General features: G+C 35.4%; 4 protein-coding genes, 2 long non-coding RNA genes, 1 other non-coding gene and 2 pseudogenes across 11 annotated transcripts; 2 read left to right on the forward strand and 7 right to left on the reverse strand.

Annotated features, from left to right (window-relative positions):
• Window positions 1-7208: 7208 nt before the first annotated feature.
• Window positions 7209-11147, reverse strand: LOC105749512. Its single transcript, XR_004230448.1, has 3 exons — window positions 10856-11147; window positions 10101-10229; window positions 7209-8155 (listed from the first exon to the last, which is right to left on the reverse strand). It is a non-coding gene; the product is annotated as an uncharacterized LOC105749512 (transcript).
• Window positions 11148-18475: 7328 nt separating this feature from the next.
• TMEM238 (transmembrane protein 238) lies at window positions 18476-20034 on the reverse strand. Its single transcript, XM_031944287.1, has one exon. It carries the CDS (start codon window positions 19968-19970, stop codon window positions 18966-18968), a length of 1005 nt encoding a protein of 334 aa, XP_031800147.1. The 5' UTR covers window positions 19971-20034; the 3' UTR covers window positions 18476-18965.
• Window positions 20035-28047: 8013 nt separating this feature from the next.
• On the reverse strand, window positions 28048-33926 carry LOC116421116. Its single transcript, XR_004231432.1, has 2 exons — window positions 33799-33926; window positions 28048-29360 (listed from the first exon to the last, which is right to left on the reverse strand). It is a non-coding gene; the product is annotated as an uncharacterized LOC116421116 (long non-coding RNA).
• Window positions 33927-48862: 14936 nt separating this feature from the next.
• LOC116420455 lies at window positions 48863-50557 on the forward strand (annotated as a pseudogene).
• LOC100933713 lies at window positions 49916-51821 on the forward strand (annotated as a pseudogene).
• Window positions 51822-78755: 26934 nt separating this feature from the next.
• Window positions 78756-86785, reverse strand: LOC116420175. Its single transcript, XR_004230451.1, has 3 exons — window positions 86658-86785; window positions 80717-81595; window positions 78756-80246 (listed from the first exon to the last, which is right to left on the reverse strand). It is a non-coding gene; the product is annotated as an uncharacterized LOC116420175 (long non-coding RNA).
• Window positions 86786-93809: 7024 nt separating this feature from the next.
• LOC100934242 (ribosomal L1 domain-containing protein 1) lies at window positions 93810-110809 on the reverse strand. 2 transcript variants are annotated; one of them, XM_031944299.1, is made up of 9 exons: window positions 110653-110809; window positions 109598-109737; window positions 105490-105628; window positions 101914-102062; window positions 101724-101825; window positions 97313-97406; window positions 97123-97224; window positions 96049-96225; window positions 93810-94905 (listed from the first exon to the last, which is right to left on the reverse strand). In XM_031944299.1, exons 1-9 carry the CDS (start codon window positions 110704-110706, stop codon window positions 94687-94689), a joined length of 1176 nt encoding a protein of 391 aa, XP_031800159.1. In that variant the 5' UTR covers window positions 110707-110809; the 3' UTR covers window positions 93810-94686. The 2 variants fall into 2 exon arrangements, with proteins under 2 accessions (XP_031800159.1, XP_031800166.1); XM_031944306.1 differs by lacking the exon at window positions 110653-110809 and adding an exon at window positions 110195-110213.
• A 4148-nt stretch (window positions 110810-114957) lies between these two features.
• On the reverse strand, window positions 114958-133847 carry LOC100916787 (ribosomal L1 domain-containing protein 1). 2 transcript variants are annotated; one of them, XM_031944320.1, is made up of 10 exons: window positions 133552-133847; window positions 133049-133357; window positions 130484-130623; window positions 125830-125968; window positions 123763-123911; window positions 123573-123674; window positions 119237-119330; window positions 119045-119149; window positions 118098-118283; window positions 114958-116163 (listed from the first exon to the last, which is right to left on the reverse strand). In XM_031944320.1, exons 3-10 carry the CDS (start codon window positions 130537-130539, stop codon window positions 115969-115971), a joined length of 1026 nt encoding a protein of 341 aa, XP_031800180.1. In that variant the 5' UTR covers window positions 130540-130623; window positions 133049-133357; window positions 133552-133847; the 3' UTR covers window positions 114958-115968. The 2 variants fall into 2 exon arrangements, with proteins under 2 accessions (XP_031800180.1, XP_031800175.1); XM_031944315.1 differs by lacking the exon at window positions 133049-133357.
• A 16646-nt stretch (window positions 133848-150493) lies between these two features.
• GSPT1 (G1 to S phase transition 1) lies at window positions 150494-200315 on the reverse strand. Of its 3 annotated transcripts, none has more exons than XM_012542948.2 (15): window positions 199713-200315; window positions 171965-172009; window positions 171818-171859; window positions 170822-171052; window positions 169680-169713; window positions 169104-169181; window positions 167334-167514; window positions 165374-165528; window positions 164027-164167; window positions 163192-163285; window positions 162726-162806; window positions 159861-160034; window positions 159071-159160; window positions 158617-158785; window positions 150494-156693 (listed from the first exon to the last, which is right to left on the reverse strand). In XM_012542948.2, exons 1-15 carry the CDS (start codon window positions 200053-200055, stop codon window positions 156641-156643), a joined length of 1911 nt encoding a protein of 636 aa, XP_012398402.2. In that variant the 5' UTR covers window positions 200056-200315; the 3' UTR covers window positions 150494-156640. The 3 variants fall into 3 exon arrangements, with proteins under 3 accessions (XP_012398402.2, XP_012398403.2, XP_031800203.1); XM_012542949.2 differs by having other exon boundaries at window positions 156245-156693; window positions 170822-171049; XM_031944343.1 differs by lacking the exon at window positions 199713-200315 and adding an exon at window positions 174007-174028 and having other exon boundaries at window positions 156245-156693.
• Window positions 200316-288358: the final 88043 nt, after the last annotated feature.

Genomic DNA, 288358 nt, shown 5'->3' on the forward strand with positions numbered 1-288358 from the left:
CAAATCAAGTATTTATTGATAATAAATCATAAATTCACAACCTCGAAATTTAATTGTGAGATCCCATATGAGGTTGAGACCCAAAAGTTTAAGAAGCTGGGTTTTACACTGGCTGTCCCTATTCTTAAAACATATTCCTCCTTTCATTTGCCTCAGCAGGATTCCTTCAAGATTCAGCTCACATACTACAATTAATATGAAGCCACATCTGATCCACTTAATTACTAATAAATTTTCTCCCTGAATTATCTTGCATTTATTCTACATATTGTATATTATATCTCTCTTGAGTAGCTGGAACATTTATACTAAGTCCTTAATAAACTCTATCTATATGTTTTTATACATAAATGTTTCTTCAAAAGCAGGTATGCTCCTAAAATGCAGAGGTTTTTTCATTTTGGAGTCTTTAGATTTCTGGTATTTAATATTACAATTATCCCATAGAAGTTAATAAGTTCTTGTTAATGGATTGATTGATTTTCCCTCTAAAACTTCCCCTTCCCTAATTTTGTTAACAGTACAACCATTTTCTCAGCTGCCCGGTCTCAAACATGAGTCATCCTTGACTTTTCCATTTCTTTCATCCCCAGGTCCTCCACATATTTTATATCCAAAGTACCAATAACTTTCCAGACTCACTTCTTGTCACTACTTTCTATCTGATCTCATCCTTCCCTCATCTGAAGTATGGCTTTGTATTTGCCATCCAGCATTTCTAGAATGGATTTTACCTCCTTTCTCTACTAGTGACTCTCTTCCTACAAAGCTCAAATTAGTCACTACTTTCTCCATAGAGCATGGGTCCTTTGATTTCCCCAAAACCAGAATCCATCCTCCCTAATTACTATTAGAAGCTGCCCTGACTTCTCTTTTTCTTCTAGTCATTTTCTTTTGCATTCTAATTATCCATGACTGTGCTTTACTTCCCTCTACCAGATAGACTCTAAGCTGTTTGAGGGCAAAACACTGTTGTTTTGCCACTTTCTATCCCCATGACCTAGCACAGTACTTGCACGTAGTAGGTAGCTATGTGATACAAATTTGCTTTTAAAAAACAATTCAAATAACATTTTATAGGTATTAGAAAAGGGCTTGCTTTGTTCTTACTTGGAAAACTATCAATTAGTATCTGTAATTATTAAAATATAATTTGTATAGTATTTCTAATTTTAAAGCAATATACAATGTCATACTTTGCAGTGCTACATGTGTGTGATGGCTAAAATCTACCTCTTTCAATTTTTAATTATATAGGCAAATATATATATATATATAAAATATAATATAATATTAAACTATAATATTAAAATGTAATAATTAAATATATATAACATAACATGTAAATTGAATATATGCAAATATATATATAAATTAAAGAAATAAACTATCTTTAGTTGGGAGCTATGACTCTCACTTTGTAAGACCTATTTTGGTTGGATTAAATCATTTGGCAAATTATGCTTCATAGAATCAAAGAATTTAAAACTGGAAGTAACCTTAGAGCTTCATCTCTAATGATTGTTCTACTACCATTATTTCCTATGCAGATTGACTATACTAGCTGAATAGGAAGCCACTTACATAGTCGCTTGGTAAGGACCTAAATATCTTGATCTGTCCAAAAATATTCCTTCCATTGACCTGCCATGGCAGCACCTGTGAGTAGAGTTCCTTCTTTAAAAAAAAACCCTCTCTTATTCTATTTCCCTTTCCTGTCCTTTTACCCTTTTATTTTTTCTGAATTTAGAATTTTTATACCCTTAAGTATTCCTTAAGTAGGGTTCCAAAACTCCTAACCCTCCTACCCCACTTAACCCCTCTGTGTTACTTTTCTCAGACCTCATTTGTATAGCATAATTACTCTCTTTACCTTTTTCTACATGATTTTGCTTTTAGAACTATATCATACTCAGCTCTATCCCAATCTTTCTTTTGAAATGCACAATTACTGACAGTCTTAGAAAAATACTGTCTTACTTTGCATATATAAAACATAAACAATTTGTCCTTATTGAGTCCCTTATAAATAGTCTTTTATGTTTACTATATAATTCTCTTGGATCTTGTATGTCAGATTTCCTATCAAGGTCAGGTCTTTTTGCAACAAAATCCTGAAAATCTGGCAATTCATTGAGCATCTATTTTGTTATTATTTTTCAGGACTATGCTTAACTTTTCTATGTATATTTTTATTACTATTTCTTGGTCTTTTATAACTTTACTGGCTTCTCCTTGCCCAATTTTAGTTTTCAAGGAGTCATTTTTTTCTTTAAGATTCTGGATCTCCTTTTCTGATTGGTTGACTTTCTTTTCATTATCTAGTTTTTCTTGAGTTGCTTTAAATTTTTTTTTTCTCAATCTTTCATTTGATTTTTAAAGCTTTTTTTGAGTTCTATGAATTTTGGGGGGAAAGTAACCATTTGATGTTACTCGGGTTAAGAGAGGGTTTTTTTTTTTTTTTTTTGCTTCTGTATCTTTAACCAAAGAAAAATCCCAATTTTCTTATTCCCATAGTTTATGCAGTAAAGTTCTTTCTCTTTTGCTTGCTCTTTTATTTTTTTTTTTAAGCAGTTTGTTGGTATAATTGCCTCTAGTCCTGGTGACAAGCGGAGTCCTGAAACTCTTTCTCTTTCCCTCTCTCTGACTTTGGGGGGAATGCTAAGCTCTCCCCTGAGAAACTCATGCCAGGGAATCAAGCATTCTGTTATCTGGGTGGTTCTAGTTGAGTCCAGGACCACTCCTCACCCTATTGAGTTGGAAATTAGCCCAGAGACACTCATTCAGTTCCAGATTTTCTATTCTGATTCCAGCTCAAATATGCTCCCAGCCCCCATCAAGAGCTGCCCCAACTTCTAGCCAAGGTTTTAATTATAAAAAGAGGCAATTTGGGGCTCACTCCTTGCAGAGGACCTAACATGCCATGCCAAAGAACCTCTCTTTCCCCTTGGCATAAGCTGCAACTCTCTGCCGGCTGAAATGATATTCTCTTTCAGTGTTACTCCTTCTTTATCCCTTTCTCTCCTATTTCCCTAACAGGACTATGCCCTCTTTACTTTCCTGCTAGGATTTCTCTGCTAGAAACTTTATATCCTTCTGTCAGGACTTTGCCACCAAGGAATTCAGTCTTTTTATTCATGCATAGCAAAGGCTGACTTCCCAATGCCAATAACAAACTTTTTTTTTTTTTTTTGCCAGTCTAGCCTTTTGGGTTCATAAACTCCTTTATGAAAGACCTCTGTGCTGATCTAAGGGGTTCCCACAATTCCCTGCCCTGGGCCAAACCTCATCATTTGGGGACACAACCCTGAACCTCTTCACTGGGGTATGAGGGATAGTACCTCTGGCTTCAGGTCCTCTTTCAGTTCTTTCCTCTAGCATGTAACCAAAACCAAGGACTCTGTCCTACTGTAAGTAGGCTTCCTGACTACTGACCCACTGCTTCTGCACTTAGCAGGATGTGCTAACTCCTTGCCCAGGATACAATTCAACAGCACTACTGCAGCCTGTCATCCCTTATTAACAGAGGTTCCCTCAATCTTCTCAGACACCTAACTCCCCACAAGGTAAGGGAGATAAAAAATTCTGGTGGCTAAGACTGAGGTTACCTCCCAGTTAGCCCCAAGGTTCATCTTTTAAAGTTTCATTGGTACTGTCTGGAGGTATTTACACTTCAAAGGGGTTTGCCTCTCTCCTGGAATTTTGTACTTCCTTTCTTCAGATCTTCTCTGGTTACACTAAGAGGCCACTGTTCTGCTCCAAATTTCATTGCTTTTTTTTTTTTTTTTTTTTTTACCGTTTTTTGCTCATCTTGAGATACTAATTTGTGTTTGTGGAAACGATCTGGAGAACTTGGAATTTTTTTTACCTACTCTGCCATCTGCCTAGTATGCTTTCCAATTTTTTAATCGCTAGTCTTAAATTTTTAAATTTTCAATAAGATCAAAATCAGCTAAAACAAATTATCAGCTGAATCTATGAGTTTTATGCCAGATATTACTTAACTCAATAGCAAGCTGTTTATTGTAACTGATGGGAGCATCCCCTGATCTCACACAGTACTAAAAGTCTATCCAAGGGAAAATCCCAGGTATCTTACTATTGCTGGAACTTATCCTCATTTTAACTTCTGGAAGAAAATAGACTAAAAGCCAAAATTTAATCCTAAAGCTCCCCACTCATTGGCACAAACGTAATTTGAACCTAAATCTTCTCAATCCCTGGGGTAAATTAAATCCAATTTGAACTACTCAAATTATTTGGACAAATTTAATTTAAATCTAAACCAACCTACTCCCTGGAAAACTTAATCTAAACCTTATCCTCCCCAATCTTTGTGGCAAACTCGATCTGAAACTCAACTTCCACAATCCCTGAGGTGGACCAAAATCTAAAACTCTCCCAGTCTTGGAGGCAAAGTTAAATTTAACCCTAATCTTATACCATCTCACTCCCTGGGGCAAAATTTAATCTAAACCTATGCTCCCTTAATCCCTGGGACAAACTGAAAGCAAACCTAAACTTCCCCAATCTTTAGGGTGGGCCCAAACCTACACTGCCTAGGTCTCTGGGGTAAACTGAACCTAAAACTAAATCACCCTAGGCTGTGAGGCAAGCTTTTTTTTTTTTTTTTTTTTTTTTTTTTTTAAGTTTCGATGCTATTTTATTTTTCTGATCTAATCATTCTGGAATGCAATTTGGAACTATGCTCAAAGGGCTATAAAACTCCATACTCTCTGATCCAGCAAGGTCTCTACTGGGTCTATATCCCAAAGAGATCATAAAAGAGGGGAAAGAATCTATGTGTGCAAAGATGTTTGTAGCAACCCTTTTTGTAGTGGCAAAGAACTGGAAATTAGGTGGATGCTCCTCAGTTGGGGAATGGCTGAATAAATTATGGTACATGAAGGTAATGGAATATAATTGTTCAATAAGAAATGATGAGCAGGCTGATTTCAGAAAAGCCTGGAAAGACTTACATGAACTGATGCTGAGTGAAGTGAGATTTACCAAGGAAACACTGTACACAGTAACAAGATTATGTGATGACTGAATGTGATAGAAATGGCTCTTTTCAACAATGAGGTAATTCAAGGCAATTCCAATAGATTAGTGATGGAAAGTACCATCTGCATCCAGAGAACAAGATTGAATATGGATCAAAGCATAGTATTTTTTACCTTGATGTCGTTTACTTATTTGCTTATTGTTTTTTCCTTTTCCTGTTTTTTTCCCTTTTGTTCAGATTTTTCTTGTGCAGCATGACAAATATGGAAATATGTTTAAAAGAATTGCATATATTTAACCTATATCAGATTACTTGCTATCTAGGGGGTGGTAGAGGAAGAAAAATTTGGAACACAGAGTATTACAAAAATGAATATTGAAAACTTTTTATGTATATTTTGAAAAATAAACTACTATTGTATGGGACACAAAGACTTATCAATAATTCTAGAGTCTCAGAATAAGTGTGATAAAAAGGAAAGTTTATTAGTTTTCTCAAGAAAGGACACTCTAGGAACAGCAAAGGAAGTGTCAACAAAGAAATGTACATGTGTGTTCATCAAAGCAGATTATGTATAGAACCTAAACACAAATTCCCACCTCCCTTCTTCCCCTTCAACTCATCTGTTGGGTTTTAGGAGGTACAATCTATTTGCAGAAATCTTACTGAGCACAACAGCAAAGAAAACAATGTTTTTCATAACATGTCTCACCAGATGGTGAGGTGATACCCCCCCTTTTTTCTAGTTTTGGCTAGAGGATATATGGTTTTTGGGTCCTTCGGAATGAGAGATACTTTCCTAGAATAAACGTCTCTTTAACCTTGAGAGTACTTCATTAATATCACTCAAATCCCCCCCTCTTATTTCTTACTACTTGAAGTCCTCTCACACCAGTGCTGTCATCCTCATCTCCTTCAGGATCTCTTCTTTCTTCTTGCCCAACTGGGACCCATCCATTTCCCTTTAAAACCCTAAGTTGAACAGAATCTTCTGCCTTTTCTTCTATTTTAATCATTTTAGATACAGTGATTTGGACAATTCAAGTTATTAATTGTATTATGCAAGGTAAACAAATAGGGAGCAAAATTACTCCATTAACGGCAATCAGAAGGAATCATAAGACTTGTTTTCACCAACTTCCCTTATACCAAAACCACTGAAATGGTTTTTTACTAAGACATGAGCTATTTTCCTGATATTATCTGTAATTTCTTTTGACCAATTTATCATTATCATTTTTCATGCAACAATTTCATAAGTTTAGCTTTTCATAGACACCTTTTTCTTTGGCCAATAGGTAATCTAATACTAGTCTGTACTGAATGATTACTTCCCAGGTCTGGGTAGCCTGATCAGCTAATAAAGCCAATGCCTTCAAGGTATGGTTAATAATTATTTCCAATAATGCTTGAAGCCTAATTAGTCTATTTAGAATGTAAATTGGAGTTCTATAATCCCAGCTCCCATTTTGGGCTCAGGTAGCAGGGCCACCTAACATCCCAACCATTTTCCTCCCTAGTAATTGAAGTAGGTAATCCTTCACAAATAAAGATGCCTATCACAAAAGTCAACAACAACAGAAATGCTAAAAGAAACCGACATGTATCTAGCAACAGATAGATAACTGGGTTAAATTACTCACTTAACCTATTTGTTTAGGATATAATGACCATATATTTTCAGATAGGAAACTGGCAAGATCTTACATACTTAAATTGTGCTCATGTCTTCTACTGACCATTTGCTCTGATTATAGAAATTTGCTATAGGAGGAAAAAGCAGGGACATGATTATACTACTATTAAAACTGGTCCTTCAGGCCTCAGCCTAAGAGATGACAGAAGATGACATAGATGACAGAATAAAGCATCCTTATAGCTCAGGTTGCCTTCAGGTCATTGTTAATTTTCAACCAATTGTGTAGTAACAATTCTGCTTTATCGCTAGACTCAGGAATAATCAGGTGGGTTCTTATACCACTGGGAAATTGAGTCAGAAGGATCCCACCTTAAGTAGAGGCCAACGGCCAAAGTTGTCTTCCCAACTCTTGCCCAAATAATAACCTCCATCTGTAACAATTCAGGATCACATTCTTCTGAATAACTTGTGGCATATTCCTTTTAGATGGTGGGTTACTGGCTTGATGATCCATCATGCATGCATCCCTGAATTCAAAACTCCAAATAATATCAGCTACAGTCCCAAGAGATTTTATCTGAAATAGCAAATCTCATTAATCAAAGCTTCAGGTAAATTTAGCTCTCAAGGATGACATATCCTTAATAAGTATTGACTATAATCTTACAATGATAACGGTAAGAGATTCATCCTAGAAAATTCACAGTTTATCTTTTATATCTAAGTAGATGGTTTTAAGGTCAACACAACACAAATCATTTTGCTTTAAGATGTTCAATAACCAATAATCAAAGGTTCAAGTTTTAGAAATATAAAAAAATCTTCAGTTATTAACCATGTTCAAAGGGACAAAGGCATAGACAACTATTCTCAGAATCGCTTTAAATAATAAGTACAGCTTTAAGATGACTCTATACAAGCAATTAAACAAAGCTTACTAAACCTCACATACATAAGAGATTTCACTTAACATGTTTGCCCTCCTTTTTTTTTCTTTTTTTGTAGTAAAAAGTCATTCTGGTGTAATAGATAAACATTAGAAATCATTTCAATATAACAAACTTGTAAACTATCAATAAACCCATTCCTTGTTTGGAGACTATAAAACCCAAACAAACTCTTTTCCCCCAGGGCTGACAAGATGGTTTCAAGAAATGTAGTAATTTTTCAAATTAGAGAATCAGGGGCTAAGCCTGATGTTCCCACCTGTTCACCCAACTATTCTCCAAGCACAATTATTAATCTCCTCCTACCAAAACATTCTTAATTACTCCCAATTTTAGAGGATATAAATTGACCATAACAGTTCATTCTTGAGGTTCCAGGTTCTTTAACCCTAGTGTAATGAATTCAACCTTCCTCAGCTTCTGGACTGAAGTCTTGGTCATCAGTAACATCTGATAAGATCCTTCCCAATCTGCTCCTTCCAAGATTTAAAAGACACCCAGTCTCCTGGAATTACAACTCCAAAAGGTATTTCTGGGCCAGCAGTTCTTGTTTCCCAAAGGCTGAAAAGGATGAGGACACTAGCAGTATATAATTTCTTAAAAACTTAGTTTTTGTTTCAAAAGAAAGTATTTCCCTTTCTTATATGGGAAAACTCCCAAATCTCTTCTGGGGAGTAGTTCTAATTCTTTAAAAAGCAATGGGAAAATATTTGGTACAAAGCAATTTAGTATTTAACATCAATTTAGTAATCTGGGTTTTATTAATTTATTTTTAAAGTTTTTTATTTTCAAAACATATGCATGGATAATTTTTCAACACTGACTCTTGCATAGCCTAGTAATCTGTTTTTAAAGAACCTGATTAGTTTTTTCCACTTTCTCTAATGAGGGCAATTGTACTCAATTTGCAACCCCCCCCACCCCGAAGTAAAGTATGTTTCATCGTCAGAATTCAATAGTCCTTAGCAATCTATACCTAGTTATAATTTGTTCCAGTGTTATTCTACTAAACCCTTTTGAAGTAGAGTTCAGGGAAAAGTGTTCACCTATCCCATTAAATGATCCACTCTAATCAATAAAAATCCCAGTTTTCCCATTAGTGTCATTTCAGCAAAATCTAACTTGAATATTCTGAAGTCATGTTTTCTCACCCCTAGAGGGATGCCTTCTCAATACATTCTTATTTGTCTTTAGATATATTACATACCCTCCACATATTTGTTTTGCAATTGTACATAATATATGCCTAATATATATATATATATATATATATATATATATATAGCCAAATTTTCTTAAAAGACATACATTGCTTGAGTGCCACAATGGCTTCCTTAATACAATACAGTTAAAGTTTCCCTAGTCATGGCTTTATTCAACATTCTCCTCCCATTAGCTAATTGCCAATATCCTTCAAGGAGGTGTCTATTGCTCCAGTTTCTTCCAACCTTTTCTCCTCTTCTCTAGAACATACTGGAGCTAGCTCTATTTTAGACAGAGTAGGGAGAAGAACAAACACAAAAATCCTTTCTTCAACCCTCGCTCTACAAAGTCATTTTCTTTAAATATTTTCCTCATCAGTTAAACAGTTCCCCACTATCTCAGGGGTTTTCTTTTCTGATGCTTTCTAACATGACATTAAATTGTTTACTGCCCCAAGGTCTTGCATTCATCCATAAGTCTTATCTGATTTCTTAAGGGGCTTTTGCCCCTCAAGGTATTGAAGGGGGACATACAAAGTTCTAATAATCCATCCTTCCCAAGTCCCTTTATTATTGATTGCAATCTTATTTTTCCCTCCAATGATATAGGATATTGTTAAACATATACACACTACATCCTCTGGATTTTTCAGATTGGTTTTAAGTGGGGAATTTTTAAGCCTCCCTTATTTTTGCCATTCATATGCTACCAGATGAGGATGCATTTTAAATAGTACCTGATGGTTCAATATCTTTAATTCCAATACCAATTGAATAATCCAATTTAGGAAAAAATCCTAAAAATTTATTCACAACTTCTGGGATTTATGTCTATCTTTTAATTTTTCCCACATACAAGAAGTGACTTCTATAATAGATATACAGAAATCTTTTCCTTTACTCCCATTCATTAATAATTCCTGAAATTCCTTATTAACTTATAGATCAAGGATCTCTCCACTCCAGTAACTATTAAATCTTTCCTTTTACCCTTGTTGTATGTACGTGTAGTAATTACCAATTATATGTTTTAACACAATGAATAATCTTAGAATTTTCAAAAGTAACAGCCAAATAAATGGTTGGTATTAGTTGTAATTTCCTCTTAACTCACAAGCAAAGGTGGAAGTACTCAATCTTCTGAATTATATTTACTGAGTTAGCAAGGCTGATAAGAACAAAAGATTCTTAAACACATTTTTCACCTCCTATTAATTTTTCAGTTTATATTTTTATAACATTCAGGATACTGGATAACAAATCAAATCTGGGCTCTACAATCTCAGAAAGAACCCATTACTTACCAGTTAGTATTCACTGAGTCATTCAGTAATGGACTCAAATGGTAGGATTTTCTTGCCCAAGCTATCACAGCTCTGGAGTTTTCAGGAGGCTTTCCCACCTGTTACCTTAGACAAGTTTCCCTTTTAGTTCTGGGAGAAAACAAGACAATTCTTAAAATTCAGGTAGAACAGAATCTATCAAAACCAAGTAAATTTCCAATTTTAACACACATACCAATTTAAAGTTCTTTAAAAATTAATCAGTACTTTAGTTTGTGAGACTCCCTAAAATCTACCCTACAGTTGTTTTCCCTTTCAGTTGTTTTCCCCAATTCACACAAATCTTTCATATAGGTTTTTACCTTGAGATTCTTCCTGACCTGGTTCCATAAGCCTGAGGTCTGATAACAAATTTTACAGGCTCCTTGCCTGCAGGAGTGTTTTAAATTGATAGTATCCTGCTTTTTCCATTATTCCAAAAGTTCCCAAACTTTCTAATCCTTTTCAGTCTATGCTCTTCTAATTCCTACATGCTTAAACTTTCTCACTTTTCTATATGTCTCATTTCTTTCTCACTCTGCCTACCCTCTTCCATTTACTTTTACCATCTTCATTGTATTAAAAACATTTTCCCCTCCTCTGCAAAGCTACTATAGTTAGCCAGAGACAGAGGAAGAGAAAGGAAAAAGATTCTTTTCTTGCACTATCCTAATCCCTAAGGAGCTCAGAATTAGCTCCCAACTTGCCTTACCATGATCAAAGACCAATACACTCACCCAATCCAAAGTGACTTCAGTTTCAAATGAATCACAACCTCAAAGTTGTTTCCATAGGATAGATCCCTTCTCCTTCCATGAAAGAGAAGAGATAGGAACCTGTTAGTTCTTATTTCTAAAAATACAGGCTCCCATTCCCAAAGTTATCTGACATTCCAATCTTTTCTCCTATGTTCCCTTGCTCTCTGACATGTCCCAAACCTAGGGCAGTCTCCTATCTAAAGGGAATTAAGAAAACCACTTCCTTCAGCACACACAAAGTCTGAAACGGAGGAATTTAGGTCCTTGAGTCCAGGATTTAGAGCTCTGTCCCTAGAGCAACAGGATGGTTTGAAACTTCTAAATTTCTTACCTTGAGCCACTCTGAAAAAATTACTACTCTGAACAAATTCCAGGAATCCTGATATTTTTCCAAGTCAGCAACATAGAGGATGAATTCATTCTCATGCTCTCTCTCTCTCTCTCTCTCTCTCTCTCTCTCTCTCTCTCTCACACACACACACACACACACACACACACACACACACCCCTTTCCAGCTTTTACATAGCCAATGAGTTCTAGGAGCAACCTCCCAATTTTCTTCCTTTCTTCCCTTTAGAGTTTGGGAGTTCATCCCAATCACTAAGTTTGGATTTCAAGGGGCTATCAGCCAGCACTTCTGGTAATGATTTGTTTCTGCCAGATTTTGAATTTATTTTTCCCATCCTTATGGAATCTAACTGCTTAGGAGAGTTGTCTTACAGACTCTTAACTGCTTAGCCTGGCTCTCCAGATACCTTATATATTCCAACCACTTAGGCTCAGAGACTTCTGGTCACCTAGATCTCACTTACTTGGGTTTGTGTGCACAAACTTACATGCCACTGTTAACTGCTTTGTGTCAAGCAGTTTACAATGGTTTTCTCATTATCAATTTCAGAAATGGTGGGGGTTATGGAGGGGAAGAGATGGGAAGGAGAGACATCTTCCATTTTATGAATCTGAGGTCTCTCCTTTTCAGGTTCTTCTCTCTTTCAATAGAGGGTCCAAATCCAGAGCCAAACATGAAAGCTACCAGAAGTTCTGGCATGGCACTTGCTTTTGAGTTCTGGTTGGGAGACTCCCAAGAAAGGAGTTGAAAATCTCAGATGAGCCTCTAGTTGTGTGGGACAAAAATCTTTACCAATAATTCCAGTGCCTCAGGATCAGTATAGTAAAAAAGGAAAGTTTATTAGCTTTCTCAAGAAAGGACACTCTCTGAACACCAAAGGTGGTGTCAATAGAGAAGTGTACATGTGTGTTCAGCTGTATTGGGCCAGAACTCTGGAGAAATATTCTTGAGGCAAGGATTTTTACAAGGTGTTAACTCAGTGGAATTGATAAGATAATGGTTATCTAGTTTAGCATGGTGATTAATAGTTCTCTAGTTCAGTATGATTGATTTAATTTTACAACAAATAATGGTTTCCTAGTGATATAATGATTGGTTTATACTCAGTATGATAAATTGATTTAATTGTAATAGAGTATATAAATTGGGGACAAACAGCCACAGAGAAAGAAGACTTGACCAGCCTCATGATGGCTCTCCTCCCTTCATCACTTCTCTACTAAAAGACCAAGGACTCAGGCTGGTCCCAAGATCCTAAGATCCTCCAAAGAGCTAGTCTGGACACTATATTTTAATCCACCCCAGTGTGGGGCCTCTAAAAAGCAGGACATTACATTTGGATGTGCAGACTGCTGACTGGCTGATTAGCTGAGACTGCTGCCACAGACTGGGAGACTGAAGGAGACAATAAAAACTTTGGACTTTATCCCTGCCTATTTTTGTAGTGATTAAACTGCTGAAAACAAGGTCCATTCGGAGGACCTTCAGTAAGCTAGCCAGGACATTACATTCAGCAAAGCAGATTATATACATCTTAACCACAAACTCCCCCCTCCCTTCTTCCTCTTTAGCCCATTTGCTGGGAGGTACAGATGTACATGAATAGATATTCATGGAAATCTACCCAAACACAAAAGCAAAAAAAATTTTTTTTTTCATAACATGTCTCGTCAGATGGTGAAGCGACAATCCTCTTTCCTTCTAGTTTGGATGTTTAGATAACTTTTTAGTTTTGACTAGAGGATGTATGGTTTTCTGGACCCTTTAAAATGAGAGATACTTTCCTAGCATAAATATCTTTTTAACCCTGAGAGTACTTCATCTCACTCACTATTAATAAAAAAGTAATAAACTCTAAAAAAAAAAATTCATTTTTCAAAATACATGAAGATTTTTTCAACATTCATTCCTGTAAGATTTTGAATTCCAAATTTTTCTCCCTCTCTCCTTACTTCCCCCCTCCTCCAAATAAAATTTTCCAGGAAAAACTCACTAAAAATCCATTGAAAAACTAGATCCAAACATGTTAAAAGCAAATCTTCTGGGAACACTTAATCCAAACCTACATTTCCACAATCCTTGGAATGGACCCAAACTAATTCTCAAAATAAAACAAAACTAAAAAATACAAATCCCAAAACTAAATTTTAAATTTTACCTGAGCTTCAAAGGAGAAAGGGATTAATAATGGGAATCCTACTCCAGAGGCAGTCTTCCTCAAAAAAGTGCCTCAGTGAAAGATTAATCAGACATTTCTAGGGAATTTTCCTGGAAGGCTGTTGGTGAAGGTTTGGGTCCTGATGACGTAGCATAACTCAACAAAAATTATGGCTGGAGAAAGAGGAAATGGCTGAGGAAATAAAGATTTGATCTTCTAAGTATATTGATTTATTAGGCCAATTACTCAACAAACCAGAAGCAGACCTTCTCAGTTTAGGCCTGGACCCCAAATATCAAGGGAGACAGACTTTTATACATTAAAAAGAATTAATGAAACAAGGCTAATTAAATGGAAAAATACATTTTAGGTAATCTTTTTTCTAATTGGATTGAAAGATTAGGGACTTTCCAAATTGAGAGGGGGAGAGTAAACAGTAGTAAATTTCTGAATTAGGAAATGGAGGTTTTTTTACTTCCCAAAGTTTGTATAAACAATCAAAGAAACATGGAAATAATAACTGATTGATTAGTATGGGGGTAGTTTTAAGATAAGACATATGTGGGGCAGTTAGGAGGCCCAGTAGATAGTTATGGACCCTAGAATCAGGAAGATTTGAATTCAAATCTAGCCTCAGACACTAGCTTGGTGTCCTTGGGCAAATCACTCAATCCAGATTTCCTCCAAAAACAAATCAAACAAACATGTAGGTTGTCTAAGATACACAATTGTGAGAAAACTCCTCCTATCAATCTTTGGATCAAAACCTAGTGCTTGATTAAGGGTCTCTAGGCAGTAGGGAAAAGTGGTCAGTTTCCTAACTATGAAAGACTAAATTCAAACAATCCAATAATTCCCACAATTACTAGACATATACTTGAACATAAACTAAGCTAGCTCTAGAATTGAGTCACAAGATTTGGAGTCAGTGTGGTTTATTCAGTTCCTACAATAAATCAATTTTTGTTCAAATCCCCTCAATTCCCTCAATATAAAAGATAGATAAGTTTTTAAAGTGATAGGGAAATTGTAGAATATGGAGACAGAAGAGAGAGCACTTCAGAGAACACTAAACATGAAAATAATGCATAAAAATCCCTAGAAGTATTCAAAGACAAGCTGTTTCAAAGCTGTGTAGGATTGGTGGGGTGACATTAGTGAATGATCTATAGTTAAGTCCTATGATCTAGTGAAGTGACCTCATTATCTAAATTCATACTACATATTTCTATTGGGTTGGAGTGAACAACTTGGTTTTACACAATTTCTGATATATTCTGCAAAAAAAACAAACAAAAAAAAAACCAACACACACACACACAAAACACCTCACAACTTTTTAATTCAAAACCAATTTACTGATGTCAACAAATCTATTGCCATTTAAAATTACATGTAATCTTGGTGGTTCTTAAAATTTTAACTGTGATTCAGGCTTTTCTTTTTCTTTCTTAAAAGCTCAATAGAGATAGTTAATGACATTTCTTTACACACTAAATATTACACAATTTCAAACTTTAACTACAAGTTTCTTTCTGATTAACTTAATCTTTTATCTGTTTCACAAACTGTATAAAGATTGTTAGGTTAGTATAAATATCTCCTTAAACCCAGATTTGATCTGTTGCAGTAAAATATTCCTGAGATTTTTGTTTGGTTTTTAACAAAAGTGGATCTTTCTTCCTTCTACCTTTTGTTTTCAAATCACTCTATCCATACTGCAACAAAATAAAATGACTTTCTTGCTTTATCATCTATAGAATATGTAAATAGAGGGAAGGGATGCAATATTTCCTTAGAGTAGATTATGGTAAAAACAAGAAATGCTGTGAGAGAAATCAAGTTTTTAGATTTTGTTCAATATTTAACTGCATCTCTTGCTTTAAATACAAATGATTTGGAATCAAGGTGCAGAATGGTATGGAATCAGAATGTAGAGATTTGTTTTATGGGATTTTAGTAATCACCTCCTTCCCTTAGTGGACAAAATACAGGAGGGAGGGGGAAAGAGAAGAGAGGGAGAAAGGAAAGAAGGGAGGGAGAGAAAGAAAGAGAGAAAAGCAGAGAGAGAGAGAGAGAGAGAGAGAGAGAGAGAGAGAGATTTTTAAAAAGAGGGTAATTTAAAATCTTTTTAATGTACAGAATTTAACAGAAAACAGACCGGAAGAAAACAAAGACAAAGAGGACAGCTTTGAAAAGTTACAAGTGAATTATTTACTTAAAAGGAAAAGCAAGCTGTACATAATAGAAATTTACAGTTTCATGTGAAATCCTCTTTTCCTGTTCTACTATACATATGTCAGTGACTATTTATATTGATGTTGATTACATTCAGAATTTTTTTTAACCCCCAGCTTTAAATCACCATATGAGAAATTAATCAGAACTTCTTGGGCTATAGATTGAATTCAAAACAAGTATAACTTCACAAAAGCTCAATTCACATATCACTTTTGTTCCCAAAGTAACCAGGTCTGGGTCAAATGAGGAGAGAAAGGGCTGGGAAACAGAAATTTAAATGACATGAAAGAAAGTTCCACAAGCATGAACAAGTACTGGTTCCAATCTCTTTGTATTTCCTTTCATCTTTTCATGCCAAATAGTAGGATTAAATGGGATGCTAAATCCTTGCTACATGTTTTTCTCATAATACTTCAAAGGCCTATTATTCCATTGGTGTGCTTATTACCTTCTCTGATGCAGACTGAAAACTTCAGTGATGGGGCAGCTAGGTGCAGTGAATAGAGCACCAGCCCTGAAGTCAGGAGAACCTGAGTTCAAATTTGGTCTCAGGCACTTAACACTTCCTAGTTGTGTGATCCTGGGCAAGTTACTTAACCCCAACTGCCTCAGCAAAAAACAAAACATAAAAATTAAAAAATGAAAACTTAAGTGATTTAGTGTTATGTAGTTGCCATGGCCAAAAAATTCATTACTCAAAATTAACAGGCCTTTCCAAACTTTGTTCAGTAATATAACTTACTATGCACCAGGCATCATGTTAAGCACTTTATATTATCTCACCTCACCACAGAAGAGGAATCTGAGATTAAGTGACTTTTCCAATGGCACACACCTGGTGTCTGATGGGAATTTGAACTCAGGTTTGACTCTAGACCTGTGCCAGATAGCTGCCTGACAAAAGATAAATATCACCACTGGGCTCATACTTAAAGCTTGTGAAACCTTACACAGGGGTCCTCAAACTTTTTAAATAGGGGGCCAGTTCACTGTCCCTCAGACTGTTGGAGGGCCAGACTATAGTAAAAACAAAAACTTTGTTTTGTGAGCCTTTAAATAAAGAAACTTCATAGCCCTGGGTGAGAGGGATAAATGTCCTCAGCTGCCACATCTGGCCCCACAGACCGTAGTTTGAGGACCCCTATCTAGAGTTTCTATTTGATGGCAGGGATTTTGAGAATTCAGGATGACCTCCACACCCAAATGAAATAATCAAGTAGGACTTTGGAAAAGGTCTGACTCATTATAAATCCATTTAATAGATTCTAAACAGGGAAGAGAATTATTAATGGATCATCTAATGTTATTATTCAGTCATGTCAAACTCTCCATGGCCCCATTTGGATTTTCTTGTTAAAGATAATAGAATGATTTGTCATTTCCTTCTCCAGTTCATTTCATAGATGAGGAAAATGAGACAAAAAAGGGTAAGTGGTTGCCCAGCATCATACAGCTACTAAGTATCTGAGGCCAGATTTGAACTCAGGAAAACTGACTGTAGGCCCAGTACTTTATCCACTTGCCATCTAACTGCTTTAATGTAGCACAACATATTCTAATCACCTTAGAAGGTCAGCCAGAATCGGGAAGACTGACAAATAACTAGCTGGGTGATGCTGGGTAAGTCACTTGACCAACCAACTCTTTAAGACTAAAAATTTCAGGAGCTACCAATCTCTTTTGATAGGAAGGGGCTTCCTCCCCGAGAGTTCCCTATACAGTAAAACCACAGGTTTGGACCTCCTTCTCCCTAATCAAAGTATTAATAATTGGCTTCAAGTCTTTCCCCTCTTTAATCAATGTTCTATCCAGCTGACAAAACAGCACAGATGTATCCACTCCTCAGCATGAAAAGTTCCAGGGACATTCCTATTGCCACTAGGATGAAATACAGTCGCTGCTTGGCATTTTAAATTCCTATCAGCGTTATGGTATTATTATTGTTTATTATATCCATAATACATTAGATATTTTTGTATATGAGCTTATAATAGATTATTATTTATTATATTATTCATTTTCATTTATTCCAAAGTTACCTACTTGCTGTTCCCCTTTCAGGACATCAAATCTTCGATCTACAGATGCTGTTGAGGAATGAATTCTTTTATGGACTCCCTAATTTCATTTAAAACTTAGCTCCAGGGGCAACTAGCTGGTGCAGTGGATAGAGCACCAGCTCTAAAGTCAGGAGGACCTGAGTTCAAATGTGACCTCAAACACTTACCACTTAACACGTCCTAACTGTGTGACCCTGGGCTAGTCATTTAACCCCAATTGCCTCAACAACAAAAAATCTCATCTCTAAAACTAATTTTCTCTTAGGGAAAAAAAAAAAAACCTTCATTGCCCTCCTGATTTGGTAGTACTTCCATCCTTCAAATTAGTTTGAATTTATTCATATGTGAATGTTATTTTCCTCAAAGAAAGTAAATTGGTGGAGGTCAAGAACTTTTCTTTTTGTCATTTTTGCCTAGAAAGTCTACCATAAGATAGTTTCTTAACAGATACTTGTTGATTAATTAACATCTTGCTTTCTTAAGGCTATGGGTTCAAACCCAAACTTGTGCAACCTAGAGCAATATAATTAAACATTTTCTTTCAACAAAAAGCTTAGGTATCACTTTCATGATTTAGTGAACTGGACAAAAATTTCAATAAATCTATCCACAGGATTAACTAAAAAGTCACTATCTGTCATTATGGGCAATATGCCTGTTGAATAAATTCAGTCAGTATTATCTAGATCCCTCCGCCAAAAAAAAAAAAATAGTGTTTTTTTTTCCCCTTAACAAAAGAATTGGCTTCACTTACAAAGCCTAACATTTCCAAAATCTCAAAGGACCACAAATTTTGAAACAATTAAGGAATAATGTACTTTAATATTCTTCTAAAAGTACTCACTTGGAGAAGATGGAGAAAAAGTTCAAATGGAAGCAGCAGGACGAGCTACTCGAAGGTGATTTTGTTTGTTTTTCCTAATTGAGGTTATCTCTTGCTGCTAGTTGGTAGTATGATGGTGTGGATAGTAGAAGGGACAATTCCGTAGCTTGGAAGAGGAAGTTAAATATTAGAAGGCTCAAACTGATTATGGTTTAATTTAGACATATGGCTGGTATTGGATTTCCTGCTAAAGGATAATGAAAAAGTAGCAAGAGATTGAAGCTCAGAATTTGGGCTAGAGTTGGAAAGTTTCAGAATCTTGCAGCTTTTCCATGGGGAGTTCCTCCAAGTCTGGGAAAGAAGATTTCTTGGTAATGAGCACTGGCTTCTGTTTTATGCATAGAGAATTTTCTGACTGGGAGCTTTCCAGAAGGGAGCTTTCTGGCTGGAGGACTTTCTACTTGAGGGCTTTCTGTTTGGGAGTAAGGTCTTTTAGTTGAGGGTTTTCTGGTTGACGACTTTTTGACTGAGCGCTCTCTGATTGGAGGGTTTCTGGGGGGGAATTTTTTGGATGGAAGCTTTCTAACAGGGAGTGTTTTAGTCGGGGCCTCTCTGACTGGAGGTCTTCTGGGTTTCCTCTTGGCGGGGTTCCTGCCTGAGAAGTATTGATCGTCTTCAGGGTTAACTGCATGGGGAATTTGTTTCTAATGCTCCGGGTTCTCCCCTGCCTAGAGAACGTTAAGCGTTGGCTAATGCTGTTTCGAAGGGTTTGGAGGTAGCTGGAAGACCTCAGTTGGAGCCGTTTGCCGGGCAAGAGGGAGTGGTCCGGTGGCGCCTCAACATTGCCAGTATACCAGAAGACCCACCAAATGAGACTGAGGAAAATGATGATGGAACCCGCATACAGCAGCAAGTCGTAAAAAAAGACCTCGGAGAAGACTCCCGTTATCAGTACCACCAGCCCCACTAAGTCAAAACTCACAGCCAGCCAGAAGGCGAAAGTGCAGCGGCCCAGTCCCAGGTGCCACGCGGTACCGTGCTTGGATACGATGTTGTGTCTGGGGGAGGTATTGTCCCGGACCTCGTAATCCCGGCCGGGCATGGGGCCAGGGGTCTGCAAGAATATAACTTCCGAGGTTTTTGCAGTCTCAGAGGCCTTTGCAGCCTTCGCGGCAGCTGCAGTGGGGGCAGCTTCTGCAGTGGGGGCAGCTTCTGCAGTGGCCACAGACTCGGTGCTAGAATTCGCAGCAGAGACTCGGGGGCTCCGGGGCTGGAGGCGCCGCCTACCTGGACTCAGGTAAGGCCTCCCCATCCCCATGGCAACGCCCTGAAGGTGTGCTTCAGATAAGGGGGCGGGGACAGCGAGCTGGAGAGGTTGGGCGTGTGTCCAGTTTCCAGGGTTTAAACCAGCCCGGAGGGAAAGAGTCTTGAGGCCGGGTCTTAGGGGCGCGTCCCCCTGCATCTCGCTCCAGAGAGCTTTCAGAGCACATCAGGACCGCAGAGTTCGGTTCTGCACGCCACGCAGTGACAAAGGGCTTTGGCAAGTGGATCAGCGTCTTGAGCGAGGGGAGTGGGGTACAGAACGGGTGACTGTCGTGCGAAGATCGAAAATCGGTAAAAAGAACTGAAAAGAGACTGGGAAGAGGAAGAAGGAAGAGGAGGAAGAAGGAAGAGGAGGAAGAAGGAAGAAGAATTAACTCCTGTCTTCAAGTATTTTGAAAGGCCGTCCTGTGGAAAAGGAATTAGAGCTATTCGGCTGTTTTCCTCAGAGGACCGAACTAGAGGAGAATGGGTGGGAGTCTGGTTTTAGAGAGGCAAATTTTGTCTTGGGAAAATTTTGATAATTTAAAAGGCAACTGCCTGTAAAAAGAAAAGAATTCCTGCTGTGGTACATAGAACTGTTTTTGTTTGTTTGTTTGTTTTTTCAAGCGTCGCACGGACAACTTTCCTCATAAATTTGAAAAAAGGTCCGAAGTTTGGAGGTGGGGAAAAGAGGAGGAATGGGATAATTTTGGGGGGTTATAAACACTATTAGCTCAGGAGAGTGATTAGAGCCAGGGCTTCTTGTAAAAGGAAATTGACTTTTGGTTTGAGTTTTGAAGGGAATTAGGAAGTCTGGCAAAATTGGTTAAAGTGATAGAAGGGGAAAATGACACATGTTGAAGGAGAGGTGGGAAAAAAAAAATTGGACCACTAATACATTGTTGGTGGAATTGTGAACTGAGCTAACCATTTTGGAAAGCAATTTTGAATTAAGACCAAAGAGTTATAAAATTGTGTATGTTTTATGACCCAGCAATATCACTATTAAGTCTCCTTCTCAAGATGAGGGGGGAGAGGACGGGAAGAAAAGAACCTATATGTTCCAAAATATTTATAAGTAGTTCTCTTTAGGAGGAGGAGGAGGAGACTAGCAAGTGAGGGGGGGGATGCCCATTAATTAAGGAATGGTTAAATAAGTTGTGATGGAATTTTATTGTACTGTAAGAGATAACTGAGCAGATTGGTTTTTAGGAAAAAATGCATGAAATAACGCAAAGTGAATTTTAAAAACCTAGAGAAGGTGGTATTTAGTTGTTCATAGTGTAATTGGGAATGACTAAACTATTCTGAGTTAGTGATATTGATCTCCCTGTCCTGAGGCAATCAGATTTTTCCCTCTCTCTCCCCTCCCCAGATTCCCTTACTTTCTTTGTGGATTTTACTTTGTGAAACCTTGGATTGTCCCAATTCTCTGCACCTGAAGCCTCTTACCTTCTACCCTGATACTTTTTAAGAACCCAGCATCTGCACTTGTTACTGAATGGAACCCCAATTGCAATTTCCTTGTTCCTGCTAAAGATCCTAAGTTTTGCTCCATTTGCTCTTTAATTCAGGTTGATACAAACAAGGATTTAGGAAGGAAAATGGCTATCCACCTCCAGAGAAAGAGCTGATATATGGAAATATATGTCTGTATAAAATGTTGGCCTTCTTTAGGGGCTGGGAGGAAGGAAGACAACTTGAAGCTCAAAATATAACAACAATTTTAATAAAAATATATATGCATATATAATATATATGCACATATATAAAAATATATACACATATATATATAAATATATGCACACATATATAAAGGATACTTCCTTTCAACATTGTGACTTTCCCATCTAGAATTTAGATATAGTGCTGGTGTAAGAAATTAAATGGGAATATTTAGAGAGTTTTGCTACAGACTCAAAAGACCAAAACAGAAACAGAAAAAGTTTAGAAATTCAGAAATGCATAAAATGTATGTATAGTGTTCTATAGTGATAACATTTTATTTTTTTAATACCATAATAATTCAGATTTCTCAAGTACAAAGAAAGGGACAAAGTTTTTTTACTCAGATTTCCCAGATTGGGGACAGAGTGGCTTCCTCAGTCCTGTCTTGATGCACAAGGGAAAATGATTAAAAGAAGTACAGCTGATAAAAGAATACTTTTTTCCACACCTATAGCTGGAAGATATGATGTCATGTAAAGGGTATTCCCTTTTTGGAATTGGGTGAGTTTGCAATTGGGTGAGTTTGACTACAATCTTGAAGTGAAAGTTAATGTACAACAAAGCTGATAGGAGCCAGATTCTAAAGGATTTTAAATGCCAAGTAGAGAAGTTTGTATTTAATCCTAAACAAGAGGATTTAATCCAGTGGCAATAGGGAAATAAACAGTTGAAATAAATCACTGTTCCTCCAGCCAAGCTTCTCTACAATTCTGCTAAATTTGCAGTGACTGTGTTTAGGAGATCCTTCGTATTTTGGGAGGTAGGAAGAGAATATTGAAATATCTTGTTAATTCACCAAACCTCAAAAGGAAGTAGAAGACCTATGTAGTTGTTTGAGTTGAGAATAGGCTTCCTCTTTAATGTCAGCAATTCAAACCTGCCTTACTACTCCCTCCCTCTCATCTTCTCAACTTTGCCTCATTTTTTTTCACACACAAAAAATTGAGGCTATTTGCCTTGAACTCCCTTTTTGTCTTTCTTCCTCATTTCCTATTATTCATATTCCTTCTGCCACTATCTCCTCCTTCACCCCTGTCTCATGAGATGAGCTGGCCTTATTCCTTACCAAGCTAACTCTTCTACTTATTCAAGCAAATACATTTCACCCCATTTCATCCTGTTTCCTCTAACAGATTGTTCACTCTCTATCACTTATTTTTCTCTTTTCCATCTTGAGAGAACCTTTACTCAAACTTCTCATTCCTGCTATTGTACTATATCTCTTTGGCCTTCTCTGACTAAACTCTTTGGAAATGCTATGTAAGATGGATGCCACCATTTGCTCTTAACTTTCATTGTTTTTAACTTTTTGGGTTTTGGCTAAAGGGATAAATTTTATTTTGTTCATTTCTTTTTTAAGAGATTATTTTTGACATAATATTTTATTTTCTCCAGTGATACATGTTAAAAACAATTTTTAAACATTAAAAAAAAGTTTTGATTTTAAAATTCTATCCTTCTTTCCTCCCTTCTTAACTTCCTAAACAATCCAGTTTCCAATCTTATCATTCCAAGGAAACTACTCTCTCCAAAATATCCAGGGGTCTCTTAGTTGCCAAATCCAGAGATCTTTTTTCAGTCCTCAATACTCCTTGACCTCAGCACCTTTTGACACTGTTAGTCATCCTCTCCTTAATATTCTCTCCTCTTTGGTTTTTAGGACACCACTCTCCCCAGTTCTCTTCTTATCTATCTGACTGTTCTTTCTCAGTCTCTTGCTGGATCCTCATCCAGATCATACCCTTTAACTATAGATGTCTGACAAATTTCTCCTGGATTTTTTTCTCCTTTTCATCTCTCCCCCAGCAGCTCCCAGGGACTTAGCATTTCTTTGATGACAATTTTCATATGTACCAATCCTGCCTCAACTTCTGTTAACTTCTAAACTCATATTTCCTGCTTCCTTTCAGATGACTTAAACTCAACACGGCCAAAAGGATACTTTCCTTACTTATTTCTGTAAAGGGTAATGACATTTTCCTGGTACCTCAGGCATAACATTTGGAGTCATCTTTAACTCACTATCTCTTCTCTCAGCCTCTCCTCACTGCCACACCCCCACACACCATATATAATCTGTTCCCAAGGACTGTTGATTTTGCCTTTGCAATATCTTTTCAATATACCCCCTTTTCTCCTCATATTTTCACGACTCTAGTGCAGGAACTGTCCTTTGCCTATTTTTTTTTTTTTAATTCCCTAGTACTTAGCACAGTGTCTGGCATGTAGTAGGCTCTTAATAAATATTTATTACATTGAAGATGAACAAGAGTATTAGTACTATTAACTGGAGAATTAATTCTTCTCTCCATTAAAACTTCTCCAATAAATAATTTAGAGCATTTTTATGTGACTAAACTGTTGATTTCTTCATCAGAGAACTGCCTGCCCATTTGAACATTTGTCAATTGAAAAATGACTTCTGATAGATTTGTCAAAGTCAAAGTACTATCTATTTTGAGATATTTAGACCTTTATCTGAGAGAATATAAACATTTTTCTTCTGCTCTTGGCAACATTGGTTTTATTGTACAAAAGCATTTTAATTTAATGTAATAATAATTATCCATTTTATACTTCACAGTGCTCTCTATCTTTTGTTTATTCATAAATTGTTTACCTATTCATAAGTCTAATAGCTAATATGTTCCATATTCTTCAAATTTTCTTGTAACATTTCTCAAACTTATTTTTTAAAATCTCATTGTAGTATAAGACATTGGTCTATGCCCAATTTCTGCCAGGCTGCTCTCCAGCTTTCCCACCAATTTTTACAAAATAATGAAATCCTATCCCCAAAACTTAAGTCTTTATATTTGTTAACCATAAGGTTACCATAGTCATTTGTGGCTATAAATTGTATAATCTGTTTCACTGGTCTATTTTCTATTTCTTAGTAATAGATAGTTTAGATAATTACTGCTTTATAGTATAGCTTAAGATCTGATACTGATAAACCTTCTTCCTTTATTTTTTTTTCATTAGTTTCTTTGACATTCTTGAACTTTTGTTCTTCTTAATGAATTTTTTCTATTTTTTCTAACTCAATAAGATACATTTTTTGTAATTTAATTGAGATGATACTAAATATATAGATTAGTTTAGGTAAAAATTTATATTATATTGTCCCTGGCTTCCCAATTAAGATTTTACTAATTATTTATATGTAAGGTTTTTTTAAAAAAAAATTTGTTCATATAATTCTGGGGTTTGTTTTGGGAGGCATCCACTCAGGTAATTTTTACTGTCTAAAAGTTATTTTAAATGGGGCATTTCTTATTATTTCTTCTTTAAGGTTTTATTTGTGGTGGATATAGGAATGCTGATGATTTAGATGGGCAATCTTTATATGCTGCCACTTAGCTAAAATTATTGTTTCAACTAACTTTTTAAATTGAATCTTTGAAATTTTCTAAGTATAACATCATATTATCTGCAAGAAGAGACAGTTTTATGACTTTATTTCCTATTCTGATTCATTCTATTTCTTAGTGCTATTGCTAGGATTTCAAATATAATATTAAATAATATAGATGACAGTGGGCATCCTTACTTCACACTGATCTTAAGGTTCTAGCTTATTCTCATTTCAAATAAGTCTTGCTGGTGTTTTAGGGAAATTCTTTTTATCAATTTAAGAAAAAATACATTTATAGTTATATTTTCAAATGTTTTGAATAGAAATGAGTGTTGTACTTTATCAAAAGCTTTTTATGCATCCACTGATATAATCTTATGACTTTTGTTATTTTTATTATTGCTATAATCAATTATGTTGACAGTTTTCCCTACAATAAATCATTCCTGTGTTGAAAGTTATGTTGATTCAGTTATACATTGTTCTCAGCCCTGCTTATGAAATAGTGTTGGAGGAGGCTCTGGTGGAGAAGGAGACACCAAATTTCCAGCTTTTTGTATTACCTGCTTTTTGTCATGTACTTCTCTCTTCGAATTGTCACATATTTGCTGTCTTGGAGAAGGACTGAGTTATAATGGCCCAACCTCTTTTGCTGAGATGGACCTATGTGGATTACCTAAAAGTTAACTATAAAAGCTTGTCTCTGTCTTGAAGCTATTGCTAATTGCCAGTGATCAGCTCATCAATGTGTTGCTTCCTTTATAATGTGATTAAAGCGTTCAAGAGACATAGTTTCTGGGTAATTAATTGTTTTATTAATAATGCTTGCATTATATTAATAAAAACAATGGTCTTTTAGCCATCTCTTTTGGAGCAAAGCTGAATCATGGTGGTGGGCTCACAGTTTACATGCCTGTGAAAGAATTGGTATTTCTGACGGGTGATTATCAATTCTGACTTGTTAACAATGAGAAAAGTGAATATTACAACAATAGGTGAACCTATTCTAATGAAGATATGGATATGTGATTTTGTTATTTAATATTTTTATTCTCCCCAGTTACATGTAAAACAATTTTTTACATTTGTTTTTAAAACTTTCAGTTCCACATTCTCTCCTTTCCTCTTCCCCCTCAATTCCCTTTAAAAAGGTATATGTGAAGTTATGCAAAACATTTCCATAAAACACATTGTGAAAGAACACACAGATTTCTAACTGCCCACTCCCCCCCCCAAAAAAAAAACTCTCAAGAAAAATAAAGTTTAAAAAAATATATATTTCAATCTGTATTTAGAATTTCTCTGGGTATAGATAGCATTTTTCATCATAAGTCCTTCAGAGTAGTCATGTGTTGTGGCCAGCACAACACAAATGGGCTAGAGATGGGGTTGCTGATAATTTCTCTCAGTAAAAGGCTTTGTTGAATTATGTTGCTTCCATATCTTAACACCATACATTATGAAAAGCTTTGTTCTGTGACCAACCCTGTTTTGTGTTTTCTGTGATCTAATTCTGAAGCATGTTGTTAGTTTCTATAGATTCAATCTTATGTAAAGTTAACAATGCCACAATAATTGTGCCAGAATCTTATGTTTTCCCATGATTTCAAGCTTAAATATAATCTTGATTAATCTTTGGAGGAGGGCACTATCCCTTAGCTTCCTGGAAGTTCTCTACAGTCATGGATCATTATATTGCTAAAAATAGCAGTTATTTACAGCTGATCATTCCACAATATTGCTATTATTTTGTACACTTTACATTTCACTTTGCTTGAGTTCATGGAAGATTTTCCAGGTTTTTCCAAGAGCATCCTGCTCATCATTTCCCAGAGAACAATAATATTCCATCATAATTGTATACCACAATTTATTCAGCCATTCCCCAGTTGATGGGCATTGGGAATGTGACTTTGTTATATCTGCTTCTAAATTGCAGTGTTTTGGGCAATCTAATCAAAGAATTTATTCTAACCCAAACCAGTGAAGACCATAAGAGCTTTGCCACTTTTTTCTTTTTGGAGTGGGGAGAAGAGTTCCAAACAAGATTGAAAAAAGTTGATTCAATCTCATTATCAGCAATGTTCTTAAAAGACTGAACAACCTACAAATTTCTGAAGAAACCTGATGCTAATTCAATCAGCATTATTAATACAAAGAAGAAATATTCTCTCATCATACCTATAATAAAACCCTTTTAATTATTTGTCCTGAGTTTTGTCTCAGTTATGTCCCAAATAATTTTACCTTTCAACACCGCTATTCCTGGCATAAATTCTGCTTGGTCAAACATGTATAATCTTTGTAATTCTTTCGTTTTTGAGGTAGGATTTTTCCATGCAGATTCATTAATGAAATTTGTCTATAATTTCTCTTTTGACTCTTTCTGGTCTAGGTATCAGTAACTTATTAAAAAAAAAAAGTTTGGCACAACCTCTTTGCCTATTATTCAAAATAATTTATTTAATATTCAAATTAATTGATCTTCAAATGTTTGATATAATTCCTTTGTAAATCTGTCGGGTTCTGGTGCTTTTTTCGTAGGAAGCTCATTTATGACCTGTTCAATTTCCTTTTTCAAAACAGGTCTATTTAGATATTCTAGCTCCTCTTCTACTTATCTATCTAGGCAATTTATGTTTTTGTAAATATTCTTCCATTTAACTTAAATTGTTGTTTTTATTGACATAAGGTTAGGCAAGATAACTCTTTATAATTGCTTTTCTATTATCTTAGTGTTATATTCATCCTTGACATTTTAAATAATTGTGATTTGATCTTGTCTTTGTTTAATCACATTAATCAATGATTTCTCGATTTTATTACTTTGTTATATGAACTAAGCTTCTTGAAAGGAAAGACGGAAAGACTTGATAATTTAAAATTGTTCCTTTTGGAAACTGAATAACTACCTGACTTTTGAAGTTCTCCCCAGTCCTGGACACTAACTCCAATCACAACCTGACTTCATCTCTATTCTGCCTATTGTATAACAATTGTAGAAATGACTTGAAGCCCCACTACAAGAAAAGACAAACAAATCTTAGAGTTTAGAGAGATAGTCAAGCCCTAAAAATTCTCCCCCATTCCAAAAATGGGGAATTTAGGGAAATTATATTTAGATAGAAGGAAAACACTACAGATGCAGAAATATTTATTAAAAAGAGAATTTTAATGTTTAAAACTTCTTGCAAGAGAGTTTTTCCAAAACTTCAACAAAAACCTTTCATTTGATGTCACAGGTCCTGCCAAACTGGAAATTACACTTCTGCATTCAATGCAGTCTCCAGGTAGGCAGCAGATGTAGTCCTTGTGGTGGCAGGTACAGTGTGTCTTAACTGAGAGAGAAGATAAAAAGGATTCATGGAAAGTGAAAACTTTAGATAAAATGCTTCCAGGAAAGAATGGAAGAAACAAGAGAAGGCACAGGTAAAACACATTAAATTCTAATGATGGGGAAATCTAAATGGGAACATTTGGTTAGTCTTCTGGGGGAAGATGATCTCAAAGATGCCTGAGCTTCCATCTCCTCACCTATCTGAGCGTCTAGCTGTGGCCCAGGGTTTAGCCTCAAGTTTTAAAGTCCATATCAAAGCACAGAGCAAAGCAAACTTCTATGAGCTGCAGCCCAACCATGGCTGGAAACACATGTGGAGGAGCTGGAGAATATAAAAATGTACATAATACTTATTGGGGAAACATAGTTGAAAGGATGGGAGCCCCATCTCTCTTCCCCAAGGCAGCACCATGTGTAGGATCTGTTTCTCTACCTTAGGAATCTGCAGGAATCTTCGTGTTGTATGTTCTTTCAACCTTCTCTTGATTTTCTAAATGAATAACTAGACCCACTTCCTAGAAGTAGGGCAAATATCTTTCGTTTGATTCCATTTCTATACAAAGTTGGACATTCCTGCAAACTTAGCCACAGTGAAGTTTCTGCATATTTAGATTGTCATAAACTTAAAATGTACAAATGATTAAAGCTCAGTAGTAGCTTCAGTTACATCCTGAATTGTGGTAGAGGTTGGGGCTAAACTCTGCATCATGATAGGGGGTTGGGTTGGGTCCCGCCTTCTGACAGAGGTACATGCTCTATTCTGTCTTCTTTGAATTCTATTCCATATCATGACTGGGTCTTCCGGTATATTTAGTGCCACAGATCTCATCTTTATTTGCTGTATGAAGATAATTAGTGTAAATCCAACACCTATAAGACAGAAGCTATTGCTTAAAAAAGTTGTTCCCAAAAATGGGTATTGAGGGATATAGCCCGCGATAGTAAATCCTAAAATAAAGAATCCAATTAAACTTAATATTCCTCCCACTGATATCATGATGATTGGTTTTTTGAACATGGTCAAGATTGTTTCTTGTGGTTGCTGTTGAAAAGTGGGAAATGGAGAACCAGAGAAGTCCATGTCTTCTTTGGATCTTGTCTTCCTAAGAACAGGATGAATTTTATACCTGGGAAAAGAAAGTTCAATAAGTTGTGAGAAGTAAAATTGTAAGGCTTTGTTTTCATAATTGAAAAGTTTCAGAGTCTCACAGCCTCCCTTCTCCATTGCCATAGTAGAAAAGACTGTGATATAAGTGATAGGAGCAGTACATCCTGGCTGAAGAGAATTAAAGAACATCCTAGGTCAACAGAAGTAACCTCAGGTGCTTGGATGAGTACAAATGACCTGGATTTATGCCCGTCAAGCAAAATTTAATTGAGCATGCTTAATAAGTCTCCTATATATATTGCCTTATCCTTCCTTAAGGAGGAGACATGCACTTTTTTCCCCCCACATATGATGATGTGGCAAGGGGAGGAGGAAACGTGGAAACATATCAAGGAATACATGTAATGGGAATTCATGAAATATTAGATTTTGGAAGGGTCTCCTCCAATGGAAATTCTGGGGAGGGGATGAGGAGGTAGGGAAATGGTTTTGGCTGTAGAGGACCGAAATTCCAAAAAGGTATGCTTGAATCAGACAACTGAGCACTAAAGGCCAATTATCTATTTGATGTGAGACAATGACTATTAGCATATCTTTGGATAAATGGCTCTTCTTATGGTTGGTATTTGCTGAATGTTTGGTGTTAAAATAATCATAGGCAAGAATTGGAGGGGGGAAAGAGGGAGGGAAGACCAGAGGCACTTGGAGGTAGGAGAGGAGAAGAGAGGCTGGTGACTCTGGACTCCAGAATCCAGGATTTTGCTTGCCTGCCTTTTTCACTTCTCCCCCTAAAGACCAAGGACTTTAATTTATCCTGACTCTGGCTGACCCCGAGGCCCTCCAGGGAGCTAACCCATACTTTACATTTAGCCCCTGCAAATTTCATATGGCCGGATTCTTGCAAGAAATGTAATGAAGCCTTCATCAGTTGGGAAATAGCTGAATAAGTAACGGTATACGGATGTTATGGAATATTATTGTTCTATAAGAAATGATCAGCAGGATGATTTCAGAAAGATCTGGTGAGGTGGGAGGAAGGAAGGGAGAAAAAATTTGGAGCTCAGAGTTTTGTGGGGGTGAATGCTGAAAACTGTCTTTGGATGTGTTTTGAAAATTAAAAAAATTATTAAAAAAAAAAGAGAGAGGATTTGATCCCTCTATCTTAATGTAATTAAGAAATATAATCACAGATTAGGCATTAAGTATATTTTAAGATCTACTCATCCTCATCCTTTAAAATATGACCTTCTCTGGCTGAGAAAGAAAGAAAGCAATATCTTTGGACAGAAAAGTGATTGACCACAAATGACCCTTAAAGTCATAATCCAGTCAGTCTGATGTGACTGATATAGAAAATAATGTGGTACCAAGTGATGCGATTTAGAAGAAGCATCAAATGTTGGGGTCCCATTGTGTGAAGAATTCACAATGGCTATTCTCTTTAGCAAAAGGAAAATTTATTTAGGGAAAGAAGTTACAGATAAAATAAAAGATACAATAGACACTAGGAATAGTAACTTTGAAATAGGGTTGGGAAAAGCATAAAAAGGGATTTTATGGAAAGTTCCATTAGGGAACTTGCCATTTACCAGGAGAAAGGAAACATCCCATGACATTGGGGCATGCCTTTAGTTGGCAGGTCATATGAATGTTATGAACATACCTTATGAATAGTCATAATGAATATAACATGAATATGAATAGTCATATGACTTCTAGAATATTATTATTCTATAAGAAATAATCAGGGCATGCCCCAATATAAATCCTGAAAGGGACTTAGTAACCTAAAAGAAGTGGGGTCTGAGAGGAAAGACACCAAGTGGCAGGGGACAAGAGTAAGGGGAAAGACCCATGAGGGATTAAACTTTCCTTTCTAATTCTCTCAAGCACTTAGTAAGATGGTACAGCCCTTAGGAATGGTATATTATAACCCCAAGGCTACCTGGTCTGGGGAATGGTCCCACCCTTTGGAGGTAATCCAGGCAAAAATCCAAATTAGGTAAAGTCCCTGAGGGTAATTTTCCTTATGAAATAGCTTATAGGACATGGCTTCCCTGCAGCCTTCCTTTGGGTCAGTCCCCCACAGCACTCTGCTTGCTAGTGTCTCTCCTTACCATACCTCAGGCTACATAGTATCTTCTCTATCCCCACTATGATTCTCAACCCATTTTTTCTCCTTATGGCTATCTCTTTTAGGGTGCTAAATTCCTTTCAGGATTTAGCCTGCCAGCTAAGGGCATGCTCCAACTTCATGAAATTCTGAGTTCCACTGAGGAACTTGTCTTTATGTGCTCTCACTTTATTTCATATTACCATTCCTAGTGTCTATTGTATCCCTTCATTTTGTCCATAACCTCCTTCTCCTAAGGAAATCTACTTTTTGCCAAAGAGAATGGCCATTGTGAATTCTTCACATGCCCAAAACCCAGCTTTTGGGGCCTGCCATCATCCAGTGTCTATATCAGCCATATCAGAGGCAGGTGAGGCAGGAGAGAAACCCAAATACTCCAACTGTTCGAGCTTTCCTGCCCGGAAAGATCACTTTTAATATCCTGAAATTTGCTTTCTATTCGTCTGTGACTGAGCTGGCCTCAGCATATCATAGAAGTACAAAAATTAACATACAAAAACATTCTTGGGATACTAAGAAGAAAGGGAGCCAATAATTGAGGATTATAATCTGTATTATAAGTGGCCTCTAACATTATATGTAGGTATCATCACAAGAAATTCCTGCATTAGACAAGGAGAATTATGTTGGCTCCTACTCCATCTCTGTCAGCCTACACTATAAATCTTCAAGCAGAACCTTGATGACTACTTGCAGGAGGGAAAGATAGTTCAGATTCTTTTTGTGCCTTGGGTAGACTAGATGGCCATCAGGATTCTATCCATCTCTGAAGTTCTGGTGTCCCTTCAGCCTCTTCCTAAAATCAGTCCTAGTCCCAAGTCTCCACCTTGGCTCCACCAAGTATCCCACACAGGACAGGACAAAAATGGTCCTCAAATTCACACCTACTCCTAATTTGTTTCTTTTAGTGGCCCTACTCCTACCAATCAACCAGGTTCATAATCTCCAAATTATCTTCTCTCAGGAACTTATTGAACCACCTTTACAGAATCTCTTAATCAGAATCTGTTCTGTACTTTAACAGCTCACCCCATTTCTCTTTTATTCTAGACCAGTAGTTTTCAACCTAATCAAAAATAGGGCTTTAAATCGCATATAAAGATTTCTGGGATGGAGGACACATATTGAAGTCATTATATTTCAGTCTTATTCAGACCACATTGGAGACCTCTGTCCTAAAGACAATTGTAATGTTGCTCATCTGTTAACCCCTCTGCCTGTCCCATCCTTTCTTCAAACCATTGCCCAAGTTAATATACCCATTGCCCACTAGAATCATGCTAATTCCTTCACTCAAGAGGTTCCCTCTTATTTTCTTTGCTGGTTCATTTGTGATTCTGGTACTCAAGGCCAATATACCTCCTCATATTCCTCTACAATCTACTTTTCTCATCCCTTTAAAAATATTTTACACTTTAGCTAATATATCTTACCTTGCTCCATTCTGATGTGTTAGCTTATTGTCCCCCAAACCTGGAATGGATGGATTCTCCTTTCTCTTTCCCTCTCTTTCCCCATTTTCCCCTTTCTTCCCCCCCACCCCATGAAATTTCTTCCCTTCTTCAAAGAAGATTTTAGTTATTATATCTTTGAAGAAGCTTTCCTAGAGTCAAAGTATTTATACCTCAAGTTTGTCACAGTATTTTCCCTGACCCTCTTTCTTTTTCTTCTCTATCCTTCTGCCTAGAGAAGATCAATCTATGTCTTTCCTCCTTAACTACGCAGACTAACAAAGACCAGAGTTTTTATTTATCACACAGGGACTTACAAAACAGTATGTGGAATTCATGGAATTGATTTAGCACTGCTTAGAGAAGTCAAACTGAAGTCTAAGTTATCTACAATCAGAAAATTTATTTTGTGTTTCAGTACTATTTGCTTGTAGATAACTTAAACTTCAGTTTGACTTCTCTGAGCAGTGCTGAATGAATTCCAGCTCATTTAAAATCAGTCTGGGAACACTTCATTTTCGTCTGAATCATTTACAAAAAATAGAGACATCCTCATTCAGGTAGAAAACAGGACATTGGTACCATAATTCATTTTGTGCTAAATAGGTCTTGGGGAAGTAAGTGGGTGTCTAGTAGGAGAAGAAAATAAAACAGGTAGGAACTTGTTTTCTTTTTAAATATCAGCAGGAAACTGCTGGCCAGTAGAAGTGTAGTTTCTGAGGAAAAAACAAATATCATCATTGAGGATATGTAAGTCAGATCAACCTAAAAGCAGAAACATTTTAAGATTGCTTCTGAGGTGGAGCAGAGAGAGCAGAAAAACAGAAGAAACAAGATGTTCATTTATGGAACAATTTCCAAATTTTTCTTACCTGACTTGTTTTTGGAGGTGACTGGGTGACAAAAAGTCAGAGATCTGAGAGAGCAACGAGTTGTCTTGTGAAACATCCAGCCCAAGGAAAGATACTCTCTTTAGTGGATCCTGCATTTTCCTACTCCTTTTATAGGAAACAAAATCCTGATTAGATAATTAGAATATCATGGATCCTCAGGTGAATCTCTGGAAAGAACAAATGGATTTTTTAAAAAAGTTAAGCCAATGATTTCATTCTTCATCTGGCAACTGATGAAAGAACTCTTCTCAAGAGCAAACTCATTTTAACTTTCTAGCTGGCAACTGATTATGAAACAACTTACTCATAAACTGGCAAACTGAGAAATCCCTTCAATAGTTGCATTAGCTTTCAGTTAAGAACTAAAGATATTCTTCTATTAAATGTTAGGGCTGAAAGAAAGAAGCTCCTAAACAAAACTACTCTCATGGTCTTTCCTAACTCCCTAGATTAGTACCTGTATGGTACCTATTTGAATTCTCTCTGATATCCATTGAGAAAAAGAGCTGGAAGAGGTGGGGACATGGAAACCTAAACCTGTTGCATATTTATACAAAAACAAATTCCTGAATTACTTATGTCAAGAAAGAAAGAAGAAAACAGTAAAGAACAAAGGAAGGGAGGAAAAAAGGAAGTGAGGGAGGGAGGAAGGAAGGAAAAAATAAAAGGAAGAAAGGACGAATGGATGAGGAGGAGGAAGAAGGAAAGGAAAGAAGAAAAGAAGGAACACACAAGAATGGATGGGAGAGTAAAAGGGAGGAAGACAAGGAAGGATGTTAGAAAGGAAGAGAACAAAGAAAGTTTTGGGGCAGGTAGGTGGTGCAGTGGATAGAGCACCAGCCCTGAAGTCAGGAGGACCTGAGTTCAAATCTGACCTTTAGACACTTGATACTTCCTAGCTGTGGACCTGAGTTCAAATGTCACTTTAGACAATTAACACTGCCTAGCTATGTGACCCTGAGCAAGTCACTTAATCCCAATTACTGGAAAAAAAAAAAGTTTCAGTGTCAACTTTAAATTCATCACTTTTCTCTATGCAAGTGGATAGCATATTTCATCATTAGCCTTTTGAAATTATGGTTGGTCATTGTGTTGGTTAGAGTTCTTAAGTCTTCCAAAATTCATCTTCTTGACAATATTGTGCTTATTATATAAATTGTTCTCCTGGTTCTGCTCACGTAACTTTGGACAAATTCATTGGATTCTTCCTAGATTTTTCTAAAACCATTCTCTTCATTATTTCTTAAATAAAAATGCTGTTGTATCATATTTACATACTTAACTCATTCAGCCATTTCCCCAGTTGATAGGCCCAAAAGTTTCCAATTCTTTGCCACCACAAAAAGAGTGGCTATATTTTTTTGTATATTTGGATCTTTTCCTCTTTTTTTGATCTCTTTGGGATATACATTTTGTACTAGTAGCACTGGATCAAGGGATATCCACAGTTTAAATGCTTTGGGGGGATATTTCCAAATTGCTCTTCAGAATAGTTAAATCAATTCACAACTCCACCAACAATGCATTAATGTACTTAGTTGTTGTTACTGTTTTTACAATCCTCTTCAACATTTCTCATTTTCTTTTTTTCCATCTACTTAATCTAAAAGGCTTGAGGTTATACCTCAAAATTTTTTTTTCAATTTTAGTTTATGTAACTACTAGATTTGAGTATTTTGTTTTTGATAGCTTGTATTTCTTCCTCTGAACACTGCATATTTGTATCTTTTGATCCCTTATCATTTGGCTGTATATCTTAGAAATGAGATTTATCAAAAAAAAAAAAACAAACCCTCTTGCAAATATTTCCCTAAATTTTCTCCTTTTTATAATGTTAGCTGCATTGGGTTTTTTGGTGCAAAAATCTTAACATTCTATCATGAAAATTATTTTATTTCCTCTGAACCTCTCTATCTCTTATTTATTCATGATCTTTTCCACTATACATATTATGGTTATTTATGTCAGTATCCTATTCTTAATAACATCAAGACTTTCTTAGCTCTTTTAGGGAAAGGACATCTTATTTCTATTTTGTATTTTTTCCAGTGAGTAGTACCAAGCTTTGCAGCTGGAAGGTGCTTATAAATTTGGTGGAAGAAGAAACTACATAGAGTTGTTTATTTTAGAAACTTAACTATATAACAACATTTGGTTTCTGTACATCTTCAACCTTAGTTCATGGCATTTTAAACTATCTGTTAAAATTTTTTTTTTACATTTCAGACATTGAGAATCTAATTCACAACCTTTTATGATAAATTTGCAAAATGATAAGTTTTAAGGGAAAACTGAGAATTAATTTAAGTTTTTAACATGTACACTTTGATTTAGTGAAACTGGGTTCCTTGACATTCTGCCAACAGAACACTCCATTTCCTAATTTTTTCTCTATCTTTGCCTGGAATGCCCTTCCTCCTCACCTGCACCTCTTGGCACTGTAAAAGGACAGAAAGGAGCAACATATGGAATTTGGGAGCTAGATCAAGAGGCAAGGTGGATCTGGATATTGATATTAGGCAGAAACTAGAAAATGTATCCCTTAAGTGGACAGTGGTGGTATCATTATAGTCCCTATCAGGTACTTTAATCACTTGGGGTACTACCAGGAAAAGTCTTTAAGATGGTAGCGTCCTTACTTCCTATTGGAATCGCCACAAACTTGAGTTCTTTGTCCAGAAAACAGTGGCCTAACTGTTGGAGCCAAACCTGAAATTGATTCCAATCTTTTGGGGTTTTTTCCCCCATTTTTCTAGACTATGGACTTCTTGCTGTAAGACTTCAAAATTAAGCTCCTGTTCAAGTGGCATTTTCTCCTAAAGTTCCCTTTCACACTTTTTAACCCCAATATGTGTTGTCTTTCCCCAAGAGAAAATAATTTTCTTGAGGTTAGGGAATGCTTTCTTTAATGCTTGTATTTTTAGCCCCAGTACTTAGTTCAGTGTTTGACATATTAGGCATTTAAGAAATGTTTACTAAATTCAAATTGAAGCAGTGTATCAGGTAGCAATTACACAACTACTTTACATTCTCATTTCATCTTCATCATATTGCTGAAAAGTACATTTGATATTTTCAGTGAATTCCATGGAAATGGATACAGGTTATATAGCCAGGAATCTGGGCCATTTGAACTCAGGTCTTCCTGACTCTAGAGCTAGCATTATCCTTTGGACCAACTAATTGTCTCTCGTTTTACTGGGACCTCTTTTTGCCTCCAAGTTGGACCTTTCCCTTAAGTTTGCTATACTAAAGGATCAGATTTGGGCAGCTCAAACTTAGAAAGTCCAAGACATAGATCTCAACTTCTTATAAGAAAAGATTATATAACAATTTGAAACTGTTCCTTTGGGAGGTTGAACAACTACCTGACTTGTGAAGTTCTGAGCCCTAGGTACAAAAAACCCCCACCCATATAATCTGACCACTTCTATTCTGCCTGTTGTCACAGTTGCACAAATGACTTGGAGTCTGTCTACAAGGGAAGACAAGTAGACATCTTAGAACTTAGACACTTAAGTCCTAAAAGTTGTCCTCCTCAAAATGTAGAATTTAGGGAAATCTTGTTTAGGAAGAAGAAAAATACTGCAAGTGGTAGAGTCTGAAATATTTATTAAAAATAGGCAATTTTAATGTTCAAAACTTCATGTGAGAAATGTTTTAAAAAATTAAATTAAAAGCTTAATAGGATATCATCAGGTCTTGTCAAAGTGGAAGTGTTATACTTCTGCACTCAATGATGCTTCTCAGACTCTAGGTAGGTAGCAGTTGTGTTATTGGTGGTAGGTACAGTGTGTGTCTTAATACAGGAGAGATGAAAAGCTTTCATGGAAAATGAAAACAACTGAAATCCTTCAGGAAAAGAGGATAAGGAAGAAGTCAGAAAATTCTGATAAAGGGGAATCTAGATGGGATTTCTTTTAGAGAGGAAGTTTAGAGATCATCACAAAGAGACAGGAATTCACTTTATAGAAAGGTAGATTCGATGGAAAATAGAGGTGAAGGTGACTCTTTGGCCATCAAATAACCCCAGCAAATACCACAAGGAAAAAAAAAAAAAAACTCATCACAGGAAAGATGAGGAAAGAAAAGAGAAAAATGCAGCACACAGTCAATTAGCAGAATGAGGATTTGGCTCTGAGGTCTAAGAATCAGAAGAAAAAGGAGATAGGAAGTAATTCTAAGGAAATATCCGAGTAGTCTGCTGAAGAAGAAATGAGTAAAGACTGAAAACAAGAGAAAGGAAACCATGGGAGAGGGGGATAGGGAGGAGATTATATCCCAACTCTCCAGCCTTATCTCCCATTGAGCTGAAGAAGGAGCTCACCCAAAACCTGTGTCTTCCTCCAGAATTGTCAGAGTATATATAGAACATCCTAGAATCTCAACAAGAATGAAGAAGGCACATGTGCCCTGGTAAAACAAACCAAAGGATAGTTTAAAAAAAAAAAAAAAACTGATGAAATTGTGTTTCTGAAATGGTTGGAAATGGAAAAGGAGATAGAGGGCTTTCCTGACTATCTCTCCTCAGGAAAATCGGTACCATCTTGAAAGCTCAGCACTCAAACATTGTCACTGCCCAGGAAATCGTGATAAGATCTATATCTTAATAGGGTGGAGATGATCTTGGAAGCTTCCTGGAGACAATGAAGCAGCCCTTCCACAGGAAGTGAAGGCCCTGATGGTCCAGCTTCTGTGAGAGTGAAGCATCTTCATGATAGATCTATCACCAGGAGCTGAAGACTTTCAGCCTGCTCCTCAGTGGGCAATTTAAAAGTTGGTGATTTGGGGTTGGCCAGAGAATATAGTTCTCTGGTTCTCTGCGTTAAGAATTTACAAGCTGGTGCTAGTAAACCTGAAGTACCATACCCTAGAGCTGTTATTCAGAGCTAAGAAACATTCTTTTTCAGTAGATGTGGCTGGTGACCTATATATTTGCAGAGTTCTTAACTTACAAGCTGCTGCTTCCAAGAAAAATCAGAGAATGACTAGATCAACAAAATTTTAAGGACCTGGAAACTCCAAGTGAGAAGATTTGGCCTGGTCACAATGTTGAGAATGAGTTCTACAGTCAATCTCCATGATAACTCGCAGAAAAGATTAGGGGCTCTCCTTTTTGAACAGGGCTTCAACCTGGTGAACCAGGTTTGCTCCCGATTAGAGGAGCAATGAAGAAGGTGGTCTGAAGCATGAGTATTTTTGAGAACCCCTTCTTTCCTCTGTCCCTTCCACATTTTCCACATGGCTAACCAAGAGTGAGAAGCAGAGGGTTAAGAGTAGCATCAACTCCCCTTCCATACTCCCAGCCCACTCTCCAGAAGGAAGACTATTACAGCCAGCTAGGGGAAGATGATCTTAATGAAGCCCTCTTCCATCTAAACAACACTAATGAAGGAGATCTGGGGCCAGCCGAAACATTAGCCTCAAGTTTTAAACTCCACAGGAAGTCACAGAGCAGATTAAACCCAGACTGAGCTGCAGCCTACCTATGGCTGTCAACATGTAGATGCTTCGAGTGGGGAGGACATAAAAGCATAAATCGTATTTAATGGGAGTCTCATTTCTTCTCAAACTCTTTATTTTCCCACCTCTCCTTCCTCAGGGCAGTACTTTCTGTAGTGTGGTCCCCATCTGTTGCCCCAACTTAGGTATAAGTCAGACTCTTCATGTTTTATGTTCTTCTCAAACCTTGGCTTTCAAAGGGAACAAATAGACTTGCTTCCTATGAGCAAGTCAGAGAGCTTTAGTTTGATTCAGATTCTATACAAATTTGGATTTTCACGTAAACTTAGTCTCAACATATAAAACCTACACTGTGGCTATCATGAATTCAAATACAAAAAAAGTTTAAACCTAGCTAGAGACTGTGGTTGTACTCTGTGGTCTGGTAGAAATTTGCTCTCTATCCTGCAATATGCCTTGGGTTATATTTTGACGGACTCTTGAAGGTCTCAATCGCTCCATTTCTTCTACAAGAATCATTAGTACAACTCCAAGAGTTATGGCAGAGAGACCAACACAAAGCAAAGTCAATCCCAATAAGAAGAATCCACTAATGTGGCCAGTAGAAGCAAATATTGAAATAAAGAATCCAGTTGAAAACATCAGGCCTCCAAGTGCGAGCATGATTAATGATTTTCGGTATTTGTTCCAGTAAGTTTCTTCTTGTGGTCTCTGAGAAGTGAGAAGTGGAAAACTGCTGAAGTCCATGTCTTCTTTGAATCTTGTTTTCCTAAGAACAGTATGAACTTTATGCCTGGGGAAAGAAAGTTAAAGTCATGACTTATTTGTCCAGGAATAGAGATTTTTTTCCCCCTAAATAAATTCTTCTTATGCTTCTTGCTAGAACACATTTGATTTGTCAAGCATCAAATTTGAGTGTTATTAGGTAGGTTGTAATATTCTATCTGGGATTTTTTTCTGATCCGTAGCACTTAGAGATTGTTTTCAGAATTTATAGAAGGATATTGGCAATAATAGGAAGTTGAACACCAATGAATATCTAACTCATTAATTTTGCTTTTCACTTTAACTTTTTTAAAACTTTTTTTTTTCCTGGAACTACTCTCAATAAAATAATTCTCAGAAAGTTAGAGGTTTTTATAAACATGGTGACCATTTAATTATTGTATAATACTACAATTGGAAGAAAGGGGAAGATTTGATCTATCTTAACTAATGTAACATAAAATAATCATAGATAGCTGTTAAGTATATTTTAAAACCTACTTATTCTTTTAAATATGACCCTCTCCAGCTAACAAAGGAAAGCAACAGCTTTGGAAAGAAAAATGATCTATTATGCTCTCCCCAAAATGTCTAAAAGATACAATCCAGCCAATCTGAGGAAGGAGCTAGGTTCTACTTCAAATGAGGGTCCCTTCTTGATTGATTAAACATCTTTCTTATTCTCAAGGGCCTGTGTCTCACCTTCTAAAATGATCCCTTAGAATGGCTGCATCTTTTTTTTTTTAATTTACATTTTGACATCTCCTTATCAATCCTATCTAGGTTTTAAGTCTAGGGTTTTCAATCCCTTTAGGATCAAAAAATGTCTCTTGACTTTTGTGACAAATTGGTGCATATGGTATGTAGGTGAACAGTGTATAACTTAGTGAATAGTTTCTTTTATTACAGCTCATTTCTGAAATTTGTCAGAAGTCAGCTTCATTATGACACCCTGGGAATTAGGCAGTTCACCATAAAGAAAAAATGTAGGGAAGGGCCCCGAAAACTTATACTTTCTTCCCAGTTGATAGTGTCCATAGGGTCAGGTTCTATTAAAACCACTGGTGATACAATTCCAGGACCATAGGCAAGGCTCTCCGCATCCAAAGAATTCTCAAATTCATAAATCTCCATTCATAATAGAAAGGTATTTAAAGAACATGTAGCAAATTCCTTTAGTTGTAAAGAATGAAAATTAATATCAAAATAAAGGCAGAACAACTGGTGAGAAAGGGGAAAAACTATTTTCATATTCACACCTACCCTTTAATTTGGCTATTGTTAGTAGCCCTATTCCCCACCAGTCAATCAGGTTCTGAATGCCAGAATTTCATGAGACCTGGCTATACCCACCACTCAGTGTAGTCAGGCAGCACTGACCCACTGTAGCCACTGTCGCCTTTAGAGGAAGCTTGAACAATCTCCCCCTTGCCCTAAAAGCAGACCTTAATTTTTTAAAAAAATGAGCAAAAAAAAAATCAAAAAGAATCCCAACTATAGATAGTTCTTAAGGTAAGAGAGAAGAACAGATTTCAAATCCTGAGGTCACTAAAAGTAGAGTGTCTCCAGATGAAGCCCCAAAGGCTGATATAAATTGGTTCCCATCTTACAAGGCTCTCTTGGAAGAAATTTAAAAGAATCTTAAAAGAGGGCTAGACGAAAAATGGGGAAAGGAAATGAGATCTTTGCAAGAAGATTTGGAAAAGGAAACCAAAATTATCTGAAGAAAACTCCTTACAAAATAGATTTGACAAAATGGAAAAAGAAAACAACACTCTGAAAAAAAAAAAAAAACCCAAAAAAAAACAAACCAAAATTTGTGAAATGGAAAAAAAATCCATAGAACAAAACAATTCATTTAAAAATTCAATTGGTCAAATAAAAAAAGAACCAAAAAAGGTAACTGATGAAAATAATTCACTAAAAATCCTAGACCAGTGGTTTTGAACTCAATCAGAAATAAAGCCTTAAGGTATATATAAAGATCCCTGGGATGAAGGGCACATGTTGATTCCATTACATTTCAGTCTGACAGACTACACTGGAGACCTGTCCTAAAGAGAATTGCAATGCTGCCTAACTGGACATCCCTTGTTACTATCTCTGAATTGCCAACCTTTCTTCAAGCTATTGCCCAAGTTATATGCCCATTGCACTGCTGGAATCATACCATTCTTCCACTCAAAAGCCTCAAGAGGCTCCCTCTTCTACTTTCTTCTGCTGGTTAGTTTGTGTTCTTGCTATTCAAGGTCTTCTATAATATATGTCCTCACATTCCTCTACAATCTGCTTTTCTCATCTTTTTGAGATATTCTGCATTCTAGCCAATATATCTAACCTTGATATGTCTCTTTATTTTGGCTCATTATCACCAAGTTTGCAATGGATTCTTCCCTCTCCCCTATTCTAGTAAAAGTTCTTCTCTTCTTCAAAAGGGAACTTAGTAGTTACTTTCTTGAAGCAACTTTCCCCGAGTCATAGAACTTTAACCTCAAGTATGTCATAGTATTTTCCCCAACCTTCTTTGCATTTTCTTCTCTACTCTTCTGCCTGAGGAATGTTAGTCTATGTCTTTCCTCCTTTACTGTGCAAGCTACCAAAGACAAGAGTTGTTTTATTTATCACTCCCTTCCTAGGAACTCCCATGAGTATAGTAGGTGCTCAATGGTTGTGGAATTGATTCAGTGCTAAACTGAAGCCCAAGTCAACTGCAAGAAGAAAATTCATTTTACCTTTGTGTCACTTGTAACTTGTGATGATTAAAATAAGATCATCATCCGAGTCTTAAATGTCAAATGAATACATTATCATAGGGAAGTAAAAAGACTATGGCTCCTCATCTGACACTATCTTAGAGAAAGAAATAGAATGCTCCCTTCAGACATATTCATAGATCTCAGTTTTATTAGATGCTACAATATATTTTTGGCATCATAATATCTTGATAATAACTAAAGCAGCTTTTCCCAATTCATTTAAAATTCCCAGTTCATTTTTGTTTGAATCATCTACAAGAATATTGACACCCTCATTCAGGTAGAAAACCCATTTTGGGACAAATAGACCTTAAGGAAGATGGGGGGGGGGGGAAAGTGATGGCTAGTAGAAAGAAAAAAAAAATTAAACAGGTGGGAATTTGTTTTCTTTTTAAAAATCAGCCGGAAACTGCTGGTCAGTAGAAGTGTAGTTTCTGAGGAACAACAAGCATCATCATTCAGGATATACAAAAAAAGTTGCAAGTCAGTTCAATCTAAAAGCATTAACATTTTAACAGTGCTTTTGAGGGTCACTGCCCTTCAGAAAGGGCAGAAAAACATAGAGAAATAACGTATTCATTTACGAAAGAATCTCAAGTTTCACTTACCTGCCTTATTTTCTGGAGGTGACTGGGTGACAAAAAGTCAAGGATCTGAGAGAGCAATCAGTTATCTTGTGAAACAATCAGCCACTCCAACCTACAGAAAGCTACTCTTTCTAGGAGAACTTGCTTTTTCCTGTTTCTTTAATAGGAGACAGAATCCTGATTAGATAATTGGAATATCATGGATCCTCAGGTGAATCTCTGAAAAGAACAAGTGAATATTTTCTTGAATTAAGTCAATGATTTAATTCTTCAAGCGGGAACTGAAGAAGGAACTTTTTAAAAGAGTACTTCTAAGCAAACGTGTCAACTTTCTAAATGGCAACTGATTATGAAAGAACTTAAACATAAAATGAAAAATTGAAAAAACCCCTTCTGTGGTTGCATTGGTTCTCAGTAAGAAATAAGGATATTCTTCTGTTAAATCTTGGGGACAGGGCTCAAAAAAAGACGCTAAACAAAATGACTACCAGTTTTTCTTAACTTTCTAGATTAGCAGGTACTTATCCTGCATCACTTTCTATTTTTCAAATTCAATTTCATTTTTTTTCCAATTCTGAATTCTCTACCCTTTGTGGGGAATATATGTTACAAATATGGATATTTATGCAAAACAAAAAGAAAGTTAGGAAGGAAAGAAGAAGGGGAGGGAGGAAAGAAGGAAGGATTGCAGGATGCAAGGAAGGAAGGGGGAAAGAAAAAAAAGAAATTAAGCTTCAAGGATGGCATTTCTTTATCTGCAAGTGGATAGCATGTTTTATTATGAGTCTTGGAATTGGGCTTGGTCATTGTGTTGGTCATAATTATTAAGTCTTCTTCATTATCTTTATAATATTGTGGTTACTATTTAAATCATTCTCCTGATTCTGCTTATTTCACTTTGCATCAATTCATAGAAGTCTTTCAGAAGTTTTTTCATCAATTTCTTCATCTTTTCTTAAAGCACAGGGTTATTCTATTACATTTACAGGCTTAACTTGTTCAGCCACTCCCCCATTTAATAGGTAGCCCATCAGTATCCAATTCTTTATCACCTCAAAAAAGAGCTATATTTTTGTATATTTTTGTCCTTTTCCTTTTTCTCTGATATCTTTGAAATATAGAACAAGTAGCAATATCACTGGGTTCAAAACTATTCACAATTTCAATGTTTTTTGACATAGTTCCAAATTGCTTTTCAAAATGATTAAATCAATTCACAATTCTGCCAACAGTATATTAATGTATCAGTTTTCTCACAGCATTTCCAGTATTTGTCCTTTTTTGTCAGCTTAGCCAGTTTGAAAGGTTTGTGGTGATATCTCTAAATTGTTTTAATTTAAATTTCTGTAATTATCAGATTTTTTTCATGTAGCTAAAGGCTGTTTGGATTTTTGCCTCTGAAAACTGCCTATTTATATCATCTGACCACTTAATTAGAAAATAGATCTTATAAATTTGAGTCAATTATCTATTTACTGTGGAATGAACTCGTTTTTATTATTATAGTTTTTTATTTACAAATATATGCATAGGTAATTTTTCAGCATTGACAGTTGCAAATCCTTTTGTTCCAACTTTTTCCCTCCTTCCCCTCACCCTTCCCCCAGATGACAGGTTGACCAATACATGTTAAATATGTTAAAGTATAAGTTAAATACAATATATGTATACATGTCAATACAGTTATTTTGCTGTATAAAAAGTTGGACTTTGAAGTAGTGTACAATTAGCCTGTGAAGGAAATAAAAAATGCAGGCAGACAAAAATAGAGGGATTGGGAATTCTCTGTAGTGGTTCATACTCATCTCCCAGAGTTCTTTCGCTGGGTGTAGCTGGTTCAATTTATTACTGCTCTATCAGAACTGATTTGGTTCATCTCATTGTTGAAGAGGGCCACGTCCATCAGAATTGATCATCATATAGTATTGTTGTTGAAGTATATAAGGATCTCCTGGCCCTGCTCATTTCACTCAGCATCAGTTCATGTAAGTCTCTCCAGGCCTTTCTGAAATTATCCTGCTGGTCATTTCTTATAGAACAATAATATTCCATAACATTCATATACCACATTTTAATCAGCCATTCTCCAATTGATGGGCATCCATTCATTTTCCAGTTTCCGGCCACTACAAAGAGGGCTGCCACAAACATTCTTGCACATACAGGTCCCTTTCCCTTCTTTAAAATCTCTTTAGTATATAAGCCCAGTAATAGCACTGCTGGGTCAAAGGGTATGCACAGTTTGATAACTTTTTGAGCATAGTTCCAAATTCCTCTCCAGAATGGCTGGATGTGTTCACAATTCCACCAACAATGTATCATTGTCCCAGTTTTCCCATATCCCCTCCAACATTCCGCATTATCTTTTCCCTGTCATTCTAGCCAATCTGACAGGTATGTAGTGGTATCTCAGAATTGTCTTAATTTGCATTTCTCTGATGAATAATGACTTGGAGCATCTTTTCATATGGCTAGAAATGGTTTCAATTTCTTCGTCTGAGAATTGTCTGTTCATATCCTTTGACCATTTATCAATTGGAGAATGGCTTGATTGAAATGAGCTCTCTATCACAATTTTTTAACAAAGATTTCCATGCAGTTTCCTGCTTCCCTTCTAATTTTTGCTACATTGCTTTTTCACAAAAACTTTAAAATTTTATATCATTAAGATTGTCTGGTTTATTTTCTGTGAACTTCTCTACCTCTTGTTTAGTCGTGATCTTTTTTACCCTCTATATTATGCATATTATACGTGTGTTCTATTCCATCAATACACTCAATGTTATGAGGTCAAGAACTTTGTCTAATTTCCATTTTCTATCTTTTCTAGTGCCTAGTAGTAAAAATGCTTTATTCCTAGAAGGTGCTTGTAAATTTTTTGGAAAACAAAAAACATTAATCCTTCTTCACAGAGCAGTTTGCTTGAGAAATTTAAATATTTTTGTTTAGAAACTCAAGTGTAATAAAAGATATGGCTTTTGTAAATCTTTAATTTCAGTTCACAACATTTTAAGCTACATGTTGAATAGTTTTTGTTTTTCCACTTCAAACTTTAGGGAATTAATTCACAAATTTTTCTGATGGACATGTAAAACGGTAAATTTTAAGGTAGAGCTGGGAGAACAGTTATATAATTATAGTTGTTACCATGCACTGTTTGATCTACTGACTCTGGGCTCCCTATAAGACACTGTTTCTCAGCTCTGATAGTTTTTTGGCCGTCTCCAATGTTCTCCCATCCAATCTACAAATCCTGGCTTCCCTGGCTTTCTCTGAGGAACTAAACTAAAATCCTATCTTCTACAGGAAGACTCTTCCAAACCTTTCTTAATTTTAATACTCTACTTCTTAATAATTTTTCTACTTATACTTTTTATACTTTATTTGAATATATTTATTTATTGATTGTTTCCACCAATATATTGTGAATTCCTTGAGGGCAGATATTGTATTTTGCCTCTTTTGGAGTCTCCGAGACTTAGAACATAATAGGCATTTAATGTTTATTAATTGATGAGATTTAATAAATTTCAGAATTTATGAATATCAAAGTGGAATATTTGTGACTGCTAGCAAGATTAAGAGTAGATTCATATTCATGTGTAGATAAAAAGGAGTGGAAGAACTAATTTTGGAAATTAAATAGTCTGAAGAATTAGAAAATTAGAACATGGATTCCTATGTTGAACTCCACTAGCATAAAGGAATAAACCAGACATTGAACTCTTAAAGGAGGGGAAAAGGTCCCCTGGAAAGGACCAGGAGATAATGACCATTAGGAATTGACTTGGTGATAAATTTGGATATATAATCCTAAAGGATAAGTAATGCAGAGTTTGGCTTTGATAATGTGAAACAAAGAATATTCTGAGTTCCCACTTCCACCACTGATTAGGTAATAGGAAGTAGAGAGAAAATGTGTCTAGCAACGTAAAGGAAACCCAGGAGGGAAAGCCTTCAGGAGGAATCCTTGCTTCACTTACATTGTCAAGTGTGGTAGAACTGAAATAAATTGGAGTGTAAGGCTTGTTCATTCATAACCAGGGATTCATTATTAGTGGAATGAGGAGAGTACAAAGGGATAGCAATATAACTCATTGAGAAATGAGTGTAGGAGACACAGCAATAGATGGGGAGAAGTCTGCTAAGAGAAATTATTACACTATTCAAATCCCTCTCTGAAATATCAACCATGTGGCAGGAGGCAGTGTTATATCCTCTGAGGTCAAAGAAACCAGACTCAGAAGAGACAGTGGCAGGAAGGAACATGACAGGGAATTTGGCAGCCAGATCAAGAAGCAGGAGGATCTGGCACTAATGTTGGGGTTAGTCAGAATACAGGACACCTAGCAAGTATATTCTCTATGTGGACTAGGTGTGTGAATCACCTGGGTTACTGCCAGAAGAGGGTTCTTTGGGGGGGGAAAAACAGGAGATGTGTCTACTTCCTTTTGGAATCGCCACAAATACAGAGTTCTTTATCCAGAAAAGAGTGGCCTGGATATTGGAGCCAAACCTGATGTTTTGACTCCAATCTTTTTTTCCTTCATGTGGATATAAGATTTCAAAATTATGCCCCTGTACAAGTTGAACATTTTTTCCTCAAGCTCCCTTTCACTCTTTTTAGCTCCACTTTGTGTTGTCTTTCCCCAATAGAATGTAAATTCTTGTGCTTAGGGAATGGCCTTGCTTATTGCCCACATTTTTATCTCAGTACTTAACTCATAGCTTGGCACATAGGTACTTAAATGTTTACTAAATTTAAAAGGAACCAGAATATCAGGTAGCAATTATAAGATTACTTTACACTCTCATTGCATCCTCCCCATATTGCTGGGAAGCACTATTGATATTTTCAGTGAATTACAAGGATACTGATACAGGCTGTGGCCAGGAATCTGGGTTCCATTTGAACTCAGGTCTTCCCAACTCTAGAGCCAGCATTATCCTCTGGACCAACCAATTGCCTCTATTGTTTTATGGGATCCTCTTTTTTGTCTCCGTTGGTTGGGCCTTTCCCTTAAGTTTGCTATACTAAAGGATCAGATTTGGGCAGCTCAGACCTAGAAAGCACAAAGAGGAGCAATGAAAGTTTCAAAGAGATAAATCTCAACTTCTTATAAGGAAAGATTAGATAATTTGAAACTGTTCCTTTGGGAGGCTGAATAACTACTTGACTTGTGAATTTCTTCTAAGCCCTGGCTACAAAATACTCCCCACCCATACCATCTAACTTCACCTCTATTCTGCCTGTTGTCACAATTGATTTGGGGCAAAAGAAGTCAAGTAGAAATCTTAGCGTTTAGAGAGGCATTCAAGCCCTAAAAGTCCCCCTCCCCAAAATGGTATATTTAAAGAAATCTTGTTCAGGTAGAAGGAAAATACTGCAAGTAATAGAAATGGAAACATTTATTTAAAATACCCAATTTTAATGTTTAAAACTTCACATTAGAAAAAGTTTTAAAAACTTAGATGAAGTTTAAATCTAACATTACAGGATATACCAAACTGAAGGTGATATTTCTTCACTCTATACTGCTTCTCTGGTGAGCAGCAGATGTGGTATTGATGGTGGCAGGTTCAGTATGTCTTAATTTAGCTAAGCTCAATTTAGCTTTCATCACTTAACTTAGTAATGAAAAGGATCCGTGGAAAGTGAAAACTAGGTGAAATGCTTCAGGAAAACCGACAAAAGTAACGAGAAGGCAGAGATAAAACATGAATTCTTACGATGATAAATCTAAATGGGATTTCCTTTTAAGGGAGGAAGCTGAGAGATCACATGGAGGAAAACAATTAGGAATTCACCTTGTAGGAAAGCAGATTCTATGGAAAATAGAGATGAAGGTGACTCCTTGGCCATTAAATCACCCCAGAAAATGACACACACACAAAAAGTTCATCACAGGAAAGATGATAAAAGAGAAAGCTGGGTCTCCCAGTCAATTAGCAAGATGAAGCCTGCCAGGGTGAAAAAAGAATGAGTACATGAGCTGGGACAAAGACATTGGGAGGCGCAGGATAAAGCTTGATAGGAATGGGAAAGGCAGAAAAGGAGGGAGATGGCTTGAGAACATTTCAGGAGGAAGAGGGATCATCATGAGCAGCAGCTCCAGAAAGAAGGTGAGGGAGCAGAAGGAAAGAGGAAGGTAATAGAAGGAATGGGAGAGACCTTTGAAAAGAGGCACTAGAAGAGGTTTCTGCTCATCACAGATCAGTGCAAGAGGACTAAAGGTCATGGCAGAAAGCCACTTGAAAGAGAGAAACTCAGAAAGAATACCCTTTTCAGATTGATGAGCTGTCTGCAGTATTAAGAAGACCTTTTAGGTGAGCCCTCATCAGCAGAATGAATATCTGGCTCTGAAGAGGAAAAAGCAGCAGTGAGGAATCAGGAGACAGGAAGTAATTCTGAGGTGTCTGAGTAGTCTGCTGAAGAAGAAATAAGAAGAGCAGGAGAATGGAAACTCTTTATATTGTCAAGCTTTGACTGAAATTTGAGAGACAGAGGGAGATACTTCCATCTAATACCATGGGAGAAGGAGATTACATCTCAACTCTCTAGCCTTGTCTCTCACTGAGCTGAGACAGGGGCTTCCCAAATACTTGCCTGCCCTCCAGGATTATCAGAGTATAGAGGAATCCTAGAGTCTGAACAGGAATGAAGAAGGCACATATACTGTGGAATACAAAGCAAAGGATTACAAAGACTGATAAAAATAACATCTCTGAAATGATTATCTCTCCTTAGGGAAAATCAACAGCATCCTGAAAGTTCAGCACCCAAACACTGTCACTGTCCAGGAGATTGTGATAAAATCTGCATCATGAATTATGTGGAGAATGATCTTAGGAGCTTCCTGTAGACAATGAAGCAGCCCTTCCTTCCACAGGAAGTGAAGGTACTGATGGTCCAGCTTCTGTGAGGATGAAGCATCTTCATGACAACTGGATCCTTCACCAGGAGCTGAAGACTTCCAACCTGCTCTTCAATAGGCAATTTAAAAGTTGGTGATTTGGTGTTAGCCAGAGAATATAGTTCTTCATCAAAAACTTACATGGTAGTGCTGGTGACCCCGAGGTACCACACCCCAGAGATATTATTCAGAGCCAATATCTCACTGCAGCAAATGTGGTTGGTGAGCTGGTTGTATTTGCAGAGTTAAGTGCCTCCGTTTCCAAGAAAATTAAAGATTGACTAGATACACTTAAGTTTTTAAGGACCTGGGAACTCCAAGTGAGAATTGGCCTGGGCACAATGACATTCCAGCAATGATGAAAGTAAGTTTTATAGCCCATCTCCATGATAACTTGCAGAAAAGATTTGGGGTCCTTCACTCTGAAGATGGATTTAAACTGAAAAACAAGTTATTGACCTACTTTTTGGCTGGGGGAACAATGCAGAAGAAGGCCTGATGCAAGAGTATTTCTGAGAAACCCTTCTTTCCTTTGTTCCTTCCCTATTTCCCATGGAACCAGCCAAGAGTGAGCAGCAGAGAAGACTGGCAACAGTACCAGTCTCCCCTCCAACCTCCCACCCTGTTCTGCAGAAGAAAGACTTGGTTATAGTCATGTAGGTGACAGTGATCTCAAAGACATCTGCTTCCATCTTACCGTCACCACTAATCAGGGAGCATCTGGCTCTGGCCCAAGGTTTAGCCTCATGTTTCATACTTTATACCAGGGCACAGAGCACAGCAAACCCTGCCCGAGCTGAACCATAGCTAGGAAAATGTGTGGAAGGACTGGAGAACATGAAAATGAATATAATACTTATTGGGACTCCCATCCTCTCAACAACTCTATTTCCCTACCTTTCCCCTCCTCAAAGCAGCACCTTCTCTATTGTATTTTTTATCTGTTTCTTCATTCTAGGAATCAGTGGAATCTTTATGTTTTATGTTTTCAAGCCTTAGTTTAAGTGAATAACTAGATCCACTTCCTGAAAGCAGGCCAAGTAGCTCTGGTTTGATTCTAGTTCTATACAAAGTTCTATACGTTCATTCCAGTTCTATACAGTTCTATACATTCCTGCAAACTTAACCACAGTGAAGATTTTTGTATATTTATATTGTCATTAGATTTTAAAATGTACAAATTGCTAAACCTCAGTAGTAGACCTTTCAGGAACAGAGGTTGGGGCTAAATTCTCTAGCGCGATAGAGGGTTGGTTTCGATTCTGCCTTTGGGCTGCATGTTGGGCTCTATTCCTTCTGGAAGACACGCGAGCTCTATTTTGCCTTCTGGTAGAGGTATGATCTCTATTCCATCGGTCTTCCCTTGTATTGAGCTCCACTAGTCTCAAAGGTCTCAACAGTACCACATGGTCAATGACAATCACTAGCATTATTCCAACACTCACAAGTGAGAAGCCAATGCTATAAAAAGTTAGTCCCACTGTGGAGTATTGAGGAAAGTAGCCAGAAGCAGCAAATGCTGAAATAAAAATTCCAATTATAAAGACTATTGTTCCCACTACTATAAAGACAATTGGTTTTTTGAATTTGGTCACCCAAGATTCTTCCGATTGCTCTTGAGAAGCAAGAGGTGGAGAACCAGCGACATCCATGTCTTCTAAGGACTTTATTTTCCTAATAACAGGGTGAACTTTACACCTGGGGAGAAAAAAATTCAAGAAGTCATGATTTTTTTTTTTTGTCTAGAAGATTTTTCCTCTAATTGGTAATTATTATACTTCTTGCTGGAAGACATTTGACTTCTCTACCACCAACTTGAATGGAATTAATCACATTTATACATTCCATCTGGGATTTTTCTTTTCTGGACTGCAGCACTGAGAAATTTGTAATTACTCTTATTTTCAGAGTTTATATGAGGATGCTGACAATAAGAAGAAACACACTAATGAATACCTAATTCACCAATTCTTTTTCACTGTATCTTTAAAAAAAAAAAACTAATTATTTTGAGGGGAAACTACTCCCAACTAAGTCATTCTCAAAAAATTAGGGCCTTTTTTGGGGAAGGGAAAAGGTAACCATTTAATTATCAATATACTAATAAAGCTGTAGGAAGGATGGATTTTATACCTCTATTGTAATTAATGTAGTTGTTAAATATGATCACAGATTAGGTGCTAAGTATATTTTAACACCTAGTCACTCTTAAATATGACCTTCTCTGGCTGAGAGAAAAGGAAGTCAATATTATTGGACAGAAAAATGATAGACTTTTAAACATCTTTCTGAGAGTATAGTCAATCTCCTCAGGTTCTACTTTAAGTGAGGGTCCTTTCTTGACTGATTAAACTTCTCTTTCTAACTTCCTCAAGATATTCTGTCTCACATCCTAAAAATGATTCTTTGGGCATGGCTGTATTTTTCCCCCATATATTCAATCAACCCTATCTATGATTTAAGGTCAGGGTTTTTCAGCCTTTATAGAATCAAAATATGTCACTTCTTGGCTTTTGGGACAATAAGATATATAGTATATAAGTAAACTTTTTGACAGTGTATAACTTAGTTAACAGTTTCTTCTATTATAACTCATTTGTGAAACTTGTCAGTCATTATGTAACATCTTGAATTAGGTAGCTCATCATAACGGAAAGGGATTGCAGAAAGAGAACCAGAAATCTAGTGTTTTATTCTCAGCTGATAGTCTCCATAGGGTTAGCTTCTGCCTACACCAGTGGTGTAATGCTAGAAGTTTAGCTAAGGCTCTCTCTGTCCAAAGTATTTCTAAGTTCATAAATCTCCAATCATGATGGAAATCCATTTTTTAAATGTTTGGAAAATTAGTTCAGTTGCATAAAATAAAGATTAGCAGCAAAATAAAGACAGAATAATTGGTGAGAAAGTTGAAAAAAAATCTAGGAAGTTAATTAGGAAGTGGAGGCAGACTAAAAAGAAAAGAAACCCAAACACTCCTCCCTCAGTTTGAGTTTTCCTGGGAGAAAAAATTCCTTTCTTGAGGGTAAAGCAATATGACCTCCATACTAAAGCAGTTCAGGAGCTAATCTGTCTTAAAGGCCCATTATAAATGGATCCCTAGAGTCCCCAGCATAGGATACTTGGAACCCCACAATTCTAGCAGACAATAAGATCAATGTAAATAATCTTGGAGCTTGGTTTTCTGCCTTGTAGATTTGAGAAGAAAAGTGGTATGGGTAGGAGTGAAAGAAAGATCATAGGAAAAAAGTGAGTCATTCAAAAGCAACTGTATTTTCTGTAATCAACAATTTAAGGAATAGAACAACCTTACTTCCTTCTAACCTCTAGCATCTTCTATGAGCCAGAATAAAGAAGTAGCAAAGCCACTGTGTTATTGGGCTGTTGAAGGTTTTAAGCTGAGAATTCATTTGGATCTAGTTTGACAGATTCACTTTTTCTACTATTTGAAAGTAAAGTACCTTCCAATCAAAAGTAGTTCTGTGACAGGGATCCTAAAGTCCCTAGGTGGCTTAGGACAGAGTTGTGATCTTGGAATCATAATGCTCAAGTTTAAATACAGCCTTAGGCCTGTCATCTCTGTCTGCCTCTCAGCTGCTTCATCTATAAAATGGGGATTATAATAAAAATCTACCTGCTATGACTGTTATAAACATATATATGGTCGAGTTATTTTTCACTCATATCTGACTCTTTGAGCTAATATGGAGGTTTCTTGGCAAAGTTACTAAAGTATTTTACTATTTCCTCCCTTCCTCAATTTGCAGATGAAGAAACTGAGGAAAATAGAGTTGAGTGACCTGGCCTATGTCAAATAGAAAAATGTTTAAAAGCAGATTTGAACTCAAGAAGGTGATTCTTCCCAATTTAAGTCTGGGTACTCCATCCATTATATCAGCTAGTTCCCTGAATATATATATATATATATATATATATATATATATATATATATGTATCAAGACAAATAAAAACTGACTGCATTAGACAAGGAATATGATGTTTCCATGATGCTTTTATCCATTCCCATGATATCACTCTTTCCTTTGATGCAGGACACTTTTTAGAACTGTCCAGAAGACTGGGCTGCTTTGGGAGGCAATTGATTCTCTGCCAGCCTATACTGTAGATCTTTAAGCACAGACTTGATGGCTGCTTGTAGAAAGGAAAAAGAACAAATTCCCTTTGTGCCTGGGAATAGACTAGATGGCCATCAGGATACTTTCCATCTCTGAAGTTCTGGTGTTCCTTCAGCCTCTTCCTAGAATCAGTCCTAGTCCAAAGTCTCCACTTGGGGGTCTTACCTCACATAGCACAGGACAAAAAGATGCTCATTCACACCCCCTCCTCACCCACCCTTTCACTTGACTATTATTGTTAGTAGCCCTATTCTGACACCAGTCAGCCATATTCATGATCTCCTAATAATCTTCTATTCTCTTCTGTCTCAGGAACTGATTGAGCTACCTCTATAGAATCTCTTAACCAGCACTTGTTCTCTGCTTCTACAATAGCCCACCCTATTTCTCTTCTATCCTAGATCAGTGGGGGGTTTCAACTCAACCATATAGAAAGATCCCTGGGATGAGGGACATATGTTGACTTCATTACATTTCAGTCTGACTCAAGTACACTGGAGACCTCTGTCCTAAAGACAATCGTCAAGCTGCCTAACTGGACATCCTCCTGTCATCAACTCTGTATTGCCATCCTTTCTTCAAACTATTGCCCAAGTTATATGCCCATTGCACTGCTGCAATCATGCCATTCCTTCACACAAAAGCCTCAAAAGCCTCATATTCCTCTACAATCTACTTTTCCTTTTTGAAATATTTTACATATTAGCTAAGATATCTAACAAGGATCTGTCTCTATGCTTGGGGTCATTGTTTCCAAATCTGGAATGGATTTTGCTTTCTCCCACATTCTAGTGAAATCCCTTTCCCTTCTTCAAAGGGGAACTTTGCTATCACTACTTCCTTGAAGGAGATTTTCCCGACTTAAGGACTTATACCTCAAGTTTGTCACAGTGTTTTCCCTGACACTCTTTGCTTTTTCTTCTCTATTCTTCTGCCTGAGAAGGGTTAGTCTAGTCTATGTCTTTCTTCCTTTACTGTTCAGGCTATCAAAGACCAGGGTTGTTTTATTTATCACTCCCTTCCCAGGGACTTGAAAACAGAAGGTGCTTAGTATTTATGGAATTGATTCAGCACTGTAAAAGAAGCCAAACTGAAGCCTAAGTCAGCTACAAGCAGAAAATTTATTTTCCCTTTAAGTGTCATTTATAACTGGTGGTTACAATGATTAAATAAGTTCGGCATCTGAGTCTTAAACTTTAAATGAAAACACTGTCATATAGTAGGGAAAAGACTCTGGTCCCTCATCTGATATCCAAATCATGGAAGGAAAAAATGAATATTCCCTTTGGAAAGCACGCATGTTAAAGGGATCTCAATTTTACTAGTTACTACAACAGTATTTTTTTCACTTTTAGTATTTAGTATTAGTATTAATAGTATTTTAACTAGTTAGTACAGTAGTTAGTATTATTTTATCAAAGTTAGTATGATAGATTTATCCATCCTAGGATCCTGAAAATAACCAAGGCACCCATTCCCAGTTCATTTAAAGTCAGTCTGGAAACTCTTTTTGTCTGAATCATTTACAGAAAGAGACATCCTCATTCAGGCAGAAAATAGGACATCAATATCATAATCCAGGTAGACTTTGGAAGGAGGGGGGGGAAAAAGTTATACCTCTTGGAAGAAGAAGAATGCAAAACAGGTGGGAACTTGTCTTCTTTTTATTGTCAGTAGGAAACTGTTGGCAAGGAGAAGGGCAATTTTTGAGGAATAGCAAGCATCATTCAGGATATGCAAAAAAAAAAAAAAAAAAAAAGAAAAAAGAAAAAAGAAAAAAAGAAAGAAAGAAAGAAAAGAAAAGAAAAAGTTGCAAGTCAGCTCAATCTAAAAGCCACAACATTCTAACTGTTGCTGGGATGGAACAGCAAGAGAAAGCAGAAAAACATAGTAGAAACAATGTGTTCATTTATGAAAGAATCTCAAGTTGCACTTACCTGGCTTATTTTCTGGAGGTGACTGGGTGATAAAAAGTCTAGGATCCAAGAGAGCAATCAGATATCTTATGAAACAACCAACCAGCCCAAAGAAAGCTACCCTCTTTAGTAGGTCTTGCATTTTCCTGTTTCTTTTATAAGAGACAATCCTGATTAGATAATTGGAATATCATGGATCCTTGGGTGAAATCTCTTGAAAGAACAAGCAGATATTTTCTTGAATTAAGCCAATGATTTAAGTCTTCAACTGGCAACTGATGAAGGAACTCTTCTCAAGTACATGACTAAGAAAACAGGTGTCAACTTTCTACCTAGCAACTAATTATGAAAGACTTTATACATAAATTGACAAATTGAAAAACCCTTTCTGTGTATGGATTGACTTTCAGTAAGAACTAAAGATGTTCTTCCAATAAATCTTGGGGACAAGGTTCAGAGAAAGAAGCTGCTGAAAACACTGTCATGGTCTTTCCTAACTCCCTAAATTAGAAGCTCTATGATACCTCTCTAATTGTGGTTATTTTTCAAATTCCATTTCATTTTTTTCAATTCTCAATTCTCTTCTCCATCCATTGTAGGGCAGGTAGGACTCTAAATCTGTTGCAAACATTGATATTTATCCAAAACAAAAACAAATTCTTGCAGTGCCCTGTTAAGAAGAAAAGGAAGAAATAAAAGAAGGAAGGAAGGAAGGAAAGAAGGAAGGGAGGGAGGGAAGGAAGGAGGGAGGGAAGGAAAGAAGGAAAGGAGGGAGGGAAGGAAGGAAGGGAGGGAAGGAAGGGAAGGAGGGAAGGAGAGAAAGAAATTAAGCTTCAAGGTAATTTTGAGTCCATCATTTCTCTATCTGTGGTAGATAGATACTTCATTGTGAGTCTTGGAGCTAGGCTTAGTCATTGAATTGTTCACAATTCTTATGTCTTCCAAAGTTCATTATCTTTACAATATGGTGATTACTGTACAAATTATTCTCCTGGTTCTGTTAACTTACCTGCATCAATTCATAGAAGTCTTTCCAGGTTTTTCTGAAACTATTCTCTTCATCTTAAAGCACTATGCTATTCCATCACATTTACATGCCTTCCTTGTTCAGCTATTCCCCCATTTGATATTCCCCATTAGTATTTCATTCTTTGCCCCCTCAAAAAAAAGGCTACATTTTTCTATATTTTGGTTTCTTTCCTCTTTCTTTGATCAATTTGAGGTACAGATTTAGCAATGGTATCACTAGATCAAAGGATATCCACTGTTTAAATGCTTATTGGGCATACTTCGAAATTGCTTTTCAGAATAACTAAATCATTTCAAAACTCTGCAATATACTTCTTTTCTTACAGTCTTTCCAGTATTTGTCATTTTCCTTTTCTTTTTTTTTTTGTCATCTTATCCAATCTGAATACTTTGAGGTACTACTTTAAAGTTGCTTTAATTTAAATTTCTATAATTATTAGATTTGAGCATTATTTCATATGTCTAATGAAAGCATGGATTTCTGCCTCTGAAAACTGCCTCTTGATATCCTTTCACAACTTGTGGTCTATTGAAAATGGGTCTTATTTTTTATCACTTTGACTCAGTTCTCTATTTATTGTAGAAATGATATTTTTATCACAGAAATTTTTTGCAAAGATTTTCCCACAGTTTCTTCCCTTCTAATTTTTGCTACATTGCTTTTGTGCAAAAACTTTTAAATTTTATATCCTTAAAATTGTCCATTTCATTTCCCGTGAACCTCTCTACCTCTTGTTTAGTCATGATCATTTTCACTCTCCATTTTATGCATATTGTGTAGAGGTCCTTTAATGTATCCTTAACTCTCTGAAGTAAAGGACTTTGTCTTATTTCCATTTTCTATCTTTTTCCACATCTACTAGTTCATGTGCCCCTGGAAGGTGCTTGTAACTTTTGATGGAAGATAAAACTGTATACATTAAGCATTCTTCACAGAGATGTTTGCTTGAGAAACTTGAGAAACAAGTATGAATGTATGTTTTTAAACTCATATGTAATAAGAGCATATGGTTTCTGTAAATGTTTTTTTAGTCACAGCATTTTGAATTATCCATGGAATTTTTTTCTATTTCCAACATGAGGAGTTGATGATTCACAAATTTTTCTTATTAATTTGTAAAATGGTAAAAAAAGAATTTAGAAATTCCATTATTTACTATTTTATTTTCCCCAGTCACATGTAAAACAATTTTTAACATTCCTATTTAAAACTTCTTGATTCTTACTTTTCCTCCTCTACCACCCTCCCCTCACTGAAAAGATACATGTGACCTCATGCAAAAACATTCCTTAAAAATCACTTTGTGAAAAAAAAAAATAGACCTCCCCCAATCCTGTGCAAAAATAAATAAATAAATAAAAATTTAAAAAACCCTGACAAGGAAAATAACATTTAAAAAGTATGGTTCAGCCTGTTCAGACACAATTAGTTCTTTTTCTGGGTATAGATAACATTTTTTGATGATAAGTCCTTCTGAGTTTTCTTGGATCATTGCATTGCTGAGAATAGTCAAGTTATTCATAATTGATAATCTTACAATATTGCTTTTACTTTTTACTTAGTAATGCCACTTTGCATGAGCTCACAGAAATCTTTCCAGGTTTTTCTGAGAATATCCTGCTTATTATTTCTCACACCACAATAGTATTCCATCACAATCACATCCCAGTTTGTTCAGTCATTCCCAACTGATAGACATCTCCTCAATTTCTAATTTCTAATGCCCTCAATTGTTCTCAGAAAAGAGCTGCTATAAATATCTTTTGTACATATACCTCCTTTTCCTTTTTTTTTTTAAATGTCTTTTGAGATATGTACTGGATAGTATTATTGCTAAGTCAAAGTTTTGGTTTGATACTCTTCACCTGGGTTCCAAATTGTGCTACAGAATGGTTGGATCAGTTCACAATTCCATCAAAAATGCATTATTCTCAGGCAGCTAGGTGGCACAGCGAATAGAGCCTGATTTCAAATCTGGCCTCAGACACTTAACACTCCCTAACTGTGTGACTCTGGGCAAGTCACTTAACCCCAATTGACTCAGTAAAAAAAAAAAAAAAAAAAAGCATTACTCTCCCATTTCCCCCACATTCCCACCAACATTTGACATTTCCCTTTTCTGGTCTATTAGCCAATCTAATAGGTATGAATTAGTACCTTAGAATTGCTTTAATTTGCATTTCTCCAATCAAATGTGAAAGTATTTTTTCATATGGCAAAATGGTAAATTTTAAGGCAGAACTGCAAAAACAGTTTACATAGTGGTAGTGATGAGGTTTAGATTTAGGGAACCAAAATGAGATTAGGGTTTCTGGTGGTCAGGGAGTTAAATGATAAGGTTTAGTAGCAGATTCGGGGTTCAGGGAACTAAATGGAGAGGTTTGGCTCCCCTGCAACCCCTTGGCTTTCAGTGCAAGGATAGGGAGTTTTGGGGACCCCCTTCTGGTAGTGCAGAAATTCTCTGTAAAAGAATTTACAGATCCAAAAACCTAGATTGTTACAAGGGTTTATTATTGGCTTGGAAGTAAGGTTAGAAATACTTTTTAAAAAAAAAATTATTTTTAATAGCTTTTTATTTACAGGTTATATGTATGGGTAACTTTACAGCATTGACAATTGCCAAACCTCTTGTTCCAGTTTTTCCCCTCTTTCCCCCCACTCCCTCCCCCAGATGGCAGGATGACCAGTAGATGTTAAATACATTAAAGTATAAATTAGATACACAGTAAGTATACATGATCAAACCGTTATTTTGCTGTACAAAAAGAATCAGACTCTGAAATATTGTACAATTAGCCTGTGAAGGAAATCAAAAATGCAGGTGGGCAAAAATATAGGGCTTGGGAATTCAATGTAATGGTTTTTAGTCATCTCCCAGAGTTCTTTCACTGAGTGTAGCTGGTTCAATTCATTACTGCTCCATTGGAACTGATTTGGTTCATCTCATTGTTGAAGAGGGCCAAGTCCATCAGAATTGGTCATCATATAGTATTGTTGAAGTATATAATGATCTCTTGGCCCTGCTCGTTTCACTCAGCATCAGTTCATGTAAGTCTCTCCAGGCCTTTCTGAAATCATCCTGTTGGTCATTTCTTACAGAACAATAATATTCCATAATATTCATATACCACAGTTTACCCAACCATTCTCCAATTGATGGGCATCCATTCATTTTCCAGTTTCTAGCCACTACAAACAGGGCTGCCATTTTGGCACATACAGGTCCCTTTCCCTTCTTTATGATCTCTTTGGGATATAAGCCCAGTAGTAGCACTCCTGGATCAAAGGGTATGCATAGTTTGATAACTTTTTGAGGAAATTACTCTCCAGAATGTCTGGATGTTTCACAATTCCACCAACAGTGTATTAGTGCCCCTGTTCTCCCACATCCCCTCCAACATTCCGCATTATCTTTTCCTGTCATTCTAGCCAATCTGACAGGTGTGTAGTGGTATCTCAGAGTTGTCTTAATTTGCATTTCTCTGGCCAATAATGACTTGGAGTATCTTTTCATATGACTAGAAATAGTTTCAATAAGATTAGAAATCCTGACAGAGAAGCATAAAGTCTGACTAGAGAAATAGATAAGGATAAAGAGAGGATGGCACTGGAAAGAGTATTCCAGTGGACAGAGGCCCCTTGGGATGCCAAGCCTAGGGCTAGCATGTTTGGAACCTCTGCAAAGAGAAGGTTTTAGTTTGGCTCTTTTTATAATAGGAGCTTTGGCTACAAGCTGAAGGGGGCCCATGGGTGGAGTCCCAAGTTGGCTCCATGCTGGGTTTCAGCTTGAGCTGGAATTTGAATTGAATTCAGTGAGTTTCAGGATTGAGCCAACCCCACCCAGACAACAAGGGTGAAATTGTTTGTTCCCTAGGGCAGGTCCCTCACGGAGGCAGAATTAAAGGAGATTTGCTCCTTCAAGTTTCAGCGTTTCAGAGTTTCAGGATCCCCTCTTCAGTAGTCTTTACCATGGACTATTTGATTTAATGAGTATGCTCCTTAACAATGCACTAACAAGAGACTCCATTTCTCAGGACTGGGTACTTTTTTGACTGTCTCCAATGCTTTTCCATCTCATCTGCAAACCCTGGCTTCTCTGGCTTTCTCTAAGGAGGAACTAAACTAAACTCCCCATCTTCTACAGGAAGCCTTTCCCAATCCTTCTTAATTTTAGTACCTTACTTCTCAATTATTTCCTATTTATCCTGTTTCTATCTTATTTGGATATATTTATTTGCTGTTTGTTCCCCCACAATATATGTTGAATTCCTTGAGAGCAAGACCTGTCTTTTGCCTTTTTTGGAGTCTCTAAAACTTAGTGTCTGGAATATAATAGGCACTTAATAAATGTATATTGATTGGTAAGGGAGAAATAAATTTCATAATTTATGAACATCAAAATGGAATATTTGTGACTGCTGTTGAGATTAGAGTGGGTTCATCTCCCTGTATAGATAAAAAGAAATGAAAGAGCTAGTTTTGGGAATTGAATAGTCTGAGTGATGTAATATAGCTTCTAGGGGAGACAGCAATAATTTTAAGGTCCCCTGATCTTAGAGGGTTTCTGTTCTAACAATCTACCAGTGATTCTGAATCTTCTGGCTTTGGAATCTGTGATCCCAAGGTCCTCTGATCTTAGAAAGCTATTGTTCTACCAATGATTGCAAGAGTCTTCTGGCCTAGGAATATAACAATATTCCCTTAAACTTTAGGGAAGATATATTAGTGATCATGAGACTCTCAAGCTATTGTTCTGACAATCTTGTGTGTCAATGATTCTTAAGTCTTCTGGCTTTATGAGAGTCCTAGATCTGCTGGTTGGTGATAACCAAATTCCTGAGACCACTCTTCAGTTCTACCTCTATGAAGAACTAGATAAATATGTCTCCTAACTTCCTGTTCCTTACTTGGACTTTTGCCCACTTCAATTGCTACTTCAATTGGCATTACATTCACCATAAACTTTGCCCCTTGACTTGGATATAGGTTAGAGCCTGAAAATTCTTTTGAGAAACCTTATGACACCAGTCTGTGACCCCAATCTTTTGGGGTCCCTAACCTCAACATGAGGAATTAGGAAGTTGAGGTACTCAAGGAACATGTGTATCTATGCTGAAGTCCCTTAGCATAAAGGATTTAGAGTGGAAAGACCAACTCTTAAAGAGTGAGGGCTAATGTCCTGGTCTCCTGAACAGGAGATAATAGACCACCAGGTCTTGGTGATAAATGTGAATATATGATGCCAAAGGAGAAGTAAAGGTAGAAGTAAAGGAGAATGTGAAACAAAGAGTATTCTGAATTCCCCATATCTAATACAGAGTGGGAGTGGGAGTTAAGAACATACATTCAGCATCTATACCAAAGGAAGCAATGCCTTCAGGAGAAATCCCTATCTCAGTGAATATCAAGAAAATTGGAAGAAGCAAAAATATATAGTTAGATAAAAAGAAGCTAAGATATAAGGAAATTTGTTCATTATGGAGCAAGTATTCCAGAGAAAGAGGGAGTGAATTTGGGGAGTAAATCTGGAGTGGAACTGTGGGGTATGATAGGATTGAGTAGACTGGAATAAGTGTAGGGTTTGTTCATTGGTAGCCAGGGATCCCTGGAATACTGAGAATGGATTGAAGAGGATAAAAGGGGATAGAAATATGACTCATTGAGAAACGAGCATAGGAGACATAGCAATAGATGGAAAGAAGTCTGCTAAGAGAAGTGATTACACTGTTCAAGTCCCTCTCTGAAGTCTGCCTTGTGACAGGAAGTAGTGTTGTATCCTCTGAGGTTACAGAAACCAAACTCACAATAGACAAGGACAAGAAAATATGACATAGAGAGTTTGGGAGCCAGATCAAGAGACAGGTGGGTCTGCCAGGGGCCTTAAAGTTAATCAGAATACAGGGCACCTAGAATGTGCATTCTCTATGTAGGCAGTGGTGGTAACATTACAGCCCTACCAAGTGTTTGAATCACCTGGGTTACTGACAGAAGAGGTTTTGGGGGTAGGTGGAATGGGAAATGGCAGTGTCCCTGCTTCCTATTGGAATCACCATAAATACATCAGCGTTCTTTGTCCAGAAAACACTACTCTGGCTATTGGAGCCAAACTTGATATTTTGACTCCAATCTTTTTTTTTTGTTTGTTTCTTAATGGAAGAGTCTTCTCCATTTTGTTCCTTCTCCTGGATGTCAGACCTCAAAACTATGCCCCCGTGCAAGCAGCACATTTTCTCCTCAAGCTCCCTTTCACACTTTTTAGCTCCACTTTGTGTTGTCTTTCCCTAATGTAACCTTCTTGTGTTTAGGCAATGGCTTTGCTTATTGCTCATATTTTTGTCCCCAGAACTTAATTCAGAGCTTGGCACAAAAAGAAATGTTTACTAAATTCAAAAGGAACCAGAGTATCAGGTAGCAATTATAAAACTTCATTCTCCTTTTATCCTGCCCATATTGCTGGGAAGCACTGTTGGTATTTTCGATGAATTACAAGGATGCTGATATAGGTTGTGTGGCCACACAAATTGCCAGGAGTCTGGACTCCATTTGAACTCAGGTCCTCCCGACTCTAGAGCCAGAATTATGCTCTGAGCCAACCAATTGCCTCTATTGTTTTACTGGAACCTACTTCTGCTTCAAAAGGTTGGGTCTTTCCTTTAAATTCGCTACTATTAAAGGATCAGATTTGGGTAGCTCAGGCTAGAAAGTGCCAACTCAGGCAATGGATGGAAGTTTCAAGAGACAGATCTCAACTTCTTGTAAGGAAGGATTAGATCACAATTTAAAACTGTTCTTTTGGGAAGCTGAATAACTACCCGAGACCCCGGTACAAAATATTCACTCCCCATACTACCCTACTTCACCTTTTGTACAACTTGGGGCCGGACAATATGAAATTTTAGAGCTTAGGGAGGCATTCAAGACTTAAAAGTTCTCCCCCCCTCTCCCCCAAAATGTAGAATTTAGGGAAATCTTTAGGTTGAAAGAAAAAACTGCAAATGGTAGAGACTGAAATATTTATTAAAAATAGACAATTTTAATGTTCAAAATTTCATATTAAAGAGTTTAAAAACGTAAATGTATAGTTTCCCCCCATTCTTCCTCCGAGTTCTTTTCTCCCGTCTCTCTCCCCTTGACAGCCGCGACCCGGTGTTCCCTGCCCTCACCTCCCTAGCTTCCGACCCACACTGGAGTATGCCTGAAAGCAGAGGGCAGAAGAGGCTCCTCCGCGGTGACTGTCGCTTCTTCCCTTGGGGAAATCCTATTTCCTCACCCCCAAGGCTATTGCTAACGGGATCAAATCCAAGGGGCTCCAGAAGCAGCGACGGTTTTGCCAGATGTGCTAGAAGCCGAGATGAGAACGGTTTAAGTGTCATTGCATGTCCGAGTTTCATCGGAGACGACTCTTTCTGGCTTCGGAAGATCCTCAGCAAATTGGATTCTTTTTCGGAGCAGTTCTGAAATGACTTTTTAGAGCTTCTCAGAAGACAATTTGGCACGAAGAGAGTCCACAACATCGTACTTGATGCATACATCAGTCCCCGAGAGCATGTTCATATGATTGCTACCCAGTGGGAAACGCTGAGTTTACCAGACACTTAGGCAGAGAAGGTTTATGCACAGTGGATGAGACGGCCAAAGGCTAGTATATTCAGTACATTGATAGCGACAAGTACGGAGGAAAAAAAGAAGCAGCATCTTGACAAAAGAATATTTAACCACTGCTGTACATCTGAAATATAGTTAGACTTCATTAAGTTTTATTCATATTTAAGCTGTACAATTTTCAAATTTTATCCTCACTTGTATTTCCTTTTGTAATAGATTTTGGAATGTTATACCTTTTATGAAAAAATGATATTCCCAAAAAAATACTTGGACAAAGAGCCGAGATCTGACATCACCAGATCGTGCTAAACTGAAAGAGACACTTCTGCGCTCAGTAGTGCTTCTCCACAGTCTCCTTATGGGCAGCAATTGTGGTGTTGGTGGTGACAGGTATAGTGTGCCTCATCTCAGCTGGTTGATGAAAAGGATTCATGGAAAGGGACAATTTTAGATGAAATGCTTCAGAAAAAAAAAAAAAGCATAAGAAAGAGAAAGCAGGGCTAGATTCCCCAACATCTGGATTTTTCATGGGTTGAGAAGGGAACTCAAGAGATCATGTGGAGATAACAACTAGGAATTCACTTTATAGGAAGGCAGATACTATGGAAGGTGGGGGTGAAGAAGGCAACTCCTCAGCCATTAAATCATATCAGCAAATGTTACCCAAGGGAAAAAGATCTCTACGGAAAGGATGAGAAAGTTGGGCCTCACAGCCATTTAGCAGAATGAAGCCTGCCAGGGTTTGAGAGTTTTATCTCTGAGAAAGGGATTGGGAGGAGCAGAATAAAGCTTGATAGGATTGGGAAAGGCAGAACAGGAGGGAGGCTTGAAAGCATTGCAGGAGGGAGAAGGATCATCTTGAGCAGCTGCAGCACCAGAAAAGGTGAAGGAGCAGGAAAGGGAGGAAGGTAATGGAATGAGAGAAACCTTTGAGGAGAGGCTGGAAGAGAAGTTTCTGCTCATCACAAATCAGTGCAAGAGGGTCATGGAAGATCGTGGAAGAAAGCCACTCAGAGGAGTAACTAAAAGATATCAGCATTAGTAAAAAGGAAACCCAGTTCAGCTGAGTCCTCACTAGCAGAATGAGGATCTTGGGGGGTGGGGGGGGAAGCACCACTGAGAAAAACAGCAGGAGGAGGAGGAGACAGACAGTAATTCTGAGGAAATATCGGAGCAATTGGCTGAAGAAATGAGTGAAGAGTAAGAACAAGAGAATGAAAACTTAGCTGTTACACAGTCAAGATTTGACTGGGATTTGGGGGAGAGGGAGAGAAACAGTGGGAGAGGAAACACTGCCATCCAATATCATGGGGAAAGAGGATTACATCCCAACTCTCTAGCCTTATCTCCCATTGATCAGAAGCAGGAGCTCCCCAAATACCTGGTACCCTCCAGAGTGGTCTGAGTATAGAAGAATCCCAGAGTCTGAACAGGAATGAAGAAGACTCATATGCCCTTGTATATAAGGCAAAGGATATAAAGACTGATGAAATCATGTCTCTGAAATGGTTGCAAATAGAAATGATTATCTCCTTGAGGAGCATGTATATCATCCTGAAAGCTCAGCACTCAAAACTATGTCACAGCAATAGCAAGAAGAACAGCTCAGCTGTTGACCCCATCCCTAAAGTCAGCATCTGGCTATGGGGAGGACAAAGACAGTAGCAATGAGGAATCAGAAGAGGAAGAGGAGGAGACTAGAAATAATTCTGAGAAAGTATCTGAGCAGTTTGCCGAAAAAGTGAATAAATAAGAAATGAGTGAATAAGAAGAGCAGGAAAATGTAAGCCATTTCTGAGTTGTTACAGAGTTAAGATTTAATTAAGATTGGGGGGGAGGAAGAGGGGGAGAGAGAGAGAGAGAGAGAGAGAGAGAGAGAGAGAGAAGTGGTTCCACATAATTATGTGGAAGATGACTTCAGGAGTCTCTTAGAGACAATGAAGCAGTCCTTCCTTCTAGGCAAAGTAAGCGATGATTCAGCTTCTGCTAAGGAAGAAGTATCTTTATGAGCACTGGATCCTTCACTTCTACTTGATGATCTTCAACCTGCTCCTCAGTGGGCAATGAAAAGTTGGTGATTTTAGGCTGGTCAGAGAATATAGCTTCCCATTTAAAAAAAAAAAAAAAAACAAACTTACATGTAGGTGTTTTTGACCCTATGGTACCAGACTCTAGAGCTGTTACTAAGAAATAAGGAATACTCCACTGCAATATCCCTGGGGACAGTGCCCTAAGTACTTGCAGAATTTAACTGAGGAGCCCGTACTTTCAAGATAATTAAAGATTGACCAGATAAAGTTAGGAGCTCCAGGTGAGAAGAATTGTCCTGATCACAATGACATTCCAAGAATGATGAAAAGGAGAAAAGATTTGGGACCCTTCTTTCTGGGCAGGTCGTTAATCTGATAAAAAAATTCTTGATCTACTTCCTGACTAGAACAACAGTGGAGAAGATGACCTAAAGCATGAGTATTTCTGCAAAACCTTCTTCAATTTGATCCTTCCATGTTTCCCATGTGGCCAGCCATGAGTAAGCAGCAGAGAGTTAAGAATAGCACCAGCTCCAGCTCTAGCTCCCCCTCTATCCTCCCACCCCATTCTCCAGAAGGAAGACTTGGTTACAGTCAGCAGGGGGAAGATGACCTTAAAGATATCTTAACAAAGATACCTCAAAGATGCTTCCTTTCCTTGTCATCACCATCAATAATGTAGCATTTGGGTGGCCTGGTCATAAGACTCTGTTTTGAAACTTCACAGGAGAGCATAGAGAAGAGCAAACCCAGACTAAACTGCAGCCCACCTGTGGCTGTGAACACGGTTGGGTACTTGGGTGTGGAGAGCCCTAGGGTATAAAAGTATCTACAGTACCATTAGGCATCTAAGTCTCTCAAACTCTGTTTCCCCACCTCCCTCACTTTAGGGCAACACTTTCTGTAATGTGGCCCCCATTCCTTGCAGGAATCCTCTTCATGTTTTTTATAATCTCTCAAGCCTTGATTTTCTAAGTGAACTTCTAGACCCACTTCCTGGGAGCATGACAAAGAGCTCTGGGTAGATTCAGATTCTGTACAAATTTGTACTTTCTTGCAAAATTAGACACAACAAAGTTTTTGTATGTTGAGACTCATGGATTTTGATATAAAAAATTTTTTTTTTAATTTCAGTAGAGGCTTCTGTTGTTTGTATTCCATGTCCATGGTCTGGGACAGGTTTGGACTCCATACAGCAGCAGCATCATAGCTATGATGAGGTTGTATTTCGCTCCACAACTGTTAAAGGTTTCAGGAATTCTATTTGATCTATGAGAAGCATTAGCATAATTCCAACAGCCATAGTAGAGAGGCCAATGGAAAGAAAAGTTGGTCCCAATAAGAGGTATTGATTAATATAACCAGTGCCAACAAATAATGCAATAAAGAATCCAATTAAGAGCATTATTCCTCCTATGAAGGTTAAGATGAATTTTTTTTTTATATTTAGTCCAGCAAGTTTTCTCATGTAATTGCTCTTGAGAAGTGACTTATGAAGAATCAGTGACTTCCATTTTTCCTTTTACCTTATCTTCCAAAAAAAAAAAAAAAAAAATCTTTATACCTAGGGAAAGAAAGTTCAGAAGTCATGACTTTTTTTTTGTCCAGGATTACTCAATGACATCATCTTCAGAAAGCTAGCAACTTTTATAAACATGGAGACTTTAATTACTGTTTACTAATACACTTTCAAGAGATAAATGATTCGTCTATTATAATTAATGTGGTTATAAATATAACTAAAGATTAGATTTATTTTAACACCTTATCAAACTTTTAAATATAACCATCTCTGGCCGAGAGAGAAGCAACATCATTAGACAGAAAAATAATTAACTATTGTCTCAAAATGATCCTTAAAATGATAATCCAGCCAATCTACACAGGCAGGAACTGGGTTTCATGTGATGGTGCCTTCTAGACCAATTAAAGTTCTCTTTTCTAATTCTCTCAAGGGACTTAGTCTCACCTCCTAAAATATTCACTTGGCATGGCTATATTTAAAAAAAAAAAACAGTTTAATATATCCTCATAAATCCCATCTATGCTTTATGTCCAGAAATGTTAAATCTCTAAGATCAATAAATGTCATTTCTTGGCTTTTGGGCCAAGATGGTATATGGTATGTAGGTAAATTTGTGGACAGTGTATAACTTAGTCAACGGTTTCTTCCATTATAGCTCATTCCTGAAGCTTGTCAGAAGTCAGCTTCACTATTTAACATGTTGGCTAATTAGAGTCCTAGAGAATCAACTAAAAAACTTCTAGAAATATTTAACAACTATAGCAAAATTGCAGGATATAAAATAAAGCCAAATCATCAGAATTTTTATATGCTTACCAATAAAGCCCAAATCACAAGACCTACAAAGAGAAATCCCATTTAAAATAATTGTTGACAATATAAAATATTTGGGAGTTTACCTGCTAAGACAAAGCTAGGAACTATATGAATACAATTACAAAACACTTTTTACACAATTAAAGTTAGTTCTAAACAGCAGGAAAAATATCAATTGCTCACTAATAGACTAAGCTAATATAATAAAAATGACAATTCTACTTAAATGAATCTACTTATTCAGTGCCAGATGGAAAAAATAATAACAAAATTCATTTGGAAGAACAAGTCAAGAATACCAAGGTGATTAATTTTAAAATGCAAGGAAGGTAGCCTAGCTATACTAGACCTAAAACTATATTATAAAGCAGTGATCAAATCTATTTGGTACTGGATAAGAAATAAAGTAATAGATCAGTGGAATAAGTTAGGCATAAAAGACACAACAGTCAGTTAGTAATCTAATGTTTGGATAAACCCAAAGTCTTCATTCAGCTTCTGGGATAAGAATTCACTATTTAACAAAAATTGCTGGGAAAATTGGAAAACAGTATAGCAGAAACTAGTCATTGACCAACACCTAGAAAAATAAGATCCAAATGGGTTCATGATTTAGTAACAAAAGGTGATACTATAAGCAAATTAGGAGAACAAGGGATAGTCTCTCTCTCTCTCAGATCTATTGAGAAGGAAAGAATTTATGGCCAAAGAAGAACTAGAAAACATAATGTAATCAAAATCATGCATTTTGCATTTCATAAAGTCAAAAAAGTTTTACATAAAGGAAATGCAGGCAAAATTAGAAGGGAAGCAGAAAGTTGGGGAAAAAAATTTTTTGTCCCCATTCTGATAAAGGCTTCATTTCTTAACTATAGAAAACTGACTCAAATTTATAAGAATATAAGTCATTCCTCAGTTGATAAAAGGTTAAAGGATAAGAACAATTTTCAGATGAAGAAAGTAAACCCACTTTTCAACAATGAGATGAATCAGGTCAGTTCCAATAGACTTTTGATAGAGAAAGCCATCTGTATCCAAAAAGAAGACTGAATATGGACCTCAACATAGTATTTTCACTTTTTTGTTGTTATTTGCTTGCTTTTTGTTTTCTAATTTTTTTCCCTTTCTGATCCAATTTTTGTTGTACTATAAATGTGGAAATATATATATATATATATATATATATATATATATGAATTGCATATGTTTAACATATTGGATTGCTTACTTCTGGGGGGGAAGAAAGGGGAGAGAAAAAAATTGGAACACAAAGTTTTGCAAGGGTGAATATTGAAAACTATCTTTGTATATATTTTGAGAATTAAAAAATCTAGTATTAAAAATAAGTCATTTTAAGTCATATGAAAAAATGTTCCAAGTCACTATTGATTTGAGAAATTCCAATTAAGGCAACTCTGAGGCACTACCTCATACTTCTCAGGTTGGCTAAAATAGCAACAAATGATAATAATAAATGTTGGAGGTGAAGCAGGAAAACTGCAACACTAATATATTGCTGATGGAATTGTGAAATGATTCAACCATTCTGGAGAGCAATTTGGTACTATGCCCAAAGGGCTATCAAACTGTGCTTGCTCTTTGATTCAGCAGTCTGTCTACTGGACCTGTATCCCAAAGAGATCATAAAAATGGTTTCAGAAAGGCCTGGAGAGACTTACATTAACTGATGCTGAGTGAAATGAGCAGGACCAGGAGATCATTATACACTTCAACAACAATACTATATGATGATCAATTCTAATGGATGTGGCCCTTTCAACAATGAGATGAACCCAATCAGTTCCAATAGAGCAGTAATGAACTGAACCAGCTACACCCAGTGAAAGAACTCTGGGAGATGACTGTGAACCACTACATAGAATTCCCAATCCCTATATTTATGCCCACCTGCATTTTTTATTTCCTTCACAGGCTAATTGTACACTATTTCAAACTCCGATTCTTTTTATACAGCAAAATAACTGTTAGGACATATATGCTTTAACATATTTAACATATATTGGTCAACCTGCCATGGGGGTTGGGGGGTAGGAAGAGGAGGAAGGAGAGGAAAAATTGGAACAAAAGGTTTGGCAATTGTCAATGCTGTAAAATTACCCATGCATATAACTTGTAAATAAAAAGCTATTAAAAAATTTTTTTAAAGTGACTGCATTAGACAAGGAATATAATGTTTCTATAATGCTTTTATCCATTCCCATGATATCACTCTTTCCTTTGATGCAGGACACTTTTTAGAACTGTCCAGAAGACTGGGCTGCTTTGGGAGGCAATTGATTCTCCGCCAGCCTATACTGTAGATCTTTAAGCACAGACTTGATGGCTGCTTGTAGGAAGGAAAAAGAGCAAATTCCCTTTGTGCCTGGGAGTGGACTAGATGGCCATCAGGATACTTTCCACCTCTGAAGTTCTGGTGTTCCTTCAGCCTCTTCCTAGAATCAGTCCTAGTCCAAAGTCTCCACTTGGGGGTCTTACCTCACATAGCACAGGACAAAAAGATGCTCATTCACACCCCCTCCTCACCCACCCTTTCACTTGACTATTATTGTTAGTAACCCCTATTCCCCACCAGTCAACCATGTTCATAATCTCCAGATCATTTTCTATTCTCCTCTGTCTCAGGAACTGATTGAGCTACCTCTATAGAATCTCTTAACCAGCACTTGTTCTCTACTTCTACAATAGCCCACCCTATTTCTCTTCTATCCTAGATCAGTGGGGGTTTTCAACTCAACCATATAGAAAGATCCCTGGGATGAGGGACATATGTTGACTTCATTACATTTCAGTCTGACTCAAGTACACTGGAGACCTCTGTCCTAAAGACAATCGCCAAGCTGCCTAACTGGACATCCTCCTGTCATCAACTCTGTATTGCCATCCTTTCTTCAAACTATTGCCCAAGTTATATGCCCATTGCACTGCTGCAATCATGCCATTCCTTCACACAAAAGCCTCAAGAAGCCGGCTCCCTCTTCTACTTTCTTCTGCTGGTTAATTTGTGATCCTGCCACTCAAGACCCTAATCCATCTCTTCATATTCCTCTACAATCTACTTTTCCTTTTTGAAATATTTTACATATTAGCTAAGATATCTAACGAGGGTCTGTCTCTATGCTTGGGGTCATTGTTTCCAAGTCTGGAATGGATTTTGCTTTCTCCCACATTCGAGTGAAATCCCTTTCCCTTCTTCAAAGGGGAACTTTGCTATCACTACTTCCTTGAAGGAGATTTTCCCGACTTAAGGACTTATACCTCAAGTTTGTCACAGTCTTTTCCCTGACACTCTTTGCTTTTTCTTCTCTATTCTTCTGCCTGAGAAGGGTTAGTCTAGTCTATGTCTTTCTTCCTTTACTGTGCAGGCTATCAAAGACCAGGGTTGTTTTATTTATCACTCCCTTCCCAGGGACTTGAAAACAGAAGGTGCTTAGTATTTATGGAATTGATTCAGCACTGTAAAAGAAGCCAAACTGAAGCCTAAGTCAGCTACAAGCAGAAAATTTATTTTCCCTTTAAGTGTCATTTATAACTGGTGGTTACAATGATTAAATAAGTTCGGCATCTGAGTCAAACTTTAAATGAAAACACTGTCAAATAGTAGTGAAAAAACTCTAGTCCCTCATCTGATATCCAAATCATGGAAGGAAAAAATGAATACTCCCTTTGGAAAGCACGCATGTTAAAAAGATCTCAATTTTACTAGTTAGTATAACAGTATTTTTTAATTTTTAGTATTTAGTATTAGTATTAATAGTATTTTAACTAGTTAATACAATAGTTAGTATTATTTTATCAAAGTTAGTATGATAGATTTATCCACCATAGGATCCTGAAAATAGCCAAAGCAGCCATTCCCAGTTCATTTAAAGTCAGTCTGGAAACAGTTTGTTTTTGTCTGAATCATTTACAGAAATAGAGACATCCTCATTCAGGCAGAAAATAGGACATCAATATCATAATCCAGATAGACTTTGGAAGGATGGGGAAGAAAGTTATACCTCTTGGAAGAAGAAGAATGCAAAACAGGTGGGAACTTGTCTTCTTTTTATTGTCAGTAGGAAACTGTTGGCAAGTAGAAGGGCGATTTTTGAGGAAAAGCAAGCATCATTCAGGATATGCAAAAAAAAAAAAAAAGTTGCAAGTCAGTTCAATATAAAAGCAGCAACATTCTAACTGTTGCTGGGGTGGAACAGAGAAAGCAGAAAAATATAGTAGAAACAATGTGTTCATTTATGAAAGAATCTCAAGTTGCACTTACCTGGCTTATTTTCTGGAGGTGACTGGGTGATAAAATGTCTAGGATCCAAGAGAGGAATCAGGTATCTTATGAAACAACCAACCAGCCCAAAGAAAGCTATCCTCTTTAGTAGGTCTTGCATTTTCCTGTTTCTTTTATAAGAGACAATCCTGATTAGATAATTGGAATATCATGGATCCTTGGGTGAAATCTCTTGAAAGAACAAGCAGATATTTTCTTGAATTAAGCCAATGATTTAATTCTTCAACTGGCAACTGATAAAGGAACTGATGAAGTCTCAAGTGCACGACTAAGAAAACACATGTCAACTTTCTACCTAGCAACTAATTATGAAAGACTTTATATATAAATTGACAAATTGAAAAACCCTTTCTGTGTATGCATTGACTTTCAGTAAGAACTGCATTATTTTTTATTTTAATAGCCTTTTATTTACAGGTTATATGTATGGGTAACTTCACAGCATTGACAATTGCCAAACCTCTTGTTCCAATTTTTCCCCTTCTTTCCCCCACCCTCTCCCCCAGATGGCAGGATGACCAGTAGATGTTAAATATATTAAAGTATAAATTAGATACACAATAAGTATACATGACCAAACTGTTATTTTGCTGTACATAAAGAATCAGATTCTGAAATATTGTACAATTAGCCTGTGAAGGAAATCAAAAATGCAGGGAGGGAGGGGAAAAATCGGAACAGAAGTGAGTGCAAGGGATAATGTTGTAAAAAATTACCCTGGCATGGGTTCTGTCAATAAAAAGTTATTTTTTATAAATCTTTAATTTTATATCATCAAAATTGTTCATTTTATCTCCCATGAACTTCTCTGTCTCTTGTTAATTCATGATCTTTTCCCTGGTCTATATTTTGCTTATTTATGTATTATGTCCTATTTCTTTAATACATTCTCAGTTCTCTAAGATCAAGGACTTCTTATTTCTACTTTCTCTTTCCCAATGATGCATTCTTCAATGTTGGGTTAGGTAGCAGAGAAATTGATAAAAATTAATCCCAGATACAGACATGGAACAGATCTGGCACTGATAGAGATCAGTTTAATTCCATGGCCCCACCCTTTGGGGAGGTAGTCCAATCTTAAATGCAAGTTAAGACCCACCCTCTGTAAAGGTCTGTAGGAGTCTACTTTGCAATGCCCTATAAGAAATCCCAGTCATATCCTGAAGTTAAATTTTTCCTATAAAATCTACTTATGGACCATCCCATAGCTGCTGCCCTCCTTTGGGTCAGCCCACCATGGCACTCTGCTTCATGGTGTCTTTCCCCTTCCCCTTCCCCTTCACCACATGATATCTCTCCTAACTCCATTATGCTTCCCATCCCCACTTTTTCTTCTTATAGCCAAGTCTTTTTTATATTTTATTTTTTATTATAACTTTTTATATACAAAACATATGCATGGGTAATTTTTCAACATTGACCTTTGCAAAAACTTCTGTTCCAACTTTTCCCCTCCTTCCCCCCACCCCTTCCCCTAGATGGCAGATAGTCCCATACATGTTAAATATGTTAAAGTATATGTTAAATACTATATATATATATATATATACACACACACACACATACAGTTGTCTTGCTACACAAGAAAAATTAAATTTAGAAAGAAGGTAAAAATAACCTGAGAAGAAAAACAAAAAGCAAGGAAACAATAACAGAAAGAGTGTAAATGCTATGTTGTGGTCCACACTCATTTCCCAGTGTTCTTTCCACTGGATGTAGCTGGTTCTGTTCATTACAGATCAGTTGGAACTGATTTGGATCCTCTCATTGTTGAGGACAGCCATTTCCATCAGAATTGATCATCATATAGTATTGTTGTTGAAGTGTATAATGATCTCCTGGCCCTGCTCGTTTCACTCAGCATCAGTTCGTGTAAGTCTCTCCAGGCCTTTCTGAAATTATCCTGCTGGTCATTTCTTACAGAACAATAATATTCCATAACATTCATATACCACAATTTATTCAGCCATTTTCCAATTGATGGGTATCCATTCAGTTTCCAGTTTCTAGCCACTACAAAGAGGGCTGCCACAAACATTTTTGCATATATGGGTCCCTTTCCCTTCTTTACTATTTCTTTGGGATATAAGCCCAGTAGTAACACTTATAACTAATAACACTTATAACTAACTCTTTTAGGGCACTATGTCCCTTTCAGGATTTAGCCTGCCAGTTAATTTCCATGTCCCAATCTCATGGGGGTGGAGGGGAGTGCTCCTTTCTACTGGATAAATGTGAGTTGCACTGAGAAACTCATCTTTCATATGCTCTCCCAACTATTTCATATTTACCATTCCCACTGTCTATTGTATCCCTTCATTTTGTCTGTAATCTGTTCTCCTAAATAAATCTACCTTTTGGCAAAAAGAAAGGCCATTGTGAATTCTTCACATGACTGAACCCCAACTTTTGGTGCCTGCCATCATCTGGTGTCTACATCAGCCACATCATTTTGATACTGATCCCATATCATCAATGCCTAATAAAAATATCTGCTCCTGGAAGGTACTTATACATTTTAGTGGAAGCTGAAACTGTATATATGAAGCCACCTTCATAAAGCTGTTTGCTTCAGAAACTTAACTATATAATTAAAACTTATGGTTTCTCTTAGTCTTCAATCTCATTTCATAGCATTTTAAACTGTTGATTTTTTTTTTTCCATTTCTAACACTAAGGATCTAATTCAAACCTTTTTGATACATTTGTAAAATTACAAGTTTTAGGGAAGAGCTGGGAGAACAATTTATCCAAAGACAGTCTTCACCATGTATTCTTGGATCTAATGATTCTGATCTCCTTTTGATTCCACCAACAAAACACTCAACTCTGGACATTTTCTCTGTCTCCAATGCCTGGAATGCTTTTCCTCCTCATGTACAAATCCTGTCTTTCCTGGCTTTAAGTTCCAATTAAAATCCCATCTTCCAAAGAAAGACTTTCCAAATCTTTCTCAATTTTAGTACCTTACCTCTCAATTATTTCCTATTTATCCTGTATATAGTTCATTTTTATATATTTATTTATATATTGTCTATATATTTGTTGGTTGTCTCCCCCATCATATTGCGAACTGCTTGAGTAAAGAGATTGTCTTTTGCCTCTTTTGGCATCTTCTTACCACAGTGCCATATAGGCACTTTATAAATATTAAATTCAAAATGAACAAGAGTATCAGGCAACAATTATAAGACCACGTTACATTTTCATGTTATCTTTACCATAATTCTGGGAGGTGATACTATTATTTTCAGCGAAGTACAAGGAAACTGATACAGTCAGAAGTAATGTGGCCACACAGCTGCCAGAAGTCTGAGGCATTTGAACTCATTCTTTACCCACTCCAGGCTCAGCAGTATTATTCTATAGGCCAACCAATTACCTCAGTTGTTTTACTGAGACCTTTTTCTGCCCCCATAGGCTGGCACTTTTCATTAAGTTTGCCACTACTAAAGGACTGGATTTGTTTAGCTTGGACTTAGAGTAGACATGAGCTCTGTAATTAAATATATTATAGCTTCCCTTTTTCACAGGGGAACCAGACAATGAATGAATACAACAAATAACAAATCAGGAGGATTTCTTATGCCCAGGGCTGTTTGACATGCCAGTGATTCTTTGGGAATTAAATTTTAGCTGAATTCAGATGTCTTCATCTGCTGAAACTAGTCTTGACCAGCTCAGAAAGAAAATTAAAGATATTGGTCCCTGGCTTGTCTGAAACAGGGCTTCTTAAACTTTTCCCACCCACATGACCCCGAGAGTGTGTCTGTCTGTGTCTAAACATGTGTATATGTATATATAAAATAGGTATACAAATCACTCAATTTTTTCAACACCCATATTCAGTTATGACACCCTAATATATATGTATACAAATCAAACTCAGTTTTTCAAGCCCCACATTCAGTTACAACACCCAATATAAGGTTGTGAATTGTTTAAGAAACTGGGATCTAAAGAACATGTGACTTTGTTTTAATGCATTTATAGATGTCATTTCCTCAGATTTCTTTTCTCCTCCTCCCCTCCCACTTCCAAAGTTAGTTTCTGACATCCATAAATCCTAAAACACACACACAAAAGCTATGTTTTAACCCTTTACTGACTTCTAGGCAAACTGATCTTTTCTGAGTCCAAGTTAATAAACACCACTATGGCTTAGGCCCTTAGATTCTCTCCTATAGAGACAATGGTGTTCAATAAAATTCCTGTAGATGGTATTGGAGCCCCTGTTGTACTTTAACTAGGTAATCCTCTACCGGGATTTGGAACACTTCATACTTTTGGAATGTATCCATCTTTTGGATCAGAGAGAGAGTTTTATTAGGACAGAATATGCATGTGGTGTAAAGGGCTAAAACTCTTTAAAAAGTATGCTTGAATCAGGCTAATTACCTCTTGGATAATGATTCTATTAACATATGTTTGGAAAAATGGCCCTTCTTACTGTGCTGGCTCGATGTTTGGTGTATACAGATAATTGTAAGAAGAATTAGGGGGTGGAGTGAGAGAGGCAAGAGAACTTGCCACAGGACAAGGAGGAGAAAAGTGTGGTGATTCTGGACTCTAGAATCAAGGAGGGATCCTTGGCAAAACTCCTGGCAGTTTTGTCCATCTCCTTCACTTCTCCTCCTACAGACCAAAGACTTTTGCTTCTCCTGACTCTGGCTGATCCTGAGGCCTCCAGGGAGCCAGCTTGGACTTTACATGTGGAATCATTTCTAGTTAACTTGCCCAAATTCTCCTTGTCACCAGATTTTTTTTAAGATAACATTTAGTGCTGTAATCAAGCCAATTACAAATATAGGAAATAATAGTCCATTAATGAGAATCATAGAAGGAAATGTTGCTCTGCATGAGTGCTGTGCACATTTGATCTCAGTGCTGGGATTTGCCAATCTGCTTAGAGATTGCGGCTCCCAACAAAGACCTGCAGAAATTTTAGAGTTTAGAAAGATAGTCAAGCCCTAAAAGTTTTCCCCCCACTCTCAAAAAAATGTAGAATTTAGGGAAATTTTGTTTAGGTAGAAGGAAAACACTGTAAATGCTAAAATTGAAATATTTATTAAAAATAGAAAAAAATTAATGTTTAAAACTTCATGCAAGAGAAAGTTTAAAAAGAACAAGAAAAAAGAAAAAGCTTTCATCCAACATCACCAGATCATGCTAAACTTGGAAGCGACCCTTCTTCAGCTGCTTTTCCTCAGTCTCTGGGTGGGCAACAGCTGTCTTTCCGGTGGTGGCAGGTATCTTCCTCAGATGAGTGAAGATGAGGATTTATGGAAATTAAAAACTTTAGGTGAAATGTTTTCAGGAAAAGAAGAGAAGAGAGAAATAAGGAAAAGGCAGAGATAAAACATTAAAAATTCTGGTGATGGGAAATCTAAGGTGGATTTCCTTTTAGACATGAGGATGAGAATATCATATCGAGATAATCAGAAATCCATCTCACAGGAAGACAGATTCTATAGGAGATAAAGATGAAAAAAAGATAACTGACCTTCAAAACATCCCAGCAAATGGTCACATAAAGAAAATAAAAGCTCCTCACAGGAAAGGTAAGAAAAGGAAAGAGAAAGTGGGCATCACATCATTTAACAGAATGAAGTAGGTCAGGGTAAAAGAGGAGAGGGTAAAAGAGACAGAAGAGGAAGAATGAGAGAAGAGAAGCTATGTTAGGTGTTAGAGAAAGGGATTAGGGGGAACAGAGGGGATGCTGCAGGCCAGCCCTATATCGCATAAAGATTACATCCCAACTCTCCAGCCTTAATCTTCTATTGAGCTGAAGGAGGATCTCCCCCAAAACCTGCTTCCCCTCAGGATTGTAAGAATATAGAAGTATACCAGAATCTGAATAGGAATGACGAAGTCACATGTTGTGACAAAGTCACAAACCAAAGGATAAAAAGACTAATGAAATTGTGTCTCTGAAATGGTTGGAAATAGAAATGATTATCCGACTCAGAGAAATTAATACAATAGTATGAAAGCTCAGCATATAAACATTATCACTTGTCTGGGAGATCAAGATGGGCAGCAATATGGACAAAACATAAATAATAAAGATTATGTGGAAGATGACCTCAGGGATGATCTCAGGAATGTCCTGGAGACAATGAAGCAGTCCTTCCTTCCAGGGAAAGTAAAAACTCTGATGACCAAGATTCGTGTCAAGGATGAAGCATCTTCCAGTACAACTGGATCCTTCACCTGAAGGTCAACCTGCTCCTCAATGGACAATTAAAAAATTGGTGATTTGGGGTTGTCCAGAGAATATATAGCTTTAATGCTGGTGGTGTTGACTCTATAGTACTGGGGCCCAAAGCTGTTACTAAGAAATACAGAATATTCCACTGCAACAATCATGGAGTCAATAGGCCGTGTATTGCGGAGCTGTTAACTTAGAAATTCCTGTTTCCAAGGAAATCAGAGATTGACCAGATCAACCAAGTTTTTAAGGACCTGGGAACTCCTAGTAAGATTTGTCCTGGTCACAGTGCCATTCCAGCAAGGATGAAAATGAGTTTTACAAACATCTCCATGATAACTTGCAGAAAAGATTTAGGGTCCTCCTGAGCTTCAACCTGTTTATAAAAAAAAAAAAAAAAAAAAAAAAAAAAAAAAAGTTGTCCTACTTCTTGACTAGAAGAGCAATGTAGAAGATCGGTTGAAGCACAAGTACTTCTGAGAAATCCTACTTTCCTTTGACTCTTCCTTGTTTCCTATATAGGCCAACTAAAAGTGAGCAGCTTCCCCCCCCCCCCCCCCCCCCCCCCCCCCCCCCCCCCCCCATCCCTCCTCAGGCTCTAATTATTCACTTAGAAAAGCAAAGCTTGAGAGATTATAAAACATGAAATTCTTATGACAAGACTGAACCTTTCACTCCACTCTCCAGAAGGAAGACTTGGTTACAACCAGTTGGGAGAAGAAGACTTCATTGATACCTGCTTCCATTCACCTCCACCAATGAAGGAGCATCTAGGGCTGGCCCAAACACTACCCTCAAATTTTAAATTCCCAAGAAAAGTATTAAATAGAGAAAACCCAGACCAACCTGTAGCCTAACCATGACTTTGATGACATGTGGATATTTGGGTTTAGAGGCACTGGAGGACATAAAAGTGTATGTAATGCCTTTTGGGGCTCCCAATCTCTCGTCAATTCTGTGTTTATTTTCTAACTTCCTCTCTCAGGCACTACGTCCTGTACTGTGGTCCCTATCTGTTGCTCCAGTCTTGTCATAAGAATTTCATGTTTTATAATCTCTCAAGCTTTGCTTTTCTAAGTGAATAATTAGAGTCACTCTCTGGGAAAAGGGCAAAGAGCCTAGTTTTGATGCAGATTCTGTACAAAGTTGAACATTCATGCAAATTTGGCCACAGTGAAGTTATTGTATGTTTAGATGATCATGAATTTTAAAATGTAAAGAAGCTTAATCCTCATCAGAAGTTTGGGTTGCAGTCTGGGTGGCGGCAGACACTCGGGTTGCAGTGGAAGCTTGGGTTGCAGTCTGGGTGGCGGCAGAAACTCGGGTTGCAGTGGAAGCTCGGGTTGCAGTGGAAGCTCGGGTTGCAGTGGAAGCTCGGGTTGCAGTCCTCATCATGAAAGAGGTGTGCTCACCAACTCTAAAAGGTAGCCACAAATTCATGTCCTCTATGGTCATCATTATGATCCCAGTAGCTACAGTACAGAGGCCAAAAGAAAGACAAAGTGGTCCCCACATAAAATATTCATAAATGTAGCTAGTGGCAAAAAATAATGCAATAAGTGATCCACTTATAAACGCTATTCCTCCCACTAAGATCATGACTAGGGAGGTTTGGTGTCGGGTCCAGAAATTTTCTTGTGATCTCTGAGAAGTGAGCAGTGAAGCCTCAGTGACTTCCATTCTTCTTTCAACCTTGTCTTCCTAAAAACAGGATGTACTTTATGCCTGGGGAAAGAAAGTGTAAGAAGTCATGATTTTTTGTCTAGAGCTAGATGAGATTTTTCCTTCCCCCACCCCCACCCCCCAAGCAATTAGAGTCAAATGACTTGTCCAGGGTCACGGAATTAGGAAGTGTCAAGTGTCTTAAGTCACATTTGAACTCAGGTTCTCCTGACTTCAGGGCTGGTGCTCTATCCCACTGTGCCACCTAGCAACCCCTGCATTATTCTTTTTGCTAGAAGACATTAATTACATTCAAGTTGGATTATAATGAAATCAATCAGATTGTCCTATCCCATCTACCATTTTTTCTTGAACTGTGGCACCAAGAAATTGTTTTCAGAGTTTAGAGAAGATTTCTGATGATAAAAATAGAAAGTTGCACATTGATAAATATCTATCTCACTAGTTTTCCCTAAAACAGTATCTTTAATTGTTTTGGGGGGAGAACTACTCTCAATGAAGTTATTCAAGTGGATACTTTTATAAACATGGCGACCGTTTAATTATTGTCTATTAATACAGTTGAAAGAGAGGGGACGGTTTGATCCTTTTATCTTAACTAATGTAATTATAAAATATAAGCATTAAGTCTATTTTAATATTTAGTCCTCTTAAATATGACTTTCTGATAGAAAGAAGACCCTATCATTAGACAGAAAAATGATTCTGTACTCCCAGATTGACTCTAAAACGACATAGTCTATTCAATCTACTCAGGCAGGGCTTGGGTTCTATTTCAAGTAAGGATCTCTTGCCTGATTAAAGTGCTCAAATACTCTCAAGTGGCTTAGTTTTACCTCCCAAAATGATTTCTTGGCATTTTTTAAAAACATTACCATATACTCATCAATTCTATCTATATTTTAAGTCTAGGGTTTTCAAAATCCTTTTTGATCAATAAGTGTTACTTCTTGGCTTTTGGGCCATTATATATGGTGTGTAGATAAATTTTTGGACAATGTATAATGCAGTCAACAATTTCTTCCATTATAGCTTATTTCTGAAGTTTGTCAGAAATCAGCTTCATTATTTAACATCTTGAGAATCAGGCAGCTCATCATAAAGAAGTGAGAAAGAGGGCCATGGAAATCTGGTACTAACTTGCCAATTGATGATATTCTTAGGATCATGTTCTACTAAAACCAGTGGTGGTACAATTTCAGGATCATAGCTAAGATCTACTACAATCATACAGTTCCATGATCTCCAATCATGATGAAAACACTTTTAAGGGAAAGTATACTAAATTAATTTAGCTGTACAGAATGAAGATTAAAATAAAATAAAGATAGAATAATTGATGGGAAAGCTAAACAAAAAAAAAAAATGGAATCTAAGAAATTAATTAGAAGGTGAAGGCATACTATGCAGGAAAAAAACCCTAAACATTTCTCTCACAATTTGAAGTTTCCTGGGGGAAAAGATTCCTTTTAATACCCTAAAGTGTGCTTTCTATTCACCTGTAACAGAGCTGGCACCAGCTTATCACAGAAGTACAAAAATGGACATGCAAAAATATTCTTGGCTACTAATAAAGGAGGAAGCTCTTTTATATCTTGAAATAGGTTTCAAGTCAGGACTTCTAACCCAAAATGAAGGTTAGGGAATAGATATCAAAGACCCCCTTGGATGAAGAAGATATGATCAAATGGTTTCCTTTAGTGAATTGAAGCAATCTGGACATCAATTTAAAATACTTCACAGCTAATATTTTCTAAGGATTTACTAGAAGTGGATTCCTGAACTCAGCAACAAAGGATACTTTGAACCCCAGGATTCTAGCAGTTTCCAAGGTTTGATAGTCCTGGAGCTAAGTTTTCATCTTTATGGATTTAAGAAGGAAGGAGGTATAAGTGGGAGAAAAATCACCAAACAAAAACATGGAAATTATTTGAAAGCACCTGAACTTTCTGTAATCAACAAGTTTTTTTTTTTAATTTAAATAGTATTCAATTTTTTCCATTTATAAGTAAAAATAGTTTTCAACATTTATTTTATTTTTTAAAGATTTGAGTTCCACAAACAATTCTCAGATGAAGAAATTGAAACTATTTCTAGCCATACGAAAAGATGCTCCAAATCATAATTAATCAGAGAAATACAAATTAAGACAACTCTGAGATACCACTACATAGCTAGAATGACAGGGAAAGATAATGCGGAATGTGGGAGGGGATGTGGGAAAACTGGGACACTGATACATAGTTGGTGGAATTGTGAATACATCCAGCCATTCTGGAGAGCAATTTAGAACTATGCTCAAAAAGTTATCAAACTGTGATAAACCCTTTGATCTAGCAGTGCTACTACTGGGCTTATACCCCAAAGAGATCTTAAAGAAGGGAAAGGGTCCTGTATATGCACGAATGTTTGTGGCAGCCCTTTTTGTAGTGGCCAGAAAATGGAAACTGAGTGGATGCCCATCGACTGGAGAATGGTTGGGTAAGTTGTAGTATATGAATATTATGGAATATTATTTTTCTGTAAGAAATGACCAACAGGATGATTTCAGAAAGGCCTGGAGAGACTTGCATGAACTCATGCTGAGTGAAATGAGCAGGACCAGCAGATCATTATATACTTCAACAACAGTACTATATGATGATCAATTCTGATGGACGTGACCCTCTTCAGCAATGAGATGAACCAAATCAGTTCCAATAGAGCAGTAATGAATTGAACCAGCTACACCCAGCTAAAGAACTCTGGGAGATGATTATGAACCACTACATAGAATTCCCAATCCCTCTATTTTTGTCTGCCTACGTTTTTTATTTCCTTCACAGGTTAATTATATACTATTTCAAAGTCCAATTCTTTTTGTACAGCAAAATAACTGTATGGACATGTATACATATATTGTATTTAACTTATACTTTAATGTGTTTAACATGTATTAGTCAACCTGCCATCTGGGGGAAGGGGTGGAGGGAAGGAGGGGAAAAGTTGGAACAAAAGGTTTTGCAATTGTCAATGCTGAAAAATTACCCAGGCATATATCTTGTAAATAAAAAGCTATAATAAAAAAAAAATTGAGTTCCAGATTCTTCTACTTCCATGGCTCTTCTCTTCCTTCCTCAAGATGGCAAGCAATATGATATAGGCATGTGCAACCATGTTAAACATATCTCCACATTATTCATGTTTTCAAAGAAACAGAAAAAGAAGGAAATATCATAAAAGAAAAAAAAAATACCAAAAAGTATGCTTCAGTCTGTAGTCAAACACCATACTTCTCTCTCTGGATGTAGAGAACATTTTCCATCAAGAGTTTTGTAATTTTCTTACATTTAGTTATTTATTTCTAGTAAGCTATGTAAATAATAGTTTATCATTTTACAATGTTACTATTACTATATACAATGTTCTCCTGGTTCTCCTCACTTCACTCAGGATCAGTTCAAGTAAGTCTTTTCAGGTTTTTCTGAATCTAGCCTGCTCATCATTTCTTATAGCAATGATTCTCAAACTTTTGTTCTCAGTATCTTTATACTATTAAAAAAAGTTTTGAGGATATGTCCAAAGAGTTCTCATAGATTTTATTTGTAGATGTTTTTCATTTTAGAAATAAAAACTAATTTTGAATCTGTAGACCCTCTGAAAGGGTTTCAGGAACTCCCAGAAAATTCTGGACTACTCTGGGTACTTTGACAACCACTGTGACTTACATGGCACAATAGCATTCCATTACATTTATATACCACAGCTTGTCTAGCCATTCCTTAATTGATGGGCATTCTCTCAAATTTCATTTCTTTGCTACCACAAAAAGAGATGCTATAAATATTTTTGTAGATGTAATCTTTTCATTTTTTTATGATCTCTGAGATACAGTAGTATATTTGAGATACAGTGGTACTGCTGAATCAATGGTTTAACCAGCAGAAACCTAATTTCTTCTAACATTCTAACTTAATTATTACCTCCTTCTAATCTTCCATAAACCAGTTACAGTGAAGAAGTAGGAAAGGCACTCTAGCATTCTGTTTTTCTTAGAAGTTTCTAAACCTTTTGAGAATTTATTTTGATTTGACTTTGACATATTAGTTTTTTCTAGTACCCCAATCCAGAGTATCTCCCAATCTAAACTAGTCCTATAACAGAGAGCCTTATTTCAGACTTGCTACTTAGGCTCCTAAGTAACTTCAGTATAAGAGCCCTAGCCCTGGAAGTTCAAATGTGACCTTAGGACTGTCACTTAATCTCCAACTATCTCAGTTTCTTCATCTATAAAGTGGGGATAATAACAACTACCTCTACAATTGTTGTGAATATACATATTGTCAAGTCATTTTTCAGTCACATCTAAGTCTTTGTGAGTCCATATGGGAGTTTCTTGGCAAAGTTTTTTTGTCATTTTCTTCTCCAGCTCATGTACAAATAAGGAAACTGAAGACAAGGTTAAGTGATTTGCCCAGAGTTACACAGCTAGACAGCTAGATTTGAACTTGGGAAGATGAATTTTTTTTTTTTTTTTTTTTTGCTGAGGCAATTGGAGTTAAGTGACTTGCCCAGTGTTAAATGTCTGAGATCAGATTTGAACTCAGGTCCTCCTGAATTCAGGGCTGGTGCTCTACCCACTGTGCCAGCTAGCTACCTGAATATACATGAGATAAAGTGTAAAGTGCCTTGAAAACTTTTGATTGAGATATGTGCCACTTTATGTGCTATTTACTTCGTTTTCATAGTCTACTGGAATTGTTTACTTTTTAAGAATTTTATTTTTTTTAAGTACCAGTTAGTGTCCTTTCTTCAAATCAAGAATTAATGACATCTGTATTATGAGATAGCTAAAGCAGTCATTCCCAGTTGATTTAAAGTCAGTGTGAGAACAATTTATTTTTGTCTGAATCATTTACAAGAAGAATGAGATTATTATTCAGGCAGAAAATAAAACAATGGTACCATAATCCATTTTATGCCAAAGCTGCAAGTAAGTTCAACCTAAAAGCAGCTAAAAAAAAATTTTTTTTTAAAATGCATGCTTCTGGGGTGGGAGAAAGGAGCAGAAAAACACAGGAGAAACAAGGTGTTCATTTATGAAAGAATCTCAAGTGTTACTTACCTGGCTTATTTTCTGGAGGTGACTGGGTGACAAAAAGTCAGGGATTTGAGAGAGCAACCAGGTATCTAGTGAAACAACCAGCCACTCTAGCCCCCCCCAAAAAGCTCCTCTCTTTAGTAAATTTTGCATCGGCCTACTTCTTTTATAGGAGACAAAATCGTGATTAGATAATTGGAATATCATGGATTCTCAGGTGGAAGATGTTTGCATTTCTGGAAAGAACAAGTGGATATTTTTCTGAATTAAGCCAATGATTTAGTCCTTCAGCTGGCAACTTATGAAGGAACTCTTCTCAAAAGTAGTTATAAACAAACATGTCACATTTCTAATTGGCAACTGATTGTGAAAGAATTTATGAATAAAATAACAAATTGATAAACCCCTTTAAGCAGCTGCATTGGATTTCATAAAGAACTAAAGGTGTTCATTAAATGTTGGGGGCAGAAAGAAAAAGCTGTCAAACAAAACTATTGTCATAGGCTTTCCTAACTCTTTGCATTAACACCTGCATGGTATATTTCCTGCATCACTTTCTATTGTAGTTACTTTTTTACATTCAATTTTATTCTATTTGCAATACTGAACTCTCTCCCCCATCCACTGAGTAAGAGGCTAAAGAGGGGGGACACCTAATCCTGTTGCAAATATGTATATTTATCCAAATTCCTACATTCCTACATTAGCCATGTCAAGGAAAGATTGCAAAATGGAGGGAGGGAGGGAGGGAGGAAGGAAGGAAGGAAGGAAGGAAGGAAGGAAGGAAGGAAGGAAGGAAGGAAGGAAGGAAGGAAGGAAGGAAGGAAGGAAGGAAGGAAGGAAGGAATATACAAGAAAGGGCAGCTAAATGATACAGTGGATAGAGAGCATCAGCCCTGAAGTCAGAAGGACCAAAATTCCATTCCAGCCTTAGACACTTAACACTTATTAGCTGTGTAATACTGGGCAAATCATTTAACCACAGTTGCCTTGCCAACAAAAAATAAAAAAATTCAGAAAATATACAAAGAGAGACAGAGTAGGATAGATAGAAAGAGGATAGAGGGAAACCAATAGTAATCATTACTGTGAAAAAAAGGTATACCAAGTTTCTATAACAAAATCCTCATTTCTCAAACACACAGAGAACTGAGTTAAATTTATAGAATAAGAGCCCTTCCTCGATTGACAAATGGTCAAAGGATATAAAGAGGCAGTTTTCAGGCAAAGTAATCAAAGCTATCAATAATCATATGAAAAATACTCTGAGAGGCCTGGAGAGACTGATGCTAAGTGAAATGAGCAGAACCAGGAGATTATTGCACATGGCAACAGCAATGATCAATTCTGATGAATGTGAGATGATTTAGGCCATTTCCAATGATCTTGTGATGAAGATAGCCATCTACATGCAGAGAGAGACTGTGGGAATTGAGTGTGGATCACAACATAGCATTTTCAGTTCTTTTGTTGTTGTTTGCTTGCATCTTATTTTCTTTCTTTTTTCCTTTTTGATCTGATTTTTCTTGTGCAACAGGACAATTGTATAAATATGTATGCCTATATTGAATTTACATATATTTTTACCATGTTTAACATATGTTGGATTATTTGTCATCTAAGGGAGTGAATGGGAGAAGGGGAAGCAAATCTGAAACACAAGATTTTGCAAGGTTCAATCGTGAAAAATTACCCTTGCATATGTTTTGAAAATAAAAAGCTTCAATAAAAATTTTTTTTAAAGAGGAAAATACTCTAAGTCACTATTGATTAAAGAAATGCGCATCAAAACAATTCTAAAGTACCATTTCACTTTTATCAGATGAATGACTAATATATGCAAGAAAAGGAAAATGACATGTTGGAGATTAGGAAAATTGGGGTATTAATGGATTGTTGATGAAGTTGTATACTGAGTTGACCATTCTGAAAAGCAACCTGCAGTGTGTCCAAAGAGTATAAAGCCATGCATACTACTACTAGGTCTTTATCCCAAAGAGATTAAAAAAAAAAAAAAACTTTTTAGTAGTGGCAAAAAAAAAGAAAAGAAAGAAAAAGAAAACTAAAGAAATGTCTTATCAATTGGGGGATGACTGAACAAGATTGTGATGGAATTCTATTGTACTATAATAAATGACAAGCAGTAAAAGAAGGTGGTCTAGTTGTACCAAATCTAAAACCAAATGCTATAAAGTAGCAATCATCAAAACAATTTGGTGAATCAATAGAATAAATTAGGTATACGAGATATAGGAGGGTAATCTATTTGATAAGTAAGCCTAAAGACTCCAGCTTCTGGGCTAGGAACTCACATTTGACAAAAATTGCTGGGAAAACTGGAAAATAATGTCAGAAACTTGACAGAGACCTAGATCTCACACTCCATACCAAAATAAAATCAAAATGGGTACATGATTTAGATGTAAAGGGTAATACTATAAGCAAATTAGGAGAGCAAAGAATAGTTTACTTATCACATCTTTGGAGAAGGATGAATTTATGGCCAAAGAATTAAAGGACATTATAAAATGCAAAATGGATAACTTTGATTACATTAAATTAAGTTTTTGTACAAACAAAACCAATACATACAAGATTAGAAAGGAAGCACAAAGCTGGGGGGGAAAATTTTATAGACAGTATTTCTAATAAAGGCCTCATTTCTAAAATACAGACGAGAACTGATTCAGCTTTATAAGAATACAAGTCATTCCCTAATTGATAAATGGTCAAAGGATATAAACAGGCAATGTTCTAATGAAGAAATTATAGCTATCTATAGTCATATGAAAATATATTCTAAATCAAAGCTATTTATAGTTACATAAAAATGTTCTAAATCCCTATTGATTAGAGAAATGCACACTAAAACAACTCTGAGGTATCACCTCATATTTATCAGATTGGGTAATATGATAGAAAAGGAAAATTATAAATGTTGGAAAAGATGTGGGAATATTTGAACACTAATGCATTGTTGGAAGAGTTGTGACCTGATGCAAGCATTCTGCTTTGCAACTATGTCCTAAGGGCTATAAAACTGCAAAACTTTTGATCCAGAAAAAGCACTACTAGGTTTGTATCCGAAAGAAATCATAAAAAAGGGAAAAGGACCCACATATACAAAAATATTTAGGGTAGCTTTTTGTGGTGGCAAAGAATTAGAAATAAGTTGTGGTATATGAATGTAACACAATAGTATTGTTCTAGAAGAAATGATGAGGAGGTGGAATCCAGAAAAAACTAGACCTACATGAACTGATGCTGAATAAAGTGAACAAAACCAGACCACTGTACATTCTAACAGCAATATTATGTGATTATTGTGATAAGACTTGGTTCTTCTTAGTAATACTATGATTCAAGAAAATTCCAAAAGATTCGTGATGAAAAATGCCATCCATATCCAGAGAAAGAATTATGGAGTGTGAATGCAGATCAAAACATACTTTTTAATACATCACTTTTTAATTTTTGTTTTCCTCATGGTTTTCCCCTTTTGGTCTGATTCTTCTTTTATAAGTAATTGGACATATTGTACATGATTGTTCATGCATAACCTATATCAGATTGCTTATCTTGAGAAGAGGGGAGGGAAGGAACAAAGGAGAAAAAAATTGGAATCCAAAATTTTAGAAAAAATGAATATTGCAATACTACTACTTGGCATGTATCCCAAAAGATATTTTTTTTTAAAAAAAGGAAAAGGACCAATATGAACCAAAAATTTTATAGCAACTCTTTTCTCAGGGCAAAGAACTGGAATGTCCACCAATTGAGGAATGGCTGGATAAATTATGATATGTAATTGTGATGGAATACTTTTGTTTCAGAAGAAATAAGTAAGTGGAATTCAGAAAAATCTGGATTTACATGAACTGATGCTGAATAAAGTGAACAGAACCAGGAGACCACTGTACAGAAGAACAGCATTATATGATTGACTGTAATAAACTTGGTTCTTCTCAGTAATACTATGATCCAAGAAAATTCCAAGACTAGTGATGGAAAATGCCATCTATCCTCTCAAAAAAATCTGGAAAGTCCTCCATGAGCTCATGCAAAATGAAACATGCTGTATATAAAGCAGTAGCAATGTTGCAGTATGATCAGCTGCAAAAAAACTGCTATTCTCAGCAATACAATACAAAGACTACTCTGAAGGACTACCCATACTCAGAGAAAGAACTGATTGTGATTGAATGCAGATTAAAGCATACTTTTGTAACTATTTTTTAAAGGGTTTTTGAGGGGAGAAATCAATGTTTTCTTTTACACTATGACTTTTAGGGAAATGTTTTGCATAATTTTACATGTGCCTTCTCAATATGGAGGAGGAAGTAGGGAGGAAGAGAGAAAATCTAGAATTCAAAGTTTTGAAAAACAAATGTTAAAATTCTTTTACCTGCAACTGAGAAAAATTAAATATTCAGGTCTTTAAGAAGAAAAGAAAAAATGAATGTTAAAAAGTATCTTCACATGTAATTGGAAAAAAGCAAAATACTGTTAAGTGAGGGGAAAAACTAATGAGCAGGATGCTCTCCAAAAAAATCTTAGACCTACTTATACTGAAGCTTGGTGAAATGAGCAGAACCAGAACACCCCTGTGTATACATAGTAATAGCAGTATTGTATGATGTTTTACCATGAATAACTTGTTCTCAGTAAATACATGATCCAAAACAATTCTAAAGGATTTATAATGAAAAATGCTGTCCATCTCTAGAGAAAGAACTGGTGGAGACTGAATGCAAATCCAAGATACATTTTCATTTTTATAAGGGTTTTTAAAGTCTGTTTTGTTTCATAGCCTGATTTATATGGAAATGTATTTTGCACACGACTACACATGTATAGCCTGTCAAATTGTTTGCCTTCTAAATGGGAGGGGGGGAAGAGATGGGAAGCAGAAAATTTGGTGAATTTGGTGTTCTAATTCTAGGGACGGGGGTAGGTGGATAGGGTGACTATTTTCCTCATTTCAATCAATTTGATCCTTGAATTTTCTATTTTAGAACAGTTGTCCCATCATTTCTGACCTGCACTGGTGAGGAATCAAACAAAATGTATGAAATGAATATCTAGGCCACTACTTCATCCCATGCCTTTTATCCCCAGGATGATTTTAAAATTTAGGATACACACTACAATTATAATACAAGGCAGGCTATAGTAAATGCCAAGCATCAAATGGTACCACCTAGAAAACAATATTCGAGCATCCCCTACACGCAAAGGAACAATGGATCAGAACATGATACAACTGGCCATATCAAGAAATCACCGAGTTCAACTGCCAGCTCTGTCCCTATGTCAATGTATCATGGAAAAGTCCCTTGACTTTCTCATAAAAACTTATATGCCCATATTGCTTTTCTAGATAGAATGGAAGTTTTCCAAGGGCAAACAGCTTGTCTTTATTTTTCCCTTCCTTAGTACACTGTAATATTCTTCTCTAAAATGTGATATTCTCTTGTTGGAGTTTTCTTGGGCTCTCTGGAGACAGCCTTCCTTTCAGTTCAGTAATCACCCCAAATGAAGTCAGGGATTAAAGTCCAAATCCTTTATTGTCACTTTCAAAGTCTTGTCTCCTTTCCTGCCGCCCAGTTAGCTTTCTTAGAGGCCCTCTGTAGCCTTGGTTCCAAGAGCTTGAGCTCTGGCTTCTGAATCTCCCCGACGTCCAAGGGTTTATGCTTCAGCCCGCAGCCACCATTTCTCTGGTTTTCTCTAGTTCTCATTCTGGTTGAGCTCGTCCCAGCTTATATCCTCTCTCATCATAATTGTGAATCTTGTGGAACTATAGTAAGTACTAAATACATGTACTGAACTGTTAAACACTATGCTAAACAACCTTTGTCTCTATCAATTCAAGTTCTGGCCCATAACAATGCACACTGGGTTTTATAGCTAGCTCCTTTTTTGGCTTTTGCCGCCTATAATTTTTGGTATTTCTATTGTTATTCTTCCCCAAAATCACCCAGTCTAGCTCAAGCAGCCTCAAGTGAAGGACAGGAAGTAGCACAGACCAGGAAAGTCAAACTATCAACAAAACAATAACTGGCACACAGCAGGGGCTTACAAATGTTTCTTCCTTCCATTAACATCATCTACTTTGCTGATCCTACAGATCATGGAGGCTCTGACTTGCAAGGGAAACCTCCTATACACTGGCCTATTAGAATGCAAGTTTCTTAAAAGCAGAGACTGTTTTTATACTTTTATTCCCTGTATACAGAATAGAATTTTGTATGGTGCTTTTTTCAATTTTTCCATCTTTAAATCTATTTTCCTATCTAGAAATGCTACCATACTATGATTAGTTGAAGGAACTAGATTTCAAGGTAGAACATTTTAGAACAGACTATAAACTCTTTGACAAGAGGAATGTTTTTTGGCCTTCTCTGTACTCTAATGACCTCTTGCCCTGCCACTTAGCAGGTAGGTCTATAAAAATAATAATGCTAACACTAACTTATGTAACTTAAGAGAACGTGGAAATCAAAATTTGAAAAATGTTTAAATTGCTTTTATATGTAATAGGAAAAAATATTAAATAAAACAAACAAAACGTACCTGACATTTATGCTTACTATGTGCCAGATACTGTACTAGGCACTTTGTAAACCATCCAAGGAGAAAACTGAGAAAACAGAAGCAATATCTTGCCCAATGTCACACAGCTACTAGGTGTCCAAGGCTTTATCTCTCCACTGTGCCTGTTCTAGAGCTTAAATTGACCTTAAAGGAAGGGAAGAATTTTAAGGGAAGAACCAGGTGCAGTGATCACAGCTGGGATATCTGGGACCATGTAGTCCAACTCTATTTTACAAGTGAAGCCCAGAGTGATTAAGTGCCCAATGTCACACAGGTTTGACATGACATGAACTCAGGTTTTGATTTCAGACCCAGTAGTCTTTCCCCTTCTGACATGTATTAAAATGAGAGGCAGATTTCAGTTAATGAAAGGAAAATTTTACAAATTAGGTTGCTCACAAGCAATTAGTAAATTATTAGCATTAACAATTGGGAAGGTGCCCTAGATTAGGTGCAATACCTGGTATGATGCTTCTATGGCAAAAGAAAGAGTTAATTCATTCTACATTCTTAAAATATGATAAAAAATCCCATTATTTACTAAAAAACTACAGCAGGAAACAATACTCAAATGCTACTCAAAACTTTTTCAATCATGTTTATTTAGAAGAAAATTGAAGATTAAAAAAGCAAATCAGAAGCACATTATATTGACGAGATATACTGCCATACCCACAATTGTCTAAACTTTACAATGGTTCTTTCATTTCTTTAAAATTTTTGTTACCTAGATTTTAAACTATGCCTAAGTGAAAAATCTGTTCCTGGGTTGAAATTCTCCAAAATAACCTATTAATATCTAGGATTGTCAAACTAAAATAAAAGGCAGAAAATTGAAAAGAATGCACATATTTTTTTTTTACTATCTTTGGTTTCAATCAAAACCAATGAAAATTCCAAAAATACAAATGTAACAAATATGTATTGTTTTTAAAAAACTATTTTTAGTCATTTTATCTAGTCTATTCTGAAAATTCTAATTCCACATCTAACCCACTTTTGAGCTTGGGATCTTTTGGATGTAAGAAAGGACTGAGGAATAGGAGAAAGGGGAAAAATCTTATAGAAGCAAATAACATTCTTTGGCCTTCACTAACTTTGCATAAATTAACTTCTTGCCTTCAGGAATATTTAGACTTAAAACAGTCTATTATAGTAAACAAATGCATTACATCTGACAAGAAACAGTTTAAGTCATAAGGCTTAAGTTAATATTTGCAAGAAAATGAATAGACCAGACACATTTTAAATACATGAGGAAGACTGTCTCATGAACAAATGCAAGAGCACATTAAGGGAACTCAATCATAGATATGACAATGAAATATTAAATTTTTTTTATATGAATTAGAAAAAAAAGTAAAAATAAATTTTATTTTAAAGTCATTCAATTTTCCCTACTTTATTTTGAGTAATAAATGAAGTCTTAATTTCTTGAGTCCATTCCAGGACTTAGGCTTTAAAGAGGAGTTACTTTTTTTCTCAAGTTCTTTGAGGGCTGGATCCTTGGCTTCTTACATTTGTCACTAGCTGGAGTCTTCTTCAACTTTGTGGAAACTTTAACTTGTTTTGGCGTTTCCAGAGCATTGGAGGCCTTTCTCTTTTTAGCAGGAGTTTTTACTTGTGGTGTTTCAGCACAGAGGTCTTCTCCTATAGAATCTTTTATCTGGGTTGCCTTCTGAAGATGAGAAAGAAAAGACCATCTAATTAAGCCTATGCAATAAACAAATAGTTGCCATTGCTCAATTACGCATTATGATTTCCAGCATATTAAGACATAAAACTCAGATTTACTAAATATAGTTTTTTTCCCCCCCTATTCCCATAATTAAGTAACAAAAGATATCTTGTCTCGTCCAAGCACAGATTGCCCTCTCATTTATTACAGGAAGCAGAAACAGGGTCATACTGGACAAGATTTAGACATAAATTTTGACTCTACACTGGTGTCTCACTTTCCTCAACTTTAAAAATGAATCTCCCCACATATAAATATTTAAATTATAAGTAAATTATATAATTGAATTATGATCATGTGAATTAAGATTATAAATATAAATGAATTAAGATTATAAAGCACCTGAAGAAAGAGCCAATTCAAGGCCTTAATCTCTTTCAATTAGCCCACCTGAAACTTAAGGCAGGAGAAAATTAAGTTATTTAAAATGGAACATAGAACTGTAACAAAGGAGACTAAGGAGCCTATAATCTATAGCATAATTTGATTTTACTCAGGATTAAGGCAGCCTAAATTCTATAGTTTCAGAAGTGCTAGAAGGTAGGCTATATTTATCATTTTTGGAAATGGTGCTTGAAATTCTCATGATTTCACTACTGATAATAAAAAACTTAAAATTATGGTTATTGATTCATAGAATTGTAATACAGAAATATGAATTCATGACCACTGAAAACTTTCTTTACTGAACATTCTTCACCACAGCAAAACAAACAAAAAAACCACCTAGAATATTTTCCCATATATGTATTTCATAAACTAAAGTCCTAAATGCCAAAACCTAAAACAAAATAAGGCAATCTTTTTAATGCCTGGGCCTTTCTTATCAAAGTAATTTTTTACTTTAAAATCTTGTATAGAAAGATTTCTTTCAAAAAAGTATGCCACATATTGGATTTAACATGTATTTCAAACTATTTAACATGTATTGGACTACCTGCCAGCTAGTGGGGCGAAAGAGAGGAAAATTCGGAACAAAAGGTTTTGCAAGGGTCAATATTAGAAAAATTACCCATGCATATGCTTTGTAAATAAATATTTTTTTTCAAGTATGTATGCATATTTTTAAAGTAACAAAATTACCTTCGGGGGCTTTTGAGATGCTGCTTGGACTGGAACTAGCTGTGGAATTTCCTCCTCCGAATCAGAATCTGCTTTGCCTTCCTTTTCCACCTCTAGTTCATGACCTTCTGAAGCATTTTCAAGCTTCACTGAAGTCTGGGCAGGTTTGATGGTCCCTTTTTTGCTTTTCTTTTGCTTCTACCAGTCAGTAAAAATCAAAAAAATTTTAGTTTTGAATTATCATTTCCTCAAAACCCAGTGAACTTCCCAGTCTAATGTGGTCTTTAAGTAGCTGTCAACTTCAACCAATCAACAATATGCCAATCAAAGTGTTCCATTATAGTATGCCATTTCAAAATTCATCTGATTCAAAAGTGTCAATCTTGAAACCTTTAATGCAAAGACTTTTGGGTGCTACCTGTAATGGTAACTATAATTGAGTCAACGGTTTATGAATTTTACAGAGACTATTTCCAAACCTTACCCATTAATTTCAACCTCATTCCCCTCAGAAACAACAAAACAAATTATTTTTTTGTATTACTTTGTGAAAGCAATGATGAGCTCATGGAATAATACAATAATAATATAATTCATATGTCTATCACTTTCTTTACCACATCATGGTCAAAAATTCAAATTAACAGATTTTAAAGTTAAGAAAATCCATCCTGGGTAGGTCAGTAACCTGATACATGCCCAGCGAGAGTCAGAGTTTGAGCTTAGTAAGGTTTCTTCTGGTACCAGAACAGATGTTCACCCCAGGGTGGCTTAACTTGGGGTTAAAAATAAAAAAAAGATAAAGGGGCTCTGACAAGCCACAAAATGGAAAGCTATTATTTCCTCAAAATCTAATGACATTACTACTCTAATGTGGTTTTTAAGTAGCTATCAACTTCCAAATTCAACTGATCCTAGTAAAAAAAAATAAATAAATACCTCAGATTGTGGGTAGCATGGATACAAAAGTATCTTAAAACCATGCCAAAACCTTCAATGAAAACTCTTAACTTCATCAGCAGGGATGTATTGGTTGCTTCTACTAGTAGTTTTATACCATCTATATCTAAGGTTAACTCTCAATTGATTACTTACCTTACTTTTTTGAGAACCCAAATAGGAAACAAATGAAGAAAAGATTGGAAGGGAAGGTGATTTTTCTGTTTTCAGGTGTAAAATTTTTACACTTTCCCACTTCTGTAAATAAAGAAAAATACAAAATAGTATGGCATTCAAAAATATCCTTTTAACACAAGTAAGAACTGGCACAAGCAAAGCATAGTACCTCTGGCAACTTTTCTGAAAGCACATCCACCACAGCAATAACATTTTCCACTAGGTGATCTACAGACATTCCTGTGTGGCCCACACGTGCAGTACTGAAATTAAAGAAATATTAGTTATACACACAAAAAATGAAAACTGCCCCCCCCTTTAAAAAAAAAAAAGGAGAGACTACTAGGAAGTGAAAACAAGAACTAAATATAATGGTGTATGATTTATTTCGGACAGAACATAACATGAAGATGATTTCTTCATGGATATGATATGAAGATGAAATGTTCGGCATTCTTCATAAAATTGTTCACTGATATTAAACTGACTTACAATGTCTTGACCAGTTAACATATTCAACTGTTTCCCCAATTTTTAATTAGTTCTTTGTCAAGTGAACATATGATATCTGCACACCACATGTTTTCTTGTTCTAGAGAAATGAGCAAACAACAACAACAAAAAGAAATTTCACCATAAAAAGCTAACAGTGACAGGATAGGAGGAACTTCTAGCTATAATGGAGTGGGGACCCTATTCTCCTCACAGTTCCTGGGCAGAAAAGAGTGCTTGTTGTCACTCACAGACCAGAACACAGGCCAGGAGAGAAGGAAACACATTTCTTTTTAGATCTATTCATAATGGAAAAACTGAAAACTTATGAGTCTAGAAAGATCTATAAAAAAATCCCTGAAAGCTTGGGACATTATACTTCCATCCGAAAATAGAACCCTATTTTAACAAAGAGTTATAAATAATAAATGAGGAAAATGAACAAAAAATTAAAAAAAGATTCTGACCTAGTTACTATTGTGACAGAAAAGATCAAAACATACACTCAGAAGACAATAACTAAGTCAAAGATCCGAAGACCCAAAGCCTCTAAGAAAAATAAGAATTGGTCTGAGAACTTGAAACAGTTCAAAAAGGATTTTGAAAAGCAACTAAGAGAAGTAAAGGAAAAATAGGCAAGAGAAATGAGAGTGACTCAGCAATGGAAGTACAAAAAGCCAAGGAGGAGAAGAGTGCTTTAAAAAGCAAAACTGGCCAAATGGAAGAGATACAAAAGCTCACTGAAAAAATAATTCCTTAAAAAATATGAATTGGGGTAATGACTTTATGAAAAATCAAAAATAAAAACCAAAAGAATGGGAAAAGTAGCAAACAATATGAAATCCTCATTGGAAAAACTGACCTGGAAAACAGATAAGGGAAAGATAATTTAAAAATTATTGAACTACCTGAAAGCCATGATCAAAAGAAAACTCTTGACATCATTTTTGAAAAAGTTATCAAGGAAAAGTGTCCTAATATTCTAAAACCACAGGGTAAAATCGAAATGGAATCAATCTACCAATCGCCTCCTCAAAGAGATCCCAAAATGAAAACTCCCAGAAATACTATAGCCAAATTCCAGAACTCCTAATCAAGGAGAAATCGGAGGCATCTAAAAAGAAATCATTCAAGTACGATGGAGCCACAATGAGACTAACACAAGATTTAGCAGCTTCTACATTAAGGGATCAGAGAGCTTGGAATATGATATTCTGGAGAGCAAAGAAGCTAGGAGTGCAACCAAGAACCACTTACCAGCAAAACTGTATATAATCCTTCAGAGGAAAAGGTGATCATTCAATGAAATAGAGAACTTTCAAGCATCCATGATGAAAAGACCAGAGTTGAATCAAAATTTGACTTAGGAGAAGCATAAAGGGGTAATCAGGAAAGGGAAAACATAAGTACAATTAAACTGTACTTAAAGGAACTTTCTCATTATTATAAGTTAGAGGAAGTATTTATAGACAGAAGACATGAGAGAAGTTGAACATGAAAGAATATCTAAAAAAAAATAAAACATTAGAGAAATGTACTGGGAGAAAGCGAAAGGGAGAAATGGAATGGTGTAAGTTATCTGCCATTTTACACTGGGGGGGGGAATAGAGAGGGAGTAAACTTAACTCTCGTTAGAAGAGGATCAAAGAGACTAACACACTCAATGGGTGAAGGAAAGTAGGAGCAGTAGGGGATATGGGAAGGGGCGGAAGGTGACACGAGAGGTCATATTGGAGGAGGGGGTAGTCAGAAGCAAAATACTTGTGAAAGGAGATAATAGAATAAAATGGGGGGAAAATACAGTTAGCAATAGTAATTGTGAAAAGAATTTTGAAGCAAATTTCTCTGATAAAGATCCCATTTCTCAAACCCAGGAGAAAACTGGGTCAAATTTATTAAAAAAAAAAAAAAAAAAGAAAGAAAAGTAAAAGCTATTCCCCACAAAGAATTAGATAGTCAGGATCACATGGTTTAAGCAACTACCAGTATAAAGGAACTGAGACCCTGCAAATCATAAAAGAATAACTTACCTAGCAAAACTGAGTATAACCACATGGGAAAAAACAGAACTTTAAACTTTAATGAAACAGAGGATTTCCAAGCATTCCTGACAAAAAGGCTAAAAGTTGCATAAAATTTTGAAGTTCAAACACAGGAGTGAAGAAAAATAAAAAGATAAAACAGGAATGAATAAGGGAAAACTGCTTATGTTCAAATATGATCAAATGATTTATGTGTCCCTTCTGAACCTCATCATCGTCAGTGATCAGAGAAAAGAGTATAATTAGATAAGGCTCTGAAGTCGCTTTATTAAATAGTCTTAATACTTTGCTTGCTTATGAATGTTTGTAACCATTAACATCAATTGAAAAAAAAAAAAAGAAAAGAAAACCCAGAGGTTATGTATCAACTAAAATTGGGGGTGGGAGGGTAGAATTGTTTTTCAAAGGAACCTTGAACACCAAATGTGATCAAAGTGTGATTTCATGTTAAAAAATTTAAAACTACATGACAAATCTTGGGAACTCATGCAATATCATATAAAACAAGCGACTGTATTGCTTGCTGATTAAGGGAGGGAAAAAAATCTGGAATACAGAGTTTTGCAAAGGTAAATGTTGAATATTATCTCTGCCTGTATTTTGAAAAGTAAAAAGCTATTATTTTTAAAAATAAAGTACTTAGGGGCAGCTGGGTGGAGCAGTGGACAGAACACTACCCCTGAAGTCAGGAAGACCTGAGTTCAAATCTGGCCTCGGACACTTAACCCCAATTGCCTCAGCAAATAAATAAATAAAATAATAATAATAAATAAAGTACTTAAAAAAACAAATGACAGTAATAAAAGGAAACACTAAAGGTAAATTTTTAAAGATGTAAAAATTAGATTTTAATGTATAAACCAATGGAATTTAATCTTGCTCTGTCCAACATAATTCTCATTCCACTGAAGCCCAGCATGTGGTACTTAAGCAAAACATTCAATCATCCAAAGAACATTCAAAGCCTCATCAGCTACACTATTAGATGAAAACCTTGGTACATAATGAATCTAAATCAATTTAATCTATCCTCAAAGCAGCACATTCTTAGGCTCCTAGCGGATCATCAATTTACATCTAGAAGAAACTTCAGGGATTATCTAATTCAATGTTCTCCTTCTACAGAGAAAGAGATTACTGACCAGAACAGTTAATGCTCTGTTTGAGGTCTTTCATACTTACTGTATGAAGCAAAGGCAGGTCTCTACACTCCAAGGATAAGTACCCTTTCCACTATATCATGAATATCAAAGGAAGCAACAAAATCCTAAGATGGAGATTTTGTTGCTTCCTTTGATATTCATATATCATGAAGACATGACTTGGAACCTTTTTGATTTCTCACTTCATTGACAGCATTAAAAAGCATCAGTCAGAATTTACCCTTTCTGCGTAAACTTGCTACCTGGATCTTATTTTGATCTGCACCAGGGAGAAAATGACTTCTTTGACTTAAGATCAAAAAGAAGAAAGAAGTCCAAGACGATTTTTAAAATAGTTATTTTTCTACATATTTCATCTGTTTCCTTTAACCCTCATTTAGAAAAGGAAATACCCTTTTTAAGTCTTTGTATCCCCAGTCCCTACCATGTCATAGGCACTTGCTAGATGCTTCCCAAAATTTCAAGTCATAATAAGTGACAATGTCAAAAGAACTGATAAAATTTTCCTTGGATAAAATGGAAAGCTGAATAATTCAGCAGTGACTGCATTCATGAATTTATTTTTTAAAAGAGATTGAAGAGGCATGAATTTAAAATCTCAATTCAAATTCAAATAGCTACTCCAACTTACCAATTATGGGAGTATGAGTACTTTCTGCACTTCAATTTCCTGATCTGTAAAATGAGGGAATTGGAGTAGAGGTTCTAAAGTGCTTTCCTACTATTCATCTAAGACTTCTATGAATTATAGGTGCAATTTAAGTGGGACAACAATTCTAAGGAATAGATCCTGTTGTCAATGTGGAGAAATAATTCAATCTTCAAAATATCCTTAAAACATTCACAAGATTTTTTCAAGCTAAAAAAACACACTGCTACTTACTTGCAACAACCATGATTACTAACAGTTAATGAAGTTCCTTGGATAATTCTATTGATATGTTCTGACAAATTCTGGGTAGTGAGATCTACTGATAAAGGTACCCTACAAAGAAAACAAAAACAAACCACCATCATTTCATTTGAAAAAGGCCAGTAATAATTCAACAGTTAAGTAAAGAAAAGCAATTTACCTCTTTCTACGATAGAACTGCTTTCCTATGTGTGAAGGTAAAAGTCGTCTTATTCTTTCATCAGCAAGGAAAAGGTCAAAACTGCTTAAAAGACGCCGTTTAGCTTCATAAGGTTTATATGCATGTTTTAATCTAGCATAAGGGATGACCTAGGAAATATGAAAAATTAAATTATTTACCACTGAGATATGTCATTGAGAACTGGAAATGTTTATGTATTTTGAAAAGCTGCATTAGCTGTGGATCAAACGGCAGAGTAAAGGCAAGGACTTACCCGAGTTCTCACAAATTCTCTTCCAAATAACTTTAAAAGAATGCCTCAAAGCAAATTCTTGCTGGCAAAGCTAACACAAAAACAAGCTGAAATAATTTTCTAGCTCAAGACAACTTAAAATAGGGCCACAGTTCCAATGTATGTTGCTGCCAGGCAAGCAAGCAGGAGGTTTAAGAAAGCTTAGCTCCTCAGCCCACAGATTATAAGGGGTCTGACAATTGATAAGAAGATTACAGGGGACCCTTGTCCTGGCACTTTGTACAGGACATAATTCCATCACTAATATTGACTAAAGAAAGGCAAATTAAAACTGAGGTACCACACCTCATACCTATCAGATTGGCTAATATAATAGAAAAGGGACATGATAAATATTGCAAAGGATATAGTAAAACTGGGAAATTAAGGCACTGTTGATAAAGAGTTGTGAACTAATTCCATTCAATCTCCATTGTGAAGAGTAATTTGGAATTATTATCCAAAGTGCTAAAAAAAATTATTTTTATATATATATCCTTTGACCCAGCAGTGTCACTAATCAGGTATGTATCCCAAAAAGATTATAAAAGAGGGGAAAAGACTCACATATGCAAAAAGTTTCTAACAGTTTTAAAGAGGTAAAGAATTGGAAAATAAGTGGATGCCCACCAAATGAGGAATGACTAAGTTGTGATATTTGAATGTAATGGAATACTACTATTCTATAAGAGCAGTAGTGTATGTTCTATAGAAGGATGAGCAGGCTGATTTCAAAAAAGTCTGGACTTCCATGAAATTAAAATAACTTTGAAGTTTATCTCACACCTCTCAAATTGATAGTAACAGGAAAAGATAATGGTAAATGTTGAAGAGAATGTTGGAAAACTAGGATACTAATAATGCATTCTTGGTGGAGTCATGAAATGAATTCAATGATTCTGAAGAACAATTTGCCCAAAGGGCCATAAAACTGTACATACCCCTGTACATACAATACATATTGTATGTATGTACATACATACAATAGTGCCACTATTAGGGTCTGTATCCCAAAACAATACTAAAGGAGGGAAGAGACCTACATGTACAAAAATGTTTATAGCAACAATTTTTGTAGAGACAAGGAACTGGAAATTGAGTGGATGTCCATCAACTGGGGAATGGTCGAATAAATTAAGGTATATGATGTAATGGAGTATTATTGTTCTGTAAGAAATGAGCAGCAAAAAGCTATCAAACTGTGCATACCCTTTGACCCAGCAGTGTTTCTACTGGGATTATATCCCAAAGATAACTTAAAGGAGGGAAAAGGACCTATATGTGCAAAAATGTTTGTGGCAGCCCTTTTTGTAGTGGTTAGAAACTGGAAATTAATGGATGCCCATCAATTGGGTTAATGGCTTAATATATTATGGTATATGAATGCTATGGAATACTATTGTTCTATAAGAAATGACCAGCAGAATGATTTCAGAGAGGCTTGTAGAGGCCTATAATATGAACTGATGCTAAATGAAATGAGCAGAACCAGGAGATCATCATACACGGCAATAAGACTATATGATAATCAATTCTGATGTACATGGCTCTCTTCAACAATGAGAGGATTCAAACTAGTTCCTCTTGTTCAGTGATTTAGAGAACCATCTACAGCCAGAGAAGAACTGTGGGAACAGAGTGTGGAACACAACATAGCATTCTCACTCTCTCTGTTATTTGCTTGCATTTTGTTTTTTTCCTCAGTTTTTCTTTTTCTTCCTTCTTGATCCGATAACTGCATAAATATGTATATACATGTTGGATTTAACATGCATTACAACATATTTAACATGTATTGGACTACCTGGCCAGCTAGGGGAGAGGGTGGCGGGAAGGTGGGAAAAATTTGGAACAAAAGATTTTTCAAGGGTCAATATTGGAAAAATTACCCATGCATATGCTTTGTAAATAAATAAACTAATTAATTAAAGGAGAAAAAGGACATGATGAGCAAGCTGAGAAAGTCTTACATGAACTGATGTTGAATGAAATGAGCAGAACCAGGAGAACAATATAACACAATAATACGGAGATTGTGTGATCTATGATAGACATAACTTCTCTCAACAATAGAGGTCTAAGACAGTACCAATAGATTTGGGATAGAAAATGCTATCCACAACCACGGAATTATGCCAACTGAAAGTGGATAAAAGCACACTATTTTCATCCTTTTGGGGGAGTTGTTTGCTTGCTTTTTCTTTCTCATGGGCTTTTCCCTTTTGGTTTGATTTTTCTTGCTCAACATGACTAACACGGAAATATGTCTACAAGTATATGTATAACTTAGACTGCTTGCTGTCTTGAGGAGAGGGGAGGTAAGAGGAGAGAGAAAAAAATTTGGAACTCCAAAATCTTACAAAAATGAATGCTAAAAATCACATATATAAAATTGGCAAAGTAAAATACTATTGAGAGAAAAAAATCTTATATGAACTGATGCAAAGTGAAATGAGCAGAATAGTGTATACAATAATATTCTCAGTAATACAACAATCCAAGATAATTATGAAGGACTTATGATAGAAAATGCTATATCATCAGAGGAAGAACTGATGAAGTCTGAATGCAGATAGTTTTTTAAAACTTTACTTTTCTTGGATTTTAATTTTGTTGATTTGTGTTTTCTTTTACCACCTGAGTACTATGGAAATTTATTTTGCATGACTGCATGTGTTTAACCTGTAGTAAATTGCCTGCCTTCTCAATGATGGCCAAGCAAGGGAAGAATGGAGGCAATTTAGAACTCAAAATTGGAAAAAAAAAAAAAAAAGTATGCTACTAGTAAAAATAAATTTAAAAGCAAAACTATTTCAATAAATATGCTTCATAAGTCAGGAGGACCTGAGTTCAAATCTGGCCTCAGACACTTAATACTTCCTAGCTGTGTGATTCTGGGCAAGTCACTTAACCCCAATTGCCTCAGCAAAAAAATAAAAACAAATTTCATAGTTTAAGGAAACCAAGAAGCCAAAACCAAAGTAAAGGAAAAGCACTCAAATAACTAAGGTATAAATATAAATTATATAACACTAATTTTTCTAATTTGTGAATTTCCCCAAGAAACAGCTCCTGGTTTATGGAAGTAGAATTAACTTATTTATACTTTATATAACTGTTCAAAAGAATGTCCCTAAAAAAAGGAACCCAAAGCCATAAAATTATTATCACTTCAACTACATTACAAAGTTTTTCAGAGGGATCAACAAGTTTTTTTTTTTCATCTGCACACACTCAAAAATTCCTACTTCTGAAGTCCTTAGGAACTATTAACTTTCCCTTACCTCAGTAATGCTTGTAATCCCCTTCTTTTTCAAAAGCTGCTTATAGAAATTTTCTGTCTGTTCTGAAGTTAAATTGGATTCATCCTTGGTAAATAAACAAACATCTTTTGTATCAGGTCTAATACCATGTGGCAAAGGTCTGTAAAAATAAAAGAGCCCCGGTGAAGTCCAAGCAGCTAGTCAATAGGTAAGCCAAGTGCTAAACCTTTGTGTCTGAAAGAATGCAATATGAAATTGATAGTTATTTTTTATTGAAGAAAGATTTTCATTTGTAAGATATCTCACAAGCAGTTTGTGAGATATTTCACTAAACAATTACTGATAATAACCCATTATCAAAATACACACACACACACACACACACACACACACACACACACACACACTTCTTATTGATATAGGAAAGGAGAATTCAAAAATAATGTAACAAAGTGATGCCAACAAGTTTGGGGATAAATAAAGCATGCAATCAAACACATTTAAAATTGACATAATTCTAACATAAAGCTTAAAGTGATGCTTCTTCAAAAAAAATTTCTTTTGGTCATGAATTATTTTGGTAATTGGTTATAAAAGTTTAAAACAAGTTCAGATAATTGGCACATTAATAGTGTTGGTGGAATTGTGAATTGATCTAAACATTTTGGAGAGCAATTTGGAATTATGTCCAAAGAGCTGTATAACTCTGCATATCCCTTGATCCGGCAAAACCACTCACTACTAGGTCTAGATCTCAAAGGAATCAAAGAAACGGCTCCACATGTACAAAATATTTATAGCAGCTCTTTTTGTGGTGGCAAAAAACTAGAAATTGAGATAATGTCCATCAGCTGGAGAATAGCTGAACAACTGTGGTATTATAAATGTGATGGACTACTCTATTGGGCCATAAGAAAGGATGAGCAGGATTCAGAAAAATGTGGAAGACTTAAATGAATGTATATAAAGTTAATTGAGCAAAACAAGGAAAATATTGTATGCAGTAATAAAACTGTATAATGATCAACTGTGAATGACAGATAGTCTCAGCAATGCAATGATACAATAAAATTCTGAAGAACTCAAGAGTCAGAATTCCGAATTAATCATACCTTTTAAAAGTCTATTTTATAGCGACAAGGCTAATATGGAAAAATGTTTTACATGACTAAACATATGATTTACATCAAAGGGCATGCCTTGTCAAGGAGCTTTTGGAAAAGGGAAGAAGGGAATTAGGAATTCAACAATTACAAAAAATAAATGTTAAAACTTTTTACATGAAATTGAGGAAAAAAATAAAATAAAAACATTCTTTAAAAAAACAACAACAACAACAACAAAAAAAAAAAACAAACCTTCACAGAGTCCAGGTTAATACTCTTGACTTATAATGACCAGACATTATTTTTTTCAGAATTAATGATTTGAATTGGGTATCTGCTTATAAAGGCCTAAGAAAAATCTTAGTTGGAAAAAGGTAGTCCCCAGTAGAGATGTATATGCCGATTTCTCAAGATTAGGAAAAAAAAAAATCTAATCACTTTAAATTGAAGTGATGGAAGTATCCTGAGATTAGTATGAGTTTTTTATGAGTTAACTGGATATAGAATAAGTCTGTTTGCTGAAAGGAACCAATCAAGAGCAGGCAGTGTGATTCTTGCTCACTCCAGATGCCTTTCCTGGTGTTCAATGGCTAACCCTTACTGAACTGTGCACCCCAAACTGACCTAAACCAGGTTTGAGGTCAACTATTCCTGCAAAACACCCTGCTTTTTTGTCCACCTGTTTTTAGTGAAGATTGTCTATTCATTTCCCAAACACTTTCCTGAACCTTCCCTTTGTGGTTTTCAAGCATAAATCTCCCCTGCTTCTGGGCTGTCAGCTTTTTGGGGCTTTATACTGTAGTGGTCTCAGAACTAGTGTCTGATTTTCCCAAACAAAACCTTCTGCTTTCAACTTAGCTTGGATTTCTCTTCATTCTGAAGGGCAGATGGATGGGCTTAACCCAGTTGACAAATCTATTGTCAAAAGTGGAATGTATTCTGGTGAGGGTCTTCTTCAGGACCCCTAAGGAAGTAATCTAGACACGTTTGTACTGGCTCTGACCTTCTGATATGCAGCCTGCCATCTTGATCTTGGTAGTTCAAAAGGGCCTCTTCAATAATGAAATTATAAAGGTATCCTTAGCAGGCAGCCACATATCCGTGCTGCAAGGTATAGGGTGGGGCAAAGGATGGCCAAAATGGTTTTTACTGGGATATGGCATTTTCTTTCGGTTCACTGCTGCTTCCAGATGAAATGGGTATAGGCCAATAAAACCTGAATTATGCTCAACTTGATTACTTGATATATCAATCCCATTGGATTCATGTTTTCAAAACAAGCATTACAGCAGAACTGTTATAAAGAAGATCAAAACAAAGAGGTGGCTTAAAGAGAAGAGAGAAGATTCAGTTTTAGACATGTTGATTCTGAAATGCCTAAAAAAAAAATTCAGATGTTCAAAAGAGAGTTGGGGACACAGAACTGGCATTTAGAGGACTATATCTGGGAATCATCTGTATCTAGAGAGGATGCCTGAACCTGAGGGAGCTGATGGTGCATATACTTCCACCAATATTTAAATATATATGTTTAAAAGACTTGCACAATATGTGCAACACATTAAACAATATAATTAGATTACACATTAGACAGCATTAGACAGATACACATATTAAACCTACCCAACAGATTGCTTCCCATCTGGGGGTAAGTACAAAGGGAAAAAATTTTAGGACACAAAGTTTTACAAGAATGAATACTATTTTTAAAAATGGTAGACTGACTGATATAAAACTATATTATAAAGCAGCAGTCACCAAAACCATTTGGTATTGGCTAAGAAATAGATTAGTTAATCAATGGAATAGATTAGGTTCACAAGACAAAATAGTGAACTATAGCAATCTAGTGTTTGACAAACCCAAAGATCCTAACTTTTGGGATAAGAATTCATTATTTGCCAAAAATTGCTGGGAAAACTGTTAATTAGTATGGCAGAAATTAGGCATGGACCCACACTTAACACCATATACCAAGATAGGATCAAAATGGGTCCATGATTTAGGCAAAAAGAACGAGATCCTAAATAAATTAGAGGAACACAGGATAGTTTACCTCTCAGACTTGTGGAAGAGGAAGACATTTGTGACCAAAGATGAACAAGAGATTATTATTAATCACAAAATAGAAAATTTTTATTATGTCAAATTTAAAAAACCTTTGTACAAACAAAACTAATGCAAAACTAAATTAGAAGGGAAGCAACAAACAGAGAAAACATCTTCACAGTTAAAGGTTCTGATAAAGGCCTCATCTCCAAAATATATAGAGAACTGATTAATTTATAAGAAATCAAGCCATTCTCCAATTGATAAATGGTCAAAGGATACAAACAGACAATTTTCAGATGATGAAATTGAAACTATTTCCACTCATGCGAGTGTTCCAAATCACTATTGATCAGAGAAATGCAAATTAAGACAACTCTGAGATACCATTACACACCTATCAGATTGGCTATGATGACAGGAAAAAATAATGATGAATGTTGGGAGGGGATGTGGGAAAACTGCGACACTGATGAATTGTTGGTGGAGTTGTGAACAAATCCAACCATTCTGGAGAGCAATCTGGAATTATGCCCAAAAAGTTATCCAACTGTGCAAACATACCCTTTGAGGGATGGAGGGGAAAAATCAGAACAGAAGTGAGTACAAGGGATAATGTAAAAAATTACCCTGGCATGGGTTCTGTCAATAAAAAGTTATAATTATTAAAAAAAAAAAAAAAATGGTAGACTGAAAGGTTAAAATAAAGCTGACTTAGAAAGTTCTGGTTCTGCCAAGAATAATCTTGAATCAGTTAATTTCTCTGTCTTAAAGTTTCCTCTACTACATAGGAAGGCTGTGAAGAACAAGTGAGATAATGTAAAGATAGCCCTCTGTTAACAATAAAACATAATAAAGCACATGGGTAAGGTATTATTACTGAAACTGTCAAGTAATAACAAAAAGCACTTGCTAAAAAGACTAAAGAAACAAAGCATTTAAAATAAATAGCAAAACACTTCAGAAGAACTTACATTTTGATTTCTTTTCCATTTGGGGGAATCTTCCATAACGTTACCATTAAAAACACATTTTCATTCTCATTCAAAAGCAATGCGTTAGCATTTTGTTTCTTTTTTTTATATTCCAACAAAGTTCGTGTTGCCTTTTTAATCTGCAAAGATACAACAATGTTTATTTGGTTGTTATACGATTCAGAACCAATTTAATTCTCCCTACCCTCAATAGATTTTTTTTTTTCGGATCGAGTCCTACACTTTACCATTTATAACATAATCTCAGATCTAACAAAAAAACTTAAAACCATTTAATTCAGTTCAATTAATATTAAGTACCTACTCTGTGCCTCAAAGGCACCTAAGCATTTGGGAAATGTTTCTTAATTATCACAACTACAATTCATTCATACCCTCTCATCTGAACAGTTTTTGTTCATAAATCCATTATAGACTGTACTTATTCACAAGGATCTGGACAACTCTCAACAAAAGAGTTGCTGAATGAATGAAATCTGCCACATGTAAATGCGCCTCACAATAGTAACTGCCCCACTCCCACTCCCATATTCCAAAGCAATAAGCTAGTGACTAAAAAATAACATCAAGCGCAACCTGGCAAGCGCCCTATGGGGCGGAGGGGCAAAGATGGAAAATTCTATAGTGCCACAAGTTTTGCAAACAAGCTAGTACGAAGTAGAATTTGTAAAAGGCGAAGATTTAAAAAAAAAAAATGCTCTCAGATTCTTCTGAGAATACACGGTTCCTAGGCGCCGCTAAGAACGGCAGGGGAACGCACTTCCGGTCTGGAAGGCCTTTGCCGCCGCGTGCCCCGGACAGGGAGTCCTCTTCCTCACGCGCGCCAACAAGAAACGGGCGCGTGGCAGTCTAGGAAAGGGGGGGGGGGGGGGGGGCCTTCAGAGCAGTGCAAGGCTCCCCAGGTCCCGGAGATCGGGCCCAGGTCGGCCATGCTTTGCCCCTCGGCTCCAGCTTTAACCCGGCGGCTGCGGCCTACGCAGGGACCCACCGCGGCCCCAAAGCACATATGCCCTACGTTCCTCGACCAGTCCTACCTGCTCCTTGGAGACAAGATGAGCGGGTTCCTTCGCATCAGCCGGAGCGCCCATTTTCCTAAGCAGCACGTGCTCGAGACTAGCGCCAGGGAAAAGAACCCAAAGGACGCGGCGTGAGGAACCACGACGCGCAGGCGCAATTCCCAGTTTCCGGTTTCGAAAGAAAGACGCCGGAAATGACGTACAAATCGGTAGTCGGGCTTCTTTGCGTGAGAAAGAAGGAAGGAAGCCGCTTTGCTGTGCTGATGTTTGCTGCCTTACTTCTCTTCGCATCAGCTTCCGGAAAGGTTGTAGAAGACAAAAGATGCCGTTTCTCACTAATTTTGGTACCACGCTCCGCCACCCCCATGACTCTTAGGTCTTTAGCTCTGTTGCGCGCATTGCTGGCCTTTTTTGACCCACAGAAGTCGTTACCCCCAGGGCTGAGCCAGGGCCTGGGGATCTCGACCGGGAATGTTCCCGCATTGACCGAAGTTTACCGTTATCAGTCTAAATTGTGGCTACTTGGAGCCGCACACAGGCAGGTCTAGCGACGGATTTGGTGTTTGGGGCTTTTGTTTGTTTGTTTTGGGGGGATTGCTGAGAAATGTAAATTATCGGCATATTCATTTCACGTATCATAATAGCTTTTTCACACGCCAGATATGCTCCTGGAGTTACCTTCCAGCCATCTCATCTCTCAGGGGCAGCTGTGGGGAGGGCAGCTCAAAGTCTCCAGGCTCTTCCTGCTCTCTGGGACCATTGGGACAGAGCTGTAACCGGGCCTAGCGTCAGAGATTTAGACAGGCCATTTAGTCCAGCCTCCCTTTATTTTGTAGATGTGTGGCCCAGAGAAGTTAAATGACTCCTTTAGATTCATTACCATCATCATCAGAGAAAGGGTTTCCGATCTATCGCTACCTGCTTTCAGATCCTTGGCTCTATTCATTACATTATGTGGCCCTAACTGGGGAGTAGAATGGACTTGGTAAAAAGGCTTTGAGTTCCTCTCTCAGATTTTTCACTTAGTATTTGTGGAAGGTATCATACCAAATATCCTAGTTCCTCTCCAACTATGTATGCTATTTTCAAGTCTTTTGTTCCCTGACCTTGTCACAATTCTTTCATCTCTGAAATGTTAACAAGATTTAAGGTTAATTTTTTCTTCTTTTTCTGTATTGATGTTGAAACTGTGCATCTGTTGTAATTGCATTTTCCTCTAAAATTGGGGGCAGGAAGGTGTGGGGATGCATACTGGCCAAGTGCAGCATTGATTTTAAGTTCCTTTGAAATCTAATAGAGTACCAGCTCTGCTTAATAAGGGCATTTTTTGTGATCTGTGGACCAAAGCTGACCCTTTCTTATAATCTGTTAATGGCATAATCATCATCCTGGATTCCCAGGCTCCTAACGTTAGAGACATCCACAGTGCTCCCCTCACTGTACACATCTGAGCAATTACCATTCTCTATACTTTTGCAATATTTCTTGCAACCATACCCCTCATTTCACTTCCCCTGAAATGATTCAGGTACAGAAACACTTTTCACCTGGACCATTGATACAGCCTCCTTACTGGTTTTGCTGCTCTTAAAAGAAGTTGAATGTGTCTTTGACACTTCCGCCTTGAATAGAAACTGGATGTGTAATTTCATAATATAAGAAATTCTTTTGAGAAAAACCCCTATATTATTTAGATTAGCACCTTTACAGTTTATAGGCTTAGACAGTTACCTAGAGCAAAAAAAGGTTTAGTCACTTGCGCAAGAGCCACAAAGGCAGATATCTGAGATGACATTTGAACATGAGATTTTCTTCAAGGCTAACTCTCCATGAAGCAGACTTCCCATGGCCTCCCAAGTGAAAACTCCTACCTGACACTTTAAGGATTTTAAGTCTTGAGTTTGATATAGTGCAACTCCTAGGGAAGATGTAGCAATGGCCCTGAAGCCATCTGGCCTTGGGATTGATGTAGTTGGAGATAACGTATTTCTTCCCTTAGGTTATCTTGCTGATTTATTCTATATGACCAGGATGTTATGGCTACAAATACTGCTGGCTTTTGGATAACAGCCTGTTGAATAATGATAAAGAATTTCTCAGACTATAGAGCAACAATAATGAAGTGCTTAAAGTTGATGTAGGCACAGAACAAAACTGGATGTCCACTACTTGACCTAATGATGTTTCAGGCCCAAAGAATTGTGGGTATTGCACCTGTGTGCAATGTCAGAACCAGACTACTCAATTCTTCTAAACCATAAAATCAGCATATTGATAAAGCACCTAGTTTTTCTTTTTCCTATAAATTTATCTTCTTGTATCTGGTTCTTTGCCAATTTCTTTTGGAACTTATCCCATTTTAAATGGCATTACAGTTAAAATAAACTTTGCCCCTTGACTAGAAAATGGGTCTGAACCTGCCAATTCTTTTGAGATACCTAGAAACTCCAGTCTGGAACCCCAACATTTCTGGAATCCCCTTTGGACCTCCAGTTAATTTTCTAATCTTTCTAACCTTAATTCAGACTGTACCCAATTGACTGGATCCAACAAGCTTTTATTAAGCACCTTCTCTGTTGAAGGCACTGAGCTAGGTACAAAGAATAACAAAGGTAAAGTGAAAACCTGACCTCAAAAAGTTTATGGGTTCCTCTTACCTTCATATATTCTCTATTTTAGTCAAACTGGACTACTCATTCTCAGTTCCTGTCCTATCAAGATCTTTATCCCTTTGCTTATGCTTTTCCTTATGCATGAAGTATACTTTTTTATCTCATTTAGGGAAGACCCAATTCAGATTCTGCCACCATGAAGAAATGGTGAATCATTCCACCTGACTGAAGAAAGCATCCAAGTCTAAAAGTATTACCATCCCTAGTAATATATAAAACAACCAATATTCCTCCCCATTCAGATTTTTAGCATTTTTTAATCATCTTGTTCTTGCTCATATCCTAGTTATTTGGGGGTAATTGTCCTTTCCTTTCATCTCAGAGGCTCTTACTATATGGTAGTATGAAATCAAATATAACTGCCTTTGAAAAACTGAACATGGAATTGGAGAGGATCAAGGCAGATGTGAGCAAGATATAATATGTAAGCAATGAAGACCTCTGAAGAACTGGAGTAAAAGATATCATCAAGGAATTGGATAGGAAGAGTAGATAAGCTGGTTATGTAAATGAAGAAAGTGTTGCACTGATACCTTTGCAGTGTCAGGCAAAGGAGAGGAAAGACTCCTGCACATTGGGGAACCTAGTGGGAAGACATGAGTTGCACATGATAAACAGATATGGGGGCTGCAGTTTTCATTGTTAGAAGGAACTCCCAAAATGAGGAAATCACAGATCCATCTGAGTAGGTTATTTGTGTATATGTGAGCACATATACATACATACCCACACATGCATATCCAAATATATTGAGAAAATATATAACTTTAACAAATGACACTATTTGTATCGCCTTCTGCTGTCTTTCTTCTATGCATTTAAAAATGTTTTTGTTGTTTTGTGTCTCTCTCCCCAATAGAATCCCTTTCTTATCACAAATATGTATAATCCAGAAAAAAAAAAATCAATATACTGGCCATATCTAAGAAGGCCTATGTTCTTGTGTGTCTCTTTTTCATCTTCTTTGTCAAGAAGTGAGAGGAATGTTTCATCAACAGTTTTTTAAGTCATTATTTTTCATTAATTTGATCAGAATTCTGACATCTTTGTTCCCATAAGTTTTCCTACATAAAGTAAAGGGATGCAGTCTGAGTTGTCACAAAATTAAGAATGTGGTTTAAAAATAGTAATAAGAAAAATATAACAATTGTGCTAGCAAACAAAATAAGCCATTAAAAATTAGTCACAATAGCAAAACTATAATAGTGGGAGATCTCAACCTTGCACTCTCATAATTAGATAAATCAAACCACAAAATAAATAAGAAGTCAAAGAGGTAAATAGAATACTAGAAAAATTAGATATGATAGATCTCTGGAGAAAACTAAATGGAGGCAGAAAGGAGTACACTTTCTTTTCAGCAGTTCATGGAACCTATACAAAAATTAACCATATATTAGGACATGAAAACCTCAAATTCAAATGCAGTAAGGCAGAAATAGTAAATGCATCCTTTTTAGACCACGATGCAATGAAAATTACATTCAACAAAAATTAGTCACAGAAGCAGAGTTTAAGGGTGGGTAAAATACCTGATATAACACTTCCATAGCAAAAGATAGAGTAAATCCATTCTATAATCTTAAATATGATTAAAAATCCTATTACTTGCTAAAACTTTAGTAGGAAACAATACCCAAGTGCCACTCAAAACAGTTTTTCAATTATGTTTATTTAGAAGTAGGAAAGTTTAAGACAAAAAAGCAAAATAGAAGCATATTATATTAACAGGAAATAAATAAATTGCCATACCCACTAGTCTTCTGGTGGTCCAAAAAGATTATAGCAAGTATCTAAACTTTATAGTGGTTCTTTCACTATTTTGAATATTTTTTTATTTTGTATCTGTGTCTACTTGAGAAAGTGTTCCTGTGTGGAAACTCTAAAATGACCTATTAGTATTTGGGATTGTCAAACTAAAATAAAAGGTAGAGGATTGACATGAATGAATACAAATTTTTTTTCCCTCTCTTTGGTTTTAATCAAAAACAGAAAAAGTTCCAAGAATGTAAACACAATGAATTTTATTATGTTAAAAACAAAATAAAGCAGAATTTTCAACTATTAGACTTGGTCTATTCAGAATATTTTAATTCTATAAATAAGCTACTTAGGAATTTGGGACTTATTTAGTGGTAAGGAAGGAATAAAAGGAAAACTCTTAGAAAAACAAATAGCATTTTTTTGCCTTCATTAACTTTGTATCAATTCACAACTTGCCTTGATGAGTACCTAGACTATTTTAAGTTATTAGAACAGTAAACATACATTAAATCTAACAAGTAACAGCTTAAACCATGAGGCTTAAGTTAATGAAAACCATAAAGCAGGTAAATTTCAAACAAACACATGAGAAAGACTGGCTGGATAACAAAATACTACAGCATATTAAGGGAAATGAAATAGACATGACACAAATTCATTTTTTCGTCATTGTGTGAAATAAAGGCAAATAAAAATAGATTTTATTTTAAAAATCATTCAAAGGATATTTAGGTGACTTAGGGATGTCTTGTGCTTTTTTCTATTTCTGTTTGGGAGTTTGGTGACCTTTTTTAGATTTCATAATTGTTCCTACTTTATTATGAGAAGTAAATGATTTGGGTCTTAGCATTCCAGGGCTTTGACCTTTAGGAAGCATTTACTTTTTTTCTCTGCCTTTTTAGGCATCAATCTTTGGCTTCTTATGTTTGCCAGAGTCTGGAGTCTTATTCAACTCTGTGCAATTTTTGTTAATCTCTTCTGGTGTCCCCAAAGCCATGGAGGCCTTTCTCTTTTCATCAGGAGTTTTAGCTTGTGATGTTTCAGCATTGATGCTCTCTTCAGTAGAGTCCTTTATTAGGGCTGCTTTATGAAGCTGATAAAGAGAAAGACCACCTAATTAAGCCTATACAATAAACAAGTAGTTGACATTCCTCAATGAGAGTAGGATGTTATGATTTCTAGTACACTTAACACATGAGATTCAGATTAATCCTCTAGTCTTTTCTCACATGTTTTCATGAATAAGTCACAAAAGATACCTTTTTAAATATGGCTTGCCCTTTCATTTGCCACAGGAAGCAGAGACAGGAATGCACTGGACAAGTGGATAGTCAGGACAATTGGACATAAAATTCAGATTCAGTACTAGACTAGCAACTTGAACTCATTTTCCTCATCCTTAAAAATGTATTTTTCTACACACCAGTGAATGTTATATATAAAAAGGAATTAAGATTATAAGTACCACAAGGCCTTCTGAATAAAGAGCCAATTCATATTGAAGAACAAGGTTTTTAGTTTCTTTTTCTATCAGCCCATATGAAACCTTAGCTGTTAGACTATGACAGAAACCATTTAAAGTGCAGGTTCTATAAGGACAGAGGAAAGAACATTATATAAGGTGGAACACATAGAGCTTTATCAAAAGAAGCTAAGGAACCTTTACTTCGTAGCATCATTTGATCTATAATCTGGGAATCACTAGGCAGCCTAAATTCTGTGGCTTCAGAAGTGCTTGAAGATAGCATACATTTAAGGGGAGAAACCAATCATTTTTGAAAATGATTTCAAATTCTCATGATTTCATTGCTGACAACCAAGGCTTCTAACTATGGGTGGTGATTCAAAGAATTGTAATATAATAAACTCAGTGGCCACTGAAATATTTTTCTACTGAACATTCTTCATCATATTAAAGAAAGAAAAAAAGAATAGAACATTTTCCCAGATATGTATTTCATGAAGCCACTGGTATCAAAATCTAAAACAAAATAAAGCAATATTCCTTTTTACTTTAAAATTTTGCACAGACAAATTAAGATAACTCTCTGAAGTACCACTTCACACCTCTCAGATTGACTAAAATGACAGGAAAAGATATATGATAAATGTTGGAGGAGATGTGGGAAAACTGGGGACGCTAATATTTTTGGTGTGTTCTGAATTGATTCAATCATTCTAGAGAACAATTGGAAACAATGCCCAAAGGGCTATCAAACTGTGAATACCCTTTGATCCAGCAGTGTCTACTGAATCTGTATCTCAAAGAGTTCAAAAAAAGGGAAAAGGACCCACCTACATGTGCAAAAATGTCTGTTCTAACAGTCCTTTTTGTAGTGGCAAGAAACTGGAAACTGAGTTGGTGAGTTGGGGATTATGCGAATAAGTTATGGTATATAAATGCAATGGAATATTATTGTTCTAGAAGAAATGAGAAGGCTGATTTCAGGAATACCTGGAAAGACTTATATGAACTGAAGCTTAGTAAAATGAGTAGAACAAAGAACACTATATATCCAGCAACAATAAAATTATGTGATGAATTTGGCTCTCTTTTCCAACAGTGAACTGATTCAAGGCAATTTCAATAGACTTGTGATGTAAAGAGCCATCTGCATACAAAGAGTATGGAGACTGAATACGGATCAAAGAATGCTATTTTCATTTTGTTGTTGTTGTTGTTGTTTGCTTATTGTTTTTTCCTCTTTTTTTTTTCACCTGATTTTTCTTGTGCAGCATGACAAATATGCAAATATGTTTAGAATAACTGCACATGTTTAATCTATATTGGATTGTTTGATATCTATGTGAAGGGATGGGGAGAAGGAAAGAATAAAATTTGGAATACAAGGTTTTGCAAAGGTGAATGTTGAAAACTATCTTTGAATTTATTCAGAAAAAAATAAAAACCTTAACAAAATAAAATACGAAAACTTTTTATTTAAAATGAGTAAAATAAAATTTTGCATAAAAAGTTTTTTTTTAAATAAATATACATGCTGATTTTTAAAAAAGTAACAAAATTACCTCTGGATGCTTTTGAGAAAATGCTGCTTGAACTGGAACTAGCTGTGGAACCTTATCCTCATTGTCAGGCTCTGCTATGCTCTCCTTTTCTGCCTCTAGTTCATGATCATCCAGACCACATTCCCTTTCAGGCCTCACTGAAACCTGGAGAGAATTGGTGGCTATTTTGTTACCTTGATTTTCCTCCTAATAACAACAACAAAAAAAGCAAAATCTTAAGTTTTTAGCATTTCCATTTAAAAATTCATCTTATTCTAAAGTATGACTCTAGAAATCCTTAATATAAAGCTTTTCAGGTACTTCATGTTACAGTATCTATAGGTGAGTCTTAATTTCAATTTCATCCTTTGCCAGAAACAAACAAATTATTTCCCTGTAATTTAAAACCATTAATATTAATGAGTTCTTGGAATAACAAGCATCAGAGTTTGAACTCAGTAAGATGTCTTCTGGTGCCAGGACAGATGTTCACTCCAGGATGCCTTAACATGGGGTTAAAAATAAAAAAAGATTAAGAGGCTCTGACAAGCCACAAAGTTCCTCAAAATCTAGTAACATTCCTAGTCTAATGTAGTCTTTAAGTAGCTCAATTGATCCTGGTAAGAAAACAAATAATTCCAGGCAGCTAGGTGGTGCGATGGATAGAGCAGCAGCCCTGAAGTCAGGAGGACCTGAGTTCAAATTTGGCTTCAGACACTTAACATTTCCTAGCTGTGTGACCCTAGGCAAATCACTTAACCCTAATTGCCTCACCAAAAAAAAAAAAAAATTCATGCAGATAGCATGGATACAAAAATAATTTAAAACTGTGCCAAAACCTTTAATGAAAACTTTTAACTACAATAACAAATGTATTAGTTGTCGTTACACTACAATTAAAAGGAGTTCAACATTTAATAGTTTTATATCATTTATATTTAAGATTAACTCTCTACTATTTTATTTACCTTACTTTTCTGAGGAGAACCCAAAAAGGAGACACATGAAGAAAAGACTGGAAGGGAAAGAGATTTTTCTGTTTTCAGGTGTAGATATTTTACACTCTCCCACTTCTATAAATAAAGAAAAATACAAAATAGTATGCCATCCAAAGAATATCCTCTTAACACATAAGAATTGGCACAACCAAAGCACAGTACCTCTGGCAACTTTTCTGAAAGCACATCTACAGCAGCAAAAATATTTTCCACTAGGTGCTCTACAGACATTCCTGTGTGACCCACACGTGCTGTACTGAAATTAAGGAAATATTAATTATACATAAAAATAAAAGTGATTTTTCCCATTTTAAGAAACCATTTGAAAAAAGGAAGCTATCTGGTGCTAAAGAGATGAACTAAATATAATGGTGTTTGAATTATTTGGGACAGGCCATAATTTTATTATAATTTCATTTTATGAAGTAATGCTCAATCATGTGTACGTCCACCAATATTAGGCTAACTTATAATGTCTTACCTGATCAGCTAAAACCATATTTAGCTGGTTTCTACACTGTTTGCTCTTTATCAGTTGTAACCTAAACTTTTGCACAGTACATAGTTATTTGTTCTGGAAGATTTATTTACTATTTATTTGTTTATTTACTATTTACTTATTTATTTACTAAATTAAAAAAAAAATCCCTACCATAAAAAGCTATCATAGTAATAGGGAGAGTCAAGAAATAAATCTAGAAGAAAAGAATGACTCCAAAACATCTGGAGGAAATGGCTCAAAGGAAAATCTAACACAATGTGGCCACTCTTTATGGAAAAGATTAAGCAAGAGTTTTTTAAAAAATAAACATTTCAAGGATGTTTTTATAAAGGAAATAAGATTACTAAAGGAAAAAATAGAAACAAAATGAGAACTATGAAAGAGAGAAATGGAAAGGGAATTAACTTGCTGGCACAAGAAGTAATATCCTGACCAAACAATAAACTCCCTGAAACTCAGAATATACCAAACAGATGCCAATGAAAAGTTAATAATTTAAAAATAATTAGTATGTATACAGTGGTTACTATATGCCAGGCACTGAGCTGAAAAATGAAGGCTAAACAATTTGTCAGGATCACATAGCTAATAAGAATCTGAAGACTTGAATTCAGTTCTTCCTTACTTCAGTCCCAAATTCCTATCCATTGTGCCACGTAGTTGCCTCTATTAAGAAAGTTTATTAAAAGACTGGACAAAAAAAAAAAAAAATAGAAGAAAATACAAAATAGCTCACCTCAAAACATTGAAAAATAGATAGTGGAGAAAAATGTCTAAGAATCATTGCCTTTCCTGAAAACTACGAAGTTCCCAGAACTCTTATAATCAGAGGGTAAAGTAAAAACCCCATTGGTTACCTTCTGAAAGAAACCCTAAAATGAAAAGTAACAGCAATATTGTAGCCAAAAATCCAGAGATACCAGGTGTGAGGGGAAAAAAAATACTGCAAATAACTAGAAAGAATTAGATACTGTCAAGATCACATAGTTTAAATAACCACCATCATAAAGGAGTTGAGAACTTGGAATACTGTATTGCAGAAGGCAAAGATATAATCTAACAGACAAGTATTCAACAAAACGGATCTTTAATGAAACAAGAGGATTTCCAAGCATCCCTGATAAAAAGACTAAAAGATGCATAAAACTTTAAAAGCTCAAACACAGGAGAAAAGAAAAATATGAATGAACAAGGATAAATTACTTATGTTCTAATATGGTAAAATAATTTGTTTCCCCTCTGAACCTCACCACCATCAGGAGTCACAGAATATAATTAGATAAGATAGAATATAATATCCTATAAAGGATAATTAACATATTAACATGTTAATAATATGAAGGAAGAATGGAAAGAAAGAGGAAGAGAAATATACTGGGTTGCAGAAGGGCAAAGGAAAGGAAGATTAAAGAAAATTATCTTTAGTAACTGGAATGAGAAAGTAGAAGTGTATACATTCAAGGAGGAAAGAGGAAGGAAAGTATCTAACATTTGAACCTTACTTTCATCTGAGTTAAAAGCTAGAAGATAAATTTCACTCAACAGAGAATGGAAGAAAAAGGAGATAAAGAAAAAAGGCAAATTGAAGGAAAGGCAGCTTGAGGGAGGGAACAGTACTGAGCAAAACAAACAAAATTTTTTAAAAAGATGTTAAAAATATTTATAACCTTATTCAGGCAGCAAAAATAAGTGGAATCTAAAGGGTGCCCATAAACTGGGGACAAGCAAAATGGGATGTAATATATGGACCTGATGAGGTGATGTTTTGTGGTAGGAAATGCTGAAGGAGATGATTGAAGAGAAAATCTTCAGAGATTCTGTCTCAACTGATGCAGAATGAAGTAAACAGAACCAAGAACAATTTGCGTAGTGACAATACTGTAGAGAAACACTATTCTTTAAAAGACTTAGGACCTCTAATCAGGGTAATGACCATCCATAATTCCAGATTAGTGGTATCTGCCTTGGTGATAGAGGTATTATAGAATGAGACATAAATATATAGATACATTTCTTTTAAACATAGACAATGTAAAAATGTGTTTTGATTGTTTATAAATGTTTATAATTATCTCCACTCCCTCCCCCAAAAATATAAGAGAAAAGCAAACTTGTGGGTTATAATCAAAAGTAGACTTGGAAAAAAATTTATATTGAACATAAAATGGGATAAGTGTAAGTTTATACTGAAAAAATTTTAAATATATGACAAAATCTTAGGAAACCTTAAGCAAATCATTCAGTCATCCAAAGAACATTCAAAGCTTCATCAGCTACACTAATAAATGAAAATCTTGGTACATAATGAATCTAAATCAGTTTTATCTATCTCCAAAGCAGCATATTCTTGGGCTCCTAGAGGATCATCAATTTACATTTAGAATAAACTTCAGGGATTATCTAATTCAATGTTCTTCTTTTACAGAGAAAGAGATTAGTAACCAGAACAATTAAAACTCTAATTGAGGTCTTTCAGGCAGTAAGAAGCAAAGGCAGAAAATGTTTGTGGCAGTCCTGTTTGTAGGGGCTAGAAGCTGGAAAATGAATGGATGCCCATCAATTGGAGAATGGTTGGGTAAATTGAGGTATATAAATATTATGGAATATTATTGTTCTGTAAGAAACGACCAGCAGGACGAATACAGAGAGGATTGGCGAAACTTACATGAGCTGATGCTGAGTGAAATGAGCAGAACCAGGAGATCATTATATACCTCAACAACGATACTGTATGAGGATGTATTCTGATGGAAGTGGATCTCTTTGACAAGAAGATCTAACTTAGTTTCAATTGATCAAGGATGGACAGAATCAGCTACACCCAAAGAAAGAACACTAGGAAATGAATGTAAACTGCTTGAATTTTGTTCTTCTTCCCAAGTTATTTATACCTTCTAAATCCAATTTTCCCTGAGAAACAAGAGAACTGTTCAGTTCTGCACACATATATTGTATCCAAGATCTACTGTAACCTATTTAACATGTATAGGACTGCCTGCCATCTGGGGGAGAGGGAAGAGGGGGGAGAGAGAGGGAGGGAAAAATTGGAACAGAAGTGAGTGCAAGGGATAATGTTGTAAAAAATTACCCTGGCATGGGTTCTGTCAATAAAAAGTTATTTAAATTAAAAAAAAAAAAAAAAAAAAGCAAAGGCAGGTCTCTACACTCCAAGGATAATACCCTTTCCACTATATCACGGATATCAAAAGAATCAACAAAACCATATCATGAACACATGACTTTGAAATTTTTTGATTTCTCACTTCATTGGCAGCATTAAAAAGCATCAGTCAGAACCTACCGTTTATGACGAAACTTACTACCTGGATCTTGTTTTGATCTGCACCAGGGAGAAAATAACTTCTTTGACTTAAAAAGGTCAAAGAAAGAAAGAAATCACCAAAATATTTTTTTTTAAAGATAGTTATTTTTTGGAACATTAGGGATTTCAAGCGCTAATGTTGAAGAATTGTGCATGCATGTTTTGAAAAATAAAAAGCTTTAATTAAAAGAGAAAATAGAACTAGCTGTTTAACTGAGCAATGATTACATTTATGAATTTTCTTTTTTAAAGGAGAGATTAAAGTCATAGAAATATTAAGGTGTTCTTTTCAAAGTTGATGATACAAATTAATATTTTCAAGTTACAATAAGCAAAAACTCTAACCATGAAAAAAGACAGGATGCTGCAGTGGGAAGAGGCATGAATTTAAAAGCAGAAGACTCAAATTTAAATAGCTATTCTTCAACTTACCAATTATGAGAGTGTATATACTTTTTGCACTTCAATTTCCTCATCTGTAAAATGAGGGGGTTGAAATAGATGATCTAAGGTCCTTTCCTACTCTTCATCTAAGACTTCTATGAACTATAGGTGCAATTAAAGTGGGATAAAATGTTTAAGAAGTGGATTCTGTCAATGTAAAGAAATAGTTCAATCTACAAAATAGACTAAAAAAATTTAGGTAAAAATGGATGAAAAGTAATACTACTTACTTGAGACTACCATGATTAGTAACAGTTAATGTAGTTCCTTGGACAATTCTATTGATGTGTTCTGACAAATCCTGGGTAGTAAGGTCTACTGGTATAGGCACTCTATAAACAAAATAAAACAAAACCACCATTATTTTGTTTGACAAAGACCAGTGACAATTCAACAGTTCACAAAATAAAAGTAACTTACTTCTTTCTTCTACAGAAAAGCTTTCCTAAGTGTGTGAGCAAAATTCGTGTAATCCTTTCATCAGCAAGGAAAAGATCAAAAGCACTCACAAGGCGCCGCATAGTTTTATAAGTTTTATATTGACGTTTTAATCTTGTGTAAGGCATGACCTAGAAAGTAGGGGGGAAAAATCAGGTATTCTTGCAGATTTAGAGGAAGCCTAAATTCTCTGCCAGGATGGCAGAATAAAGGCAGTGACTAACTTGAGCTCTCACAAATTCCCTTCCAAAGAATTTTAAAAATAATGCTTCAGAATGCTTCAACAAAAGGACACAATAAAATAATTTTCCTACTCTAAGTCAACTATGAAAGTCAGGAGTAAAGATCTACCTCATTAAAACGAGAGTAGAGCCATGTGCAAAGTGTGTTGCAAAAGCCAGCAAGTCTCAGGAAAGCTTAGGTCTCAGCCCAGATTGTAAGGGGATCTGACAAATAGTCAAAAAGAAACTACAAGGAACCATGGCTGGCACTGGGTGCAAGATGAAATTGCACTGCCCCAACTGATTACAGAAATGCACATTTTAAAAATTCTAAGGTGTATGACAGAAAAGAAAAATGCCAAAAGAGCACATGGGAAAACTGAGACACTAAGACTGTTGGTAAAAGTAGTACACTGATTCAATCAATTTGCAGCAAAATTTTATTATCAGTTTCATCAAACTTCTATTTAAAATTCAGTCAGGATTTTATTTGTATCTGAGTGTGAGGAATGGGGAATGTAGAGACAATGTTAGAGGAAGTTCCCGCTTCTCTTTTCTGTCTCATTTGGTGGACATTTTGTGCAAATTGGTGAACATATGGTGGACTGTATTTCCATATTTGTCATGTTGTACAAGAAAAATCAGACCAAATGAAAAACTTTCAGTCTATCTTGCATCCATTAAATAAAACCAAAGGGCTAAAAAACCACATATGACCTTTGATCCAGAAATACTACTGCAAGTTCTATATCACAAAGAAATTAAAGGGGAAAAAGGAAAAGGACCTAAATGTACAAAAATATTTATAATAGCTCTTTTTGTAATGGCAAAGAATTAGAAATTAAGTGGATGCCCATCAATTAGAAATACCTTGATATAGGACTGATGGAATACTATTGCATTCTAAGAACTTTCAACAGAGGATGGTTTCAGAAAACCTAGACTTGCATGAACTAATGCAAAGTGACATGAGTTTCAGGAGAACAAGTAAAAATAATATTGTACAATGATTAACTGTGAATTATTTAGCTATTCTCAGTAACACAATGATCTAAGATGATTCTGCAGGATTTTTTATGAAAAATACTCAAGAGAAAGAAGGAATGAAGTCTGAATACAGATCAAAGCATACTTTTTAAAAACTTCATTTTTCTTGGAATTTTTTGGTCTGTGTTTTCTTTTATCATGTGAATTCCATGGAAATTTATTTTGTCAACAAAGGAAAGAATGGCAAAAATTTGGAATTCAAAATTTGGAAAAGAATGTAAAAAATTGTTTTTACAGGTACCTGAAGAAAATATTAAATATTCTAAAAAAAGCAAAGCTACTTAAATAATTCTGTTAAACTTTACAATTAAAGGAAACCAAGAAACCAAAATAAAAAGAAAAGTAGCACCTGAAATAATGAAAAGAATTAACATAAATTTTGTAACACACTAATTTTTCTAAGTTGTGAATTTCTCCAAGGTTTATTCTCCATATTTATGAAAGTAAAACTATCTCATCTATAGTTTACCTTTAGTACACAGAATGCTCCTAAAAAAGGAATCAAGAAATATCATCACTTCAATTACATTAGAAACTTTTTTTTTTTTGCTGAGGCAATTGGGGTTAAGTGACTTGTCCAGGGTCACACAGCTAGGAAGTATTAAGTGTCTGAGGCTGGATTTGAACTCAGGTTCTCCTGTGTTCAGGGTGGGCACACTATCCATTACACCATCTAGTTGCCCCACATTAGAAATTTTTCAACAGGCTTTTCTTCAGTCCCACCCCCACATAAAAAATACCATTTCAGAAGACCTTAGGAAGCATTAACTTTATCCCTTACCTCAGTAATGCTTGTAATCCCCTTATTTTTCAAAAGCTGCTTATAGAAATTTTCTGTCTCTTCTGAAGTTAAATTGGATTCATCCTTGGTAAATAAACAAACTCCTTTTGTATCAGGTCTAATACCATGTGGCAAAGGTCTGTAAAAATAAAAGAGCCCTGGTGAAAAGTCCTAGCAGCTAGCCAATAAGTAGACTAGGTAATAAACCTCTGTGTCTGAAAGAATGCAAAATGAAGTTGATGGTTACTTTTTATTCAAGAAAGATTTTCATTTGTAAAATATTTCACTAAGATACTGATAACTCATTACTAAAAAAAAATCATATTTCTTACTGATATAGGACAACAAAACTCAAGAAAACCATTACAAAGAGTTACCAAAAAATGTGTGGGGTAAATAAACAAAGCTTACAACCAAACATTTTTAAATTCATGTAATTATAACATATAGCTTAAAGTAGGGCTTCTTAAATATTTTTTTTGGTCACAGGCTACTTTGGTACTTACCAAAATATTAAAACGAGTTAACAAAAATTGGAACATTAATACACTCTTACTAGGACTATGAACTGATCTAATCATTCTGGAGAGGAATTTGGAACTAGGCCCAAAATGCTATAGAAAATCAGCATAATCTCTGACACAGAAATACCTCTATGAGGTCTGTATCCCAAAAGGAACAGAGAAAAAGAGGAAGGTCCTATATGTACACAAATATTTATAGCAGCTCTTTTTTTGTGTGGTGGCAAAGAATTAGAAATGGAAAGGATACACATCAACTGGGAAATAGCTGGACAAAGTGTTGATAAAGGATTATGATAGAATATTATTGTGCTATAAAATGTCAAGAAGGACAATTTTAGAAAAATCTGGGCATGTGAAATGAACAGAGCCAGGTCTTAACCTTTTTCCAAAGGTTAAGACCAATATTCTAAGATAATCAATTCTAAGTAAATTAGCTGTTTTCAGAAATACATTGATAAAAGACAAATCCAAAGGAGTTATAAAAAATGTTAATTGCCTCGAGACAAAGAACAGATGAAATATGAATGCAGATTGAAGCATACTTTTTCCCTTTATCTTTCTTGCTTTTTGCTCTGTATTCTCTTTTGAAAAATGGCTAATATGAAAATATATTTTGCATGATTGCACAAGTATAATCTACATCAAAGAGCTTGCCTTCTCAAGGAAGGAGAAGGGAAGAGAAAAAAGACAATTTGGAAAGCAACAATTATAAAAAATAAGTTAAAATTGCTTTTACATGTAATTGAGAAAAAATAAAACATTCTTTTAAAAAATGACACAAAGATTTTTTTTTCTTTTGTTCTGCTTCTTTCACATTAATGCAGAAATATATTTAACATGCCTGCACATGTATAATCTACAAAAAAATTGCTTGCCTTTTTGGAGAGGGGAGTGAAGAAGAAGGGAGGGAGAAAAAACTGAAAATGAAAATCTTATAAATGTAATTATTGAAAACTATATTTACATGTAATTGGAAAAAAAAAACCACTTTAAAAAAAAAAAAAGAAAAAAGTAACTTCACAGAATGCAGGTTGAGAATTCCAGTAACCAGACATACTATTTTCTTAAAATAATTTAAAAAAATTTTTTTGATGGTTTGGATCTCTGCTTAGAAAAACCTACAGCCTTAGACAGAAAAAAATGTAGTGTGCAATACAGAAAATGCAGTGTGCAATACAGATGTATATGCTGATCTTTTAAGATTAGAAAAAAAAAACTTCATTTAAAGTTGAGATTAATTTACAAACTATCTCATTCATTTATTCTTTCTTCCAGAATAGCTATAATACAAAGTGGTTTGTGTTAAATGCCAAATAGGTGGTAAGGACAATAAGTATTCAGGAGAGTTTAAATAGGGAAATAAACACTGGGGCCATCAAGGGAAGGACTCTTGTACCAAATAGGTGAGAAAAACTAGGCTGTGAAGGAAGGATAGGAGCAGAGTGGAACACAAATGAAGAAAATATTTCTTATTAGAAAAATAGTACATGCAAGAGCAAATAAAATTGCAACTTTTTTTAGGAAACAATAAATAATTGTCTTGGTAGAAGATTAAAGCAAGAATAATCAAAAATTGTAGAGTCATGCTACAGAGTAAGAAGGGATCTCAGAAGTTATTTAGTCCATACCACTCATTTACAGAGGTTAAACTGTTAAACTGTATTTAGTTAATACATACTATGAATGTAAGAAGCATTGTGTTAGCACTGGAATGAAGCAGTTAAGCAAAAACAATCCCTATCCTTAGGCTTACATTCTAATGAGGCAGACAAAATGGAAAAATAGAGACACGCAAAATACAGAGTAGAAGAAGGGCAATATTAAAAGGGAAGCTCCTGGCGAGAATAGGAACGGCCCTCAGCAAGAGGTGCAATCTGAGCTGAATCTTTTAGAAAATAGGGATTCAAAGTATTTGAGATTACAAGGTAATTAGCTAGTCTGGGAAAGGCATGGAGATGAAAAGCTGTGGTAGAGGAGGTATAGCCAGAGGGCCAGTATAGCCAGACTATATTTGTGAAAGGGAGTAATGCATCAGAAAACTAGAAGGGCAGGGATGGGCCAAGTAGTGAAGACCTTTGAATTTATAGAATATAGTCTTTGAATCTAGTGAGTATAGAATCAGTCTTATGATTTAGGAAAATTACCTTGTGTGGGGGAATTAAAATTATCCCATTTACAATAATAAGGACTAAAGAAGAGCTTTGAGCCAAGGGCATTTTATTAAAAGGTCCATGGTTCCCTCTAATGAGGTAGACCTCAGATCTTCCTCATGATCTGAGATGTCCTCTCCTTCAGGACCCTAATTTTAAAAGACTAGATGTCAGTCATTCCAAATACAGAGTAATTCCATTGATCAATGGAATCAAATAGAAGCTAAAATGGGATCATCAGTTAGCTAGATCTGAAATGTCTAAAAGACAATTCAGATGACCAAAAAGGGTGAAGTAAGGAACATCTCCACACAAAGTGGACAGGCTTCTCCTTTCACTGGGCAGAAGGAAATGGTACAAGCTATCACAGTCAGTGACCTAAATAGTCATAAGACGGTCATTTGCTCCTATTGAAGAAGGGATTGGTCTGGAGATATAAAATATTTTGGGAGACTTTTTACATATTTGTGATCTCTGCCACGCTGGGCTTGGTCACCTTGAAAAAGCCTTTAGTTAACTTCCTATAGTTTAAGCAAGTGAACTTTGAATCTGTGGCTCACATTTCTGGGACAACTCTATAGATTAATCTGAGAAACCAGAAGCTGGTGATGAAGGTCTTTAATAGATTAGAGTGGTGGCTAAATAAGCAGAGAATAAGAGAAGATATAAGAGATCTGTGGAAATGGAAACAAAATCTGTCAGGTGTACACAAGCAACCAAGACAAAACAAGTTTGGTTTCAAACCTGTATAACTTGAGAATGATGGTGCCCTTGACAGTAAAATTAGTTCTATGATGTCACATGTGTTCCTAAATGTTATTACACAATAAAAACAACAGTATTTATAGGAAAATGGAATTAGGTACACAATACTCAAAATCTTAATTAAAAAAAAAAAAAAGACAGGAACCTAATAAAGTGGTAAAACAGTTTTATACATATTAAATGGTTAAGGAATACAGAAATTCTATAATAAATACAGGTGGTACCCAACTCAGGCTGCTGCTCAGCCTGTATCTTGCACCCCACTTCTCATAGGGTTGTCCTGGCAAAGTTAACAACTACTGGTAAAAGGGTGTCCTTAAGCAGGAAGGCAAAACTCCAGGATGTAAATGGTGGGGTGGGCCAGAGCATTACCAGATGGGTTCCAGTTTGTGAGTTATTATGAAATACCAGTTTATGTTTTCTCATTGTTGCTCCTAGATGAAATTGGATATAACCCCCCCCAAAAAAAAATCTGAATTATGTTCAACTTGTTTCCTTACTATATCAATCCTATTGGAACAAATTCGTGTTTCAAAACAAGCAATATAGTAGAATTACTGTAATTGCTTTTTTAATCTGCAAAGATGAAAAAAAAGACAGAGGTGGCTTAAAGAGGTGCCGGAATATTCTGTTTTGAACATGTTAATTCTGAAGTGCCTAAAAGACAATTCAGATGATCAAAAAGGAGTTGAGACCACAGAATTAGCATTTAGAAGACTACATCTAGGGATCGTGTATTTAAAGAGGATACCTGAATACAAGAGAACAGATAAGTTTACCAAATGAGACAGAAAAGAGAGAAAAGAGGGCACTTCCTCTAACATTTCCCATTCCTATCACTCAAATACAAATAAAATCTTGAATTTTAAATAGAAGTGGAATAAGGCTGTTAATAAAATTCACTGCAAAGTAGACTCAATGTTTAAAATAAAGTTAACTGGGTTATGAAATTCTGGCTCTGCCAAGTAAACGAAGAGTAAAACTTGAGTCAGTCACTTAAACTTTGTCTTGAAGTCTCCTTATCTAGATAGGAAGGATGTGAGGAACAAGTGAGATAATGTAAATATAGCTCTCTGCTAATTATAAAGTAGCATATATAACATTATTATTATTAATAACTCAAATAATAGCACAGAATACAAAGTATTTGCTCAAGGAACAAAGAAACAAAGTACTGAAAATGAATGACAAACTTAAATCTTTAAATGAACTCACATTCTGATTTCTTTTCCATTTGGGGGAATTTTCCATAATGTCACCAACAAAAACATATTCTCATTCTCATCCACAACTGATGTATTAGCAATTTGCTTGTTTCTTCTATATCTTAACAAATCTTCTGTTGCCTTTTTAATCTGCAAAGATGAAAAAAAAAAAAGAGAGCTTAAATCTAGTTCATATCAGTCTCAGTTTCATTTTTTCTTCCAATATATGCTTTTCTGTAGGGCAAGTCCTGCATTTTAACATTTGTCATATCTCAAAATTGACAAAAACTTTAAAAGACATTTAATACAGTTCAACTAACAATAAATACTTAGTATGTATCCAAAAACACCCAAGAGTTTATAGAATTTGGTAGAATATTCTTTAATTATCAAAGAATACAATTTATCTGTGGTAGAGAAGATGCAACATGAGATTTTCGGTCAGGAAGACTCATCTTCCTGAGTTTAAATCTGGCATCAGGCACTTGTTAACTGTGATCCTGGGCAAAGCACTTAACCCTGCTTGCCTCTATTTATCACCTATAAAATGAGCTGAAGAAGAAAAATGGAAAATCACTCTATTATTTAGAAAACCTCTAATAGGGTTAGGGAGAATCAGATACAATTGAAAAATGTCTTAACTAACAAAAAAACGATTCATCCATGCTCTCTCATCCTGAACAATTTTTGTCCATGTCCTTTCATAGTTATTGTACAGATGCAAAATTACAAGGCTCCATGTTTTCATAAAGACTTGGCAAACAGGGCAGCTAGATAACATAGTGGACAGAGTGCCGGCCCTGAAGTCAGGAGGACCCGAGTTCAAATCCAACCCCAGACACTTAATACTGCCTAGCTGTGTGACCCTAGGCAAATCACTTAACCCCAATTGCCTCAGCACCCCTCCCCCCTCCAAAAAAAAAGACCTGGCAAACTCTATACAAAAGAAATTGCCTACTAAATATCTGTTAAGTGAGTAAAACTTGCCATACTTAGAGAATCTTTAAAAATAGCTCACAACGATAATTCTGTCCCCTCCCACCAGAAACAGGAGTAGTAATATTGTTCTTCAACACAGGGTGATTGATGTCTTGACTCCTAAATGAATGTGATTTAAGTAAGGCAGAGTTTCAACTTCAATCTTACTTCCACTCAGCTAAAGTCAAAATGACTGGTAATGACCAGATCTATAGCTACAAAGGATGACCATGGCTTCTTCAACTGTCAGACCAATTTCTAAGTTCCCTGAAGCCATGGATCCCGATGAATTCACCCCCCTTCCTGGCAGTTAGAACAAATTGTTCTCAACCAAATTCTATCAGAGCAAATCTTCCCATGATTGGCATAGATATCCCTCTTAACTCATCCACAGGTTTGAGCCCTATCTGTTACCCTCAAACTAGTTTAGCCCATCTGCCCAAAATTGATGTGGCTGCTGCCTATGCTACAGTTTCTTGGAATCACAGGTGAGAGTTGGGTGAAAGGTAAAGGTACTACCACCACTACTAAAGGTAGTGGGATACAATCCCTATATTTATGCACACCTGCATTTTTGATTTCCTTCACAAGCTAATTGTACAATATTTCAGAGTCTGATTCTTTTTGTACAGCAAAATAACGTTTTGGTCATGTATACTTATTGTGTATCTAATTTATATTTTAATATATTTAACATCTACTGGTCATCTTGCCATCTAGGGGAGGGGGTGGGGGGATAAGAGGTGAAAAATTGGAACAAGAGGTTTGGCAATTGTTAATGCTGTAAAGTTACCCACGCATATATCCTGTAAATAAAAGGCTATTAAATTAAAAAAAAAAAAAAAAAAAAAAAAAAAAGGTAGTGGGATAAGCAGTCCTTGGAAAGGGCTCAGCAAGACTTCCCACCATAAGTGCTTGTCTACCTGCAAAAGCCCATATACACCATAGGAGTAACTAAACAGAAAAGGTAAACAAGTTTTATACTAGGCACAAAAGTACAAAGATGAAAAATTACAAACTACTCACATGTCTACAAAAAAAGTAACTATGAAGCAGAATTTGGAAAAAGCAACTGAAAGACTAAAAGATCTCAGATGTAAAGAATACATGAATAGTAGTTAAGGAAGAGGAGGTCCTTAGTTGATAATAACAAAGGCAAAGGCAGAATTGAAGGAGGAATATATTCAGGGAAGGTTTTTTGCCAATGCAGAACTATAGGAAAAATTAAAGTTTGAAGGGCTTGACCAATATCAAGTGAGAAATGTCTGTCAGGTAGCTAGCAGATCCAAGAATGAAGTTGGGGGAAGAGAGACTCAGACTGGCTATAGAAACATTTGGGATATCAACCACATTTGTAGTATCAACTTTTTATGATCCCATGAGTTTTCTTGGCAAAGACAGTCAAACCCTTTTCTTCTGCAGTTCTTTTTACAAATGAGGAAACCAAGTTAAAGAGGGTTAAGTGACTTGCTCAGGGTAACACAGTCATTAAGTGTCTGGGCCGGATTTAAACTCAGATTTTTTGGAATCCACCTAGCTGCCTCCTCAAATGGTAATTTAATGGAGGGGGGGCAAAGAGGAGGACGGAAGGGAGAACCTGAAAAAACAGGTAAAACAGGAGACAGCCGAAGTTAAGGAGGCGTAATGGAGGCGAGGCACTTCCAGGAGGTGGTTGGTCCGGTGTCCCACCAGCCCTGGTCCCAACCCTTTATTCAGGCCTCGAACAACCCTTGTCTCTTCCGAGGATTGACAAGTCCCAGCGGCAGTCTCTGGGGATTGGAGGATGCGGCAGCGAAGATCAGGAGGAAGAGAACAACAAAGCCGGGAGCCTCAGAGGGAAGCGCGATCGCCGCGGATTCGGGTCCCCTTCTGTTTGTCACGCACGCCAACAAGGAAACGGGCGTATCTAGGAAACGAGCGTCTTACCCCGGGAGCCTTTAGAGCAGCGCCCGAGGCTCCCTGCCTCCCGGACATCGGGCCTGGGCTCCGCCCCTCCAGTTTCAGACTTAACCCGGCGACTGCGGTCTATCCCGGACCCATTTCGGCCACCCAATCCCGGCCCCAGAAGCACGTGTACCCTGCGCCCCCGACCAGTTCTACCTCCTCGCGCGACACTAGCAGAAGTCCCGTCTTCTCAAGAACTGGAGCACTCATCTTCCCTACAAGCCTCCGACGGTCTAAAGGAAAGGGGAGGGGGCGGGATTCCTGATTTCCGGTTTCCCGAAGAAGGACGCCGGAAATAAGGTACAAATTACCGGGCCCGGCTTCTTTCTGGAGAGAGCTTGAGGCCGGAAGTTGCTTCGCATAGTCAGCGTTTGGGCCAGTGTTTGTTGACTTAGTTATCTTCCGTTTAGGGACGGCTCAGGTTGTGGAAGGGGACGAATAACTGCTTTCCTAACGTTTGTGTCCATCCCATCCCGCAAACCTCCGGGGATGGCGCGTAGATTTTTATAAGCCTTTTAAGTGTTGAACTCTCAGCTTGCGCCCCATTTATCCGTCTCTTTCGCCCAAGAGAAGTAGTGAAGACTCATCCCGAGGGCGGAGAAGGGCCATGGCGATCTGAGCCTGTCCCCAGATGTACTCCTGGGGTTACCTGGAGTCATCTCATCCGTTATGGGCACTTATTGGGGGAGGGCGGCTCAAAGTCTCCAGGCTCTTCCGGCTTCTTGGGACCATTAGGAAAAAATGGTAACTGTGACTAGGACCAGAGATTTGGAGCTGCCCTTTTTAGGTCATCGAGTCCAGCCTCTCTTCACTTTGCAGATGAGGAGTATGGCCCAGAGAAGTTATTAAATGATTCATTTGGATTCACATCATAAGATAAAGGGTTCTAATTTATTCCTACCTGATTCCAGGTCGTAGATTCTATCCATTATATTGTACTTCCCTAATTGGGGCAGTCGAAGTGGACTTGGAGTAAGAGGACTTGTGTTCCTATCTCACATTTTTCATTTAGTATCTGTGGAACCTTAGGTGCTATGCTTGAAAGTAAATTCCTTTCCAACTCTGAATGCTGTTTTCAAGTCTCCTGTTTTCTAATATTGTCACAACTCTTTCATCTCTGGGATGCTAACAAGATTTAGTGTTAATTTTTTCTTCTCCTTTATGTTGATGTTGGAACTGGGATCTGTTGTAATTGCATTTTCCTCTAAAATTGGGGACAGGAAGGAGTGGAGACGCAATACTGGCTAAGTGCAGCATGGACTGAATTGGTGTTAGATTTCCTTGAAACCTAATAGAGTGCCATCTTTACTTAATAGGAGCATTTTTTCTGATCTATGGACCGAAGCTGACCCTTTCCTATAATTTGTTAATGACGTTATCATCAAACTAGAATTCCAGGCTCCTAATCTTGAAGACTTCCTGGATGCCCCCTTCCTTCTACACATCTAAGCACTTGCCATTCTCTGTAATTCTGCAATATATCCCATCATTTTACTTTCCTAGAAATTATTTCAGGTACAAAGCCTCAAAACTTTTGTCTGGACCATTGAAATAGCCTCCTTCCAGATTTTGCTGCCCCCCAAAGGAACTTGAACGTGTATTCTTGACGCTTCTGCCACTGTAAGAATAGAAACTAGTAAGGTATACCCTTTGGGGTACCCTTATGTACCCCAACTTTGAGCCACCCTCCCCCAATAAGTGCCCATAACGGATGAGATGACTCCAGGTAACCCCAGGAGTACATAATACCCTATGATATTCATAAAGTTCACAGTTTATAGGGTTAGAGAGTTACCTAGAGTACTGAGAGGCTAAGTGACTTGCTCAGAGCCCCAGAACCAGTAGACCTGTAAGGCTGCATTTCAACATAGATTTTCTTGCTCTTTAACATTAACTCTCCATGAAGCCGTACTCTTTTCTTGAATGCCTTGACTTCTGATAAAGACCTGATACTTCTGGCCATCTTGATTGAGAGCTCAAAATATTTTAGCCCTTTGATCTCAGAGGCAAGATGAATGAGGAAGAGACTCGTCATATAGAGTGAAGAGCTCCAGTTTATTAGGCCGTACAGTCTTGTTGATTGTACATTTTTGCAAGCATGATCAGCGCATGAACAATAGGCAATCCACAATCACCATTCAGAGAAGCAGCTCATGGGCTTTGCATATGCATGGTATCTATCAATGGGAGGAGAGCCAATCCAGCCATCTAGCAACAAGCTCTGTCAAGGCATCCCTGCTTATGAGCAACTAAGCTGTGACCCTCAGGCTGATCCCTTTCCCATACCATGCTCCACTCCACCTTGCACAACAAGGGTGTTTTGTCTCCTGTTTGTGGAAAGCCCAACTAAGGTTCTTGCCTCCACGAAGAAATAGAATCACTCCACCTGACTGAATTAGAAATACAAATATAAAAGTATTACTATGATAAGTAATATATAGTACAACCAATATACCTCCCCCTTCAATTTTTTCTTAGCATTTTTTGCCTCATCTTGTTCTCACTCATATCCTAGTTATTTGGGGGGAATTTGTCCTTCCTTTTCATCTCAGAGGCTCTTACTATATGGTAGCAAGATAGCAACTATAACTGCCCTTGAAGAACTGAACATGAATAATACATCAACAGAATTGGAGGTGTGAGCAAGATATAATATATAAGCAATGAAGAACTCTAAAGAACTGGAGTAATAGATATATCATCATTAAAGAATTAGATAGGAAGAGCAGATAGGCTGGTCATGTAGATGAGGAAAGTGTTGCACTGATACCTTTGCAAAGGAGAGGAAAGGCTCCAGGACATTAGGTGGACCTTGTAGGGAACCTAGGGGAAGATATGAATGAGTTACACAAGGTGAACAGGCATAGATGGGCTGCAGTTTTCATTGTTGGAAGGAACTCTCAAACTGATGAAATAACAGATCCTTCTGAGTAGGCTGTTTGTGTATATATATGTGTATATATATATATATACACATACATATATATAAATACATATTTTCTGTTTCTTAAAAATGAAATGTATGTTTTATAAGTCAATATAAGTCTTCCCCATATTTCATTCCTTGAGGCAAAGGAACATTCCTTTATTATATTCATACATCATAATTTGTTCAGCAATTCCATAATTGTTGGGCATATAGCACCATGACTATTTTGTGCCAACTGGGCTTTTCTTATTGTCAATAACCTCCTTGGGTCATGAACCAAATAGTGTAATTGTTGGTCCAAAGAACTGAAAACTTAGGAAAATTTTTTTTGCATAATTCAAATCATTTTCCAAGACTGTTGGCCCAGTTCATCAGGAGTCATGGATAATAAAGTAATTTCAAACATGGATACCTTGAACCAAATTAGAGAATAGTTAAGACAAGTGAATTTTCCAAAAAACAGACTTATTTCTGTTTCAGACATCTTGAGTTTGAGATAGTTACAATTCACCCAGTTTTTTATCCAAAATGGCAGGTAGATGAGTACAATTGGAGCTCACAAGAGCCACAAACTGAACTGGGATCTGGGAATTTTCTTCCTAGAGGTGATCATATCCTGGAAACTTATATCACCAAGTAAGAGGAGAACTCAGGATAATGTTTTGGGATATATTCCCAGGGAGTATGATGTAGTTGATGGAACAATAAAGACTGATAAGGAATAGTCAGAAGTAGGATAAAGAAGTGTTTTAAAAACCAAAAGGTTTTTAACAGTATTAAATTCTGTAGCCTTGCATCACTCCAACCATTTACTATCTTTGCTCCTACTTACATACTGCTGAATGAAGGTGGAGAAAATTATACAACTGTTCTCATTGACTTTTCTTATGTTACTTACACAAGATCAACTGGCTCTCACTGCTAGGAGGCACTCTGTTATGGGCCAGAACTTGAAATAAGGTGCTAAATCAGTGGAATTGATAGAGATAATGGTTGTTTAGCATAGTGCTTAACTGTTCTTTAGTTCAGTACAAGTACTGAGTACTTACTATAGTTCCACAAGATTCACACCTATAGATGAGAGCGGATATAAACTCCAACAAGCTCAGCCAGAATGAGAACTAGGGAAGACCAAAGAAATGGTGACAGTCCTCCTGCCTCCCCCACAGAAACCAAGACACATTCAGGAGGACCTTAAGAAGCTGACAGAAGCAGAGAAGACAAAGGATTGGCTGCAGAAACTTAAACTCTCTGAACCAAGGGGAGAGAGAGACCTCTAAGAAAGCTAATCGGGACCCAGGAAAGGGGACAAGACTTGGAAAGAGACAATAAAGGATTTGGACTTTAATTCCTGACTGCACTTGTGATTACTGAACTGAAAGAAAGGCTGCCTCCAGAGACCCCCAAGGAAACCCCAACAAGAGAATATTACAGCAATCCTTCTATATACCTCCTTACTCATTATCCCACTCTTCACATTGATCCTTGCAAACTTTTTTATCCCTCCTTAAACTCTTCATGCCTCCCATTTCCCTCTCAGAAGGTCCTTTCCTAGAGACCCGCTCAACTGAAAATCTTGCCTCATATTTTATAGAAAAAAATTGAGACATTACCCATGATCTCCATCTGCCTTCTTCCTTGTCTTATATTACATACTTTTTGTCTTTTCCTCCTTCAACCTTGTCTCTTTACCAAGGCTAACTTCTGCATGTGCGAGTCATCCTATTTCATCATGTCTCCTCCAACATATTTCCTCTTCTATCATACCCTACTCTGTCATTTATTTTCAGTCTCTCCCTATCTACTGCCTCCTCCCCTACTGTCTACAAACATGCCTATGACTCCATATCCTAAACAAAAACAAAAACAAAACAACTTGCCTGATCCTTCTATCCCAGTTAACTGTAAATCTCTTTTGCCCTTTGTACCTACACAATGAAATGGGCATCTTTAATAGGTGCTCCTCTTTCTTCTTAATCCCATACAACCTGGCTTCCACTCATCATTCCACCAAAACTGTTCTCTCACTAGAGAACTCTTAATTGCCAAACCCAATGGCTTTTTCTTAATCCTTATTCTCCTCAATTTCTCTGTATCCTTTGAAAATGTTGATGTCCCCTCTTCTTTATACTCTCTTCTTTCTAGGTTTTTGGGATTTCACTGTTTCTTCCTATCTGTCTGACTGCTCTTTAGGCTTATTTGCTGGATATACATTTACAAACCCCTTTTCTCTCAAAAAAATTTTTACATGATTGATCTCAAGTGTGGAGGTATACAAAATCACCCATTTATTGATAATAAATCATAATTTCACTACCCCCACATTCAGTTATGAGAACCCACATGGGGTCAAAATCCTCAGTTTAAAAAGCTGGAATCTAGATTATACTTAGTGTCCCACAGAATTCTATGCTAGGACCTTTCCTTCCTCTACACTACTTCATTTAGTGATCTCATGGCTATAATTACCATTTCTGTTCTGATGATTCTCAACACAAGATTCTCAATTTTTCTATCCTAGTCCAGTGTCTCTGCTGACTTGTAGTTTTGTATGTCCAACTGCCTTTCAGATTGCTCAAATTAGATGTTCAGTAAATCTCTTAAATTCAATATGTTCAAAACTAAACTTGTTACCCTTCGCCCTAAACCTTTCTATTCCTTTACCTTTCTGTTGTAAAGGGCACCACCATCCATTCCCCTAAGGCTGGCAATATCATGCTAGACTCTTTACTCTCTCATTCTCCCTATCCAGTCTTGCCAAGACCTGTCAAATTCATCTTTGCAACATTCCTGCAATAAGATCCCTTCTCTCTTATATTGCCATTCTTCTCTAGGCCCCTCATTACCTTTATTCCATTTCATTCCATTCCAATACTATTATTCCAATCAATGCCTGTAGCATAAGCCTGCCTCAATCTCTTCCCCTTTTAATCCAATCCTCCATTCAATCACCAAAGTGATTTTCCTAAATTATAGGTCCAACCTGCCCCCAATTCAATAAACTCCTAGCAGCTATCAGTTTTCCCCAGTATCAAATACAAAATTTTCTGGCAGCTCTCAGTTGCATCTAGTTGTCAAATATAAAATCCTGTTTGGTGTCCAAAGCCCTTCATAATATACCTCCCTCTTACCTTTCCAATCTTCTTACACCCTACTCTCTGACATGTTCTTTTCAGTCTGGTGATACTAGCATCCTTTTTTGTTGCATGAACAAAACACTCCATATCTAAACTCTGATCATTCTCTGGCTGTCCTTCATGTCTGCAATGTTTTCCTTTGCATCTCCACCTCTATCTTCTCTGGCTACCTTTAATTCCCAACCAAAATCTTGTCTTAAAAGCATTGATGATAAAGTCAAATAGAAACAAGTTATTAAATCTTACACAAGGATCCTTGAAAATGAATGATGACTTAGAAAACCACATTTTATTAAACAATCTCTCTTTAGCATGATTCAAACCACACACATAGATTCAGGGCAATCTATAAGAAGCCTTTTGCATTCTCTTTATTCTAATGCCTTCCCTTTAAAACAAAAAACAAAAACTTATGGGCAGCTAGATAGGGTGGACAGAGCACCAGCCCTTAAGTCAGGAGGACCTGAGTTCAAATCTGCCCCAGACACTTAACACTTACTGGCTGTGTGACCCTGAGCAAGTCACTTAACCCCAATTGCCTCAGCAAAAAAACCAAAAAAACCCTTATTATCTTAAATATAGTTTATTTGTTTATATATTTTAAATTGTTTTCCTTAAGATTTGAGCTTCTCAAGGACAAGGACTATCTTGCCTTTTTGTATCCCTAGCACTTAACAAAGGGTCTGGCACATAGTAGGTGTTCAGTATATATTTATTGACTGACTGGCAGAAATTAAGTAGGATGAGTATTGGAAAAGCCATTGGAACTGGCAGTTAAGATATCATTGTCAACTTTGGCAATGACAATTTGAGTTTAGTGATGAAACTAGATTGCAAAGTTGAAAAGAAAATGAGAGCACAGGAAGTGCTGACAGCTTTTTCTAGGACTTTGGTTGTAAAAAGGGAGGGGAGACAGCACAATAGCTTGAGAAACTGGTAGTGTCCAATAAAGGTTTTTTAAGAATGGAAAGACTTGAGAGTGTTTCAGACAGGAAGAAAAGAACCAGTAGATAGGGAGAGATTGAAGTTTAAGAGAGAATAAGTGTCTTCAGGGCCAGTCTGCTAAAGAAGATGAGGGGAATCAAAGGTAGAGAATCAAATCTAAGAGATTTGATAGAGTTGAATGTTTAGAACAGCCCTTATAAGAAGTATGATAGAGGATCAGGGAAAAATAAGATTTGCTTTGTGACAATAAAAACCCAAGTGGAGATTTGATAACATAAATTTGTAGTAGACTCTCTCAACTCAGTTGTATGATTTCTTATTTGGTTCTTACTGTCAATAAATTCCATAATAATATTTTTGTTATTTTTTGCCATCTTCTTCCTTAGTTTCTCTTTTCATATTGCTAAATTTATTGCAGAGGATATGGGAAATCAAGCACACTAATTCACAGTTGTAGATATAAACTGACCCAGCCATTCTGGGCCATAACAATAAACTCTATCTTGAGTAACCAAACTGTACATACCCTCTAGTACTAACCATATATGCCAAATTGATCAAAGACTGAAAGGATTCACATGCAGAAATATGTTTATAGCAGCATTTTTTGTGGTAGCAAAGAACTGGTGGGAAAGGGGAACAACAGGGTGCCTCTCAAGAGAATAGCTGAATACATTGTGATATGTAAATACAATATAGCATTATTAGCCCATAAGAAATGATGAATATGAAAGATTCAGAGAAATTTGGGAAGATGTGAATGAACTGATGGAGAGAAAAATTAGTAGAACCGGAAAGTCATTGAACTAAAATGGTTAAAAGGAAAACAGCAATATATGATTTAAGGACTCTCATAAATTCAATAACCAATCATGACTTCAAAAATTTAATAATGAATGGAATATGCCTCCATTTTTTAGTTTTAAAAAAAAGTGATGGTGACAATATAGGATTGTTGTTTTTCATTTGTGTCCAGTTCATCATGACACTATTTGGCAAAGATACTGAAGTATTTTGCCATTTCCTTCTCTAACTCATTTTACAGATAAGAAATTGAGGCAGCAGGGGTAAGTGATTTGCCCTAAGTTACACAGTTCTTCTCAGGTCATTTTTACCTTCTTTCTAAATCTTATTTTTCTTGTGCAGCAAGATAACTGTATAAATATGTATAAATATATTGTATTTAACATATACTTTAACATATTTAACATATATAGGACTACCTGCCATCTAGGAGTAGGGGTGAAGGGAAGGAGGGGAAAAGTTGAAACAGAAGTTTTTGCAAGGATCAATGTTAAAAAATTACCCATATATATGTTTTGTCAATAAAAAGCTATAATAAAATAAAAAAAAAATTAAAAAAAAACTATATCACAGACACAACAATGCGATGACAAACCAAAACAGTACTTAGGGGAAATTTTATATCTCTAAAATTGAAAATCAATAAAATAGAAAAAGAGCACATCAATGAATTGGGCATGCAACTAAAAAAAAAAAAAAAAAGAATTAAAAACCAGAGATTAATAAAATTAAAATAAACTAGAAGCAGTCCTTATTCTTAAATAAATAAAAACAACAGGTCACTGCTTAAACTTGATTAAAAAAGAAAAAAAGAAAACCAATTTACTGGTATCAAACATAAAAAAGGATGAATTCGCCTTTGTTAATTAAAAAATTAAAGCAAAGCGGCAATTAGGTGGCGCAGAAGATAGAGCACCAGTCCTGAAGTCAGGAAGACCTAAGTTCAAATGTGACCTCAGACACTTAACGCTTCCTAGCTATATGACCCTGGGCATGTCTAACTCCAATTTTCTCAAGGGGGGGAAATTTAAAGCAATTATTTGGAGCTATATTGCCCAATTATATGTAAGTCTGATAATCTTAACAAAATGTATTAATATTTACAAAAATATAAATTGCCCAGATTAACAGAAAAGGAAATAGAGTTTATATAAAGGAAATAGCCCCATTTTATAAAAATAAATTGAATAAACCATCAATAAACTTCCTAAGATAAATCCCATGGCAAAATGGATTGATAAGCTATGGTACTGATATTAATACCAGGTAGCACAAAAACAGGGAAAGAAAATTACAGATCAGTTTCTGTAAAGCTGATGCAAAAATTTTAAATAAAATGCTAACAGTAAGATTACAGCAATATATCATAAGATTCATATACTAAGACTAGATAGGATTTATATTAAAAAAGAATACTAAGAATGGGCAGGTTCAGTAGTAGAAAAACTATCAACATAACCAAAAGAAATCATGTGATTATTTCAACAGATATAGAAAAAGTCTTTGACAAAATAAAACATCCATTCCTATTAAAAACACTTAAAGAACATAGAAACAAATGGAGTTTCCTTAAAATGTAAATATCTATCTAAACTATCAACAAGCATTATATTTAATGGGGATAAGCTAGAAGATTTTTCCCATAAGATCACAAGTGAAGCAAAGATACCCATTATCACCACTATTATTGCATATTGTACTAGAAACATTAGCAATAGTAATAAGACAAGAAAAAGAAATAGAAGTAGGTATCAAGGAAATAAAGCTATCATTCTTTGCAGATGATATGATGGTAAGAGAATCAACTAAAAAAACTAGTTGAAATTAACAATTTTACCAAAATCATATGATATAATAATTGCATATGTCATCAACATTTCTATGTATCATATATCACCAACAAAGTCCAGCAGCAAGAGAAATTCCATTTAAAGTAACTGAAGACAATATAAAATACTTGGAAGTCTACTTGCCAAAGCAAATACCAGAACTATATAAGCACTTTTTACACAAATGAAGTCAAATGTGAACTATTTTTAAAAAATAAATTGCTCAAGGTTGGGCAGAGCCAATATAATAAAAATGACAATTCTACCTAAATTAATCTACTTATTCAATGCCATACAATCCAGCTATCAAAATATTATTCTTTAGAGGTAGAAAAAAGTCAGAATTCATCTGGAAAAACAAAAAATCAAGAATATCAAAGTAATCAATGGGAAAATGTTAAGGAAGGTTAGACTTAGCAGAACTTATCTGTTACAAAGGGGTAATCATCAAAACTATCTGGTACTGGCTAAGAAATAGAATGGTGCCTAGATTATGTATAAAAGACAATATAGAAAATGACTATAATAATTTAGTATTTGATAAACCTAAAGATCCAAGCTTTGAGGACAAACCCTTATTGACAAAAACTGCTGGGAAAACTGGAAAATAGTATGGCAGAAACTAGGTATAGACCAGCTCATACCTTATACCAAGATAAAGTCAAAATGGATACATGATGAAGACATAAACAGTATTATTATAAGCAAATTAGGGGAGCAAAGATTGTTCACATGTCAGTGGGTTAAAAAAAAGAATTTAGAGCCAAACAATTACAAAAGGTAAAAATGGATCGTTTTGATTAAATTTAATTTAAAAGGTTTTACATTAGATCAGTGCAGTGAAAATTAGAAGTAAAGCAGAAATCTGGGGAGAACATCTTTGGATCAAGTATCTCCAATAAAGGCCTCATTTCTCAAATATATAGGAAACTGAATCAAATCTATAAAAATACAAGTCACATGGTCAAAAGGATATGAATAGATAGTTGTCAGGTAATGAAATCAAAGCTATATTCATAAGGAAAGTGTTCGAAATTACCATTACAGAGAAATGAAAATGAAAATAATTCTAAAGTACCACCTCACAAGTATCAGATTGGTTAATATGATAGTACAAGAAAATGAGAAATGTTGAAAGAGATCTGGGAAAATTGGGACAAGGCATTGTCAATGGAGTTGTGAATTGATTCAAGCATTCTGGGTCCTTTTTTCTTCTTCTGGTATTGTACTTGTAGTTCTGGCCCCTTACAGCTAATAGTTTTTTTCATTTGTTTGGTGTTTTCTGCAGTTTATTCATATTTTCAACTTCAATTCCTGTTTTAGAATTTTGTGCTTGAGGCAGTTCTATATTCCTTGGTAGATGGGTTTTGTTTGGTATTTTGTATTCTGTATGTTACTGCTATACCAGAAACAAATGGAGCAGTTAGCCTTAAGTCTCACTCTCTGCCTTAATTCTGGCTTTTATTTCAGGATCTTGATGGCCCACTGCAGGTACTGACCTTTGCCAAACTCTGCCTGTCAAATTGGAAACTGATCTGTCCCAATCTATGACCTTCGACAGGTCTTCATGAGAGCTGGAGATCATATGGATCTCAGGTCTTCTGCATATCCCTCCTTGTGCAGCTCCTGAGATACTGGAGTTGGCTGAATCTCCCATTATGGATCCCAGTGATACAAATAATGTTGTACATGTACAGTAGCCTACTGTAGCTGGTTATGTACTCACTTTTCTCTGATAGGCTACCTGCATCTGGCTTCAGTTCTCCAATTATTACAACTTATGATAGCTTGTAACACCCTTCATCAGACTGTTGGCTGACTACATTCAGGTCCATATATGGGAGCTTTTTACTAGTACTCTTGACCCAGCTCCTCAGCTTGACACTTCTGGCAGGGGGTTTATCTGCTACTATACTGGTCTTGTTCTTTATCATTAGTCTTTCTAGGGTAATTTTATAATATTTCCTCAGGCTACCCAGGAAAGCTGGACTTCTCTATGACCTTTCCTGTTTCCATCAACTAGAAAATGACTCCTTAAAAAACAAAGAAAGAAACAAACAAAATCACTTTTGTGAAGTATGGCTTATTGTAACTTTTTTTTTTTTTGGCTTGCAAATAGTTTTTGGAAGCATAGCTAGTTATGACCTCATAGTTTAAATACTAAACATTTAACAGGTTTTTTTTTCTTTCTTTGTAACATTGACAGAAGTTAAGAATTCAGAAATGTTTGGGTTTAGGGAAGAAAATGATTGCAGTTTTACATACATATGTTTTTGAAACAATGCTAGAACATAATGTCATCAACCTGTAAAGGGAAGCTGCAGGAGCTAAGCTTCTCTACAATGAGGTAGGAAGGCTTGAGATTGTTGTATATCCAATGACATCAGAAGGGTGACATCTTGGCTTGCAATGAATTGATTTAAGTGAGGCAGGGTTGTGCAAAGCATGAACATCATTTTCTCTTCAAGAGTCATCAGAGGCCAGTGGCAAACCAAAAGTCTGGATGACTGGAGATGGGCATAGATACAGTGGGAGATCTTGGCCATTTTAAGCTAAGGCCACAATTTGTCTGAGGTAACACCCATTTAGTGATTAAAGGATAGGTAAAAATTGAAGTCTAGTTTGCTTTCTCAAAAGTTTTACAAAGATGGGAATGAGAGCAGTGGCATTTAAGGATATAAAAGTACTCTAGTGGTGGCAAAAAAAAAAAGAGTGAAACAAATGAAATAAACGTAGAATTTAGAAGTGAAAGGACCTGAAAAGATAACCCAATCTAAGCCTATTCTCTATCATACCCTACCCAATATGATAGAAAAACACAATGAAGCTTTGAGGAGTTAGGGTACTTGGCCAAGATTAAACAAGTAAGTAGCTGTGTCAGTATGTGAACACAAGTCCTCAGATATGAAATCTGTTGCTCTTGTCACCATGACACAAATGCCTCAATGCATATCGGGGGTTTTTTCTTCTAAGTAAAAAGGGGGTAAACTCTTGAGGTATATGCCACCAAATGTTACAGGATATCCAATCTCCCCTGGCAAAGTGTCACAGTGGATAGAACAAAAGACCTGGAGTCAAGAAGACCCAAGTTCAAATCCAAACAGACTTATTTGCATTGTGACTGGACAAATGATTTAACTTCTAACAACTTTCTCAACTGAAATAAGGCAAATAGTACCTACCTTACAGATTGTTGTGAGGATTAAATAGTTGCCTGGAAATAGTAGTCCTTTGATTAATTCCCTTACCCTACCTGCATGTGGTTTGATAATTCACAATTATTCAGTGTTTTAAGATTTGCAACACACTTGATAGCAACAGATTTTCTAAGGTCTTTTGAAATACTTAGGGGTTAATAGATTAATAAAGTCCTGGAGAAGATAGAGAAAGTATATGTTGGAAATGCATTTCCCAGAGTCTTTAAAGGGGTTTACATTTTTCTTGAAGAAACTTCTAGTGTTGAATTACTGTGGACATGGGGCATTAAAGAGTCATCTTTAAAAAAAAAGTCATCTACACTCTATTTGGGGTTTTCCTTTGGAGCAGCTGGGACACAGGAAGTAGAAACTAAACTCTCCTAGATAAAAACTGTTGTGTTCATATTGATATCTGGAGAAATAGGAGATGGGAAGAAGAGTGAAAGTGAAACAGATCAGGCCAAATTTGGGACTGGTCATAGTGAGATAAATCCAACTCCAACATGCCACATTTTTCCTCATTTCACATTTTAGCCAATGAAATTTCAGGAGCCTCTAAAATCATGCCAAAGATCTCCTTATTCGATCCCTTCTGTTAAAAAAAAAAATTGATATTGCACATCAATTCTACTGTGCCTCATAATTTGAATGTTTAAGTTTTTTTGTAATTACCACTTGAATTATTTTAATGTTTCAATAAAGTCATTAAGAAAAAATAGTAAAATCTTATGAGTGGTGGAAGAGTGAGAAACTCCTAAATGTGTGAAATATAGGCTCAAGGGAGCGATAAGGATTCTTATTTTTGGTAACTGGGGTGTTTGTGTTTACTGTATTTTAGATCAGTAACCTAGATCTATTCTAGAAGAAAACAGGGCCAGCTGGATGAAAGCATATTGCTATGACTGAGAATAGGGAATAGGTTGCTCAATTGTATATAGTGCCATCTAGTGACCAACTGACATACTAAACCCCAACTGGATATGTACCTAAAATCCCATCACCCATGCACACACCATTAGGTATACATTCTTATTTGATCCTCTCCACTCTGAAGTAGGTACTATTATATCCCCATTTTACAAAAAAGAGGCATAGAATTATTTTGGATAAACAGATTCAAATATACCAGAGAATAGAAACTGCAGGTACCAGCCAAGGCAGACAGAATGATTTTATTTTTCTTTGCATTCCCAGGGTTTTTGTACTGTCACACTGAAAACACATATTTGTGGTTTAGGGGAAATGTATAGTAAGGGGATGACAAGGAATGAGTTAGAGAAAGGGATGTTGTTGGGAAGTTGCTTTCAATTAGTTTGTAACATTAAAGAGGATTATTTAGGCCAATTCCAATAGAGTAGTGATGGAGCCCTCTGCATCCAGAAAGAGAACTATGGGTATCACTTTTTTTTTGTTGGATCTCTTTTCCTTTCTCATTTTTTCCCTTTTTAATCTGATTTTTTGAATGTGTGTGCAGTATAAAAGATTACTTGCTGTCTAGAAAAGGGGGTGGGAGGGAGATAAATCTGGAACACAAGGTTTTGCAAGGGTGAATGTTGAAAACTCTGCATGTATTTTGAAAATAAAAATTATTTTAAAATTTCTTTAAAAAGAGGGATATTTAAGGTAATGCCAAAGGACTGACACTGCTACCCTTAATAGTGATTGCCTTTATTTCTAAGGAATCCACAGCAGTTTTATGACTGACTGTCCTAGGATGAGGCTTCAGGTGCAGAATATTTTTTTTTTAATCACTTTGGGTTTTAACAAACACTATACTTTTCTATGTATTGATCTGAGAGCAGTTATTGTTTTCACTGGGTAAAAAAGGTATTTTGGCTTCAACCAATGACTTCTGTTTGGCTATTAGTGCTTTTCTGTTAGATCTGCTAACTAGAAAATGCACATATTTTATCAGACTAATTTGTCTTATCACAAAGGTAGGATGTAATTGGGAAAGAAAGCTGCAACTGTTTCTAAGAGGAAATGTCTTTAAAGGTAGCTAGCTGCAGGTACAAGGATTAAAGATGTATAAACTAGAGGTTTCATGAATTTTTAAATTAGTCAACTTGGAGTTTGGAAAACAGATATTCACTGATGGACAGGTATAAAGTGATACTGACAAAGGAATCAATTTTAGATAACATCCTCATTTATGGGACAAGAGGAACTATCAAAAGGACAAATTAAAGGTAAGAATACTGAAGTATTGGTATAATTTGAGACCAAAGCAAGTTTCAAGAAAGAAGTTTCCAATAGTGTTACATGCTACAGAGGCCAAAAAAATTAGAATTACTAAAAAAAAAAAAAAATCAATTTGGCATCTTTACAGGATGAATTTTATAAGGAAATGAATTAACAGGAAGTGAGAAAATGAACAATTATGTAGCCCAACCAAATGAAAAGTTTGGTAGTAGAAGATAGCTTGTATTTAAAAGAGAAAGGAGGATTGATAGAATACTTCTTGTTAGCAAATAGACAGGTACTTTATAAATGGTTATTGGACTAAACTGAATAACTGAAATAAGTCCCTGAGCACATGAAAAACAGAAATGGGGATGGATATAGTAACCCCAGGAAAGAGGAAATACTTCTTTCAACATCAAAAAGTAGATAGTAAACGTAGAGAATTTTGGACTTCGAGTAGCAACTCTCCTGAGAAAAAGTATTACTACCAGTTAAAAATTCTGAATCATGGATTGTCATAGTAGGTAAAGGGCAAAAGGAAGCCTAGGAATGCAATGGTAGTAATTGAAATGCATGTCTAGCGATTCACCCTACAAGCTTGGACAAGTAGAGCTTTTTATTCATCTTTGATTGCTTACAAGATAATCTATCCCTTAGCAGTTCCATAAAAGAGCAGGTAAACTTTTCAAAAAGTTTTGGATAGTTTTGGATCAATTTTATTTGTTCCTTTTATGCTGCCACTAATAGTAGTGATTAAACTTAAGAAATTAACATCATTAGAACCTTCTAAACTCAGTTGCATTTAGTGAAATTTAAATGCAAACACTAAATTATTCCCCCTAGAGTAGGTAAGTGGTACAGTGGATAGAATGCCAGGCTTGGAGCTGGGAACACCTATCTTCCCAAATCCAAATCTAGCCTCAGATACTTGCTAACTGTATGGCCCTGGACAGATTGTTTAACACAGTTTACCTCAGTTTATAAAGTAAGCTGGCAAAGGAACTGGAGAACCACTCAAATATCTTTTGTCAAGAAAACCTCATGTAGGATCAAGATTTGGACTTGACTGAAAAACTGAACTACAAAATTATTGACCATGAAAATTTTATGTCTTAAAAAATTTCTATTCTAAATCTGTTATGTGGTATATGGAAATCAGTTTTGGCATCTAAAGCACCCAGGTGTGAACCCTAGATCTTTTCATTCGGGAAAGTCACAACCTCTTTAAACTTATTTTGTCCCCTAACATGAAATAATTAGAACTTATGTAAAGCACTTCATAAATCCTGGTGTGAAGATCCACAATATTTAGTCTATTTTCTTTGTCCTACCAAGTTTTACTGATAGGAAATTGAAGGCCTAAGGCATTCTCTTATCCAAAAGTGGTATTAGGTAGTAAAAAGACTAATTAAAACAAAAGTTCTAATTCCTAGACCAATAGTCTTTCAACATTACATTATTTCAATGTTATTTCCCTTCTTCCAGTTTATATTAGCTATAGATTATATGATAAAAACCAAATCCTTTTCCAAGGTTAATGGAAGGGAAAACAGTATTTTTAAAAATTAGGAACACTTTTTTGTATTTTCGAGATGAACTTCCCTATAAAGCTTTTTTAAAAAACTGTAATCCCCTATCTTCAGTATCCATTGTGATCCCATTATTTATTCCTCACAAAAGTTTTATTGGCTGGGAAATTACCACCAAATATGCTTGAATGGAATGCATTATAAAATTCTGAAATAGTTGTATTTAAGTTTACTTAATGAACATCTAAATAGAACATAACTAAAAATGGCAGCAGTTGAATGCTGCTGACATTTGAAATTTGTAGATTGCTAATTTTTTTCAGGTGTAAAATTAAGAAACCGGGCCAAAAAGGCCACATGTTTTCACACAAAGAAGTTCTTTTAGATAAGGCCTTAGAAGAACAATAAGTTTTTATGCAACAAATCCAGGGAAAGATTAAAGTAGAGGCTTCACTGAATAGAGGCAAAAGAAAATTTCACTTTCATAAGTATTTGAAATAATCTGGACTGCAAATAAAAATACAGGGACACTTAAAAAGGGATATACAGTAGTCCAAACAGATTTTATTTAAATTGTCCACATATCACCATATCATCCAATGGTAATGTGCTTAAAATAATGCCATAACTAAAAACAAAGGGATTAATGAAGTAAAATAAACAACACCCTGCCCAGGATCTAAATATTATACTTTTTAAATGCTTCAAGTATTCCAGATTAGGGATTATCACCTTCATCTTAAAAAAAAAAATAGCAACAAAGGTGGACATACAGCCTTGCCCCTGTAAAGACCTATGATCTCTCAAAAAAGGACACCATATGCTTAGGAAAGAAACACAGTAATGAGGACAAAGGTCTTATACTCAACAGTAGTCTATCCACCTTGCAATAACACCTAGATGTGGCTTGATATCAAAAGATAATGTAGATCATTCCTTTAGTTAATGAAGACAAACGCATTTTTTTAGTTGGCTCTGGGCCCACTTAGATCAGAAACATAATATTGGTTGTTGGAAAATTATCCAATTAAGTTACCTTTCATAGCAATCACAACTCAATAAAATTCAACTCCCTTTGGTCACTATATATCTACGTTGAAATTCTAAGAATCAAAAAAGCCTAAAGCTTCTTTTTCTCAAATTTTTTTTTGTGCCATAAATACATTTGGATTCTGCTCATGCAAAATTTGGAGTAACATCTTTTAGCTAAAGTTCTAGTTGTAGAGATTACAAAAAAAGCCAATAGATATGAGAAAAGGAAAAAGAAACATTTTGCTGTCATTTATAAGTTTAACCATTGTATATACTTCAGTTCATAGTTTGCTTTTGTACAGAATAAAGGGAAAATACTATTTGGTCTCTATATTAAAAAAATCTTGAAATTTCATAGATTAGAGCATTACCTGGTGAAAAAGTATATATTGAGGTACATGTTAGGTCTACTGATTAAATCACTGACAGTTCCCAATGAAACAGTATAGAAAAAAAAAAACTGTACATTGTAATGACTTATTAATATTGTTAAGTATTTCCAACTTCCTGGAGTGCTGTTTTATGCTTTGCAAGCTTTAGTCAGATAAGCCAGTCAAAAGCCTTGCACGTGGTATGCAAGCATAGCCAAAACACACAAATTTGTTATTTCTTGGTACAACAAAACTTACAAGACCCATTCTTAAAAGAAAAAAAAAGTACTGCTTAGTAGGTGCTTCTAAGCACAGTAAGGAATACAAAAATAAATTAAGAATGTACAGAAGCATAGACATTTGCACTTATGGTATGGTACAATGAAGGTGATTATAAACAAAGAGACAAATCCTTCAAAAGGGAAGATGACAATTTTTTATTGTTATTACAAAGGCAAATTTTTTTATTTGTCATATGAATAGCCGCAAGAGCAGACTAAGCGTAATCCTCACACAGGCATCATGTTAGGCACAGTAGGTAGCTATAAATCATATAGAAAAAAAAAGAATTTTAACTGTGGATCCCCAAAATTCCCACTTAACTTGACTTTGCTTTTAAAATACTGTAACCAGTTCCTTTATCCTCCCCACTTGAAAATAAATTCAGTCATAGAAAATCTTGAAAGATTTCTAGGGTTCTTGTTTTGTTTTTTGTAGGAACTAACAGAAGAAACTCAAGTCTTACTAAAAACAGAGAGGGAATAGACATTTGGCAATTTATTACCAATGAATATCTGATAAAATACACTATGTGTATAAGTATTCAGTACTCATCCATAAAAATAAAGGCTGTAATGCACAGCCTATTTTTTGTTTTTTTGTTTTTTGTTTTTTACTAAATACAACATACATGAGGAAAAAAAGTAATTATCTTAACAACTAAATTCTCACAATTCCTACTTAATGTGTATATGGATAACAGGGAAGAAATTTCATTACCCAAGGAATTCACAAGCTATAACATATATAAATGTATTCCCTTTCATGGATAGCAGAAAAGGAGGTAGTGAGAACCTATGGCCAGCAGTATTCGAAACAAAACAACTTTTTCATCTACCAATGACTAGGCTAACTAATAGTTTAGAAAATTAAAGCTAAATAAGGGTAGAGGGAAAATAGTCTTATTCCATGTCTGCTCTCTCCAAACCTGATAGTTCAATATTAAGCTTTAGCAGGCACACATGGCCAATGCTAGATGACCAGAAAAAAAAAAAAAAAAAAAAAAGGTGGCACTCATGGGTCTCTCAAATCTGGCATCTTCAGCTTAATGAAAGAAACAGTTCTATTATCATTACAGAATATAAGAAAGGCTTTAGTCCCACGGTAGTGTTTTGTTTCTGTTTTGTGTTCAATTCCTAAGTGCACCAATAACATTTAGCATACTGATGATTCAAGGAAGTACAGAATTAGAGGTGCATGAAAAGTGTATATATATAGGGAAGACTCAGTGAGGTCCTATGATACTGAAAAGTAATTCAATATCTTAGAACCAAAATTCCATCAATATTTGGCCAACTTGAATGCTAATAATAGTAAACAGATTCAAATTGAAACTACTCTGAAAATCTGTTGGAAAATAATCTTGGGTAATAGCTTCTATTTACTGAAATGTATAAGGAGTACAAAATGCAACTCTCACATGTTCTGAATTGCTTAGAACTGCATAGACTATTGTGTTACTGCCATGGTGTGACTTCTATAAGAAAATCCTATTTATCAGATATCAAGGTTTCACTTAAAAATCAGCAGAGGAAAATCTAAGCCAAGATTTCTAGAGTAGAAAAAAAAAACACCACCCCTGATTGACCACTATCTACCTTACATATGTCTGTGAGAGGATTAATGACAGTTTGCACTGGTATTGTCTGCCCATGCTGAATATAACATTAGCCAATGTGATCAGAACTATAGTGTTGTAACCAGAGCTATTAAAAATTCAGTTTTAAAGTTGCCAAATACTAAAGAGGACTTGACAACTTCATTTAAAACCATGATCACCTAACAGCCCTACCAAAAGCAGTAGAATCATCATCCAAGTAGCCTTGTTCAACGGGAAGACTTTGCCACTGAGAAAAGTTGTTGGAGTGCTCTTTTGTGGAGTAGTCATCAAAAATCTTGTAGGAAGTGATGCCAGCCAAATAACCAGTGCTCCTGTAGATCACCAGTGGAAGAGCTAATTCCTCAAAAGTTCATTCAGGACGTTAGGGTTACCATACTTTTTTGAAGCAAACCTTATTTGGTTTCAAATATGATCCAAAGTATCTGAAAGTACTCCACTTGAGTGGCTATTGCCAATAACAGCTCACTTAATATGGTCTTTATTGTCCCATATGAGCAGTTCTCATAGCATTTACCAGTAGACAAATATTAGTTTCATGTTACAGTGAACAACCTGGGCTTTTCTAAGGAACATTTATGGTATTCTTGCATTTAATCATCATATACATTATCAAGACTTTCAAAAGGAAACATACATGGGCTTATACCATCTATCATTTGATAATGTCTATTTCATGGCAATATACTCAAGTCCAACTCTTTAAAATTGTAATTTACAAAACATTTCCATTCTTATGGCTGGATAAGTCCTTTTCAAATTAAAAGCAGTAAGTATGCCATTTTTTTGTTTCTCCACTGAAATAAATAAGGTGGCAATTATTTAGAAAACCTCATTACATTGATAAACTTATAACTAGCAGTTGTACTACATTCCAAAAACTAAACAAATGAAATCTTTTCCTTTGCATTCTTCACCCAAATTCAGTGCATCAATTAAAAACTTATGCAAAATGATCTAGCATGAAAAGTTGATGAAGCATATTTATTTAACATAAAAAGATGCAATCTCTGAGGAACTTTCAAGGAAAATCATTTATTTATCTAATACTTCTATTATTAAAGACATAAAAATGTTTAGGTTATATCCTAAACACATAGGCAACTGCCCTACTGCTTTGCCACTTGAACATTAATATGTAAGCAAATTGCAAAAGACTTGAGAATGACAGGTCAGCATTTAGAGAAGGCTAAATGGCTATCTGCCAAATCTCCACATGCTACAAAAATCACTTCACAATCTTAAGTCCCCTGTGTAAAATATTAGCTAAAATCAAAGGGGACTACCTTTAAAATTTACCAACTCTAAATTGGAATGTTTTCATATGAAACACATTCCAGTCAATTATCCATGCTTTAATTTTTGTAGAATAATTAATTTAATGTCTGTTACTTAAATGTGAAAAATCTACTAAATACTTTTCAAAAATGGATTTTAAATATAGCTGTTAACTATTAGCATATCTTTCATAGTATCATTCTCTTTAACAGTCTTGGCAACAAGCAGCTATTGAAAGTGTAAACATTTTGAGAGCAAACATCTGATTAAAAAATTCAATCAAAAATGGAAAATAATCTTTGGATAGAATTTCACTGATTCTGTAACTTTTAGATTCTGAAATCCAAGAAAAGCTAGTATGTTGCTCTTGTTAACTTGCCAGTACAAAAGAGCTAATAAATTTCAATTAAAGCTCTCAGATTTCCCAGAAATAAAAGCCCAGAGATTTGCAGACATAATAAAATTTATTTAAATTTCATGCATTATGGTAGCTACAAGTGTAATTATATGAAACTGAAGGACAATAATTTTGCTCTGTCCATACAATGTAGCCTTTTAAGTTAAATGAATGGGAGTTCCACAGTTACAAAGAAACAGAAAGAGTTAAAATGTCTTAAGTTTTAAATTTTGTGAATGGAAATACAGTCACTGACTGTTACTTTTTCATTTCTGAGGGATGTTACAGGAAGGGGACTCTCCATTATTTAAATACATGATTACATAGTATCTTATATTAGGGGAAATTAACATTCTAAAAGTCAACTCTTCAATAAATGGAAACGCTAAAAATTAAATTAAGGGACTTTAAAATTTTTCTTTCCCTTTTCTTATTCCCCTTAAATTTGATTTAAGTCACAGTTATGGTAGATTGTTAAGCTTCAACCTAAAAAGAACTACAATGCTGGCATGTGGCTCAATCAAAAAATAATTTCAATTTTAGATTAGAAAATTCGGTTTTCATGGTCAAATTTCTTAAATCATAACTGTGTTCGATTCTACTTATCTCACTCCAATATATGAAAAATCTTATCATCATAAATATTTGGTAGTTGTTATTCTTAATTCATATTTAGCTTTAAATAGCAAGAATTATCCAGCCTTCAAAGTTACCGATACAGAGAATGAACTGAGTAACTTATAAACTGGCATTTTTCACTGATGCAGTTTTCAAACTCAATGCAGCTTCTATAAATGTTAATAGAAGCACTTCATGCCACTTGCAAGTTTTCTTTTTTGTGAATTCCACTGATTTGCTAGTTACTAGATTTTTACAAAGGGGAAGAATTTCATTATGTTTTACCTACAAAACCACAGAATGCTCTTTGTCTTTTCAAAACAACTCAAAATGTTTAAGAAATCAAGTAAACAAACCTAAATATTAATTTTGGCAGAAAATAATAAAAACTAACATAGCAGTGTCATAGTTGAACAAACGTATTTTAGTTTTATGAATGCACTAACCACTGAATGGGAGAAAACTTAATTTTTTTCCTTTAATAACAACCTTGAACGTTGTTTGTAAATGCCTCATTTAAAACAGTGGGTAGGTGGGGTAGTTTAGAAAAGTCCAAGTAATAAAATGTATTCAATTACTTGGAAAGTTAAAAAGCTAATGCAACAGTGTTACATCCAGATAAAAAACATTATTCAAAAGCAATTCAAATACCGAAAAGGATTTCAAATTGAATATTTTATTAACATGGTAGTTGTCTTTGTAACATGTGCACACACACTCGCACACTCTGAATGATCTGCCTGGAAAAAAGATGTCTAAATATGCCTAAGGGGAAAATTAAAAATAAAAAATTCCTTTAGGTTTTTCATTATTGTAGGCAATTATGTCCACATCACTTACAAAGCTATTGCCGAATCTGTCCAAGGAAGCAGAATTTGGGAGGAGGAAAAAAAACTTTGGGGGAAATTCAACAGTGGCATAGCAGAGCTCTCAATATGAGAAAGCTGACATAATGTGGACTTTTGCTGTGAATTTTGTCTTTGCAAAATATGGGGAGAAGTTTATCAATGGGCAGAAAATAAGAGAAGGCGGTGTGAAGTAGGCTTTTGCAGAGTCAATTTTCCTCACAGTATTGTGCAGGGTCATCAAGAAAAATGCTTAGTCCTTCTCTGGAACCAGTTTCAGAACTTTTCCAATTGCAATGGTCTTCCCTAAAAAGACAACAACAATGATAAAATAAAAATAAAAACCACCTTTTCATCAACAGTCTAGACAAACTACAAAAATCACCTTAACCTCCTGAGGCCACATTTTTCAATATATAAATCAACCAACTTAAAAAAAAAAAAAGTCCAGAAGAATAATTTCTTGTGATAAATTTTACTAATTATGGTATGGACTGTGTTACTTTAAACAACTATGAATATCAGAATTTACAGTGGAAAAATTATTCAAAAAGCTTCCTGATATTTTAAGCCGACAAGAAAATTTCCAAATGGAAAGTTTGAGATAACGTAAATAAAAGTGGTTAAACATAAAGGGTAAACACAGAAGGTGTAATCTCTATCACTAGAACTTTACAATGTGAATTAAGTATAACTGTTTAAGACAAAGCAATAGTTATTATTGATGTATATAACAGAGAGAATGTAGACTAATCATTTCTTTTTCTGGGAATTTGGTGAAATAACTAAAAAAAAATTACAACTAATATGAAGTTCTAGATGAAAACACTATTGAATTGAGTTAGACTTTAAAATGATATCATTTATGTCTGCCTACCCTGATCAAGGGGTGCAACCAAGTGGAAAAGAATGCAATTCTCTCTGCACAACACTTACCACCTTACTTCAGGAAATAACCTCATCACCTCTTACCTAACAAATTATTTTCACTGTCACCTTCAAGTCTTTTCCCTCCACTCTGTATTATCTTCACAAACTGCACAAATTATTTTCCTTAGGGGTTTATCTGATCGTTCTTAATAAACTCCAACTCTTTTCTACTGCTTATAGGATAAAATACATACTTCTGTTTAGTTTTTGAAGCCCCTTTCACCTATCCTCAATATGCTTTTCCAGCATCATTATACAATACTATTCTGTTATTTTTCACACACCATTTTCTAACTCTATTCCTACTCCGTTCCTTTTCTTTAAAATTCATCTCAAACTCCATATTCCACATGAAGCTTTCTCTAAATCCCTGTGCTACTGTCCTCTCCCCTTAGACTTTTGTTATTATACCTATTGTCCAACAACAGATTTTTAGCTCCTTGGGGGTTGAGAAAGTTGCATGTTACCTTTCTAACCCTACTACCTGGAATATTATCTGGCATACAACAAATGCGTAATGTTAATTTATGTAACAGTGAAAAGTTGATCTATGCCCCTATGCTCTAAGAAATAAAAGATTACGAAGTTTTAAAAGTATATTTTGCCTTAAGTTTTAAAACATAAACCCTCATCTAAATCAAATATCTTAAACTCCAATAGTGACCTTCTCAAAAGTAGTATTAATTCCATTTTTATTCAGCCAAGTTTTTCATGAAGTTTCAATACCATTCATTTCAGTAACTAAGATCATCAATGAGGTTGAAATACATCTGATAAAATAAGAAAATTTAAATCACCATTATAATGTACTATTCAAAACTTTGGCTAAAAAAATTTTCTTCTAGTCACAAAAGGTTAAGTTGCAGACACTGCTCACGCAATTTGAAATGTTAGCAGATAAAAGTAAATTAAAAAAAATTTTTTCCCATATATTTAATTTAATATGTAAAATGTTTTCAAAATTTGGTACTATAAAATTATATTTAAGATTTCAATTCTAAATGGCCTATAATATCTAAGATCTCATTGATGCACACTTTATTCAACAATTTATGAAGGAGACAGGACTTTTGGGTTCTACTCCCAAATCATACAAATAACTTTACCCTTGTTATCAATAAAATAGAAGGTAGACTTGAATAGATGAATTTCAAAGGTCCCTTTCAATTCAAATAGTCCATGGTTTTCAAATCCTCTCTGAACTCACAATGTTGCAGAATTCTAATGAAGTATTTTATTAAAAGCATAAGCATCTCAAAAGGCAAAGTTATAAGAATGTTATTTTTTTACTCCTCTTACCCTCATCTCTTAAGGTAAAACGACCCATCTGAGGGAAATCTTTGAAGGTCTCAAGGCAGATGGTTCCTGCTGTCCTTAAACGGGCAATGCATACTTGATCTTGTTTGACAAAACGTGGTCGTGTCTTACTTTTTTCTCCTGATTTTTTGTCTACCAAGCAGATTAAGGCCTATCCAAAACATAAGTCCAGAAGCTTTATATGAAACCAGATAAACAAATATATTTTAAAGAAAAAACAAACTGGAATATCTACTAATTCCCCCACCCACACACAGACATATGCCTTAATTTCAAATTTTTTTCAATAATCTCTGCAAGAATTTCAATATCAAAAACACATTCCAACAATACCCAAAAAATGCCATTATGGATTATGGAAGAATTATAACATCAAGAATTAATAGCTCTAGTTTTCAATGAGGTATTGTTAATTTTTATTTTATTACAAACTCACTGTTATCTCAACTTCTTCGATACAGGTATGAATGTGCAGCACCGCATTATAACCTGGGCAGATGATAGATTTGTGCTCAATAATCACTATCTGAAAAGCAACATGAAGTTTATTACTATAAAGTTACTAAAGTAATCAGTATAGTGCAGTTTTGTATATGGTATTCTTGCATATAAAAAACTAGCACTAATTAGCCTACCATTAATAACACAATGGCTTCGATTTCTAATCACTCAGCTTAAATTATTCCTTGCAATAAGTAATTATTTTACAAGCTACATTAATAGCTTTAAAGGAGGGTAAAATACTAATGTCTAAAAAATGGCATATTGATATCTTTCTTGATAAAAACATTTGAACGTGTCAAAAGAAAATAAGCTAAAAGCTAGAGTTAGATTCAATAGTTGGTAATGCTTCTGACTTAGCTTTTTGCTTACTATGTGACTCCAAGTCAAGTAAGCTCATTGAGTCTTTTTTCACTAAGGACACAACCCTCTCCCTTGCCTAACGCAGGTTTGTTGTGAAGATCAAATCAGACAACTTAACAGGCACTTTTTAAAAGTGCTGTTTATTTAAAGTTCAAAAGTGTATTTAAAATTCAGACCTTTCTGAGAAACAGCTTTAATGCCCCTTTGGAAGTTATATGTAGAATAAGAGATTACACATTTAGAGTTGATTATCAAGTTGATAATCAGTAACACAATGCAAATGGAAACAAAATATTTAACAGTTAGAAATAAAATACTCTATATTCAGTTTTAATGTGCAGTATATGTGCACTAGCATTTACCTGGGCATCAAACGTGCGTCCAGAATGACAAAGATTATTAGGATCACAAAGTATGAATCCTGGAAGAATTTCTTCTTCTTCAATTCCCTTCAGTCTAATCTTGAGGTTTTCCCCTGGGGCTACAGAATCAGTTTCTACATCATCAGAAAGGATTCCAAGAACTTCCACATTGTGCTTAAAGAAACCAAGATTAGATTTTTTTTTTTTTGATATTTGAAATACTTGTTCATTACATTATAATTTATAAAATTATGTATGAATATTTGCTTTAATATTAGAGCTAAATTTGTTGGGGTTTTTTACTTACTGATTAAGCAATGGAAAGTATCTGTTGTATTGAAAAGATTATTCCATTCAAAACCAATGATGAAAATCAAACAAATATACCAACAATACAACTGACATTCAAAATAGAAAGCAATTCCTCATATCTTTACACTAATAAAAGTGCATAGCAGAAAATAACTTAATAAATGCTTGTTGTCTTATTCTGATAATATTCAAAGGGGGAATTAAGGTCATCATTTGTATATTTATTCTTCCATTTACTATGCCCTTATTTTACACTTATTTATTAGATCTTTATTCTATAAATACAAGTGGCAATATAGTGGGAATTAGTTATTTTGATTCTTCTAAGGTCCAAGGTTCCTTAAATTTTTTGGCATAATATCCCAATGCCTATCAGTTCCCAGTAATATAAAAGTCTTCATTTTTTCAAAGTTGTTCAGGTATTTTAAATTTTAAAACAGATTAGATGAAAAAAAATGATTAGTAGTGTTGAAACAGTATCTTTCTAAAATGTTATCCATATATTAATGAAGTTATAACTAGAAAGGATCCTTTGTGAAATTCGGATTCAATATTATTTATACCAAAATCTTTCTGAAGGAAATTTTCAGCCACTCCCACCCACCATGATTCTAAATAATAAAATAGGCAAGAATGTTTATTTCGTGTAAATGTTCAATTTGAATTTAAAGATAGGATTATACTTTTAACTAAACTGTCTATCTTAAGGGAGAAAAGGGGTCGACACTAACAACCCCACCACACAGAAGTGTAACAAGAAATCTTTACTTACTATTTTATGCTCAACTAATCCAGCACCACCCCCACACACAAATGTCCTTTAATGGTTAAGACCAATGGAGCTAATCTAAAGGTGATGTGAATCTTTATCTCGAGATTCCTTTGTCAAATGTGGGTTTGAGTCAAACAACTTCTTCAAGTATATGAAGGGATATTATACTGAGGATGGTGACCAGCTGTTCTCCATCTCCACTGAGGATAGAACAAGAGGAAATGGGCTTAAGCTGCAGCATGAAGGATTTAAATTAAATATAAGGAAGAATTTCCAGATAAGAGGATTAATAAACATTGGAATGGATTCCTGAGATGGTACCATATCCTCTCTTGGATTTCTAATTCTGATATGTTTGAGTAATTTGAGATGCGACTTTGGTTCAAGTCAGGGAAAAAGATTAAGTGAACTTTCAAGATTACCTCAAAATGTAATACTAAGGTACATATTAACACTCATCAAATGATGAACAATATAATCCTTTCTATACATCTATCTCAGAAACAGGAATGACTGTAGAGAATTTTGATACCAAAAGGTTACTTCCTAGCTCTTTAGGGACTCAAATTGAAAAGCAAATTATTTATTTACTCATATGTAATATCTGATAGTTTTTTACTAATTATATTTCTGGACATTAAGACTACATGATTTCTTGCTAAAAAAAGGAGGGAGAGGGAGAACAAGAGAAGAGGAGAGGAAGAGAAGTAGGGGAGAAAGAAAGAGGGAAGGAGACAGAGACAAAGAGACAGAGAGACATTGTTACAGTCTTAGAGAAAGGTCAATGGAATACTAGTATAGTCCATTTTGACCTTAGAAAAAATTTTATGCCAATCATTAAAAGCATTGAAATGAAGAAACTGGCATTCTTACTGGTTTTTAAATGTACACCTTTATTAGTCTATAGTTTCCAACTTGCTAGGCCATTCTGTTCCACTAAGGGCCAAATGGGATAAACAGCTTTGAGGTTTCTCTGTGGGATTAAAAGTAATTATCCTTATCATATAAAACCCCCTAACAACCCATGTAATAAACTGGGCCACCAGGAAATTGTTAATTGTCTACCACTAGTAGTCCAGAGGTATTCAGTTCATTTCAATGAAAATTTATTGAGCAGTTATTTTTTCTGATTCCATACATTCAAGATAATAATGCAGGGATCATTAATTTAAATAATAAATTTATAGGCAGAAATACAATATTATAAGCTGGCATTGTATATGTAAGAATTTTTTTAATTTCACAAGTCACTAATTCAAATACTAATTAGAAAGCACATTATTTAAACTATCACAATTGAGTTCTAGGGTTTGGCATGTTTAAATGAAATACTGATATCTATTTTTGGAATTATTAAGGGCCTCCTTTAGATCTTGGCAGATTTCTGAAATCAGACAAATAAGAACTTAAGGGAATCAACAACATAGTTTATAATGCAGTTTATAATGCAGAGTTGTATACACGGAACCACATCTTAAACTATATGTAGTAAAAACTACATTTATTAAGATTAAGATCCTGATGAAAGACATAAAATAATCCTCCCTTGTTTTCCTTTAAACTGAAAGACACCCAGCCACAGCCCCTTAATTTCCCTTCACCCAATTTTACCTATTTCTTTTTTTCTTCTCAAAGACTGTGATGAAACATTTACTTAGATGAAAGGTTAATTTTCTTTTATTTGTAACTACTAAATCTCAATATATTCATATTCCAAATCTTTGATATTTTTTTGAGAAAAAAATTGAACAATTCAATATTCTAAGTACTTTTATTCTTACCTTGTTTGGCATCATCACAAGCTGCTGTCCTTTACAAATAGAGCCGGATTCCAACTTTCCCAGGACCACAGTACCCATGTCCTTTAGAAATAATTTTTTAAAATTAGACATGCAGACTTACATTTCCAACCTTACTGATATTATAAACAATACTTGTAAAAAAAAAAATTTATTCAGACCAATTATTATAGGACAATCTCATAGGGCTCATTGAAGAAGGTAAATATTAGCTCAAATCTCAGATTTGAAATAAATAATATACTCTCCAAAATTATATCCTGTGCTATTACCCACAAACGTTATTAAGAAGAGCAACCTGAGGATTTAGCGAATCAAGATGAATTACTAAAAACCCTCAAAAACTAGAGAATACAATTCTTTTTTTTACCTCTTTATTCTATTTTGTTAGCAGAAATTACTCTAAGCTAAAATACCCCCATCTAATATCCCTGGTCTTTCTTGATACCTTGTATTTATCCACAATTGGCAGCCTAATTGGTCCATCAACTGATCTGTTGAAGTTTGGCAAATTATCCAGATATGGAATAAATGGTAACCCGCTGAAAAGAATAACATAATAATTAGTAACACTAGTTTTGCCCAGTAACACAAATCAAAAAAGTTATGTAACTGGCATTGATAACTAATGCAAAAAAGATAAGCTTAAGCATTATAACAATATTTTCAATTGATTTCAAATAGCTTTTTCCTTTAAACAATATTTATTATTTCCCACAGATTGGATAATAAAGGAATTTATAACATTTTGTAGTGGACCATGTGTTTCTATATATATAAATTCACATTAATCTTATCATAGTCTTGTGAAACAAGCAGCATGAGCTCCATATCTTATAAATTAAGAAACTAAGGTTTATTTGAGAGGTGAACTGCCCAATGCCTCATAATTGATAAATTAATTTTAAAAACATGTCTTCTGATTTCAGAGACATTATTCTTTCCACTGTAATTCAAAATTAATTACATCAAATACCTGTTTATCTGTTACTTTTGTTTCTATGTCATGTAGACTAGTGAGGAAATATCTTTGAAGAAAGCATTTGATAGAACTCTGTAAAATCAAGGATAGCTCACCTCTCAATCCCAAAATTAGAATTTCACATAATTATTTCTCTTAAAATATCAAGATTACCCTCTTCATTACTATAAATACATTTCACAAGATCATGTATTTAGAGGATAAGGGAGACAAACAACCTTAAAAATTGATGATAGTATTGGACCTTATTAGACAAGAACACTGTATAGTTATTATTTCCCTCAATCTAAAAGATACTTACATATACCAAGGACAGAAATCTGATTGCTCTTTAAGGTTTGCACCAGTCAATCCTGAGCAGGGCATGAAGTGTATATCCTTTTTGGGATTGAAGCCAACTTTTTTCAAAAATGGCACCAACTTTTCTTTACATTCTTCATATCTACAAATATTTATTAAAAATTAGCCAATTGCGAAAAAGAATAAGTTAACATTAAGAATAAGATAATCATTAAGAATTCAAAAAGAACTCAAATAGTCCCGATTGGCTTATGAAGGGTTTTAAAGTTTTTGAAAGCTTGGTATATGCAGGCTATCAACAGCCACATGAAAAAAAGGCTCAAAATCATAAATAAGTACAAATTAAAACAAATCAAGATTCCATCTTATATTATGACAAAACAGACAAGACAAAATCAATAAATGTTAAAGGGACTGTGAGAAGACAAGTATATTCATGTATTTCTATTAGAGCTAAAAATTCAAACAATTATTTCAGAAAACAATTTACAATCAAACTTTTAAAAATACCCTAAAATTCAATGTAAATTCAACTAAGCCATACATTGCTGTGACCCAGGAATACCCCTATGATCACTAAGAAGTCAAACATGGAAGTCTCATAGATATAAAAATAATTACATCAGAGCTTTTGTGAAAAAATAAAAGTAAGTGAATTCCTATTTACTAGAAGGCAGAACACTGTGTTAAAGCAATGTATTGGATTATTGAATGTATAGAAGAATTGTAAATGTTTAAGTTTATTTGGATTACTTGCTGTCTAGGGTGGAGGAAAGGGAGGGAAAAAAATTTTGGAAAACAAAAGTTTTACAAGAGTAAATGTTGAAAACTATCTTTGCACATATTTTGAAAATAAAAGACTATTAAACAAAAGGAACATTATTGAAACACAAGAAATGGCAAATATAAAACATTCAAAAAATTGGGGAAGATCAGAAAACAATTTACATGAACATTGTAAAGATTTCAAATCTGATCAATGTAATGATCAACTATACTTCAAAAGAACATAGCATGTTTCCCCAAAACTGGCAGAAATGGGCAGATGACCTTTTTTACTTGACTTATTTCTTATCAAGGAGGTTTCTCAGGGGAAGGGTTTGAGATTTTTAAAAAGGGGCAGTTGGATGGCACAGTGGATAAAGGATCTGATCTGGCCTCAAGACACTCAACACTTACTAGCTGTGTCACTGGGCAAGTCACTTAACCCCAACCGCCTCACAAACAAATAAATAAAAGAGCTTCGATAAAAAATATTTTTTGAGAAATGAACAAAATTTTGAGAAAAATAAAATGATTTTAAGTAACAGGAAGATATTAAAAAAAAATGAATATAAGCTTTCTTCACCTTTCATTGCTCCAATTTACTGTTGGATCATCCATCTTGTTAATAAGCACTATTAAGTGTTTTACACCTGCTGTTTTTGCCAACATGGCATGTTCTCTTGTCTGTCCTCCTTTTTCAAATCCAGTTTCAAATTCTCCTTTCCGAGCAGAGATTACCTAATCCAAGAAAATAACCCATTTGGTTTTTCTTTAATACATGTTTCCAATTTGAAAATGTTACATACTTCAATTATACAAAAATCTTAAGAAACTAGAAAGACTAGAAACAAGGAAAATAATCCCTATAAGTATTACCAATCACCACTCTAATATAAGTAGGGTCTTATTATCACTTTAAGACTTTTGTAATAGCTATTTCTTGCCAATTCCATTTTCTCTTCTTTTCCAAACTACCAATCACATTCATGACAGAATAATCTTGCTCAATGAATGTAGTTTCTTCACTCATTTATTGAAAAATCTTCAATAACTTCTTTCCTTACTGCCCAGTGAATGAAATGCTTCATTCTTTGTGAGATATTCTAGATTCTGAAGTTAAATGGATCTATTCTATTTTCCCAACTTTATCTTATAGACTGAAGATACAGAAAAGTTTTTTTTACCCAGTTTCTTAAAGTTTGGAATATCGTCACCCCAATTCAGCAAACAACTTCCTATTATTCTCCTAATAGTTTAATTCAAGTATCATCTCTTCCCTGAAATCTTCTCTGACATTCAACCCTATCTATTCCTAAACCTTAACATTAACTTTTCCCCTTTGGACCTCACAAAGCATTTTTGCAATTAAAGAACTCACATAGCTCTTAGTATTATAGTTTACTCCATTTGTATCTTATTCTTCTACTAATCTCCCAGAAGGAGATTCCATGCAGCAGAATACAGGGGGGGTGTAGACACAGACACAGAGTGTGTGTGTGTGTGTGTGTGTGTGTGTCCTCCCCACCCCCACCGTTCTCTGGCCAATGGAAAAGGCACAAAGGCACCAGGGGTGGCAAATATGAAATTAAGGTGGTGGCAAATATGAAATACAGAGAGCATATATACAAAAGCAACAACAACGTTCCCCAAGGTCACTTCCAAATAACAAAGGAAATACTCTATAAGGTGGGAATAAGTCATTGACTGGCAAATTAGACTGATCAGAGTTAGCTAGAGTAAGGAGAAAACTGCCATTAAAGGGAAGGCCATGGCACTATGAGGGAAGAAAAGAGAGTGATTCATAGTGGGCTTAGTCCTGAAAAGATTTTAGCAAAAATCTTCATCATAACCAGATGCTTTATAGGGGAAATAATAGCTTAGGACTTTTCAGGCATAAAAGCACAAACTGAAGAGGGGAGGGGGAATCCAGGACTAAAAGAGGAAGTGCCAGGATGCTCAAAGATAGGAGAAATCAAGGAGCAGTATGGAACGCACCTGGCAGGCCAGGTCCCAGACCTATCTAAAGATATGCTAATCAATATCTCCAAGATTTAAAGATGCACAGGGGTTTGAGGGATAGACAATAGTTCCATCCTCACAATCACTCAATACAAACAGAATAATCTGGGAATTGGTTATATCTGATAATAGCTAGATGAGCTTCTTCCTGACAGGGGAAGAGTTAGTTGCTATCACTACTATATTTATTAAGCATTTACTAGATGCAAAGCACACTTGCCAGATGCAAGCTGACCCATAGAACATATGGAGATGTAAAAAATAAAGTGTAAAGACGTAATTTCTCTTTCTAGGTTCCAATCTAGGAGTATATAAGACCGAATTGGAAGTAAATAAGGAACCTCTATCAAACACACATCCAACAAGTTAACTTCAGTCAAAAAATAATAACCATCAAATTCCTGGGAAAGAAATGATTGAATACAGAGTATTCAATACTTGCCAATTTATTCAAAATGAATTCAAATCTCTGGAATTCAAACTAAGTTGCTGTAAAATAAATGTCAACCGATACATTCTCTTACCAGCACAGCCAGATCAGCTTGGGAAGCACCACCAATCATATTTGGGACAAAACTCTTGTGCCCAGGAGCGTCTAGGATGGTGAAGTGCTTCTTTTCTGTCTCAAAGTAGGCACGGCCCACTTCCACAGTTTTACCTTTGTCTCGTTCTTCCTGATTTGTATCTAAGGCCCATGACAAGTACCTATGAGAAGTACAATTTTAAAGAGTCATTATTTTTAAAACTGCACCCATATTACATAAAATTTTCTGCCTATCATTCCTTTAAAAAAAATTTACATACAAATACTTGGGGAGTAATCTAAAAAACTAAAAAGAATTGATAGTCCCTAGTCATGTGAATTAATCCCACCCCACCCCATTCCCTCTTTAACAGGGCATGGTTCATGACAAATATGGAAATGTTTAAAAGAACTGCACATGTTTAACCTATGTTGCTTGCTGTCTTGGAATATGGCGAACAGATAAGAGAGAGAGAGAAAAATTTGGAACACAAAGTCTTACAAAAATTAATCTCGGAAATTACAAGTATTTGGAAAAATAAGAGTTGTTGATCCCAAGGACCATACTGTCCATGGGATTTTCTTTGCAAAGATACTGGAGTGGTCTGCATTTCCTTTTCCAGTAGATTATGGCAAACAGAGATGAAGTGATTTGCCCAAAGTCAGTGTTTTTCAGTCATTTTTCCAGTCATGTCCAACTCTTTATAAACCCATTTGGGGTTTTCTTTGCAAAGATACTGAAATGATTTGCCATTTCCTTCTCCAGCACATTTTACAGATAGGGTTAAGTAACTTGCCCAGGGTCACACTGGTAAGTTTAAATAAGGCCAGCTTTGAATTCATCTGTTTACCTACTGACAATTCCCAATTTCCTTCACAATAAACAGCAATCAAGTATTAAAAACTGCTATTACTGAGATCTTAACAGAGCCAATCAAATTATCTCAAAACTCATTATTTCCAAGTCACTGTAATTAACTGAAGTATATAAAATCAAATTTAAAATGTCAATACTATCAATCCCCTGGGAGTAACAATTTCATATTATTTGTAGGCAGAAGTTATAACCTTCTTATTTAAGAATAATAATAAATAATGCAGCAAAGTATGACTGCCTGGGGATATATGTCTGTATAATTAAGATAATAGAAATTAATAAGACAAAAACAACAACAACAAAACAATACAAAAACCCCACCACCTAATAATTTCTGGGAGAAAAGCAAGGCTGTTCACAAAGACATGTAATGCTTTAATAAAAAGGATGTTTGAACAATAAACAATGACAAATTTCTATCTAACCTAACGTGACAAAAAAAAATTTTTGTATGTTAATCAGGAATTTTAATTTTCTTCATTGTCATACCACTTTGCAAATACAATTCCATTTTTCTTTCAGCATTTCATCTATTATGTAGAGTTTGCCTTGCATTCCATAAATGTTTCAAAGGATTATATAAATTAGATTTTTTGTACCACCTCCCTAATGCCTTTTTCTACACAACTGAAAGGATGGATGAAAACCAGAACAAAAGCCATTCAGTTTTTTTTAGCCAAACTTATCCCTCTCAAAGATTCTAGAATTCATTATTAAAGACACACTACCCAAATAATTCTAAATTTGAGATGTGTTCCAACAGAGAGAAATGCTTAATGATTATATTTCTGAATATTAACATACACCACAAAATTAGCCACGATGGTCCCACGTCTAGATAAAATTAAGCAAATTTCCAGTAATTTTGTATTACAATAATAAAATTTTCCATACCAAGTTTCTCTGTTTTTTTCTTTAGCTTCTCGTTCATATTTTTCAAGTGTTCTTTTGTCAACCATCCCAGTCAAATACCTGAAAAATAAGACACACATAGGTGTATATATTAAAACTTTTAAAGCCATCAATGAGTAAAAGTCTAATTACTTTAAAGATTTAATGTTATGTTAAGGAGGGGAAATCCAGTTATTGTTCTTGATACTTAATAGGTAAGGAGAAGAATGATTTCCTAATCCAATTCTTTGAGATCTAGTTTATAAAATCCCTAAGTGAATTAAATTCAAGTTGATTGAAAAAAAAATCTACAATGAATGCATCAAGAATTTTGAATTCTAAAAGTCATTTTTTAGATATCCTTAACAACACTATGAGATTTTTCAGCAAATAAGTTAGCTTTTGAATTACATTTGTATAAGACCATGGATTCAACTATGGTAAATATTGGTTTGGAGATAGGAAGATTGATTTAAAGTTGATGCTTCTTAAGTAGCTGGAACTGATTTGCTTAATGTTTTCATACTTGAACACTGATAACTTTAAAAAGATTTTATTAAAAACATGTTGTCAACTTACATTATTTGTCCTCCAATAGTTGATTTACCGGCATCTGACAAATTGAAAAAATGCAAACTATTAAAAAGTTAAGTAGGAGAGGCTATATATGCTATCATAAAGAATAATTATTTGAGAATATTTGAGTAAATACATTTTTTGCTAGATAAGCAGATCTAAAGAATTACAAAACACCCAAGTTCATTTAATTTCATTTCATAGAAACTTGATTTTGGAATTACTGTTTTAAGTAGATTTTGTCAAAACCTGAAGCAAAAAAAAAAAAAGGTTTTAGCTACTAACATACATGCAGGCTATCAATGACTGAAATGTCACAGTGAACTGAACAATACTTTCATACAACCATAATGTAATAATCCTCCAGCCTTAGCACTGGGTGTTATGGAGGAAACTCACAATCTCAAATTTACACTTTCTTTCCAAATAATCTCTATCAAGAATGTCAAGAGTACTGAGCTTTGATACTTTCTCCTTTACTACTTCTTGCTGCATTGGAATCTGAGTAATTCTAAAATATCCCATGTCATTAATAGCCACTCTTCAAAATATAAAGAAAGGTAGCCAAACCAAAAGTACAAAAACAAAAATAAAAACTACAAAAGAATTTTAGTGGTTCCTCAGAAATTGATGCTTTGATCATGATATATATTTGTTGAATAATCTTGTCCTAAAAGATATGTGCAAGGGGAAGAAGAATTATTTGGGGTTAATTGCTCTCCTGTTAACAGAGCACAAGTGCAATATGAACTGTAATTTTTCACCAATGGGATCCATAAAAACTGAATGAAAACAAACGATGAGTTAACATTGAGAAAATAACTTCCTCTTCTTTAGACTCATTCAAATTCCCAGGTCTCTAACCAACCAACAAAAGCAGCAATGGAGAGTACTTGACTAAATTTGTCTTTGGCTAGATAAATAGACCCAAAGAAAAACACTCGAGTTGATTTCATAGAAACTTAATGATGGAATTACTATTAAAGTATTAAGTAGATCTTATCAAAAAACAAGCTAAAAAAGGATTTGGCTACATATATATACACAAATAAGTTAGGACATGCAAGCACTTAATGACTGAAATGCCATAGTGAACTTTCATGAAAATATAATAATCCTCCAGCCTTTAGCCATTTACAACTCACCTACATGCCCAATGAATACTACATTTACATGCTCTTTTTTGGGTGCACCTGGTGGTGCTACCACAGATTTAGGTTTGGGTATTTCTTCCTCTTCCTCCATCATCATTTCTGGGACACTCTCCTCTGGAGGCCCTCCGTCTCCCAAAGAGCCACCCCCTGACTCTGCTTCACTAGGTTCTTCTTTGTGCTCCCATGATTCTTCTGGGGACATTTCTGTCTCTCCATTTTCTACTAGAAGAAAGACAAATGTCTTAAATTTATTTTTCAATTCACTTTGACAACAAACAACAGATTCCTTTTATAAAAATACTCACAGGAAAACAATTTCATTTCCTAATGTCCTGCCACATATATAAAAGCAGGAAAATGTTCACTTATTTCTGAAACTGATAAGAGGTTTAAAACTGTTGGCTACTGACACCAAAAAGTCTCAGAAAGGTTAAGGAGCATTTTCATAAAGGAAAAACAGTAAAGATGAATGTGGAATTTTAAACCTGCTTACTTGTGAACATCAAATATTCCAACAGTCAAAAAACACATTGAAAATTATTTTAACTTAATGGGAAAAACAAAGTAAGAATTCAAGAAGAAATTCGTTGGACATTTTAAAAACTGTCATATAAATCTGATCTAAACTTCCATCAGTTTTGGGATTAACAGAAAATATTAATAAAACACTGAGAGAAATGGAAATTTTGGCCAAAAGCAAATTTGAACAAGTACAAATATTTTAAATTTACTTAACAGCATTCCACTACTTAGTCCTGTTGTTCTTATGATCATCACATTAACTACAGTAACATTCATATCTAATTAAAATCTTTCCAAAACTAACTGAAAAACATAATATACACTTTACATAATCACTTAACAGCAAAGACTCAATTAAGCCAGTGCTCAATTTAGCCATTATAATATAACACTTACATTTGCACCTTAAATCTTGAGATTGAAAGTTTCATATTACTGTATTAATATGGTCAGAAAGTGTCTTACCAACAGGTTCTGAAACTTCCATGCTAACAGCTGAATTTGAACCTAAACAAGAAATTGAGATATAACGCACGTTTACCAAAAAATACCTATCCTTCCAACCCCAAAACAACCAACTTCTGATGAAGAGATTGCATAACAGAAAATTACCTTCATACAACACTGACTGTTCTTCTTGAGAAGGTTCCACAGGTGCTGTTTAATAAAAATAAGTTCTTGTTAAAAATATATGTAGTCACTAAATTGTTCAACCTCCTAATTTTTTATATTATTGTTTTGCAAATTCTTTTAAATGGATTGTATACATTAACTGTTGCCCAGCTTAAGACTAATTGTCATCAATTACCAGAGGATGAATTAAATTTTTTCTATAAAATAAGTACAGCATGATGAGAAAGGAATACATTTTCTTTTGAAACGACTACTACTTCTAAGTTTGCCTTTTTAAAAAAGTTAAGTAAAATGGTCCAATAGAGGCTGCAGCTGACAGTACATGTAATATCACACGAAGCTCAATTTCTACAAAAGTCAATCTAGGTAAAGTACATAATTATGCCACACTGTAATAACTAAGCTAAATTAAATCTTATGAAAGCAAAACACATCATTTGTACAAGATGCTGCTCTACATTAATTATATACTTTTCCCAACATTTACAGAAGTGCTTACTACTGCAAAACTCTAGATTAGATTAGATTCTTCCTCATTTCCAGTTCTGTAGTTAAAAAAATAATGCACAGCTTTTATAACTGAGTCTCAAATAACAAATTCAGGCATACTGCAGGAAATGAACCAAAGTTATTTTCAAAAATTAGAAAAAAACAGATCAGAAGAGCATTTAGATATCATCTACCTCTTCATTTCACACATGAATAAACTGAGCCAGAGAAGTGAAGCAACTTGTTCAAAACCGAACTGCTAGTTAGTGGTTAAGAATATGGGGTACAAGATATTGTGAAAGTTAGATTTAAGTCTATTTTTGTATAAACCTCATTACTTACACACAGAGAACTATTCCTCTATTTTGATGGCTAAAAATAAATGAATAAAAGCTTAGAAAGAAAGAAGTTTGGGACCTTACTATTCCACATATAAAGCCTTCTTTCAAAATTAATTTAAGTTGGCACAACAGATAGAGCACCAGCCCTGAAGTCAAGAGGACTTGAGTACTTCCTAGCTATGTGACCCCACACGCTTCAGCAAAAATAAATAAATGAATGAAATAAAAAAAGCTTTGGGTCTCAATCACTAAAATATAAATAAAAGGAAATTAAGTCAATATCAAAATGACATAATAAAACCATCCAAAGAACATTAACAATACATCCTAGTATAAGTCCTTTTTGATGTACTAAGTAATGTCAGGAACTCCATGCCAAGATCCCTTTCTTTTTACTATTAGGAGAAAGGCCGTTTGCTAGAGCCAAGACCAGGAAACAAGAAGAGCCCTAAGTTTTGAGGGTCTAGATGATCTCAAACCACAGCAAAATTCCATAATTGTTTCACACCAGTATCAGATGGTCCCTGAGCTTGGATAAGCACCTGCAGTACCCATGTTCCCATCATGAATTCCTGCTATACTAAACTTTTCTCATTTTTACATTATCCTTCATTACCAAGGCTACAGTTTACTATATTATCACAAGTATACATACTAAGATTTGGTCCCACTAAATTGAGTGTCCTACTAGAGAGGATCTTAGCTTTTTGAATCACTGTTAGCTCACTTGTTTTATTTTTAGAGCCAACTGTACTTTTGATAATCTGTATGAACTCTGACTTTTTTCAGAGTTAACAGCGGTTGCAAAATTTCTATGACTCTTAGGTCACTTGTTCTCAAGATTGAAAGGAATAAAGCAAGAGAAAATGTTTTCAAGTATACAGGTACTACTCCTAATTTAGCAACTGGCTAGTGACATACACTTCATGTTTTTGGTCCCATTAAGCAAAGGTGTCCAAAGAAGAAATAAGCTAAGAGCTAATGCCAACAGTTGAATACCTGATAATGAATTATTTGACTATTACAACCCATTAATAAAAACAAATACAAATGGTTATCAGTCCACTGTGGCTCCAATCTGCTTTTTATAATAATAGCAGAGGAGACACCTTTAAGACCTTTTATGATTGTTAAATTTATCTAGCTGATATTGTAAATATCTATCCTAGTCCACTGACCAAGAAGACTCACCAATGAAGAAAGGAACTGTATCCATCTTGACACTCTTGGTATAAGTAAAACCAGAAAAATAGGGTATTTAAGAGATTCTCCTTGGGGAGGCTCTTAAAAGAGATAGGAGAGCTGGTTTTTTTTTTTTCTTCCCTCCCATGAATGCAAAAGCAAGAAGAAAGTTACTTATGTATTCATTTTGTATTGCAGAGTTCATGATGTTATTCACAAAAAAAGATACCCTGAAAAAATCTGGACACCAAAGGGACAAATAGTCAAAAGATATGAACAAACAGTTCTGGATGGGGAGAGCTAAAGATGATAGATTAGAGGCAGCCAGCAAAACTCCCTCCATATTCCCTTCCAAAAAATGTTAAAATGATACATCAAATTTTTGGAGTAGCAAGTTCAAGTTAATACATTTTTTTCCACCTAAGAAAACTTAGGAAGTTGGCAAAAGTTTTTGACACTTGGATAAAAGCTTATCTGGAATCCAAAAATGGTGACAACAAGGATAGCCATTGCAGCAGCTGGTAAGGGCGGTAGGACAAATGATCAGAAAGATAATAAAAACCCCTTTGCTGGCACTAATTGGCAACTTTATTGCCCATGCATAGTTCTGAGTCACATCTTCAGAACAGAGAGCAGCACTAGGGGTTAGTTACAAGGAAGCAGGGGCCCTGTCACAGTTTCAAGGTAAAGAGAATAATAGAACTTGGGGCTGAAGTAAGGATAAAGAACAGAGTGCAAAACAGACAAACAGTAATCAACTCTCTTCCAGGACCATACCACATTGGAAGCACCAAAAACTTGCAAATTCCTAGAAATGTTTCTGAAAAATCAACAGAAAAAATCCTATAGTTTGGCACAGTATCTCCCCATCCCAACATGAACAGAGCCCAACATTAACATGAATTCAAAGTCAAGAAATATGATGGAACAATGACCAAACAACAAAATCTAACCATAAAAAAAGTGATTACAGTAGCAGGGAAAACCAAGTCATAAACTAATAAGAAAAAAAAAGTGAAAACAGCCACACATTCTCAAACAAAAAAATTGCTCATTGACTTCAAGTCTGAGAAGAATTCCTAGAAGAATTAAAGGAAGAAATTAAGAGTGAAAGAAAAAGAGTGATGATAATTTGCCTAGGGTCCTAGACGGTAAGCAACAGAGCTAGTAAATCCCACAGGGTGGGACCTAAACTAAGCTCTCTTTGTGTGTGAGTGTATATATGCAAGTAAAATATACACACATACATATATAATTAATACACATATATATTCAATATATAAGTAATATTTATAGAAAAATACAGTGAACTAATCATCCACAAGGGCTGACTTTCGGTTAAAAGTATGCATCTACTAACCTTGTCATATTTTTAACTCTGAAAAGTGCAGTGGATAATCTAAGCTTTATAAATCAAATCAAATAACCAATGATAGCTTATGTGGAAACCTACGGGAAGAAAAATCAGGCAGCTGTTCGGTATTATAAACCCAATGGGCTTATATGTTACCTGGCAACAGATCTATCTTTTTTAGCCAGTCTAAGTGTGTGCCAAAGAATATCAATGGACTATTTGTTACTACTAGAAGAAGGGAAATCAATGAAGATTATTACCTATGCAAAAATATATTTGATATTTTAATAACATCTCACTGATAGCATGAAGTCATGAAAAAAAGAGAACTACTGAAAAATGCACAATAACAAATATTTAATAACATGTGAATGTGACAATTTTAAAAGGGTTCCCCTCCCCAATTTTATTTCATCATATCAACCAGATATGTATTAAAAGCATTAGTATTATTAATTTAGTACTAATTGTATTATTTGCTATATTGTACCTGAGATTTCACCATTTACAGAATGTTAAATCTAAATAGGAATTCAAGCTATGATACAAAAATCTTCATTTGCAGAATTTTGAATCATTGGGAATTCCTTTTCCTCTGCCTCCTACTCCTTTGACAGCACCAAATAGCCATGGGCAGCAGCAAAGTTGTCTTCAAGGTTTTCAATAACTATAACCTGCCCACTCCTATTGCTACCAAAGCTGACTCTACAAGTCCAGTCATCTAGCAACTGAAAGATGATTTTCCACTTCTGTCTCAGCCTACTTTGAGCAGTTCTATTACAGTTTTATTTGCTGTTCTTAGACCCTGATGCACCATTGCCCAGATTGGCAACGTAGCTGTCCTAGGTTAGGAAATCATTGGTTGAGCTCAGGTATGTACATTTTTACTTTAGAAGGATTCTAATGATTTCATATTAATAGACAATTTTAAATATTTAAAAAAAAAAAAAAGTGAGAGGGGGCAGCTAAGTGATGCAGTGGATAGAGGACCAGCCCTGAAATCAGGAGACCTGAGTTCAAATTTCACCTCAGACACTTAACACTTCCTAGCTGTGTGACCCTGGGCAAGTCACTTAACCCCAATTGCTTCAACAGGAACAATAACAAAAGTGAGAGTGATGGATGAAAATTATGAAAGAATAATTAATAGCTTGGTAAAGAAGGCACAAAAAAAATAATGAATATCACCTTAAACAGAATTGGCTTAGTGATTAAAAGGTACACAAAATTTACTGGTAAAATCACTTCTTAAAAAGCAGAATAGGCCAAATGAAAAAGGAGATAGAAACATTCACTTAAAAGAACTCCTTAAAAAGTAGAACTGGTTAAAAAAAAAAAGGTGGGGAGCAAAATCTCAAAAGAAAATAATTCCTTAAAAATTAAAAGTGGGAAAATGGAAGATAATGACTTCAAGAGACATCAAGAAACAAAAGTCAAGAGAGGGAAAAAAACATAAGAAAATGTGAAATAACTCTTTGGAAAAAATATCAAAGCAAAATAATTTAAGAATCATTGGATTAATAGATTTGGGATCTGCATCCAGAGAGAGAACTACAGAGACTGAATACGGATTAAAGCACATTTTCTTTCTTTCTTTTTTCTTTTTTTTGTTTTCTATCTTGTGGTTTTCTCTTTTGCTTTGACTCATATGGAAATATGTTAAAAATTATTGTACATGATATATAACCTATATCAGATTGTTTGCTACCTTGGGGAGGAAAGAAGTAACAGAAGGAGCAAAAAAAAAAAAAAAAAAAAAAAAAAAAAGGAATTCGAAATCTTAAAAAAAATGAATGTAGAAAACTATCTGTATAAGTAATTGGAAAAATAAAATGCTGAATTTAAAAAAAAAAACATAGGATTGCTGAAAGCCATGACATCATATTTCATGAAATTATCAAAGAAAACTGCTCCAATCACTTGGATTCAAAGGGTAAAATAGAAACTGAAAGAATCTATTATTCACCTCCTCAAAAAGATCCCAAAATGATAAAGCCAAATTTCAAAGCTCTCAGGTAAAAGAAAAAATACAACAAACAGTAAGCAATTAACCATTCAAATATTGTGGAGATGCAGTCAGGATCACACAAGAATTAGTGGCTTCCACATTAAAGGAGCAGAGGGCTTGGAATATGATATTCCAGAAAGCAAAGGAACTAGGATTACAACAAAGAATAACCTACTTAGCAAAACTGAGTATATGTTCATTTCAAGGGAAAAAATGGATATTTGATGAAATAGAGAACTTTCATGCATTCTGATGAAAAGATCAGAGCTAAATATAATATGTGACACTCAAACACAAGACATAAAAGCATAAAAAGGTAAACCTGAAAGAAAAAAATCATAACAGAATCAAGAAAATTAGAATATTTACATTCTTTTATCAGAAGATAATATATTAACTCTTAAGAACTTTAGCATTAGGATAAAGATGATGAAAGTCTTCCAAGACAGATATAGGTGTTAAGTTGATTCTGTTGGGATAATCTCCAAAAAAAGAAGAGAGATAGATGCATTGACAGAAGCAAGGTAGAAGAGGGTAAACTTTTTACATAAAAAAGGCATGCAAAGAAGAGATTTTAGAGTGGAGGGAAGAGGCAACAGACAACACAGGTAATGCTTGAACCTCACATAGAAATTGGTTCAAAAAGGAAAGAATATAATAGTCAATTGTGCATAAAAATATAACTTGACCAAGAGGAAAACAAAGAGAAGAAATGATTTTTTTTAAAAAGTGGAAAGGAGAATGATAAAAGGCAGAAAAATTAAGGGAGGTACTTGTTACAGGCAAAATAGACTTTTGAGAAGGGATAGAATAAAAAGAGGGAAGAAGAAAATGGAATGAATGGAAATACATAGTAATTACAACTGTAAACAATAATGGGATGAACTCACTCATAAATGGAAGCAGATAGAATGGATTAAAAACCAGAATCCAACAATATATTGTTTTTAAGAGACACACTTCAAAGAAAGGCACATTCAGAGTTGAAGTAAAAGATTAGAACAGAATCTAATATGTTTTAATCTAAGTTATAAAAAGGCAAGGGTAGAGAAAACAGAATTAGTTAAGAGGGATAATAGGAAAACTTTACTTTAAAAAATTGTACTAGAGAAAATGATGTAATATCAAAAAAATTTACAGCAATTTTCTCTGAGAAAGGCCTTATTTCTTCAATATAAAATGAATATAGTAATTGAGAAAAATGTATAAAAATAAGATGTTCCCCAATGGATAAACTGATATAAAAAGAAAGTTTTTAATGAAGTGATTCAGGCCAATTCAAAGAGACTTTTGACAGAGAGCCATCTGCATTGAGAGATAGAACTATTGGAACTGAATGTAGATCACAACTCAATATTTTCACTTTTTTTGATATCATTTCCTTGGGGGTTTTTTCCCCTCTTTTATTTTTTTCCCTTTTTGATCTTATTTTTTGGGGATATAAATGTGGAGATACGTTTAGAAAAATTGAACATGTTTAACCTATGCTGGATTCCTTGGTGGGGGAGAGAGGAGAAGGGAGGGAAGGAGAAAAATATGGAAGACAAGGTTTTACAAGAGTTTAAGTTAAAAATTATATTTGTATGTATTTTGAAAAATCAAAGCTACTATAGTCATGAAAAAATGCACTCAATCACTATTAAATAGAAAAAAGTAAATTATAGTAGTTTTTTGTGGTGGCAAAAAACTGGAAATTGAAAAGATACCTACAAGAACCGATAGAAAGTAAAGTGGGAAGAACCAGGAGATCACTGTATACACTAACAGCAAGATTATTATGATTACCTATGAAAGATTTGGCTACTCTGAACAATACAATGATCCAAGACAATTCCAAAAGACTCATGATGAAAAAACACTATCCACCATCAGAGAACTGATGAACTCTGAAAACTTAAGTATAATTTCCTCACTTTCTTGCCTTTTCAAAAAATATAGCTAATGTGGAAATGTTCTGCAAGATTTAGCATGTATAACTGATGTCATTGCTTGCCTTCCCATTGAGTGGCAGAAATGATGGGAAAGGAGGAAGAAAATTTAGAACTCACATTTTAAAAGACTGTTTAAAATTTTTTTTAAAAACATAAGTAAAGTTTGTGTAAGAATTGCAAATAATTAACCAATAAAAATTGTTCCAAATCATTAATAGAAATGCAAATCAAAACCCTTAAAGCTTCATCTCAAAGCAACAAATTTGAAGTCAATGTTGGAGAGACTGTAGTGAGTCAGAGACACAACTATACTCTTGAATTAGCCCCACACATTCTGGAAGGCAATTTGGAATTATGCTAAGAAATCACCATAAAATCCATATCCTTTGATATTTCACCACCAGGCTTATTATTCAAAGAAGTCAAAGATAATTCCTGCCTACACCAAAATATTTATAGTAGCTCTTTTTGTAATAACAAAAAACTGGAAACAAAGTAGCTGTCTATCAATTGGAAAGTAACTGAAAAAACTATGGTACATGTAATGGATTATTACTGCACCATATTAATATGAAGAATATAGTAGACTTATAAAGACATATTAAAATAATACTAAGTGAAATAAAGCAGGACAAATGTACACATTAACAATACAAATGGAAAGAAAGTAATATAATTATAACTAGTTCCCCCAAAATTGGATATAGGAATGAATCTTCCTTCTTTTTAGATATGGGGAACTATGGAAGCAGAACAATACATGTACTACTAAATTTGATTATTTAATTGATTTACCCAAACTATTTTATCCTTTTTAGAGGGAACTATTTGGTAGAGGTAATAAAAGGAAAACAATACAAAATTGAAGCTTAGACATCCAGTATCTCTTGTAGAACATGAAAAGGTTAACTAAAAAAAAAAAAAAACATAAGATCTCCTATATTAAATCAACAAATACTTTGATGGTGGATAATGACTTCAATGCAAAGGTGAGCCTTAAATGAGAATGGGAAAAAATGGAAATGTGATTAATGACTAAGGAAGATTGTGATCTAAATGAATACTCCCTTCAAGAATTAGAGAGTCTGGGGCATCTTTGTAGTGGCCAGAAACTGGAAACTGAGTAGATGCCCATCAATTGGAGAATGGCTGAATAAATTGTGGTATGTGAATATTATGGAATATTATTGTTCGGTAAGAAATGACCAACAGGATGATTTCAGAAAGGCCTGGAGAGACACGAACTGATGCTGAGTGAAATGAGCAGTACTAGGAGATCATTATGGATCAACAATACTATACTATAATACTATCAACTGTGATGACCTGGCCATCTTCAGCAATGAGATGAACCAATCAGTTCTAATGGAGTAGTAATGAACTGAACCAGCTACACCCAGCGAAAGAACTCTGGGAGATGAGTAAGAACCATTACATTGAATTCCCAATCCCTATATTTTTGCCTGCCTGCATTTTTTATTTCTTTCACAGGCTAATTGTACAATATTTCAGAGTCCACTTCTTTTTGTACAACAAAATAATGGTTTGGACTTGGATACTTATTTTGTATTTAATTTATACTTTAATATATTTAACATGTATTGGTCATCCTGTCATCTAGGTGAGAGGGTGAGGGCAAGGAGGAGAAAAATTGGAACAAAAGATTGGCAATTGTCAATGCTGTAAAATTACCCATGCATATAACTTGTAAATAAAAAGCTATTAAAAATTTGAAAAAAAAAAAAAAAGAAAAAGAAAGTCTGGGGCAGATAGGTGGTGCAGTGGACAGAGCAACAGCCCTGAAATCAAGAAGACCTGGGTTCAAATCTGCCCTCAGACACTTAACACTTCCTCACTGTGTGACCCTGGCCAAGTCAGTTAACTTCAATTGCCTCAGCCAAAAAAAAAAAAAAAAGAATTAGAAAGCTTGGCATAATGAGGACTAAGCACAAAATGACATCACAAATTGATTTTTTTAAATATCAGGAAATCTTCCTGACACAATCATATATTATACATATGTTGCATAAACTGATATTTGCACATACAAGAACTTTGCTCTTTGGGAGCAAAAATTATTTAAGTTTTATATTTGTAATAAATATTAAACAACTAATGTCGTGGGAATTACTTTCAAATTACTTCTTTGTTTATACTTAAGACGTACTTATTACTTATTAGGGAAAAAACATAAAAATCAAAGCTAAAAGAAAAATAATAAAAATTAAAGTAACTCCAATCTACATTAATAAGTTACTTTTGCCAATAAAATTGGAAAATGCATGAAATTGATGGTAATTATGACAATTTCATACTGAAAATTAACTATAAACTGCCAAAAGATCAAAACAATCTAAAAATCACCTCAGCCAGAAAACATTTAATGTATTTGCCACAAAGAAATATGCAGCAGCTAAGAAAGGTAGCAACCTTGTTTATAAAATCTTACAAAGAATGGAGACTGTCTTATACGGTAATATGAAGTAATACTGCTTAAGACAATGAAATAAAGTTTATTAAAGTCAAAAGAATCCATGAAAAGTATTTTTAATTGTTGATTATTATTTTAATATAATTATATTATATAATCCTATGCATTTTACTTTCAAGGCATACATACCAAAAGGGGTTCACGGGTTTCATTTAATAGTAATTATGTCATTAAGGACAAAATACTAACTTAATATCTAGAAATTAGGTGCTGCTCAGAAGCAACTGAAATGTCAATGTCAATGATTGCTTCATTCTCAGACATCTCTCACTATCTTAGAATTAGATTCAAACTGCTCTGAGTATTCCTCTGAGTATTCAAAAGAGTATAAAGGAGGGAAGGGGAGAGATGTAACATGACCATAAAAACAAGTGATTCAGTCTTTTGACAATCAACATGTATGCAACCTAAATGTCTTATTTATATTGTGAGTAAGGATCCTGGAGTTGGGGTAGAAGCAGGAAACAATACTCTTTCTATGTTACTAAAAAGTAAAAGTAACCATTGTTTACCCTTATAAATTTGAGGACTAAATAAACTCATTTCTCTTAATTCTACTAGACTTTTTTTTGGGGGGGGAAGAGATTAATTATTTTTATTTATTTATTTTTTAATTATAACTTTATTGACAGAGCCCATGCCTGGGGAATTTTTTTACAATATTATCCCTTGCACTCACTTCTGTTCCGACTTTTCCCCTCCCTCCCTTTACCCCTCCCACAGATAGCAAGCAGTCCTATACAAGTTAAATATTAGACAAGTTTTTAAAAGAAAAGAAACAAAACAAAACAATGGACAAATGAAGCCATAATACTAAATAAGTCACAAAATGAAATATATCTGACTACTAATTTTGGCACTAATGTATTCTTTATTAATCTCCTCCTGAAAGGAAATCATATTTCAATGCAATGAGTTCCCTCCAGGGAAATAAAGATTAAGAACTAAATGGAAGGTTCTTTGTTTCAAAGAAAGTAAAAGCAATTTGGGAAGAAATAAATATAAATAAATACAATAGATAGAAATATCTAAATATATCAAAACAATTTAGATAATTTTCTGGGGAATTGAGAAATTAAAGAATTTGCTCAGCATCACTCAGGCAAATAGATAGTGGAGGTTTGAATACATGTCTTCTTGTTTCTTTTTCTGAAACAAACTTCTTTACCACCACCACCACTCCCCTTTCCTCCCTGTCCCCACACAATAAAGGAGAGAGGGAACTGAAATAAACATGTTTGCAAAATCAATTTTCACATTTGACCCTCACAACAATCTATGAATTAAGCACTCCAAGTACTAGCCATATTTTTACCAGATAAGGAAATTGTAGCTCAGAAGCATTTGAACCCAGGTTTTCCTGACTCCAGCTCCAGCACTCTATCTACCATACCAATTATCTAATAATGGAATCTACAATAAAAAAAGCATAAACTCCAACTAAACAATTAAAACAAAAGATGAAGCTTAATGTTAAGTTGCTAACATACTAATTACTATCCTCTCTGTCCATTACTGAAAACAAATATACAGTAGAATTCCAAAATCTTTTAAGAAATAAATATGCAAGCCCAAAACTCTTATAAGTTAAAAGATATTATCCAAAATTCTTTTCTAATTACTGTTTTAAAGGGCAGCAATGTGGTGCAATGAATAAAACACTAAGCTTAGAATCTGAAACCCTGAATTCAAATCTGGCCTCAGACAATTTACTAGCTGTGTGATCCCAAAAGATGAGTGAAGAAGGTATTGGTAAACTATTCTAGTATTTTTTGCCAAGAAAATCCCAAATGGGTAATTGAAGAGTCAAATGTGTTTTAAATGAACCACTAGCTGATAAATATTTTTATTACAAAGATGTTTTTTACAATGTTATTTGCAATAAAATTTTTAAAAATTAATATTAAGTGGAAAACATGAATTCTGAGGTAGAAATTATTTTAAAGACTTTTGATAAAGAATTCTTGGGCAGGATTTTAGTTTGGACATGCCAATTCAGCCTAAACATCAAAAACAGTCAACAAGCCATTAAAGTGCCCATTATGTATGCTAGGCACAATTCTAAGAGTAAGTGATATAAAAAAAAAGAAAGAGAGAGAGAGAGAGAGAGAGAGAGAGAGAGAGAAAGAAAAAGAAAGAAAGAAAGAAAGAAAGAAAGAAAGAAAGAAAGAAAGAAAGAAAGAAAGAAAGAAAGAAAGAAAGAAAGAAAAAGAGACAAGATAGCTCCTGCTTTAAAGGAGCACATAATTCATAGGGGAGGCAAAGTGCAAACAATTATGTACAAACAAGACATAAACAAGATAATCTTAAAGGGAAAACACCAGCATTAAGATAGTGAAAGTCTTCTTGTAGAAGGTAGCATTTTAGCTGAAATTTGAAAGTTATTAAAAAGTAAAGGATTACAGAGGAAAGAAGGAAATATGTGGAGATAATTGGAGAAAAAACCCAGGATTAGGCGCTGCAGTGGGAGAAGAACTGCAGCATCACTGGAAGGTAGAGTACTTGTTGTTCAGTCATTTTTCAATTGTGTTTGCCTCTTTGTGATGGACCTCATTTGGGATTCTCTGAAAAACTACTGAAGTGATTTGCCATCTCCAACTCATTTTACAGATGAGGAATTGGGGCAAACAGGATCACATAGATACCAAGTACTTGAAGCCAAATCTAAACTCAGATTAATCTTCCTCACACAGACCTGGTGTTCTATCCATGGAGTACATGGATGGGTACAAATTGTAAGATTATAAAAGCAGGAGCCAGATCATAGAATACAGAATTACATATTTGATCCTGTTATGCCCTGAATTATTAAAAATTATCATGCTAATTGTTAATGCTGTAAAGTTACCCATGCATATAACCTGTAAATAAAAGGCTATTAAATAAAAAATTTTAAAAAAGCCAAAAACAAAAACAAAAACAAAAAAAATTATCATGCTATGCCCTGAATAAAATTGTTATGGCCAAACCATGTCCTTGCCAGGGACAAAGGGAATTGCGTTAGAAAAGAAGCCTTAAAATATCATTGAACCCTAAAACTCCAGGTGCCTTCTCTAAATTTTTGTTGGGATCATTCCCCCTTTTTGAGTATCGCCCCTTGCCTTGCTGTCTCCGGCCCTCAACCTTCTTATCTTGACCCTTATCCTATCAGGACTAAATTATGATCTTTTCCTGGAATTATGGCTTGTCCCCTCATCCAGTATCCTCACACTCCTTTTATCTGCCTTTGTTTCCCTTATAAGATTTTAACTATATAAGTTCCTTGCTTTAATTGCTCACTGCTGAATGTTTTGGACAAGAGTCCCATACAGCCAGCTAGTCTCCGTTAATCTAAAACTCTCCACAATTAAAATGATTAAAGACCAATCTCTGTCTGACCTCAGTTTTTCTGGCATTACAATCCTATAGATAAAAATGAGCCCTTGGAACAGGAGGCCAAATGTTACTGGATAGCAGAATACGTGGGATTAAGTACTTCAAACCAAATGCAAAGGAAAAAAATCAACTTCTATTTCTATTCAATTTAATTTTGCACATGCAAGGCATACACACACACACATACATACACACACACACACACACACACACACACAGAGTTTATCACTGCTTTTTTTATCTAAAAGTTATTTATCTGAGTCAAAGAAAACATGTGTTTTGGAAATAGCAACAGAAAGTTGGGTAGAATTTCAAATCCTTGGAATACTGACATGTCTCAGGATTTAGCCAAATCTGAATATTGATAATAAAACCAATATTCAGATTATGTTACAAAGTAATCATGTTAAATGACTGAAGATTTAGGTGTGAATTGTTATCTATTCTTAGGGGACTAAAATACTATTAAGTCTATTTCAACACTATTATGATAGGCCATAATAATTTTTCAGGTTTAAGTGATAAAAGAATTTAAAAAGCCTAGTTTTCAATAATATTTAAATGATTATACGGCAGAATTTCATGACATTATGCACTCAAGGAATTTATACCAAGGAATTCTACTTTCTACAACATAGGCAATGTACCCTTTATTTCTTACTACTGTTAGAACACTTTGTCCACAATCTCTATGTTAAAATCTGTTAAGACCCTAATATTGTAACCATTTAAAGAATAAAAAAGGTTATGGTATTTCCTCTCCTCTCCTCTCCCCACACACACCCTCAACATTCTATTATTAACAGAACGAAAGAGCAATATAGAAAACTTGTTAAGTCAACTCATCAATAGAATAGGCTTTAAAAGTAGAGTCACAATAAAAGAACTATATTTGCTCTGCTGAATAGACCTTTAGCAAAGGTCTTGAAATGTTTATTTTGTCTGTTAAGGGGGGGTGGGGGAGGAGAACATAGGCTTATGAGGTAGGTCCCTTCTTACTTGAGATTCTCTGAAATTTTTTCTTAGACTTTGCAAATTCCTAAAATTTTTAATTTATCTTACAAGTGAACTCAAGAAACTTAAAAAAGTTTTAATTTTTTTGTAAAAGTACAAAAAAATTAAAACAAAACAGAATACTTCCTTTCCAACAAAGTATACTAGGGGAAAAAAAACCCCGAAAATGTGCAGACTTACTTTGTTTAAAATTTCTCAAACTCTGGACCTCCTCAGGACCTAGCATATATTCTATACAATAAGTACTCAATACATACTTACTACATCATTCTTGTGACTCAAAAAATCCGAGTTCAAATCCCCTGCTTTGAACTTTGAGGTCCCTTTCTGTACTCTAAATCCTGAGATTTATATTTATATAACATCAGTGTGATATATCCTGAGTGCCAACATCAAACTAAATTAGATCGGTACCTAACCTTTAAAGGCAAAAAAAAAAAAAAAAAAAAATTTGAGACTCTGGTAGACATTAAATAACTTTGTTATCTCTCTTAGTTCAATGATTTTTCCAGTAAAGTATATCTTTTAGTTCTTGAAAACCAGAAATGGTGCAGTATAGTGCTGGCATCTAAGTCATTCAAATATTTGTTAAAACCATGAGGCAAACTATCTAGGGGACCTTGAGAGTATTTATCAAATTAACTATTCAGAAAATAATTTGCTACGTTTTCTTTCTTGGTCTCAGAATCATGTAACAATCAAAAAAGGTCCTATAGCTATGCTTCTGCATAATGATGTCAATGTTGTCTACTTTATAACCATCCCCAAGGCTGCTGTGACTACAAGTTTCTTTTTTAGAGAATGAAATAATTTTCTTCTATCTAGTATAGTAACTTGATACAAATTTCATAATTCTCTACATATCCTGTACCAATTTGCATCATTTTTATCTCTTTTGTAACAGAACTAAGCTTTGAAGGCAAATCAGTGTCAGTTACTATATGGAATATGCACTTACTCCGTGAGAACAATGATTCCAGAACACCTAAGCTTTTCCCCATCTATATTGTTTAATTTAAGTGTTAAAACATAAATCTCCTAATATGAAGAACTTTTAAAACCTTTTAACACCTAAAAAGCATGCTAAAGAAATATTCCTCTATTAACTGTAGGCATTCAAATACTTTACAATTTACCAAGCATTTTCATATATATATTACTTCATTTAATCCTCACAACAATCTTGTACATAATAAAATACATGTAATAGCTCCATTTTATAGATGAGGAAACATGAGGTTCAGAGGTTAATCAGCTGTTAAACTGTATCTTGAGAGTAAATTTTCTGTCTTCAATTCCAGGGCCTTTCTATTATTACTAATATTTTTGTAATGCCATTAAGTCAAAGCAAAGAAACACAGTGTCAACAAAATGATCAACTGGCCACTAACTTTAAGCCATCTTTTTATGTCTTCAATCTAACTTAGCTTTACTCATAACACTTAAGGAGTTTGAGAATATCTTAGCAGTCAGGAAGCATTTTAACTGGATTGTCTCATAGCAGTAAACACCAAGAATTCTTAATATCTCAAATCGTGTTACTAGAATAAGGAGTTTGAAATTCATAGGAAAAAAATCCAATTTTCAATTCAAAACTGGCAGTAAAAATGCCATGGAAAACAACAAATTTTTCAAGTTTTCAAAAAAAAAAAAAAAAAAAAAAAACTGAACTAAACTCTTAGAATGTGCACCACCAGTTCATATTTATCATATTCAAAGTTAGAAAGGGAATATAATCATATAATTCTTACTGTCTTAATCTGATATTCAATTCAATTTAAACAAGCATCTACTTCTATTAACTGCCAACTACATACAAAGCAATGTCCTAGAGTATTGGGGATGGGGGGGGGGGGGCGGGAAGGAACGGATGAGGAAGAAGGGATGGAAGTAAGAAAAAAACAAGGATCAGCTTGTTTCCTAACAATATGTATAATGCCCAGGTTTCCAAGACCAAATTAGTCTGGGAAATGAAATAGCTAATTAAGTTCTAAGGCTTACTTGGACAACTAAAGCTCAGAAACCTAGATATAACATAAGTCAATTCTATTAAATGAAATAGGTAATTGCAAATAGCAAGTAGTCTATAAAAAATGTCATTATCTTTATTAAGTAAAGAACATTAAGCCTTTTACAAGAGAAGATGGTTGAAGCAGCAGTGCTACTTGTGATTTATGTGAGAAATGAGAGATGATATAACATGACTATTACTTGAGTTTAGGTTCAAAAAGCAGTTTTCTTTTCATTATGGGAAGACATATTACAACGTCAGCTTTCTAATGCCCGATGCCAATACCAAGGAAGAAAAGGTTAATCTATAAACAGAGAAAGGAATGCTTAGTTTCTTAATCAAGCTATATACTTTGAAATTCAGGCATTTAGAACTGGCCAGTTTATGAAAAAGAACTTTCATAACTCTTTAGACTTTTCAAACCAGTCATTTCTATCTCGTTGCTTTAGGAGTTTGGGAATTGTCTCCAATTCTTTGTCATGTGAATATTATACGAGATTTTGTTGTTGTTATTTTTTTAACTTATTTTTTGGGGCAGCTAGGTGGCGCAGCGGATAGAGCACCAGTCCTGAAAGTCAAGAGGACACATGTTCAAATTTGACCTCAGACAGTTAACATTTCCTAGCTGTGTGACCCTGGGCAAGTCACTTTACCCCAATTGCCTCAGCTTAAAAAAAAAAAAAAACCACACACAAAAAACTTTTTGGAAAAAGTACATTTTGTCTCACTTTCTTGTTAAAGTTCAAATTCAGCTATTTCAGAACCTATTGACAAGACTCCTGCTTGACTCCCAAATTCTAGGCACACTCTTATACAGAGCTTTTAGGGATACCTTTTTATTTATCTCTTCCATTATTTATGGGTTATTAATTTTTATTTAATCTTTAAAGTTGTATTCAATATCCACTTTATATCTAGCTCCCAAACTCATTTTTATTCAGAACTGAATAACATGATGCTTATTAAAAATATAAATTTAAATCTGCCAAAAATATTTACTAAGAAGGTGTCATTGAAGTATCACCTCTCATGGAATTAGGGAGAACATAATGTTATGGGGCAAAACGACCTAAATTTGATATATCCTAACCAATAAGTCTACAAAAGTAGAATGAGACAAGGAATCACTCTCTTATGTGATTTTGGTAACAAATTTCAGTCTGAGGCTTGGGTAGTATTTATTGTTGAATCAACAAGAACAAAAATTGGTTTCAGAATAATCTAGAAATTTACATGAACTGATGCGAAGTGAAGTGAGTAAAACCAAAACAATATATTATATACAGCAACAACAAGATTATGTTATATCAAATATAATTAGACTTGGTTCTTTTCAACAATGAAATAATTCAAGGTAATTTGTGATGGAAAGCATCATTTGCATCCAGAGAGAGAACTATGGAGACTGAATATGGATCAAAGCATAGTATTTTCCCCTTTGTTGTTGGTTGTTTGCTTATTTTATTTCTTATTTTATTTTTCTTTTCCTTTTGACCTGATTTTTCTTGCATAGCATGAAAAACAGAAAAATATGTTTAAAAGAATTGCACATGCTTAACCTATATTGGATTGCTTATTGTCTAGGGAGAGGCAGGAGCAGGAGGAAGAAAAATTTGGAGCCCAAGTTTTTGCAAAGATGAATGTAGAAAACTATCTTTGCATGTAATTAAGAAAATAAGCTATTAAACAATAAATAAAATAATATTTGGAAAAGACCTCCCCAAAGAAGAAAACTTCCATTTTGACATCTATTAAGCATGAGGCCATACAAAGACATGTCATTTTACTTATTCTGAGCCTCAGTTTTATCGAATGTAAAATGAAACCAATTCTTATACTATCAACACTTCAAAGTGCTGTTGTGATTTAAAAAAAAAAAACTGACAAACTATCTTATGCTATTGTGGGCTATTGATAGCTATTTTATAAAACTTTAGCAATTATAAAAAATCTAGATTATAACATTATAAATTCTTCTTTATTATTGCCTTCATTATTATTATGTAGTTTTAATCATCATTCTAGTTTGTTTTCTCTCATTTTCACCTTTTTTTTTTTTTTTTGCTGAAGCAATTGAAGTTAAGTGAATTGCCCATGGTCACACAGCTAGGAAGTGTCTGAGATCATATTTGAATTCAGGTTCTCCTGACTTCAGTGCGCCATTAGCCGCCCCTAAAGATTTCATTTCTATAGAAAAACTGTTATAAATGAACCAGCTCAAGAAAGAAGATTAAGACAATTTGTAAGAATGAGAGACAAGTTAAAATCTTCTGAAACATTACACAAATTGTTACATCTCTTATCTTCAGTTAAACAGTTTTGCCAACATTGTATACTTAGATTCTTTTTAAACAATACAGGAAATGAAAGTAGAAAACCTGAAAAGTCAGCAAGAGGATTAAATGTCAACCATTCCTCTATTACCTAACCATCCTTAAAAAAATATTACAGATGTAAAGGGAAAGTGTTTAAAATATTCCACAACATACACATTTTTAAAGATGAAAGAAAAAAAAGAAAGGAATGTGAAAATTTAATTCAAGTGAGATGAGTGATACTGACAAAAAAAAAATCAATCTATCTAAGAAAACAGATATAATCTCACATTCTATATGTTCTTTGGCCTTCTTCAGATACCACTGGTCATGAAATCTGAACCAATCCTGGCTCCTTAAAGGTGTCCTACACCAAAACAATAAAATGTGTGTCAAAAACACTTAATGTTTAAAATATATAGCCTCCCCTTCTCTTTACCAAAATAGTGGATTATCAATTGCTATGGCACATATTAGGCAGTCTTGCTTAAATTAAGTATTTTGGGGAAATATGCCTCATATTTAGAGCTGCTTAAGTATTTGTTGGATTAAAATAAAATGCTACTAATAAATTCTTTTTAAAAATTATGGCAAAGATTCATTTAAGACACTTAGACCAACAAATCTGGAGACCCTGTCAATCAAAGATCTCTAGGCCTATTTTCTCATCTATAAATATCTTTAAAAAAATTTTAAAAATCCCAAACTATACATATGTTCTTTCTCATAAACCTACTTCTCCTGATTCGATCATCTCTGTTAGTGGCACCATCAGTCTTTTATGTTTGAACCCCTGCTGTTTCCTCTCCTAAAATTCTACCTGTACATGCTCTTCTCTCTATTTCTACTGCCACCAAAACCACCTCCCCAGAGTATTACAAAAGCTTTCAACCAGTTCTGGCAGCATATCAGATTTAGAGCTGGAAGGATCATCTTACAAGGCCATTTAGTACAATTCCTTTATTTTATAATTGAGGAAACCAAGGCACAGAGAGGCCAAGTAATACTGATGCTAATAAAGGTAGGATCTGAATCGAAGTCTCATGATTTCAAATCCAGGGTTTTTTCCATTATACACAGCAAATCCTTTTTTTGCTCCTCCTTCATAATACTACCAATTTACCTTCCTTGAGCTGATGATCTTGACTTCAGCTCAAAACTTTTCAGTGACTCCCTACTAAATCAAATTCCTTGGTCTAGAATTTAAGTTTCATCAATAATCTGAGATGCCATACCCTTTTCTTATACCACTTTCCATCTACATATTCCAGCCAACTGAACTTGTATTAGAAAATAACCTATCTTTTTGATTCAATGCCTTTAAGTTCCTCTCTAGCTATTAAACTCATATCCTTTAAAGCTCAACTTAATTGCTGCCTCTACCAGGCAGCCTTCTACGAAAACAGGTAAAAAACTAAATCCTATTTTTTTTACTTTACATAGGCCTCTTTCCATTGTGAGTTAGCATGTACTGCATATAATTGTGTATCGTTGTTTTTGAAGTCATATTTCCCTATTACATTATAAAGTTCATAAGAAAAAGGGTATATTCTTTCTACCCTCCAGGGCTTTCAGTGCTGTGCTCAGTGGGCAACCCATGCAATAAATATTTACTAAACTGAACCCTATACTCCAAATTCCTTCCTTGAAGTAGGACCATCAATTTGTCATATCTGGTCTAATTCTCTCATTTGAGTCACAGAGATTAAATGACTTAATAAGATCATACAAGGAGTGAAGTGGCAAGACTGATGAAACTAGAATCCTTAAGATTTCTAATTCAGTATCCTTTCCATAGCAGGATGCTGCATTTCCACCATACCAACAAATTTATTTCAAGAATTGGTTATATGCCCATGAGGTTTGCAACTCTTTAAAGTTTGGTATAAAGTCTTCATGAGTTTCCATGGTTGAAAATATTTATCCCCAGATTGTTAATGTGATGGTGATGAATCCCTTCAAACTTATCTTGATGGCTTCTTTTCAGAATACACAAAAATCCGTTATAGCTGCAGTAAGGCTTGTCAAAATTAAAGTTCTGGGACCACCTATACAACACAATGAAGCACTGAAGCAGAACTTGAGAGGAATATGTTTAATGTCTTTTTACCTACAAAGATGCCATCATCTTTTTAATATACTATTTCAAAGCTATCTCACAAAATTCTAATGAGATAAAAAGAAAGAACTAAAAATCAATTATCTATAAGAATGGAAGTTTAATATCATAACATTAACATCAACAATAGAAATGAAAATGAGGTCCAGCTAAACTACAACATGTATAATTTTTAAAAGTCAATACCAGTTATCCATCTTGCAATGTGATATGGAATATCCATACTGTGAAAGATATCATAGGACAGAATTATGTTGATAAATGGTTCAACTTCAAACTGAAAATTAAATAAATTGGGTTATAAGAAAAAACCAATTAATCAAACCTATATACATTTCTTGATTAAAATCTGATGAAATTACTTCATAAAACTGCATCATCTAAAATGAGTTGCTAGTTTCATATATATGTGCATATATATATTTATGACATTTATATAGACATACATGCATACATACACAAACAAACACAGCTAACAGCTTCTTAGATCTACAAAGATTAGATTACAAACATGAATTGTTTCCTGATGCACATTAGGAAGGATGGGGCCTCAAACTAGGATTAGTGAACACATGAAGATGGTGATATTATTTAAACATAAAAATACACTCATGACAGAATGGTGCTAAAATCATTAGTTTGTAAACATACATCTTTGTATCCCTGGCACTTAGCACAGTTTTTCGTACATAATAAGTACTTACAAAGTGATGAATTTATTGAATGATTTAGAAGTACTACTATTAGATGATAAGGAATATCAAAAAAGTGCCTTAAATACATATGTGCATCTGCTCTGGGTAAGCTCAAATTAGAATAAAAAGCATGAGCACAGTACTAAGCACACTGTAGATACACATATACCTAACAAATCTATACCTAAATTCTTCTACAAAGAAAAGTAGGCATGGGGTTTGATTATTTTTCCTTAAATTTTATGATTTAGAGTGAAAAAGGTCTGATGATTTCTAAAGCAGAAATACTATTGTCATGTATGAAGACATTTCATATTTACAAACAAACCCCAAAGGTGTAACTTCCTTATTTTTCCTTCACAGTATTTTTCCAACTTCTCAGACCAAATTTTAACTTTATGTGCTGGTACAATCCCTCTTTCTTCCACAAAACTCTCCCAAACAGATAGAACAAAGAATATCCTGTAATAAGCTACTTGTCTTGGGGAGAGTAAAATAAAACATACTCTGGAGAACTTCCTCCAAACCTTACCTCCTAGAGTAGCTTCATTTATTCCATTAGTTCTCAATGCTGAGTCTCTCAGTCACAACTCTTAGGGTGCGGAGAAGTGATAAAGGGATAGGATAGGGGATGTGAGACCTGTGATTTCATTGGTTCTGGAAGGTTTTTCTACCAATGCAGATCTGCACCTATGTTCGAAGAATAAGAATCCTGAGAGGTTTACTTCCTTGGGTTACAAAAGTCAGTATGTGTCAGAGATTGGACAGGAACTCATGCCCTCAGCTCTGATGGGTAAACTGTGAAAACTATGAAACAAAAATCATTTGTTCTTGATACTTGAGTTGATATAGTAAGCTAAAAAAAAAAAAAAAAAAGACCAAAAAACCCATTATAAACAGTTAGATGATGAATTCCTAAGAGTACGAAAGTACTAGCAAAATTTTAGCCTGCTCACTTGATCTCTCCTCTCTTGCAATTTATCTGCCTATCTACAACCAAAAGAAAATTTTCCTGCCTTTTTTTTTACTGCTTTATGTTTACAATTTTTTAAAAAGAAAAGAAAAATTTCCTATCTACTTTAATTACCAAACATTTTAGATAACCAAACAAAAACCTTATACAGATCTACTTCAACAGACATCTTTGAATTACAAGAGCCTAACAGGAGTCCTCAAACTTTTAAAATAGGGGGCCAGTTCACTGTCCCTCAGACTGTTGGAGGGCCAGACTATAGTAAAAACAAAAACTTTGTTGTTGTGGGCCTTTAAATAAAGAAACTTCACAGCCCTGGGTGAAGGGGATAAACATCCTCAGCTGCTGCATCTGGCCCGCGGGCCGTAGTTTGAGAACTCCTCTAAGACCTACAAGCTGCTCTATAGAGCCACCCAGTAAGTTCCCCATTATTGAATACATACTATCTGTAAAGCACTCCACAAATGATTGAAACCAACAAAACATCTTTTAAAATACTAAAATCAGTCAAGATATCAAGATATCTTTCCTCAGCACAAAGTACATAGTGTAATACCAACACAGAGTAAACAAATGCTTGCTGACATAGTATTGATGCTTTTATGTTTAATAAAATGCCTCTCTCCTCTCCCCCAGAATCATCTTAATAAGGAAACTCTAGTAACCAATGTAGAGTTGCAACTATTCAGCAATTTAGTCAAGAATTATTTGTCCACTGTGTATATATAACCAGTATAGTCTGATTTTAAACTTGAACCCAGAATATCTGGACTGTGGCACTAAGAACTACATACACATGGGGAGAGGGCAGAAGGTAATTTTCAGTAATGACCATTTTTCTGTTAATATTAGCAGCACCCCACACAGTAGGAGAAAGAAAGGCCTGGTTTAACATTTAGGAAACTGTTTTCAGGCCCCAGAATCACTTTGAGTGTTTTATTTTTAAAAGTCCATCTAAGAAGTACATAAGCTAACTGAACTGTGTCTAGGAAAGGGTGATCAGGATGGAGAAATATTGTGTATGACCTAGTCCTGCTTTCCACTAACCAGCTGTGTGATTTGGACAAGTCATCTCTACCCTCTGGGTCTTCGCATCCAGGCTGAATTTTCTCAGGGGCTTTCTAGATCTAAAATTCTATATTTTATGTTTTCCTGTATATAACTTTTAAGTATGAAGTAAAGCATTTTAAATTGTTCTTTATAAGGACAATTTATTCATATTCCCAACTGCTATATAAAATAAGATTTTACAAAAGAATTCAAAAGCAACAGCACAAAGGAAAAAACACTAGCTTCTAGTTATATCAATTTGAGCCTTAGTTTCCTGTCTGAAAAGTGAAGGCATAGGTGGATCTCTAATTCTAAAATTCTAGAGATAGTGATTTACTTTGATATGTTGGGATTTAGTTATGAAAAGAGATTGACTGGAAAATTACCAGGGGCCTTAAATTCAGGACTTTTGACTCAGAGTTCTATAGCACACCTATAATACCTGAAATTCCACCAACAAGTACCAAGGCTAAACTCTTCAAAACTACAAAGTATCAAGCTGATTTTCTTGAGAAAACTGTTTTAGAGTTTAAAAAAGGAGACTAGGAAAATTAATATTATTAACCTAATGAAATTCTGGATATTTGGGGTAGGATTCTTTTGTGATTATGTTAAAAAATAAAACAAAGACCAAGAAAATTATCAAGTATAAAGTATGTCAGCAGTCTAGCCCAATGTATAGAAGCAACTAGATTTAACTTTAAAAAACCCTAGATTGGGTACATATTTATAGGACACTAAGTACAACCCCCTCAATTCACATATGAAAAAAATTAAATTAATGCCTAGAGAGATTCATGCCAGTTGTAAGAATATGACATCTAAAAAAACTCAAGAGGTTAGACCCCAAATTTCTAAGGATCAAGTGCACATATGGGCTATTGGAAGGAGTTAGAAGGTAGAAAAGGAAAATACAGGAAGGGAAAATAACAGAATTTTTTAAAAATTAAAACTATTTGAAGTTATAAAAGAAGATAGGCTGCCTAACTATCATGCAAAATTTCCAGTCCTAATGCACAATAAACCCTGACCTTTGGGGTCCCTTTTGTATTATGATTCTAAGACTTTATATAGAGATACTTATACCTACATTTAAATTAGCATCACTCAACCACTTCCCCTGAATCATATATTTACAATTTTTATGAGGTTTCATATAGCTACCAAGTGTCAAGTCTGAATCCTAAATTCAATTTCTGATGAAACAATGCTTGACAATAAAGTGGAGGTTAATTTCCTATGAAGGTGAATGATACTTTGCTCAAAAGAAACCCCCTCTACTGGTTATCGAGGGGTAATACTGAAGGTATTCCTGAAAGAAGGTGGGGGGAGAGGTCAAACTAGCTATACTGGTTATGGAGAAAAATCACAGCTATTCATACAAGACAAGGAAGGACCTTCTAAAGAGGCTAAGGCTAAAGCTCCAACTTGCAAATGTTTCTGATAGTTTTTCTGGCATCTAAGCAGTGTAGACAACATATACTTAATTTTCACTCTTAGTCTCAATTCCATTGCTTTTTAAAACACAAAAAAATATGAAAGAGTGCTCCTGTATCCTTTTCTCACTGCAAAGACTACAATACATTCCAGAGTTTTTTCCCCTTAAAAGATTCACTCTAGGTTGTACCCAAAATTACTTGAGTCTACTACTTGGTCCTTCCATGATGTGATTTTTCTGACCTTGAACTCTAAGTAGAAAACAATTCTATCACAAAAGATACTGGAACTCAGTTTGGGAAACACTAATCCACAAGTATCTATTATTTTCCTAAAAGAAATACTCTCATAATAGCATTAATTATGACATTCAAATATAATTACACACATTTCATAGGTAAAACTGGGAAGCAAATAGGCTTCTGGTAGAAAATAGTTTCCTTTTTGTTTTAACCAGTATCTCCTGGACTCAGGGTCTTGTTTAATCAGTTTAAAAAAAAAATCCCAATATTTCAAAATTCCTGATCTCTACTAAAATTTAAAAAAGCATTAAAATTTAAATTGCAGGGATAGGGAAACAGAGACACAAGAAAGACCTCTCATTTGCTCAAAAGGAAATATATCCACAAAATGATCTTCTTGACAACTACTTTTGTAGCAGCTCTTTTTAACTATCAAGTTGGGCCTGATTTTTGGAAGTGATGCTTGAGGGTAGGATGGACTAATAAAGTAAAAGGGTTGGCAGAAGGAACGCATAAGTTCATACAAATTGAGATGGGTAATAGTCATTTTTAATCTTGACAGAAGAGTGCTGAACTAAATTGAACTAAGTTCCAATCCTGATTACAAAACTTACTAGATGTATGGACCACAAGAAAGAAACTTAACTTTTCTCAAACCCCAGTTTTTTCCATCTATAAAAAGGGAATAATAACAGCAGTAAATACTTCATAAGGTTGTTATACCAAGTCACAGGTAAAGCACTTTGCAAACTTTGGAAAGGAAAAAAAAAACCACAAGCATCAATTCACAAAAGCACTACACAAGTACCAGTAGTACTATTCAAAGGGTGCTAAATGAATTATTTTGGACTTCCAAAATGTCCTACTTCAAAAGAGCATACAAATGGGGAGGGGGTTTGGGGGAGAGGGGAGGTGATGCGGGGGAGGGGGGGGGGGGGAAGGAAGGAAGAGAAGGAAGGAAAGAAGGAGGAGGAACCGCTTAGGAAATATGGAGCTATATACCAGATGTGTTTTTTAACAAAATTCTAAACTATAGCATGACTGTAAAACTCATTTAAATGAATGTGTGCTTAAATCGCTACAAATTAATTTTTGTAAACTCCATCTTTTGCCCCAACTTTAAGAAAACTTTGACACAATTATCCAAAGCAACACAATCCAAACTCAACTCCTAGAGCATCTTTACAATTTATACTTACCTGTGAAATACAACATAATTTCTTTTAAAAGAAATCCAAAAGTTGTCCATAGTTTATATAAAGCCTATGATCTAGCTCATCCAATATTCAATGAATATTGAAAATTCAATAAAATTCAGGAGCATTCAGTCATTTGCAACACTGACAGTTTTCAAAATGACCATTAAATGGTCAGAGTACTTCATGTTGACTCAATTGACATTTCTTCAGAACCCAAACCTAGAAAATATATTGTACTACCATTTAAGAAGTTCATAAGTATATTGGAATATGTAAGAAGACAGTCCAATCTTTATTTTATATTAAATTATAAGAGCCTGTTAATAAACTATGAACAGCAACAACAAAAAAGTCTAGTTATTAAATTGCAACAAATATCCAAGTGTCTGAAGAGAAAAAAATAGAGCAAATTGCTAAGTGTAAAATGAAATTCTAATGTGCAAAAAAGCAAACATCAGATATCCCTTAGCAATATGAAGTAGTTTTAAAACAATGAATGAAAACTTTTAATATTTCTGACGCCAGAGAATTAGAATTTACCTTAATGTAAAACCTACAGCTTGATGAGAAAGAGCACACAAACCAATTAAGTATAATTTAAAATATTAATACAAAGGTCCCCTACCCTAAGTTATTTTGACACCTTATAAAAATAATAAAATGGTGAAAGAAAAAGTTTGTATACCAAAGTATTAAAATTGCTAAGCTATCAGAAGGCTGCAATGCACTTTGGGTTCTTCAGGGGCATATGGTACAGTACAAATACATGGTTACAGTTTTAGTAATAGTTTAAGTTTTAGTAATAAAGTCACGATAAAGAACGCTCTTTGCTAGGCCTTACTTAACATAAGGGGAAAGTAAAGGTTTTTTTTTCCTCCAACTCCCTGGGTCTCTCTTAACACGCACATACATTGCATTTCCTAAATTTTGCTTTCTCCTTATCCCCCGCTATCGCCTAGATGGCAGACGTAGCTGCTCCTAGCTGAAGTCTACCTACCCAGGCCGCTCCTCTCCAGTCCAGTCTCCCTCCTAGGCTCTCTCGCCACACTGCACAATCCCAAGCGCGGCCTTCTTAGCCATCTTTGCTGTCCCCATGCTTGCTACTGCCCCACCCTGGCAGCCCCAGTCGGGCCCCATGTGCCCGCTGTCACCGCCCCACGTGGGGGGAAGCTCAAGAGCCCACCTTGTTACCCCCACGCCACACAGACCCCATTTCCCCTCCACACCCCGTCCTCGAGGAGGCGGGCTTGCCCCACCCCCACTCCATGTGGGCTTCCCCCCCCCGGAGTGGGCCATGCTCTTTCCCCAATCCCGACTCTCCCCAGCGAGCTCTCCTCTCTCCCTGTGGCCTACGTCCCTGCCTGTCCCCTTTCCCTACTGGTCCCCCAGCTCCAGGTCTCCTTTCTTCCCCACCTCGGTGGCCTCCGTGAGGCCTAGGCCCCCCTCTGTCTTCCCACTTTGGGGGCTGCCCCGCCCTGCGCCCCAGTCCCGGGCCTTTTACCCTTGGGGCCGGCGGGGCCTCCTGCTCCGGTGCCGTCTCCCTGGGCGGCAGTGGCGCCGGCTGGGGGCGGCGGCGGTGGCGGCGGCTGCTGGACCGGGCCCCGCAAGAAGGACGGCACGAACTCAGCGGCGTGGACGTTGGGCACGAAGGGCTTGGCGTTGACGTTGAGCTGCCGGCTGAAGGCCGCGCTGAGGTTCTGGGCCTCGGCCGCGGCGGCCGTGGCGGCCGGAGGGGCGCCCCCGGGGCCTGGGGCTTCCATGTCCGCCTGGTCCCAGCAGTCGGGCGCCGAGTCGCTGCTGCTGCTGCCGCTGCTGCTCCCGCCGCCGCCGCTGCCCGGATCCATGGTCGGGGAGGGTGGGGGGGCCGTGTGTGTGGAAAGGAGAGGGCGGGAAATGGGGGAGGGGGCAGGGATGGGGGGCGAGCGGGGCGCGCTGACTTGGGGAAAGGGGGACGAGGGAAGAGGGAAAAGGGGGAGAGAGACACAAACCCCGGCGGCGCCGCTACAGCCTCGGACCCGACTCTACCCTGGCGGCGGCAAAGGCGGCGGCGGCGGCGGCTCAACCCCCCCCCACTCCTCGTGTGTGCGAGTGTGTGCAGATCTCCTCCCTCCCTCCCCCCCCCACCCCAACCCCAACCACCTCCGACTCCCTCGCCACCAACCCCACGCCCGGTACGGATTGACCCCTCTCTGCCACCCGTACCTTCGCCCTAGTAGTTCGCAGCCGATTTCCTTATCCGTTCTGGTCTATGGGAAGCAGGAAGCCGAAGGACTACGAATCCCGGCAGATACCGCGCGACCCTGATGCGGTTTTCCCGGGGATTGACGGGAGTTGAAGTTCGCGGGAGGCGGTGGCCTAAGCCCGAGGGCAACCGGAAAGGACTCTGCCTCCCAGCATTCATAGGGAGGAGGTGGACTGCTGTTAGCTAGTCGGCTGTTCCCACCTGTTAGCAGGAGAGGGGGAAGGGGAACGGGAACGGAAGGGACAGGAAGAGGGGTAGGCGGTCGGTTTCTGGGCGGGCAGCATCTAGGCTTTCTGGGGATGGCGACTCATTCCTGCTGGAGGAGTTTTCCGTTTGGAATGAGAAGATTCTTTTTGCTAATCAGTGGGGACCGTAGAAATTGTCCCCAGCAATAACTTGAAAACTTAGTTCAGTCTTTTTAAAAATATATTAATTGACGCATAGGATGTTTTATATCTTACTCTTTTAATCAACTTTTCTGCCATTTTCCTCTTCCTCTTTACAGAATCCTTAGGAGAAGTATTGGTTGCCTCTGCCTTTGCCCCAGCCCTCCCACCCTCCCTGCTGCCAGCCAACTTTCTGCCGAACACTTTGGAACCTTTCCCCGTGTCCGTGTTGGATAGTGGGGACAATAAAATCAGGAAGCTTCCCTGCCGCTCGTAAAAGAAACAGGGCCCCAATGCTTCCAGGATAGTGCTGATGGGGTGTCTGGACACACTGACTCACTCTGTATTGCTTTATAAATGGTATAATCCCTATGCCCTAGTTTTCCAGTCTCACCCCTATTCCCCCCCCAAAAAAACAGGATTGAGATGGGGAATAAGAGTTCCAATATCTGTTTGTTAGAGTAAACCAACGGACAACACAAAAACTACCGAAAAGATAGTAGAACCTGGCATCAAAATTTTAAATTCTATTTTTTCCTATTTACTATCAGTGTGAATTTGGAAAAGTTACTTCCCCTTCCTGGACCTCAGTTTATTTTACTTCAGGTTCCTTCTTGGAGGAAATGACATACCAAAGCTAAGGTTGGATGATTCTGTAGATAGTAAAAGAATCAAGAAGGGTGTTGTTTTTGTTTTTGTTTTTTTGGGGGGGGAGCTGTTAACTCATTTAAATGCTAGATCACATTCTACAATAGGTATTATAGCAGTAGTCTTGTTGAACACATGTTTTATTTTCAAGCATTTCCACAATCCTTGATTAAGTATTTCATATCCAGAGAACTTAGGGTTTTTATATCAGCAGAGTGGTAGGTTCAGCCTAATGGAAAGCTACCCAATAGTAGACAAATCAAGACTAGCTAGGTTTCCTTGTTTGTCATACTGGAATAGAATTCAAAAACTTAACCGTGAACTGTATTTTTAAGCATTTTGAAAATTTTATTTAAAAGTATATCAGAGAAGGTTTAAAAAATATACCAAAAATGAAACAATTTAATTTTAGCACAAATAAATCCAATAATTAACTATGATTGTTATTTCCCTCTTAATTTAAAATTTTTTTTTTAATTTTACAAAAATAAAACTCTGGATCCTGCACACTAAAATTTAAGGAAAATTTGGAGAAAAAACTGGCTTTGGTGGTAAAGGATATAGTTTCAAATTTGACCTATACTACTTTTTCATTTATGAGGTGTTCACAGGGTTATTAGATAAAATGATTGCTGAAATCTCTTCAGCCTTAAATTCTATGATTGCATAATTTGGTTTTAAGTGTCATTTGCATTTCACACTCCTGCAAATCTGAATTTGGACTTTTTCTCATTCAAAGAGGTATATTCTTGGTTATGAAGTTTTGACTTGATTCTAATACAAAATGTTTTGTAGGCCCAACTAATATCTAAATGAAGTCCTTTACATGATTGGAGTTACGTGACAGAAGCAGTATTTATGCCCTTTAGTTCAGTGGTTCACACAGTTTAGAACTGGAAGGAAATCGGAGGTCTTAGGTTTGAATTCTGATTCTTATTACCTACTATCACTTGTCTGGGCAAGTCACTTCATTTATAGGCCTCAGTTTTTTTTATCTGGAAAATAGGATGGGCCTAAATGACCTCTAAGGGTCTTGGAAGCTTAAAGTCTTGTGATTCTAAGACATAGGTTTATAGAAAACATTAAACAAATCAAGTTTATTATATCCTCCCCATCAACAGGAACATCTGTGTTTCTATATATTTACTAAGTATTTTCTGTTACTGAGCTGAATCAGCACTTTAAACATCAAAATTTTAATTAATGTTATATATATATAAAATTTAGAACTACCCAATAGTAAAATCATACCATGACCATGTCATGGAATAGCACAAAAAAGTATCTTCTGCCTCCAAATATGTACTCTTCAACCCATCCATGAAAATCAACATAGGCATTTAGTTTAAATACTTAACTTGAGGATGCCTCCTCTAACCATGTTTAACATTCCCTGTGGCCCTGAATTATCACACTTCGTGATGAGTTCAAGTTTAATTTAGCAGAGTTTCTTTTTTTATTATTTTGCCCCCAAGAACCATAGGTACCCCCCAAATATAAAAGCTCTGTGATTCAGCCAATATAGGGAATGCACTCTATTATAAATTTATTGACTGACCTCAGAGGAGCTTAGGTTCAAATTCTATTGTCAACTTTGACGTCTTTGCACCTCAGTTTCTTCATCTGCAAAATGAGATTAGATAGATTCTAAGATCCCTTATCTTTGATTTAAAAAGTCCCAAGAGGTTACTTGGGGCACCTAGATTTTAAATGACATAAGTCTTCCTAATTCCAAACCTAGCATTACATTATAGGGACCACAGGTAAGATCAAAGTTATTGCTATAGAATGCTATCAACTTTAATTTCCTTAATTAGGACAGTTACATGTTGCCAGACCAGAGCTTGGCTGAGTGTTTCAGGAGACCTTCTAGCATACTAGTATGAATTTCTTATTCATACAAGCTACCTTGTTTCAGTTGTAAAATAGAAGAGGGGCAGCACAATTGAACTAGATGATCAGTATCCAAAATTGTGATTCTGTTTTCCAGACAAGCCATGAACCCAACTTTAGAATGCTTCAGGACACTGATCCAATGGCTTTTTAAAATAAGACCACCATTAGTGCAGGCCTGGTTGGATTTTGAATTTTAAGGAAATACTGGTCTTTGGCAACTCTTTAGCTTTGAGGGGCAGGTTTTCAAAAGACTTTGCTGCTTATATATGTTGGGGGTTAGTCTCAATATCTATAGCTTCACTTAGGTCTATTTTTGTTCAAAGTGTCACTTTGCCAAAAGATGGTATTCTCTTTAAATGCAGGTCTCATCAACTAAGATCTTGTTAATTTCTCCCCGACCTTCCATAGCTTCTCTCATCCTCTTCAGATTGTTCTCCCTGTAAACTAGGTGAGACTAACACCTGTCTTCCTTTTTATCATCCGGACCTCAGTTTCTAATGAAAGCTTGCTTTGTCTCTCAGGCTTAATTGATTAAAAACAAGCAAATAAAACAAGGCACAAAATGTGACAGTCATATTTTCTAATATCTCAAGTCTACTTGAAATTCAATATACTGCCTCTTGAATCAGAATCTTTGAACCACTATTCAAAATGGGTAGGAATTTTGAATGAGAGTGAATTGATCAGTAGAGATCCAAAGTTCTGTCTGGAGTATAATCTCAAAGAAGCCTGGTCTTGAGAACACAGATCAACATACTTTTGTTGTCTCTTCTCAATTAGATTTTCACTTTTTCTATAGAGAGCCAGCTCTCAATTATCTATAGAAATAGACACAACATGCCAACAACTACTTTCAAACAAGATGAAAACAATAAAAACTGGAGATAATCTTGGAAGGGAGGAAGTAAAATTAAGGAAAATTGGGAAAGGCTTCTTGGCGAAGGTGGAATTATAGATAGGGTCTGAAGGAAGCCAGAATAGTTAGACTGCTGAGATGAGAATGTTCTAGGCAAAGGGGACAATCAGTGAAAATACTAGGAGTCAGGACATGGAGTGAATCCAGTGTCACTGGACCACAAAGTATGTGGAGGGGAGTAGGGGAAAGACTATATTATGATATGAAAGAAAGAAAAGGACTTCTCAGCACTGTTGAGAAAGTGAAATAAGACTTGGTAAGTAAATATGTACACATATATTGGATTTAACATATATTTTAACATATTTATCATGTATTGGACTACCTGCCATCTAGGGGAGGGAGTAGGGGGAAGGAGGGAAAAATTTGGAATAGAAAATTGTGCAAGGGTCAATGTTGAAAAATTATCCTTGTATATGTTTTGTAAATAAAAACCTTAAAAAAAAAAAAAAAGACTATGAACCAGGAAATCAACCCTTCAAATTCTGGAAAATCACTGATATGAGTGGAATGAGCTTCTTTTTCTTCTTTCCCTCTCAGCTCACTTGCCATTTTCTCTCTGAAACTTCCTTATTTCTCCAAGGTGTGTTAGTGTTCTCTCCCTCTTTTAAATCTATTTATTGGAATACATGTGCATAATATATATAAATATAAGCTATTTGAGGGGAGGGAGTATCTATATATTTTGTTCAGATGTTCAGCCTGTTATGCCAAAGTTCCCTTTTAATGTTGTGACCCAGTTTCTCCTATTGTCCTATTTCGTTATTCTGTCTTGGGTTATAACCTTTCCATCTTAATGTTTGAGATAAAGGTTTTATAGACATTCCTTAATGTTTGACAAGATAAAAGGTTTATCCATTTCAGATGTCATTAGAATATCAGTAATGTCATTGTTCTTGTTATTCCATAAAAAGCTTGCTTCCCTGATACTCCTGGCTAGACTCTTTGAGATGATAATTTTACTATCATCTCAAAGAGTCTAGCCCTGGGATCAACATGGATCCATTGGTCCCAGTATTTCTCTCCATTTAATAAACTATTGAATTGGTTTCTTAGTCTTGCTCAGTTTCTTCAGCATTACAAGCCCCCTAAAAGAATTCATTGATATGGAGAAGGGAATGCCTTTCTGGATCTCAGTTTTACCAGTAACATTAAAGGATTGTACTACATGGTCTCTATGGCCTCTTCCAACTTTAAATCTATAAAACATGCACTCCTTTTTTAGCCCACCAAACAATTTCTGTCTATTGTACTTAATAAGTACAATTGCATGATTGTCTGATTACTAGGTTATAAATTCATCTTTTGTTATTTTTAACAATGTGATTCAGTGGAATGACCCACATACTAAGAGTCAGGAAGTCTTGGGTTCAAATTCTCTTAGATACTGTGAATTTGAATAATTAATCCCTCTGCACCTTAGTCTTCACATCTGCAAAATGGAGAGACAAGTAGCACAAAGTTGATATGAGATAAAAATATAAGTATTTTACAAATCTTACATATGAGCTATCATCATCAGTCTAATTCTGGTGTAAGTGCTTGTATACAATAAAATTATCCAAATCAGACAGATCACTTTTTTCTGGCATGAACCTTTTTGGCAATCTGAAGAAACTTATGGATCCCTTCTCAGAATAATGCTCCAAAATTCATAAATTAAAAATATGTAGGATTATGAAGGAAACGAATCATTCTAAACTATATTTACCAAAATATAGAAATGTTTAAAATTAAGTCTATAGAGCCCACTGAGATCCCTGAGTACATGAGGAATGAGGAATCCCTGAGAAAGGGATTCCTTTTTATTTATTCCTTAATCTTTCTCAGGATTCTTAACTTGGGGTCTATAGACTTAATTTTAAACATTTCTACAAGTAAAAGGGACCTGCTGTTATATAAATAGGCACTATATTAAGCCACTCCTTCCTTACAAGGCTTTACTATACTTATAAATAGGGGTTATAGTATGAAAAGACCTTTAATGATATTTGATTTTAATGATGATTTTGAAAAAGATGAGAGTAATATGGCCAAGATATCATGGAGCACTTTAGAAGCGTGAAATTTTGTCTCAGCCTTTGAGTCCTTAGACAAATTTTTATTCTGACTCTGGATGCCTGATAATTTCTACATCTCCATCTCCCCTTCAATGGACTGTGGTAAAGACCGGTTGTGCTGGTTTCTCCAGGAATAAGGGATGCTCCATTGAATAAATCCTTTATGGGTTTTGGCAGGCCACATTTTCCAGTGCCATTAACCTGTTTGAAATGCCAATATTCAGAGCCAAGATACAAATGAAGTCAGCATTGTCTCATGTGGCTAAAATATAGATGGTGTGTAACAACTGTATCTCACTGAATCTCATGGTAAACTTGTTCTTCCCTCTAGTATGCTAAGAGCGAGAGAATTTTTAAGAGTTATGCATTTCCCTTGCCGCTTCTATGGCATGAATAGTATGTATGTTCAAAGAACTGAGCTATTAAATGATATGTTCTAAAAAGGGCAAGCCCTAAAACTGAACCAGCTTATTGATTTACATTTGAATTATGCCTCTCACTGATGATTGCTTCATTACGTTTCCTTTGTGAATGTAAGACTCATAATTTAATATATGTGTGAGCAAAAATGAAGACTGATAATAATGAGTTGATTCAAATGAGAAGTTAATTCATTCTCCCAAAATCAGTGCTCATTATTCCTGTGATCTTAACATTGCTTAGAGTTTTTTGCACTTGAATCTAGCACCTTTCATGCCAAGGTTTCATTGTACTTAACAAGCTCTCCTGTTGGTGAAGATGTTTTATAGATAGATAAACTAAGGCATGGTGTTTTACTTTGAGTTGGCAATAAATTTCACTTAAGAAAGACTAGTCATTAAAAACCATTACATTGAATTCCCAATCCCTATATTTATGCACACCTGCATTTTTGATTTCCTTCACAAGCTAATTGTACAATATTTCAGAGTCTGATTCTTTTTCTACAGCAAAATAACGTTTTGGTCAGGTATACTTATTGTGTATCTAATTTATATTTTAATATATTTAACATCTACTGGTCATCCTGCCATCTGGGGGGGGGGGGGGGGGGGGGTAAGAGGTGAAAAATTGGAACAAGAGGTTTGGCAATTGTTAATGCTGTAAAGTTACCCATGTATATATCCTGTAAATAAAAGGCTATTAAATAAAAAATAAATAAATAAATAAATAAAAAGAAAGACTAGTCATTGATCATGAATTCTAATCATAAGTTCCCTGATTTTTGACTTCTAGAATCAATCAGAAATGGAAAAATTCATGTATTAAAAAGAGTTTTTGAAGATTTTAAAAACTATTATTGGGAATCAGCTGGTTGCTATCAACCAACTTGTTTTAAAATTTATAGTGTACAATCTATGCAATGATCAACCACTATTTCAGAGAACTGAAGATTAAGACATTTTCAGACCCAGCCAATATGGCAATTCATTTTGCTGGCTGTGTGTATTTGTTACAGGCACTTTGGTTTTCTTTGTTTTCCTTTCTTTTTTTTTTTTCCCCCAGCGAGGAGTGGGAAGAAGAATGGGGCAAATGGCAGGATAGCCAAAATATATATATATTTTTTTTAAAGAAAAGAAGGTCATTGAATCATTTTTTAAAAATGTATAAAAGAGAACAGAAGGAAAGCTAGAAATAATCACAGACAAGCAGGACAACTTTTAAAAGTTACATGTTGAATTTTTATATATTTAAAAAGAAAAGCAGGTTGGACATGACATAATATAAACTCAGTTTCGTGAACTCATTTTTTTTCTTCTAGTTTTTATATGAAAATGCCCATTTTATTTGATATTTGTTAAGTTTAGAATTTTTTTTTTCCTTAAAGAATATAAACCAGGACCAGCGGAATGATTTCAGAAAGGCCTGGAGAGACTTACATGAACTGATGCTAAGTGAAATGAGCAGAACCAGGAGATTATTATATACAGCAGCAAAAAGACTATATGATGATCAGTTCTGATGGACATGGCTTTCTTCAACAATGAGATGATTCAAACCAGTTCCAATTGTTCAGTAAGGAAGAAAGCCATATACACCCAGAGAGAGGCCTGTGGGAAATGAGTGTGGACCACAACAGAACATTTTCATGCTTTCTGTTGATGTTTGCTTCCATTTTGTTCTCCTCAGGTTGTTTTTTTTCTTTCTAGATCCAATTTTTCTTGTTCAGCAAGACAACTGTATAAATATGTACACATATTTTGGATTTAACATATATTTTAACATATTTAACATGTATTGGACTACCTGCCATCTAGGGGAGGGAGTAGGGAGAAGGAGGGAAAAATTTGGAACAGAAAGTTATGCAAGAGTCAGTGTTGAAAAATTACCCTTGTATATATTTTGTAAATAAAAAGCTTTTAAAAAAAAAAAAAAAAAGACTATAACCAGGAAATCAACCCTTCACAGTATTGGAAAAGCACTGATATGAGTGGAATGAGCTTCTTTTTCTTCTTTCCTTCTCAGCTCACTTGCCATTTTCTCTCTGAAACTTTCTTATTTCTCCAAGGTGTGTTAGTGTTCTCTCTGTCTCTTAAATCTATTTATCTGAGTATATATCCATAATATATATATAAATATAAGCTATTTGAGGGGAGGGAGTATTTATGTATTTTGTTCTGATCGTCAGCCCCCTAACAGAATTCATTGCACATTATTAGTGATTAAAAATGTTTATCGGATTGAATTAATAAAAGCCAGATGCATCAGGCCTTCAGATTACTTTAGTATGACTTCTAAATAACAAAAAGTAAAATGTAACATTGTTTTTCAAAAATTCATGATAATTTTTATTTTCCTCTAAACTATACAATCTTGTTCCAGTTCCTAGCAATGAGCTTACTGGTTATATGACAATGGGCATGTCTTAACCCCTCTGCACTTCAGCTTCCTCATCTATAAAATGAGGACTGGATTAGTCTCTGAGATCCCTTCCATTTCTAAATCTATGATTCTGTGATAAACAGATTAGAGTTCAGGACAAAAACAATTTCAGGCACATTAGGTCCCCTTATTTTTCATCATTAGATCCAAAATCCAAACATAATTTCATTGAAATTTGGAAAGAGACTAAAACACTAGGAAGATAAATAAGTCACAGGATTCCGCTTAGCTTCTTTACTTCAGAATATGCAAAATATAGGTGGTTTTCCTTAATAGGTTAGGCTTTTGCAGTATCAGATGCCTTATAAACTTAATATAAAGTTTTCAAGACACAAGCAACATTAAAAGATACCTTTCTCTATCCCCAGTTATTTTACTGAAATGATTTCTGCCTCACTGACACATTGAACAACACCATATAGTGTCTAATTCTTTTATGAATTGCTTAACTAAATGGATAATAAGATTATGCAAGAGATAAATAAGTGGAAGCAAAAATCTGCTTATTTTCTTTTAGAATTTGTTGCCCTCTCCCTTTTCACTTACCTTCTCTATTTTGCTTTTTTAGAAATAAATATTTTATTTAGTCTTTTTTGCACTGATATAATTTCTTAAGGAATATTATTTCCCCTTGAGCCCCACTCACACAATAAATCATGACACCACCCATTAAAACATCCCTGAAAAAAATATAATTAGGTGAAATAATCTTACACATTACTCATGTATACCTCATCCTACAACTATAGTCTACCACCTTTCAACTCTCTCCTACCTGACCAAGAGCAATTAGACATTTTTTGTTCCAGAAATAAGCACAAGAAAAACAAAATGAGGAGAGTAGCATTGTATTTCTTTTACTTTTACTTTTTTCCAAATTATTATAAAGGGTATATCTATAATGTACTTCTGATGTTTTTTTAGAAAATATCACTAAAATCTCCCCAGATTCCTGGACAGCTTACAATAGCTGTAGAATTCCTTCTGTATGTTTAATGGGAGAATTCTTTCTTGTCAGCAGACCCCTCTCTTTCCATAAAGCCCCATGAGTATGCAAAATATGAAAAGCATATTTGGAGTCAGTACAAATGTTCACTCTCATTCCCTTCCCCAATTATAAAGCTCTGGTCAGGACAATGAGTTCAGCCTTCTGTGCAGAAGTCCCAGGAGGCAGTGGCTTAGCTTCTAGAGTGCCATTGAGAGTCACCTGCCTTTCTTTCCCCATTTTCAAGAAAGCTTGACCCATCTGTAAACCACTCCCCATCTGGGCTGTCAAGAGGAATTTCCATTAAGTCAGGTCGACTGGAGAAGACAGAATCCAAAGCTTTTTCACAATTATGGATAATTACTCCAGACTGGGTGGTGTCTAAGATGGCAGTCTAAGAGTGTGGCAAACCCAGAGAATTAGTTCTGGGGTATCTAGCAACAGAGCCTGATATCTAGTAAGCCTACCACCAGCAAGCCACTGATGCCCTTTGGCTTCTAAAATGCTCTGAACTCAGTGCAGGGTTGAAACCTTTAATGGTTGTCCCAAGGTTAGTTTTGAGGCCTCTTCAATTAAAAGAGCTGTGGCAGCCACTGCTCTAAGGCAGGAGGTCCATCCTAGGAAAGTGGAGTCCAGTTTCTTTGAGAAATTCTCTGGAGGTCTAAGAAGAGAGAATTGGGTCCCTAATTTCACCATTAAATCACACCCCAGTAAGGGAGCAGGGTAGGAGGGAGCATTTAAATGATAGGTCAACATGCTGGCTAGGCAGAGGAGAGGTCTCAAGACCTTAAATTCCCCTGCAATCCCCACTCTGTTGGGGGGAGAGGTAGTGAGACCAGAGTGCCAGAGTAAGAGTGAAGGAGAAGCCCCTCCCATAGCAAAAAGAAATTCAATCGTCCTACAGGCCACATCCAGGAATAGCCAGGGTTTTTCTGTAATGTTAGAATTGGAGCGAGGGGGAACCTGACTAAGCCCCAAACTCCTGCTGGAGGGCAGGGCATTGGGGAGACAGATCATCCCCTGTAGGCAGTCCCTCCTCCAGTGCTCCTTCTGCTAAAACTCGGGACAAGGACTAGGGAGTTTAAAGCAAGGACCTTCATGGTTCCCAGAATAGCAGGCAAGAGTAGGAACTTTTCTCCAAATCTCACTTTAATTCTGTGGCCTCTCTTCTCAGCTAAAGCCTGATCCCCATCATTAAAAATGCCAACAGCTGTCTTTAAGGAAGATATTTGAGGGACCAAATCTGGCTTCTGCAGCTTCCTCCATATATCTGGGGCAGATTGTTTAACATTCACATTCCCAGGAGAGATCAAGGAGGATGTTGGCTTTGGACGCCTCAAAAAGCTGGGTGGGGTCCTTAGAGTAATGGCCAGGTTTCTCCTCAGTCTGGGAGGGATCCGACAGTCAAAGGGCACCTCTATCAATTATGATGGAAGTGGCTATCTTTGGCAATAAGAGGATCCAATTCAGTTCCAATTGATCAGTGATGAATAGAACTAGCTACACCCAGCTAAAGAACACTGGGAAATGAATGTGGATTGCTTACATTTTTCTTCCCAGGTTATTTTTACCTTTCTAAATCCTTTTTTTTTTCTTGTGCAACAAGAGAACTGTATAAATATGTACACATATATTGTATTTAAGATATACTTTAACGTGTTTAACATGTATAAGGCTGCCTTTACCATCCAGGGGAGGGGGTGGAGGGAGGGAAGGGAAAAGTTGGAACAGAAATGATTGCAAGGGTCAGTGTTGAAAAATTACCCATGCATATGTTCTGTCAATAAAAAGCTATAATAATAATAAAAAAAAAGGAGGCACCTTTGCTCTGTCTGTCTTTCCCTGAGAGTCTGTTTTTCCCAGAGGGCAGAGATTAGAATCAGTATCCTGAGGAGGAGAAAAAAAACTGGAAGTCCCAGGATTTAGTTCGGGTGAGAGAGATAAAGAGAGAAAGTTCTGTTCTGGAAGGGATTCAGAATCCTCCTGATAAGAACTGTATAGAGATACAAAGTGGGGCTTCCTTGTCCCTAGAGGAGCTAGAAGGAGGGAGTTTGATTTGCTTCCAGCAAATTTAAGCAGCACCCTACAATGCTGTTTTAATTTAAGCTTTTCAGGTTTGAGATCTTTCAAGCCAAATTTGTTTCTTCCTAAGGAAGGATCCTTAGAAACAGAGGTTATTTTGTCCCATTTTGCCAAAAGCCTTAAATTTCCCTGATTCTATAGTGCCTTGTCCTTCTCTAGATGTCTCTAGAGATGGAGAAATGACAAAATGATCCCTGAATAAGGGGCTTTTATTTTTCAGAGCATGTGTCCCTGAGTGAATTCTGCTCAAGCCTGGAGCTCCAAAGACTCAAATCTTTCCAGGTATTTGAGTGTCCAGCTATAGAATAAAACAACAAAAAAGGGTTTTACCTCATCCAGATTTTGGGGGTTCCCAGTCAGGGAACCAAAATGATGCAGTTAGTAGCAGTGCAAAGTGTTGTGGGAATCCCCTCTTTGGTCAGAGACGCAGGTCCAGCATGAAAGAATTCACAAACCCAAAAAGTCTGACTGGGAAAAGGGAAGTTTATTGTTATCTGAGAAGCCAGCTTTGCTAGGAAGACAGACTTCTGAGTGGCAAGAGGTCCTGGCAGAGAAATAACAAAAGGTTATCACTGAAAAGAGAATGTCTTCACAGCGGGCAAGAGTCCTGGTAGGCAGCTGTACCAAGAGGAGAGGTCCCTTGCAAAGCATAATTCCTACTTCAGACTTCTGCAAAGATTTTAATTTTAAAATTGTCTTTTTATAAGAAATCTAAGACTGGAGTTTCTATTGAATAAAATTCCTTCAATGTTGTCACTGTTCCCAGGCTTAGATTTCCAGTTTAATGAGACCACTTAAATTCAAGCTAAATAGGGAGTAGTCCTGGGTTAATTTTAATGAAACCACTTAATTGCCCCGAAGGGTAGGTCTCTGTTAGAGGAGAGTTTTGTAGAAAGCTGAACTCTGGAGAAGTATACTTGAAACAAGGTGTTAACGCAGTAGAATTGATGAGATGATTCTCTAGTTCACATATATACTTAGTATTTAGCATGGTGATGTAATGGTTCTCTAAGTTCACACATAATCAGTATGCTGTAATGATGTAATTACAATAAAGTATATAAGGGCCAACAAAGACTGGAAGAGAAACATTCTATTTTTGACCAGCCTCACGGTGGCTCTCATGCCTCCTGCACTAAGACTGGGCCAGAATAAAGACTCTAGACTCTATTCTTGACCATTCTCGAGGTGTCTATCCTGCTGAGACCAAGGCCTGTCCAAAGGACCTCCAGAAAGCTAGCCTAAACATTACAAGTTTCATAGTTCACCCCAAAAGTCAAGAGGACAATTTCTTTCTTTCTTTTTTTTTAATAGCCTTTTATTTACAGGTTATATGTATGGATAACTTTACAGCATCGACAATTGCCAAACCTCTTGTTCCAATTTTTCCCCTCTTACCCCCCACCCTCTCCCCCAGATGGCAGGATGACCAGTAGATGTTAAATATATTAAAATATAAATTAGATACACAATAAGTATACATGACCAAACCGTTATTTTGCTGTACAAAAAGAATCAGATTCTGAAATATTGTACAATTAGCTTGTGAAGGAAATCAAAAATGCAGGTGGGCAAAAATATAGGGATTGGGAATTCAATATAATGGTTTTTAGTCATCACCCAGAGTTCTTTCTCTGGGCGTAGCTGGTTCAGTTCATTACTGCTCCATCGGAAATGATTTGGTTGATCTCATTGCTGAGGATGGCCAGGTCCATCAGAACTAGTCATCTAGTATTATTGTTGAAATATATAATGATCGGCCTCATTTCCAAAATATATAGAGAATTAACTCTAATTTATAAAAAATCAAGCCATTCTCCAATTGAAAAATGGTCAAAGGATATGAACAGACAATTCTCAGATGAAGAAATTGAAACTATTTCTAGTCATATGAAAAGATGCTCCAAGTCATTATTAATCAGAGAAATGCAAATTAAGACAACTCTAAGATACTACTACACACCTGTCAGATTGGCTAAGATGACAGGAAAAAATAATGATGATTGTTGGAGGGATGTGGGAAAACTGGGACATTGATTCATTGTTGGTGGAGTTGTGAACAATCCAACCATTTTGGAGAGTAGTTTGGAACTATGCTCAAAAGTTATCAAACTGTGCATACCCTTTGATCCAGCAGTGTTACTACTGGGATTATATCCCAAAGAGATTATAAAGAAGGGAAAGGGACCTGTATGTCACGAATGTTTGTGGCAGCCCTTTGTGTAAGTGACTAGAAACTGGAAACTGAATGGATGTCCATCAGTTGGAGAATGGCTGAATAAATTGTGGTATATGAAAATTATGGAATATTACTGTTCTGTAAGAAATGACCAACAGGATGATTTCAGAAAGGCCTGGAGAGACTTACACGAACTGATGCTGAGTGAAATGAGCAGGACCAGAAGATCATTATATACTTCAACAACTAATACTAGATGATGACCAGTTCTGATGGATCAGGCCATCCTCAGCAACGAGATCAACCAAATCATTTCTAATGGAGCAGTAATGAACTGAACTAGCTATACCCAGAAAAGAACTCTGGGAGATGACTAAAAACCATTACATTGAATTCTCAATCCCTATATTTATGCACACATGCATTTTTGATTTCCTTCACAAGCTAATTGTACAATAATTCAGAGTCTGATTCTTTTTGTACAGCAAAATAATGTTTTGTCATGTATACTTATTGTGTATCTAAGTTATATTTTAATATATTTAACATCTACTGGTCATCCTGCCATTTAGGGGAGGGGGTGGGGGGGGGTAAGAGGTGAAAAATTGGAACAAGAGGTTTGACAATTGTTAATGCTGTAAAGTTACCCATGTATATATCCTGTAAATAAAAGGCTATTAAATTAAAAAAAAAAAAAAAAAAAAGAAATATATAATGATCTCTTAGCCCTGCTCGTTTCACTCAGTATCAGTTCGTGTAAGTCTCTCCAGGCCTTTCTGAAATCATCCTGTTGGTCATTTCTTACAGACCAATAATATTCCATAATATTCATATACCACAATTTATTCAGCCATTCTCCAACTGATGGGCATCCACTCAGTTTCCAGTTTCTAGCCACTACAAAGAGGGCTGCCACAAACATTCGTGCACATACAGGAAGGAGGACAATTTCAGGGTTCTCCCCCATTCAGGACCTCATCCTCTACTTAACAGAGTTCACTGTGCTGGTCAATCTTTGTTCAACAAACTTGAGAAGAGACAAAGAGAAATGTTCATGTTTCTTGAAACAAAATTGAAAGACCATCTCTCCATCTAGACAATGTTTGAATCAGGGAAATAGGATAATAGAAGAAAACATTGAAGGGAATAAATAACAAAATAATAAAAGAAATGATTCATAAATTATAGAACTTTAGAGCTGGAAGGAACTGAGGCTATATCGATTTCGATGCTAACCTGAAAAAGGATCACCTCTACAACGTGGAAAATCATGTTTTTTGCTGGAACACCTCAAGTTAGGAGAAAGCCACCATGTTTCATTCTACTTTTGATAGCTAATTGTTAGGAAGATTTTCCTGATAGCAAACCTAAATTTGCCTCTTTGGAAATAAATATTCCTGATTGATCCTAGTTCTGCCCTCTGGGCTCAAGTAGAGCCAGATGAATTTTTCTTCTATACATTGTTCTACAAATGAAGGAAAGTAACCCTAATTTTAATCCTAACCTACTAATGTTGTGCCACAGTTCTCTTTTAATGTCCTGACCCAGTTTCCCTAATTGTCCTATTTAGTTATTCTGCCTCAGGTTATAACCATTCCCTCTTAATGTTTGATAGGATAAAGGTCTTATATCTTAGACCTTAGGCTATACTTATTCCCTCTTTATGTTTAATGGGATAAAGGTCTTTATCCATTTTAGACATCATTAGCATATCAGGAGCCTCTCCAGTACCTCCTTCCATTATGTCATTCCCATTCAGGTACCTCCCCCATTATGTCATCGGTCTTGTTACCCTATAAAAGAATCTTGTATCCCACATTCAGAGCTGGATTCTTTGAGATGATAGTCTCATTCAGCCCTGGGACCAAACCATGGATCCTTTTGGTCCCAATAAATCTCTCCGTTTTAAATAAATTATTCAATTGTTTTCTCATCTCTATCTTGCTCAGTTTCTCCAGCATTACACTAAATTGGCTCCAGGCAAACTCTGTCTCCAGTTCTTTCAACTAATTTCATCTAGAATGAATCCATAAGACAAACCTTCGCCATACTGGCTGTTCTCCTCTGGTCATTCTCTAATTTATCAATTAATTTCCTTAAATGTGATTCCCAGATTGAACATAATACTTGAGATATGATCTGAGAGTAAGATACATGGTAGGACCATGATCTTATTTTTGGAAGCATTGTCTCTTTTTCTTTTCATTAGCCAGCCATAATATTTGTGTTCTTGGTCACCATGTTGACATATTGGGCTTGCACTAAAGTATCCAGATCATTTTTCAGATGAACTGCAGCCTATCCATCATGTCTTGAAAATATGAGAAATGCAATATGGTATATTGATTAGAGGGTTAAGCCTGGAGTCAGGAAAAACTAGGTTTAAAACCTGCCTCTGGTATTCATTAATTGTGTAGCTCTGGGCAAATCACTTAAGCTCTTTCCAAATCTCAGTTTTCACCTCCATTGAAGAAGTATATTAAAGCAGATGTAAATTCATTTCATCCCAAAATCCAATTACTTTTTAAACCAAGTGTAAAACTTTACATTTATCCCTATAAATTTAATGATATTAAAGTTGGCTGAGTGTTCTACCTTGTTGAAATTTTTGAATCCTAATTCTATTATCTAGTAGTGTTAGCTATCTCTTCTAGCTTTACAAGTACAAATCTGATAAGCATGACATCCATGATTAGATTCAAAGAACTGATTAAAAAAATTTAACATATAGGGTACAGCACTGTACTGTACTCTTAAGTTAAGATGGAAACTTTCATGACTATTCTTTGAGTCTGGCATTTTCCATAGGCATTTTCCATTTCCATACCAAATTATATAATCATCTTGCCTATATCTCACATCTCTCCTTATTTTCCACAGACTACTTAAAAGGAGAGAATTTATCAAATGTTTTCCTAAAATCTAGGCAAACTATCTATCTATAAATATGTTCACATATATACACACATGTATTACATATATTCGGACATATGTGTGTATGTATACTACTGATCTACTAACTTAATTACCTCATTAAAAAAAAGATTAGTGACATGATTTTTTTTTTAAATTACTTTCATATTAAATAAGTTGAGGTCAGGGACCATATTTTTGGTTTTTCTTTGTAACCCTCTAAGCATAGTTCTAGTACATAGCAAGAATATAATAAATGCTTGTGGACTAATACATGATTAATTAAAATGACTGATAATTTTTATTTTTATATCCCCGTCATCTCAAGAAATACCCTCGCCATTCTTCACCACATGGAATCCTCCCTTTTAATAGAAATTTATTGTTGTTGACTTATCTTTCAATCATGTTCAACTCTTTGTGACTCTATTTGGAATTTCTTGACAAAGTGGAGTGATTAGTCCTTTCATTTTCCAGCACTGAGACAAATAAAGGTTAAATGACTTGCCCAGGATGACACAGCTAGGTCAAATTTGAACTTTGGTCTGTTAAGTTACTTATTCAGGCTTGCATAGGTTGTGTATGAGGCTGGATTTGAAGTCACTTCATTCTGATTCCAGAACTGGCTCTCTATCCATTATGCTACCTGGCTGTAACAGAAAAATCATCAAGAAGAAAAAAAAAAAACCCCACCAGATGTAGAGACTTCTTCTGACAATGCAAGTAATATTATTAGTGTCTTAGTGTTAGTAGTTAGTGTAGTATTAGTTTAATAGTAGTAGTATTAATGGTGTTTTACCTCTTTGTCATGAAGAATGAGGTATGTTTCATTGTTTTCCAGGAATATTATTACTGTTTGAATTCCTCAGAGTTAAGCTTTCTTAGAGTGATACTTTCATGTAGAATTGTTGTAATCATAGTACATATAATTCTTTTATGTCTGTTTATTCCACTCTGCAATAATCTTTCCATGTTGCTCCGAATTCCTCAAATTAGAGATTTAGGATTGCTATTCTATTATATTCTTCTGTCATAAGCCTTTTTCCCCCAGTGGTTTCTTAAGTGATGAGCACCTATAGTTTTTTGCTATTACAAAAAATGCTGCTCTGAATATTTTGATTTTTGTTGGACTTTTGTTCTTCAGTTTATCTACAGAGGGCCCTGGAAATCTGCCTCTTAGTGTTCATAAATTCCTGAGAGAAAAGTCCTATATTCAAGGTCTATTATAATCCTGGAAGTCTCCTGATGAATTTGCTGATATAAGTAAGCCTGCTCTCCCTGTGGAGATGCAACAGAGTATATAGATGGATTCTCTGCTACTTGTATTTGCCTTAACACCAAGAAAGAGCTTCTTCACTAGGCAGCATTGTACCATCCATCCATCCATGAAGCCAGCAATTGCAACAGATGTAGAAATTTTTAATGCTATGGATAAGTTCACTTATCTTGGCAATATACTTTCCAGGCATGTCCATACAGATGAAGTTGATGTCAGAGCTAGCTTAGCATTTGGGAGGCTCAAAAAGAAAGTATGGGAGGGGAAAAATATTAGATTTATCTACGAAATTGAACATCTACAAAGTGATTGTGCTTAATTTCATTGTTGTATGCCTCTAAAACCTTGTCAGTATATGAGTGCAAAATTGAACCAATTCTGTATGAGTTGTCTTAGAAAGATTCTTTTTTTCTAAAGATTTACAATTACCTGACAAGCTGAGATACTGAGGTCCTTTCTTTAGCTGAACTGCCAAACATTCAAACTCTATTGCAGAGTGCAATGGCCAATGAACTAGTCATATTATTCTAATATCAAATGTATGTTTACTTAAAAGATTATCTTATGGAGAGCTCAGCCAAGACAAAGATTTACAAAGTTGTCAGAAGAAGCAGTACAAGGACACTCTTAAGATTTCTCTGAAGAACATTAATATCAGTTGTGAGATGTGGGAGGCACAGGACTGCCAAATGTAGCATGGCAAAAAGAAGCGGCTATGTGCTCAATGAGCAAAGCAGAATTGTAGTAGCTCAAAAGAAATATGACATGCACAAATCTAGGGGCAGCTCCATTCCAAATGTTCAAATGGACTATTGATACTCCACCTGTAGTAAAGATTTCTGAACTCTTATTGGTTTGATTAGCCACTGTCAGACACACTGGATCTTCACCCAAAAATAGTGATATCATTTTGGTCCTCTTCAAGCGCAAAGAATAAACAGCATCAACAATAATGTCAACAGATACCATCTTGCAAGCACAAACCTAATCCTCCCTCCTTTCACCTCATATTTCATAAGGATTTATTTACTGAGTATTTACTAATCTGATTTAATTTACTAGATATCCAGGTTGTATTTTTGGTTTTAGTTTATTGCAAAAACTGATCTAGAGGAAAAAGAACAAAGAGAGCTGCCAAGTATATGCAAAGATAGTTTTAAATATTTGCATTTGCAACACTGTGTTCTGAATTTTTCTCCCTCCCATCCTCTTCCCCTCTCCCCTGGACAGCAAGCAATCCAATATGGATTAAACATGTGTAAATTTTTTTTAATTTAATTTTTTTTTAATGGAGGAAAATTTTTTTACATTCCTGCAAGAATGGGTGCCTAGGTTAGTAGACACATCTTTGAGACTCCAAAAGCAGCATTTTATTTCCTATCCTGTTGCATAAGAACCTCCCCAGATTCCCCATTAATTGGATAATAAAAGTTTCATGACCTGAATCTCTCTTTTTTTTTATAGTTATATAAACAGTATTTATTTCTTTTTTTTTCCTTTTTTTTTTTTTTAATAGCCTTTTATTTACAGGTTATATGTATGGGTAACTTTACAGCATTGGCAATTGCCAAACCTCTTGTTCCAATTTTTCCCCTCCTTCCCCCACCCTCTCCCCCAGATGGCAGGATGACCAGTAGATGTTAAATATATTAACATATAAATTAGATACACAATAAGTATATATGACCAAACCGTTATTTTGCTGTACAAAAAGAATTGCACTCTGAAATATTGTACAATTAGCCTGTGAAGGAAATCAAAAATGCAGGTGGGCATAAATATAGGGATTGGGAATTCAATGTAATGGTTTTTAGGCATCTCCCAGAATTCTTTTGCTGGGTGTAGCTGGTTCAGTTCATTATTGTTCCATTGGAACTGATTTGGTTCATCTTATTGCTGAGGATGGCCAGGTCCATCAGAATTGGTCATGACCTGAATCTCCACCTTTCATTATATAGCCAGTCCCCTGCCCCCAAGCAGCTTACATTCTATAAGGGGGAAGATAACAGAGGAAAGTTAGGGGCAAAGGACAAAAGATTCTTTTCAAATTTCAGATCAACATTCCTGATTACAAAAGTTACTCCCTGCCCACAAGAAGATAACAGTTCTTTTGGGAAAAGATAACCTCCCCTCTAGATTATTCCTGGAAGTCCTTGTAGATTGCGATTTTCTAATTTGTTTCATTTCTCCAATTTAATTTTCTTTACTGTAGAAACCAAATAAATACCTAAATGCCCATCCATTTCTTACAATTCCTAACTCCCTTTTAAAAAAACTTGGCTTCCACATTATTCTTTTTTTTTTTTTTTCTGGTCAGTTTTTTTTTTTTTTTTTAATTTTTATTTATTTTGCTGAGGCAGTTGGGATTAAATGATTTGCCAAGGGTCATACAGAAGGAAGTGTTAAGTGTCTAAGGTCAAATCTGAACTCATATCCTCCTGACTTCAGGACTGGTACTCTATCCACTACACCAATTAGCTGCTCCAAAGCCTTTTATTTTCAAAAACAAATGCATAGATAGTTTTTAATATTCACCTGTGTAAAACCTTATATTCCAAATTTTTTTCTCCCTTCCCTCCACTCAGCTTGACAGCAAGTAATCACTATACGTTACACATATGCAAGTCTTCTACACATATTTCTTCATTTAACATGCTGCACAAGAAAAATCAGATCAAAAAGGAAAAAATGAGAAAGAAAACAAAATTCAAGCAAACAACAACAACAAAAAAATACTATGATGTGATCCATACTCAGTCTCCATAGAACTCTCTGTGTGCAGATGGCTTTCTTCATCACAAGACCATTGGAGCTGACCTGAATCCTAATTGTTGAAAAGAGCCACGTCCATCAGATTTGATCATCATATAATCACTATATAATCTTCTTGTCTTGTACAATGTTCTCCTGGTTCTACTGACTTCACTTAGCATGAGTTCATTCAAATCTCTCCAGGCCTCTCTAAAATCATCCTGCTAATCATTTCTTAAAGAACAATAATATCCTATAACATCCATATACCATAACTTATTCAGCCATTTCTCAACTGATGGGCATCCACTCAGTTTCCAGTTCCTAGACACTAAAAAAGGGCTGCTACAAACATTTTTGTACACACAGGTCCTTTTCCTTTTTTTATGATTTCTGTGGGATACAGGCCCAGTAGAGACACTGCTGGATCAAAGGGTATGCACATTTTGATAGCCCTTTGGGCATAGTTCCCTATTGCTCTCCAGAATGGTTGAATTAGTTCACAACTCCACCAATAATGTATTAGTATCCCAGTTTTCCCACATCCCCTGCAACGTTCATCATTATATTTTCCTGTCATCTTAGTCAATCAGAGAGGTTTGTAGTGGTACCTCAGAAATTGTCTTAATTTGCATTTCTCTGATCAATAGTGATTTAGAGTATTTTTTCATATGACTAGAAATGATTTTTATTTCTTCATCTGAAAATTGTCTGTTCATATCCTTTGATCATTTACCAAATGAAGAATGATTTTTATTCTTATAAATTTGAGTCAGTTCTCTATATATTTTAGAAATGAGACCTTTTTTAGAACCCTTGGATATAAACATTTCCCCACGGTTGGTATACTGCTTCCCTTATAAACTTGTCTACATTGGTTTTGTTTATACAAAAACTTTTTAGTCATTATAATCAAAATTATCCATCTTGCATGCCATAATGTACTTTAGTTCTTTTGGCCACAAATTCCTTCCTTCTCCACAGATCTGAGAGGTAGACTTTGCTTTGTTCTTCTAATTTGCTTATGGTATTGCTCTTTATGTCTAAATCATGAATCCATTTTGACCTTATCTTGGTATTGGGTATTAGGGTATCATCCCATAATCTTGTTGATGTGCACAATATTTTCTTGGTTCTACTCACTTTTTAAAAATTTTTAATTTGCATTTCTCTAATAAATAGTGAGTTAGAGCATTTTTATATGATTAAAATGTTTTTAATTTCATCTGAAAATTGTTCATATCTTTTGATTATCAACTGGGGAATAGCTGATATTCTTACAAATTTGAGTCAGTTCTTTATATATTTTAAAGATGAGGCCTTTATTTCAGAAACACTGAATATAAGAAATTTTTTCCAGCTTGCTGCTTCCCTTCTATAGATTAAGGGTTCTTAAACTTTTTACTCTTGATCCCTTTTTTGCCTGAGAAATTTTTACATGACCCTGGGTTTATAGTTATGTAAAATAAGTATACAAATCAAACATTTACTGATATTAAATCATAATTTTATGACCTCCACATTCAGTTACAAGACCCTATATAGGCTCACAAACTACAGTTTAAGAAGGCGGGCCCTAAATGACCTTTTAATATCCTATCCAGTTCTAAATCCTATGATCCATGAATCAGGAGATTTGAATTTTGGAATAATCTTTGCTAGTAGCCCAATCTATCTCAGCAAAGCAAAGACAATACAATCCTCCATCCTCTCTAATCACCATCAGGGACAGTGTAAGGATTATGCTTTGAGGCTTCTAGAAGTAGAGAACATTAATATTCTTTGGGTTATATTGAATCCATTTTGCTCTTTTTGAACTACGAACTTAGCAAATGTTATATATAGAATAATACAGGTTAAACTATCAACAAAAGGCTTTAAAATCTCATAAACAAGACTGTTCCCAAAGTAAGAATAGGGGTGGGGAACAGAACAAGTCATATTGGATGTTCCTACAGAGTATAGGTGAAATCAGCTTATCATGAAAAGAAATGGCAAAAAACATATTAGTTTTAATAATGCTGCTAAGTGTGGAGTCCTTTCATTTCCCTTCTTTAGTGAAGGGGAAAAATACAGATTGTTTTTAGATATATAAATTTTTGGCCATTTTTAGCAACAAATGAGAAACTGGGCACCCTCACAAGATGTCTTTTTGAGTCACTGTACAATTGTAGTTACTTTAAAAGAGTAGAGAAGAGACAAAGCAGAGACCATGAAATTTTTCATACTCTACAGATGGCTCTGCCTGCTAAGAATGATCTAATGTGGAAAACAATACTATTCTGTAATGTCATATGGGAAGTCTGTCATCAACACCATGCATACTTTTCCATTATTCCCTCTTAGTCAGTGACAGCCAAACATTTCACAAATACCATATATTCCTGAGTATTTTCTCAGTGAAAAACCTTTAACTATAAGGAAATCAAATTATGAACTTCAAGACAGAATAAAGTTTTAAAAAATTACTTCACTATAGCAATAGATCTTGTCACCTAATAACTCCCATTATTGTCGGTCTGCTGCCTCTAATTCAGCAGTGCCAGCACCTAGAACCATGGTGACCAACAATTTTCATAGTAATCTCATTATATTCCAAAATATTAAATGCAAATATTAAATAGACATGAAATAGACATGAATATTTTAGAAAAAAAATTGCTTTTTCTTGTTTAGATAATGAACAGATATGCTCCCTTGGGATTTTTTTTTTTTAACCAATTTTTGAACATTTGTTAAGGTAGAAGGGTACAAGATCTAGTCCTGCCTCTATTACTTTTAAATGCATTCTCTATCTAAAATGAGGGGTTTGGGATCATTAAGGTCCTCTCTATTTTTGATATTTTATGATCCCATGAACATAATAAGAAAGCACAAGAGGAACTCAATATGAAGGAACTATGGTATTGTAACATAAATGACACTTTCTTATTTAGGGCAAAAATCACAAAGGGTTTGACCATATTTGTCATTTCACTCCATATAACTTAGTCAGTTTGTTGAAAATACAGCAGCTAATTTAGACAATACCATTTAAAACCAGTGATTGGACACTTCACTTTTAAGTATTAGATGAAAAATTTATAGAAGTTCCAAGGGGAAAAAATGGAATGGAAATGATTAAGAAGATGAGAATTATGATGAGAGTTTATGGAAAACTGATAAGATTGAATAATAATACCTGACATTTATTTAGCACATTAAGATTTGCAAAGCACTTTATATACATGATCTCATCTGATTCTTACAACTACCCCCTGAGATAGTTGTTATTATCCCCATTTTACAGATAAGAAAACTGGAGCTTAGGGAAATTATATGACTTGTCCATAGTCATAAAACTAGTACATATCTGGCACAAGATTTAAATCCAAGTCTTCCTAATTTTATGTCTAAAATATTTTCATCTATAACTAGAAGCTGATGAAACCGATTAATGAACCTAATCCTTATGAGCATACACTGAATGCCCAGCCACTGAAGCAGACACTGAAGATGCCATGGTCATCCACTATATCCTAGATCACCACCAGTCATCCTGGCTTTTGTCTTGCCACTGGATTTTGATGACTCAAGACCACGTGAAGCTGATGACTTTGTGAAACTCTGTCTCATTTAAATCAAATTCAAGCACAATTCAAGACATCATCCATAATGTCAATGGTCCTCTTCAAGAAAAGACAAATAACACCAATAACACATGCTATAACTGGTTCTTGTCTGCTAACCATGTGATAAAGAGAAGTATCTTTGATTGATGATGTAATTAGAAATGGATATTCATTTCAGACATCAGTCTTCCAGAATCTCTTCCTTTTCTTTGATCTGTTTTCTTCCTGTCTGGCATCAAAATGGTGATAGTAGACAGATAATATCCATCTAAGGCCAATAAGTAGTCTGTGCATGTGGTTTTTGGTTCAGTGCTTGTTCTTTTGTTTTAAGTGAAAGAAATTGAAGACTATCACCTTGTAAATTTTGATAGATCGGGAGAACAAACTACCAGGATGTCTGTACCAATGAAGTACATGAAAATTTGCAGCCAGCCAGTTCAGCATAAATGCCCCAGTGATTAATGAGTCACCTTCTGGAATTAGCTCAGTGGTAGCTGAGAGAATTTAACTGGTAACAATGCCACATTTGGATGAAAAGTTGATGGGACCATTGCTATATAGAAACTTTGTTAAGTCTGAGCCGAATGTCCTTAGGAATTGAGGTAGTATATGGGAGACTGTATCCCTGATTTGTTGGGGAAAATATCTGTACTTTTTTTTGTACTATATTTTGAAAGTGTATCCTTTTGTAAAAACTAATTAATGTTAGTTGGTTAAATGGAACTGCCATGCTAGTTGTTGGCAGCTAACAGTTGTAAATAATGATACCAGAATGGAGGATCAAGCCGATTTTAGGGAAAGATATTCTAACTCTTCATGAATATCCCTAGAATCCCAAAGGTAGAATGTAATTTGGTTCACTTATGGAGAGTGAGTAAAAAATAATTGCTATAAATGTTTATGTCATATTGCTTCTGAAGAACGTCATGTATGTGAAGCAATATGTTATTAGTCCTTATGGGACCATTTCTCTCAATTCCCATTCTTACTAATAAAATCAGCAACAATAATATTATAGCAGTTTGTCTTTCATTCACATTTAGGCGATTAAAGTCTGTTTTTAATTGCCTAGGGAAAAACTGGCTATTTTCCAATTAGTAGATCAAATCTATTAGTAAGTTTCTATGTTTCCACTGAAAAAAAAACAGCAGGAAACTAATTCAACTTGTAGTAAAGATGGATTTAGGCTACATAAGAGGAAGATCTTTCTGATTTTAACCTTTGTGAGCTACTAGAACACAAATCAGAAAAAGAACAGTTGGTCAGCTCTCTTTCTAAAGGTGGTTTACTTGTAATATTTTATTATGACAAAAGTTACTTTAGATATTTGTGATCTTTTTTCAGTTCTCTGTCTCTATGAACTCTACTTCTAGATAGTGAGGAAGAATATCTTGTGCTGTGGAAAGTTACACTGGGAATTTAAGGAGACAGAATACAATTACGTAAGTTGAAATCTGATTCGGACATTAGTTTCTTTCCTCTAGCTGACATAGACCCAGGTGAGTAGCCCCAAATGGACAGGACTCATTTGTAATTACTTTCAAAGGGTCAGTCCAATTTATAATCTTGTTGTACTTAATTTTCAGAGAAGGAAATGACAATCTGCAATGCATGTAATTTGCAGGCAATTTAAATAACTTATGGTTCATTACTGGTGGAAAATTAGTTTGGAATAATCCAAGGTAGGGTATCTGTCTTCTGACCTACTCTTACTTCCCAGGCATTCAGGAAGCCTGGCCCAATATTTAGTGTGGCAAGAAGATGGGACTTTGGGGAAAGAAGGGGTCAGGCTGAGCATGCTTTAGAATTTGTTGTGGAAAGTTAAGTTACAGCTCCTGATTGATATTCAAGGTGAAATTGAAGGGTAAGATGCATTTGCTGTAATATATATGAGGTAGCCAGAGTTTTAAATTGAGCAAAATTGCACAGTACCTTCTAGTTAAGGACTTTACCTGAATACTCATAGGGAGAATACGTAAGAGTTTTTGTGGAAAAGAGAAGAGGAAGTGTATATTGTACATTTATCTGCTTTTTCTCTCCCATTTCTTAACCCATTCTCCTCTTTAAATAAATTGTACCGATTGTAGCCACACCTAACAACAAAGGAGGGGAGGCAGAATAACTTTCTCCTAATCAAATGATTAACTAATTGCAAGACTATAGTAATCAACACAATGCAGGAGAAAGATTGGAAACAGAATTCTGCATTGACCATCAAGTATACCCTACTCCCAAGAAAAAATAAGGAAGGAAGTGAAATCTAGAACTAGTCTGAGCTTGGGCTGAATGGTATCTTGTAAACATAATTCCTTGCTGGCTGGCGAAAAAGATTCTGGTACTTGTTTGGGAAGTTCAGCAAGTTAGCAGTGATATCCAAATGTGCCTAGGCCCAAACAGGCTTGAGAAAACTCAAAGTGAAAACGACTGAACAGCAAGACCATACCACTTCCCCCACCCATTTCTACAAAATAAAGAAGGAAGTAATTCACATATCTTTTCTCTAGAGCCAGCCATTCAGTTTTGACCTTTATTTGCTCATTCCAGTTATATTGCTGAGGTCATCGTGTTTATTGTTTTCCTGGTTCAGAATTACTTTGTTTTGTAATAGTTCATAGACACAAGACAAAAATTCTTATGAACTGTTAAGAGGGAGGAAAGTTGGAAAATCTAGAAAGTAGAATAGTTTATTTAGTTTATATCATTCATAAAACTTGCTAATTATTATTGTCATAGTTTATAGTTTGCAACTCATCAACCCACAAACAGCTAGAGCTCTCTTGCAACTTTTGGAAGAATATAGGATGTAGAATGCCCTCATCCCCCATTTTAGCTCAAGTAGCGAAACGATATTATAACTTATCAAATTATCTCCTCACAGTTTGAGTTACCTAAGATTTCCAAAAATTTAGGTACTCAGATTTCATCATTTATCTATACTTGGTGGCCAGCGTCTCCTGACCATGGTTACAGTGGAGAACTAACTCCATGGCAAGAAAAAGATATATGTGTAATTCTTAAATGTGAGAGCAGATAACAAAGTGGAGTCAAAACCAGAGAATGATTCTAATCTTGTGACCTTTTGTATCTCAGTTTTTTCTTCCTTAATTATTACAGATGCAGATCATATCATAATCATCTTTCTCAGGAAGAGTATGTATTTTAGTATGAAAATACAAAGCTGAATAAGGCTATGTTTTTAAATAGCTTTCCACGTGTTACATATGTAAATCTTAAAATATAACTTACTGGTATACTTTAACCTAATAACCTTACAAGTTTGTTGAATCAAACCACTCATATTAATAATCCTTATTTATACCTGTAATGTGAACTACAAATATTCAGGATCGATTTATTTCCCTCAGCATGGACACCTACACTAGGAATCTTGTGACACAGAGATTAATGTGTTTTTATTAATCAGACTAATAGCTAAAAAGCTTACTAATATTTTTCTTCATCTTTTCACCAGCTTCCTTTCTGTCAAGACAGAAATCATTTCCTGGAACATTTAACCCTTTCAGATCCATTATTCCCATCTTTGGTGCCCTCCTATCCATTTTGATTGAGGAGTACCTCACAAAACACAATATACTCAGGCTACTTATAGCCAACCTTTACTGTATCATTATTCTCCCACCAGGTACCTTGCCACTCTTCTTCACTTCTACTTTCCAGTTTTGAAATCATAATCAAATTAATTTTGTCTTTGTTGCTAGTAATGGTATGTCAATCCACTCCTTTAAGTCTTTACTCCAATATCCTTGTACCTTTCTAAAACTAAATAATCTTTATCGTCTACAACTGCCCTGTATTTAGTGGTGTGCTGGTAAATGTTTAATGACACACTTTTAAGACTAATCTACATTATTAACCTTTTCACCATCACTTTCTTAAATCAACAAACAATAGAACAAAAAATCGAGGCCTACTTTGTAGCATTTACTAACTTCTAAGATTTACATGTTTATACTGAAAAGTTATCAACTCCTGAGAGTTGGTTCAATCTGGTTCCAGCACATCTATGCTTTTATATGTATTATCTTCCTCTATTAGGAAATAAGTTTTGAGCTCAGGTATCATCCCTTGGATCTTGGGAGCTTAACACAGTATTTTGCATATAGTATTCATTTAATAAATACTTTTTCATTTATTCATAAATATTAATAATTAAGATGATGGCGACAATTAAGCATAAACACAAATGCATCATACTTAAGAAAACAACAAACATCTCAATTTATGAAATTAGCTGAATTATGAAATGAACTAGTAGTTCATTTTTGTTCATCCTAATGGATTTTTTACTTTGAGAAAGTTTTCATTGTGTGGTTCCCTTAGTTTATGAAATCAACTCCTTATGCCTTTAAAGTAGGATGTGATTTGCATGTATCAACAAATGCTATATAGAGAAAGGCACATCAGTATCAGTCTCTTGGACCACAATGACATTTTGATTTAAACTCTTTCTTGATTCTAGCCTGTTATTTTCATATCTGAGTTCATCTTATTTTCAAAATATGGGCCTTCAGACCTGTACTTATTTTCATATCTATTATTAAATGTTATTAGTGTTACTAAAGTTTTTTTAAAAAATCAGCAACAATCATATTATAGCAGGTTTGTCTTTCATTCAAATTTAGGCGATTAAAGTCTATTTTTAATTGCCTAGGGAGAAAACTGGCTATTTTCCAATTAGTAGACCAAATCTAATAGCTGCCAAATACTATTTATATAAAAATTGTACTTGAACACAATACACTTAGTGTTTCCATAATTCAATTCTTAATTAAACATAAACTTGGAAAATGATAATTGCTGAAATTTTCTGATGTTTAGTTGACAAATGTTCGCACTATTGTTATTTTAATTACTATTTAAAAAGACTATTTCTGTCTCCTTTTGCCTTAGTCTTTCATTGCCTGAAATACCAGATGTACAGGCAATAGAATGTGCATCTTGGGAAGGAATGCTCTCATTAAAACTGCTGTGAAGCAGCACAAAGATTTTCTTCTCTTCATTCTTACATGGCAACTCACATCTGGCACTACATTCCATGAATCGATGATGCTTTTCAGGGCTTCATAAAAGTTTGCTCCAGAAGGCTTTAAAAGGTATAAGAATGAGGCCTTTGGCAGTAGAGACTGGGTGTATTCAAGGCTTTTTCCTCCCTTTTGTAATCTGAGAAGACTGAAATTCTTTACTAAGACTGGCTGTTCCAATTCAGAGGATCATAGGGTTAAAGCAGGAAGTGATTTAGAAGTAACCTAATTCACCCCCATAATTTTTACAAACAAGAAAACTGAAGCCAAAGGAAGTGAATAACTTGCCCATGATCACACAGGTAAGGACCAGAGCAAGGATTTGAGCCCAGATTACTCTGATGACAAAATCACCTTACCACAAAATTTTGATTCTTTTATGGAACACAGCTTTATTAGATGATATATTTGAATCTCTTTAGTTTATCTTGATCAGGTTCAGGAAAGCTAAATAAATGAATGAAATTGAATGAAACTGAGTTCTAGTTCGATTTTGCCAATTGATTCACAGTATAGCCTGGAGTAAGCAAGTTACAAAAACTTTCCCTCCTCAAGTTGCCTTATAATTATTTATCTATATTGTGTGTGTTTCTTCTCCCTTCCAGCAAAGTATATTCTCCTTAATTGCAAGAACAGTGTATGTGTTTGTATTCATCTTTGTTTTCCCAGTATTTTGGTAGTGTCTTACACATAGGTACTTAATAAAATTTGTTAGATTTGTTGAATTTTCTAACATGAAATGATAATTAAATCTCATCTGTAAAACAGGGTTGATATTCCATGAGTATAGGATTCTTTTCCCTTTGTTCCTAATGTTTGTATTCTTTTAGAGACCATACTCAAGAAATTGATCTATCTACATAATTTCAAGAAACATATATTAACAAGCTATCATAAAAAAAAGAACTGTGATCTGCATTACAAACACAAACCAGTTAGAGATAAATTTCTGTTAATTTAGTATTAATCTTACCCAAGAACCTGTTTTGCTAAGAGAGAAATATCCAGACTGACATTGTTATGCCACAGTTCTCTTTTATTGTCCCGAATCAGTTTCCCTAATTATCCTGACCCAGTCCTGACTCAGTTTCTCTGCTTCATTTTATAATCAGCTCAAAGCTCAGTCCTGCAAAACCTCCCCTCCCTCTTTATCAGAATATTTGATAAGGATAAAATATCTTATATTTTAGAATATCAGAATGCCTCTCCCCATCCTAAGCTATTGGAATGTCAGATAGCGTCTTATCAAGATGCCTCTCCCCAAGTCCGGGGTTACTCTCCCTATTATGTCATCCCTCTCCAGAGGCTCACCCCACCCTGTCAGAGTCCTGTTCCAACTTTCAGTACCCTGCCTCAGTATACCACCTGCTTCTGAGCCATTTGTGTATAGATCATTGAGAACTCACATTGTTTGCTGTATTCTTGGAGACAATAGTCTCATTCAGCCCTGGGACCAAACTATGGATCTATTTGGTCCCAGTGAATCTCTCCCTTTAAATAAATTATTAAATTATTCTCAAATCTCTATCTTGCCTCAGTTTCTCCAGCATTTCAACATGACTGTCTTTAGGTCTTTAAACAGTCTCTCATAAAGTGAAGCAGTGTATTTCACAATAGGATAAAAAAAAAAGTAAGGCAAATTTTTACAACTGCTTCATCCAACAAAACAACCTTCCCCTAACTTCTGGCACATCCTTAAGAATCATTTTTCTAAAACCATTCTGGTCTATAACCCCTTGCTTTTCTTTAATTTCTTAAATTTCTTAAATTTCTTCTCCCCACTGGAGAATATTCTTCAAATTTTCTTCAGTTTATCATCTCAGAATTGACTGGGATTGAGAGGTTAAATGATTTGGCCAGAGTCACATAGCTAGCATTAATTAGAAGTGGGCTTTCTACCTAGGTCTTTGCAACAGCCAAACCTCTATTCTTCACATCATACTATTTCTCAAATACAACACATTGTGTTGTACACATTGTGTGTCTTTTAAGAGCTCATGGCATATGAGCTTTGATTTCAGAGGCGAGATGAATGAGGCAGGAGATTCATAGAGTATGAAAAGAGCTCCAGTTTATTATGCTGTACAGCTTTGTTGAAATGCATTTTAGCAAGCATGATCAGCCCATGAATAGTAGTCAATCCCCAATTCAGAGAAGCAACTCCTGGGCTTTGTGTATGTATAGTATCTGCCAATGGGAGGAAAGCCGATGACAGGCCCTGTTCAGGCCTTCCTGTTTAAGTAGCCACTGGCTGTAACCCTGGACTTACACTCATCCCCATGATGACAAATCAATGCTCCTTGCTCAACAAAGGCGTTTCTGCAATATGGCAGAAAACTTATTGTCCATTGAAGGCCGAAGAGGCTTCAGTATTCCCTCTTAGCAGAATTCCATGCCCTTGCATACACACACATTTCAGGAATTGGGAAGTGATAGCAATTCAGGGGATCATGAAAGACATCATATATCCACATGTGCAAAAATATTTGTGGCAGCTCTTTTGTAATGGCAAGAAACTGGAAACTGAGTGGATGCCCATCAGGCGGAGAATGGCTGAATAAGTTGTGGTATATGAATATTATGGAATATTATTGTTCTGTAAGAAATGACCAACAGGATGATTTCAGAAAGTCCTGGAGAGACTTACATGAACTGATGCAAACTAAAATGAGCAGAACCAGGAGATCATAGTACACGGCAACATCAATATTATATGACAATCAATTCTGATGAACGTGTTATCTTTTCAACAATGAGATCATTTGGACCAGTTCCAATGATCTTGTGATGAAGAGAGCTACACCCAGACAGAGGACTGCAGGGACTGAGTGTGAATCACAACATAACATTCTCATTCTTGTTGTTCACTTGCATTTTATTTCCTTATTCGTTTACTTTTTTTTTTATCTGATTTTTCTTTTTTTTTTTAATTATAGCTTTTTATATACAAAACATATGCATGGGTAATTTTTCAACATTGACCCTTGCAAAAACTTCTGTTTGAACTTTTCTCCTCCTTCATTCTACCCCCTCCCCTAGATGGCAGGTAGTCCCATTGTAATGCCAAAGAAACTGAACAAGACAGAGATTAGAGACCAATTCCATAGTTTATTAAATGGAGAGAAATACTGGGATCCAAGTTGATGCCAGCGCCAGAGGAGACTATCATCTCAAAATGGAGGGAGCTAGGTGGGGATAACCGGAGGTTACTGATATTCTAATTGACATTAGAATTAAGAGGGGACGGTCATAACCTTAAGGCAGAATTATGAAACAGGACAAATGGAGGAACTGGTCACCCCATTAAAAGTGTACTTTGGCATTACACCATACATGTTAAATATGTTAAATAAAATATATGTATATATATTTATAGTTATCTTGTTGCACAAGAAAGTTGATCTAATTTTTCTTGTGCAGCAAGAGAATTATATAAATGTTTATACATATTGGATTTAACATATTTTAACATGTTTAACATATATTGGATTGCTTGCCATCTAGAGGAGGGATTGGGGGGAAATAGGGGCAAATCTGAAACACAAGGCTATGCAAGGATCAATGTTATCAAATTATCTGTGCATATGTTTTGAAAACAAAAACTTTTAAAAATCATAAAAAAAAAAAGAAAGACATTATATAGAAGGTAGCATTTGAGTTAAACTTTGAAGGATATTGAGGATTCCAAGAGGTAGAAGTTAGAATGAGAAGCATTTCGGCCAGTTTAAATGCAACAGAGTGAATGAAAGAGAGTAATATGAAATCATGTCAGGAATGCAGACTGAAGCCAGATTATGATGGCATTTATATGCCAAATAGAAGAGTTTATAATTTATTTTAGTATCACTAGGATTGATACTTACTAGAGATTCTTGATTAGTAGAAATATGATCAGATCTGTGGTTGGAAATATCTATGTAGCAGCTATGATGATGGATTTGAGAGGGGAGAGAAAGTGAAAATGGGAACAATTAAGAAGCCATTACAATTGTTCAGGGGAAAGGTGATTGTGGCCAAAACCTAAACAGTAGCTATATAAATGGACAGAAAGAAATTATTTCAAGAAATGATAGGGGGAAATAATTGAAAAGACTTGGCAGCATTGGTTTAGGTGATAGAATTAATAAAAAAGGATTAATTATTTACTATGTGCCAGATATTATACTACATGTTAGGGACATAAATACAAAAATTCTGCCCTCAGAGAGCTTACATTCTGATTGCACAAGACAAGGAAGGAATTATAAAAATCATGAGTAGAAATGTATTTTATTGGCATGTTGTCATGATATGATTACTGTGACCCAAGCAAAATATTAAAAGAAGATCAAAGGTGTGTATCTTATGGTAGGCAGATAGCAAGGCAGCCTGTGACAATAGCAGGATGGTTGTATGGAATGTGAAAGGGAAATACAATATAGGATCCGGGGCCAGCTAGTAAATATAGAGAAGTATATAAGTGTTTAAAAGAACACTATATCCTCAGGACAGGAACTATTTTTACTTTTTTTTGTATACTCGCACATAGCATAATATTTGATATATAATCGTGTTTTTTTTTTTTTTTGACATTTTATTTTGATATATTTATTTCCTTTTTTTTTTTTTTTTATTGTAATAACTTGTTATTGACAGAACCCATGCCAGGGTAATTTTTTTTTACATTATCCCTTGCACTCACTTCTGTTCCGATTTTTCTCTCCCACCCTCCACCCCCTCCCCTAGATATGTTGAATATGTCCTAGTATATCCTAGATACAATATATGTGTGCAGAACCAGACAGTTTTCTTGTTGCACAGAGAGAATTGGATTCAGAAGGTAAAAATAACCCGGGAAGAAAAACAAAAATGCAAACAGTTTTACATTCATTTCCCAGTGTTTTTTTCTTTGGGTGTAGCTGTTTCTGGCCATCCTCGATCAATTGAAACTGAGTTAGGTCTCTGTCAAAGAAATCCACTTCCATCAGAATACATTTTCATACAGTATTGTTGTTGAAGTATATAACAGTGTTCTTTTAAAAAGACTTTTTATTGATATCTTTTGTTTTTATATCTCCTAGATTCCTACTCTGTTGTTTCTTCCTTATTTCCCAGTCATCCTTAATAATAAAAGAAGAACCAGTCAACACATAAAAAAAAAAAAAAAAAAAATCTGACACTGTGTAAAAGTTTATAGCCTTGGAAATTCATATCTTTGCAAAGGAACAGAAGGAAATGTTTTCTCATATCTCTTCTTTGAGTCCTGGTTAAGGCTTTATAATTTTGCAACATTCAATTTCAATTGTTTTGTGTTTGTTATACTTTTCATTTACATTGCTGTGGTAATTTTGAAAATTATTTTCTTGGTTTTGCTCACTTCATTTTGTACCAAGTAACATAAGTCTTTCTATGCTTCCACATATTTTTTATAACAGTAATATTCAGTATATTCTTGTACTACTGTTTGTTTAACCCAGGCTTTTACTTTGTTTCCAGTCAATTCTTTGCAAAGCAATGTAATAAACATTTAGGTGCATATGTAGTCTTTCTTTTTGTCAAAAGCTTCCTTGTGGCATATTCCTAGAAGCATAGCCTGTAAGTCAAAGGATATGGACATCTTAATTGCTTTATTTACATAATTCTAAATTGCATACCAGAATAGGATATAACAGTTGGCTGGGAAGGGCTCACATTCTAATGGGGTACATTTAAATTGATAGAAAGTGAAGAAAGTAACCTTTGAGGTGAAGGCACTAGTATCCAAGAGTAATTGGAAAGACTTCCTGTAGAAAGATGTTTTTGACATTGTACATAGCAACAGCAAGACTGTATAATGGTCAATTGTGATTAACTTAGCTTTTTTCAGCAATTCAGTGATCCAAGGCAATAACTATAAACTTTGGGAGGAAATTACCATCTGCATCCAGAGAAAGAGCCATGGAGACTGACTGAATTGGATTGGAGTATACTTTTTTCACTTTTTTCCTTTTGTTGGGTTTTTTTTGTGGTTTTTCTCTATAATTCTGATTTTTTTTTCCTCAACATGACTCATATGGAATATGTTAAAAAATGACTATATACATATAACCTTTATCAGATTGCTTGCTAGTGTAGAGAAGGAGAAGATAAGGAAAATAGGGAGAAAAAAATTGGAACTCAAATTCTTAGAAAAATGAATGTTGAAAACCATCTTTGCATGTAATTGGAAAAATAATATACTATTAAAATAAAATCTTTAAAAATATTTATATTTGGATTTTCATGAAAGAGACCAGTGATCAAAAAGAAGTGAACATTCTAGGCAAGGAAACTTGCCAATGCAGTCAAGGAAACAGTAAATAAAGTATTGTGACAAAGACAGTTTCCCAATATGAGTAGATTATAAAATCTATGGAAAGAAGATATGTGTAAGAAGACTGGAAAATGTCAATAAACATTTATTAAGCACCAGGGTCACTCAGTCATTAAGTGACTGAGGAGGCAAGGAATCTAGTATAGACTCAAGAGGCAGTTAGGTGGTTCAGGGTATAGAGTGGTAGGCGTGGGGGTGGGAAGACTCATTATCCTGAGTTCAAATCTGGCCTGAGACACTTAACTGTGTGATTCTGGGTAAATAACTTAACTCTGTTTGCCTCAGTAAAATGCCTCTGTAAAATGAACTAGAGAAGAAAAAGGCAAGTCATTTCAAAATCTCTGCCAAGAAGATCCTAAATGGGATCGCAAAGAATTGTTACAACTGAATAACAACAACAAAAGCATAGATTCAAGTTGAGTGGACAATTCATTCTTTGCTGCTCCAAGGTTGATATTTCTGGGCCTAGTGCTAGGTTAGTATGCCTGAGGCCATTCCAATATTCATATCTTTGGTTTAGTTTTTAGATCCAGGTGAATCTCCTGTATATGTGTTTGCTTCCTATTAATGTTACTACTCATATTTATATAGTGTTTTTAGGTTTACAAAACATTACATTAAGCTATTATTTCTATTTAACAGATGGGAAAACTGATGATCAGAAAGTATAAGTGATTTGCCCAGACAGACATACAGGCAGCATTATGAAATAGCTTTCTATCCCCTGGGTGTCCTTGGGCCTCTCTCTGCTGGGACTAAATGAATGATTTCTCTTTGTACTTGAAGATGTCTCTGATTAGTTAATTTGATCAAGGCTGTCCCCCACACACATATGACAGTTTATATAGTATTCAGTTCTTGTAGACCTAGTTCTCTGGGGTTTTCCCAACAGAATCACTTTTTAGTCGCTCCTAAGATTCTCAGGATTCTTTGTTTTATCTAGATTTACTTTTCCTCTTACATGGTTGTAGTTAATGTGTACTCTATATTTCTAGCTCTGCTTTTTTGTTTGTTTTATTTCATAAAGGTTTTTCTAGATTTTTTTTCATTCTTTTATTCATCTTAATTGCATTATAATGCACTTAATGCACTAAACTTTATTTAACCATATCATTACCATTGGATATGATTTATTCAGGAGTTTTTTCCCCCCAATTACAAATAACACTACAATTAATTGAATATTGAATATAGAGGAGGCTATATTTAAAAAAATAATAACAATAGCTTTTATTTTTAAAATACATGCAAAGACAGTTTTTAACATTCACTCTTGCAAAACAATCTTGTGAATCACATTCACTCCCCAAAACCTTTTTCTAGACACAGATGGTTCTCTCCATCACAAGTCTACTGGAACTGGCCTGAATTATTTCATTGCTGAAAAGAGTTGCACCCATAAGAGTTGATCATTTCATTGTCTTGTTGCTGTGTACAGTGTTCTCTTGGTTCTGCTCACTTCACTTAGCATCAGTTCATGCAAGTCTCTCCAGGCCTTTCTGAAATCATCTTGGTGATTGTTTCCTATAGAACAATAATATTTCATAACATTCATATACCATAACTTATTCAGCCATTCTCCAACTGATGGGCATCCACTTAGTTTCCAGTTTCTTGCCACTAAAAAAGAGCTGCTACAAATATTTTTGCACATGTAGGTCCTTTTCTGTTTTTTATGATCTCTTTGGTATACAGACCCAGTAGAGACACTGCTGGATCAAAGCCTATATACAGTTTGAAAAGAGGCTATATGGGATGTAAGATAGTGTGTCCTGGTGAGAGATTTTTAAAAATCTCAGTTATGAAAATTACTATTTGGCATTCAAACCTTTCATAATCTAGCCCTCTCCTTATTTTCCAATCTTGTTGGACTTGACTGCCCAACAAGTACTCTTCTATCTAGTGGCACTGGGCCTCCTAGATGTTCTGTGAACAAGATTCTCCATCTCTTGGATTTGGACATTTTCTCTGGCTTTCCATAAATGGAAAATTCTCCCTCCTTCACTCTAAACTATTGACATTCCTGGCTTCCTCTAAGTCCCAACTAAATTCCACTTCCTGAAAGAGACTTTGCCCAACCCCTCTTAATGCTAGTGCCTTCCCGTTCTCTCTTAATTATTTCCTATTTATCTTGTATGTAGCTTGTTCTTACATATTTGCTTGTCATCTCTTTAGTTAGAGCATAAACTCCTTGAAGGCAGGGATTTTTCTCTTTTTGTATGGCCAGTGCCTGCCACATAGTAGATTTAATCTATGTTCATTCATTGATTGACTGACTATGTAACCTTGGGCAAGTCATTTTATTTCTCTAACAAGGCTCTGTTTTTCAAAACTAGACTGGAGATAACAATTTAGAGGAAAGTATTTGGTAAATATAGAGTGCATATGTATGTATTATATGTCCTTGTTTACAAATATGTTTACATATATTTAGTCTAAACTTATAATTCCAAACATGTGGAGAATTCTTTGGGGAAATTTCCCTCAGTCTATGCAGATAAGTCAACTTGTGATCTTTGCTGTCTTAGGAAATTATCTGTTTTGATTTATAGAGGGAGATAGATTGCTAATACAGGTCAGAGGCTAATACAGGTCTTGCACCTAGATTTTCCTAATTTTTCAAAAGCCAATATTCTATTCACTCTGCCAAGATACCTTTCAAACACTATGTAAATATCAGTTATTTAATTGAATATAAAGCATTCAATAGATATCATCTGTAATGATTTATTATTGTTACTATTAATATGATAATAATGCTTTAAATTTTGTACATCACTTTATAAATATCTCATTTGATACTAATAAACAACCCTGGCAGATAGGTGCTGTTATTATCCCCATTTCACAGATGAGAAAACCTACTAAGTGTCTGAGGTTATATTTGCATTCAGATCTTGATTCCAAGTCCAGTTTTTTATCAATTGTGATATTTAATTAAAAAAAAAAAGATTTGTATAGTTTATTAATCCATTTTATTTGGGCAAGTTAATATAAGAAAATTAAGACAAAACATAACAAAATTTGTGACAAAAATGACTTTATTTTATAATGCTTGTGTGTGTGTGTGTGTGTGTGTGTGTGTGTGTGTGTCTTAGAATTTAGAGGAATGATCCAGAGAATTTCAATAAACCACTCCCACTGGGACATTAGTGCAAGCATATCAGATCAACTAATTATTACCTTGGAAGACAGAGAAAGCCTCACTTTGAGACACTGAGACAATAAAAGAGGTTGGTAGAAAAGGCAAGATAAGAATGGTAGCATGCTCTGAGGAGTAGGGTAAGAACTAAGAAGAAATTTCAGACACTAGGTATGTGATGCTGGGAGGCACTCTAATCTCCTTACCATTTCCTCATCTATAAAATAGGGATGATAACAGTACTTACCTCATATGAGGCTAGAATGCAATAATATTTGTAAAGTACTTTGCAAATCTCGAAGCATTATATAAATGCTAGCTGTTATTAAGCTGAAATTGTAGTGGGGCAACCCCAAGGAAATTCTATACTTCCACAGTAGAAAGAGGAGAATAAGAGCATGTTCAGAGTTCTCTACTGCACACCCAGGGTAGCTTTCCATTGTTTGTGTGTTTGCACATTAATGAGATGAGTCAATTTGCAGGTACTGACTCATTTATTTACTCTGGCCTCACATATGTACTTGAAGAGCCTCATGTGGTCTGGGAGCAGCTGGTTGCCAATCCCTTTCTGGCTCTATTCCTGAAAGGCCATGTGCCAGTTAAGCACCCTGGATCCCAAGACCAGCTCTGTTCTTCTGCTTTGGCCAAAGACCTTTGTGCTTCATGGGAATGTTGGAAGGCTGGTTAAGTTAAAGTCACAACATTAATCATGTCGATTGTCTCAGCAGAGACATCAACATAGAATTTTTTTGTTCTATACTACAAAAATTTCCATCTTCTAGGATTTCTCTCAAATTTTTTCCCCTTTTCCCCATTGCCTACTGAACTCATTAACAAACAACGAACATAATATTACATTCTTTTGACACATCTCTCCCTCTACAACATTTTTTCCCCTGAAGTTTCTGAATTAGATTACAAAATCAATTGGATTTAGAATAGAAGAGACCCTGTTGCTATTGTTGTTGTTGTATTCAGTCATGTCTGACTCTTTGTGATGCTATCGTGGGGTTTTCTTAGCAGATATTGGAGTAGCTTGCCATTTCCATCTCCCAGGGTCACACAAGTATCTGAGGCTAGATTTAAATTGAGTCTTCTTGATTCCAGATCCAGCTTTTTATCTATCTGCCCAGAAGAGATCTTAGCTGCCATTTAGTTCAACCATCTCATTTTACAGATGAGGAACTGTGTAATGATTAAAATATGAATTATTTTCCTTAAAATTTGTCTAGGACTTAGTTTTGCAAATCAGGGATGCAAATTAATTACATTCTCTTTGTTTTTTAACTTAGTGAAGAAACTTTAAGCATATCATAAAATACATGAACTCATAAAGAAGCACTTTGAGCTTAATAAATCTCAAAGCTTCATATTGTGTTCTGAGTTTCATTCAGATAAAAGAAAAAATATAGAATTATACTGTACAAATCTTACAATGCTATATGAATCAATTATTAGTATTATAAAAATTTTCAGAATTATGAGGAACTAAGGGATCATCTAGTTCAAATTTTTGCTTAGTGAATCAGTTCTTGTTTTCATAATTGATAATGTGGTTTAGCAAAACAAGCAGGAAATAAAGAAAATGTAATTTCTGAAAACAACTTTCAAAATAATACCAAAAAAGTGATTATGAAAAATCTTCTATATTTCCATTTCTATCTTGCTTTTGATATTAGTATAAAGAATTTTTAGAAGCAGTAAGATATAGTGAAGATGAACCTTCTTAAATTAATTGGCAAAGAACAATACATCTGGAACAGAATTAAACTCTTTTGTTACAGGATGCCAATTTCTTCCTTGCATATCAATATCATGATTAGCAATTGACATCTTCTGGCCGTTTGAATCTGATCAAAGCTTATGAAAGAGCCTGATTTTCCCTTACATAGTTCTCTCATCAGTATAAGAATGGTCTTCAAAAGGGTTAATGGATAAAAAGAGTGGCTTTCTATTTTCAGTAGCATAGGATTCCCTTGATTCTGAATTATGGTCCTTAATGAGTTCTTCCAACTGGTTTAAGAAAGAGGTTTTCTATTCCTTAATGGGAGTAAAACCTGACTGTCTCCCTGAAAGAGCTTGGAATGTGGAAGCAATGCTAAGTCACTCGCTAAAAAAGGGGGAGGAGCTGAGATAGGTTTCAGGAGAAAGACACCTAAATACAAGCATGTGATCTTATTCTCCAAAGTAGCAACTATATAGGATAAATTGAGGGAAGACTTCTCATGGGAATATGGTCTTGAGACTTTAACAAGTAGAGCTACAGCTAAAAAGCTGCAGGTGTACAATTGTCTTGAACATTATCCTCTTGTTTCCTCCAACTTTTAATTAGCATTTACGTACTTCTTTAAAGTCGATGGTGGCTTTGGGAATTCAGGTAATAGAATTCTCTCACCCAAGAATATTCACTTGTATAGCAGTTCTCTAGGGAAATTTAAATTAAGAGTTTGTTATTTACTAATATTCTTTTGTATCTGAGATAGACTTCCATGTTTAGAATGTTGGGGAGGGGGACCCATAAGATCTATTTAATCTTGTGTTTTGCATTTTGTGCCTTGCACTCCTCTACTGACACCTTGTATGTTGGGAGTTGCCCTTTCTGACAAGATTATAACAAATCCTTTTTTGTCTTTTTTTTTTTAACCTTGAAAGTTTCTGATTTTAATTTGGGCAAGGGTCACTGTCCCACACATAAATATGGCTTCAAAGAAATTGGCTAAAGTCTTTGTCTCTGACATTCCCCTCTACCCTCATCCTCACCCCCATCCCTGCTCTCTCTCTCTCTCTCTCTCTCTCTCTCTCATAACGGTTGAAATATTTTTATAATCTCATATCTAGGTAGTTTTTACTTGATCTAGGATAGGTATCAATTGTTAGTTGACTGCTATCCTTTCTCCATCATCAATCAATTATATATTTTTATTATTAGGGATTTTGTTTTCATCAAATAAAAGTGATTTTTTAAAAGAATTTTGCTTTTAGGTTGAGCTAGAGATATTCCCTTACAAGTCCCTATAATTGGTAGATCCAGTATTCTAGACTTTTTTTCATAATTCATCTAATAATTTTTCCTATAGTTTTATTTGACTTATAGTCCTCATTAAATCTCTTTTCCTCAAGAAGGAATTTGTATTTATTTTATGGGATTTAGCGTATGTCCAATCCTAAAAAATCCCAAGTATTATCTCCTTTTGCCCATGGAAAAAGTTTAGGGCGCAGGGAGAATAGATCAGAGTAATAGTGAATATGACAAGTTTCTTCTCTAAAGTCTCTCATGCTTTTAGTAAACAGTTCTGTCTGAGTTTATAAATAAGTCCCTTTCAAATTATCCTTTAACTGTATTTGTTATTACCAAGTTAAAAATGACACCAATGACAATAATAGCAACGATAATAATAATATCTCTTTATTTACCACAATGTAACAAATTTCATAATATAAGTTTTATCTACCATGATATTTGATTTAGAACAGTGGGAATTTTCCAGAGAACTTTTGAGTGTGGGTTGTATCTATTGATAATTACCATATTGCAAATTAAAACATCTTAGTATTATTATAAAAAGTTTTAACTTTGAAGACCTGCTGAAAGGGTCTTAGGGACTTCTAGAGGTCTCCACCCAGACCACATTTAAAACATATTTCCCAGGAGTCTATATGTCTGACCTTGGAGCAGTGATTTCACCTAGAGCAATGATTTTACCTGGTAAGAATTCTTATTGATGGAGAATTTTTTTGTGTGAAATAGCAGATTTGAAAAGTGGACCTACTGGAATAGGGTTAAGAAAGGATAAACTCTGGTTTGTTCAGGAAGATAGAAAGGGAGCACTTAGATCAGACAGTATAACTATGGTATCCTTAAATCCAAGCCTCTGACAGAATCCTGAGGATCCCAAAGCTGAGCAGAGAGGTTTCAATAGATCATTATGAGACAGAGGACACAAAATCCTAAATTTTGTGATAGGGGATCCTTATGTTTGCAGGTGATTATGTCTCTCCCTTGGTATGCTGGGAGGAGTAATGTGCATTAAAGAGAAGGGAGTGGAATTAGATTATAAACTTCCTAGAGTATATAAAAGATTTCATCCATTTGTGTAATAATTGTAGTCAGTCAATAAGTATTTGTGAAGCACCTATAATGTATCAGATACTGTATGTATTAAGCGCTGGGAATACAAAGAAACACAAAAAAAGTCCCTGCCCTCAAAGAGCTCAAAATTTATCAAGAGACATCACATGAAAATAACTATGATTTTCCTTTGTGGTTTTTCCTTAAATTGCTTTTATGTTTTTGTTTTACTTAGAGCAGCTAGGTGGCACATGGGATAGAATGTCAGGCCTGGAATTAAGAAGACTTCTTCCCGAGTTCAAATTTGACCTCAGACAGTCACTTATCTGTGTGATTCTGGATAAATCAGTTTTCCCAGTTTTCTCAGCTATAAAGTGAACTAAACAAGGAAATGGCAAACCACTCCAATATCTGTTAAGAAAATTCCAAAACACTGAAGAGTGAGATACAAGTGAACAATAAAAAATGGATGTGTCACAGGATTTTTTTCTCTTATGTAAATGGAATGTTGATTTGTTAAAGACTTGAGTCATGATTTACAAACAGCCCCCACTAAACTTGGGAAAAGTAGCAAGGACCTATAGAGCCAGATTCTCAAGGATCTAAGGGGATGGATGTTACATAGCCACTTCCTTGATCAATTATTGTCGAATGAATGCATGCCAATAGATTTTCTTTCCATTGATAAAAATTTTTGCATGTCTGAATGCAAAAATTTTCCTTTTCTTCATATTTATTTTCCTATCTTAAATTACTACATTTAATTACCCTTCCATTAAAGGTAAAATCCTTTACTTTACTGAAATGGTACTATTTATTGTCTCACCATCAATAAAATATGTATTTCATACTGAGTGGATCTATATACTGGAGATCATAGTTTATACTATGAGCTCTTTTTTTTTTTTTAATTTTTATTTATTTATTTATTTTTATTTTTATTTATTTTTTCTTTTTTTTTTATTATAATAACTTTTTATTGACAGAACCCATGCCAGGGTAATTTTTTTTTTTTTACATTATCCCTTGCACTCATTTCTGTTCCGATTTTTCCCTCCCACCTTCCACCCCCTCCCCTAGATGGCAAGCAGTCCTATATATGTTGAATATGTCGTCATACTATGAACTCTTAAAGATTAGAAAATAGCTAACAGTAAACCAGCAGTGGAAGGATTGTTAGGATTGTCATTAGGGAGACTTGAGTAGAAATTTAGCCTCAGGTACTTACTGTCTGGTTGGTCTCCATCAGTTCCCTCAATGTAAAAAGGTGATAATATCATCTATCTCACAGGGTTGTTGTGAGGATTAAATGAGATAATATTTGTAAACATTATTATTTGTAAAGTGCTAAGTGTGTGCCTGACACATAATAGGTGCTCCCCTTACTTTCCCCTTGCCTATAATCCAAATAGACCCACTAGGGAACCTAGCAACAAGAATGCTAGGGAACAGAATAACAAGAGTCTGCATTAGTCCTGAGACTCTTCATCATGTACCTTGCACACAGTGCCCCATTTGCATAGGCAACAAGTCTATGCAAAGACAAGTCTTGTGCAAAATTGACCCTTGTGGTCTTTGGCTGGTTGGATCTCAGCTCACTCTTGGGAATGGATGTTGAGGCCTCAGGTGTGAGTTCTGCCTCATTGGATAAAGGTCCGGGGCACACCCTGTAGACACGCCAGGGCAGGCATCAAGCATGCAGCAAACTGAGATCGCCTCCACCGTCTCAGGAGTTGGGCTCCTGGATACACAAGCTAAACACATACTTGTTGCTGGGGGACGTTGGCAGGGGAGATGAGAAGGGTATAAGAACAGGACAGCAGAGGGAGAGAGAGGAAGCAGGAGAGACAAGATGATGTAACCAAGCAATAAAGCTTCTCTAACTGCATAAGGGGTATCAGACTATGCTGTCATATCTGGAGATGTCCGAAGGTCATACAGGAGACGATAATTGTGTAAGTGCTCAGACTCCAGCTGGTGTCAGCAGGTCTGCACTAGCTGAGGACCCCAACATAGACCAAGATTTTATTTAAGAAAAAAAAACTTGCCCATAGTCATAGAGGAACTGGCAATTCTTGACAACTGCATCACACTTGTGGGTCGAAGGTGATTCAGTAACAGTTTTTTATCTATGTCCCTAGGTGAAAGAGGTCTAAGTTTAAAGATTCAGTTTGAAACTATGAAAAACTATCTTTTGTAAAAGTTTATTTTTAATACACATTGCTTTATGAATTATATTGGGAGAGAAAAAAAAGAGTAAAAGAAAAAACCATGAGAGAAATAAAAAAAACAGGGAAAAATAAAAAGTAAACATAGCATGTGTTGATTTACATTCAGTCTCCTGAGTTTTTTCTAGATGCAGATGGCATTTTCTGTTCAAAGTCTACTGGTATTGCTTTGAATCACTGAACCACTGAGAAGAACCAAGTCTTTCATAACTGATCATCACATATTCTTGCTGTTATTGTATACAGTGTGTTCCTGTTTCTCCTTGTTTCTTTCAGCATCAGTTCATGCAAATCTTTCCAGGCCTTTCTATAATCAGTTTGTTCATCACTTTTTATAGAACAATAATATTCCATTACCTTCATGTACCACAGCTTGTTCAGCCATTTCCCAATTGATGAGAATCCACTCCTTTTCCAATTCTTTGCTACCACAAAAAATGCTGCTACAAACATTTTGTATATGTGGGTCATTTTTCCTCCTTTATGATTTCCTTGGGATACAGATCTGGTAATAGAACTGCTGGGACAAAGGATATTCAGTTTGATAGCCCTTTGAGCATAGTTCCAGATTGCTCTCCAGAATGGTTGGATCATTTCACAACTCCACCAACAATGCATTAGTGTATTGATTTTCCCACATTTCCTTCAACATTTATCATTGTCTTTTCCTGTCATCTTAGCCAATCTAAGAGGTATGAGGTGGTACCTCAGATTTATTTTAATTTGCATTTTTCTAATCAATAGTGATTTAGAGCATTTTTCACCTAACTATAATTGACTTTAATTTTGCCATCTGAAAATTGTCTGTTCACAAGAGACTATAAAAAACAATCATCATGCTCCATAACCCTGCCCTACAGTATTTGAAACCGACTGTACTTACTAGTCTCAAAGAAGATAGGTTTAGCAGAAAGAAAATTCTATTTTTAATCATATGTACACACAAAAAGGCCTGGATGCCTAATTGGTGCATGCCCTCAGTAGGAAGTTAATTTAAATGAGGCCTTTTCTATGACCTCTTTTATTTTCTTCCTCAGTCCTATTTATTTACTGCTTAAGTTAACCTGTGACCTCATTTACCTTATGTGCTAGAGACTTTCCACAAAGTATTAATAAGATAATTCATCATGGTATGAGGTAGCCCAGAGTTCTTGATAAATTTGCCATTGGGATATAGATTCTGATAGATTATAAGTCGCAGGGGCCCTCAAACTTTTTAAATAGGGGGCTAGTTCACTGTCCCTCAGACTGTTGGAGGGCCAGACTATAGTAAAAACAAAAACTTTGTTTTGGGCCTTTAAATAAAGAAACTTCATAGCCCTGTGTGAGGGAGATAAATGTCCTCAGCTGCCGCACCTGGCCTGTGGGACGTAGTTTGAGGACCCCTGGACTACAGCATGCTAGAAAAGTTCCAAATATGCTCCTTTATGAGGACTTAGTCTAGCTGAGAATGGTAATGAAGTTTTTGACAATGTCAACCTTATTGAAACACTAATTGTTGGAAAATTCTTCAAATCAGTAAGTCTTTGAGAATTAATTTCATCTTATTTTTATTATGTACTTGCTACGTATAAAGCATTGAGCTGAACATTAGATTTGTAAATAGAAACGTTAGATCCTATTCTAGGTCCTGGTGGTGAGACAACATGTAGAGAAGATTTTTGTCTCAGGTCAGATGGAATGGCACCAGTGGTAGCAAATCAGAGAGTATTGTATCTTCATATAACCATTTGACATTTCCAAGAACTTTGATATTGAGAACAATTAGAGGCAGTTGCCAGGTTAAATCTTCACAAAGGTTGCTCCTTAGAATGATGATTTGGTGGGGAAAAGAATAAAGAGTGGAAGGAGCTCTAAGGTATATATAACTATTCTCAAGGTTCTTGGGCTTTCTTGTCAATTGGATAGCAGTTAGTTGATTTTTGATGGTGGTTGCAAGAACCTTTTCTCCATAACAGTTGTTCCCTAGGAAATGGAAGCCTGAGAAAACTGAAGGTAGGTCTGTGGGTTTGTGGTAATGAACCAGTAAAAATGCATTTATTATTATTATAGCACTGGCCAAATGCTATTGTATTAATCCTTAGTTTTCAAAGAGGACTTATGACATCATGGAGAAATGATTTGACTTGTACTGCCTTTGGATTAAAATAAGGCAGAGTTGTACAAAGTTATCAGCTTCACTCTCTCTTCCAGAGTCATTGAAATACAGTGGTAAAACAAAAGTCAGAACAACTATCAATTGCCCAGATTGTAGTGGATGACCTTGGTGTCTTGGATGTCTGACCAAGCTCTAAGTATTGGACAGTGCCTGCTTCAGTCGCCTTCATGGCAGTTGGAACAAATTATTCTTTTTTTTTTTTTTTTAAATAGTAGCTTTTTATTTTCAAAATATGTGCAAAGATAATTTTCAGCATTCATCCTTGAAAAACCTTGTGTTCCAATTTTTTCCTCTTTCCTTCCCCTTTACACCCTCCCTTAGACAGCAAGTAATCCAATATAGGTTAAACATGTCCTACTCTTCTAAACTTATCAAAGATATTTATTTATCATGCTGCATAAGAAAAATCAGATCAATAAGAAAAAAAAGTTGAGAAGGAAAAAAAAAAGCGAGCAAACAACAATAAAAAAGTTGAAAATACTATCTTGTAATCCACACTGCTAGATCAAAGGGTATGTATAGTTTGATAACCCTTTGGGCATAATTCCAAATTGCTCTCCAGAATGGTTGGATCAGTTCACAATTTTACCAACAATGTATTAGTGTCCCATTTTTCTCACATCCCCTCCAATATTTATCTTTATCTTTTCCTGTCATCTGAGCCAATCTGAGAGGTGTGCAGTGGTACTTCAGAGTTGTCTTAATTTGCATTTCTCTAATAAATAGTGAGTTCATATGACTAGAAATGGCCTTAATTTCTTCAATTGAAAATTGTCTATTCATATCTTTTGACCATTTATCAATTGGAGAATGACTTATATTCTTATAAAGTTGAATCAATTCTCTCTATTTGTTAGAAATGAGGCTTTATGAGAACCCTTGGATGTAAAAAATTCACCCAGTTTACTGCTTCTCTTCTGATCTTGGCTGTATTACTTTTGTTAAACAAATTGTTCTTATCTGTCCATTCTGTTGGAGGAAGGAAGTCTTTACATACTTGGGATAGAAATCCCTCTAATTCACTAATGAGTCTGAGGTCTGTTGTTTTAGTCTCAACCTGATTTAACCAACTGCCAAGATGTGGCCAATGGGCATGCTACAATTTCTTGGAGCCACAGATGAAAATTGTGTTACACCAAAGATATATAGGTTGTTTAAGCAGGACTAGTATCTCTGGTGTGAGGATTTGCTGAGCCCTTTTTAGGGATACTCATCCAACTTTGAAAAATCCATTTTTCATCCAACTCTTATTCTCACCCAAGTGCTATAGATAAAAACACAAAAGCCAGGCAATCCCTGTCCTTAAGGAGTTTATATTCTAATATGGGAGTGTTGGCCTGAAAAGTATGTTTTTGTCTGGGAATTCAGAGATGGTAGATGGAACTACAGGATTCCAATAAAAGAACAAATAAAAATGTTAATGCTGTTGTTCAGTATCATAGATCACCACCACCCCCCCTTTTAGTTTCATTGTTACTTTTCCCCAAAAAAGCTTACACTCTACTTTTTTTGTTGTTATATATCATAGATTTTTAAAAAATTATATAGCTTTTAATTTACAAGATATATGCATGGGTAATTTTTCAGCACTGACAGTTGAAAAACCTTTTGTTCCAATTTTTCCCCTTCTTCCTCCACCCCTTCCCCCAGATGGCAGATTGACCAATACATGTTAAATATGTCAAAGTGTAAGTCAAATAAAATATATGTATACATGTCCATACAGTTTTGCTGTACAAAAAGAATCAGACTTTTAAATATTATACTCTAGTTTCATAATTTTTTAAAAAATAAGTTTTGGTTGATCTTTTTAAATCCCCAATATTTTCCCCAATACTTTTGTTTGTATACCAGTCTTTCCCAAATGTATCTCCTTCCATAGAATTCTTCCTTGTTATAATAAAAAACAGTTAAGCTAAAGCTACCAATTCAGCAATCATCTGAAAAAATGTGCAATCTTCTACACAAATAGAGATGAACTTGTCTACTGGAGGGAAATATGTTTTCATCCTTGAACATAGAAGCTAATTTGGGGTGTGGTTTAGACTGCTCTAAATGTGGAAACACCAACATTAAGACTAGGCCACAAGAAACTACTATATGCCATGGTTTATGGCCTTTGGGATAAAATATCACTCAACCTTATAAAATATGTATAGTTGTCAGTGTCAGAAGAGAGAAGTAGGCATAGAGAGCCCTTTCTCAGCTAACAGCTCCTGGCAGTTACATCTTTGCCCTTACTTCTTGGATGAAACAGTTCTTCTTTTTAACAGAAGGTCTTCAACTTTTTTATTTCTTTTGACAAATTGATGGGACCTATGGACCCTTTCTCAGAATAATGTTTTTAAGTAATTGAAAGAAATACTAAATTTCACATAGGCTTTATGAAAATAAAGATCTAATTTATTTTCCATCGAAATTCACTCTTGGAATCAATCTGTGTATACCTCCCCCATCACTACTCTTTTTACTTTCCCCTTCCCCTCCTTCCTCCTGCTCAGTTTAAGAGGTCTTTCTCTAATATGCTAAGGGGAATATTTTGCTTCCCAACACCTTGGTTTGTGGAACTGATATTAAGAAAAGGTGTCAGTATTTAACATGTATAGGACTGCTTGCCATCTGGGGGAGGGGGTGGAGGGAGGGAGGGAGGGGAAAAGTTGGAACACAAGTGAGTGCAAGGGATAATGTTGTAAAAAATTACCCAGGCATGGGTTCTGTCAATAAAAAGTTAGAATTATTTAAAAAAAAAAAAGTGTCACGCTAATAGTACACTATTTTAAAATCCGATTCTTTTTGTACAGCAAAATAACTGTTAGGACATGTATACTTATATTGTATTTAATTTATATTTTAACATATTTAACATGTATTGGTCAACCTGCCATGTAGGGGAGGGATGGGGGAAGGAGGGGAAAAATTGGAACAAAAAGTTTGGCAATTGTCAATGCTGTAAAATTACTCATGCATATATCTTGTAAATAAAAAGCTATAATAATAAAAAAAAAAAAGGTGTCCCTAGTACTATCTATCCTGTGGGGAGTACGATTCCCATTAACTATCTCCTTGCACTAACCTTGGGACCATATAAATAAATAATTTGCTAAGCAAATAAATTGGAATCTGTGATGTAAATTAACCTTCCTAGCTGGGGCAAACTGATGGCCTTGATATACAAGCAAATAATCTGTCAAAAAATTTATTAAGTGATATTGTGTAAGTGTTGGGAATACAAAGAAAGGTATGTCAGTCTGTCCTCAAAGAGCTCTAGTGAAATATACACAATTATGTATATACAAACAGTATAGAGGATAAATTTACAATAATTAGCTAGGGAAAGCACTGGAATTACGAGGGATTGGAAAAGGTTTTCTGTAGGAGGAGGGATTTTAGCTGAGATTTGAAGGAAGCCTGGGAAATTAGGAGACCAAAATGTTGAGGAAGAGAATTCTAGGCTGGGAAATCAGGAGGCCAAAATGTTCTAGGCTTGAAGGACAGCTTGTCTAGGGCAAGATAAACTCCAGAGAGTTTATTCTTAAGAGAGGGAAGATTTTATCTAGGGGCTTTGTCCAAGTTTGCTGCCCACTCTGGGAGGCTTGAGCAGAGTGTTCTTCTCAGAATGCAGAGCAGACTCAGGGAGCTCAGCTCTCAGTAAGGAACACTGTGTGTCTTCCATACTGTGTACTGAGTTATATAAGCCATGTATACAAACTTGACTTCTCTGCCAACTGGGCAAAGAAGGCTATAAATAAGAAAAACTGGGCATTCTAACTAGAACCAAATTCCTTATGGAAGTTAATAAGGGTTAGCCAATGCTTTACATATGTTTTCATTTGCATCTTACCACAACCTTATGAAGTAGGTGTTATTATTTACTGCTCCATTTTATAGGAGAAAAAACAGAAGCTGAGACCTTAAATGACATGTGGAGGATCCTATAAGAATGATTATCTGAGGTAGGATTTGAAGTCACATTTTTCTGAGTTCAAGTCCAGCACTTTCCCTGGCTTAAGAGAAAGTTGAAGCTATTTTTCATCTGGGTCTCAAGTACCCTCCACAACTCAGCAGTCCTGTGTTCTGAGCCCTCTGCTCAGCAAATGTTATGGCAAAGCTATCTGTGAGAGGCGTGCCAGTAAAGAGTTACCAGTTGTTTTGCCCTTGACATAATGCCAGAACAGTGATTGTCATATTCTAGAGAGAGAGAACAGATCCTATGGAAGAACCACTCAGTTACTATTTTACTCTCTGTGGAAAAGTAGGACGCTTTGGGGAATTGACTGACTTCTCCCTGGAGGAAATGGTTTTTCACTTGGGTTTGGGAGGGAAAGGGAGAACCACGCTGAGGACAATTGGGGGTAGTTAAGGTAGAGCTGGGGGAGAGCATGCAATGAATAACAAAGGGAATAGGACAGCATGTGAAACGGCAGTCTAATTGTGGGTACAAATTACATTACAAAAGGGGAGTGATCTTTTTCTTCATATCATTTCCCATCTTCCACTGGATTAAGAACTCCCTCTCTCATCTTCTCTTAAAACCTATCTTCCCTCCCAATACTTGAGGACGTGAGACTCTTTATACCATAAAACAAGCGATCTTGTGATCTCTAGATTGTGTCTGGGAGGGAGTGTGTTTTCTTTCTCCCTTATCCCAGCTCTTCAACTACACATCCTAGTTATATTTCTGTTTTCCTGACAGAGGAAAGGATTTGGGGTCTCTGTAAGAATTTTCATAGTATTCAATAACTACAAAATTATAATTCTTACAAAGAAAAACAGCTATCTCCCCTGAAACAGAATCCCCTTCCTTTTCTTGAGTACATAGATTCATTCCCTCACACATCCTTTTTTGCCCTATCCCTTCCTCGGATACCCTCCTTTGCCCAGGAATCATCTAGGAGGAGGTCAAGATCTGCCATTTGCCTTGGGAAAGGGTTCTCCTGCTGGGAGGTCCATGTACATCAGGAAGGGATGTAGAGTTGCAGACATCAGAAGATAGTGACATTTACCAAGATGGAAAACAGCAAAGGTAACTAACTCACTGTACCCAGGGCAGCAAGAGACTTTGCTTTCTTATTCTGCTGAAACTGAGGACTCCTCTGAGATGAAAGGACAGCAGCATCTGCTGTGAGCATTAATTGGCCAATTGTACATACCCTTGAGAATTGAGTAACTCCTGGATATGTTTTCTCACCCCTACTTTCTAGCAACCCTGTGTATAAGAAGATGTGATCACTTTTTAGACCACAAAAGTAAAGATCATATTTGGGGGCTTTTCCCCTTCTATCATTCAAAGGGATCAATTAGCAGCTTATCACTTGGCTTCTCCCTGGCCTGGAAACTTTAATGACATGGAACCATGGGATTATTGCACTGAAAAGAGGCCTTAGAGAAACTCTTGAATTCAACCTCCTAATTTGGCAAATGTGAAATTTGAGATCCAAATTAAATGACTTGGTCATTGACCACATCTAGTTATTAGTAAATCCTAGATTGTAATACAAATAATGCTGACTTTAAGCTCATTCAAATTACACTTATGAAATAGCAGGGCAGATACCCTTTTAATTAAGTTATCTTTTAATTATCAAGCCTTTATTCTTTCTCTTATCTTTTTCCTATTTATCCCTCCAAAAGAAAAAAAAAAAGAAACAAAACTTTTCTAACAAATATTCATAGTTGAGCAAACTAAGTTTCTAATGGTATTTAGTTGGACCCTTGGAACAAAGGCATCGATTTGTGTTATGGAAAGTTAGGATATTCAGTACCTTCTCTTCTCCCTTCTTTCCTCAATAATGGCTATATCCATTGGACTCTACTGTCTTTTTTTTCCCCAAATAATTAAAGCTTTTAAATTTTTAAAAGATGTGCATGGATAATTTATATATTATTTATTTACATATATTAATGTATATATATATATATATATATATATATATATCCATATATTTATATAATAACATTAACCCTTGCAAAATCTTGGTTTCTAATTCCTGCCCCCCCTTCTCTCCACTCTTTCCCTTAGATAGCAAATAATCCAATATATGTTAAATATGGTAAAAATATATGTTAAGTCCAATATATGCATACATATGTATACAATTATCTTGCGGCACAAGAAAAATCAAATCAAAAAGGAAAAAACATGAAAAAGAAAATAAAATGCAAGCAAACAACAACAACAAAACAACATACATATAACACTGTTACATAACATTCATATACAATAATTTATTCAGCCATTCCCCAACTGATGGGTAGCCACTCAGTTTCCAGCTTCTTGCCACTACAAAAAGGGATGCCACAGATATTTTTGCACATGTGGGTCCCTTTCCCTCCTTTAAGATTTTTTTTGGAATATAAGCTCAGTAGAAACATTGCTGGATCAAAGGGTATGCACAATTTGATAGTCCTTTGGGCATAATTCCAAATTGCTCTTCAGAATGGTTGGATCACTTCACAACTCTACCAACAATGTATTAGCTGGACTCTACATCTTGTATAGTGTTAAGTAAAGGCCAGATTTATTTTTTTTCTCAATTAAAAAAAATTTCCCCAGTTATATGTAAAACAACATTTTTTTTGGGTTATACATGTACATTCATTTTTTAAAAAAACATATTTATATATGAATCATGTTGGGAGAGAAAGCAGAATAAAAAGGGAAAAATCATAAGAAAGAAAAAAGTGAACCTAGCATGTATTGATTTACATTCAGTCTTCATAATTCTCTCTCTGGATGTGGATAGCTTTGTCCATCCAAAGTTTATTGGGATTTGCCTTGGATCATCGAACCATTGAGAAAAACCAAGTCTATCACAGTTGATCATCACACAATTTAAATACTAGATTTAGAATCAGAAGACCTTGGTTTTATTCCTGCCTCTACTTCTTTCTACCTATGAGATCTTGTGCAACTGAGTTAACCTCTCTGGTACTTAATTTCCTCATCTGTAAAATGAAGTTGGACCAGTTGCTTCTAAGGTTCTTTCTAGATCTATGATGCCATGATCTTCTTCCATCAGATTTTTTTGACTTTTCCCACCATCCCAGAATTATTTGAGAAAATTTGTGACATTTTACATCATGAACTTGAGGAACATTCTACATCTCTCGAGCTATGCAGCTATATCTTGACCCAGGACTTTGTCTCTCTAAGGAACAAATATAGTATTCCCATTTTATAGCTGCAAAAACTTCAGTGGAAACAAAAACAATGACCCATTAAAAATAAAAGTATTTTGAAGACTTGGGTGTTTGTTCATGAATTTCTGTGGTCAGGATGTCAATAATTTGTCCCTTTATAATCTAAAACTATTAATAGTCTTAATAAGCTCTATAATGCATTCACAGAATTATAGAATTTTAGTGCTGGAAATATGCTCAAAAAGCTATTACAAGATATATGTATTTCTTGATCCAGTGATGCCCCTATAAAGTCTATATTCCAAAGATATCAAAAAAAGGAAAATGAGCCATATGAACAAAAATATTCAGAGCAACTCTTTTTGCTATGGTAAAGAATTAGAAACTGAGAGGATACTGCTGGGGAATGATGAAACAAATTATAGTTTATGATTATACTACAGACTATAAATAGTACATGGTAAGAAATAATGAAGGGGATGGTTTCAGAGACTTGTATGAACTGATACAAAGTGAAGTGAGCAATACCAGGAGAACAATTTCTATAGTAACAACAATATTGTAAAGATTATCAGCTTTGAAAACCCTAGAAACTCAATTGTATGATCCCCATTATCAACAAATAAATTATATTCTCCATTAACTTTTTTTTTTTTTTTTTTTTTTTGCTGAGGCAAAGTGACTTGCCAAGGGTCACACAGCTAGGGAATGTTAAATGTTAAATGCCTGAGATCAGATTTGAACTCAGGTTCTCCTGACTTCAGAGCTGGTGCTCTTTCTATTAACTTTTTAAAAAGTAATTAACAGAGAATGTATAGTAAGACTAGTTGGTACAAAATGTTCTCTCCCCAAATAGGTGCACACTCTCCCTTTGTACACTTAAGAAGGAAGATAGACAAACTTAAAGTACAATATTTATGAGGCATACATACAGAGTACATATGGAGAGATATCCCATGGCCATATGTGTTCTTTATGTGTGTGCTTCATAAATATTATGCTTTAAGTACTCTGCATTGACTCCTGTCTAGGCTCAGCTTATTTAAGTGGTAGACTACTTGGCATTCACCTTTTGATTTCTCTAAACTTTATAGTGCTTGCAAGGTTACTATGTGGGCATATTCATCTCACAGTTGCTGCTCAGTTGCCTACCAACTCCTGTGGCTTCTGCCACAATGGACTCTGTTACCAGTTCTAATTGCTATGGGACTTCTATGGGATCTCTGGATTTCCCAAACTCACAAGGTTACCTAGGCACTCCCATCTCAGAATGCTCATTCCCTTAATATCAGGACAAAATATACACAAAAGAAAGAGGTACTATGTTGCTCAGATATATAGTAACTGATTGGCAGAAAGTGACTGATTGCCCCTTCCCCACTGAGTATTTCAAAGTAGTGCTCTTCACTTGCAGTTGCTAAGAAGACTGAGAGATAGGAATCCCTTTGATATAAACATTGGCATCAGATCATCAACTCATGAGTCATCCATCAATCAATTAACAATATAGAATTAACCTGAGTCATGATTTGAAACCAGTTTGCCAAAGTTTCCACATAATAACTTTGAAATCAGGGAGAGAATATCAAAGTATTCAATAAAACTGAAACAGGCAGTAAATAGCTTATACATGCTTCAAGGATTAAAACTAGCCAAGTTTCCAAGACTAAAAATGAGCAGTGAGTATTAGTATATTCTTCAAGAAGTGAAACCAGCCAGGGAATATCTGTACATTCTTGAAGGACTGCTTCCCTTTGGTTAGTTCCTTTCCCTATATATATATATATATAATTCCCCCCCCCCTCCCAAGGCAATTGGGATTAAGTGACTTGCCCAGGGTCACACAGCAAAGAAGTGTTAAGTGTCTGAGGCCAGATTTGAACTCAGGTCTTCCTGACTTCAGGACTAGTGCTCTGAAAGCAGCACCATCTGCCCCTATATTTATTTTTAAATAAAATTTTTGATGTCTTTTGGTATTTTACAACAAAATCATTTCTCCCTATATCTCTAAGAAAATCTTCCTTTTATTACTTTGCCCAAATTTATGCCAATAAATGCATGACTATCTCCAAAAATATAGGCTTCCCAGATTAACAGAAGAGGAAGTAAATTGTTTAAATAGTCCCATTTCAGAAAAAGAAATAGAACAAGCTATTAATCAACTCCCTAAGAAAAAATCCCCAGAAGCAAATGGATTTTCATGTGAATTCTACCAAACATTTAAAGAACAATTAACCCCAATGCTATATAACTATTTTAAAACATAGGGAATGAAGGCATCCTACCAAATTCCTTTTATGACACAGACATGATACTGATACCTAAACCAGGTAAATTGAAAACAGAGAAGGAAAATTACAGACCAATCTCCCTAATGAATATTGATGGGAAAATCTTAATAAAATATTAGCAAAAAGACTACAGAAAATCATCCCCAGGATAATACACCATTATCAAGTAGGATTTATACCAGGAATGCAGAGCTGATTCAATAATAGGAAAACTATTAGTATAATTGACCATATCAATAACCAAATTAACAAAAACCAAGATCATCTCAATAGATGCAGAAAAAGCATTTGATAAAATTCAATATCCATTCCTTTTAAAAATACTTGAGGGTATAGGAATATATGGACTTTTCCTTAAAATAATCAGTAGCATCTATTTAAAACCATCAGCAATCAGCATATGTAATGGGGATAATTTGGAACCACTCCCAATAAAATTGGGAGTGAAACAAGGTTGCTCACTATCACCATTACTATTCAATATTGTATTAGAAATCCTAGCTTTGGTGATAAGAGTTGAGAAAGAGATTAAAGGAATTAGAGTAGGTAATGGGGAAACCAAATTATCATTCTTTACTGCTGATATGATGGTATGCTTGGAGAACCCCAGAGATTCTACTAAAAAGCTATTAGAAATAATCCACATGTTTAGCAAAGTTGCAGGATACAAAATAAACCCACATAAGTAATCAGTATTCTTATATATCACTAACAAAATCCAACAGTTAGAGTTAGAAAGAGAAATTCCATTTAAAGTAACTACCGATAGTATAAAATATTTAGGAATCTATCTGCCAAGGGAAAATCAGGAATTATATGAGCAAAACTACAAAACACTTTCCACACAAATAAAATCAGATCTAACCAATTGGAAAAATATTAAATGCTCTTGGATAGGGTGAGCAAATATAATAAAGATGACAATATTACTTAAACTAATCTATTTATTTAGTACTCTACCAATCAGACTCCCAAAAAACTATTTTAATGACCTAGAAAAAATAACAACAAAGTTCATATGGAAAAACAAAAGGTCAAGAATTTCAAGGGAATTAACGAAAAAAAAAATCAAATGAAGGTGGCCTACCTGTGCCAGATCTAAAATTATATTATAAAGCAGCGGTTACCAAAACCAATTGGTATTGGCTAAGAAATAGACTAGTTGATCAATGGAATAAGTTGGGTTCAAAGTACAAAACAGCCAATAACTTTAATAATCTAGTGTTTGACAAACCCAAAGACCCCAGTTTTGGGGATAAGAACTCACTATTTGACAAAAATTGCTGGGAAAATTGGAAATTAGTATGACAGAAACTAGGCACTGACTCACACTTAACAACGCACACCAAGATAAAGTCAAAATGAATTCATGACCTAGGCATAATGAGATTATAAATAAATTGGAAGAGCATAGGATAGTTTACCTCTCAGACCTATGGAAGGGGAAGGAATTTATGACCAAAGAAGAACTAGAGATCATTATTGATCACAAAATAGAAATTTTTGATTATATCAAATTGTAAACTTTTTGTATAAACAAAACTAATGCAGACAAGATTAGAAGGGAAACAATAAACTGGGAAAACATTTTTACAGTCAAAGGTTCTGATAAAGCCCTCATTTCCAAAATATATAGAGAATTGACTCTAATTCATAAGAAATCAAGCCATTCTCCAATTGATAAATGGTCAAAGAATATGAACAGACAATTCTCAGATGAAGAAATTGAAACTATTTCTAGCCATATGAAAATATGCTCCAAGTCATTATTAATCAGAGAAATGCAAATTAAGACAACTCTGAGATACCACTACACATGTCAGATTGGCTAGAATGACAGGGAAAGATAATGCGGAATGTTGGAGGGGATGTGAGAAAACTGGGACACTGATACATTGTTGGTGGAATTGTGAATACATCCAGCCATTCTGGAAAGCAATTTGGAACTATGCTCAAAAAGTTATCAAACTGTGCATACCCTTTGATCCAGTAGTGTTTCTACTGGGCTTATATCCCAAAGAAATCTTAAAGAAAGGAAAGGGACCTGTATGCACAAATGTTTGTGGCAGGTCTCTTTGTAGTGGCCAGAAACTGGAAACTGAGTGGATACCCATCAATTGGAGAATGGCTGAATAAATTGAGTTATATGAATATTATGGAATATTATTGTTCAGTAAGAAATGACCAGCAAGATGATTTCAGAAAGGCCTGGAGAGACTTACATGAACTGATGCTGAGTGAAATAAGCAGGACCAGGTTTTTTTTTTTTTTTTTTTAATTAAAACTTTTTATTTTCAAAACATATACATGGATAATTTTCAACATTCACCCTTATAAAACCTTGTGTTTTAATTTAAATGCAATTTTAGATCAACTTTCCAGAGCAATAGTCAGTACTGATTCCTTTCTAGACCACTCTCCACTAGAACTTCACTGGGAGTAAACAAAGGGACCAACTATCTTCATATCAAAACCAAAATCCTGTTGAAATAAGAGAGAATGCCTATTAATAAGAGGAAAGGTTTAGGGAATGCAGGAAAAGAGGAAATTGCTCTTTGATGAATTCATAGATCCATTACTTAATGTATGGGGAAGAGAAGACTAGGTAGACTGTTTTATCTAAAGTTGATTACCCCCTAGTTTACTTCCCCCCCAGAAAAATTTTACTGCCTTTACCTTATCCACCTTTCTAAAAGGAAGAAGGCAAGTCTAGAAAGAACTTTTAGACCAGAGAAATATATCTTATTATTTCCAAAGAAACTGAAAAGATTTTTAATATACTGTCATATAACTAAGTCAACAAGAAAGTTTAAGATGCAGTTGCTGTTCTCCAGGAGTTTCTAGTCTAGTTAGTGAGATAGAGCACACTGTTTAAACAAGTAAAATATAAAGAAGTCAGCATACTATAAAGTTCAGATGTATGTAAAGGGAGTAAGTATCGACAATAATTTGCAAGTTTCTTTGTGGTGGCAAAGAATTGGAAACTAAGGAAATGTATGATGTATATAATTATATTGTATTGTATTGGAATACTACTGTGCCATCAGAAATAGTGAAGGGAATAGACAGAGAAAAACCTGGGAAGATGTATATGAATTGATGCAAAGCAAAGTGAACAGATCCAAAACACTAAGGGCAATATTATAATGATGATCAGATATTCAAATACTCAAGAAGAACCATGATGTCCTCAATGTGGATATGACTTAGACATACAACAATAGAGACTTATTAGTATAAAAAAATGGGTCTTCATTTCAGGAAGAAGTTTGGGGTCAATAAAGCAGCTTTACAATTTTCCAAAGACAATATAACTCTCAAATAGACAATATAACTAATTTTCTTGCTCTTTAAGCCTGGGCCCAACTTGTTTATTTGCAGTCTATCCAAAATACACCTATTGATGAATGAATACAACAAATTGTCCATCTAATTGCAAATTATAACTTGGACATTCAGCATTCTTCATTCCCATGATTGTTTTCTGTATGCATGATTAGGTCAAATTTTTTGAGTCATAATTTTGTCCAGGGGATTCTGTAATGTTGCAGTATTGATACAACCAGGACAATGTCATCTGCAAACCAGAGCCTATGGAAGACCTCATCATTTAATGAGAATCTTTCTCTTCAATTTGGACTCTGTGTTGTAGCTCTCCCATGACCTTCAGAGATTATATATCTCCCTAGCATAATTTGACAAAATTCCTCTTGATATTAATGATCAGAGGATAATTCAGCAAGATTATTTATCTCTGTTGCTATATCTTTGCAGGAATCTTGTATAATTGTGATTAATACTTCAGGAGGGAACCTTGTTGGAAAAGAGCCTACTGAACCAATTATTTTAATGTCAAAAACTACAGAATGAAGTGAGATCTTAAATTTTTAACATCTTTCAGTCAATTATGTGATGGTAAAGATGTTGTCTAGCATATTATTACATAGCTTGTGAGAGCTTATCTATTCCCTATTGATATCCTATTTAAGGATGCTCTAAAATGCACAGGTATATTATTCTAATGATAATTTAATATTTCTGGGGAAATAGGGATATAGGTGTTATTTGTCAACTTTTTTGTTTTTATAAACTCTGGAATTTTTTCATTCATTCTTTCCTACTAAAGATATCTTACTAATTGATTCCATAACATCTTCACTATTCTTTCACCTCCAGCATCTCTTTAAGATATACTTTACCTAATTCAGTTTTTTTTTTTTTCCATCTCTGTTCTCTGTAGTAATAATTTTACTTGATCCAATGTGTTTTCATTGGAGATTGTGATTTTGGCATCCATACATGATGACTCCATTGTCTTAGGTGGTGAAAAAAATTCTGTAAGAAAAATCTGTGCAAATCTTTTTTATCTTTCTTCTGCTTGTTTTCCTTTTTCATCCATAAATGTCCTTGGGATAACTTAGCTTAATTTTGTCTTTCCTCTTTCTCCAAACTTTCTTTAAACTGTTTATTTCTATTTTGTTAGGAGATACAACACCCAATCCTATACCAGCTTTCCCTGTTAAGAATTATCTAATAAATTTATTTTTTAAACCTTTATTGACCTTGGTAGCTACATCTTTATGTTTGACAAGTAAGTCAAGTATTTGTGGACTAAGTTATTTTTAGGGTTTTTTGGTCTCTCCCTTATAATAATTGATTTACAATGTTAAATTTCCAATACAATTGTCTAATTGATGTCAGTGTTTTTTTCTTCTGTCTATGCACCATTTTCTAGCAACATTAATTCATAAAAATAGATCAGATTGGACTTTTTAGTCTCTAGCTTTGTGCAAATTTTGATCTTTGTTCTAATAAGGCAATGGTTTGATTATATATGAATTCTTGATTCAGGAATGATTCCTATGTCCTTCATAAAGTCCTACTCCAGTACTTTATTATGGAATAGAGTCTTTTATTTTAAATTTTTTATTGTTTTATTCTGAATTTAACCAAAAAAGAGCCAATATGTGGATGCGCACGTGCACACACATACACACACACACACACACACACACACACACACACAAACCCAAACACACACGGAGCAGAAGATGAGAGGTAAGATTCTTTATAAAATGGAGTCTTCCTTTCATGCATTTGCTTTTTTTTTTTTTTAATAAATAACAAATTCTATATGTTGCTTTCAAAATTGTCATATTTGTTTTTTCTTCTTTCAGATCTTATATTGGTTTTCTTCTTAAATTCTTTTCAACCCCAACTTTTTTTTTTTTTTGATATCACTATTACTAACTTCCTCTTTTTTTTTTTTTTTTTTTTCTTTCTAGGAGTCACATAGGTGACTTTTCCTAGGACTAGGTTGGATTCTCAACCTCCTAGTCCATTGGAAGGGAATTTTTGATCTCTAAATTGGATCATAATCATGATCCATTCATAATTACCCTTCCAAGGGCAAAATCACTGCACACTTTATGTTTGTAGTTTATCAAACTTAAGACTACCATAGCTCAACAAACTTGAACAATGTTGAGGGGAATTGACACATGCTCAGAATATCTATGATAGATAACAAAGAAGATGCTAGGTAACTATTTCCATGAAGCTAGAGGACTGGTGTTTGTATGGATAATCTGTGTTGGTCTACCATGTAATTAGAAACAGCCTTTTCCATTGACTGCACAGTCAGAATTGTTAACATTCTTAAAAATGATTGACTAAGCAGCAGCAACAGAGTGATGCATTCAGGGTTAGTGGAAAGGACTCCTTCACTCATAACATATGGAAAATGGAGAGGGTTATCTCTTTCTTCTTCTCTCCCCTACTTAGGTGATGTGGCCCTGAAAAATGGGTCTGGTTCTTTGATCTTTTCATTTATTCTTTTCCAATTCAGGTGCAAAGAATGGCATCGCTGATCTTTCCTGGGAGCATGAGCTATGGGGATTAGAGAAATCAGAAATAAAAGTCAAGTATTAGAGATCTCAGAAATAATATTTTGAGGGGAATGATCCTGAGGAGCCAATTCAGCGGGACTAGAACTTAGTAGGACTAATGCGATATTATATTAAAGATGGCTCACTGAGTTAAGCTATGAGCCTGATCCTCTGGAATGAGTATGTTCTTCAAGTATTGGAGAAAATGTTTGTATAGGGTTTTGATTTGTTTTGTTTTGTTTTTACTGTGTTTTTTTTTTTTTTTTAAAGAAAATATCTCTGTAAAATATAATCTGATGTTAAGTGGTTTAAAGGAACTGGGCTACTCAAAATGTGTGGAATAATTAGTGAAAACTTGAACTAATGGCAGGAAAAAGAGACTCCTCAAACTTTCAAGATACCAAAGAATATGTAGGAAGGGAGGAACAAATATAACAGGCTAACCCTGACAGAGTGGACCCAGAGAAACTATGTTATTACATTATCATTCTGGAAAAATTTTGAAGATAATCCCAGAAACATTTTCTTTTCTGAGGATGAACTTAGATAATTACAAAAAGCGTCACTGCCAATAGACTAATAACTTACTGATGAATCTTTTGGCCCCTGTTATCCCAGGGCCAAGAAAGAAAGAAAAATATAAAATGGTTCTCAACTCTCTTTCTATTTCTCTTTCTAATTTCTATTTCTTCAGTGACTGTGGCAGAGCTAATGGAAAGAGGGGCAGAATGCTGAAAAATCATAGTATTAGACAGACCATCTAAAAACTTTAACTTAGATATTGTTATTTCCAATGTAAGATCCTTGTCCAATGACAATGAATATTATTGGAGGCAGTGAATCCTATCAATCTTGACATTCTTTCTGTAAATGAATCCAGAAAACAGAAGAAAGTTGCCTCTATATGGAAATATGACTTATAGCTTTTCCTTAGAGAACCAAAAGAAATAATTGTCAGAGGTAGTCTTATTATATGTCCAAAGATAACTAGAAATATTTTTCCATAGCAATTTGGTCATTATATACTTATATGCTCCAAATACACTTAGATGTATTTATACTTAAATATAATACACAAAAACATACACAAACATACACATACACATATACATACATACCAGTATGTATTATAGGTTCACTACCAGAAGGCCAGATATATTATGTTTTATTCCCAGAAATCACCCATATGCTTTTTGAAATATAATCTGATCATATTATCCCAACTTTAGGAGCCCAAGACTCCTACTTCCATTTAACCACTTAATAGTCATATTATCTTTTACAAAGAAATTATTGACTTTAAAAGAATAACAAGAGTAAACATGAAAACATTTATCCCAATACTTAAAAAGACAGTCTTTTAATGCAATCTCAGCCTCTGGGGAATGGAAGAGGATTAGGTTCATAATTTAACTAAATCTCTACATAGCATTCATCCCACCAATTTCAAGCCTACCTACTTACCCACCTAGAATTCTGGAATCTTGATTTCTTAGGGCTTTCCTGTTGGCCTGATTACAAAATCCAGCCCGGAATCCTGGGTTCTAAGACCCACATGGCTTAAACCTCGAGATGAAAGAATTTGTCTCCCTGTACTTAGAATTTGTGTATATGAGTACTTTTCTAGTTTCTTGGATTTCTGTGGGGTTTAGAGCTATATTCATCAGTTTTGCTGAGTCAATTTGGGCACAATTCCAAATAGCTTTCCATAATGTTTAAACCACTGGAATACCTTCTCTCCCTCCTCCCTGCCCCCATACCTCTTCAGCATTTGTCATTATTTCCGTCTAGCCTAAATTGGAAAAGCAAAAACTCAGAAATCTCCTTCTCCACCCACCTTCCCCTTTTCTGTCCTTCCCTGGCTAATGAATTCTAAGGTCATACAATTAGAGTTGCAAGTGACTACATCTACATCAAACCCTTCTTTGTACTAAGTGCTTTGTCCCTAGTGACACAGGTTACAATTAAGCATCCCAGACAGGATTTGAAAGTCCAGTAGGATACAAGGCTTCCAAAGCCCGAGATTCCAAAGTTAGTATGATTTAATTATACTGACTGCCTCCTCCATACTCCTGCAGGAAATATTTATTTCCTTGAGAAAAGTCCATAACACCACCAATACCTTCTGGTTCTGTTTGACCCAGGAAATCAAAAACTTCTCAGGTCATTCTCTGGCTGGTGCAGTCATAGTCATGGTGCCCAGTTTGGACCATTCCCTTTGGCTATTTGTAAGAGATTGTCCTGAGATGATTTCCTTCACAAGCTAATTGTACAATATTTCAGAGTCTGATTCTTTTTTGTACAGCAAAATAACAGTTTGGTCATGTATACTTATTGTGTATCTAATTTATATTTTAATGTATTTAACATCTACTGGTCATCCTGCCATCTAGGGGAGGGGGTGGAGGGGTAAGAGGTGAAAAATTGGAACAAGAGGTTTGGCAATTGTTAATGCTGTAAAGTTACCCATGCATATAACCTGTAAATAAAAGGCTACTAAAAAAAAAAAAAAAAAAAAAAAAAAAAAGAAAAAAAAAAAGAAAAGAAAAAAAAAAAAGAAAAACTGGAACAAGAGGTTTGGCAATTGTTAATGCTGTAAAGTTACCCATACATATAACCTGTAAATAAAAGGCTATTAAAGAAAAAAAAGAAAAAAGAAAAAGAGATTGTCCTGAGAACCAAGAACCAGCCTTTAATCTTCAAATCTCCAGCTGCACAAGGTCTTGAGCATACTTAGGATGAAAAAAATCACACACACACACACACAGAAAAAACTATCAATGTAAGATTACAGCCTTATTTGGTGAGTCCACAAACCAATGCTGCTTACCTGGGGGCAGGTAGAGATGTGGATAAGGATCATTCCAAAGGAAAGTAACTTCCTTTATGGAAGCAATTTCCTGCTTCTCTTTTAATATTACCTGCAGTGGTTTTGTTTGTCTGTATCTAAAATTACAAAGAATACATTGCAATATACCAAAACCCCAAGTCTTTTTCTCCAGGCCACATGACCTAAGGGGAGAGGGAGGTGGTCCTCAGATCCTTAGCTTTTTGCCACCTGGTGTGAGTGAATAGACTCTCCTTCCTTGGGGTTAGCAAACAAAATCTGTTCTAGTTTGGTAATTTTAAAAGTACAGTGAGTCCCAGTTATGAAAGAGGCTTTCCAGTCATGTAGTAAGCCAGGGCAGAAGGACAAGACATGAGCCAGTCTTCCTGGCTTCAAGAAGCAGATTCCTAACACCTCCCATGTGGATGCCTCTATCTCTATCTTAGGTGATCTGGGTATGGGTTAAACCTCATTTCATTTTGAAGTGCTCATAGTAAATTGTTGTAACAAGATTACCATGAAAATAATTGCTGGTTATGCAATAGTAATGTGATGATAAATGTTTCACAACTAGCTTTCTGAACAACAAAAAAAAAGTTTGCACATATTTTTAAATTTATTCTGTAGTATTAAAATTTTCTTGTTATTTAAGAGGACAATAAACCAAGTCCTGGTTTGTAATATCTGTGAATTTCTAAGGTGTATATGCTTATGAGTTCCAGCATACCCCTGTGTTGTTTACCCTCTGCAGACGGTAAAGAGAGAAATTCTATGAAGAACTCAACAAAATCCTCCAAGTTAAATTAATATACACATAGATACTCTTAACTTTAATGCCAAAATGAGAATAGGTAAGGGTGGTGGAAAACTATACTGAAAAATATGGGTTAGGAATAAAAAATTAGGGAGACTTGAGAGATGTAGATTCACAGAAGTCTCAATGCTTATACATTATAAATATTTTCTTCAAGAAAGTAATAAGAAAGTGCTATAAAGGATGAAATAGAGGATAAATTTAGCCAAAAAATAAAATTAATTTTATTTGACGAGACTGGGATAATTAAATAAAATGGGCAGCCAACCACTAAATCCAACTCAAGATTTTTGGCCAATTCATCATAGTTACACTGGGTGTCACTCTTGAGTTATCTAAACAATTTTTCCCAGGGGATTAACTTTAAAAATACTTTTTCAAGTATTTAGTATTCTATGCTTACAACATTAGCCCAGTTTTGGCTAGTTATCACTCAAAAGTGAACTAAGCTTTCTTTAATTTGACATATAGAAATGAATAGCATGGAAAGAGAAGTTCCCAGAAGACTCAAGACAATTTTGCCCATAGGTATATGTGATGTTCTCTTCTTTTTCTAAAATATGATGGTTCTCTCTGGGAGCAGGTTTCTTGGGGAGGTTTCTGGAGGCAGCCTTAATTTCAGTTCAGATCAATAATCACCCCAAATGCAGCCAGGGATTAAAGTACAGTCTTTTATTGTCTCTTCCAAAATAGCCCAAAATAATTAGTTTTCTTAGAGGCCTCTCTCCCTCCTTGGTTCCAAGAGCTCTTGTAGCTTGTCTTCTCGCTCTTCCAACTTCTGCCTCTAGCTCAACTCCGACTCCTGGCAATCTTCCAAATTGACTGACTCCACTGACTCAGCTCCTTTTTATGTTCTATTAGAGGTGTAAACTCAAAGATTGACTCCTCCTCCAAAAGTGGGATTATGGGAGGTGAAAACTCGTGAATCTCTTACTGAATACTGAAATCTCCCAACTTGTGAACTCTAATGTATGAGCTAATGTGTAAACTCTCAAAGGTGTAAACACAAGCACATAAGCACTGTTTCTATCAATTCCATTGAGTTAACACTAGGATTCTAACAGGTTTAAAAGAAAACTGAATCTATAGCATAATCAATCAATTCTGGAAGGTAGACTCTCCTACCGAAAGTTTGGCTAACAATGAAATAGCAAATAGTCCACAAATACCTTTATCTATCTTTTTAAAAAATCACCTAGACTGAAGATTTGATTGAACTCTTAGAATTAGAAATGTGGGTTTTCACTATGAGAGCTTGAGTATCCCTTTCCACCTGGTGAGCTAACAGAGTACTCCTATTAGGTTCCATCCCTGCAGAGGTTCTCAAAAGGAGAATGACCTAAGTCATTTTCCTTAAGACCTGGGACATTTTGAGCCTTCCATAAATTGTCAAGTGGAAAGAAAATATAATTTCCCTAACCTAAGGCATGGAAGGAGGTCTCTTTCCAGGAAGATGTTGCCTTAATAAAATTTGTATCATCCCACTAACTTCCTCGTTGATTTTCTGGCACTCTAATTTCAGATAAACATTCTTTCAAAGACAGTGATCCCTATCTATGACTGGGATGGCAGTTGAGAATAACCTCCCCTGCTCTATTTGTTAAACTGTGGCACATTTCAGATTGGATTTTTGGCTAGATCAAAGAAAGTTCCTCTATCCTAGCCATTTTCTGGATTTCATGTAAGTAATCTTTGAAGTCATCTTGTCCAGTGGTATTGAATTCAAATAGAAATGGGAGCCATTAAACCATCAATATGAATCCCTGTTGGTCATGCATTGAATTAAAAAATAATATTACCTACATCCTAGTCTTTTTATTTATTTTGTTAAAGATTTCCCATTTAAATTTTAATTTGGCAAGCTGCATGTTTGGCATTTCTGCTGTAGTTTAACTTTCTCAATAAGTGAGAAAAATGAGACCTAAAGAACTTACAATTTGTAAGGTCATAGAGCAAAGCCTTAAACTTGTTTTCACTTCAATTTCAGTGCTCTTTATTTCTTTTTTCTCTCCCTGATCTCAGAATTTTTAGGAAATATTTGGAAGAGATTTTGTAACTACTGTGGCTTAATTTTTACCAAACTTCCTCTTTAAGCACTTTCCAGGTTTTTTGGTGTAGTAGTGGAAAGAACATTAAACTAAAAGTCTAGAATTGGCTGTTTCCCTTCCCTCACATTATTTGGTGGGGGAGGGGAGGAGAGAGATCAGTGCTGGGATCACTTACTGAGAAGGAGAAATAGACAATGCAGCAAGAACTTGAGGCACAGATACCATCTCACTGTGAGAATCCTTATTTACTTCTTGCTTCTAAGTGTACAGCATCATGAGTGTCACCTTCTGAAGACTGATCATCCCTGGAAATCAGCTGGTGAGGATCCAGAAGAGACAAAGATACATTGCAGCAAAAAAAAGAGATGGTTTCTGAACACCATGATGGTGGCTGTAGTGACTTTTGCCATCTGTTGGTTGCCCTATCACCTCTACTTCTTCCTGCCCATCTTCCATTAGGATATCTATTGCTGCAAGTTTATCCAGCTGGTCTATGGTTCTCTTCTGGTTCACCATGAGCTTCATCATGTACAATTGTACATCATCTACTGCTGATTCAACCAAACTTTTCAGATCCAGTCAGTGTTGACCATCCATAAAAACCATACCACATGTCACTTTCTATCAGAAAAACATCTTTCCCAGAAATCCCAATGATTAGGAGGGAGACTATGGGTACCAGTTTGGAAATCCGTCCTTAACTGTCTAATGAAAAGCAAAACACAGGCTATGTCCTTGAGCAAATGGATAATCTTTTCTCAGGGGGCTTCCTAGTTCAAGTCATAGAATACTATAAAATAGAGGTGTACTAAAAACAAATAACCCCCCCCCCAAAAAAAGTTTCCAAAACCAGACTAAAGAATATCAACTCATATTTGTATATCATTTTAATTTTTAACAAAGTGCTCTCCTGGAAACTGCATGAGGATTGAAGCCTACTATTTTCATTTTTTTTCCCTTATTTTTTTTCTCATGGTTTTTACATTTTGTTCTGATTTTTCTTCCCCAACATGATTCATGGAAATTTGTTTAAAATGTACAAGTATAACATAAAAAAAATTTTAAAAACAACAAAGCGCTCTCATAACTTTGTACATCATAATGAAGTGGGTTGTGGTCCCTTTAAGAAACTGTATTTGTGATTCCTTTCAGATTGATCTGTGATTCCTTTCAGATTCCCAGCCCCTGATGTATAATGCATATCAGTCCAGGATGCCAGGGTCTTTGATTCACAAATCCTTGTCAAAAGTATCTCTTTGAATTCTAATAGGAGATGCGGGCTTGTCCCAGCCCCTATCAGATTTCAGCCAACTTGGGCTCTCCCAGCCCCACTGGTTCTGATTTGCTCCCGTTATACCAGCCCCCATTCTGATGATCTGCTTGGGTTTCCCAACCCCCACCAAGACAAGCAATATAATAAGCTTCCATCAACTAAGGTTTTTGAAGATGGACCTTGGCAGTTCCCTTTACTGCCAGGACCTTCTGCCCACTGAGAACTGCATTCTCAGTGCAAAACTCCATTTTCTATATATCTGTTGACTGGAATACTCTTCCCAGTGCCATCCTCTCTTTACCCTCATCTATTTCCCTCACCAGACTTTAACCTTACTTTCAATCCTCATAATAAACTTCTTTTATCAATCTAGGTTTTCAGGTCTGTAAATTATTTTACAGAGAACCTCTGTGCCACCAGAAGGGAGGACCCAAAACTCCCTACCTTTGTGCTGAATCCCAAGGGGGTACAGGGGAGCTCCATTTGATTCCCTGAACCGTGAACCTGCCATTAGACCTCATTTAACTCCCTGACCACCAGAAACCCTAATTTCATTTGGGTTCCCCAAATCTAAACCTCATCAATAATAGCAAAATTATAATATGATCAACTGTCAATGACAACTCTTCTAAGCAATATAATCCAAGACAATGCTGAAAAACATATAATGAAAAATTCTATTCATCCTCAAAGAAAGAACTGATGGAGTCTGAATACAGATTGAAGCACATTTTTTAAAAATTTCTTTATTTTTCTTGGTTTTCGTCTGTTTTCTTTTACAACATGACTAATAGGGAAATGTTTTGCATGAATACACATGTATAACGTATATCAAATTGCTTGCCTTCTCTAGGAGGAGTGGAGAAGGAGGGAGAGAATTTGGAACTCAAAATTTTAAAATAGGAATATTTAAATCATTTTTACATCTAACTGGGAAAAATAAAATACTAAATAAATAATCTTTAAAAAAAAATAAGCCAGAAGTCAAGAGACCTGTGTTTCATTAAAACAAGGTCAGCCATTACTTTTTTTTATTTATTTATTTTTTTTCATAATTATAACTTTTTATTCACAAAACCCATGCCTGGGTAATTTTTTACAACATTATCCCTTGCACTGATTCTGTTCTGACTTTTCCCTTCCCTCCCTCCACCCCCTCCCCCAGATGGCAAGCAGTCCTATACATGTTAAATATGGCACAGCATATCCTAGATACAATATATGTGTGCAGAACACGTTCTGCACGAACAGTTCTATTGTTGCACAGGAAGAATTGGATTCAAAAGGTAAAAATAACCCGGGAAGAAAAACAAAAATGCAAACAGTACATTCATTTCCCAGTGTTCTTTCTTTGGGTGTAGCTTCTTCATCATTGATCAATTGAAACTGAGTTAGATCTCTTTGTCGAAGAAATCCACTTCCATCAGAATACATCCTCATACAGTATTGTTGTTGAAGTATATAATGATCTCCTGGTTCTGCTCATTTCACTTAGCATCAGTTCATATAAGTCTCTTCAAGCCTCTCTGTATTCATCCTGCTGGTCATTTTTTACAGAACAATAATATCCCATAACATTCATATACCACAGTTTACCCAACTATTCTCCAATTGATGGGCATCCATTCATTTTCCAGTTTCTAGCCACTACAAACAAACATTTTGGCACATACAGGTCCCTTTCCCTTCTTTGGGGTATAAGCCCAGTAGTAACACTTCAGCCATTACTTTGAGATGGTAAGGGGGTCAACTCGTCAAAAAATTACTGGGGACTCTTCTGACACTGGTGTTAATTAGCCCATATATAGTTTTGGGTCACAGTTCTAGGACAGAGAACAGAGCAGGAGCCCTGGTCACATTTACAGGGTCAAGAGGAATGCTAGTACTTGTGGCTGCAGGAAACCAGGGGCTCTTCCTGAGTAAATAGCAGACCAGAAGAGCAGAAATCGTACTTTTTACAGAATCACACCTAGATTCCTTGGAATCATTGAAAACTTATAACCCCCCCCCAAAAAAAACTAGCTCTGAGAACAGCAGATCAGAAAAGTCTAAAGTTTGGCACAATGCACCCCTACTCACAGGTAAGCAGAGCCAATTTTAACATAAAGGTCAAAGTCAGGAAATAGGCTAGCAAAATGAGCAAGCAACAACAACAACAAAGACTTTGACCATATAAAGCAATTATAGTGGTGGGGAAAGACAAATAAAGTTAGATAATATTATGAAAACTGCAATAAATAAAACCTGAAAGAAAATTGTCAATTGGACCTAAGTCAAACAAAGAGTTCTAGAAAAGTTAAAGAAAGAGATAAGAGTGGTAGAGGAAAGTTTTAGGAAAGAAATGAGAGTGAAGTGAGAAAATCACAAAAAAATAAAAAATACTGAAGAAAATATCACCTTAAAAAAAACAAAAGTAGTCTAAAGATGAAAGAGGCACAAAAATTCACTGTAGAAAAGGACTCACTCTTAAAAGCAGTATAGAACAAATGTGAAAAGAAGCATAAAAGGTCATTGAAGAAAATAATTCCTCAAAAGTTAAAATTGGGATAGTGGAAACTAATGATAATGAGGCACCAAAAAAACAATAAAACCAAGTCAAAAGAATGAAAAAAATAAAAGAAAATGTGAAATATCTCATTGGAAAAACAACTAATCTGGAAAAAAGATCAAGGAGAGATAATTTAAGAATTATTTGCACTACCTGACTGCCATGGTCAAAGAAACAGAATAGATATTATCATATTTTGGGAAAGCTATCTCAGAATTTGAAAGACTCCATCAATTACCTCATTAAAGAGATCCCCAAATGAAAGGTCAAGGAAAAAATATTGCAAGCAGTCAGAAAGAAACCACTTAAATATCATGGAGTCACAGTCATGATGATACAAAGTTTAGTGACTTCTACATTAAAGGATCAGAGTTTGGAATTGGATATATGATACTTGGAATATGATACTCTCAAGGGTAAAGAAGCTAGGATTACAACCAAGAATCATCTATTCAGCAAAAGAGTATAATTCTTCTGGAGGAAAAAAGAATGAATATTTAATTAAATAGAAGACTTTCAAGCATTCCTTGATAAAAAGACCAGAATAGAAATTTGAATAGAAAATTTGACATTCAAATTCAAGATTTAAGAGAAGCATAACAAAGTAAACATGAAAGAAAACTTATAATGGAATCAATAAGGTTAAAATATTTGCATTACTATTTCAGAAGATGATAAATATAATTCCCAAGTTATTATTACAGCACATAAAATAAGTCTGCATAGACAAAGGACATGGATGTGAGTCAGTTATGTTGAAATGTTGGTTTGAGCTTCAAAAGAAGAATGCAGAGATAAAAAAAAAAAAAAGAAGAAGAAAATATTGGGAGAACAGGGAAGAAAAAGTAGAATGGGGCAAATTTTCTCACATAAAGGAAATACATAAGAAAGAGCTTTTATAGTGAAAGGGGAAAATGGGATGGGGGGGGCGGGGGGAAGGGGGAGAGGGGGGGAGAGATAACAGGAAATGCTTAATCTTCACTCTCATTGGAATTGATTCAAAGAGGGAAGAATATACACATGCATTCAGCTGAGTGTAAAAGTGTATGTTCCCCAATAGGAAGATGGGGGGCAGTTTAAAAAGGAAAAGGACACATTAGGGGAGACCTTTGAGAAGGGACAGGAAAAAAAGAAAGAAAGGAGGATAAACAGAGGAAAATGTGAATTAGAATGGAATGAATTTACATGAACCGATGCTGAGTGAAATGATCAGAATCAGGAAATCATTTTCACAGCAACAATGGTGTGATGATCAACTATGATAGACTTAGCTCTTCTCAGCAATTTAGTAATCCAAGGCAATTCCAATAGAATGTGCCATCTTCAACCAGATAGAAAACTATGGAAACTGAATTTAAAAAGAAAAAGAAAAAAAGAAAAAAGAAAAAGAAAGAAAATAAAGTGAGAAGAGCCAGGAGATAATTGTGTACACTAACAGCAATCTTGTAATGATGATCAGCTGTGAAGGACTTGGCTATTCTGATCAATTCTCTGATCCAAGACAATTTCAAAGGGTTCATGAAGAAAAAAATACTATCTAACTTTAGAGAAAGAACTGATGGAATTCTGAGTACAAACTGAAGTACAATTTTTTCACCTTGTTTTTCTTGCCTTTTTTTTAAAAGGATATAGTAAGGGTGGAAATATGTTTTGCTTGATTTCACATGTTTCATTAAGAGACTGTTTACTTCTCAGTGGGTGGGGGAGAAGTAAGAAGGAGAGGGAATCTAGAACTCAAAACTTAAAAAGAAAATAATGTTTAAAATAATTTTTAAAAATTAAATGAATAGAATCATGTCAGTGAATACTTGACAGTATCCTGATGTATGAGGCTCAGTTCCAGGAAAAATTTTTAAGTAGTCAAGTGTGAAGTTTGTCTTTGATAACTAATTATTGGAAAGAATGCTGCATTCAATCAGAAGATATGTGCTCTGCCATTTACTTCAATGTGTGACTTTGGTCAAATCACTTAATTTTCTTGATCCCAAGTTTCCTCATCTAAAAAATGAATGGGTTGAACTAGATTAGGAGCTTCTTAAACTTTTTTCCACTAGTATTCCTTTTTCGTCTGAGAATATTTTTTATGTGACCTTGGAAACATAGGTATATAAAATAGGTATACAGATCAAACATATACTGATAATAAATTATAATGAAATTTATTTTAAAACAATTCTTTAGTATACATATAATTTTGCCATTTGTTAAAGATGAAAGCAAATCTGGGGCAGCTAGATGACACAGTGGATAGAGCACCAGCCCTGAAGTCAGGAGGACCTGACTTCAAATGTGGTCTCAGATACTTAATACTTCCTAGCTGTGTGACCCTGGGCAAATCACTTTAACCCCAATTGTCTCAGCAAAAAACAACAAAAAAAAAAGATGAAAGCAAATTTGAATACTAATGAGATGGATGTGTTTGTTTACTTTTATATAAAGAATTAATTCATGGTAGTATATTTAATACTGCAGGAATTCAGAAATCTTTTTCTATTGTCAAATTATTCACAACCACCACATTCAATTATGCAGGCTTGTGACTCAAATGAATCATTTCCCCCCAACCACAATTTAACAGTTTTTTTTCCCACTCATGTATTTATTTTTATTAGATTTGATTTTCATTTTTTTCTCCCTCCCTCCCTCCCCTTCCCACATCCCAAGAAGGCAAGTAATCTGATATAGATTATATATGTATCACCTCCATGTATGATTCTTTTTAATTTTTTTTATTTTTTGGCAAGTTCCCATGTATGATTCTTAAGGAAGACAGTTTAGCAGAGGAGAATAAATCCTTGATGATGAGCCAGAACTTTAGTAATCTAATCTTGGTTCAGACATCAACAGTCATGTGACCTTAGGTAAATCACTTAATTTTTTTTTTTCTGGGCTTTACTTCTGTAAAATGAAGATACTGGATGAATTATTCTAAATTAAAAAGTAGTATCTCCATTACATTGATGAGGATATAGAGGCCCAGGGAGTTTAAATGATTTGCCTACTGTCACCTACCCATTAAAGGACCTACAATCAAATTTTCTAACTAAATTCTTTTCAGTCTTATTAGGAGACAGAATATGGAATGCTGGACTTCATCTCAGGAAGACAAGTTTATTCTGCTTTAGACAATTTAGCCATGTGATACTGAGTAAGCCATTTAATTTCTCTGTCCCTCAGTTTCCCCAGCTATAATGGGGATAATAACACTGGATATATTTACTGGAATAATTACTAGATGATTGTGAAGAACAAAGGATATACTCACACACATACCTCTATCCCCATACACAAATCCCTCTCCCAAACACACAGACAGTTCAAACTGTAAATTGCTGTTATAAATGGTAGGTGATATTATTATTGTTCTATATAGAAAAAGATCATGAGTGAAGGCTAAGAATATCACAATCTTCAAAAAACTGAAGTTAAGGATCTTCGGAAGGGCAATGGAGAGGCAACAAAGTACTTGTCATACAGTAAGCACTTAATAAATGCTTGTCCCTTGATTGGTTGAATGAGGACATGGTCAAAAGACAAGAGGATAGGCCAGATATAGATTGCAATCCAGATTATTATTATAGGGTGTTGTGCCACAGTTCTCTTTTAATGTGCTGACCCAGTTTCCCTAATTATCCTGTTTAGTTACTCTGCCTCAGGTTATAACCATTCCCTCTTAATGTTTGATAGGATAAAGGTCTTATATCCTAGACCTTAGCCTATACTTATTCCCTCTTAATGTTTGACAGGATAAAGGTCTATCCATTTTAGACATCATTAGCATATCAGGAACCTCTCCAGTACCTCCCTCCATTATGCCATCCTAGGTTCCTCCCCCCATTGGGTCATCCTCATCCAGGTACCTCCCCCATTATGTCATTGTTCTTGTTACCCTATAAAAGAATCTTGTATTTGACATTCACTGCTGGATTCTTTGAGATGATAGTTTCATTCAGCCCTGGGACCAAACCAGAGATCCATTTGGTCCCAGTAAATCTCTCCCTTTTAAATAAATTATTAAATTGTTCTCTAATCTCTATCTTGCTCAGTTTGTTTGGCATTACAAGGGGATACTCACATCAACAAGAACACAGAGCCATTAGAATAATGAAATCTTCTATAGTACTATGGCACAACTTTGTTTTTTTTTTTTTTTTTTTTTTTTTTTTTTTTTTTTTTTTTTTTTAATTTAATAGCCTTTTATTTACAGGATATATACATGGGTAACTTTACAGCATTAACAATTGCCAAACCTCTTGTTCCAATTTTTCACCTCTTACCCCCCCACCCCCTCCCCTAGATGGCAGGATGACCAGTAGATGTTAAATATATTAAAATATAAATTAGATACACAATAAGTATACATGACCAAAACGTTATTTTGCTGTACAAAAAGAATCAGACTCTGAAATATTGTACAATTAGCTTGTGAAGGAAATCAAAAATGCAGGTGTGCATAAATATAGGGATTGGGAATTCAATGTAATGGTTTTTAGTCATCCCCCAGAGTTCTTTTTCTGGGTATAGCTAGTTCAGTTCATTACTGCTCCATTAGAAATGATTTGGTTGATCTCGTTGCTGAGGATGGCCTGATCCATCAGAACTGGTCATCATCTAGTATTGTTGTTGAAGTATATAATGATCTCCTGTTCCTGCTCATTTCACTCAGCATCAGTTCGTGTAAGTCTCTCCAGGCCTTTCTGAAATCATCCTGTTGGTCATTTCTTACAGAACAGTAATATTCCATAATTTTCATATACCACAATTTATTCAGCCATTCTCCAACTGATGGACATCCATTCAGTTTCCAGTTTCTAGCCACTACAAAAAGGGCTGCCACAAACATTCGTGCACATACAGGTCCCTTTCCCTTCTTTATAATCTCTTTGGGATATAATCCCAGTAGTAACACTGCTGGATCAAAGGGTATGCACAGTTTGATAACTTTTTGAGCATAGTTCCAAACTACTCTCCAAAATGGTTGGATTCGTTCACTATGGCACAACTTTGAAATCCAGATAACACAAGGTCATTTTTATCAAATTTTAGAGAACTAAATCAACCAGAAAGACAGAAGGGAAAGCTGACTAATTTATTGTCATGATTACAGTGGCTTTTAACAATTAAGATCCAAAGTCTGTTCCTGTTTCCAAAGAACAAGAACTCAAGGCTCCTAAAAACATACTTAAAGGATATTCTTAAAGTTTTCTAAGAACAGGGTCTGAGCAGAGTGTCTGGTATTAACTAATGATTTATCATTCATGATTCTAAAGGCTGTGGTTAGATTCCAAAGGGATGTAGACTCTGGAGAGAAATGCAGAAAAGATAATAGAGGCAAAATACAAACAGGCCAATGCTCATATGAGCTCATTTTTATTTGTTTAAAAAAAAAGGCAAAAGTTCCATTGAGTAACTAGGGTGAAACAAATGCCAACATTTCTAACTCATTTTCATTGGAATTTATTCCTGATTCTGGAATGATGACTTTGAAGTGCCAGCGAAACTGATGCCTTGAGAATTTTATTAGTAATTGTTTTGTATTTGCCTGTTGTTCCTCTCCAGAGTGCCCAGAACATTTTGTAGGCAACAGCTCATTTACAGACACCTACATCAATATCTCTTGAAGATTCTCACCCTCATTTTGCAGATGGAGAAAACTGAATTGAAGAGGGAATAAGTTATATGATGTGTCATATTAGGAACTTAGTTGGGTCTGTCTAGAACCCAAGTATCCTAAATCCCTATAGTGTGTGGACTACTCATAAAAGAAAATGGAATTATTACAGGTCTAGTGGCAGAGAATTGATGTGAGAATCCCCTGTGGTTGGAGACGCAGGTCCAGTGTGAAAGAATTAATGAACCTGAAAAGTCTGGATGGCAAAAGGGATATTTATTGGCACTGAGAAGCCAGCTTTGCTAGGAAGAGCCTTTGCAGTGGCAAGAGATTCTGTCAGAGAAATAACAAAGGTTATCACTGAGAAAAGAATGTCTTCACAGTGGGCAAGAGTCCTGGTAGGCAGCTGTGCTAAAGAGAGAGGTCCCTTGGCAAAGTATAATCCTACTTCAGACTTCTGCCAAGAGTTGGAGTTTAAAACTGTCTTTTTGTAAGAAGTCCAAGACTGGGGCTTCTATTGTCAATGCCCCCAGCCTATATTTCCAGTTGAAAAGAGAGTACTTATCTTGAGAGTTTTAACCCTCAATAACAAGGAGTTTAAGATACTGGGAGTGGTCCTATAGAAATATCAGTTCCAGATCTCCAGCTGAATGAGACCACTTAAATTCAAGTTACTGGGAGTGGTCCTGGGCTAACCTTAATGAAACCACTTAACTCGATTTCCTGAGGCAGGCCTCTCCCAGAGTAGAGTTTCTCAGAATTTTACTCCCTTTGACCTGAAAAAGTTGAGGACACAGGTTGCATCAAAATGACACATTTCAACAAATATAAATCTTTGCCCTCCTAAATCATCTCCTTTTGTAATGCCGAAGAAACTGAGCAATACAGAGATTAGAGACCAATTCAATAGTTTATTAAATGGACAGATATACTGGGACCAAGGGATCAATGGTTGGATCTCAAAGAGTCTTTGAGATGATAGTCTAGTCCAGCCCTGAAATAGTCCAAGCCTTTTATAGGATAACAAGAACAACAACACAATGGGGGAGTACCTGGGTGGGGATAACCTAATGGGGGGAAGCCCCTAGGATGACACAATGGAGGGAGGTTACTGATATTCTAATGACATTTAAAATGGATAAACCTTTATCCTGTCAAACATTAAGAAGGAATGACTATAACCTAAAGATATAAAACCTTTATCTCATCAACCATTTAAGAGGGAATAATTATAGCCTGGGGTTTTGGGGCAGAGTAACTGAGGTAGACCTTTATCTCACCAAACATTAAGAGGGAAAGGTTATAACCTGAGGCAGAATAACTAAATAGGACAACTGGAGAAACTGGCTCATGATATTAAAAGGGAACTTTGGTACAACACTTTCTTAACTTCCCTCATTCCAGCCTAAATCATCATGAATTTAGTAGCAATTCTAGTTTGGGTGGAGACAAAATTTAAATTAACTGCAAACATGATGTTATTTTTCTATGTTTATGTTTGAGAAGAAATGGATATCCCAGAAGAGAGCTTAAAATACTCCTAAAGAAGTAGAAGTGCCTCAGAATTTTTAGTGGGGTTTAGGGAGGTAAGTTGTGGAGGAATTTTGAATTTTTAGGCAAATTGCTTGGGAGCAGCAGGAGCAGAGGACCCAGGGGTAGCTGTTGGAAAGTGAGGCACCTAGGGAGATGAATCCATTAATAAAGTATTCAAAGCCAGTACTGGTAAGATGGAAACTATCCAGATGGGCCAGTTGAAATTACAGAATGAGTACAGGGAAGCTCTATGGTGAATTGGGTTCTGACCCAGTAATAACTAGGAAACAATGCATGAATTGGGCTTTAAGTAACTTGGAGCATAGAGCAAATTCAAGCAAAAAACAAGAGGATTGATTGACAGGACCATAGACAGAAAAAGACTGCTTCCCTAAAGATTAGCACCCTGTTAAGGAGAATTGTTTGGTCTCAGATTTGAGAGTATGACAAATGAACAATAAAGGAGTAATTAGAAAGGGATGTGTGTGAAAACAGGGTCCTGAAAGAGACTGTTTAGCTTCAAAATTTTACTAAGATAACAGTTAAAATAAAAATTTTTATCTCTAATTGCTCTTAAACTGGATAAATTTTGTGTCCTGAAATCAGAAGTAGAACTATGGATAGGCAAAGTAGACAGATGGCTGGATCGTAATCTGATTGCATAGGAGACCATGAAGGGAGCCTTTAAAAAAGTATTTTCAAAAATAAACGTACTCTTTTCTTACCAATGAACATTTATCATATACTTCCTGTGTTCCTGGTACTGTGGTAGACATGAGGAAATAAAAACACAAAAAAGGAAAAAGCTCCTGCTTTCAGAAAGTTTATATGCTACTGTATTTACTAGATACAATATAGTTACCTAAAAGTAAATACAAAAGAGATTAAAAGTAAACTCTGAAAGTTAAGCATTAATACATGAAGTAGGGAGAGAGAGAGAGAGAGAGAGAGAGAGAGAGAGAGAGAGAGAGAGAGAGAGAGAGAGAGAGAGGCCAGCATTAAGAAAGGAGGAGTGGATTATTAGATAGTACCTGAGCCTTGTGAAAGGAATCAAGAATTTTAAGGGAAGGATATGCTACATAGTACACAGATCCTAGCATTGTTGCTTTTCAGTTGGAAGGGACCTCATCAGCCAAGTAGTCCAACCCTCTTGTTTTACAGAAGAGAAAAGGGAAATTAAGTGGTTACGTGTAGAATAAGTATCAGAGGTGCGATTTGAACCTAAATCAGAGAAGATTTTTATGTTACAAAGAGGTGTGTCCTTCTGATACACTGTAGCACTGGGCAGGGGCATGAGGGCATGGGTAAAATTTTCAGATCTTGCCTAGAGTACATGATTGCTTCATCTGGATTCTAATGGAGATTTCTTGCAATACAATGAAAACACTTGTGCACATTCTTACAGTGGCTTGTGAGCTCTACCTCAATGGATGAGAGTGAGCTAGGGCAGCAGCAGTAGTTTTTCTATTACTAGCCAGTAGTAACTAAAAGTTGAGGCTGAAGGAAAAGTTGGCTAAGGAAACATTTTTTTTCTGGGGCTGCCCTGGGGATTTCTTCTTATCACTAGCCTATTGGTTTATACAGCCTAAAGAACCATGTTCTAATTTTGCAGATGGGAAAAATTATGTTTTTGTATACATGAACCAGCCTTTTTATGGTGACTTTTGATGAGTGATAAAGCCATGGCCTGAACCAAAGGCTTTGCTCTGATCAGAAACTTCCCTTATTTGTTTTTCCAACCTAAAAAGGCTGAGCTGCAAGATGTAATCAAAAAATCAGTCAGCTGAATTCCAGTCCTGTTCTTGTTTGGCCACTAGTTCAATAGAGAGCAAAATTCCTATGTGTTTCAGTGGATGTTATCTCTACTCTTTCAGGAGAGTTCGGGGAATTTTCCATTTGTTGTTTGAGAGCTTCCACAGCATTTAGCAGAGCTCCATGTCCATTTGTGTGTTACAACTTCTGGTACACTGAAGCACTAGGTATGGGGGCATGGGGATATGGGTAAAATGTTCAGACCTTGTTTCATCTGTTTTCTACTGGAGGTTTCTTGGCAACATGGTGAAAACAAGTGAGCACATTGTTACAGTGGCTTGTGAACTCTGTCTCAGTGGATGAGGATGGCTAGCGGCAACAATAGTTTTTCTATTACTAGCTCATCACTGGTTGTATTTCTCATCAGTCTAGTACTTTGCTCCTGGAGTATAGGATTCAATTCTTTAGCTCCTTTCCTTCTCCCAACCCCAGTCCCAACCCTAGCCCTAAGGGCTTTGCAGTTTGTATTCCCAAGAAGTTTTAAAAATGTGGTGTAACTTTTCTCATTAGCTAGCACCAATTACTGTCAAAATGTTTAAGTGCCCCCTAATGTCTCTGGATGCAGCATGTCAACAGGGATGCAGCAGGGCGCCTCAATCCTCATTGTACCTTGTTATTGCTCTGTCTGCCTGGAAAATAATGAGTTGTCAGTGTGATCCTGTTACAAGCAAGAATTTTGGAGGAAAGAGGGAATAACTTCCAAGGGACTCAGGTAATAACTCTGAGATGATGTAAAAATTCTTTCTTCCAATTTTTTTTTTCTTTCTGGAAAGGGGTGAAAATGAAATAAAGTATTTTGGGAAGGGAAATGTCCTTTTTAGTTTCCTTCTATTTTGGTTGTTCCCCATTCCAATAAATCAGCTGGAGACAATTATAATAATAGCTGATATTTACATAAGATTGTAAGGTTTGCCAGGCTTTTAAAAATACATTATCTTGTTTGTTCTTCACAACAAATCTAAGTGGTAAGTGCTATTATTATCTCTAGTTTATAAATAAGGAAACTGAGGCTCAGAAAGATGAAATAGGTTCCTTTATGCCAATAACCAATAAGTCATTCTATCAATAAGCATTTATTAAACATCAATTCTTTGCTAAGCAAGTAATACATAGTAGCAATAATACAAAGAAAGGCAAAAACAGTTTCTGCCTTCTAGGAACTAACAATCTGATGAGTGAGATATTTTGTATCCTCCTTTTTGTGATACAATTTGGGATTTTCTTGCAAAATACACTGGAGTTTGCTATCTTCTTTAGCTCATTTTGCAGATGAGATAATAGCGAAAAATAGGTTTAAGGGACTTGTCCAAGGTCAGGCATGGTAAGTATCTGAGGCTGGATTTGAACTCTTGGAAGATAAGTGTTCTTGATTCTAAAGCTGAGTACACTAGCCACTATACTACCCAGCACATGAGGGCGGGAGTGATATAGAAGTTATACAATATGTATAAACAAGTTATATATAGAAAATAATTGACAGATGTCAAGCACTAAAATTAAGAGGTGTTTGGAAGTTTCTTATAGAATATGAGATTTTAGTTGGGACTTAATAGAAAATAGAGGTGAAGAGGGGGTGTATTCTAGGCATGGGGGACAGCCAGAGAAAATGTCCAGAGCTGAGATGGAGAATCTTATTTGTGGAAGAGCAAGTAGGTCAATGTCATCAGATCAAAAAGTATGTAGGGGGTGTATAAGATATAAGAAATCTGGAAGGGGAAGGTTATGATTGCTACAAGGAGAATTTGTATTTGATCCTGGAGATAATATGGAACACACTGATACCCTTCTTTTGGTCCAAAAAAAAAAAAAAAAAAAGCTTGCTCCAGAAAAGAAAAGGACAACATAAATTATGTTAGCCTTTTAATGGGATCATCGTGGGACAAGGTTTGGTATTCTGTTTGTTAGGCACAGGAACTTGATTTTTATCAATTCATTCAAGGGTGACACTCATGGGGCTGAATAACTAAAGTTATAAGTAAGTGGATTTTAAGCTAATATGACAATTTACAAGTATACAGTGGGTGATAAGAATTTTAATGTTAATATATATTAACAACCACAGGGTACACTAACAACTGTTAAGCCATGGAATCTGAACAAAGAAAATTTTTCCAAGGTCCTTATCCTATCTTACAAGATGTGTCTTGTTGATCTACTATCTTGCCTAGAATTCCATTATTGGGCATTTATTCCCCTGGCTTGAGGACTTGATTCTCTAAGAATCTCTTGTGAAAATATAAAGAAAGGAAACTTTGTTAAATAGTTAAAATAGTATTTCAGTTAAAATGGGACAGATGTTTAGAAAACAGCTTGCTTTTTCTCTTCAAGGAAAATGTTTAGAGAGCATTGTCAGACTTATGAAAAGCCAAGGTTTGATTATAATTTGGGAGCAGATCACTGAACTTTTAGAAGCTGTACAGAACACATCTCCTTGGTTCTCTAAGGAAAAAGAATTGGATCCAGATGAGTGGAAATTAGTAGGAGAGCAACTAGGTGAATACTACAATTCTAATCCAAACTCAATTTCTAAAAATACACTTTAAACATACAATTTACTACAACTGGCTTTAAGAAATTATATTAGTGTTAGAATAAGGAAAAAGAAAAAAGAGCAGATGGGGGAGGTGCCAACTAAACTAGGTGAAAAGGATGAAGAATCAGATAAGAATTCACATCAGGAGTAATGATATCATTCCCCATCCCCTGACCTATCTCCCTCAATTAACCCTTCATGGGTGGAGGGAGAAGGAGGAGAGGGAGAGGCAGAGACACAAAAAGAACTACCTATTAAACAGCCTATGACAAGATTAGAAAAAGCATTGATTAAGGTAAAAAATGAAGGACAGGATGTATCTGATTTTATAAATGCATACCCTGTGATTGAAGAGCTTGAGTCTTCAGGTAAAAAAAGGAGAAGATACACTCCTTTTGATCTGGAAAAAATTAAGGATTTGAAAAAAGGTTGCACTCTTTATGGGGCTATATGCTTTTATGTTAAAAGTTACTAAATAGTTTGGCTTATGAAATCTTAATCCTGAGTGATTGGAAATCCATAGCTAAGGCATGTTTAGAATCTGGACAAAACTTGTTGTGGCTTTTGGAGTATCATGAATTATATAGGATTCAAGCCAGATGCAACAAGTTTATGTACAAACCACTTTTGACCAACTAGCAGGTGTAGGTTAGTATGGAGAGAACTCAGCACAGATTAATTATCCTATAACAGTGTATAAGCAAATTTCTAAGGGTGCAATAAAGGCTTGGGGTTCCCTCCCCCAATAGAAAGATGGAGGTAAAGCCTTCACAAAAATAGAGCAAGGCCCCAATGGACCTTTTGCAGATTTTATGGGACGTTTGCAGATAGCTGTCACAAGAACCATTGGAGAAAATGCAGCTACAGAAATAATGACCAGACATCTAGCTAAGGAAAATGCTAATGAGATTTGCAAAAGAATTAGATGGGGACTACACAAAGATGCTCCTTTAGACAACATCACAAGACGCTGTGCCACAGTGGGCACAAATGCTTATTATACCCAGACTATGATGAACATGGGAAAACAGGGTCTCTCTTGGCAAGGGACTTCTAGAGAAAATCATCAATGTTTTCAGTGTGGAAAAGTTGGACATCTGAGAGCCCATTGTAGATATAGAAATAGAGCGAGAAGACAGGGTGAGAGAAAACCCCAAACCCCATGTCCAAAATGCAACTGAGGCTTCTACTGGGCCTCAGAATGTAGATTGACCCAGGGAAATGAGAGGCAGGGCCCAGCTCCAAGATATCATACAAAAGACAGGTGGGGCATGATGGCAGCTGAGTTTATACCCAGAGAGTTTTTAGAAGAATTCTGATGTGATCAATTAGCCTAAAAGTAATCACATGGCAGAAAGGGATTACATGATCAACCAACAGAAAAGCAATCAGATAGCAGAAAGGGATTACAAGTGGGTAGAATACAGGCCTTTTAAACCAACAGGGCAGTGTCCAGTGCAAACAGCTTCAATATAATTGCCATGTAATGAGGAGAAATCCCAAAAGTGGTAAGTAGAAAGGAATTAGATAGGTTAACGGCTTCAGAGAGAGGGTTTGCTTGTATTCCTACAGATAGAGAAGGAAACAGATGGGTGGCAATGAGCTCCTGGAGAAAGACAGAAAAGGAGAAAAACCTCAAAACAAAGGAGAAGATCTAAGAAACATCTGGCACTAAAAGAGCATGGCTGATAATGAGAATGTTGCAGGACTTGAAAACCATCAGGAATCATTGGATTCCCTAACACAAGATATGACTGTTGCAGGACTTGAAAACCAGCAGGAGTCATTGGATTCCTTGAGATGAAAAATTGTTGATAAAGACTGTTGCAGGATTTGAAAACCAGCAGGAGTCAATGGATTCCTTGAGATGAAAAATTGTTGATAGAGACTGTTGCAGGACTTGAAAACCACAGGAATCACTGGATTCCCTAACACAAGATGAGACTATTGCAAGACTTCAACACTTGCAGGAATTATTGGATTCCTGGCACATGAACTAATGGACAATAGATTCCTTTTGGACTATTTCTAGGACTTATGGACATGTGTAAATTCTCATCTTGATTCATGTTATTTGTTACATCACTACTAGCTTGTGTTGTATTACTATATACTTGTATAATTTATGTAATTATGTGTAATATCTCCCATAGATGGATTTATGTATACCTGTTTCAAGTGAGCCCCTTCAGAAACTCACTAATCTGATTTGATTTCCCATTTCCTTTGGTTTTCATTTCCTTTCCTGAGAAGTCAGGGAGGGCATGATCACCTCTTTTTGTGGTGTTTTTACTTCTTTTTTGAGTGGCCATAAAAGACGTGATCACCTTCTTTTTGGGGGTTCTTACCTCCTTGAGAAGTCAAGGAGGTCATGACCACCTTATGTTCTAAATCAAAAGAAAGCCGGAGATGTTATGGGCCAGAACTTGAAACAAGGTGCTAAGTCACTGGAGTTGATCAAGACAATGCTTATGTACTTGAGTCACACCTTTGGGAGAGTTCACACATTAGAGATCACGCCTCTCACAACTTTAGACTTCATACCTTTAAAAGAGCATATATAAGGAGGAGCCCATTAAAGGACAAGCCCAGTAGAGGTTCTGAGAGATTCACAAGTCAAAACCCCAAATCCCACTCTTGGAGGAGTCAAGATTCATTCCAACTTCCGACTTTGTGCTGGCTGGAGTCTTTGGATTCGGAGGGAGGACGAGAGGCTGAAGCTGGCAGAGGCAGAGGCAAAGGACTAGAGGCAAGAACTCTCAGAACCAAGGAGAAAGATAGGCCTCTAAGAAAACTAAGCGGGCTATTTTGGAAGAGACAATAAAGGACTTTAACTCTTGGCTGCATTTGGGGTGATTGTTATTCTGACCTGAAACTAAGGCTGTTCCCAGAAGCCTCCCAAGAAACCTGCTCCCAGAGAACATTATACTTTAGAGAAGAATACTATCGCTATTTGCCTTAGTTTCCTCATTTTTAAAATAAGGATAATAATAACACCTTTCTCTGAGGGTTGTTGTGAGAACAAAATGAGATAAAATTAACAAAATACTTTGCAAATCTTAAAATGCAAGAGAAAATGCTAGCTATTATCATTGTAAAATGAAAAATGCAATTGGAACATGACTAATGTATTGGTTTGTTTTGCTTGATTGTGTGTATTTATTATAAAGGAAAACTATTTTTGGCAACTGGGGTGAATGATATGTTGGATAGAGATACAAATAGAAAAAAAAGGAGAATATCAATAAAACACTGAAAAAATATGTGGAAGGAAAGCAAAAAAAGTGCAGGATGGGACAGAAATTTTGTTATCTTCTTGTTAAATTTAACATATACTTAAACTCTTGTAATAGGAATTTTTTATTTTTCCTTTTATTATCTGAGATTCAGGTTTTACTATTAACCTCACCTTACCAAAACCTGTCCCAGATTATGTAAAAATGTATTTAAATACTTAAATATTCCCCTCTTGGTAAATAGTCAAAGGATATGAAAAGACAATTTTCAGATGATTAAATTAAAGCCATTTATAATTATATGAAAAAATGCTCCAAATCCTTACACATGCTGAACCAGCATCCAGTAAGAAACATATCCCAAGTGATGTCAAATTTCTATTAAAATGATCTAATTTACATAATACATATGATCTTTTTTTTATTATAGCTTTTTATTTACAAAACATATGCATAGGTAATTATCCAATATTGACCCCTTGCAAAACTTCTGTTCCAACTTTTTACCTCCTTTCCCCCACCCTCTCCCTTAGATGACAGGTAGTCCAATACAGGTTAAATATGTTAAAGCATATGATAAATACAATATATGTATACATCTTTATACAATTATATAGATATGATAAGTATAGTAATAAAATAATTGGTTTTAGCTACAACTCAGAATGGATGGCATCAGTTTATGAAAACTTTTGTAATCAGAAAATTGAAACTTTGAAAATGCATGAACATTTTTAAAGCAATTCCAAAATATTAATATATTTATAATTTTATTATAGCACACTAGATTTTGGGATATTAGAATTAAATGGAGAG

This window comes from Sarcophilus harrisii, chromosome 1 (assembly GCF_902635505.1).
Source record: "Sarcophilus harrisii chromosome 1, mSarHar1.11, whole genome shotgun sequence".
In the NCBI taxonomy this organism is placed as follows: Eukaryota; Metazoa; Chordata; class Mammalia; order Dasyuromorphia; family Dasyuridae; genus Sarcophilus; species Sarcophilus harrisii.

Bases quoted from the DNA above. Each gene is read 5' to 3' on its own strand.
- TMEM238 (XM_031944287.1), bottom strand. From the start codon at position 19,970: ATGCAGGGGGACGCGCCCCTAAGACCCGGCCTCAAGACTCTTTCCCTC.
- LOC100934242 (XM_031944299.1), bottom strand. From the start codon at position 110,706: ATGGGCGCTCCGGCTGATGCGAAGGAACCCGCTCATCTTGTCTCCAAG. The intron at 102,063-105,489 runs GTAAGGGAAAGT...CATATTTCCTAG, and splicing joins GGATTACAAGCATTACTGAG to GTCATCCCTTATGCTAGATT. The intron at 97,407-101,723 runs GTAAGTAGCAGT...CTTTAATTTCAG, and splicing joins AGTAATCATGGTTGTTGCAA to TACTGCACGTGTGGGCCACA.
- LOC100916787 (XM_031944315.1), bottom strand. From the start codon at position 133,605: ATGAGTGCTCCAGTTCTTGAGAAGACGGGACTTCTGCTAGTGTCGCGC. The intron at 123,675-123,762 runs GTAAGTTACTTT...TTTTGTTTATAG, and splicing joins CTTTTCTGTAGAAGAAAGAA to AGTGCCTATACCAGTAGACC. The intron at 119,331-123,572 runs GTAAGTAGTATT...CCTTAATTTCAG, and splicing joins ACTAATCATGGTAGTCTCAA to TACAGCACGTGTGGGTCACA.
- GSPT1 (XM_012542948.2), bottom strand. From the start codon at position 200,055: ATGGATCCGGGCAGCGGCGGCGGCGGGAGCAGCAGCGGCAGCAGCAGC. The intron at 171,860-171,964 runs GTAATTTTCTGT...TTTCTTGTTTAG, and splicing joins ACAGTCAGTGTTGTATGAAG to GTTCAAATTCAGCTGTTAGC. The intron at 164,168-165,373 runs GTGAAGAAAGCT...AAATATTTGTAG, and splicing joins GTAAATTGGAGCAATGAAAG to ATATGAAGAATGTAAAGAAA.